Source organism: Solea senegalensis, linkage group LG5 (assembly GCF_019176455.1).
Source record: "Solea senegalensis isolate Sse05_10M linkage group LG5, IFAPA_SoseM_1, whole genome shotgun sequence".
Taxonomy (NCBI): Eukaryota; Metazoa; Chordata; class Actinopteri; order Pleuronectiformes; family Soleidae; genus Solea; species Solea senegalensis.
This window is the reverse complement of record NC_058025.1, coordinates 17,257,811-17,538,622: the sequence shown is the minus strand read 5'-3', so window position 1 is coordinate 17,538,622 and position 280,812 is coordinate 17,257,811. Positions and strand designations below refer to the sequence as shown.

Sequence of the window (280,812 nt, the reverse complement as noted above, 5' to 3'; positions counted from 1 at the left end):
AGCATTTCACAGTGCTGCATAGTCCAATGAGAATAGATTATCATGCAGCACATGTCCTGATCAGGGACATGTTCTCACTTGAACGCAATACATTATTTGGTAATCTATAGGTCCAGTCTGCATGGAAATCAAGTTTTGTCGTCCACACCTTTTTCTTTTTTTTAATTCTTTCTTGACGTAAAATGATTTCTCACATGTCTGTAGGCAGCATTTGTTGGTCTGTTTATTGTGTCTTTGTTAATGAGAAATGATTTGTGTCATATGAGGTGGTTACGCGAGAGACAGCGACTGTGATTCTCTTTCGACTCCACTCTCCACTCAGGAAACAACAGGCTGCAGTGGCTGCTGCTCTGCTCGTGGAAAAAAGACAATGGTTATAGTGGTAATGTCATTTATTTCTACGTATAAGTTGATGTTGATGTTGATTTTATTTGTTTTTCCTTAACATCTGAAGAGAGGGGTTCAAATTTGACTACGATTTGAGAGACGGACCGAACTACTTTTAAATGATGCCAGTATTCTCTCACTTCAGTTTCAGATGCCCCATTCGCCTTGGATTCTGCCAACCTTGCAGAATGGAAGAAACTGCCACTATAGGCTTGGTTTTGGTTTGATGAAATACAATAAACCCGTAGGCAACGGCCAGGAGGAAAAAGAACAGTTTACTCAGTTTTCAATTAAAAATAAATTCAGAATCTTGTATGTCAGCTAAATACTGCACCAAATGATTTGCAGTTCTCAAATAAATTAAATGAATCAGAGCGTAAAAGAAACAAATCTATGTCCAAAGCTTGCACAAATACAGTTTTCTATAGATTGTGTTTGGTTTTATTTAGAGCTTTACTGCATGGTGTCACACTGTATGCTACATTAGTAAATGTAAAACAAAATACTCGCCACCCGCGGGCTTCTAGTTTTCACCGAAATGCAGGTCTTTTCCCTTGCAGTCATATCAGTTTGAAAACTACATTCGATCATAATTCTCAGTTTACTCTGCAGAGCAAGAGCCGGTTAGCATAACTGTTAGCGAAGATGGCAGACACCGTGTTTACATTCTGGGAATGAAGTCTTGTCCCCCTATGGGTGAGTCTAAAAAGTGAGGAACTGGCATTTGAGTCACGCATCATTTGACTCAGCGTAGGGCAAAATTGCAAAGAGAAAAATTGTTTTTTTTTTACAACTCAGTGGAAAACTGAGGGAGGGAAGCACAATTTTTACAAAAAAATACTCCAGCTATTCTAGCAATACAAAGTCACATGCAAATCGGTGTAGTATTCCTTTAAGGTCAGCTTCCAGTTGCTCCTGTTCCGACTGATCATTGTGTTTGTGTGCTCCTGTGTTGCCTGATTATTGTTAGTGAAGACTGGTCTTATGTAACTATGCAAAGACTAACAAAGACTTTCCTCATCTAAGAGTGGATGAATGATCAGAGTAGTGGTTTCAACACCAGAAACCTTTTTTAGCAAATGTTTGAGTGCAAACCAGGGGCAAAGCTGCATCCTCATCATGGCAGCTGCTTCGATGAGGGAATTGCTTATGGAAAAAAATCACTTTCAGAGTGTTTTCCTTCTCTTTGGCAAAGAAATAAAAGTGCATAAAGTAAATGTGAGAAACAGTGGCTCTATTAAAGCTGCAGGCATCGTGTACAGCTGCGATCCTCTCAACCATGCTCTTGTTTGTTGACAGTAATTATACCATTAATCACTTTTAATCTTAGTGTCACATTAATGTTTGGTCTAAACGCTCCTTGGACTTTGTTTATTTTCTCCTCAAAGAAATGTAAATTTGTGTTTATTTGTTTTTCAGGTTAACAGAAATATAGTGTTAAAATGTCAAATCGTCTCACGTACTTACATCTCTGTACTTTCAAGTCAAAGACGTTTCGTGTGGTCAGGTCTTGCTTTCACACTCCCATTCTATAGTGTGTACATTCATCAAGAGGCTCTGACCCATTCAGCTTCATTCTGGACAGGATTAACTAAAAAAGAATAGAAATCCACCCCTGGAGACGCTTTGGTTACATCTGAAGTACCTCATCACACCCAGTATCTCATCTCATTGCCTCTCTTGTGCTGAACAATAGCCTTGTATAATCTGGGGACATAATGTTCTCTCTCAAGTTTAGTGAGAAACCTACTGTTGCTTTCTAGCATCCCTTCTTGAAAGTGTTCTTTCAACTTGTGTTTCTTCTTCGGCACTATTACCTTTAAAAATGAATGGGTGCAGCCCAGTGATTCACATAAGACGTGACAGATAAGCCACCATAGGAGGAAATATCCAAATGGCACAGCGACATTCTCAATTTATGATTTTTTTTTCCTTTTTTATTTCGGTAATACCTTGAAATGGAGAGTGCTCACCAGACCTGCCAAGATGCCTGGACGTGTTCCCATCCTCTTAGTTCCAGGTAGTTATATATTTAACCATTACCCTCACAAACTGTTGTGGTTCGGATTAAATTAATGTTGATGACAAGTACATGTCATGAGTATAGATTTAAGTTATGTCAGTCAAAGGACACATAATACAAACATGTTTTTCTTCAAGGAATGTAAAACAAATGTTCACATTTTTTCTTTTTTTTTTAATCTCAACAATTTGCTTAAAAGTCCACACTAATATACTGAAGCATATACTATAAATTGAGATTATGATTCCCGTGATATACCGTGTTCCTTTTGTTCCACAGACGTCCGTTGTTGTCCACGGATCATTTCTCTTATGGAGACCAGTTCCTTCCTCGTGCTGAACATGGAATGTACAGTTGTATTTTGACTCCCACACATACTCCTGCTGCTGTAAATACTCACTGGCCTACAGAGGAAGTGCTGCCAGATCACACCAGAAAGACACACTTTTTTCTTCCTCCAAATGAGAGAATAGAATAATCAGTTTAAATAATTCATACATATCCATAACATTCCTAGAGATCAAAACATAATACAAAAATAAGCAGAAAGAAAAAAAGAATTTGTTGAAAGATGTTATACTGATTGATTCACAATGTAAAAAAAGAAAGATTGAAACTTTAAAGGTAAAGGAAGCTGCTTGTGGGCCTTGAGCAGCAGGCTGAATCTCTACACTGGCCAAGCTGCAACACAGTATCCTGTCATTCTTCATTCACAGACATTTTATTTATTTTTGAAGCATTTGCAAAGGAGCGTTGCAAAGAAAACCTGCAGTCTGTAGCATGCACAGTTCCATTCTCCTAGCCGAGCCAATTAGACGAGCCTTGACTCTGCCTGCTCTGCAGCTTTTCCTCAGAATGCATGTTTCATTTGATTAGTGCAAATAAACAATTCAAAACCCGAGGGAGCAACAGACAGGGATAATTGTTGGATTATGTGATTTAATTGGATTTGTTTATAATAATGATTATAGCATTTGGCCCATGCAGACAATGTTTAATTTCATTTGGCCAGGTCTCCAGATACACTCCTCTGGGACTGCTTCATTTCCTTAAATATGACAGTACCAGTTTTGTTTTTTTGTTTTTTTTAAAAAGCAAATTCTAAAAATATATGATAATAATGCAAAATGACACTTTCCTCATTTTTTTAGGACTAAAAATTTAAATTTAAGATGAAGACATCAATAAATCATAGCTCAGTGGTGAAAATGTACTTGGGTGATTTAGTCTCTTAACAACAATATTCAAAGCAATTTAAAAAAATATATAAAACAGCTGAAGCTTCCATCATTGGCCCACCTCTACCACCCATTGTGCTATATCTCCATAAGCAGCAACTGCAAGATAATATTCCCAAGAATACAGTGAGCAGCAGTTGTGCAGGCTCACAGGAGGTGTCAAGCTGTAAGCCTACCGTTAAGTCCTCTGGGATGATGTTCAATCTTTCTTACTCATTTCCCCTGACAGAATAGGACCTGGCATCTACAATGAAAGGGCAATATCCTAGTTGATGGGAACACATGTATGACTGTTATGTGATGCCATTGCTATGACCCAACTCTTTCACCACTCAAACGATGCCTTTTAGGGACACAGAATACATATTGCCCAATTACTGACTCTAAATGATACTGAGCCATGAAATTCAAATCTCATTCATAAGCTTCTTATATTGTATCCACTTTTACAGCCAGCGTGATCTGCAGGAAATGTGACATTAAACTGGCAGGCAGAGATATTGAGACTCAGATTGAAATTGGTGGTTGGATATTTTCAATTTGGGTCTGATTACCTGGGTGAAAGGAATGGCAGGGTGAGGCTCATCTTCTCGTGGTTTAAATGGCCACTCACCATGCAGTGCAGATGAATATTTTATCAGCAGCACCAATATTAAATCTGCAGTGCTTGATGACACAGGAGAACTTGCTGCCTTTAGAGCAAAGCACATATACTGAGATACCATGTCTATGTAGAACTGTATATTATTTTATGATCATGTGAGAAGGTTTTGAGTAGAGTAAAGTGCATGTGTCCTATATTTGCTTTTTTTTCTCCACAAAAAAAAAAAACATTAAAGCAAACTGCAGACTTTGCAAACTTAAAAAAAAATATTTGTTCCTTTGAATTGATCTATTTACTATTTTAATCAAATAACTTTATCAGCAATCCTTTCTATGCAAATATTGACAATAATGTTTTGTTTTTGTATGCTTTCCTTTGCCATCATCCATCTTTCTTATCTTTGGGGAGTCACAAAGGACTAAAGATAACCCCCAGCTGACTGACAGTGGGCAAGTATGGGCAGGTTACACCATACAAATCCATCTTGCCTGTCAAACCAATTGTCTTCAATGAATTAAAAGGAGAAACACTTAAGGCAAAGTGTCTTTGCTATTTCCTCACTGTCATTTCACAATCCAGCAACAACATTATGTGTCATAAATTGCAAATTCATTGGCACAATGCAGTAGAAGAAAATTGTCAAATCCAAAATCTGATGTCAGGTTGTATGTGCCTAGAGTACATAGTAAGGTTTCTTCTGCAGAGAAAACATTCTCTATATAATTGTATAGAGATAGACTGGATGCATATAAATGCATTTCTATACCATATATTACTTATATTATACTGTAGTTTAGTGTATTATTTAGTCTGTGAGATTCCCAGAGGATGAGAGCGCCAATATTAACTGGAATTTAATTTGCAGGTGCTCCACTGTGTTTGCAGAATTGGAGGCTGCTGAGCTTCTGCGAATTCCTCATAGGTGCATATTAGAAATTGTTCTCAGTGTGATTACTGAATGACTGAGCCGTCTCTAAGCTTACACACAGTTTCGGGAGAACAGGGTGTAGAATGATGGCAGGCTTTTGAAATTAGCCTAATAACTTTAAAGCCCCATGTTAATGCCCTCAAACCATCTCATGCATATTCTTAATGGTCTGCTTAGTATTTTCTACATGTGCTGTTAACAGCTTGAATTCAATTAAAACAGGAATTCATGGATCTGGGTCTGGGCCCTGACTGTGACGTGAATGAGGAACATGATAAATTGTAATCTGGCAAGACATTGTGAAGGAAATGAATAGCACTGAAATGAAAATGGTGAGAAAGCACATGTCCATAGGTCATTTCAGCTTGATGATGATCAAATGTCTAGAGACCACAGTGAGTGGTGTGTTAGTTTGAATGGCAGTACGAAAGGTAGAGGTAAGGGCAGAAAAAAGCTGCACCCGGTGCTACACAGGTTGCCGAGCTGCTCCTTCAGGCTGGTGGAGAAAAGAAATGCAACACTAACCGATGAAAAAAATGAAAAATTGGTGGCTTTGGTGTCACGGAAATGTTAGTATTTACAGTGGTTTAAAAAAGATGTAAACAGCAAAGAACTATAAATGAGAATAAATACTGTCCTCATTTCTGGACCGCACTATGATCAATGTGTTCTTCCTTCATTGTGTCTTTCTTTCTTGCAGAGGTAATGGCAGGAAACGGCATCACTCATCAATTTTGTGTATGATTGCCTGTTACATACAGGAGGTGTTAAGTAAGTCCTCCTATTGTCTGTTATTCAATTTAGAATATTACTGATTTGAACATTTTTGTCTCACAATGCAGATAATTAACCTATGCTAGTGTTTGTTTGTTTTTTTAAATATGGTAAAATTGTGTTTTCTGTTTGTGATCCTCTCATGAGATTAATACCACTTCCTCCATCTTTGCAGCTCTTATATGGTCTCATATCCAACCTACCACTTTATCCTCCACATGAGAGATGCAGGGGGGCGAAAGACAGATCACCAGTCCATGACAGAGCCACATATGGAGATATCCACTCTCACACTCACACCTACGGTCAGTTTACAGTGTCTGATTTACCTAATCCCCATATTGCATGTTTTTGGACTGTGGGAGGTAACCAGAAAAAACATTTCACATATGTGGAGAGCATGCAAACTCCATGTAGAACGACCCTTGTTGCCAAGCAGGTCACAAACCCGGGTCTTCTTGCTGTAAAGACAAGAGTACTAAACATTAAAGATCCTATGAAGCCCTAAAAGTCCATAACAATCAGTTTAGCCACTGCTGAGAGTGCAGGGTTTGATTGTTTTCCTGAGCTCTACGAAGTTGAACGGCATTTCCGTTGACTAGTTACGTCACTGGTGAATTTCACCTCAACAGCAGCGCCTCCTAGTCCGGGCACATCCGGTGACGTACTTTCAACCGTAGAAGAAGAAGAACTACTCTCATTGTAGCTGCTGAGCTCCGTGTAAACGATATGCTCAGCAGCTACAACAAGAGCAGTTCTTCTTCTTCTACGGTTGAAAGTAGCAATATAAAGCAGGACACAGCACCATACTTCACCTAAAGGAAGGAGCAGTGCCAACAATACGTATGTCTTTGTGTGCTTGTTTTGTCGTTTAGCATTAGTGATAGCCAGCTACAGGCTAAGCTACACGCTACGCTTGTGTTTCATTTGCATGTGTGTTGTTGTGTAACCACAACATTATCCAAGCTACAGGCGTCCTGCAGCAGTCTCTCACTTGTCACAGTGTCTTCTGACTCTGGGTCAGACTCCGGATCAAACACGTAAGGCATTACGGCATTACTCAATGTTTTGATAATTGCTTGCGATGCATCCGCCTTACCAGAGGGGGAGCTGCGGGTCTGAGAGCTGACGTGCCAATTACGTCACTTCCAGGTAACTGGCCGATCACAAGACAGTCTGTGTTCTGTGGGTGTGGTTTTGGTCTGAAACGGCGCGGCTGACGAGAGCGTCAGTGATGAGACATTTACATCGGCTCGTTTGTAGCGACTAGGACTTTTTTTTTTTTACCATAAAAACAACTTCATGTTTGTAAGTACACCTCCATATCTCACATATAAGTGAGATAGGACCATGCTATGGCCGCTTTAAACCAACCGTGTGGCCTGCTCTCATGCCCTTTGTCTTAAAAGACAACTTTAAAGCTGGGGTCTGTGTTTTTTTAATCATCTTCTTAGTTGAAATCTTCTTTCCCAAAATAAACACCACCAATTATTTCATTTGGGCTGCATCCTGAATGGCTGACACATCAGTTTTTTTTCAATGACTGCCACACCTACCTTGTGTTCTAGAAGCACATCAACAGAGGCTTCTAGACCGTAGAGGTCTCAGCTGAGACGATAGTCAGCGAGTGAGTGACGGAAAACAAAACAGAGGAAATTCACAGTTTGTATCGGAGCCTGAATCAGAATCACAATTAGATTCAGAATACTTCATTAATCGCAGGTATATTGTATTGATATGTATTGATTACATTTTGTCAAAGTGAAACCTGTCACTGCTAGCTTGTCCACACTCACAAAAATGAACGCTATAGCAGTTATTTCATTTTGGTTACCAGTCTTTCCTCACCCCAGGCATTCAGCAACTGATAAAAAGTATTTTCCAATTTCTTTTCCCTCTGGGAATGACAAGACTGCTACTCATTGTGGCAACATTTGCAAACCTGTGAAGCATATCGAGTTGGAAAAATAGTGAGTGATCCATTCTCTTATAGCACCATTCTGAGAATCGGTTGTGAAGAAAATAAAAAAGTGCCAAAATCATTCTCCTTCCAAATAGAAAAAAAAGAAGATTTCAATGAGGAGGGACTGAAAATAAATTAATTAGTGATTGAAGAGAATAGCGTATTGAGCGTATTCAAGCGTTTTTTGGTGCTTTGACAAATTGGTATATTCGAGCCAAGAGTGGTTTGTGGCTGATAAAGCTAAAGGATGAAGAACGATGGATCAGATGAGGCTGTAAAGACTTGGTGGAGGGTGCACATGGCAGACAAATGAGAGAAAGCATAAAAAAAGGCAGTGACGGGATGATTGGCTAACAAGTTTGGTGTGATGCAGTGCTAAAGAGGCAGATGAGCCCAGCATACAACCTCTGAAAGCAAGGAGTGACAGAGCACACACTTGAGAGGAGATGAAAGCCGGAATTATGAGAATTAAGTTTACTATAATTGAAACAGAGTAGTCTTCCTGACTGAACTTACAAATGTATGCTGTAGAGCTTCATTTATGCTTGTTATGCTTCAGAGCGCCTTGTACAGAATGCTATACAACAACCATATCTCTTTCTTCTCAGCAAGTCCCTTTTAAATTCTGGTATGCAGAAGTGAGATATTTGACACTTACGTCAATGTGCAAAATGCTTTGTTGTTTTTATGTCTGTCAAAATCTGTGATCGTTGGCATTAGGTGCAGAATGATGTGACTTAGCGGTAATCTCATTGACTTAACTCTTTCTTCGATGTATTAGCGAGCATATATGAGTTTACCTCATTTATGACATGACACAATGCCTGCAAGCATGTCTTGAATAAACCTGGCATAATAAACCAAAGTAGATACATGTTGACATGAAATAGTAGGAATAGCAGACAAACAAAGGTGAACATGAAATAAGGTTCCACCACAGTTTTAATAGAGTTATGGCTTGATTTTATTCAAATGTATTCTTCAAAACTGCACACATGTGTAAAGTTATTGAGAAATAATTATACTGTCTGATCATTATAGCGTTGCTAAAACAACAAATCTAATGAATATTTTATTTTTATTTTTAATCATGCTTCAGATGATGTCCCAATTTTTACTTACTTTTAATAATTGCATCTGCTATATACTGTAGAAATATCGATTTTGATAAGAGTTGTTGCAAATAAGGAAATATAAGAGATGATTTTGTTGGCATGTGATAGACGGGGCTCAAAACACTGCTAAGCCAAAGGGCATCTCAAATTGGAATGAAACAATCCATGGATTCAGCGAAGCTTGGCTGTATGGATTTCAATCTGAAATGTCAGAATGTCAATTAATGCCATGAAACTGATCCCTGAGCTTTTCACATAGGGTCAACTCAAGTGCTGTGATTGAGGGATTTGACAAATCGACAATTATTCACTGACACGGGATGTGGTTGGTTTGAATTTATTCATGTGAAATACCGTCCACAGACATAGAAGACCATGAGGTGGAGTGACTGAACAGATATCACATGGTCAATAAACATTTTTGCAAGATCCAAAGACAAGTATCAAAGTACAGTTCAATGTAAATATAACATTCAATAGACTATCAACAAGTTCATACTTTTTTTTCTTCTTCTTCATCTGTAAAAAGAAAATAAATATCAGTTTGTAAATTTTGCTCTGGTGATAAATAATAAATCTATGATCCAGAGAAAGAATAAGGCAACAAATTAAATTATTAATATTCTGTTATCAATGAAAATGTCCCCCTCACTAATGTTATAATAGAAAACGAATGAGACGACCTCACAATCTATTCCATCGCATTCTTGTCACAAAAATAGATACATCTATGGTAAAGTAATTCTTTATCTCTAAATGGATGAAACAATCATGGCGGTGAGTTATTGTTGTGCACTGAAAAACATCTTAAAGTGCAAAATGGAAACAAATGTATGATTTAATAATTTGGCTTTTTCTCTCTTTTTTCCCTCAGTGTTTTCCTCACAGATTTGACACTTCTGACAAATTGCCCTGGTGCATCAGATAATCATTATCCTGTCTGGCACTGGGCGATAGGGCAATGTAATTCTGTTCCTCTGTAACATTCTGGCTTGGAGATCCAAGTTTGGGCAGCTGCCAATACTGATCCTAAAGGGGGATATTTATAAGATATTAATTATTTAGCTCTCTGTATGAACTGTCTTGGTTCGAGGGCATTTTTTGAAGGGCTTTGTTCTTTCTTTTAACTTTCCAAACACATGGCTGCACTGTCAAAAATTCTAATTTTTTCCACCCAGTAGTCACATTTCCAAGTGAATCATTATGCATGGAACTTTACTGATCCGAGTGTTTATGTCAGACTTTGTACATACTCTCAAAACTATAAATAGTTATGACCAGTGTTGTAGTCAAGTTAATAAAAGTCAGCACTGAGTCTCAAGCCGACAATATTTGAGTCCCCGATGTAGAGTTGGGTTTCAAGATGGATTCCAGTGCTCCAGTTGGAGCTGAAATACAAATTAAAAAGTGTCCACATCAAAAACAAATTGAGTTTTATGTAGAATTTGTGTATGCAAATTAGATGATTCGGGGCGTCTATTTAGGCTACCAACACTTTGGCGCTGTGAACATGTGCCCACATTTCCACGCTCACTGGTTCACATACTGTAGGAGCATAATAATTAATGTTAACTTTGCATCAACAGTATATCATTATTATATTGCAGTGCTACAGCAGCATTATTACAATAATTCAATTTTGTAATACATTTCTGCATTTGTAATACAATTCAATACCAAAGCAACAAAAAAGGCAGTCAAAATTTGAGTCCAAATGCAAGTGTACACTACGTGACTGACCAGTATGTCTTGCGTGTCACGTCACAAAAATGCAACGTCACAAAAACATACACAGAAGGTGACAGTGTTAGATTACTGTTTCGTTCTCCTCCCTTTCCCTGATGAATCGGTATTGTGTAGTCCTGCTCAAGTTTTAGCTGCCGTCCCTCTCATTGCGGTCTCTCATTGGCAGGGGTGGGTGGAGTTGTTGCACAATGGTCAAGTTTCCAGCACACTGGAAGTGAGACTAGGTCTGTGTGGCGCGCTGAGTCTCGACATTTCCTGTCTCTAAATACTTTACACTGCCAATTGGGAAGGTTGGCCACAAATGTCAAAATTTGCTAACAGCAACATCATTAGGTGGAAAAATGCGCAGCGTGACCTACACTTGTGTCCAAGCTGAGTCAGATCCTGAAAATTAGAACTCAGTTCTCATTCAAGTACAAGTCCTGGACCCTATCACGGGTTATTACTGAGCTTTGCTCTTGTTTTGTGGTCCAGTTGCATTGTCACAGATGTATCTCAAAGCTTTGGTTGAAGTTGGTTTATATGCACAAAACACACAAAACCAGATGCAAGCACAACGATCCAAACTATACAAATTAATGAGGTGCAAAACACATATTAATGTTTTATTGCAACGGTTTACACGATTTGGCCCCTTGTGTGACTCTAATGAGACAGGCACCTTCTGACACTCCACTTATGTCTGATCCTTTTTTCACAGGAGAGGAGACGTGCTCCCTGTTGGAACATCAGAACCGGTGTCTCTGCTGTATTGCCAAAACCCTAATTTGAAAAGTGCAATAGAAACATTTCTGACCTCAACATCCATTGGGTTTTCTGTTGTTGAAGAATCATGTCAATTCATTGTGATATATCTATTTTACACACAGTTATTGTTCTACAGCAACTACTTAAGACAAACAAAAAAAAAAACAACACACACACACACTCCTGCACATTTATATAGCCAGTACCAGCTAGATCTGTTTTGATGCATATTCTCTTAATGGTTGAGTGACACATCTTGAAGTCATTGGTTGCAGTAAGAGAGGCTCATCAGGTGCCCTCGTGAGACAAAAGGTCTGTAGTTCAGCAATCCCAAAATCCAAAATTATTTTTATGAGCATGTGCTAAAGCAGCCCTTCTTTTTCATGCAGTCGTATTCTTTACTGTTTTGTTTTGTTTTTGCTGCTGATAACCCTGCACCACAAACGATTGCTCACAGTTGTCATGAAGTAACTGAAATCAGCTCTGTTACACATTAATAATGGTAACTAACATTGATAAGAATTTTTTTACAAATGTGTCAAGACAACTGTTTAAATCCATGCACTTCATGCATAGATGATGGTAATCGTCTGAGGCCTGCAAAGGCTTAGTGTGGACACAGAGGAGATTCCAGCCAGTTACCTGTCCATTCACACTGGCTTCACCCCTGCACCATAGCTACTGCTCAGACCCAAGCCCTGTCAATGACATTATCCACACAAGTACATGCAACTCCCTGCAAATCCAAGCTATTGTTGTTTCCCACTGGTTTTTCGAACAATGTTGCACCACATGTAAGATTCTGCACAAAGCTGTACACTCCACACCTCTTTCTCCAGTGTCCCTACAATATGTAACAAGGTTTCTTTCTACTCATTTATAATAAACCACATGGTACACTGACAAATATACAACTGGACAGTCACTACACTTCTCTCTATAGCTGCCACCATAGTGAATGCAACACTGTTCAAATGCACGTAGCTAATGAATAGGAAATGTTTTATTATGAAGAGTGATATGTATAGTCAGCTGTTCATACACGCTGTTGTCTCTTTGTGTGAGGTCCCGTTCTCCTTGTTGTTCTTCAAGCTGTTAAAATGTCTCTGTCACATGTCGCATCCTTGGTGACCTCAGTTTCATGCAGTCATATGTTTAACAGCTGTATGATTGTCTGTAGTATTTCTTGTTTGTTTTCTTTGTTGTTGTTGTTTTTTTTGTTTGTTTTTTGTTTTCTTTTACACAGTCATGTTTCTGTAAAGGAGCCTTACGCTACTGGTGAAGGCTGAACATGCAGCAGCTTCTATTTCATGCCGCTTCGCAGCACTTGATTGGCTGCAATGAGCATGACGCTGATAATGAAAGCGATGGCAAAGGCGCATATCAGGCTCTTGCGCACGCATGTTTGCTTGACTTGCTGCGTCGGGCTGGAACCTGGGAAGGAAATGTGAGAAGAAAAGAGAAAAAGAAAATATATATATGAAGGTCTATTGAATCAGGTGTTATTTGGTGATTAAACAACATCTGATAGTAATGTCCAAAGGAAAGAGCGCATCACAGAACCTTACAGTTCAGAACACAGCCAATAAATTGTGTTTTCACACCTGTATGCTGCATAACCACATCTAGATTAAAATGCTGATTGGACTCTTGGAGCAACAAATTGAGTAGTACCTGACTGGTATATTAAACAATGCACGTTCAAGAAAAGCAGAAGAAACAAGGCATTTAATGTAACTTTCTTATTCTCTGTTCAGCCTTTTTTCTGCACAAATGATTCATTCTCTGCTGATGATACTTATAGGTTTGTGGGGGGAATTGGAGGTAGTCCCTGATGACTTTGGGTGAGAGGCAGGGTAAAGCATGTACAGGGCATCACAGGCCCAAAAGGCAAACAACTATTCACACTCACAATCACACTTGTGGGCAGTTAATTCTCGAATATATTCTACAAGTCTCCAATTAACCTGCATCTCTTTGGACTGTGGGAGGAAGCCGTAGTAGCAAGAGAAAACCCACGCAGAAAATAAGAGAACGTGGAACTTCACACAGAAAGGAAAAGGGATTTAAACCTGGAACCATCTTGTTAGAGATAAGTTCGACCAACTGCATTGCCATGTGGCCTGATTTCAAAATGCTTATAATTTGCTGTTGTCTGTGTCTTGCCAACAATAAAAAAAAAAGTTAAGGATGGAATTGTTGGATGGGCTTGTAACGGCTACAACAGTCATTGAATCTACACATGATAAAATGACCACTAAAAGCCACATAAGAAGCAAAGTATTGTTAAGTGAAACTGTCAGTAAATTAACCATTAATGGAAAATTCCATTTTTGTTTTTTAATGAAGAGGTATTTTTAACTTTGCCACCGTGTGAAAAACTTTCCCTCAACGTGCCTTTGCTTCTGCTTCAGTTGGATTTTCTGCATTTCCGACAAGGACTTTCAAATGAGCCCCAGAGAATGGGGTTCTCCATGCAGAGTCTGTGTGGGTGGATGGAGCTTTAGCAATAGCGTAGTCATTTCTATTGGTGAGGAGGAAGCAATGGGGTGGATGGCAATGCCGTGGTTTTGCTGTGCACGGTTGCCCAAATTACTAAACACATCATGTCATACACTGCGGATGGCTGCTTGTAGTGCATTATGATCTATTTTGGCTGGTGATGGGAGTAACTGGCATCTCTGTCTATAACTGATTGCTAAATTTGGTTATGGAAATGATAGTGAGGAATTTTTGAGGGTGAGATCTGTAATGTGGTATCTGAAAAAAAAAAACCTGCATAATCACTACTACATTGTCAATTGGGTGACCCCTTGGTAAACTGATGTGGGAATAATACACAACTCCTTATATGGACATCCTGGGGGTGGTGTCACAGGTCACAAATTGAGGCTTTATGAAATGCTTTTCTTTCCGTCTTTTTATGTGTTGTTGAGTCAAAGTTATGATTAATTTGATATAAAATGTTAAGACTGTTTTTCTTTTATTTTTGTTCATAAAAATGAGGCAAGCCAACTATAAACTGTGGCGTATTTCAAAATTCCCAAAATTAAATCCGATTTTCACATTTTGTACTTTTTAAACTCTGTACTTTTTGCTCAAAATATATTTTTTTTTTATCAGATTGTCCAGGTCGTGCTGAACAAACGGATATAACACACTCTATATTGCACATTCTTATAGCCTCTGTATATACTCTACGTTTAAAAAAAGCAACCTAAATGCTCTGTGATTCCTGAGGTGATTATGACAGAGGTACGGCAGCATTAGTTGCAGTTTAATAAGCAATAAAGGTAATATTATGTTATAATTAAGATGATAATATGTTCAATGTTCAATGGAAGGGGGTCCTGAGATTCTGGCCCCATTATGTATGAGTTCAGGGGATGGAAACAGTTTTTGACAATACATTTACACTGCTATAAATGTAATGTTTGATCACACATAGTCGCTCATAACAGATGCTGTGCTCGAATATTACAGCCATTTCACCCATATCATCAATAAGACAGCACATATTTATGACTTTCTTAACTTTTGGAAACCCACCTCCTATGATTTAATATGAAAGCAAATGAAATTTAAAAATGCTGCTTGAAGAGAAATAACATTTAGAAAATGTTATAGCAGTCATTAAAATGTGTGAAATTCAACACTCCACATGAGAAAAAACATGGTGAATGTATTTAAAAAGGAAGAAAATGAAGTGTATATAGATATTTCTTACTGTCTATATCCACCTGGCAGTCCTCTGGATTCTCTATGTGGTTCTCCTCGGTCATAATGATGTTCTCGATGTCTTTCATGGAAAGGTGATCGCAAAAAGTGTCATATAGAAGCCTCTTCAGTTCCTCTACCGTCAGCTTCTGCATGTCACACTGGAGATATACACACACGCACATACATGTAATTGAGCACAGGCTGGTGGACACACATGCAAACACACACACACACACAGAGGCATTTACACACATGTATTGAGGTGAGGGAACCATAAATAAAGGTGTATGGAAAAAGACATTACACAATTTCCCCAGCTGTATTCCCAAATGGAAAATATGTGGTTCATATGCTGGACAAGAAGTGACCAAAATATATAAATGTAAAAAATACATAATATAATAACATATATTATATAATAACATAAAGAAATTATGTTATTATATAAAGTGTGGCTGCTGTCGGTGTCAGTATGGTAATTATAATTACAAATATATTGTGAGTAGAATTATAGTGGTGTAGTTGGCCCATTGAGCTCATTTTGAATCCCTATTCTGTGGATACTGGACTGTTGGTTTAATCTATAGTGAAGTTACCTGTTTATTTTGCATGAAAAATCATATTCTGCAAAGTAACTGTGAGATAAGTTATGATTCACAAATTGCAAATCAACATATATTGTAAAAAGGAACCTTTTTATGTAAAAATAAATATAATATATATATAATAAAATAAATGTCTATTTATGGTGATGGGAGTAACTGGCATCACCATAGTCTTGGTTTTTGATCAAAACCAAGATCAAAACCTATACAAGCAGAATTCCGAAGTGTATCTATTAGTCTTTTTCAGCTCAGCCTGAGCTGCAGTTAATCTGCAGGACTCTCAGTCAGCAGCACATTACTGATACTACTATCCTGTTATATAATGTTATGTGAAGCTATGCAGCATTTTCAACAATCCCCCAGGTTTCTCGACTCTCCCAGCAGGTGGCTTTGGCTGTCATTCTTTTTCCGCGCACCGATTGCACTACAAATTCCCATAAATCCTTTCTGTTTTGCACCCAGGTTTGGAGCTTCGCTCTGTGATAGCCGCTCCAGTGGCGTTATCACAACAACCAACGCGGCTTTGACATGAGCCTCCTTCCTATTAAATACCATCCCATTATCAAAGTGAGTGGTTGATTTATCTAGCAAGGTGTTGGTAAACAAATTTGTTGAGGTTTTACGTTTATAGTGCCACACACACAAAGACTCAAGATGGAGACATTTCCTGTGAATCTAAACCTCTGAAGTGGAAAAGTCTGAATGTTTCTGCACTGGGACTCTGTTGGCTTGTCTCCTCTCTAATTGGGAGTAAATGAGTGACTGAATAACAAGTACCTTCCAAAAGACAGAGTCAAAGTCGGTGCCATTGAACTTGTCTGGCAACCCAGCTGCTGTCAGCTTCGGGCCCAGAAGAGTGACAAACTCCTCAAAGTCCACCTGGCCATCGCCTGCAGAAAAGAAGGATATCTGGTGTTGTTTTTTTATTGTTTTTTCTTTACCTATCACTGCAGTCCAGTGTTGTTGGCAAATGAGGAGCAAAGCCCATAAAATCAAAGCTCACCATCCATGTCCAGTCTCTGGATGATGACTTCCAGCTCCACCTCGTTTGGCATATAGCCGAGGGAGCGCATGGCCATTCCCAGCTCCTGCTTCGAGATGAATCCGTTCCCATCGCGGTCAAACACTTTGAAGGCCTCTCGGATTTCTGCAGAAAAGACACACACACACACACACACACACACAACCACACAACCACACAAGTTTAGTCTTACAGCAGAGCAGAATATGAAAGTGGGAAAAGGTCCAGGCACTGAAGACACATTTGTTATGCCGCATCAATGCTTGAGTCATAGTCATATGTGGGTTGGGAGCTTAGGATAATAAATCCCACCAGCAAAATGGTGAAAAAATAGCCAAAATAAATAAATAAAAAGAGCTGAAATCAGGAGAAATGTAATTGATTTAAAGGCCAGTACATGCTGACCACTTTTTGTATTTTCCAATTTTTAATGGGGACAAATAAAACCTATGAATTTGCTCATCCGAAGAGCAACATTTGGTTTGGTTTCCCTACTGGACAACATAATTATAAAAATCCAAGCCTTCAATTTCAACTGTATTCCCAGTAAATGGGAATAACCTTATCTGGTTATTATTATTAACTGTAACTGAGACACATTAGTTCTGTGCTTTGCTTAGAGGTAGTTTACACAAATAATAATGATCATGTTAATGATTATGTGTTTTGTATGTCAGCCATTTTCTGTAAGGGAATCTACAGCTGTCAGACAAATTCTGAGAGAAAATTCAAATTTCATGGCGATGAATCAAACCTATGAAGACTTTTTCAACTGACTGCCAACATCTGAAGAGCTTTAATGCTAAAACAGCCCAGTGAGAAATACGTTCTGGCTACGTATGACGCTGAGAACGTGTAGAATTCTGCTGTTTTCCCTCAGCGTCATCAGCCCAGCATTTCCTGAACAGAATACACAGACAGCAGAGAAAACTCAACCCCTTTTCTTAAGAGGTATCAAAGTAAATGCGATTAAATAGGTTCATTTAATCTGAAAGCTTAGATTTCCACATCATAAAACATCTGGAATGACGTAATACACTTGTAGACGGTAAAGAATGTTAATTATTTAGTAAATCAAAGGGACGCAGATGTTTGATGAACACCAGGACTTGTTAGTGTGCGCTCTTTCTTAGTTTGATGTATCAGGCAGGTGGATAAGGTTTGCTGTAAATCTGTATGTGTGTGTGTGTGTGTGTGTTGTACGTTCGTTAGTAGGATTATGTGAAAACCCCTCACTGATTTTCTTGAAACTTTGATGGAGGGTGCCGTATGGTTCACGTAGGAAGAAAGCATGGGCAGGGGCAGATCTGAGTAAGACGGTGGATGAAGGATTTACTTTTTTACTTTCTTTGGCATTGCTAGAGTAGGGGGTTTTCATGAATGTCTCAGGTAACTGTGCAGAAATGATGCACAGTGTTAATCTATGCAGAACTGAATAATGTTCCAGAATGAAGGTGTTGACAGAGGTATGTGGATTTACAAAGAATTTGTATTTCACATCGCAATCTAATAATTAAACTGCATTTTGTTTTATGAGGATTTTCTTTTCTTTTCTTTTTATTTTCTCTTAAACGAAAATTGGGAAATGGCAGTTATGATAACTGCATGTGAACTATGTCACTGTTGCCCCCTAACTCTGGAACGCACTCCCACCGGACCTTAGGAACTTGGACTCTCTCACACTCTTCAAATCAAGACTAAAAACTCACCTATTCCGAACTGCCTACCCCACTTAACTATCTACATTGTCTTATCTGTTTCTTATTTCTTTTTTAGTGTTTTTATTTATTTATGTATTGTACGGTGTCCTCGAGTGCCCAGAGAGGCGCCTCCAAATAAATGTATTATTAATACGTCATAAACAAAATGTATTGTGTGGGAAAATTCTTCAAGAATTAAAACTAGAAAAACAGGAATTCAAACGTTCTACTTTTTTGGGGAACATAGTTTTAATGAGACAGGGTTGAATTAGAGCTGATCTGGTCCCTGATGGTCAAGGTGATGGTGATATGAAAGATGCTTCAAGGTGTTTACATATTTGTTATTTAATGTATTCATTATGGTCGATAAATCATGTCTGTTAAGCGCAGCAACTTCATTTATTATAAGTGTACGCTGATGAGCGTTGAAGATGCTGCCATTCTTCACTTTTCAACTGTGACAGTCCCTCTGCAGTCGTCGTTCAACGATTCTCAACTCTGCAAGATGACTGTTCACAATCTGCCTCTACTCTCGCCACACTGGCTTCATAATTTAAAAATGAAAAAGTGGAGACACTTCATCGGAGCAGCAGAAAGACAACAATAACAAAAACAACAAGTCGATATAAAGAGCAATCATCCCCAAACAACAATAAAACTGTTAAAAGTGCAAAAGATGCCTCACACTGACCCAGAGCCTCAAGTTAAGGATAATGCAGATGTAAAGTTTCATAAAATAACATGTAATATTTGTAATGTCTTTATCTGAAATAAAAGGTTTGCAGGAAGAAATTGTAAATGAAAAGAATATACATTAGCAATTATATAACATTATAAATGAAAAAAAAATGTAAAAGGTCTTGAATGAAAAACGAATACTGAGTTTTTAGTGAAACATTAAAACGAAGCGTAAACACTGTTGCTACAAAATGTATACTTTATGTCTGATGATATTGCTAATGTTAACATGTTTAAATAATAATAATGATGTTTAATCGAGTATAAGATATATATAAAATGAAATAGCTATATAAATTATTGGTGCAGGGAGAAGGGGCGGGTCCTGATAAGTTTTGACTTCTTCCTACTCTCCTTTGAACATGTATAATTTAGATTAATGATTTAATTAATCTAATCTAACAATTGTTTTGTCATTTATATTTTATGTGCCTGTTCCATGTTCAAAATAAAATAAATCATCGTCATACATTTCTTTGCCTTCTTTGTTTACAGTCAATTAGCCGCTGTCGCGTGATCAAAGTGAAATTCTAAAAAAACATTCTCTCACAAATGTGAATTACTGTTCTGACGATTTACAGCGACAACTGGCCAAGCCTCAAGCCAAAATGCACGGTGTGACAATTTGTGACAAAAATGTTTTTGCGGGTAAACAAAAATTTAATTGATGACAGAAAACAGTTTCCGTGTCATTGTGTGTATATAACGTCCCCAGCAAGGCTTTAGAAAATGGCTGTAATCAAGCAAACGTCCACAGAACAGAAAATGTGCCATGGGAACAAGAGAACTTGGCAGTTTTAAAGTGCATTACATCTGGGCATGCAATTTATAAAACCATGACATGCTCAGCAGCTACTTTTCACAACGTTTCCCCTCTGCAAAATGTTTTGCAGGAGGTAAATTCTGAATCACAGAGAGGCGCGAGCCTTTTTTTCCTGCAGTGATCTTTGATTTCATTGTTTATAGAATAACAACACCTCAGTATCCACCTGAGGTCTCCGCTCCCTCTGTTTACTTTAGAAAGAGGGGGCTTCCCAGCAGACACTTGAACCTGTTGCAAACACAAACACTTAAAAACAGGGTGCCGAAACACTCCTCTATGGGCTTTATTTGTTGATCAAAGGTCAACATCGACGAAAACATCCCAAACATTTGAAACAGTAAAAGCTGGCACTATGGAGTGACTTTATACTTATAGCACCTGCCTTTGCAGCAAGAAGACACAGGGTCGCGACCCGGTGTGAAAATGGGGAGAGGTGCTGCTAAAATAGACTCTTTTGTCGTTGTGTTTGTTTTGGTATTTTTGTTTTATATAATAACATGTCTGCGACCCTCATGTGGAGGATAAAGTGGTAGAAAATGTTTTCACTGTTGACTTAAAGCAAGAAGGTTCGGTTTGTGTGGAGTTTGCATGTTCTGCCTGTGTGTGGACTCTCTCTAGGTCCTCTGGCTTCCTTCCACAGTCAGAAAACAAGCAGAGGTTAACTGGACACTCGAGATTGAGCGTGAGAAAGAATGGTTGTTGTCTCGACCTGTCCAGGGTGTATCCCCGCCTTTTGCCCTATGATGTCAGCTGAGATTGACACACATCCCCCATAATGCTCATGTGGAGGATAAAGCAGTAGACGATGGATGGATGGACTTTATACTATACATTTTTGTATCCAGAAATAAAAAAAATATATAATTTCTGGCTGACCGTGTGATAATCAAATGTAAAAGCCGGGATCTAAACATAAATGTTATCAAACAAAAGATGCTGACTAATGTTTTTTTTTCCACATAAACTCTCAATGGGATATCACTTTTTCTTAATTATCCACAGGAGAAGCAACAACGCTCCATGTGCCCAAAATGCTTTAGATTCACACTTCACCCCTGTAGTCACTTGTAAAAGATTTATTTTAAGCGAGCAGGAAAGATTTCTCTTCCTTCCTGCAAATTAGTGCGCTGCCAAAGTATAAATAAAAACATACAAAAATAAATAAACAAATCCTCCTAATAGATAACTGGTAAAATGTCACCTCAGTCATATAGCCTTGCAATTCAATTGAAAGGTCTGGGTCTATTGTAAACAAATATACAGTATATTGTTTTAAAAATATAAATATTGTTTGTATTTGAGCACATTCTGCAAATGTTGGACCCTGTATATGAATATATTGGATAAATGTGGTTGTTAACTGATGAGATCGTTTGAAAACTATAAACCCGCTATAGTAACTCTCCATTTACTCACAGCTCCTGGGTCACGATACACAACTTCCCATGTTGCAATTACAAGTTAACAAGTTTAACTTGAACGCAGCAAAACACAGTGAGTTACAAACCCATGCGTCATTAAAAACAATATCATGCTGCAAATAAGTCGTTTTTTTTTGTTGTTTTTCTCTTTTTCTGTGTGGTGCATAGAATGAGAGGAAGCAATGAAACAATCACGAATTCCCAACGTCCATGGTGACATTATCAATTTGGTAGTTTTGTTTGAGCCACGCTTCAAACTAGGGGAATGAACAGAAGAAAATAAAACAAAGAAACATTTCAGAGGCTCAAACCAAAGCTCATTGATTAAAGATTTAAATTAAAGTTGATTATATCAAAATATTTGTTGAAAAGATGACAATTCTCAAAGGTAATTGTTCGTACATTAGTTACTTGGTTCCTTGTTTATATTGATTTTTTTTTCTTTTTTGAAAAGTAGAAAAAAAGATTTAACCAGATTTTTGCCAAAAAGGGCAAGATTCTGGTGATTCTGAGGTAAAGGGTCTGAACCTGGACTCAACTCTTCTTGGTGACTTGGACTCAAGACACTTTCAACAACAACTATGTCATTAAACGATGTGTTAAGACAAAATGGACTTTACTTGTCCTAGCCCAGCCATATACGCGTCCTCTCAACACAGCTCTTTTAGATGCCAAGTTATAAGCTCCACAGTTGAATCACACTGCTGTCGCTGAACGTGGATATTGTTCGACAAGAGATATACAAATATGCAGACATGTAAATTGTCATTTCCTCATTATAAGAGAAAATGTCCTTTTTTCCCCTCAAAACGTATACTTGCTGTTGCATACTAGTTACATATAAATGTGATTTCTGGGAGATCAAGTTGTTTTTATGTTTGTTTATGTTTTTATGCTTTTTAAGTGTTGGAAGTGGCTTTTTTATTTTTGCATATATTGCTTCTGTCTTCTTTAAAGCCAACCTAACATGACTGGTGCTGGTGTTGCATCTTCCACTCAGGGAGGTGTGGATATTTTTGTCGAAAGGATGTGGTGTTTGCTTTGAAGTTAGAGAGGTACTTGCTGGCCTTCAAAGATGCAAAGCTATGCGGTCCCACGTGGCGTGGTCTGACAGAAGATGAAAAGCCCAAGTTAAGATTGTGAGCCACGAGAGACAAACATCTGAAGCCGCACTCCCACAAGAGAAAGGTGCGGTGCACTCTCGTTGCGTTACTCTCCTCCATACATTGCTGTGTATGAATGAAGTGCAGTGGATCATTGCCGCAGCATAGAGATGCCGGCAGAACTGTGTGCACAAGACAAACGCAGGATTCTCTTGCAAGTGGGACTCATTTGTGTAGGCAAATAGAGAACAAATACGCTCAGAACATGACATTCACTTTGTCTCTACTGTTGTTCTCTCGAGAAGATAAAGCCGGGTTCATCTTGGGTTTCACACATCAGAAAAAAATCAATCTAATAAAGGACAGATTACATGGAAGAGATTTTCGATGCATGCAAAAAAGCTACGTTTTACACCTATTTTAATTCAGCATCAGTAAAAGTGCCTAATGCCTTCTGTGGTGTCTTCCGAGTGGTTTTCCAGGCAGAGATCGTCCTTGCCTCAGTGAGACTTGCATCTGCTCGACACTGCTTTGGATCCATAATTGCAGCACACCCACTCTTTATGTAAGACCTTATGAGTGTGAGGAACAACAAAGCTTTGCTGTGTACATGTGTGTGAACAGTGGGACTATTTTTAAACACCCCTAGGAACCTTAATCCATCTTTAACTGGAGATGGGCCAGCCTGGGAAACCAAGACGATTTGAATATTACCATAACTGGATTCTAACAAGGCTCGAGAGTATTAAAAGAGAATATATGGCACTGTCTTAGTCATCTGTGTCTCAAGGAAAAATCTAATTTCTGGGTTAGGACAGAAACGTCTCCTTGGATTCTGAAATTTAAAACACTTTAAGACCACAAGGAGGAACTGAAAGAGAGAAATAAACATTGGAGAAGTTGTGGTGCTTTTTACCACAAAACAAACACTCCCTTAACCAGCTCCGTCACTCCCACTTGATCCTGATTGATTGGAGTCAGCGATTCTCTGATTCTCTTTCACTTGTTCCTTTCCAGCAGGAAAGGGGAATTATTGATCCGTCTCAATATTTTACCATAGCTACAAGTTTTCATCATCACAGTCAATGCCAAGCTGAGCTGGATCCAATATCCACAAAACCCATGAGAAGCACCTCAAACAAAGGTCAGATGAATATGATGAGAAGCCTCTTCTTTGCAATGCAGCTTACCCAAGACTGTGACATCAGCTAGGTATGTACTCACTTATGGATGCCATTTTTATACGACTGGATTTTGTTATTGCCTATTTTCAACTTAGTAGTGTTCATCAAACGTTAGAAATATTACCTGTGCGAAAAAGCACTTCACCCTCCAGAACTCATTTCAGTTCATTTCACAGGTAATAAAGTCTGCTACATCCACTCCTTCACAGCAATCGATCAAAATGGAAATAAATGACTTAACTTCATCCTACCTGACAGCCATAATCACAGCACTTCATGATATCGCCGGCTAATCTGTGCCACATGCGTTCCAACAGAACCCAATTTGGCAAAGTAGGACGTCACAGCAGATTAAAGCGACTGATGAAGGCTTTGTGTCAGACGTTCAGAAAATTGGTCTCTATGATGTTAATGTGTCAGGACAATGACAACATTTTAGATTACTGTGTCTTGGCATGCACCTATATATATTTTGTATTTTGTAGCCTACAGCCATGAGTTCCCAGTTAGATTAGCACAATGAGATGATACACAGAAATAACTAATTAGCCCAGTTTATAACTTGAATACCTCATTAAACAAACAAGACATAATGTATGTCAATAGCGCTTGCAGGTGTAGTTAGAAAGAACTAAATTATCTGTTAGCTATTATCTATAGTCTTGGTGCTAAGGCAGGGTAACCGTATTCTTGGAATCCATTGGCTATAGTGTCCGTTTACAAATTTACCTGTAGGGCCAATAACCAATATTTTGGGGAAAGAGAAGCAGTCAATGATCAGCTGCATAAACCTTTCTGCTGTCCAGTGACTGTTTCAGACGGAGTCTGTGCTCCAGAGACGTCAGACACAACAATCAAGCCGAACTGTGCCGAATGTAGATGTAGATTAGATAAAAAGATTTAACAATCCTAAAAACACTTCATCTCCAAAAATGACCACGCAAATGTCTAAAATCTCAATATTTCACAGAGGAGTCAGGTGTCTGGCATCACAAATCTTGCCGCTGTGTCAGACGGAGTCTGTGTTCCGGTCATGGAGGAAGTACTGAACAAATATTCTTAATTACCTGATTCTAGTGATTTGATTCAGTTACACTGAAAACTGCTTTACAAGTCACTCGCGTGTGTGTGTGTCACGTGTTAATCCAAGTCACCATAGTTTCACGCAGCTGTGCTGTGATGACTCGACCCACGTTGAATAAGTACAGTAACTTTTTTTGTAGTGGAGATGCAACCCAAACTGTGCCGCGCCGAGGCCATTGTGTTCCAAATGTTCCAAAATATAACAATCCAGCAGATGGCAGCACACTTGGACCAACGTACTGTATAAGTAATTGAGGGAAGATAAAAAGACAACAATGGGTGACTGGTTACAAAACAGAAAAGTGGTAGATTATAAAAACCATAAACCACAGTTGAATGTACACAGAAAAATCATTAAAAAAAAGAGTAAAAATATGAAGATACGTCCTAAAATGTAGGTCCCCATTAAAACCTGTGTGTTCAATAGCCCTCAGTTGTGTTTAGCTGTCCCCTGTTTGTATACATATATAATCACAAAGGCCTGTAGTGGGGATGGCTTGTGTAGCTGAAGAAAATGTCACAGAATAATGAACATTTGATGTGTGGCTCCGCAAATACATGACCATACCACTGCAGTAAAGGCATTTTAATGGTTTAAAAGACAATACCTTGGAGTTTTTCCTTTAACATGGTTATAACATTCCCATCCAAAGAGCACCTCTTATTGACTTAATGTGAGTCCAAGAATGGCTCCAACAAAGACTTTTCAATCAATACACAAACTGAAAACACAAAATGTCAAAAGAAAAACCTTTCAGAAGCAGCTTAACTGGACTGATACAACCTGTGGCTCGGCAGCTGTTGTGCTGGGTCACTTCACTCTCTCTCGTCTCTGCTTCACATCTTTATCACCACCGATGTCAAGTAGAGCTTTTTTCATATGCTGCTCATCTCATCCAGGCAGGTAATGCAACACAGAGGGCCATTCTAAAATCCATTTCTGCCTGCGTGTGCCCGTCTTCCTGGCAGATTGTGCAAGGTGACTCTCCTTCATTTATGTGAATGGTCGGCGCACAACGTGGGATTTATTTTTCTTGACCTTATTATATTTAGTGGGATTTCAAAATATAAGACCACTTTCCCAATAAGAACACATGCAAGCAGGATCCGTTCAAAAGGTTTCCTCAGTACCAAACATCTCAAGAACCAGGTCCCAAAATGAATGGAATTGCTTGTCTTGTTTCTTTCTTTCTTTTCTTTCATTTTTACCACATGTGCACTTACCCACTACACTCACTTTACGTCATGGGATTGGATGTTTTTTTTGGTGCCTGCAAACGTTTGAAATATGTTCAAGATGAATCCAGTAAAGTGCCCCGTATTTTATTTCAATGACATTGTGAGGGAAAAATGTTCCAAAAATTCCTAGTACACAAGTTGAGACATCTTTGCTGACATTGAATAAAATGACTTTACTAAGTGAAGTAAGTCTTACAGAGTTTTTAATGTGTCTGCTACAAAAGTGTTGAGCCCTCTGTCTGTATTCCTTGTATTCTCACACGTGACTTAACCATTTGAACACCAAGCATATTGTGTTCAGCAATTCCCGTCGTGACTATACGAGAGCACCATTATTTCTAAATAATGTGTCGCAGGCTTTATAGGCACTTAACGTTGGAATAATTTAGCAATTACAGCAGTCAATGCTGTTGATGCTGCATGTCTTTCTTCTTTGTTCGTCATTAACAAAGGATGTCTTGAGTAAATGTTTGCCACAGTGTCAAAACAATCAGAAAGGAAGAAAGTGGCAAACCACTTGAAGCCAGACTGAGCTTCTCTCTTCATTCGTGTTACAATATTGTTGGTGAGATAATTATTTATTTATTATCTCTTCTTCTTTGCTTCTGGTAAAAGACAGGAGGGCTTTCTTCCATGCAAGGGAAAGCAAATCGTTTGTTTAGGGGGATTCAATTTGAATGAGTTTTTTTTTTTTTTTCCCTACAGGGAAACAATAATTGAACTCATTCCCTGAGAGAAAGCCTCGCTTAAAGCAGTCAATAGCTGAAGCCAGCAAAAGCGACGAAAAGGTGTTTGGTTTTGGTAAACACATCTGAGCTATTCACACATGTCATACTTCAGAAAATGAGCCAGCACATCCACTGCCATCATGAGTGGTCATTTTGTTATGTGTTGTCCAAATCATCCTTTCAGCAGCATAAGTTTTATAATGGTCTCAGCTGACCCCCTTGGAAGTGCACCCCCACAACACCCACGGATTCTGCACCAGCGATACATTGTGAGTATAGTTTCCGTCTTGCCGAGCAGATGCTGATGTCTTTAAATATCTTCATTTGTATTCGTGTAAGTATTTCCAAAGGAATGGAAGTCAACCCTCCGCCTCGGGGCAAAGACATGAGTCAATGTTTTCTGCTGCAGCTACAGTAGGAGTCGAGCAGCAACATCAAGATCCCCTCACAGGCATTTTATGCCATTAGGAACACGGGGATGTCAATGATTTTTTATGAGAAGCTGTCAGTCAAAGCATTTGCAGAGTCCCAAAACTGCCACAGGAAACACTAACATATGGTAAAACAGTGGTCCCAGTTGCATGTCAATGAAACGCAACAACAAAATTATGTAGTGTTGTAAAGTGCATACTTAGCCTATGTCTGAAGGAGACACCAACAGTTATAACACGACTAAATAGAGCATACATCCCATTTTCTCAGTCCAAAAACATGCAATATGGGCTTAGGTAAATTATAAAATTATAAACTGACCATGCAGGTGGGATTGTGAGAGTGGGTGGTTGTATATTTGTCCCTGTGATGGACTGGCTAAACTGTCCAGGGTGTACCCCGCCTGTCGCCCTACGTCAGCTGAGATTGGCACCCACCGTGACCCTCATGTGGAGGATAAAGCGGTAGAAGACGGATGAATGGATGGATTACAGGTATATTTTAGTGGAGGTGCAGATCACTGAGTGTAATCACCCAAATAATTGGACAATATAAAATATTAACCAGGATCAGCAAAAAGAACTCATTCCCAGAACTTTTTTTTTTAGGATTTATCGTCTGGTGACTACAAATGAACGTGATGGAAATCCATGTACTGGTTATTGATAATTTCCAGTCTGGATCCTATTTGATCACCAGTGGTGACAGCACTGCTGAAAGAGCTCAGTCGGTGTTTGATCTTGAGACAAGGAAATCCGCACTCAGTCTCCCACAAGTGTGAACAAATGAAGAGGGGGCTTTATAGACTGCATTGATTTTGATCACTGCAGCCAGTGACTCTGTGAGTTTCTAATGCTCCTTGGAAGATTCTGTCCATGCTGCGGTGCCCGTGACAGATTTGACTCCGCATTCACTTTCATGTTTCTTTGGTATGGACGTGAAGGCCTTATCTGCATCACTGTCAAATAAACTGGAAACCAGAGTGAGGGGTAGAATGTGTCGTTAATCGTATTTATGGATCTGTACACACTGACAATTCAACCAGTGAAAAATGTGATTTTCTGTCCAAATTTTCCTCTTTCAAATATGTCCATCAATTCAAACAGTCTGTCTTTTCCTTTTTGTGTTGCATTTGGAGATTGACGTTTGCAAGCAAATAAAATGACTGAGGCTATAATTTGTGTTGTTACTTTGCAGCATATGAGTTGAGGGGCAATACATGTTTGAGCTCCATATTTCTGGCTTCTGCGGCTTTTCAAACTAATTGCATTGTTATAATGTTTCTGTTTTTATGTATAAAACTCAGCTATTAGAACAACAGCTGAATTGTTCCATTTTCTTAGCAGTGTGCTCATGTATGTTAAATGAATTCATTAGATTTTATTATTGGATATTCACAAATTCATTAGTTTGAGGGCCTTAGGGTTTTGGGGTGTACACCTCTCTTCTGTAAGCAACGACATTGTATAAATAATAATTCTTGGACTAAATGACTTCCTAACAACAACCTTTTCCACATGTATTTTCACAAGAAAAAATGAATGAAGGTGTGTAACATTTTGTCATTTCATTTGTTTCTAATTCACTTACATTAGTACATTAAACATACAGTGCTCTGCAGAAGTCGTTGGCCACTATTATTATTATTATTTGTTGTTTTGGCTATGATATAAAGACCATAAAGTATAATTATTTCTCAACCACTGCATTGGAATACATCCAGAAAATACAGGAAACATGTATGCAGTTTTCAAATAAATATTTCGGGAACAAAAAGCACTTGAACAAGAGCACAACCTTTGCTCACTCAAACCAGGAACCCAATTAACGTTATTGATAAGAAAAAGGTCTTTTACATCAGGTTTATTCAAGTAATGCCTGAGCGTCATATACACCTGCTGTATGACTTCAACTCACTGACAACTTGCTCATATATGTATAAGATCAACTTTCAGTCACATCATTCCAATCGAAATGCCAATGATCACAGGATATGACAGACATAAAAACGACAAAGCTGGTGGCGGCGCCCTAAGACCTTTGCACAGAACTGTAAGAAGAAAGTGAAAGATACTTAAAGGAAGCCAGGATGGAGCTTTAGTGCAAAACTGAATTAACTGCTCTTGTTGGAAAATGCAGTTACTCTGCCCTTTTCCCCTCTTTCGCTTGTGCCTACAGAAAACTTCTGACGTCGGTTTACACGAGCCTCACTCTGGGATCTGTTAGTGCTGTTAAAGCTCTGCCCTGGGACTATTTTGAAGCTGCCTCCAACAGGGCTGTTGTTGGGCTGTGTGGAAGTCGGCTACCCACTTAATTTTACCAACAGTAATTTTGTCACGCTGTGCATTAGTGCATGCTTGCCTGTGTCTGTATTTTCTGTAGGCTGCAAGGGCTTATTTCCTTGTGAAGACATTTTTGGCTGGTTCTCACAACGTTTTTGGTGCTTTTGAGGGTTAAGACTTGGTTTTAGATTGGATTAGATTAGATTCAACTTTATTGTCATTGCACATGTCACAAGTACGGGCAACAAAATACAGTTAGGGTCCAACCAGAAGTGCTTTAAGCAGTAATAAAATAGCATATGTTACAATATATACAGGGTGGTATATTAAAATAAAATAAAAATGACTATTGTTAAGGACATTTACAGGCTATGAACAGGCTATAACTATAAGACTCTAATACAGTTGAAAGGTTATACAGTATGTACACGTGTGCATTGTGACTATAATGATGTACAGTGGATTATACAGCATATACAGAGAATGTACGGTGCAATGATAGTGCAGAGGTTAGGGTTAGAATTAGGTTTAGGTTGGGGGTAGTTTTAAGGGTAGGGTTTGACATTTAGTTGTGATGGTTAAAGTGGAACTTTGCAAGTCTGGTCACTTTTTCAACTTTTTCTCTACGGGGCTCCCCCTACAGTTTCTGAGTTCATATTTTTACGACACCACCGTAAACATCCATCCATCCATCCATCCATGGTCTACTGCTTTATCCTCACTTTTGCAAAAAAATCCCCACTGACGCTCCCCATTCATTTGTCCTCCTGGCCATGTGCATTCATTGTCGTTCTTTTGCATGTTCAAAAACAGCCGGACCAATGTTAACACAGGTGTGGTCCCTTGCATGGTCTCTGCCATGATGAAGGACTAAGATAACACTATCGCTGCCTTGATCTTACAGCTGGTACCTCGCTAGAGGATGTGTGTGTGGTGCCCTGAAGTAATTTGTGTTTCTTGCGAGACACAAGACTTCACAAGACCTCCTAACTCTGAGGAATCCGGGCATCTTGCTGATCTTGCAAGGCTAGTTTTTCCCTAACAGATAGTAGAGGGAGTGGAGAGAGAAGGTTTGCTTTAGGGTTAGGTTTGACCAGGGGCTTTTTTAGGGTGCTGCTGCTTCCTTCCGTAGTCCAAAAACATGCAGATTGGGGATATAGTCAATAGGATTTTCTAAATTAATGGTTAATTTAGGGTATCCAATATAGGTGTGAGTGTGAGAGTCATGGTTCATCTGAATAAGATGGCCCTGCAGGGACTGGCGGAGGTACAAAATGGGTAAGGGGCTTGGGAACACGTGATGTCTACCACATGCAGAATGCAGCACAAGAATGTGCATGAGTGTGTGTTTTAGAGGTGAGGAGGTATAAACTATATTGAGCTCCTCTCTCTTGTGTAGGAGGGGAAATGGAAAAATATGGAGTCCAATTCAATTTATGCTCTGCTCACATGATTGTACATTAAGGTACTTGCTACCAACCCCCACCAACTACTATGGACACACACACACACACACACACACACACACACACACAGGATTATCAAGCACAAGAAAAATAGGGTTTTCTTCCGATTAAACCATTGACAGCCTCTTCGTCCTCAAAGTGTGCCGCCATTTGGTCCATTCTCTCGGTGGTACAAGCCAAGAACTGAAAATCACATCCATGGCCAAAGCGTGCCAAAGGGCCAGGCCTTTTGTCCTTATACGTATGCTCTTCCACACACACCTTGACTAATGTGCAATTTCAATTTGTGACAAAGCCCTGTCTCCTTGACGGCAGAGCTGATGCATGAGACACTCCACACTTCCAGCCAGTTCTCATATGTCTCCCAAGAGATGATGACGAGACTAAGAGACTGTCGATCGAGCAGCGAGCCGCTGATGAAACACCACACAGCTGTCTGACAGCTGACTGACAGGTCCTAACATAATTAATTACATATTATAATTGAGAGCCTGTCGACTTCTTTAGTATCTGGCACATTAACAACATTACGTTTTTTGTGTGTGTGTTTTATTTAAAAAAAACTGGCTTTACTACTACTTTAAAAACAGTGACACTCTTTTTGTTTCATGATTTTCATGGTATTTCTCTCATTTACTTACACATTAATTAAGCTGAACCAGAAGGCATTACTACTAAATGATATGTTACCCACAGACAAAGAAGAGTATAGTAGCGGTGTTCATTATGTTTGGGTTAATTAGATGTCAGAGAGGTCTGATAAGCATTACTTTAGAGTTATGAAACCACAACAACAAATGCTATCAGATTTAGCTTGGACTTCAGATGATAGGGCTGTGTGAAAGGTGCCGTCAGTATCAAGTTACTAATTCAAAGAGAAATCCTATAGAAATACAGTTCCGTGTAAAAAACTGAAGCAGAATATTAAAGAAAAGGGGATTCTAATCAAATCGATGAAATAATAGTTCTTTGTAAATTTCCAAATCACTTTGCTTTACAGGCCATACATGATACAGCGGCCTCTGTCCTTCAAGCCTTGGTTTTAATAATTCACCCTTAAAACAAGGTAAAAGTAGTGGAAACCTCAGTAAAAGGAGGAATCTGAACGGAAACACATTCATTAAATGTTTTATGTAGATGTATAATAATGTATAATATATATTATATAATAACAAATTCAGCTGCTCATATAAATAACTGACAGAATATTGCCTCTTATATATCTCAGTAACATTTAACACTCTACTCTATCGCATTCATGTTATTCCTTTTTTGTGATATGTGGCAGGAAAAGGCTTTGAATCTTCGGTGTACTTTTTGGTGTCAACATCAGCAACATCAAACATCTGACATCCTTTTCACGGGATCACCATTGCTCACGGTAGCTGACAAAGGCTCTTCCACTGTTGTTAACTTACTGTGCTCCTCTATCATCTCAGCAAAGCTACCTATTTCCTTTCCAGTGAGACTGTCATTATAAGTTAAGCACTAAAGCTCATATGTGACATGACTGCAGCAACAGAGCACAACTTGTTTTGAGTAATTAAACTCAAAGTGAAATGTTGTCTTTTTATTGCACCCAAAGCTTCTAAATTTCAAGTGGGAGGCTGGAAATGAAACAGAGATGACTTTGTCTCAACAACAGAACGCTTCCTCTTCAATGAGTGATGTATTAGTCACATGTCTTTAATTTTCTCTATGTGCTAAAAATTATTTTGAGTGCAAAAAAAAAAAAAATATCTTGAAATGATTTTCTGGAAACGAAACAAAGGAGCTGATGCAATGCTATAGTCATAGATATGGCGTCATAGACAGATCACTTTTGGTGCTGATATGTTGACACATCCCTTTTATCACAGGCAGGAGAGACATACAAGTATAAAGTGCATAGGGATAATTGACACCCATGTGGCATTCACTGTATTCCAGTGCTATGATTTCATTTTTTTTGGAGGTAAAACCAATTCATTATCTTTCTGCTTCATTTTTAACAGTGTGCAAAACTTCAGGTTCAATTAGCAATTCATTTCTGCTCTCTCCCTGGAATATTCTGCACCAGCACCCACTGACAGACACCTCACAAGACTCAGCTTGTCTGAAACTCACACACATACATGTCAGTCAGACCCTAATCAGAATTATAACACTTTTAAAGACACCTGGTGTGCAGTGAACACTGCAAATCTGACTCTGAAGCAAAAACATAATCAAAAAGGAGAGCAAAGGAGAAGAGTGAGAGAGATTTAAAAAAAAAAAAATCCTTCAGTAGAGACATGTCAGCTATGTTACAACATCACTGCAGCTAAAAAGCAGTGCTCAAGCTTTGGGAGTCGTGCAATGCCCAAATGACCTTTGCATGGTAATATACAGATGTCGCAGGTTCACATCACTGAGAGCTCCAGGCAGCAATATACTCTCAGAATATATGGGGGAAAATTGCTCAGAATAGTTCATCATGTGTCTGCATGCTTGCTGGAGAGTGTTACTTTACAGTATGTGTTGCAGAGAAGACTCAGTGTGTATGAACCGTGATTATTTGCAAATGATTTGCTTAATCAAGAGGAGAGTTACCAGAAAATATGTTTTTTATGTCTTCTGCCTCCCATCAGAACCAGCTTATCTATGAAACAAGCAACATCACTTCATTTTCGTTTTGACCAAACACCCTCTGACCTAAGAGCGCATGTGACCCGTATTATTCCTCCACAACCCAGTTCAAATATTAAGACCAGGCGAGGAAATGTGGAAAAAAACAACATATTTAAACAACCTGTTTAAAACTGAAAATCAACTACTTTAAAATCTCTCCTCGCGGACTGAACCGTCAGATCTATAAGCGCTGTCCAAGGTGCTGACCGCGCGCCTGTTTGAATGCGCTCCACCGCATAGAGCGGACCACAGATCACACACAGTGGCCCCAACTCCCGCCACTCGAAGAGACTCGAAGAGCCGCACAGGTGAACACACGAACAGGTGCCATCTCACCTTCAACTTCGTCCTCAGGCAGGTTGACCGGTGCGCTGTACAGGATGTCAGGGATGGTGCAGATCCCCCGGTACATCAACGTGGAGGTGACTGGATGCATCGGCATGACTGCGACCTTTGGCTGTCACCTGCGCCCTCGACATACAGAAATGTCTATGGAGATGACCACAACTTCCGCCCACGGTCACCGAGGGAACGGAGAAGCAAGTGAGTGGATGGGAAGAGGGCTGTAGTGGCAAACGGTGGATTCCGCAGCGTGTCCGTCTCAATCTCGCTTTTGGTCAATTAATGGAGCGCAGGGACGAGTAGGCGGTCTCACCTCATTGCATTTTTGTTATTTGCTTGCAAGAACTAAAACACACAAAGTCACGAGAGAGAGAGAGAGAGAGGGGAGAGAGAGAGAGACCACTCCAGAGCGAGATAATGCGCACACATGTAATTCACTATTAATCAAGACGAGCTCCACATCTGTGGCAAAGCGAATGAGCGCTGGTGTCTGTACTGTAACCTGGTTAAACAAACAAAATTAAAAGTAGGTTACGAGTCCACTCACAGTTTGTATTTTTAGTTCCAGGGTTTTGTCTCCTACGAGTAAATTCGTGCATCCACTTGTTGGATACCTGCGCTCACTTGACCCTCTCAGTCCTCACGATCCAGACCGCTTCTTGTAATCCACAGAAATGAAACCTTTAAAAATGATATTTATAAAAAATAAAAAAATCCAAATGCGCCCTTCACAGGTGACAGGTCTGCGCGTGTTCGGACCCTCACAGACGACGGTGATCGCGCGGGAACGAGAGGCGCATTGCGATCCAATTGTTCCATGTGGAGGAGAAGAGAAGTGTCATTTGTGAGCGGAGCCTCTCTGCGTGCATCACATAGTCAGACTCTTCTCTTTCTCTCCCTCACTGACTCGCGCATACGAACAATATGTCTGGATGTAGACCGTCATCCTCCCTCCCTCCGTGTCTGTTTATTTATTATTCTCACCCTGAGCATTCCAAGTGTGATTGATGACCATGTATATGGTATCTGAATGGTTGATTTCCTCTTTCCGTGCAGAAGCTATAAGAAAAATGATTGCCCTTTGTCTAAATTATGATCTATAAGGATGGTGCCGAGACACTTACAACCCTAAAGCATTAGAGAGTTTGCTATAGCAGAAAAGAAAATGCATCTGCTGCTGATTTAGTGGTTCGCCAGTAAAGATGAAATATTTCACATATTGGGAAAGAGACGACTGTTAAAAACAGAGTAAAACAAGTCTCGGCAGCTTTCTGTCTCGTCATTTCCAGTTGTAGATTTAGCTGCAGTGTCTGCACATTTCCTTTGACACTGTCATGCATTTCAGTTGACATGGAATGGAATGCACTATAAATAAAGAGGGCAATCAACAGCCATCGGTCTTGTTGATGACAATTTAATCTCTCATGTACAATTTTCCTGAAATGCATCACTTTGACAATGTGAAGTGGGGTCGAAGTGTGGCAGCTTCAGTGATGATAGTCGAAGTGGGCATGTAAAGTGCTATACTGCTCCAGGGCCGACGTGAGGGAAACCTTCGGGGTTACTCCTTTTTCTCTAATACATTTTCAAGTAAAACTCAGAGAACCACATGCTGCTTGAGTGGCTGTGGCATTTATTGAGCACTTTTAACAGCTTACAACAGCCTGGAACATCACACACGCTGCACTGCTGTTACTACCAGTCTCCGTCTCTTCAGTCACTATATTTTTTACACTCTCTACACATTGTGCAGACAGTTTACTTTGCCTGGAACAGGGTGCAACAGCAACACTGCACTAGTACAGGGATCTGCAACCTCTAGAATCAGAATAGCCCTTTTTGACCCCTCTCCACCCAAATAGAATTCATCTGGAGCTGCAAAACCATATAGGTATTCATCCCAACAAGATATAAACACATTCATGTACCCTCTCTGCACGTCATGTAGTTTCTACACTATACAGTTATGATTAACTTTAGAACATGAGGCAATTGTGTTATATACACCCCAGATGCTTTCTCCTTTTTTCAGTGTATTTTGCCCTTAAAATGAAGACAACATCATGTATTATGTTGGATATATAGATAACAAAGTTTTTTTTAGAATTTTAGACATATTTGAAAAGAAAACTGCTGTTAATGCCAAAAATAAACAGGACTACGAATGTGTACTTCCTTCATGTACACAATCGCTTTCCATTTTTCAAACACAAGTTTGTCAGGTTTGGGGAGGTTATCAATATCGCATTCGACGTAGACGCATACTTTTAGTAGCCCAGATATTAAAACACTCCCATTTCTCGCCTTAATTCTCTAAATAAGAGGTATCCACTTTTAAAGAAAATAAAAAATAATATTTCAAAAGCTTCAGGGAGCCACTGCAGAGAGGGACTGCCTAGTAAAATGAGAGTGTAAACAGGTTAGAGCAGGGGTGTCAAACAAACGGCCCAGGGGCCAGAACCGGCCTACCAGAGGGTCCAATCCGGCCCACAGGATGAATTTGTTAAAATTTCACACTACAATTACAATCTAAACGTAATGTCAAATGCAATCATTTTCACTTCCTGATACCTGTGACTAAATGTTTGTGCCTTTATAGATCCAGTGTGATGTGTAAATAGTAAATTTAGGCATGATATTGAAATTGCACTTATATTTCTCAAGAAATGTCATGTTTTGTAAAAATTAAGTTCTTGTTGGTCATAGGTTATTATGCTATTGTTTGACTGGTCCGGCCCACTTGAGATCAAATTGTGCTGTATGTGGCCCCTGAACAAAAATGAGTTTGACACCCGTGGGTTAGAGTACGACTTCAAGCACAACGAAGCACCCACGAAAAGTAATAATAATAATAATAATAATAATAAAAAAAAACTTTCATCAAACCGGGGCTTCCAGCAGTTTGACAGAATAAAGGGCCTGTCACATGCAAGACCTAAAAACATGAACAACACAAGGACAAAGCGAGCGGTGCTCACAGAGGCTGAAAATCACCATCAACAAAAGTTATGCACTGTAGCCTTTAAAATGAAGTGAGTACAGGACGCACGGCTGAGACATCAAGGGCCGAGAAAACAAGTGGATTCAAGAGGAATCGTGTGCAGGACATATATCATATCTATGAACCCACTTCTAGAAATGCAGCCGAGGAGTCTATGAAAAATGTTTGAGCGGAAAAAAACATATACTGGGTCCACAAATATAGGTTGGTGCGTTGTTTACTTATACCATAGTTAATTAATAACAATGTTTTTATGTATATATATATATATACATATAAATATAAGCCATTTAAGAAAACATTTAACGTCTCAAGTTTCCTTCCCTTGCTCACTCAGTTGCAAAATTCACTGAGTCCACATTTAATGTGCTGGCTGGCATTTTCCAGCGCTCAACAGACCAAATCTCCAGTCAGCAGTCCCCGGCAATCACTGCCTAGACACAAAAGGGCACCACAAACTTTGTGTTCTTGGGTAACCTGTGGCACCTTTTAATTCTGCAGCAACAGCCAACCCGAAAGCCCTCTCAACAGGAGGAAATGTGAAGGTCGGAACACTTTGTGAATCGAATGGACCCAGTGTGCAGCACGGGGCCCTTTTGTCACTCAAAATGTTAAATGATTGTATCCTGCTAAGGTGGATCTGAGGCCTCTCAGGCTCTTGTTATACACCTGCGGTGTAGGTGAGAGCTGGGAATAGAATGTCTACGAATCAAAATGTGTGAACTCATATTTTGGAATCAAAATCATATTTTATTTTCCCACAGACGTGCATGGCTGTGCACTTTTGGGTCTGAGGATGATGATAATCTCTTGGTCATGAATGTGAAGTTGAGGTATGTGGAGCTCTTGGTTAGAGTTAGAGGGGAAAAAAGAAATATGACACGTACCAAAATGTCCCATTCAAATTATACATACATTTTGATTCTGTTCAAAATGTCCAAATGATGCAAAAGTAAAATTTTCCATTGTTTGCAGGAAAGTGTCATGGCGACTTTTTCCCTCGGAGACCAGGCTGAATCCCGCCACCTCTAACTCATTTGATGGGTCATTAAATGCTGCAGATACCTATATATCATCATTTATAGGTAGTAATAGAGTGTTATTTGAAGTAGTAATGATGCCAGTGGGAGACTGCATAAAAAACAACACACAAATTAAAGTTTTGCTTTAATAAAAAAAAAAACTGTTCAGGAGAATACTAAGTACGAGCCATATGTTTGAATTGTGTATTCAGTAGTCAAATGTTTCCCTCATTAAGACCAAGATTTGCCTAATTTGCCATGTATGCAGCAGTATGGCAGAAGGATTCTGCCGCCTTCTCCTCATAAGCTCCTCTTCCCAGGAAGGAGAGTTGTGACTGCGAGCCAAAAGGTTATTATGTGTTCGAGAGCTTTCAGTCTCTGAATAATCACCAAAACAGTACGTCTTATTGATGACTGCAGAATTAAATATGATAATCATTATGTAAATAAGGACAAGGATGTCGCAGATGAAGACGACCAGTTGTGTGGCTTGCGAGTATGATTTCATTTTTACTGTCTTACTGATTTCACGTTCGAGATTTTGCTTGTTTGGTCGTGGGCGACTGAGGCCCAGTTCTTCAGTTCCAGCTTTAACAAAACAAAAACAATAGTGTAACTGAATAATGTTGGGAAAGCAAATAAGCAGTCATTTGGAGTTGTGTGTCCAGCAGTCTTTTCACTTGACAGGAATAATATGGTCTGATTCTGGTCTATGGTCTTATAAAGCTTATAAAAGCTACACAAATTGCATACATTCAAACAAATGTTGTGTGTCTGTTCATTGCAACAGCGCTTTGTCTCTTGATGAGGCTTTAAAAACTGCAAAGTGCAGAGAAAAGCCCAAGTACAACGCCTTGCCAAATTTGGAACATTAAAGGGAAATTAAGTGAGCGGCTGCAAATTCATGTCAGACTGAGAGGAAGTTATTATTTCTTAGAGTTGCTGGTGATATTTCAAAATGAATAGCAGCATCAAGCAAGCATGACGCTATAGTCTATATGATGAGGGCTCACTGTAATGGTGCCCCTGTGGTCAGATCTCTGTGCTCTCTGCCTCTGTGGAACAAATATCCCTTTTCAATCCTGACTTCAGCCTCGGCAATTGGCCAGCACAGTGAAAAAAGTATTGGAGTGAATAATGGCTCACACTGCGAGCCCATTGAGCTGCTCCAGGATTATGAGCACGGGCCCAGAGAGAGTCAGAGACTGAGAGGGCTGCTTGGAGGGAGAATAAAACAAAGACAGATGTGGTCATTTCACAACATAAGAGACATATGGCTTCTAAGCTCTCTGCATTACAACAAGTTAATGTGGTGAGATGATGCATTTACAAAACTGCACAACACGAAGGACGTTTGGGAAGTCAGAAATCCTAACAAAAAGACATTACTGATGGCTCTACCTGGGATCACTCCATCATCGTCTTTTTGTATCGTTGTACATAAGATTCTTTTGTTGTGAAAACTGGCCATCGTCCCTCTTTTCACATGGCAGGCCTGGTGCTGCCATTCTTAAAACTTTCTGACAGTGAGAATAGTTCCAGTCTATGAGGGAATTATGGATGTGACAGCCGGTGCCAGCTGTGCTGAATCTGCCTCTGAATGAGGCTGCAGGATCAACATAAGCTGCACTGCAGCCTCAAACATGAATTCCCTCAGTGTATTGGCTTGTGTTTATCTCCACAGTACCCGATACTCTTCTCTTTCCTTCCTCCTTTCCTTGCTGGGCAGCCCCCAAGCCCGACCCCATCAGTGGTTTTAGAAAGGATCTCAGTGCCTGTTTCAAGTATCGCTTTGCTATTTAGGGATCATCCGCTGGGAAGAGGTGTGGGAAGAGAAGAGATTGGATTTGGAAGCACAAAAAAACACTCATTATTTGCAAGAAACAAAACAGCAACCCCTGGTGGCAAACAGATGTAGGCAGTTTCCTCTCTGTAGTACCAATTCTTTTTTTTTGTATTCTTCACAAAATAAATAAATAATGCCCGCCTTTGCAGGAGTTTAGACTTTGAGGGTTTTTGAGGTTCTGTTGTGAAGGAGAAAAATATAGAAACTATGCAGTCATGTGCATCTAAAAATGGATGTCAGCTACTATGTCTTCATTTTTATGTCTGGTCTGGTATACAGCCTCACTGGAACCACATATCTGTACTTCTCACACTGTTATTATTATTATTTCATTAATTAGTGTGACTGTTCAGCTAATCTCACATTCATGAGCCCCTCAACTCAACCCCCAAAAATCTCAAAACGGTCTAAATTTTTTGCTGGAAGAGAAGATGAGGATGATTGGAGGAGATGTAATCGTGTTGTAAAGCTCACATACCCCAACCATAATTTTGCCCTTTATTTCTGAAATAACATTATGACATTGCAACAACACAACAACGCATTGCAAGTGATGTGTGACTTGTTTTTTGTATTGATTTTGTATGTAATTCGATGTGAATCGCATTCAGTGTGAACACTCAGTAAGTCACTGTGTGCGGTGGAAATGGGGATTTCGACTGCACTTTCCCTGTTATTTCTGTTATAGCTCTCGTCTCTGCTTTATTGGTGCCTCTCTGGTTTGGTGTGAAGACTCTGCAAGAGCATGAGCAGGCTGCTCGCACAAAGGCAGGTTGAGTTTCCTAAAATAACCAACACAGCCTCATAACCATTTTGTTCTCTCTATAACTTAACAGAAATATACTCAGAGATTTGCATGGGGGATTATAAGGCGATTTGAATTTCATATGCTTTCCATATGAGGCACTAATAAGAACACAATCATGCAAGTGTCACCAAATTTCAGTATATGAAAGCATGTTTCTCAGCATTATTGTCTGAATTATCTTTATGCAATATAATAACAATAATACTCTTTAGAAACCTTTCATACCAGAAAAGGAGCTAGTTGAAGGCTAGAGTAAAACTATAAGTTTTAAGTCTTCTATCTAGTGTAATTTCTAGTGAGCTTGCTTCCCTAATATCGAAGGGTAGTGTGTTCCAAAGTTTAGGGGCGTTGTGAGGAACCTCCAATAAACCAGCAGCGGATGATCGCAGTGTTCTTTGTGGTACATAACTAACAAAGGAGTTGGCATTGGAGCTAAAAGTCAACTCTAAATCTTACAGGGAGCCAGTGCAGGCCAATTAAGAATGGACTAATATGCTCTCTCTTCCCGGTTCTGGTTAATAAACGAGCAGCAGAGTTTTGGATGAGTCTGTCAGTGGTTTTCTTTGGGAGACCAGTAAAACCAGATACCATTACAATAGTCAAAGTCTTTTTGATTTATAAATGGTCATACTTAAGCAATATTTCTAAGTTCGAAGACCGATGTCTTTGTCATCTTATTAATATGGTAATGGGAACTAAGATCTGGATCCAATACAATACCGAGACTTGTAACCTCAGATTTAATCCTGGGAGCTAATTTCCCCGAGTCAGTGGACAGCGTCTCAATTTTTGTTTTAGGGCCACTGAACAAGGACTTCTGTTTTGTCTTTGTTAAGCTTTAAGAAGTTCACTGCCATGTAGGTAGTGATGGAATTTATTGCTGCAGCATCATTTGGTTCAGCAGAAATGTACAGTTGTGTGTTGTCTACATAACTATGGAAACATACAGTACAATCTGAGTATATCACCAAGTGGCAGCATGTATAGTACACAAATACTTTAGTTTGTGAAATGTTTTGCTAGTGAACATCATCTAGTTTTGCAGAATCACTCAGTTTTTTTACTTTCTGGCAAGATAGCAGCAGTCATGGTTGTAGAGAGTGATTTAGTCATCCAAGACTGCATGAGTCACTCAGGCCTCTACTAAACCAGCAGCTCCATGATGATGGGCAAAGCAGGGATTTCCCCGGCCATTTCATGAAACGTAATGTTCCATTAAGAGTGCAGCAGTCAGGTTTTAAATGATTTGAATGCCCATTAGAAACTCACAGAATCACAGGGCCGAGGCCACTCCTGGTGCAATGATATTGAGCATTGACACAAGAGACATCATTCTCTGACAGGCTGTTGTACATCTTCTACCCTAGAGCCTTGTCATGTCATTTTGACCATGTTAGTAGCAAAATAAAACTCTGACAATCGCTCACAAGAGAAAAACCTCTGGTAGACTTCTTTGCCTTAAGCCCCTAGTCTGAGGGTTATCTGATGAGCACCAGCACACTGCCTGATTTCCCTCCAGAATATTAATGCCATCTCCAGAACATCAAAGTTGTGAAAACTGGGATACGAAAGCTGTGTCAGGTTTACCTCCTGAGTGAGCTGCCAAGTGTTTACACACCTTCTCTACAGGAACTGTTTTGATGCATCAAAAAATGCCTGAGTCTGTTTTCCCTCTTGTGACCCAGAAATGAAAGAAGGCAGTTAAAAGAGAAATCACAAAGGGAATTAAGCTTTTTGAGAAAAAGTTAACAACTCCAAGTTAAGTCAGAGAGAGGTGAACTGTGACACTGGTGAAACTGTTCTTTATTGCCCGTTTTTGCATCACTGAGAGGAGAATATATGAAAATATGTGCATTTCCTAAAGGGGTGGTTGTAGCATATTAAATATATGCTTGCTTGCAGGTCTGCATCATTTTAAACACAAATATTTGAGGCAAACTGTAAAGATGAATTATTATTACTGTTCCATGCAGACTTCTCAAAAAACTTTGCATTATTTCCTAAAATCCTTTGGGACATATCCTAGACCTACATTTTATATTCCTTCAAACTTTCCAAAAGTGTTGCAAGTATCAGTCAACGACTGAATCAGCTCTTCAAGCCTTTCCTCCAAATGGAAATGGGGCAAAGAAGGCAAACATTTCCCTAGTTAAAATCAATTATTTACAGTCATCTCCAGGGATGTTCAGACTCTGGCAGTTTCCTAAGATGATTCAGAGTGTGTGTTTCTGTGTGAACGGCATGTGTGTGTGTTTGTGTGGAAGCTGAACCCTGAAGTATAATGTGAGCAATGTTGAGGCTGAAGAGAGTATCTGGGCAAACCCTCCATGACTGTGCCCTGCTGAGAAATGGGTCTCCCAGAAAAGATTAGTTTCTGTCTCACTGGAGTCTCACTGCTGAGAAGTTGTGAATGTTTCATAAAGAAAAGACTTGCACAGTGTGTTTGGTCACTGAAAGTGGCAAGTGCATGCCTGTGTGTATATATATTTATATATATTTATACTTCATTCATTTATTTATTCATTCATTCATCTTCTACCGCTTTATCCTCCACATGAGGGTCACAGGGGGGCACTAGTCCAAATATCCTAAGCAGAAGGTTATGGCCACAGGCAGTTCCCCAATGTATTGGAGCTTTATAGGTGATGCAAGGTTAGAATAATCAACAAAAACAGCATTTAACTGCATCGGCTGTCAGCAACAAGTCGACAACATAATAGCAGAAACACCCCTGCTCCTCAGTATTTGTAGGCTTATAATGCAAAGTGACTTAAAAGAATAGCACTGGAGTGGACTGAACAAGCTGTGCATGGAGCAAACCATGAAAAGATCATTTAGACAGAGCAGATCATCATAGATAAACAATAACATACTACAACAACAACAACACTAATAATACAATTTCACAAAGAAACTTAAGACTATAAAGAACTATCAAGAATCTGAGGCACATGTATTTTATATATCATGGTCTGCCATTGTTAGGTAGTATTTCAATCAGCATTTTCCTCTGCTTCACTCTCACTGTGAGTCCCATTGATGTGTTTGTTTACTGTGTAAGCCTGATGTTGATCATAGCAGTCAATGAGGTCTGACAGTCACACACGTTCACTTGTATTTGCTGGCTACACAGCTACACTCCACTCCACGGCGCTGGGCTTCCTCCTGAATACCAAGTGAGCAATGCTCTGGCTTCAGCGTCCGGTGACAGTAACATTACAAAATTGCTTTGTGACCACGGAAGATTTCTGAAGAAAAGTGGCAACACCATGCATGAAATGTAAGTATTATTATGTGTATGAATTTACATTGTACATGTAGCTCTTATAAATGTAAATGTTGAAAAAGGAAAAATGGGAAAATATTCCTCTTGATGGTCTAATGCAGGGGTGTCAAACATACGGCCCGGGGGCCAGAGCCGGCCCACCAGAGGGTCCAATCGGCCCACAGGATGAATTTGTTAAAATTTCACACTAATCTAAACGTAATGTCAAATGCTCCAGATACCCGTAACTAAATGTTTGTGCCTTTATAGATCCAGTGTGCTGTGTAAATAGTAAATTTAGGCATGATATTGTTGAAACTGCACTTATATTTCTCAAGAAAGTTCATGTTTTGTAAAATTATCCAAAAAAACAAACAAAGGGGTTCTTGTTGTTCATAGGTTATTATGCTATTATTTTACTATTTTTACTGGTCCGGCCCCCTTGAGATCAAATTGTGCTGTATGTGGCCCCTGAACAAAAATGAGTTTAACACCCCTGGTCTAGTGTATCTAAAATTGCTGCTAGGCATACGTGATCCTGCATAGACTATGTGTAAGAAAGACTTAATCAATTGTTCTGTAAAATAAAGTCAATACACAAGTGCCACACATCTGTATTTCCTTGGATGGTCATGGGAGAAAATCCATGAGTTGCAAAAACAGATCTGTTTGAGAAAATGGTCTCAAAATCTCTCGTGTTATATTTTTTAATAATATCAGTCAGCATTTTCTAACATCTCTACCGATTGATTCAGGTCTTCTTTATTACACCATAATGTAGATGTAGTAAATTACAATTACATTTAGAGTAAAATAGAGGATAAAGCAGTGTATGCCTCAGGGCATAGCTGTGGTGTGATTGTCACCTCACTTCTTAGCTTAGCTTCTTAGCTTCTTCTTTCTCACCCATATACGGTCTGTTCTGGAGGTATTTGTGACATTGTACCTGACAACACACTAAGAATGAAGTTGTTGTTTTTTTGTTTTTTTTCAGGGGGGGGGTGTTTGTCATGTTTCCATTTCCTTAACTATCAGATGGCAAGAATGTTTGTGTTTTACACCTATCACATTGCAGTCTTTTCATTTATTGAGGCCTTGGAAGGTCATGAGGGCCTGGACCCTATCCCAGCTGACAAATGGCAAAAGGCAGAGTTACACCCTGGACAGGGCGTACTTTTGGACTGTGGGAGGAACCCGGAGTACATTGAGAGAACCCCATCACACACAGGGAGAACATGCAAACTCCACACAAATAGACCCTCGGTCGAACCAAGATCCCAACCATAGACCTTCTCGCTGTGCTGACCGTAATGCAAAATGTGAGGCTCCAAAACAGCAGATTAAAAACCAGTAGGTGACATAATTTACACCCATATGTGAATTAGAAACACACTGTATTTGATGTATTGTACAAGTATAATTTAATTTCATTAGCTTTGTTGATTCAAATTGATGATGACTGACGGGTACAAAGGTAAAATCACTATACACTTGGTTGTGTCTCAGCCTGTCAGATGTGCAGTCAGACAAAAACAGCCAGTGCCAATCTACTTTTTTCCAGCACCCATGCAGGACACACGAATGGTTCCCATGTGGAGAGATGCTAGCAGGAGTGACTGATGGATGGGTGGGATACTAATCACTCCTGCTCACCTTTGTGGGAGCCCTTTAGATGCCCCATCTGCAGACACTGCTGTTGATGGATGGACTTCTAACAAAGCACTGGAGCCAGTCAATGGGCTCTGACTATCAATCTGTATCCCTGTTATTCCCTCCACCCCAAACTTTTCATCACAACAACCCTATTTCTTCCATCTAACAGCCCACGGTCAATACTACCCCCTTGTGAAAGACTCAATTTCCCCGTGACACAGTGTGTTCACAGCCAAGAACTGCCACAGATGGACATTATTTCCTCTTCCAGAGCTTGCAGTCCACTCAATATGTGCTCAGTAGTAACATGTTGTATGTAACATATTGGACATTACGAAAAAGCTCTGCAGACATCATTGTTGCATCAATTATTAATATCACTGTCACAGCTTGTTAAGATAAAATAGCTTGATTTCTGTTTTGTTAATCTGTTAAAATGATGTAGGAATATGGACAAAACGGACATCAGAAAGTCAGAAATGAAGAAACTCCTCGTAAATTGATGCAAGAAATGTGCACAGTGCAAGAATCAGAAGATGTTACCATGTAAATAATACAAATACATTTCTCAAGAGAAACATATGAAGGGTTAAAAAAGGTAACCTTCAAACTGAAGAAGTTGACGACAAAAGAAAGACTTTTTGCATTTTTATGATGGTAGGGATTGCATGATTTTAACTTTGTTTTGAGTTGACAGTAATGAGATCAAAGTCAAGTCGATGAAACCACAGGAAGATTTGGTAAACCTGAATCCACCGTAATGCTGACACGCTGACAACAGACAGCTCATGCATCGTCCAAGTGAAGAAAACAGTGAAAACTACAACAGGTTGCCACGATGTGTGCAACAAAACCTTTCTCTTGTCCGTTTGCAATAGAATATTTTATGTTTTCATATTTTTACTCCACATCGGTCTCAGTCTGTACAGCACAGCCTTTCCATCATTATCAGTGCTTAAAAAGGTATAAGCCACAATACACCTGAGTGTGTTGTTCGAGCCTTGTAATGGACAAAGGGCCCTCATTAACACAGAACCTTATCTGGTGCAACTCCACCATTGCAGCTTGAGCCAGAGAGATAACAGAGCAGGAACAGTTCCAGAATGAGGAAGGTCAATAAAATACAAAATTCAAACTGGAGATCAGAAGGCAAGTCTACCACTGAGAAAGATGATTATTTTTGGAGACCACACATTTAATCTGCAGATTAAATTATTATTACTTTTAGGGACTGCCAGATTTATCAGCAAAGTCTGATATTGAAGGGTGGGGCTAGGAGGGGTATAAGAAGCCAACTGGCCATTAGGTTGGTGGGGGAAGAGATGGTGTTAGCTTATTGAGAGGTTATATACAGCGTTATGTTGAATTTGTTTTTTTTTTTGCCTGTATGGGACCTTGGCTTTTTCTTCCGTTGCATGTTTGGTTAATAAAACCACAGCGTGAACTTCTTTAACTAACTCCAGTGCTGCCAGCCGCACTCTAAGAAAGAAAAAAAACCTAATTTATAGGGTGCCAGATACTGAAATTATTATTCTAACAGTTTAATAGAATAAAGGCTCAGGTATACTTCACAACATGGACCCTACTACAGGACCCTGACACACGAGTATACCAGGGTCTGAAGAAGCTCTAAATCCATTATTTTTGTGGGAGAAGGTAGTATTTGAGGTAATGTCATAAAGAACAAGTCAGATGTAATGCAATGACATGCAAGAGTGACATGTTCTTGCAAATGCATTCAGACTAACACAGTATCTCTCTCTCCCCACTGGTGCGGCTACAATAACACAGCTTTGATTGTGACCAGTGAACCAAATACATTACTCGGTCCGCATACCAATTCGAAGTGCTGGCATGAATGAGGAACATATAAAGAATCATACATCACCACCATGTATGCATTCCCACATGTGATTTATTATTTACATGACTGACAGCACTGACTTAAGGTTTCAGTCAAACCTTTTATGGCAAAAGGGGAAAGTTGTAAGGCGATCCCTCAGTGTGCTGTCTTCTGCCGCTGCCTGGTTGTGTAATGCTGTCAAATGGGAGACAGTCTGTCACAGGCTAATTTATTTCTGCCTGTCGGGGAATATCAAACCTTGTGCATTGCTGGTGGGTGAGGAGGCTTCATTTCATCCCCACAGCACAATCTGAAACGGGCTACCATTTCCATCCCTGAGTTGAGATTAGGGATTCTGTTGCCTGGGGAATCAGGTAACTGATAAACTTGAATATTTAAGACAGGCAACTCCGAAGTTCTGCATGCAGCTTTGTATATGCATTCCTATTAAAGAAGGGGTTTGCCTACACCTAATATACTTTGGCTATCAGGCCCCTTAGACACAGGTCCAACTCCAATTTGTGATAAGGGATTAGATTTATGTTTTCAAGAAGCCCAAATTAAACTAGGGCTGCAAGCACCACTGAAAGATTCCACTCTCCCAATGCATGTGAGAGGCCACAAATTATTTGTTATGTCAGTATAGCAAATGTTGATCACACCCGGAAAGCTTCAAGTAAAGTAGCAATGTTTGTTACTGAAAGTATTTTAAAAAATAACATTCAAGGTGAGGGTGACATCTGTCTCCATTAAACTTTTTTCTTCCATGCCTGCAGCGACCTTTTAGTAATACGCAGACAGACAGACAGACAGATATTTGCTTATTTTGCTATTTGTTTGTCATTTGCTACCTTTTCTTGCAGTGATAATTTGCATACAGATGAAAGGAAGGTGAGGAATGAAGCCTGCTGTGTGGCTAGTGGGAACACGCAATGTGAAAATGTGTTTTTAACTGTAATTTCTGCAGAACTCATTGGAGTGCACCAAAACTCGGTCCGATCACAATTCCGCTGGTCCTCATGGTGAGTTTGTGTGCATGTCAAATGTGCAAAAAAGAAAAATCTCAGCGAATACAATACAATAGTAAAACCTTTATTTTTAGGTGAGCATTTAAATGTATCAATATGTGTGTGTGTGTGCTTCTACACTTGTCTGTCTTTTTGTAGGTGTTAATATGAGCGTTTGATTTTATCTGATTTGATTGTTTATTGGATTGAACTGTTTTCCCCTTTGTTTTGATTTATGCATTGTTTTATATCTGAACTAATAATGTTATTTTTGTTTTTGATCTGCCTTGGTGCTGCTCTGTCTTAATAGTTACTGTCGCTGATGTGTTCCATTTGTATTGCCCTGTGAAGCATATTGTAAGATTTGTTTTGAAACGTGCTCTGAAGATTTATTATTGCATGGAGTATCTGTGGTGAATGTCTTTCATAAAATAAAATGAGTTACAGGGGTTCTAATCTAAGAACTGACTGTGGATTTGGAAGTCATTTAAAAACTGTAAACTTCCAGAGGTTCCAAGAGGTTGATACTATGCAAGACGTTGCTGGAAGAGGCATGAGCAAGAAGTCCGACACAAGAATCAAAGCGAACAATGCCGAACTGTAGATCAGTATAAAAAGACTTTAAAATCCTGAAAATGTGGATTAATCTCCAAAAATCTCAAGAGAAAAAAAAAAGAAGTCCCGGCAGTTTCATGCAGCCGTGCTGTTGTGACTCCGCCCACATTAAGGAGGCTCCTGTCCTGTGGAACCAGCTCTCAGTGTCAGTTCAGGAGGCGTACACTCTCTCTGTATAAAGCCTTCCTTTTTGATAAAGTGTATAGCTTAGGTAGTTACGCTGCTGTAGGCCGAGACTGCTGATGAAACTGGTGCAGTCACACTCACTCTCTGACATGAAGGGTATGAATATGACTTTATGACATGTCATTAACCTTGTTCTTTATTTCCCTAGTTTGTGTCTTTCCTTGCTGTCCTCTCTCTAGCATTGTCATCATTAATATGCTTTATTACAATTGGTGTCAGTATAATTTATTTTTCTCAACAATCTATGCTACTTCTTGTATAGATTTAGCCCATTTCTGTCACATACCTACTGATATTTCATCAATTTCCCATCCAAACACTGCCAAAGTTGGTACTGCACACACTGGTGTCCTTAGTAAGTCACTTTTTAAGTTTGAAAAAATTATGAAAATAATGACAAAGACTGACATCAGACTTCTCGCCAAAAAGTAGTTTCACCCATGTTACATGTTCAGTAATCCTGAATGATCTTAGAGAAATTAAAGTGGCTCTCAAACCATGTTTATCTTGGTCTTATCTTATCCTTGTGTATAATTATCCAAACATTTTCCAAGATTTTTGCTGCTATAATTGGGGTAACTTTTTTACCTCAAAGTAAAATCACTGATTTACTTGTTTTTTTTCAAACAACATCAAACAAAACTGAAAAAAAAAAAAAACAGTTTGGATAAGAGTCTTTGATTTGAGGTGCTGCACTTAAATGAAGTTGCTATTAGTGTATCATGCAAATGGGGATTTGTTAGTGGTTCTTGTTTTGACGATGTTGTGCAGACGCAGCAGTGGTAAAGCGCTGGTAAAAACACAGGTACTTTTCCTCAGAGTTGGCGTTGTGTTGCATCATTACACACATCGCTACACAAAACTGGGTGAACACGATTCTCTTCACAGAATAATGTTTGTGCAGAATATTTTTTTCTACAAAAGAGCCATCCCAGCAGTGTTAACATAATGGCAAGTTTAAGCAAATAGTTGTCTGATATTAGCTTTGAATTTCTGGCTGGGAAATTCACATTGGACCAAAGCAATGTTTACCAAGGCTCTTCATATTGCTACACTGGAAGTCTGTTCTCCATCCAACAAGTCACTCGACAGCTACGGTTATCGAAAGACAAACTGAGGCAGCCATGCCTAAGTGATCTTGATGGATTTTTGGATTCGGCCTACAGTCGATTTTTCAGTTCCGGCATTAGAGTCCACATGAGGCAGTGCTGTCAATCACAGCCTAAGACAAGGCTGTTGCTCAGTTTGGTGCTGCATAATCAATGTAACATCACTGACTGCTATCATGAGGTAAATGAAGCCTTTGTGCGAGAGAAAATCTCTGTGATATCTGTTTGTTCTTCTGCTCACTCTGGGAATACAGAAAAGTTAGAGAATGAGCCAGTTTTGGAGATGTTGGCAAATGTTATTCTAATGGGAGAAGAGCGGGAAACAGACAAGCAGACAACGCCATGATATACCCAGCACAGCATTAGGCTTTCCAGCAAACCATTAACTACATTAACAGTTTTAATTCTAAATATTCTGACAAATTCTTTCCTTTGTACCACATCAGCATTTTTAAAATGGACTTGGCCACTCATCAACAAAATGGCACCTTCTACATTCGACTGAGACATAGCAGCCTCATGTTTATTCTATTGCATTGGTTTGACATGTCATGAATCAACTACTATTTCTTGACAAGTAAATCTCATTATATATAGATTTGCCTCTGCATGTGTGTGTGCGTCTGTGTGCACGTGTGTGTTTAGTGATGTTTTGGGGACTTGGTGATTAGACCTGGATAAATGTAAGTCATGGTGTGGGTGCGTGTGCATGTGTGTGTGTCAGTCTGGCAGGTTCAGGAGTAATGAGAAAGTGAGAGGAGGAGAAAGCTACTTTCCGCCAGATCAACATCTCAGTAGCCCCGGTGAACCACATCATGGCCATATAATGCCCAGGTGTGTGACAGTGGACACACATGCGGTTGCTGGTGGTTGTGTGTGCGCACAGATGTCCAGCTCCTGTTTGTGCTGATATACACCTCAGTTAAAACCGAGGGAGGAGTGCTGATGTCAGAGCAGACACCCTCACCCTCTGCAGAAGATGCAATGCAGTGTTTTGTGTGTTAATGACCTCAGGTTTTCATTCTCATCTGACTGTCACTGTTGTCAGGAGTTAGCGCAGTTCCTGGTTATATCCCCAGTTCTTTCAAACATCAGTGGCTTTAAGCTTCTTGCTCTATCATAAGTGTATGAACAACAAGTGATTATGATCGAGACGAGGATTTATTATATAAAATGTGCATACAATTAAGTTGTGGTTTAATTTGGCTTTAGCACTCTGGGGGCAATAAGGGGGCAGCTTTTTGTAAACGCAATCCATCCATCCATCTTCTAGACCTCTACCGCTTTTAATCTTGGAAAATAATCTCAGAAAATATTCAAATAGTCTGCATGTATTACGTGTATACTGTAGGTATGGAAACAAATATGTTTTGAGAATTATGAATTATGTTTTGCTTAATTTTATTTTTATTTTATTGCTTTTGCCACCTTTTTCCACTATTTTGTTTCCTGTAATCCCAATGTGTGCTGGTACCCATAACTGTGAGCACCATCATCTAAATTCTGTATAGTGTTTGTTGTCTTTCTATGATGAGGTCTTGCCTGCTTCCAGAACGACTGAGCTTAGCTTGTGAGTGATGACTGGCAAAGACGAGTGATGAGCTGGAGTATATATGGAGGGCTGATTGCAGGAGATGAGGAGCGGCTGTGGTTTAGGTGCGTAGTGTTGGCTTGATGAGGAGGTGTGTCTTGGCAGGTAGAGTGGGGTGGAGTCAGGTGAGTGGAATGAACTGTGACAATATCAACATTATCAACAAAGCTTCACAATCAGAAATAAATACAATAAAATAAATGTCACCAAATTTGTCAACTAAAACATTGCACAGTGCATGGCTGTGCTTTGTGCAGCCAATCAGAGTCACTATTCACAGTTAATTAATTTGATTGCATCTACAGCAATTCTGCTTCCAAATTTTTGAACAACCCTTATTTGAGAGAAGACACAGAGAAATGCATTCCCACAGAAGCACCTCAAAAATAACAATACTGAGCCAAAAAGTTCTACAGAGGCAATTGTATTCTTTTGTGATCGTTTTCAATTCAGTGCAGGCTGTGCACTGGGGTATTAACTCATCAAAACGGTGAGGTGGTATGAAAGCTAAAACACCAGTCATGGAAAATGCGCGACTCGCTTTTTCACATATTGCTGCTGCAAACACTTTGAGAGGAAAAATAATTAGAGGGAGGAAAGCATAAGCAATATATGACTGATTTGTTTTTGTTCATAAGGATTTATCATTATTAATTATAATACTGTGATATTTGTTTTGTCCCAGCACCCATCACATGCCTTTTATCATTCATTCATTTTCTACCTCATTTAATTGTATTATCTTATCCTTCACATGAGGGTCGCAGGGTGCTGGAGCTGGGCTGAACAAAAAGTGGGGTACACCCGGAGAGGGCGCCGACGAAAAAACCATTAACTCTCCCATTCACACCTACAGTCAAATTAGAGTCCAATTAATCTAATCTGCATGGTTTTGGACTGTGGGAGGAAAGTGGAGAACCCGCAGAGACGTATACCCACATACACATGGCAAACTGTACACAGAAAAGCCATTGGATGAACTGAGATCCGACCCGGTGACCTTCTGCAATACTAGCCACTTCACCACCATGTGGTCAAGCATTGTGTCATACGAAACAAAAATATCATACGTAATGAAAAAGCTCAAACCATCTCAGTCTTAAACAATATTAATGCTCCACATCAATCCACTGTTTGATGACAAAATGTCCCCCACAGACTAAAAAAGTTATTGTTAATTGCCATAGACAATATATTATTACTAAATTACATAAATATTGCAAACAATAAATCAAAGGGGCGGAAGTCCAAATTTCAAATACCTATGAGACCAGGAGTAAAATATTGTTTATCAGTAATATGCAAATGTCTTTGGCCACCATTAGATTTGTTGTTTCAGCAATGCTATGATGACCATACAGTAGCATTATTTATCAATCACTCTATTGAAATGAATCCAGACACCACAACAAATATATAAATAAACAAATAAGCAAGATGACACAGTGCTTCTGAAAGTGTCCCAGAGGATGTGGCTGCTTTGTTACATTAACTGCACTTGGAACAAAAGAAAACTTGTATCTATTGTACTTTGCTCTCGGTAGCCTGTACCTCCAACCTGAGGATGGTCATTGCTGGTGAAAATCGACCTTGTCTTTCTCACTAATTGTCTGTTCCAAATTTCTGAAATCGATGGCATCTTTATTTCAATTATCTTGCTGGCTGTATGAATAATAGGACAGACTGTTTTGTATTGAGAGGGTATCATACCAAGAGATAGAGGAGAAGGTTAAAATAGACTCAATGAATTACCTGTAAAATAAAACCTTCCATGTTTTGTGATCCTGGCTTCTCTTATGACTTTTGACTCCCACACAATAATATGAAATATATATTTTTAAGACGTAAGTGCTGACACACCAACTCCTCTGGCTCACAAGTTTTCTCATTCAGTCAAATCTTATTTTGTTTTTTGTTTTTTTGCTAATTTACAAAAGGAAAAAAATGAAAATGTCACTGAAAATGACAAAGGATTCAGACCCTTCACAGTGAATACAGCCTCCAGTCTTAAGTTAAAGCTCATGCAACAGATTTAGTACAGCACGATTTGACATGTTGGTGAATTTGGTTTCCACTGACGGGAGAATTATACAGTTTATCAGTTAAGATTCCAGCTGAAATAATGCTTGTTGGTATGTTGTTACAGTATGTAGTCATTTATGGCTGCAACTATTAATCGTTTATCAATTACTAAATTAATCACCAACTAGTTTGATAATCAATGAATTGGTTTTGAGTGTTTTTTGTTTGTTTTTTTAATAATTAAAACAATTAGATTTCTCACTTCTTAAATGGGTATATTTTGCGGTATCTTTGCTCCATATAATGAAGAAATCATTTAGTTAGTGACGATTGTGTTAGTGAAATTTGTTGCAATCATCATATTTTGTGACATTTTCTGGACCAAACAACGTATCAATTATTGTAGAAATTAATCAACACAAAATAATCATGAAAATAATCGTTACTTGCAGCCCTCTACTCACTATTTATGTATACAAAGCTAACTGCACTATTTTCTCTTTGTAGATACATCTATGGGTGTGCTGGGACACATTGTCAGTAATGTTTCCTGAGTTCCTCAGGACTCACATCAGACGCCCTCCCTCAGGCGACCCAGTCGGAGTTGATAAGGCCCCGACTTGTGTCCCAGTGATGTTGTCCCACTTCTCAGACTTTTTGATCCAAATCCTCAAAGCTCTTTCTGCAGCTACTGTGTTGGATTGGATGTCTCTGTACTGCATGTCATACACAGGGAGCGGACAGCAAAGCCTCTGCACCCTGCACCCCACCTCGATGGGTTCACAGCGAGCTCTCCAGCCCCTCCTCTGACACTCCTCGATGAGCTCCGAGTACTTGAGCCACTTGCGCTCATTGCCCTCTTCCATGTGGTCCTCCCAACCGCCGACTGTCAGTTTCAGTAAGAGGACCTGCATGGAAGACACGAGGAGGTTGGTGTTATGAATCTAGGATCTAGGAACTTGAGCTGCCAATCAACCCAGAGTTTGCAGTCTTGTGTTGATGATGGTTCTCCTCTCTGTAGCTCCTTTTGTTGCAGAGTAAAGGTGTGTGTCTTAACTCTGTCGTATAGCATAAAACTGGTCATTGGAGACATTAAGGCCCTGGTAAATTTCCACACACAGCACGTGCAAATCGCATGATGCAAGTTGCGTCATCAACATACAGGCAGCCCAGATTCTGGAACCACGTGCAAAGAGCTGGTGCATGTGAACAGCACATGCTGGAACAGAAGTTCTTCCCCACTGGTAGGTAGAGTATTAAGCCCTGTTTAACAAGCAGAAAAAACATTTCAACAACAGTCCTCCACCTGGCGATCCTCGAACCGACTGATACCCCGACTTCCCCTTGCCCGACAGGCCTTTCAGCTGTGAGCCGCTCGAACCAGACATGTCCAAGGGAGCTGTAGTTCTCTTCTTCTTTGGTAGGAATGCATCCTATTCATCATATTCCGTGCGTCCAGACTTGTACCACCAATACCACCAATACCTCCAATGGTGGTACAAGTCCTGAAAGATAGTTTACTCTGTCTACTCGCTACTTGTTGTTTTGCCTTTACTGTCCTGTGTCCAGCGCTTTCTCCCATGTGCATGCTGCCATTGACACTTATCCTCGCTGCCGTTTGGAACTGATCGCCGCCTCCACTACTGGCACCTCAACTTCTTCCCTCACGCTTGTTAACCCGTTTTTAATTAACAGTTAAAGACTGCCACGTCTCGCCTGCCTGCTCTTGGGTCCTTAACTGGTTTGTAACATTTCAAATGCAAAGACAACAATGAAACAGTAAACCAAACACAAATACGCATTGACTGTCGACAGCAAATCATACTTATTTCCCATCAGCATCTGCAATGATCTTAACAGAGAAGACACCTGCACCAGCTGGGATTAACATGTGTTTGTGTCTGAGAGAATATATGTCCCAACTATACCACCCTTCAGCTCCTGAAAATACTGGAAAGCAATGATTTGACTGGAGCTGAATCTGTGATTGTGGATTCTAACAATTCCCGTCCTAACTCACTCACAAAGCCGAACACACTTTGTGAATTGCTGCGTTTGTGAACAACTTAGAGTGGGATACATTTTTGCCGTGCTGATCCCAGACCAGACATACTAGACAGTCTATAATATATAGGTAAAAGAATAATGACTCATAAAATGTCTATCATCAAATGACCCCGTACGCATAGATTTTGTGGAATGCAGTGTCTGCCTCATCTGTTTCAGGGTATTTCCTTTCTTTGACTAACTGTACGTGTGTGTGTGCGTGTGTATGTGTGTCCTTTATGTCTGGGGATTTGAATGGAAAATCCTCGTATCTGACAGTGGAGTCCATTAAGATTCTGCACAACATGCCGGTCGAGTTCTCACTCGAGGTGGAGGGGGTATTCTCTCGCTTTAATCGCTCTCTCTCTCTCTCTCTCGCTCTCCCTCTCTGTCGCACCTTGCTGACAAACACCCCATGCTCACACATATACATATGCAACCGCACACACATACACACAAATCATCCTCACCCAAAGGCATACCTCACTACACCACTGCCTTCGCTCTCTCTGTCTCACACACACACTCCCTCACACTCGCTCTGTCTCTCTCACACTCTCTCACACTCTCTCTGCAACACACTCTTTTGTAGACTGTCAGTCGAGCTGCAGTCCCACTGCAGCACTGTCCACTTGGTGTATTATTAAAAAGGAGAGCTGGTGTGACTACACAGAAAATAAAGAATAGAACTGGTTAAACTAATGCAACATGCAATGGATGGGAATATAAGGAATGTGTCTCTTTGTCCTATTCTGTTTCATATCCAGCAGCAGAAGTTTTCTGGACCACAAACAGCATTTTTCATACACCTGGCAAAGAAGGATAGGTAGTACATAATGTATTTTATGATATCTTCATGGCAAACTGGAGAGGCAAGTACCACTGGGAAAAAAAGTACATGTACATGTAAACGTACTATAGTTCCACTACAGACAGGAGAGGGTGGGATGTATGGCTTCCATTTTGCTTCCTAGCTTTTGACTTTTTTTGTCTTACCAGAAGGGTATCTGGACAAGTAGACATAAACACATCAACTTACCAACAATAGACATGCATTAATTTCTTCCGTTTATAGATTACTGTAATTTACTCCTCTCTGCCTATTTCAACGTAACATTCAAAGCTAGAATAAATACAAAAGACCACAGCCAGACTCATCTCCCAGTCCGACACGAGGGACCATATTACACCCATTTTAAAAACCACTTCACTAGCTCTCAGTCCATTTTAAAATACAATTAAATGATTAAATGATTACTTTAAGGCTTAGGGGAGTAGCTCCAGATAATATAGCTGCCTTCTGCATGGCAAACTGAGATCCAATGATGACCGAACCTTTTCAGTTTTGAACTAAATTGCTTTTTTAGCTGTGCTTTTGTATTGATTGTATTGATTATTTCCTTATGTTGTTCATTGTTTAGTCCTTTATCCTCCTCCTGTCTTTTATGTTTTAGTTACTTGTTTTTCAGAAGTGCTATATAAATAAATGTATTATTATTAGGACTTGTATCTATGTTGGGTAATTTGTGCTGACCACAGAAGAGGTCAGGGCACAGAGTGAATAAATGAAGTCTGCTCGGGAGAATCAATATGTAAATACTGTACATGCCCACTTGTAATAGTTTCAGGAAATAAAATTCCCACCAAAGCTGCATGAATATTACTTTTTCCAACATGTACTGTATGACCTGACCAACATACTAATAGCATAACCCCTCATTTATGTTTCAATTGTATTATTATTATTATATTTGCAGAAAAGTGCATTTACTATCAAGTTAAACTAGTTTACAAGACAAAAAAATGATCACAAAGATCATTAAATACAGAGGAAACCACAAGACGTTAAGCAGGAAAAGAGAAGACCAGCACTGTGTGGAGATGAAGTTTACACACAGTTAACTCATACAACTGGTACAAGTATCTATAGAGATTTACAGTCGACACAGTCTCCGTGATGGGAAATAAAATCCAGATGAGTCCCTTTTATTGATACATAGTACACACTGTACTTAACTATAACAGGATCATAAAGCACAGAATCTACAGCGAAGAATCCAACAGAATGGGGAAGGTGCACAGAATGGTAATGGTCAGGTGACTGTGGATTGTGGAAATTGAGCAGAAACAATGATACTGGCTTGGTGGAATGCCTGCCAGCCAGAACCGTGTATGTACAATCCACTAAAATGCAGAAGGGTCTGTTAGTCTGAAAAAGCAAATTGCAGCTCATTGGCTTGCCCTGACACAGGTGTGAAAGCATCATCGTTCAGTCCAAACTGTTGGTCAGGTTTATCGTTATAGGGAATACCATCTGTTTTCTTCCAATAACTGTATTTATTGATTGTTAACAAGTGTTTCTACCTTTCAAGTAGGTTAAATTACTTAAACTGTGCATGAGTGTAAGGTTTTATAGTTATTTTGATCAATGAGTAATCATTTATGTGGGCTTCTGTCGGGTCAAAGGGAGGCATGTATCTTTATTACGCCATGACTACCTATCATTCATGAAGAATGAAATACTCCCACTGCAGGTGAATCGTATTCAAAAATAGCTCCTTAATTTAGCACTCGATGTTAGTCACACGCTCTTTATCACACTGTAACATACTCATGATGAATGGATTTAGAATTTCATAGGAAATCACTGAAACAACTTTTAAATTGATTTACTGATATCTAATTCTGTTCCCAAAGGACACTCTAAATTGCCCGTTGGTGTGAGTGTGAGAGTGAATGGTTGTGTGTTGGCCCTGTGATGGACTGGCGATGTCCAGGCTGCCCCCCGTCTTTCACCCTGTGTCAGCTGGGATTAGTATCAGAACCTCCGCAACCCTCATGTGGAGGATAAAGGAGTAGACGATGGATAAATGGGATGGATGGATGTTTCTAAAGGCAATTAAAAAATCCAAAATAATGAATTGTCATGTCAATCAGTTTCTGCTTTTTTCCCACTACGTCAAATGAAAATGTGTTTTGCGGGTTGCGATGGAAAAAGCTTCAGCTCTGTTGTAACATGCATGAAGTATGAAGACTTTCATTACAAGAAAATTCAAGATCAGAGGATATTAACAGCACCTCATCCTTGTCAGGGGTATTTTTCCTTTGATATGCATTTTTTTTTTCCATCCCCTTGTTGCATCAGCTTTCATTAAGGGAAATATTTATGTCATTAAACATGCAGTGAGAACACAGCAGCGTGCCCGTAATTGCCATAGTGAGTAATCCTGAGGCTCATTTTGTCATTCTGTGCTGAGTCACAGGGGTTTAATGTCAGGTGATTTCCTCAAGGATATAAATGAGGTCCAATAGAGTAATTTGGATAAATAAACAACGAGCAATTCAGGAGGTGTCATAGTCACGTTATTTTTGAAAAGAGTAACTAAAAAAAATGTTCTTCCACAATAAACCACATCAGTGAGATGTTTTTCACTGACAAACAGGATTCATATTTGGCCGAGTTCTTGAATACTTGTTGTGGTCAATGGACCAATGTAATGAATGGTTTGATTTTATGTTGTTTTGACAGAAGGAGCAAGAGTGTGCGCAACAAAAACAAACAAATGCAGTTATTGTGTACTCTAGCGTTTTAGATTCAGACCACCATCCTTCCAAAACAACATTTTAAAAAGTGCAATTACATACATTGGGCACATAAATGAATGATGTATTACATCTTCAGATCAGATACTTTGGACACCACCTGCCCACTAGTCCCACCATTACAACACCCATCACCATGTGAGCTGAATGAAGCTTCAAGTTTTGAGTTCGGCCAGGACCAAACTCTGTTTTCATGAAAACTAAAGAGACCATATTTGGAAACTGGGGAACGAGCAAATGGATCTTGCTAAGAGTGCAAGGACAGCTCAAACTGTATTGAAAACAACCTTAAAGGATTTATTGAGACCATAAAATCATCCAAAAAAGGTTTACTGGTGTTATAAATCAAGTCAGAAGTACGGTAATTTCATTCACACATTAACCAGTAAAGTCACATCATTTGCTCATTCAAACATCATCTCACAGCAGCCAGGTAAAAAAAATATTTGATCAGGAGTTATTAATATTTGCATATTAGTGATGGGTAAAATGATGAAGTGCATTTCTAAAGTTACAGCATTATTACCAATGTTTGACGACACCTTGGTTAAAAGTTTATCTAATAGCATCAATGGTGGGCATACAAAATAAGCAAGAAGTTATTGCACATCATAATGTGTTTCAGCAACTGAGTAAGATATTTCCCTCTGGTAAACGCAATGCAGTGCTTCAGCACAACTCCCCACCATGTGATCCATGTGGCACTGGTGCAGTGTAATCAGGATCTAAAGCTTTTCAATAACTATCCTTTCAAGGACGCCCATTACATGCTGGGTGACCTTCAACATAAAATCAATTAGGCATACAATTAATCACGTTCGTTGGGACCGCCGAGAACAAATGACAAATGGTGATACAGGAGCGAGGCCATTGCCAGACGGCAGCAGATGTGGATCGCTCTAATCGGACACATACATCAGCATGAAAAACAAGAATGAGCTCCCCTGCACTCATCCTGCCTCCTGTCAGCACTCAATGAAAAGTCAGGACGTTGTGAGGCCACATCTGTCTCACTGCTATCCACAGTTAATCGTCCTCAAAGAAGATCATTATGCTTTCTGCACACACAAGTGCAGGTGCAAAAAGCAGTTTCTGGTGTTCTTTCAGGCTGCACCTTCTTTATGAAAGGCTTTGACAAAAACCAATCACATTATGAGAAAGACTATTCCAACAGATGTTTGCAGAAACACTTGTTGAGCGGGGATTAAATTATTTTGCCAATTTAAATAATATCTCATATTTGCAATGTTGCTACAGTCTAATTGACAATTTGAACTACCCACATTGTCCAAACAAGTTTTGGAAATCAGCGAAACAATTTTCCACATGCAGCCAAATATTGTCAGTCCTGAATTTAATATGCCAAAGAAATGTCGTATTAAAGATATGAAAAGCATTTTTTTTTATTAAGGATGATATTCTGCATTTCACAGGCAAATTCCTTAAATTGGTGATAATATTGCTTGGCAGAGAAAGTAAAAAGTATCATTATTTTGATAACATTTTACATAAATACAAAAAGTAGCTTGCCTAAAGTCTACTCAGAGTCAAAGTAACTTAGTTACTTGGGGTTCTTTCTTGTGTTGTGCAAGACGAACAAGGGGACATAGATCTCACATTAATTGTTTTTAATTAAAGGCAAACCTTTATAAATTAAAGTGCTGACAAAATAAAATATGTAAACACATAATGTATCACTCAAAATGGGTCGACAGTCACTGATGCTTTAACTTTCAGGGACCTTAATTAATGCCAATTCACCTGTCCTCATCATTCACCTGTCCTCATCATTCACACGTCATCAAGTTTCCGGTGTGTTGAAACAAGTAACAAGTAAATGGAATTCATTACTTTCCACTTCTGTTGCTTGGAATGCATGAAATAGACACAAACACATCTCTATTCTCACTTGATTTCATTTGTGTGTCTATATATAGCACATTCACTGAGACAGTGTTTGTTTTGAAAGTGCAGAAGGTCATGGAAGGACACATTGAGCCTGGAGTCTTCTCTGCAGAAAAAAAAGTCTTTGAAGTGCAAGATCTCTGTGAGCATGAGGCGGCACATTCAGCTGAAGCTGCAGAGGGAGACGCGCTGAGAAGAAGTTATGTAAATCTCCCAGATGGTATCATGACTGCATTTGATCAATGGCAGTGAGGGAAGATTCGCGAAACAATGTGATGGGGGGGTAAATCACCAGAGGACTCTTCATCATCACAGTGACACTGAGATGTTATATATCCATCCCTCCATCCATTTTCTACTGTTTTAAGCCAGAGAACCCAGAGAAAACGGGTTGCCTTTGCAAAATTCTGTATTATGACTGTGTAACTGAATTTCAGTGTGGAATCTGTGAACACAAAGTGTAAGATTCAGGGAGTTTCTTCAGGCATCTTAACACTTGGTTCCTTCATTTTAGGGTGTGTTTACCAGGTTTATGAGAAGAGTCAATCTGAACACCCCCCCGGTCCCTATTTACACCATCATAAGCTGCATATTTCCAAAAGGTCAGAGTTCACAAATTGTGATGTTTTCAAAAATTGTGGAGCCCACAAAAGGTTATTTTTTCAGTGGAGGGCAAGTTGATGAATGTCTAATCTTATTTTTTTCACTTTCATTTTGTCCTGGGTAATGTTTTTAGAAGACATACTGTGCAAAGTGAGTTTAGAACTATCTGAGGACAGATAAGAGGAGAACAAGGAGGCTGTGATGTTCTCATGACTTTACCACTTGAACTGCAAGCATGCTGTGTTCAAACCTTCACATGATGTAACCACAACATCACACTTCCATGCTCATGCGTTCATGTACCCACAAGCAGTGGCGACAGGTGGTTACAACATTAATATAGCACAATATTTCTATACTGTATGCCAAAACTGTACAGCCTATATTACAAAAAAGTAACAACTCTAGTCCAAGTCCAAGCCTTAGTCATCATTGCAATTTGAAATTAGAACCCAAACCTCACTTAGGTTGGAGATCTGGTCTCGACAAACATCGGTACATACAAAAGTCAACAGAGGAACTAAAATAAAATAAATATATTGTGTTGGTCACTCAACAGCAAAAGCTGCATTGCAGGAACATTTCACATTCTCATTCATTTCACTCTATTTTTCCACTACTTCTGATGGTAATGGAAACAGACAGGAGAGCCAATTGTAGACGATCCCGGCGAAAATTACCCCTGCACAGCACGATGTGATTCAGTTTCCAAAGCGACCAGGTCTGGTTACTGATAGCCCACATAACAAACTGTTCACTGCAATTAAATCAATCATGTGTTTTGTTTTGTTTTGGGTTTTTTTAAGTGAGCTAATACTGTTTCATTTTGGCAGGACCACACAAGCCCGAGGTATGTAAAAGGAAATTTCATCCAATCCGATTGCAAGTGCTGTAAAAAATAATAATAACTGGCAACTGTGGCAAACAGTAAGCATGGCCGCAAGAGGTAATTTCCACAAGACAACATCTGTAATGGGTATTAATGATGCACGTATTGCAACAACAACTGCATGAAATGGGCCCTTTGAATGTAATTTGTAATGCACTAGTGGTTGCAGTCATTTTACTTCTCTTTTTTCAAGTGGACTGACCAACATTACCTTCTATAGATACTTATTTATGGTGTTACGTACCAGTTTTTCCTCCTGTGCTTACACCTAAATCACTCCTAAATCCATTCAGCTGAGCCTATAAAGGGTGGAGACACAGCAGGTGGCCTCTTCACTTTTGGAAGATGCTCCATTTAATTATACCGGTCCTTTGTTGGTAATAAAAGACAGTTGTTCCTCCTTCCCCCTTTGACCTTGACAAATACAGGTGTTGCAACCCTATTTCTCTAGACTTAAACCCGGTTGTAACAATAGACAAAACTGTCACATTTTGTGTGCATTAGAATGTACAAAATGTGTACAAATGTGGCCCCGGTGGACCAAAGGTGCTGCGGCAGTGGCACTGGTGCAAGATCCACACTGAAGCAAGAAAAAAGAACCAATTAGAGTTTACTTTCAAATGTAACTAACAATTATTTGCCGAGCAGACAAAATGTGCAGGTTTAACACTGTGGCGATGATGACAGCTGGGGGATCAAAAAAAAGTATTTCCGATTCTGATTTACGCAGCTCGTAGTCGGTGGTGATCAAACACAGGTGTGCGTAATCAGATAGTGCCATGCTGCTCCTGCTCCTGCAGACACAGAGGGAGAGAGGGAAAACAAGGATCGGAATAATGGACAAAGACAGTTTTTTTAGAGTTTAAAATCTTGTAGCTACATCCACCCAGCAGCATGTTAGGTGTCATCATCTGCAGATGTTTTCCTGTCAATCTATATCTTGCATGCTCATGCACTAATACAAAAGTACAGCACATTGTTTACTTTTTTTTTTCACGAAAGTTCGGTGCTTTCTTTCTTCTAGTAATGAGCCATGTGTTTACAATTAGTGATGCTGTGCTGCTCTTCCCCAAACCTCCACCACTTCATTTTGTGTACACTTTTGGGTTGTATACTTTTAATGTGTGTTTTTACTGGTTTCTAGAGGATCACATTAATTTTTAAGTAGCATAAAAAACAGTGTCAGCATCATTTGCAATATGGCACAACACAACCTTTAAAGCTATACAGGAAGAACACACACATCAAACTATAACAGATATTCATCCATACATGAATAATCTATACTCAGCTGACAATGTGCCCAATTACAATAATTACAGCAGCTATTATTATTCCCAATAAATCCTTCCATATATGTAAATCCTTCCATTACATATATGTAATGGAAGGATTTATTGGGAATAACAAAGGTGCTGTTTCAGGTCTGAATAAGATGTTGATTCACTCAACACTCTCACTAAGTCTCAGTCCCATTGGGAGTGAGAATTACGGGTTTCACTCACCTCCACATAGTGGGAAAGACTCTGGAAGGATTATGCAGTATTTTCCAAGTCAGTCAGAAGCACAGTTATGCAGTTGAAAATCCTTCACAGGGCTTATATCATTCCCCAAGAATAAAAAGAAAAAAAAATGATTAAGAACATGATTCATATGCTATAAGGCACTGCGCCGCAGTCAATTCCTTTTGGACCGAGGTGTTTCATTGGATTTCAGGATTAATGTATATTAATCTGTCTCTGTGTCCTGTGCCCAGCTTGTTAGGGGAGAGGGCTGCACAGCTGAGGTCAGAGAATTACACTGGAGGATTCATAAAAGGCGAAAAGTTTCTCAGTGGTTTCTCATGGTGTTTTCATTTGCTTTGACTTTCGTTAAAGTTTGGTAAAAAGTATGACCTCGCAATCAAGACTGTGACTTTTTTGAAAGTATTTAACTATCACTGATGTACATTGTTTGGGCAGTTGGTCTTGGGAGTCTGTGGGAGAATAAATACGGTACAGATTGGTTTTAGCTGCTTTTTAAAAAACAGTGCACAGATTCCAAATACCTCAGGCTTATCAGGAGCTATTCCAAATCCCAGGGTCTCATGATTGGAAAGCCTTGGCTCATGGGGCGAGGTTGCAGAAAGTCCACGATATACTGTGGAGCCTGTCTGTGCTGAGCTCTGTAAGTGGGCAGCAGAACAGTTTTTGCGAACCCAATTCAAAACAGTGTTGAGTGTGGTTCCCAAAGTTTCCAAAATATGTTCAATACGCTTTGTTCAAGTATAACTCTGCTGGCAACCCCGGTGTGGAAGTGGTATGAGATGCATTACTGGGTCACGTGGGTGGAGCAACAGACCAACACACTGAATCAAAACAGTTTGCAGGCCACAGAAACATTTAAATGGTGAAAATACTAACTGCAAAATTGGTATTAGTGAAAGTAGTTCCCACTGCTATCATTTTTCATGCTCAGCCAAAGGTTTTGTGAAGATAAGAGTCTAAAATGGTTGAGAAATGCCTGGGGTTGGGGATTAAGCAGGAATATGTTAGTTATCCTGACTAAACTTAGCCTGGAGTTTGTTGCACAAAAGCAAGGGCACATAAGTAAACGTGGCGATTTATTCTGTGTAACAAGGATTTGTTAATCCTGCTGCACAATCCGTTGTCAGCTGTCACTCTGATCTTTTACAGTTATTCATGATCTTCTGGATGTATTTTACCTCCATTTTATTTATTAAATGTTACAGTGATTACATGTTATTTTAACTCTGATAGTCATGAATACTCTTATGTAGATTTCATGAAGACTGTATTGTCAGTGGTTTGGTCTTTTCTTTATGTATTATTAGAAACAGCTGAGGTTGCAAAAGTGGTTTCAATCAAGTCAGTGATTAACAGACGATACCCATCCATGTCATCTATGTTTCTGTCACAGTGGTGTTCCTGTTTAAGTGATGAAGCTCTGGTACTTTCTGATGGGAGAGAGTGGTGCAGGACAGCTCCGACCCCTGACGCGTCCAGCATGACATGTATTGATTATACGGTGATGGTATCCAAAATTCGGCATTACACAGCACAGAGCCGTGAACTCAACAACAACTTGCCAGTAACTGTATGCAGAGTACCCAGCCTTCTGGCCCTAAGCTGCTCTAGCACAAAAATGCCGTTCTATGACAATATTAATCACCTTCCCTTTTCACATGTTTCACAAAACATGTTCTATTACAGTTGCGTTACGGGTTTCCTTGTGTGATTGGTCACTGGACTGCACACAGATCCACATCAAATGTCCCTAAGGGGGACATGAAAGACTTTGTTTTTTCATCAGACTGAGAGGTAACTCTTTAAATTGCAAATATGATGATTTCCATCGAGCAGTGGGACATGGGGAGCTCATTTGCAAAAACTAAAAAGAAAAACAAAGAATACATTTTATTTTTAGGACCTGAGTTTAAAGTTTGAAAACGGTTATTTTGCTCAAATGAACTCTATTTATACTGTGCTACTTATCCACCAGGACTTGTTTTATTAAAAGCAACTGTATCTACATTATAAGCTATTGCTCGCTTGGTGACGCACGTCTTCTCCATTTCTGCATCATTCAAAAAGCCGTGAATGTGCACTTACCAGACAGTTTTTTCAGTTACACCTGGCTTGACTAAGCTGTGCCTTGTCAGCCTGGTTTGATGTGAACAAAGCCAGGATGAACTTAGTTGCAAAGGCAAGGCCCACATTCTCAGATCTCATGGATTTCTTAAGATCACGTTCATGCAACAGGCCCCCGGAGACTTTGTACATTCAATGTTTTCATACATGCTGTTAATTTAAAAAAAAAAAAAAAGAAGAAAAAAAAGAATAGGAGTTGAAAGCTTCCTGCCAGACACCTCTTTGCCCTCGGGAATGTGTGTGTGTGTGTGTGTGTGTGTTGACTCGTGGTGACGAAGGTCTCCGTCGGGTTTGCTAGACACTCACACGCCGAGAAGTAAACAGAACCCTGGAGATTTGCCCATGGCAGTAAATACAAGGGTAGACTTGTGTACACCTGCTACCATGTTCAGCGACCGTGAAATTGAAGAGAATCGAGGTGACTCTGGGTACCATTATGTATCAGTTTTCATATTTGCTTTCGGCATGTGCATTTGCAGTCTTGCAAAAGTGAACAAGTTCCCCTTGACAACGTGTTGGCTACATGTAGTGTGCAATTACCTACACAAAGTGCCCAATTTTTAACAGGTAAGATGGTAAGAAAGTGCCATTGTGATAATTAGTGATAAGGCTCAGACATGGTTGTTGACAGATACAAATTAATGGACTTGCGTCAACAGGTGCTGAAGCATCTGGCTTTCACAACTGATTTGCTGGCCTCTACATACTCATGCATGTCAACACACATCTGAAGACTCCTCTACCTTTTGCACTCACAGCCACTCAGGACCATGGACGACAGCCATAAAACTCAGCAGCAGGTGTCAAAGTGCAATTCCCCTTCTAACTGCTACCACCGCTCTTTCTTAAGGCTACAATGAGATGAATCTGTCTTTTGAAACCAATATCTGGTACTGTGATGTTACCTCTTCTTCTGACCTTTTATCGTAAACATGATTTTAGTACATGTCAGGTCAGAGATGTCTGGCTGTCTAAAATAGAACTGGGTATCTTTCTTTCTTTCCTTCTTTAAGCCCCATTCTGGTCAGCAGATTCAAAAAAAAATAGAAAATTAGGCCTCACTGAGACATGAAAATTCAGTCCATCTTCAATTTCATGCTCCATTTTGCATTTCAAATATCGGGAGCTCATCCAATTTCTTTGGAGTTTTATGTCTATCCAATATTAATAGCCAGAGGACCCCAGTATAAATGAACAACCTCCTCATTAATAAAATAATGGTGCAGCTCAAACACTGAGCTGAAATCACACTCTATTTCAGTCCATGAAAGAATGTAAATATAAGCCATAGGGTTAATGATTTTGAAAACATATAATTTTCTTGATTTCACTCCTATCCCTATAATTAACATTCACCATTATCGCACACTTGGGCTTTGTGCCATTTTCCAGGGTCCTGCACTGTTTTGGCCATGTCTGTAATAACTGTATCCACCAACTTCAGGCAATAAAAATATACATGAAGAAACATCAATTGACCATGCACTAATCCAGTCTTCCCTGGTGACTAAAGCTTTAGGAGGGTGTAACATTCACTTTACTGTTTGCTTGACCTTAGTATAACCATTTATACTTTTGTGCTTGCCTGCAGAATTTCTTGCAAGGACAGTGTCTCTGTCTGTTGTTTCCTTCTTTCAAGGATAAACAATTATTCTCACAATACTATAAAGGCTTTGTTTTCCTCCTATAGGCTTATGCTATACATTCCAACATTGTGTGACTGTTTGTCCTTCCTATTTAACACTCTTAACTCGCTTTTAAAGCCCTGTGACTCCTCCTCTACTGTGCCCTCACCGTCATTTTGTGAAAAACTTCTTAATCTTTTAACGACAAGATTTCTGCCAAACTCTTTCTGTCAACCTCCCCTTCTCCGTCTCTCTCAGACGCTGCTACTTCTCTAATATTCACTGCAGCTTTATGAGGAATATGATCAGGTGTTTCTTTCCTTCCTAACCAAAAAAGTTAAACACTTGCAACCCTCTCCCTGCTCCCAGTATCCCACCCCGTTTCCTGAAGGATTTGTTGGATGCAACCGGGCCTTGCATTGTTGACTTGATACATTTTTCTTTGGTGTCCAGCTGTGTTCCAGCTGCCTTCAACCATGCTGTAGTTCAGCCTCTCATCAAGAAAAAATATCTTGACCCATCATTGTTATTCAACTTTGTCTCACTTTGAGTTGCACAGCCCTCAATTGGTTCAGGTCATCTAGGTCAATATTCTGTTTCACCTCTTACCTGTGGGTGCCTCAGGGTTCTATCCTGGGTCTTATACTTTTTTCTTTGTACCTACTTGGTGTCTAAATTCAAAATACAAACATTTCCTTCCATCTTTTTGCAGATAATTTAGAGATACTGTATATCTTCCATTACTGTTTCCACTGGAACATCTCTGAGAGTTCAACTTCTTTACCCTTAACAAAAAGAAAACAAGCAACAAACAAAGAAAACTTTATCTGGACAACGTGACCTCTATCATAGTCATCACAGTGCCATCGACCGGTGAAGAGTTCATTTCAGTGTATGTTTTTCCTCCCAAAACCTCAACACAGCAGAACGAGTGAGGGAAGACTAGTTATTAACAATGAGTGAAACAGCAGGTTTGCTTAATCTAATGAAACTAATCCTAACCTTTTGCTCCCTCAGAGCACAGATTTGACTAATTGTTGGCTAACTGGTGCATTCTTCAAGTTTACTAACTGAGTGAAATAACATGGAAGTATTGCAGTGTCTTCAAAATTGAAGGGCACACTGAACCTGCATGGCTACCACAGCATCCTGCAGCATCATGCCATCCCATCCGGTTTGCGTTTAGTTGGACCATCATTTATTTTTCAACAGGACAATGACCCCAAACACACCCCCAGGCTGTGTAAGGGCTATTTGACCAAGAAGGAGAGTGATGGAGTGCTGCACCAGATGATCTGGTCTCCACGGTCACATGACCTAAACCCAATTGAGACGGTTTGGGATGAGATGGACTGCAGAGTGAAGGCAAAAGGGCAAGTTCTCAGCGTCTCTGGGAACTCCTTCAAGACTGTTGGAAAACCATTTCAGGTGACTACCTCATGAAGTTCATCGAAAGAATGCCAAGAGTGTGCAAAGCTGTAATCAAAGCAAAGGGCGGCTATTTTGAAGAATCTAAAATATAAAACATGTTTTGAGTTATTTCACACTTTCTTGTTTACTACATAATCCCATATGTGTTCATTTATAGTTTGGGTGCCTTCAGTGAGAATCTACACTATAATGTAAATAGTCATGAAAATAAAGAAAAACCATTAAATGAGAAGGTGCGTCCAAACTTTTCGATAGTAGTGTATGAGTGAATAGCCATTAGGAAGTTAAGCCTGATGTGTCCAGCGTGTACCCCATGTATTGCCCCTATGTCAGCTGAGATTGGCACAGCACCCTTGTGACCCTCATGTGGAGGATAAAGCGGTAGAAGATGGATGGCTGGAACCAGCCTCCAATTCCTACTCAGCATTTAAACTCTAGTCTCATCATTACACTACAGTTACCTTACGTCTTTTGTGTCTTAACACTGCCCATGATCACCTGATTGCCTGCTCACCCACTCCTTGATCCCCTCAATACAAACACTCTAGTCTATTCCCTATGCCCCCCTTTGTCACATGGTTTCTAGTTCTACTAACTCTGTTTTTGTCAGTTGTTGATAAACATTTCATACACACTCAGTTGTAAATAGATAGATTTTTGTTAATAAAAAGTTCCATATTGCTATTCTGTGTTTGCAATATTGAGTCAATCCACTTTTTGAATTTTTACACTACCGTAGTTTGTTGTTACAAATAAAATAGGATGCTCATACAACATTCACTTGTAGTGTTGAAGCCAGTTTCACTATGGCTATGGAAGCTCTCTCTTGTCCGCTGTTAAGTTTGGGGAAGTTTATAACTTTGTGCTGCGGTCATTTAATATTAATGTTGCTGGAAGTAGCTTAAGGTCTGTAGAGGAAAAAATATCCCCATGACTTCAATATTGATGATTATCAACTAGTTCAAAAAGTAATGTCTACTAGCCTTTAGTGTGTATTTAAAAAGTACACTTTATTTGTTGTGTTTTCAGCCAGAAATTAAATTAAATTTAATTATTTGTAAAAATTGTACCTTATTGCAACCCGCATATTACAACTTACAGCAAACGTAACTTAACTTAACAAAGGTAAATGTAAATCAGAGGAGCTTGGGATGGCAAACTGTCAATAATAAAAACAAGACACCCAAGGACACAATGAATAGGTATACAAATATTAAGTAAGGGAAAAAATAATAATTAAGACATAAACCATAGTTAGTAAACAGGCAAAAAAAAACAGTAGAAACACTAAACACAATTGGGCTTATAAGTATGGTGGTGTGTTAAAAGTGGTCATATATATGTTCTTTTATTGTGATTTAAAAGCTTAATGGGAGGGCCAATAATGCAGAGCCTGGAGGGGGCGGGCATGGGAGGAGCGAGATGGGTGGAGATGAGGTGTGGAAGAGCCAGATTGTGGAGAGATTTGAATTAAACGAGGAGGAGAACTTTGAATTGAATAGTTGAATATGTTGAAGGGTAGGGGTTACGTGCATGGTTGTGTTTGTGGGAGAGAAGTCTTGCAGCTGAATTTTCGAACATATTGAAGCCTTTTTAAGTTCTGTGAGTATATGTATCAAGGAGGAGGGAATAGACCAGGTGGGACGCAATGAAAACATGTATTAACGGAATGAAGAGACAAGGGTGGTGGAAGAATGGTGTTTTGGTAATGTATTTGACATGGGTGTTGTAACTGAGTGTCCAGGATGATGCCAAGATTCCTTAGTACAGAGGATTTTATGAGGGACGAGGGATGGAGAGATTTAAGTGAGAGATTTTGCAGAAGGTGGCAGGGGAGCCAGTGATAATAGATGTGTCCTGATTGAGTTTGAGGAAATTAACTTTGGGGACCTACAGTTACACAATGTACTGTAGGTTTTCTACCACAGGACAACTATAAATGTAGTCCCAGTAACAACATATCAGTAACAATAACAACAACAATAAACCAGTCCTTTCTAGATATGGTTTTATATAGCGACTACACAGACTGAATAATAAGGCATCCTTTGTCCTGTGTCAGTGGTGGCAGCAAGAGACATCTATGCAAATCAACTACATCTGCAAGATGCAAGAAGATGACAAGCTAGAAAATGTTACACTCCCCAAATGCCAAAAATGGGTCACCTAACCACAACTGATAACAAGAAAGTGGGGTGATGTGATTCATGCCAGGAGACAAAGAGGGAAATATAAGGCAGAAAATATGGGGCACACTGCCGAGCTAAGAAATAATAACGAATCTAATTATAATGCTCTCGAGACAGATTTACAATGCTTCACAATATGTCGTCTAAACTTGTATGTTTGTTGTAGCTAAGTCAATCCATTCACTTATCTCTTTTTAATGAGTAGATCTTAGGCAGGAGAAAAAATAATTCATGACGAAGAGCTGAAATATGTTGTTTTACTGTCTGACCAAAAATAGGAATTTTAGGCAGAGGTGTTTCCAGACATGACAGTGTTTTGAGTGCTGTTTCTTAAGCAGAGAAAGAGGGCAGTGAGAGAACAGAGGCCTGTGTATGACAGAAGTGTGTGTGTGTATGAATCCCTCGCACTCAACCATGGATACTGAGATGTCTGCCACCAAGATGTTCGAGTGACAGCAGCCTGGAGAGAAAGAGAGCCCACATGAATGAACAATGCATCTGACATCACTGCACAGAAAGGCAGCCTTCTGTCTGCCCAGATCTCTGCCTGTTACACAACATTATGTCACATCCAATTTCCCTGAGTACAAATAAACCAAAGCTGACACACTTGGATTCAGTGACACTTTCGTGTCGTGGTTATAGCTTTGATTTTTATGCAGGGATGACACTCAATATCACATTGTAAGGCTGGTGATAAGTCAACCAATGTACGGTTAATCAATGTAAACTTATAACAAGCCGCAAAAGACAGGAGAGTCATGTGATGCAGGGTTGAATACTCGACCACTTTCACATTTCCTGAAGAAAAAAAGTTTGCGTGACAATTCCTTGCACTCTGATGATTTCAATTCAGTCCAAACGACTTTATTAGTCCCATTGGGGGCAACTAAACACAAAGATAACAAATACAACCAGGCAAAAGCCGTGTAAAATAAAAACCATACTGGTTTAAAAGCATCGACAATAAAGTTTTACTGAATTATTAACACATTCTGGTGAATCAAAGTGTGCAGGGGTGAAACAAATATTGATACATCACCCTCACTCATTAAATATAATAAGGGTAGTTTTGATTTTAAAATATGACACTAACATTGCAGCCAATTTAATTCAACTAACTCGTGGTAGTGCTTTTCACAGGACTGAGGATAACGTGAACAGACTGTAACTGGCAGAAGAAGAAGCTCACAGAGGGGAAAACGCAGCAATGAAAATAATTATCCTCCAAATCCAGCACATTGTGTATTCTTCAGTTGGTTATTTATTGTAATTCATCATTATATGAGTGTATTGGAATGTATTCATTATTGCATTATTGCTTTTATGATTTCACTTGGACCTTGTGTCACAAATCAAATGTATTTATTCCCATCTCTACTCTTCAGGCTATTGCTCACATGTAGTCTCTTCATTTACAATGTAATTGTCCTAAGACTGTCATTGGATGAAAGGACAAAGACAGACAAAGTGCTGTTATGACAAGCACAGTCTTGTCTCAAGAGATTTAATCAATATAGCCACAGCAAGTGGAGAGGGGAGGTGTTCCACCGTCATACCAAAGACCATGATGTTGCTGCTGCTGCTCTAATGTAGGAATCATAAATGGGGCAACTAATCACCAAACCTCTACTGGGCTGCTGCTTCACCAGCTCCTCAATGTTCAGGGACTCAGTGGCTCTTTTGTTTTAAACTCCAGATATTCACATGATGTTCAGTTTGCCAGAAAATCAATGGCTCACGTGAAGGCCTAGAAACCTGAGCCTAGTGCTTCTAAATCAACGTGGATTCTTCTTAGATATTATTTGCAAGACGTTTTTTTACCCTCGGCTATTTTTGAGTATTTGTGTTTAAAATCAATCTGACAGGCCCAAATAAGCCACCAATGGGCCAGCAGTCAGGTCATGAGTGGAGGATCACGCCCTCGGTTGAAGAGATTAGAGCAGAGACGATGTAAAGAGAAGCTAATTTGGAAATAACAGGGGAGGAAATGCAAGGTAAAGGTGCATTGAGCAGCTCCTCGGGGTATGTGCATGCATATGAGCTTTCCGCAACTGAGGAGAAAGTTTCAAGGTTTAATTCAGGGTCTCAGCCGTAAATATTCACAAATAACCCATTAATAATTCACAGCTGACTGTTGCTCATGTCTTGTTGCATTTATAGTCCACACAATGGTAAACACACTTTTTGCTTCAGAGGAAGATGTGAGGGGAACCATTGACTCCCTCACAAACATTTACTCCCGAGGACAAAGGGGAGCAGTCGAAGAAGCGGATAATGGAAGGAATAAAAGATATGGACAAGCAAAGACAACAGTTGAGATTGCTGAAGATTGATTTACATCAGTAAATGTATCATACTGTAATTTATATCAAGCTGAGACAATTAAAAATAAGAGTTCATCGTTATGTGAAGTTCTTAAGAAGATGTATTCATAGCCCCTCATCAGGTTGTGCCAACACGTACCAAAAACAGGCAAACGGCCCTTCCTTTAGTCTAACAAGCTGTTATTTTGAAGAGGGATTTCTTTTTTTTTCGCCTAAATTACCAGACTCATTTACATCCTTGCTAACTGCAGGCAACATGATGAACCCAATCATGGCCATTTTCCACAGGTATTTCACTCAGAGAAATCTGCATCCTGGAATAAAACAAGATACTAATTTGGCCAGAAGGGCCGAGGAAGATTTAGTGATTCTCTGTGCGTGCGTTTGTGTGTCAGTAAATGTGAGTCTGTCAAGAATGTAGGCGCATGAATTTAAGAGAAATGCATCATAATGCCAGCAACCTGATGCAGTCCAGCAAATCTTCCACCCCCCCATCCCCTGCCTAGAGTCTTACGGGACTGGAAAAAATGTAATCACAGGAAACATACACGCAAGGTGAGGTGACGCACCATCAAATAAAAAAACACCAAGAAGGGAAGCTGAAAGGAGCAATGTCAAGAGGATTCTTACTGAATATTTAGTAAATAAAATACATTCCCACAGGAGCAGGCACACTGATGCACCTCACCCCCACACATTGAGGAGAGTTGAGGGGGGATTTACCACTTTGATGACGTGTTGCATAATGAAAGAGTCAATGGAGCCTCCTGGCGGGACAAACTTGCAAGAGATGCAGATAAATGTGCTTATTACTCACAGATGAGCATCCTACAATGCACACATGTACATTTAGATGATGCTTTAATCTGCTATCTTTCTGTTACTAAGCCAAAACTCATAACCCCATGTTTCTGAGGCTCTATTGAGATGCTTGTGTTGGAAAAAAGATCTTAATACCGTGCACATCAATGTGCAACTACAGAATACGCCAATGAATGAACATTTAAAATGTCAGTACTTCCATTTAATAATACTATAATACTGCACCGATAGATAGATAGATAGATAGATAGATAGATAGATAGATAGATAGATAGATAGATAGATAGATAGATAGATAGATAGATAGATAGATAGATAGATAGATAGATAGATAGATAGATGCCTTTCTACCACTATTATTTGTTTGCCCTAGTTCAGCCCCTCCTGTGGAAAATATTGTCAAGAAGGAGGAGGTAGATAATGAACAGGAGAGGGCCAAGCACAGAACCTTGGGGTACACCAGAATAGAGGGGGGACGGTAGGCACGTTCACTTTAATAACTCAGACAAAAACAACTTACTTAGCTAACCTTAACACATGAAATGTACCTATAACGAACAACTACTGCTATCAACATCAGTTTTGTTTGTATTACACAGACAAATGATTAATTTGGAAAGAGGAGGAAGCCCATAGTGCAGGTTGAGTAGGGTTATATAGTCCAGGCCCCCATCACTTCAGCCACTCATGGTGGGCCAGTCTTCTTCAAATGAGCCACTCACAGTGGGCCACCTGGTTGCTGACAGTCACAAAGACACACCCACGGCACACAGACACACAGGAGAGATGGAGGAGAGCGCTGCAAATAATAATGCCAAACAAACCCAAAACACATGACCCAGGGTCATAGCACAACAAACAAATTCAAGCACAGGTGCAGTAATGTTGTTAAAACAATGGCTGCTGTATGCGTCATCAAGACAATTACTCACAATGACAACTGAATGACAAACTCCGATGTCATTGAAAAAAAATGGAGAGGTGAAATTGGAGTCTGTGATCATGCCACATGCTCCTCGCTCTTCATACTTCACATGCTGCAGTGATCTAACCCTGCTTGTGTGAGTCATCACTGATCCTACAAACTGCTGAAAGCCCTGACTGCATTTCTGCGAATCAAAAACCTTTCAGCGCTTGATGTGGTTTACAGCCAAAGGCATTGCTATATGAAGATCCCACTTTTCTTGCTCGGCTCACTGAATTTGCAGCCAAAACATGCTGCTACACTCTCACCATATGAATACCACCATATTCCAGGTTTTTCCTCTGGTGTGTCAATTATTAGGGAAATTGCTAAAAACACTCCCGTTATATGTTGTCCTGCAGCAGCCATTTTCTTCTTGCTCTTATTCTTTAGGCTTTATCTAGTTCCACATGATTTAACATAGAAACTTCATTCAAATACATTTGGAATAGTTCACAATTTCTGAATTTTTTTTTATAGGGAATTCTTTTTTCCTATAAAATGAAATAAAAATATCTTTACAAACACAAATTCCTCTGGCTAGTTTTGCATACTTCATTTAAGCTTCAAAATGTTCACAGAAAGTGGGACTTCCAGCTCTCAATTAACCCTTTAATGACCTTCACATATACAGATAGTTACAGTTAAAACTAATGGAATTTTCAGACTATTTCAGAATACACTGGTGTGTATTGCATGCAAGGTTGAGCGATAGAGAGGATGACAGTGGATAGGTTGCACAACTCTTCAACTTACTCTGCAGTTGACACATTTCATTCTTTATACATGATTTTCTACCTAAACATAGACAAATGTGTCCAGTTTCATACAGTGACCAAAACACAGTGCATTCACTCTCTGCGTGAACCATCCTGCTTCTCCACAGAGCACATAAACTGACGCTTGTCAGACATTTTGACTTTTCTCCCAGTTTCCTTCCACATGTCCAAAAACATGCAGATATTAATTGGACACTCTAAATTGGCCGTAGGTGTTACAGTGTGAGAGTGGTTGGTTGTTTGTCTCCATATGTTGGACCTGCAATGGACTGGCAACCTGTCCAGGGTGTACTCGGCCTTCTATTTGATATCTGTCTGTTACGACCTCGGCTCGTTAGGTAGGGGGAAGCAAAGTAAACAACCAGATGTAGAAAGGTAGTTCAAAAATTAAATATTATTTTAATAAGGGGGTGAATCTCTATTTTACCACAACAGCAAAAAAAACTCAAAAAAACTCAAAATAAAGGGGTACAGGAAACCAAACTAAAAATACAAAATAAAAAAGCAGTTAGCCACCGTGGACGAGTCCACTGGTTGCATGAAGAAATGAATTTGAATGTAAATCTATGGGGAAATGAAGCAACTTCTCACTTCACAACATCAGTAAACATTTTACAGAGGAGTTAATGATCTCAATCGCTAGTTTAAATTCTTCCTCAGTAGAACATGATGTCAGTTTTGTAAATTATGTTCCCATTTACAGTAAAAAAAAAAAATAATAAAAGCATGACACATGTGAGTGGACACTGGCGTGATTGACAGCTGGTATCATACAATTCGAACTGAAGCCTGTAAATATCCGTCATGGCATCAGTCAAATTGTGAAATTGCAGACTTCACAACAGTTTACATTGCAACAGAAGACTATGTCCATCTTTATATACAGTCTATAGTTATAAAGCTATGTTAACTACTCATGTAAGGGTCAGCTGATCCGTCTTTAATGGACAGAGGTGAATGTACGTTGTGTGGGTTGCGTCTACTTTGCACTATGACCACCTGTCTTTTTGTCAACCTCAGCTATTGTGTTGTGCTGTTTTGTTGTTTGCAATGTAATTCTTGTTTTCTATTGTTAATCTGTGCATTATTGCCCTTTGACCAAGCCAAATTTCTCCCAAGGGAGACTAATATAATTATCTTGACCTTGGTCAAAATAAATACCTGATAATGGTTTAGTGATGATCTCAGGAGGGCAGGACCAGTCAAATAACAGCATAATGGCTTATTAACAAAAAGCTCTCCAAATGTTTCCCTTTGTTTTACATTTAATATCTTTTTACAAAACAACCTGACATTTCTTGTTAAAAATACAATTTCATCAATATTAAGTTCACCATTCACAAAGGCACAAAACATTTAGCCACAGATATCTATAACTATAAAATATCATGGGGGCCAGATTGGACCCACTGGTGGGCCGGTTCTGGCCCGCTGGCCGTACCGTTGACACCCCTGGCTTAGTGGATCACCTACAAAAAACCAAACCAACATTGAGTGTTAATAAATCATGGGATGCCAGTGATCAGTTCCTGGTTTTGGAGTTGGATGTGTCGTATGTACATCAATCCTAACCGCAACTCCTCATATTTCCATTTTTTTAAGGCTGGTTTTGGCTCTTGACACAAAGACTGCACATCAAAGTGGAGTAACAGGGGATTCTTGACACTATCAGCACACCGTATCTTGAAGAGGTATTTCAATCCATGCAGGTGAGCTCAAAGATAAGGTTCAAACAAAGTATCTAAAGACATAGCAGGAGTGCCTCATCTTTGTAATCCACTATTTTGCAGGACAGCTGGAACAAGAGAGAGAGAGAGAGAGAAAGAGAGGGAACAGGGTTACACAAAGGGCAATTTATATGGAGCAAACTCCCTCAGGGAAAATGCATGACTGTCATGGAGGACATACATCAGCAAGAGGAAGTGGTAAGGTGGGAAAAGAGTCTTCCCTCAGTCAAAAAGAGTCAGTGAATACATTTTGAATGTGAAGTGAGAAAGAAAGTGGACTGAAGGGAGATAAGGAGGGATGGAGCACTCTGTGTTTGTCCAGAAAATCTGTCAAGATCACATCTGGAATTTTAATTGATTAGTACAAAGATAAGGAACACCTGATGTGCTGGAGTAATCTTCAGACAAATAATAGACTGAGAAGTCAAACAACAATGGACTCAAACAAAAGATTGATTTAACACATGAGCAGTGAATAAATTGTACAAATTGGTCATTTTGATGCACCTTTACTATTCACAGTAAGCGTGGTGCAGTTACACTGATAAAATGTGGGCACCAGGGAAGAAAGAGCACTCCTGTTTGTTTGTATAAGCAGCCCCTACTTTGCTTCATTTATCTTAATATTGTTCACGTTGTCAACACCTTCTTCAGCAAAGCATTTTAAAACTTTGTCCTTGCTCCACAAACATAAAAGCTGTAATATTGTCCAGTAATATTTTGGTTGCTCATGTTTGGTTTGAAAAATATTATTAATGTGCAAATAAATTAGGCAAAAAATAAAGTTTTGCACTTTACTCATAAAAGAGACCTATATTACATTGTTTATTTTTCCAAATATAAATAATGTAAAATTTGAAGTCTATTTAAAAGTGGATTATGGATTAAAGTGGATTCAATTTGTCAATTATCTAGAAGTGGAAATTGAGAACAAAATACAAATTCACTTGTTGTATGTGATGTGATGTGACCATATTGTTGCAGTGTGCTATGAAAGTATTTCTGTGTTGGCTTTTTTTTAAGGGCAGGTAGGGGTGGGAAGAGATTAGCACAGTGGGGTATATTTTATATAACAGTTGAAATAGAGATAAAAATATATAACACAGGAAATAGAGAGCTCCACCACACCTGGTGCAGATAAAACACACAATGGATGGTTCAAGGCTGTGGAGTTCACAATGTCATATGAAGTCAAATACAGATAAGCACGTGAAAGGAAATGCCCAGGTGAAGGGTGGAAATTATTCTGTTTACATCTAAGGCCAACCTACTGCCTTTTAAAGCTGTAATGTATAACTTGTAAACATAAACAAATGTATGTTACATTTAAACCACTCCTTAATTATTTCACACAACGCTAATCAGTTCCTCACAACTCTCTCTGTATTTATCGGTAAAGCAGTTGGATCTGGCGTCGCCCAGCATCATACCCACGCTGCACACATGAAGTGATTTGTTTTATGTCGAGAGAGAGAGAGGCAACCGCAATATTGCTCTAGTAAAGCAACTTTGCTACTAACAGGTTGGAAAATGACTGAAAACGCAGCGGTTTGATGGGATAAATGTTTCTTCATAGGCAATCACTGTTCTGCTCTTTGTGGCTGAAATTAGCATTAGCAGTGGCAAGAAAGAAGGCTGATAAATGAAGCCTGTTGTCTAATATATTATACATTATGTCTTCAAGTGCTCAGTTATATAAAAAGTAGAATACTACTAATTGTGGGTTTGAAGCAGCTTTCAGGCATTGCCTCAATGTAATTTAACCTGGCCTTGTTTGAAAATATGGTAGGCAATAATATTGCATAAAGTCATCTATCACATTATATAAATTGTAATATTATAATGTATAATGTTGGTGTACCGGTGTAAATGTAAAAAAGTTAATTTCCCCATTGCCATTTGATACTCCAACAGCAACAAATGAAGTTTTCAACTGCCTTAAGTCTGCTTTACATTTTAATTTTCAAGTGTTGCTCCAGTTAGTACACAGCACTTTGTATTTTTCTGAAATCCTTTATCTTCTGTGTTTACTTTGTACCGGAATTATTTGACACTTCAGGTTTGACCTTTCTGTAAGATACATGCTGGTAAGTACAGTGTGTAAGGTTTGGCGACATTTATTGTTGAAGTTGCGTGTTGGAGTTAAATATCCATCACCTCACTCTTCCAAGTTTTCCAAGTGGAGAATCAATGTAGTCTTCAGCACACATCAATACTCTGGTTACTGCCATAGAGGAGACCCAGCTCCTAAATATAAAAACCTCATTCTGGGATAATCAAAAACAACAATTTGTACAATCAAGTTCTAGGTTATAATAATTAATTTTCAATTTCTGCAAAAAAATATTTTTTACACATTAGACCTTTGAGTCATTTGGGTTCAAAGGATCCACTTCAATATGTGGCACAAAGTGATTCACAATATTTGAATTTATGCTCACCTTAGATAATGAAACAAGGGTCTTTTTCCTACCTATTATCTGTACCCTGTTCAATATTCAAGCCTTTGGCAGTTCCATCCCCACCCTGCAATAAACCAACAACCTTTTCCAGTCTGCTGCAAGATGAGTGTGTTTGCGTACAGGTGTGACGCCAACTGTGATCCCTTGAGAACAGGGTAAATGACAAAAGCTGCGACTCTTCCCATCTCAGCCCCTCTCCTCTGTTTCCAAGGACAGGGATGAGTGGGTGGCAGCGAAGAAAGGAACGTGTATCTGCCTGTTTGCCTGATGCCCCTGCAGACCTCCCACCCCCAGGGAGAGTTGGTTCCTGAAGACATACGTCTCTCTGTCACAACGTTGACAAGCCAAAGGTGGTCAATTTCCAGCTGAGCCAAGAGGTGACAGAGCTTTGGAGAAGCCCCCAATGACCTCAGTCCTAGAGCTGTCAGTCACTGGGACCTGGAGCCATTGTAGTGACAAGAATCAAAGGGTTAATGCAGTGATATGTGCAGAACCCCGCACGCTCAACCGTGAGCACACAAGCAGAAACACAAAGACCTTGTCGCTCAAACAAACAGCGCATGTGATCTGACACAAGACGGAGGGTGCTTACATAACACCCGATTCATTTCAAAGGTGTAATTGGATGTCTGTTTGGGTTGGGTGGAAAACGCTGTTGGCACAGGCAGTATCAAAGCTTACATTGGTTAAAATCTGCCAAAATAGATTTACTCCAATACACAAAAATATCAAACCTCATTTCGTCTTTTTTTTTATTATTTTACAAGCAAAGCACAAATATCAATATCACAACGTTAATCCAGAGATATATGTCCTATAAATTCACCACAGGTTTCATTTTAAATACTGCTTTCTATTTTTGTTCAATTCAGACAGGAAACATGTTCTTCACATTATAATTCCCAAAAAAGATATTTCTTTCAAAGGAAGAGTATAGCAATTCAATAAGACACTTGAAAGAGTGGTTGCTTTCAGAAAAAAATAGATGATAGGTGTGACATAAGCTCACATCATAAAAAAAAAATCATAAAAAAAATAAAATAAAAAAAATCACAGCTCCTTCATCCAATTTAGTTCCTAAGAGCAACGTGGTACAAAGGATCATCTCCTCACTATCAGGAGAGCACAGTGCACTAAGTCTCAAAGAACACATTCATCAACTGCTGTAAGCAGCCAGAGATATGTAACATAACCTCGTCATGTGTATAAGGTGTAAACATAAGTCCTTACGCCTCATTTAAAAGGCTTTATCTACACTTCACCAAATCCATCACAGCCCATCAACTCCCACGTTTAGCAATAAATGACTGCATTTCCTTTGGAACATTCACTTTTTCATTAATTCATGCCACTAAAAAGAAAAAAAAAGTATATATAGTATATATATGATATAAATTGGCACTTTTGAATAAAATGGAAATAACACGTCTAAAATATACAGATACTGCACACTGCTGAACTGGGTCAGAGTATCAGCCTAATGATCACACATTGTCTTGTTCAACTTTTAACTTTGAGCATTAAGTTTCTCTTCAAATTTCAAAACCATTGTGAACAGGCAAATGTAGGTCATCCCAGTAGGACATGATATGATAACGATCGTAAACTCCACCAATACCGTTTCATTAAGCCCACAGTGTAACAGGGGCCGTCCATATTCACTGCCTGTTCTTTCCCTTTTTTGCATGGTCAACCTTCATTGTGACACTAATAAAACCCAAGGGCAATTCACTTCAAAATGTTTAAGAGGAATGCTCTGCAGTTCACCCACTCGCTGTAAACACAGTTTTAAAGCAAAATCGGAGAATTATTACAACAGACTTTTAAAGGAACATTACATGTACAGTCTTTTTGTGTTTACACATGAAGCCCAAGGAGATTGCACAGATCAAGGTAGTGGTCATTTTTCCTCCATAGTGTTATTTTAATAGTGGTTTCCCAGAGGTGGGTTATAAGGCCTTGTAGTGCAGTTAGTCACTTACTCTGACCAGGAATGTAGACGTTGCTGTTGGCAGTTGTGTATCCCTGCCTTTAAAGGTAAGTAGTTTAAAGTTCCTCAAAGAAGGCAACTCTGGTCTTGGTGCTCTGCAGTGTTAGCTGTGGAGGAGATAACAACAGAGTTGATGAGTTTTTTTTGTTTTTTTTTTCCAAAATGCGTGGGAAACAAGAATATATGAATATGTACATGGTAATGGGGAAAGCACAAACAACATTTAAATCTCCTTTCTTCTCTATGCCGATGTGCAGTTTGAACTTAGCAGGTTGTCTTGACCATGTCTGCTGCAGTGTGATCGATATTTATGCTTCGTTTTTAATAGCTTTCTTGTCATGTGACCCACTGACCCATAACAAATGACACATTGTTTTATTACCCTTATCAAAAGTCAAAGTGACAATTAGGAGAAAATGAGTGGTGGGTCTTTAAATATGTTGCTGTGTTTATAGAAAAAACATAACCCCAAGGTTATTCTATTTGTAATAAATCTTTGATGGCATTTCAAGGCATGTGACACTGGTGATACACTGATCCAAATGTACATCAGCTGGAAGGAAAATGTACCTCATTCAAGGTTTCAAATTGCCCTGAGACACAAATAAATCTGGAGGATACTCAGACACCTCACTACTGCAGAGATAATCAGACAGACATAGAGTACAGGGCAGGCAGAGGATCAATATCAGTCAGAGGAAGTCAGTAAACTGTTTTTATCTCCGAGTTTGAATTAGCTGGTAACGGATTAATTTGGGACAGTGGCTGTGCTTTTACTCCATCAGCAAACCCAGCCCTTAGCTAATCTAATACAGCAGAGCAAACTTTTAATGTCCTCAACATCTATAGACTAGAGGGAATCAAAGTGGTCGCCAAAGTAAATATTATACCAGGGATGAAGGAGGACATTACGGAGATTCAGGTTATTTTTGGGAAACGTGTACATGGGGAGGGGGCTTAAGCAAATCCAAACAGAAAAATGTGTGGGACTGCACAGACTTGCAATGTAATATTTACCGATTGACTTCTATTATCCCTGATGCAACCTGAACAACACGGGCTAATGTGTGTCCAACTCTCTAGCTTTCTGTTCCACACTATCCATCACCCATCATTTTATATTCAATATCACAGGTATGACTATTTTAAAAAGAACAGTGAGCTATTTCCAGAAAAGAAATGTTTCTGACAGTGGACAGTTGATCTCCTTTGATTCCCCAAAAAAGTAGTTACTGCCCAGTGGTTATATACTGTACCTCCATTGCAGAAAAGGGCTGAACAATGAATCATTTTCAAATCTACATCACAGTTTGAAACAATGCTAATTAGCAAATTGCAAAGGCTGCAACTTACTTGTCCTAGTTTTGACTTCCTATGCTAATTTTAAAAAAGCAAAGCATACTTGCTGGAAGCCATTCATATCTCAAAGTTCTCATCTTTGCACCGTAGTTAAAACTGGAGTTTTGATAGCGTCACATGTGCTAATGCTCCATCGTCTTTAAAATCTATTACATTGTGAATCCTGAATGGATCAAAACTGTTGTATCTGACAAAAGAGTCATATTTACAAACACATTGTTAATATATCACCGTCATAAAAATATTAGGTCACTGTGGCCTTGAATGTTATAATAAGGATAGATACACATAAATACACTGAAAACATAATGCCTCACCAGCTCCAGAGATGACAATAAAAGGATGAGTGCTTCATGTGAAACTTAACTGTGTGGTTTTTTAACTCCAATGCAGTTGTGTTGTGATTCAGTTGTTGACAATGAACACTCCTGACAGGCCAAGTGCTAACAGAGCAGAACATGTGACCTGTTATAAGTGCAAAGGCACTGGGCCATGTTAAGGGGCTACTCATTAATCAACCAGAGGGTAGAGAGAGAATCTGGACAGAGGAAACTTCACTAGGTCCTCAAGCTTCTGGCTGAGAGATCTGTGCTTCATTACACATTCCCTCTGACCCTGTTCTCCCACTGTGTACCTCCCCAGCGTTGTTCCTCTGTGGGTGCCAGCAGTTCTTAGTACATCTCTGTAACTCAGCCTCCCTTAAAATCCTCATCCTTTGAATATTTTTTGGTCAACCCCTGCCTCTCTAGAAAACAAAAAAAGTCACACCTTTTTGGCACAGGAGACTTATTTTCCTCCCTACATAAAGTGTGTGCCCCCACACACACACCCTCTCACTAGAAGATGAATGTCATCTGCCTCTGGTTCAATTAAAACAACACTTTTTTACTTAGCCTGTTTTACCCCCTGTATGCCAGAAGTGCCCCCATCCTTCCAAAAGACTAATCACCGCACAAAAATCAATTAGTGCTCGTGCTACAAGCACATTTTACACTGTTGGAGAATAGTTTCTTTTGATGATTTTGCTGGAATTAGAGAAATACTGGTGTGGATAGATAAAAGAAAATGAGCCCAATCTGCCAGTTCATCAAAGGACAGTGGAAATAGAATCAGTAAACAATTTTCACTGCTTTTTATCAATCCATTATGGACTGTGCCTAAAGCTAAAGGGCTCTTTTTTGTGTAATTTCATATCATCACTACACAAGAATGCATGGAAAGAATGGAACATTCAGTGGTTACATGCCTCAGCTGACCGATGCACTATTTTTTCTGCACACGACACACAGAACATGGTTTGTGAGGCCGCTGCCACCTTTATCTTTGACCACTCAAACAGTAAATATGTGAGCGTGAGCAAACGTTTGTACCTAATTGGAAAGGATCATCTCAAGGCGTTCTTAAGATGATGTATCCTGAGGTCATAGTGACCTTGACCATAGGCCACCAAATTGTAATCCGGTCATCCTTGACTCCAAGTGAAGATTTGTACCAACATTTCCAGTGGGTGTTTCCCTTGCTGTGTTCTTGAAATATCACTGTCACAAGGCAAATTATCTGTGAAATGACAAAGACCTTGATCTGTCCATGTGAACTAAATTTGAAGAAATTCCTTTAAGGTGTTCTTTTGATATCATGTTCCTTTGAATGGCATGGATGCAAAACCCAAAAACGTAACGCCTTTGGGTTCTGGCTGTTGTCAGCTGCAGAGCCATACAAACAATCATTTTGCTCTCAGTAGCACTTCATGTTTTCTATTTTCTTAAGACTCTTAAGACTGAGCACTACCATAGAGCACTATCATGGATAATGAATTATTACCACCCCTTTCCCAAGTAGGCTCCATCTATGAAGAAATGAACGGCTGAAAAATGAACAATAGCAATAGTCCAAGTCCAACCTTGGACCAAGTCCACTTGGTCCAAGGTTGGACTTGGACTATTGCTATTGAGTGATGTGCCAAGAATCAATTCCCTCCCTTAAAATAATATGATAGCGAGACATGAGTGTTGTACATTGGATATTTAACTTAAATGTCCATTCACTGCTGTACTTAACCCGGATAACTACTCTATATTAGAGTGTAATTCCTTATCTAGTAACTTTTTATTTTTCTCACTATTGCACTGTATTGCTCTTTTTTAATCTTATTGTATTATATATTTTTTATTTCTTTTTTATTCTTATTCTTATTTTTTTTCTATTCACTTTGTTTTTTTCACAACTGAGCTGTGGTGAATGTGTGTTTCCCCCCTGGGGGAGGAATAAAGTCAATTCAATTCAATTCAATTCAATTCAATTCAATACATGACAGGCTATAAAATATATTTTGATTGACAGTAGACAGGACTTTATTAATCCCCTTAGGGAAATTATTCTCTGCATTTTCACCCATCCTAGAATTAGGAGCAGTGGGCTGCCACACTGAGTAGCGCCCGGGGAGCAATAGGGGTTGGGTACCTTGCTCAGGGGTACCCCAGCCCTTTCGACCTGGTGGTGACTGGAACTGGCAACCTTCTGGTCACAAGCCAAGTTCCCTCTCCACTTGGCCACAGGCTGCCCTGATAAAAAGTAACTTCTTCATTTAAACAAAACACATTAAGAATAAGCAGCAGTGGTTACCACTCCCACTTAATTTCACATAATATCAAAGACCATGGTCTCATTCACAAATGATGGACACATTATTCAACGCTATAATATAAGAATTACTAATAGTTTGGATTGATTTATTTTACTTTTTTTACTTTTATAAACTACAACTCAATTTTTCTCTCGATCTGCAAAATCAGTTTAGCTGCTTGGCAAGTTATTAGTTGGTAATATCGACTACCGCAGCAACCGTTGTGTTCTGTCAAATGCTAGGCTATTGTATCAATTTTCCAGTATCATTTTAAAGTGATAGTTCAGGTTTTGTGAACAGTGGTGGTATTAGGAATGTACTCACAGTCAGCATCTTACATACAGCTGACTAAGCTCTCTGCACAGACGACAGGCAGCTACAATCTCAGTAAAAACTTCAGCAGGAATATTAACATACATAAGAGTTGTTGATCCACAAAAGAAAATGCAGTTATCATAAAATGGATGTGTGTTTATGCATCTGCCATGCAAGCAGCAAAGCCGGTCGCTACCTTTTTAAAGTTGCTGTGCTTGCTGGTCCCCTGCTCTGTGTTGTGGTTGTGAATGATGTCCAGAGGAGTCTCTCTCTCCTTCAGCTTCAGACTTTCAATCTCTGTCTTCAGCTCATTCAGCTGCTCCTGCAAGTGCTTGCTCTTCTCCATGTACTCAACTCTAAACAGAGAAATTGCAGGTTGGGAGATGGTTCAGTAGATGTCTTTTGAGATGAATCACACTTTTTTTTACCTTCGGGGTTGTCACACCAGAGCAATGTTTTTTTTTACCAAATCTATTATCAATGCATACATTGAAAGTTGCTTTTTCCATACTGTAAACCTCAAGCTGGTTCTATAATGTATGTAAATCTGATAATGGCAAGAGGCACATAGTTTATAATAATTTGCACATTAGTTACAAACCGGTTGTGAAGACAGAAATCAATTTAAGGCATTTAATACAAGTTTAAGTGGTGAGTGATTAACAGTGGATAAGCTGGTAATTGGAAAGCAATCAGGCTTTCAAGTTTTGGGACCAGTTGATTCCCAACATAGGACCTGCAGTCTCTCTCCTCACTTGCTAACCCATTTACCTCATTAAAGGACACTGAACACCCAGGTAATTAATTCAACTCCAAAGTAAAGGGTCATGCTCATCTTTCTTTGCAGTTTCTTGTCTGCAATCACTGACACCATAAGTGAGATGAAATAAAATGCTTGAAAGCCGGCAGCAAGTCTTTCTTTAAGTAAAATGCTGTCCCCTACGTTGAGGGTAAATCAATAATCATGGCCTCTGATTATTAACAAGTATATCCCTATTGGAATAAGGCTACCATACATAACAGGAGAGTGCAAATGCAAACATATCAGCAAGGCACAGCCGGACACTCACTTCTCTTTTTCGATCTCCATGGAGAGGCGTTTCATATCAGTATCTTTAAAGTCAAAGCTGAGGTTCTCCCTGCTGAAGCTCAGGTCACGAGGCATGCAGTCAGGCGGGAGTCCAGGAGACTAGACAAGATGGCCAGAAAGATTAGAAGCAAGGATGAGATACAGACAAACTTTCAAAAATAGAGTGGAAAATGGGACTGAATGAAAAACTTAAAACTGGGTCTGAAAAAGGTTCTGAAACACCTAACCTCTGTCCCGATAGCCATCAATAAATAGATTTGTCATACAACAATCCACAGAGGCATAGATTTGTTCCATTCAGTTGCAATTGTAGCCTGCTACTGCTAGCTTTTATAGACTTACCGAGCCTAGCTTTAACATGAGGGAAAAAAAGGAAACTGGAGGAAAATATCTGACAAGTAAAAGACAGAAATTAATGTGAGGAAGATAAAGAGAGGGAATAACAGTGTACATATACAGTATACTGTATATAGGGGGAATGCAGAGTGTATGGGAGATACGTATACACCTCTGGGGCACAAAGTAGATATAACAGTTAAAAAACAGGAAGAGAATAAAGATGACCACTGTGATTTGTCACAGACCATGAGTTTATACTTATATGCTATCAGACACCTGCCCAATGTCTGATCACACGCCACCTGGATAAGACATATATTTATACACAATGTGCATCCAAGCTACACGGTGGGTACAGGCGACATAAACACGGTCTGGCAGAGCATGGAGTGCAATCACAGGCTGATGAGAATGTGAGTGGAGAATTTTGTGCGCATAAATGTGTTTGTGTAGTTTTCATTAAGAAGCTGATATGGGTAGTCTGGTTTCCCAGTGGCAATCTGTCTTTTGTACATATACCCTGCACCATGTATTTACATATAAGCTTTTCATTCATAAGCTTATAAGCGAGTAGTCCTCTATCTCAATATGCATCTGTGTGTGCATGCATGAGGGAGCAGATGAACATGTAGTGAGTGGGTTTTTAGCATGTTACAAGCTCTTGTGCAGGCAGCCTTATGTGCTGCCTGTTCTTATGCAAGTAGCTTCTGTTCACTGTGCGGCTACAGTTGCATGTGTGTGTGTGTTTTCATGTGCAAGTAAGTGCCATTAGCTGTCAAGATAAAACTGTCAAACTAGTACAGCCATGACATATTTTCATACAAACAGCAGCAATGCTCATTCTTCACTTTTTTTCCAGTGAAATACTACAGCATGTACAGTTCTTCCCTATGGGCACAGAATTCATGGACCACATGACATTGTATGAAAAAAAAGAGATCCACTACACAGCCAAAAGTACAAAATAACAATGAAAAACCACCGCACTCTGTTATGACTTTACTTTTATTTATTCATGAGTGAACAGTGAAGTAAACAACACGTTTGGCCCATGGCTTCCTTAGGTACGCTCAACTCAACTGGACAAGTGTTGACAGCTGAGCTAAATAACAGATCACATGACCAATCACAACATCAACATCATGTCAGGCACCAGCTTCCAGCCACAGTCCACAAACATGCAGAATGGGTACTAGGTTAATTGGACACTCACTCTTAAAATTTCCCATAGGTGTGAGTGTGAGAGGGAATGGCTATTTGTTTGCCCAGCAATGGACTGGCAACCTCTTCAGGGTGTACACTGCCTTTGCCTTATGTCAGCTGGGATTGGCTCCAGCTCCCCATGCGACCCTCAGGGACGTGGAGGATAAAGCGGTGTATGATGGATAATAACAACAATAATAATAATACTAATAGAAAAAGATGCCAGGAATGAAACAAGCATAAGTAATGTCAGTAATGTAAATGGGAGTTTGACTGTGTATCGCTGTGAATGTTAAAACTAAGATTTTAAAATAAATTACAATAATTGGGTGGCCAGTGTAAAGTGATAAAATTCTCATTTCTGACTTTGTCAGTCCACAGAAAAATGTGCTACTATCTATCTTACCTAATTTGAATGATTATAAAAGTCGCTAAGAGTTTATGTACTATATTATCATGCACTGAACTGCAATATCCTCTGCTCTGAGAAGCTGGGGGCTTGTCAGCTGGAGGACCCAAACACGCTCTCACACACATACTGGTCTACTCAGTTTAAAGTCCACGCAGAATTTTCTAACATACATACACATACACAGGGCTCTATCTTGTGCTCAGGGCAAAGCGGCACAAACTGCAGCACAAGTGTCGTTGCTAGTTTCCGTCACAGTACCTGTGGGTGTGTTGTGAATGAGGTGAAGTCAGGTGCAATGTAGGTGCATTGCTATCTTGAGGAAGCAGTAATCCACTGCACCATTTTGCAGTATTTTCATGTGTGTTTGAGCGGTGCGTTAGATGTGCCAGCATAGGCGAGTACACGATCCACATACACTTTGATTGTGTCACACATAGGGACACGCTGCCGCTCCTCCTCATCCTCCTCCTCCGCATTTTGATTGTCAATGCATGAGTAAACTGTTAAACTGCTGATTCAGCCACAGATAGAAATACAAACAAGCAAAGTGTCTCACACAGTAGTGCGGACATATTTCAAATGTAAAATAACAATTATTTGAATCTTCACATCATGTGAGACTGTGCGCTCCTGTGTCATCACCAATAACTTCTGATGCTTGTACTTAACTTCAAATGTGCCTTTGGTGCATTTCTTAAAAGTTCCTTTCAAGATTTCATTTTGCATTTATCCATCTCCTTAGCAGAGCATCATTCACCTCTCCAGTTTCTGCATTTGCCATTTACATAGCAATGTGTCAGGCACATGTGCACCTGGCTTTTAAAGGAAAAGTGAAACTCTGATTGACTTTCTTGATGTTACACCCAAAACACACCTACACATAATTCAGACATTAAACACAGCCATTTTGTGCCTTGTGCAGTGACTTTGCATGCTCTTTAGATTGTCTAAATAGGGACCATACTGTGTAAAAGAGGAGAACATTTGCATTTACTTTACAAGGACTTAAAAGAAACTACTTCAGTTTGTAAGCCACATTTTTATAAACTGATTTCCTGACACAGACTAAATCCTTGTATATGACCAATGTGTGTTCTTCTGTGTGTTTTAAATGTATGTGCCTCTTACCATATAGACAGCCTTGCTGGTGATCTCCAGCAGCTTGTGCTTTGCCCTGCGCTCCGCCTCCCTAGCTTCTTGCAGGTCCTGTTTCAGATGCTCAGCCTCCTTGGCCCTGAGGGACAAACAGACAAGACAGATGCAATCAATACTTTAATTCATCTCCCAGTCGCTCCAAGAATGATCTAGATCGAATTCAAAACTATCTTACATAATCGACCATGTTATTTCTGACTACATAATGCTACCATCGAGTCTGCACACTTTGTTTTAAGAATTGTAATATGGTGATAATTACACTTCTTTTGATTGTGTTCCTGAACACTCGGCAGTTTCTAGTTGATGTGGGGGCACTGTGTGCCTGGAGGGTTTGAGTGGACATAGTCATTTACATGTTGAGTGCCACAGGTTTAAATTTCACTGGTGCTGCAAAGTGCTCATCCTGAAATTGCATTTACCAGCAAGTGGATAATGGTGCCCATTTCATATGATTGCCTAATAAATTGCATAATAGGGGCAATGAAGTGATATTCTTAGTATCTGTGTATACTGTTATATTAATAAAATGACTTCAGTTCTTTACAGTGATCGCCACATATCAGCAGAAATGGTGATTGAGAATCAGTCACCAAGACATTATCCCCTTTTCCATGTGATCTTTAAAGAAATAATCAACTGTGTCTTTGATTTGACCTACTGCAGGAAGTGTAAAAAAAATAAAGCTTTTGTATGTGGATAAAGTTTTTGCCAGTAGTGGCAAAGTTAAATCTAATCCGTTAATCTGCAAGACCAGGGGCGTCATGTATAAAGGAGCGTACTCAATAAATTTGAAAAGTACGTACGCAAAGAAATCTCAGATTAATAAAACCGGGCATACACCGAGTCCTGCACACCTTTTCCTTATACATCCCATCAAACGTGAAACTGAGCGGAGGTGAATGAGTAACACACCACGCTCCTGTTACACTCACAAATGAATACACAAACGCCCTCTCTGTAGCCTTCTTCCTGAAGAACAATCGCAAATGCGGCAGCAAAGAAGGAGCAAAAGAAAAGAAAAAGAAGGAAAGTGTGTGATCAGTGCATCAATTTTTGATGTATAAATCTAAAAAAATATATTATTTTGGTTGTTTGTTTTTTTTGGAATTAGTGATAAACACGAAGGAATTGTCAGGGTCACAGCAGCTGCTCTCATATTAATATTGATGCTTGAAAAAACTGGCTGAGCATTGATAGTTGATCCTGTGCATGTTGTTTTTCTGATGTAACATGTATGTTTTTAGACATGACTTATCCATGTGAGCTGAATTTACAGATCATTTCAACAATCTATAAATTTGTCAGTGTCACACGTCATCATCCAGTTACACACACATTGCGCACCGAATAAGTAGACAGCACTCACTGAGTTACTCCATGTAATGATTCATTACTGCCACTGATTGTGTTGTGGAAGCTGGGGAGGAAGAAAGAGGGAGGAAGAAGATGCCAGTGTGCTGGTGTTTCAGGTTCATGTGCTGGAGTCTGCATCGCCTTTCTCTTCTGATGAAAGGCGCAGCGGTGGTGGAATAACTTTTTTGCAGTTATTTCATCATCATAAGGATTAAAATGGAATAAAGAAAATGTTCTAGTCAACGTTCAAGTCCAATGTGTTCACGTCAGCAGCTGTGAGTTTTTACATCGCTGTGTTACATAAAGAAAGGAAAATTAATTTCAGTCATTTGCTCAAAGTAAGACTTAAGAGTTCTCACGGCAGCTTGAAAGTTTGTGTTGCGAGCCGCAAAGTTCCACGCCTGGTTCATTTTCATACATGCCGTCTGTGTGTGAAAGCAAGCGTACGTCGTCTTTTTGTGTGTACGCACGGTTTATACATGAGGCCCCAGGTGATCATTTGTGCCACATTTTAAAGGATTCTCTAGATTCAGTTTTCAGATAACACATTCACAAGGGAAAACTGTGAGGTCAGAGTGACCTTGAACTTCTTTGACCCTTTACCATCAAAGTTGTCAGTTCATCCTCAAGTTCAAATGAGAGTTTGTGCCAAAGTCAGTTGTAGCACTGTGAAGCTTCACTGTGTCAAAAAAAAAAAAACAGTTTGACAGGGACTCCTACCATCTATTGGTACTAGTGCTTACAATTATCTAACATAAATTAACTTATGCGCCCAAGATATGGGGGGAAGGTGGCAGAACAAAAGGTATCTCCCTGCATCAGTAACTGCATGATTACCTGCTTAAACAAGTTAGAGGTTCTTATACTTTGATCAGTTTAAATGTAGCTGTGTTACATGTGTGACCAAAGCAAATCGACCGACCTCTGCACAGCTGAGCAAACTACTGTGTAGTTGCATGTTCATGCACCTTTAAAGGTAGAGTGTGTAAAATTTAGCAACATTACTGGTGAAGCTGCATGTTGAATTTCCCTTCCAAGTGTGTTGGAGAACCTATGTAGCCATCGATTAGCATCATAACTCAAAAGATGTTTAATTAGTCCATTGTGGGCTACTGTAAAAACACGTTGGTCCAAAATGACAACCTCCATAGAACTGACCCAGCCTCTGATATAAATATGAAAGGCTTATTCTGGGTTAATGAAAAACAACAACTCATAAAATTAGTTGACCATGCACTTATACAAAGTTAAGTATAATTATTTTACCTTCAATTTCTGCCAAATGAAAATTGTTTCACCAAGTTTACACACTGGACCTTTAAAATAAAACATTTCAGCAACCCCAAAAACATTGGGGAGGCTTGAAGTTGTTTAAAAACTATGTTTTGATGCACCAGTAAGGCATGATTTGGAGAGAAATAGCACATTGTGGCCAAACAGTTGATCTCCACTGCAGCATGCATTGCTGTTACTCTCCACAATCATTCACCCGGTCCTCCTCCACTCCACGGTGCCCACCTCCTATCTGACTCCTCTGCCATTTTGAGAGCCAGCATCTCTGCCTCTAGCATCTTCTGCTCCATGAGCCGCCGCTCCTCCTGACCCCTAATGGCGGTCACTTTAATGCGCTGCATCTCTGTCTCGGCCTCGGCAGCTTTCTGGGCCAGCAGCTTGGCCTCCTCCTCTGCGATCTGTGCCTTCTCAGCCAGCAGGTCTGCCGTCTGTTCTGAACGCAGCTGGAGAAGAGCAGATGGAGGGGAAGGGGAACAGTAAAAAAAAAAAGAAATGGAGCAAAGAAATAGAAAATAATTAGCAAGAATAAGAATGTACAAAAATATAGTAGGAACAAGGGGGATTGATAGAGGACAACAAGGCAGAAGTGGGAGGCATTTAAGGGAAATAATTAGCAAATTAAAATGGAGACCAATACAAAAGAATCCGACAAAATACTGAAGTGTATATGCAAAATACAGGCAGCAATATAATAGATATTGGTTTAGATAACTAATAAAGTCTCACCAGGGCATCATTGGCCATGTGAGCCTCATCCTGCAGCTGAATCAGCTGCCTCTGTAACTCATCCCTGGCTCTCTCTGCCTCCTCCCGCAGTTGCTTCTCCCTTTGCAGACGCTGCCGCTCCACCTGAACAACACAGACAGACGGCGTGTGGGCAAATATAAAGAGGATTTAATGAGAGACTAATTAGTGGCAATAAGGAAACTTTGCAGTACACTGAGATGGAAACGCCATTGTTCATGTTCAGCCACATCTCCTATTCTTTGTTCTATCCAATATCTGTACCTGTTTTCTGGCCCTCTCCTCTCTGGCCTGTGCCTTCATCTGCTGCACTTCAAGCGAGTCTATCCGCCGCCGACGCATAAACAGGTCATGGTTTCCTATACACAGCTGAAGGATCTGAAAAAAAGACGCATAAAACAAGAATTGGTGGTATTCATAACAATTACATTGTAATTCACCATCTAATTTCAGGCTTTTTCTTCACCTTAACGGTCAAAAACAAAGACAAGAATTATTGTTGTTTTTAGGAGAAGAAAACTATTTGATGAACCATCTAAAGTCAAAATAGCTTTTTTTTTAGCTCAGTGGAACTCACCAACTTGTTTACTCTCAGACGTGAAGAGTTGAACTTGAAAACATTGGTCTTTTTGTCTAGAGGTTTGATCGTGAACTGAATAAGGAGACAAAAAAGTTTTGGTCAAAGCAAAGAAGTAGAAAAAGACCATCATACACATTGCTATAGGAATAAATGTGGTGTTCTTGATCATAGTAATTCCATAACCTTGCAGCATAATGTAGATTCAATTACATGATAGTGAACTAGATTCATAAAATTCCATTTGTAAACTTGTAGAAATCTGACCTGTGATGGGAAATTATAGAAATGATGACCTATCACAGAGCAGAAAGACAGGGCAGGTCTACTAAGCAGCTGCACGTACATAACATCCCTTCAGTGGAAAGCTTGCTATTTTAGCAGTGGCAACTACTGCCTATGCTGCAAACTAACCGAAAAAAAGAGAGTCAATAGCGTTAAAGAGATGTAGATATGCAGACTAATACGGTAGGAGGCCCTCATGGCAGAGAGCCTAACATCCCAAAATGTTTTTTATCAAATGTCCTAATGATGAGGGTAGAGAAATAAACCCCACAAGCTTTAAGACTCATTACGTCACTATAGCATGTGCATGGTAAAGAATATTAAGATATAAATCTGATTGTCAAAGCAGAGAGCCTTAATAATTAAAATGTAGATTCAAGCAGATCTACAATCAGTTTACAACAGTCTCTTGCAATAAAAGCACCTCCTTATCGCTGTAGGAGATGTTGCGGATCTCGTTCCAGGGGAAGGAGCACTTGGGTGTCAGTCTATTGTCCTGCTCGTAGATGTGTAGACCCAGGGCATCCACGCCCAGGAGAAGATCAGTTCCTTTTTTGTTCTGGATCACATTTGCAAAAGGTGAAGTAAACAAAAGACAGTGAGCAGTCGTGAGGCCAACCTTCCAGTCAACATTTATTTGTTCCTGTATTTGACAGAAGTAGCACAGCAGTGACTCTGCTTGCCAAAACTATTTGTAAGAGCTGAGCTGAACAATGCCAGCCACCTGCAGCATGTCTATGCCTTGTTCACTTGAAAAATATCACTACATTGTTTTACTTCAGCTGAGGTTGACTTGGTGGTATTTTAAAATGTCTTGGCCTTTTAGAGAATGTCTTGATCAAGACTGTAGTCACCTTAAGTGAATTTCTGTTTGTAAAGAGTTATTGTGATATTTTTGCTACCTGGAAAACAAATCCAGTGTCCAACAGTAGGAGCCATAATTAAAAACAGACACATTTGTTCACAGCATGCTCAAAATTCAAAATCATTGAGGAATTAAAAATAGAAATCTCAGGCTGATAAAATGCAGCAAAACTCTTGATCCTCCATATTGGATTATTTTGTAAAGACACAGCAAAGTAGCAATAACTCACCCTGATTAAAAAGTAATTGACACCATACATGTCCAGGTCCTGAGCTATTTTTAAATACTCCATCTCAGCTTCATCCCTGGTTTGAACACAGAAAGAGATTGTGAGGGATCCAAGGGAATTGAGAAGAGAGAGGTGGAGGGAGGAAAGGATGAGAGACAAAGAGGTGCAGAGCAGAGGAGAGAACAAGAGAGAACAAACCACGCTTCCTCTGCTTCTGTGTGTAGCGTCTGTCATTTTGGGTGATCTATAAAAACTGTCGCAACGCTTTCAAGAGGGTGAAAACACAACCACAGTTCTGACAGAAAACATAACTATAATTCACAATAGGCTTTAGAAGTTACGCTTGATGGGGACAACTTATTCCCATGCCCCATGGCATTTCTTTTGACAAAAGTAATGCATAATCTTTTCTGCTTTCTCTCTGTCTCTTTGTATCTCTCTATTGCCAGGTATGCAGATTTGTTGAGATATTAGGGTCGACTCAGAAAAAAATAATCATGAGCATACTTTGATGGCTGAGGGAAAATTAGGGCATCCTGGTGCCAAAAGTGGCTGTTTGATACAGCTAATAGAAAAATTGAAGATTTAGGCTTCATCAAAGTTTTATCAGGCAAGAGAGCGTCACACTCAGTAAACATATCAACACATATCAACTGGGTTGGATATATTCTGATATTAGAGAGGTTCAGAAGAGACTTGAATGGTTACAATGCCATTCAGTAAAAAAACATGCAAACGCACATCAAATGTCTGTCGAAGAATTTCGATGTTGTGCTGATATCTGTATTTTAATCCATCAAATTTGAATCAAGTTCTACAATAAAATAAAGTGCGTTGGAGAACCTACAATAAAATGTTCGTTGAAAGCAACATTTATCTGTTTGACAAGTGCCATCTTGTTTTTTGAAACCACAACAGCCCATATTTGGATAAGAGAAAGGATATGAGGAAGAGGGGGTTGAGCTTACTGATTTACTTTTTTTTATATGAAAAGGTTTATGGATACTTTGTGATGTTGCGTTTATGGGCACATTTGTGCTTTGATTAAACATGCTCATACACTGAAAATTGTGTGTTAACCAGCTAACATGTCCTCATGAGCACTGAAGACAAATACGTGCAGAGGTCAATGGAATGAGATATTTTAGTCAAAACCAGAGCAATAAATCAATCCATAAACTGTCATTGATGTATAAAGAAAAGTATCTTAAGAAAAATGAAAAACTATAAATAGACAATATATTGTTTATATAAAAACAGGTGCTCGGGTAATTTCATGACACAATGGTGTCACCAGAAGGCCAGTCACTTCCCTCCTGTGGCTCCACTACAGTGCATTACTTACTAAACAATTAGAACTCTAAAGGTGTGAGGACCACCAGCCACATTGCCTCTGCTAGGGCTGAAAGACTTATTGATCTGCACCAGTGACTCAATTATTACTTTTCTCCCACTGCTGAGGCTTCTGGCCTTTCAAATTCAATTTCCTGCACAGAGCACGCCATCCACGGGAGTTTAAAGACACTCCACAATCCACATCCCTAACAATTACTCTACATCCATTTTTAACATGGTGTGGTATAATTCTGTAGCAAAGTGCAACATCTCCCAGTAAACATGGATGATGGATTTTTGGAAAACATTTCTTTTTTATTCAACTTCACACTCAAAACTAAAATTGTGCTAATGACTGTGTTAGTGGTATAATTCAGTGCAGCTCTCACCTTGTTCTACCCCTGTGCTCAGCATAGCATGCCGTGATCCTCTCCTCCCACATTTCTGCAGTCATTTGGTACAAGTTAATCACCTGTAATGGAGATAGACAGACATGAATATCCATGAATGCATGTGGAGGAATACAGTTCACTCGCCAGTGCCATGTCATAATGCAGATGTAGGCCTGGGTGGTTATAACAAAGATGTAAACACCATTGTTCATAGACGACAATAAGTAAACTCAGCTGTAACTCACCCTCTTTGGCAGCAATTCCTCCTCTGCCAGGAAGCCAGGTTTGTGAACACTAGGGTCATAGTCTCCGTACTGCAAAATGGAGCAAAGGTGCCAAAAGGATTAAAAATCACTCCAAAGTAATGGCCACAATCCACCTTTCCTGCAATAATGGTGCAGACCATGTTTCTCCTGGGAGACGTTCTCAAGATGCAAACTACAGCCCTGTTAAGAAAAGTGTCTGTCAGAGAATGAATGGTAGCTACTCTCTCATCAGGTCATTAATGTAGTGGACCAGTTGTTGGGAGACGGGATAAATGACTATTTGAAATATTTCAGAGAGAACTGAGACTGATCACTTATCATCATTGAACTGGGGTACTGGCATGTTTGAGGAGAGATATGAATGGATTAGGGCATGACTGAATGGTTGTGAATTTCCTCTGGGCTACTGGAAAGCTGGTGGAGGGATATGAATTATACATGTAGTTACAGTTGAGAAAGTGGGCTCTGACTGCTGATTTATGTAAGTAGGCTAACATGCACATCTACCTGTACCTGGGCACAGCTGCATGCTCAGTGTACATTTTTTGAAAGTAGTAATTCCTTTCCTTTCCACTGTGATTTGTTAAGTTATTAATCAGTTTAACTTTACTTGGTTTTATACATTTATGTATTTTTGTTCCATTTTCCATTATTCCACAACCTAGTAGTACTTGCAGTATCTGAGTACTGCGCTCAAAAAAGATAATTAAGCTTAAGAGAAGAGGGTAGTCAACCACACAGTTAGACCTTCAGGCATAAATGACCAGTGAGGGTGAAGAGTGTGGAGTTTTATATCACTGGTTGTTTTAAAATTAAATTGCCTTAAAATTGTTTCATTTAGATTTTTATTTCTGCTTTGAGCAATAGTGAATCAGTAATAGCAAACCTATATCATTTCATGCATAGCAGAAAACTCTGCACTGCATGCAATTGTGCTAATTATATATTATATAAATTATTTATGTGCTCAATTAAGTGGGTTTTTTTTATAGTTTATCTCTTTCTCTCCTGTGCTTCATAATGCTGCCCATCCAAATTATGAATGTGTTTTCATAAACAGTGAGGACTACTTCTTTGGGGAGCTCTGTTTCCTGGAAAAATGTGTTATGGAATATTTGTAGACTTTTACTGACAACCACTGAGACTGAACGACCCGTGACACTGAAAAACAACTGCTCAGTTAGTAATACCTGTCAGAATAAAGAGCTACTTGAAAACATATCTTAACAAAAGGTATTTAATTGACAGCAGCTTTAAGAGACCTGGATTTAATAAGCTCAACACAGAGACTAAAAGGCCCGGAACCAATGCAGTGGAGACACACATAATAGAGAAGCTGAGGGCCATTTAATTAGATTTTTTCAGTTTCCCATCCTCACAGCTCCTATTCCCTCATTTACTCTGTTTGTTTGCAAATGCAATATAATTGATCTTATATACACTGGAGTTATAACTCAGCTCACACACAGTCAGGATGGCATTTTGACAGGGACAGAACTCTCAGACGCTTTCTGATTAAACACCGTTCCTCCCATTCCCTCAAAAAAGCCCAAAGTTACAGCGAAAATCGATTCTCAAAGGACAGCCATGTGTCAATATTTTCACTTAACATTATCGCCAGCAGCCCAACAGTGACTGCAGCCTAATGGATATATTCTGTTCAATAAACCCCTTCTCTAAATCTAGGAAATGTGTTTTGCACACTCTTCGGGCACTCTTGAGGAAAAATCCATTTATAGCACAATAGTGAGAAATACAGGGTTCTCATATCTAACCATGAAATACACTCTATAACCAATGAAAGGTGATATTATTGCGAATCTTAAAATAGTGGAAATAGGACTTTTTCCTCAGTCGTCCTGTAACTTAGTGGCTGCCCTATTAAATTTTCAACACTTTCATTAAGGCACATGTCTTGTTGTTAAAGCATCCTTTTAAAGACAGGGACAAGTGTCATTAATGCCTGTTAAGTTTGTTATATCCCTCCACACTTGGTTGGACAAAGATCTCAATGTCGCTACTCAGGGACTACTCCCTACTGAGGGAGTTGACCACATTCCCTGTTCAATGACAATACCTAAGTAACTCCCACTACATTTTTCCACAACAGAATGGCTGTCTCTCCAAATTCCCTATCCACTATGCCTTCTTGTAGTCCTCTAACCACTCAGAATACAAAGCAGGAGGTCATGAAACACCTTTTCAGAGATACAGAGAATGAACTGTTGGCTTATTTACACATACAAATACCAACAAAACTTGACTATGGGTTAATTTATTTGTTTATTTATTTATTTATTTATTTAACAGACCAAATAACATATCTTTAAAATAATCAGATTAATCAATGATAAAAGGCTGATGCTGCATGATTAAGAATATATCATAATAAAGTGAATGAACATTGTTTGATGATAAGCGTCTGATGAAGTCTGATGGATCATAATACCCAACTAGGCAGGTACATTATAGTATGTAAATAAATTATTTTGTATGATTTAAATAACCTTCATACAAACATTATGACATACAGTACAGTTCATCTTTTACAAAGGGTAACATATAAAAGACATTATATTACATAACATACAGTAATTTTTTCATATTATAAAATGGTGCATGAAATGTATGTGTCCATTAAGAAACAATATAATATAATTCACATTAATTTATTTCATTATTATTTTTGTCATTGACTGTCACCTTGGAATAGCTTCTCATTCAGTACGTGCGTACACACACACACACACAAACAGGTTTGCATAGCTATTCTCCATAGGACACTGCACTGACTTCCATTCATTTGGACAGCTGAGATAAAGCCTTATCACTAACATTAACCATAACCAGTTAATGTTTAACTCAAACCTTAACCTAACCACAATTCAACTCTCAGGCTTAAACTTAATTAATTCCTGAGAAATGAGGTTCTGCCTTATAAGGAGAAGGTTTTGGTACCCATGAGGACTACTGGTCCTCACAAGGTCAGTGTTTATGCCAGAAAAGGTCCTCAAGAGGTCACAAATACAAGAACAGACATACACATCTAGTATCCCTTCTATTCAAACGCAGTCCATAACTCAAACAAGGTAATGGTGGCTTTTATAGCCGCTGTGAATTATGATATAATCTCTCTCGCTCTGACCGGATTACACACATGGATTCAGTGTGCTACTATCTATACTGAACACACGTAGCTATGAGTCACAGTGTAGGACATTAAAGTCTTTGGGAATATGCCTGTTTTCCCTCCATAATTCTATCTTCAGACTGGTATAATAATGATTAGAGATGAGCAAGAGTATTGAAGTAGATCCCACTGTGGGATACACTCTGCTTCACAGAATACACAGTAGTTCAGCATAATAGCAACTCATGATGAGAAGTGGAGAAAGGAAAAGTCTGCCAAAAATCTTTCTGCAGCTGCACTGCTAAACCAGTATCTGTCTCCCCTCTATAATGCCAATTCACTCACACTGGCTCGATAATCAAAGTGGACAATAAACTAAAACAGATTGTGGTGTGAAACTTTCATTAATTCATTAATTCATTAATTTATTCAGCTGTTAAAGAATCAAGAAGGCCAACAGCAAAGTGCATAAGTCTTAAGGTGATTTGCAGGTTTTTCTTGATCCACATAGTCTCCTTGATCTGAGACCTGCAAATTGGCATGGGAAAGGCAAGTCTCCGAGGGCTCTTGGATAAATCTTTAAGGTAGTGCTCCATTCTCACTAGACCCTGTCTGACTGTCAAAAAGCTGTACCTCACTCCCTGTATCTTTTTGCCTGGGGAAAGATGGGATCCTTCAACCAAAACGACCAAAACTGCAAGAGGTTTATTGAGGGTGGAGGGTTTTCCTGTGAAGTGATTTCCATACACTCCAGGTAACTTATACAGGTCATATGGTAAAAAATTAATTTTACAAAACAAACTAAACATTTCTTTTAGAAAACAGAGGTTTTGATTATCTACATATAGACATACAGATCGCATTCACAATAATTTACATTGTACATTACACACCCACAGATCTTTTTCATTGTGCTATGCATTCATCCAAGATCGTTCCGATAAGAACTTGGTTGTACCTCTGGGATGTCTTGAGTCCTCAGCTTTTATGTACTATTTAATTTCTGTATATTGATGTTCTCATAATAGTTTTCAAAATAACTTGTAATATTTATTATTGTATGTTGTGTAATTTAGTTGAATATACATGTATATCATTTTGCCTGTTTTAGACTCATTTCACAATAAATAAATGACGAAGATGCCAGTTTTTATGTATTTTTTCAGAACCAAGGACAGCACTTTATGTTGAGCAGAGGTGTGATGAGACTGGAACTTTTTTCAGGTTCATTCTCCACATAAAAGACTGCACAATAACCAAACTCCTTCACTTGGTCACTCACCACTTGCTACAAATATGAACGTAAAAAGCTACAAGCACAGAGGGAATCCTTCAGTAACTAGTGTCTTTTCTCAGGTTAAACAAACAACAGTGGTATTTGTTTTGCTTTTTAGAGCAGTGCATAAAAAAGACTACTTCCCAAGCACTCAAGCCAAAGGTTTGAACATTAAAACCATTTCATTAGAGGCTCTATAGCACCTCATAAAATACTGATGGAAATTTTACACATCAGTACCAAAAGTAGCCAATGATTGTGTGCTCTTTGGATGAATTCTTGATCAATTGTACCTTAATAATGTTTTCTGGGTAGAGATCAGATATATAAACGATAACAACAGCCATGCCTTGGGTGAAGAAGGTGTAGATATCTGTGAATCCATAAGTTTAGGTACATAAATGATGTGAAGATGTTTCCAGATGTGTCAAATACTGTCTCTGTCAGTTTGAATGGGTTTGATACCTCGCTTTAAAAAAGAAAAACTGCTGCACCTATTATTCCTCCCACAACATGCACAGGTTACCATACACTAAAGCCTCCTAACTGGGGCTGATTTCATTCTGTACCAAGTGTCTGTTACTGATTCTTGCGATTCCCTTTACCCTGGTGGTAACCTGATGTCTGTCATACATAGAGGTCTGTAAAGCCAGCAAAAACAGGCAACACTTTAAGAACTGCAAAATGAAGAGGATTTCCACAAATAAAGTAAAAAGCGTCTCAGAATTGGAATAGGTGTAGTGGATAGCTCTCTTGCCATTGCAGCAAGAAGACCTGGGTTTGTGACCTGTTCGGAACAAGGGCCTTTCTGCATGGAGTTTGTTCTACCTACGTGTGGAGGTTTTCTCCAGGTTCACTGGTTTCCTCCCACAGTCCAAAAACATGCAGATTTGGGGATTAGGCAAATTTGACACTCTAAATTGTTCATAGGTGTGAGTGTGATGGGTGTTTGTCTCTATGTGGCCCTGTGATGGAAAGCTGGGAGTAACACCCGTGACCCTGATGCAGAGCGGTAGAAGTTGGATGGATGGATGGATGGATGGATGGATGGCTTTAAAGACAGGCAGACATATCAGTGGATGGAAGGATGGATGGTGTTTGACGGCACTAACCTTGGCGTGGACAGCATAGGAGGCCAACAGCACAGATGCCTCTGGTGGACAGTGTATCTCCTCCTCCAGGATGTTCTTCTTCACCTGAGGAGTCACCAAATATATTCAGCTTTGGAAACTTAGTTCAATTCCTCTTTAACCTTTCTAACATAAAATCAATTCAGGAGTAATCATGCAGCTTAATTGTTAATTTGTGTATTTTTGAAAAAAATATTTTTGCTGTTAAATGTTGGAACAGCACTGAAGGCATTTCCGATCATGGCATTTAGAGACGATGTGGGGTTTTTTGTGCGTGTGACTTATTTGCACATTATTCATATATTTAAAATCTGTATTCAGATAATGAAACTTACAAGTCAGCAAAGAATTTTGATATTGCTATTTTATAGACCGAGGTTGAAGTTTCACTTCTGACAAGCAAACAACTAACCAATCAGAATGTGATGTAAAATACATTAACAAATATGCACAGCTGGATAAATGGGACATTCCTCATATTATCAAATTGATATTCTAAAGTCTGTCCTAAAGTGGTTACAATTTTATCTCCTGAACTAAGCCTCTCTTCTTCAGTGTTGGCTATAACAAGATGTGTGTTGTTTTTTTTTCAAATTTACAGAAAATGTTGTGATTTTTCACACTAGATGTGCATACAAATCAAAATGTACTTCAGACTTATTCACAGCTTCATGAAGTTTATTTCTGCTGCTATTGACATACAAAGACCTTGCACCTGGGTTTTTAGGAGGGAGACTTTTACTTACATTATGAGTCAGGACCTCTAATTGTCTTTAGTTTCGAGTTTAAAGCCTCTGTTACGGATTAATAGTTTGTCACTATGTTTTTATGGTGAATCTTTTAAGAACTCCCGTTCCCGGTGGAACAGCTATATGTATTGAACCTGAGACACACATTTTGTTGTTATATAAAACGTATGTGTGCATTATTTCCCTCAAGTTACCACAGCCTCCATCGTATTGATTTTAACAAAGAGAACTAAATTTCTCTTGAGATACAGGACTGTGTAAAAATTCAAAAAATAAATAAATAAAAATGTTGTGATATTTGGTATATGGATTGGAATAATGTGATTGAAAGATGATTTCATATTGCAACAAATGTTCAATCAATGCAATAGAAGCAGTTTTTGTTTCTTTTGTTTCCCATATTTTTGTTGACGTGTTCCACTAAAGTGAGGGAGAAATTAATATTCTGTATGTCATTACAGCATTGTTAATGCAATAATTAATGCTGTTGACAGGGAGAACTTTATTCCTTTACTTTTACTTCATTGAAGCGCTACACAATGAAACGTAGTTTTCAAGTTCAAATTTTCAGGGACAACACAGCAATGCTGCAAACTGCATAAATAAACTCCCAGCTACCACAGCTGCAGAACACTCATTCCTGCTCATTTTGTTGGGATCTGGAGGGAAGACAAACTCTGCCAAGTAAATATTGTAAGACTTAAGTATCATAGCCACATGGGGACCTATTAGACACTGAGCCAAGAACTATGTACTTCAGCCAACAGTATTTCATATGATCATTAAGCTGCTCCAACAATATCAGCTTGCAAGTCAGCAAAGCATAACACCATGACACCAATCTCCAAATGATAGTAAAAGGAAAGTGACACACATTTTTAGACTTTCTGTTACACCTCCAGGATAGCTGACACTGTGTTTTGAGAATTGTGTTGTGAATTTGTGCTGTTATTATGAATTTACTCCACTCAGTCGGCATGGCAAAAGCTAGGGTTGGTAACATACTTTTATAGAGTATAGGGGAAAAATTCTGTAATGGGTTTTCAGCATAAATCAAGTACTAGACTTTGATCAGAAATGCTCTCTTCATAATTAAATAATTTATTGCAATAACTGGAAGTTAATTTAGACTTGGTGCCACTGTTCAGATGCTCCCTGGATTGGCCAAACAGCATGCCAAGCCAAACTGGGAGGACAATGAAGGACTCCCCCCATAGAAGGGTGAGCCCAAGCAAAACGTTGAATAACATTTTTTTGAGCATGTCAGACTCTGATCTTGAAAGGTGGTGAGTAGTGTATTTGGCAACAAAGCTTTGCCAGGGCGAGTGGTGTGAGGCAGCATTGGTGTAGCAAGAAATGAGTGGGGATGGAGTGTTACATAAAGCAGCTATCTTGTCAGCTGATTAGCTTGTAGCTCACTATTGTATCTTTGACAACAACTGCCTACACTGTAAAGCAACCTAAAAAAGTGTCTAAAAGAGAGTTGGAAAATACACACAATTCAAGGTCTCTCCATATTCTACTGGTGAAGGAGCTCAGGACAGAGAGAGGCAATGCCATAACTGTTAACTGTCTACAATGTATATTCTACATTCTATTTTAACTAATTCTTATAGTCTAAGTGTTAATATCTTTTTATATTGTAATTTTCTTTTTTGGTAATGCATGTTTATTATTTATTATCTTTATCTTTACTGTCTTGCTGCTGTAACAATGTAAATTTCAATATCTTATCTTATCTTATCTAACATTACTATTTAACGACCCGGGGATGAGACTCAACCACTATTTTTTTTAACAATCCTGACTACTATAGAAAGAAATGATTCATGCTTTCATGTGTTACCTTAAATGTCATGAAATGACAGTAATAATATGATTTCTTATTATGGTTGGAAATCCACTTTAACAAGCTTGTTTTAGATTTGTGTGCTGCTTCTCGCCAGGTGTCTTTTCCTAAGCTCTGTCACCTGTCAAATTAATTAAATCCTAAACTTGCAGAACTACATATAGAGCACAAAGCTGGGTTGTAAGGCCATGCAATGGTTGGCACAGTGTGTGGAGTGTGTGGAGATTCTTGGGGCAAAGATGCTTCTGCTGTAGTAGTAGTAGTAGTAGTTGTTGTTATGTAGGCAATTTAATGCTTCAAACCTTATCATTTGCACAGGCAGTCACGCTGTCTGCTGGTGTTTTGAACTAACAAAGGTGGGGAGCCAGAGGTGACAGCCCTTAATCATGGCTCGTGTTGTTGCAAAGATTGCAAGCTAAGGTAATGTGAATGTGTCTGTTTGTGTAAAAGGTGCGGTGTGTGAGGTGCACATATGTGTGTGTTTATATTTGTGTGTTGATCTGTCCAGGTTGGTGATCATTTCTGATAAGCACTATTCCACCTATCATGCCCGTGACACTATCTGAATAGAGGTCTACCCCTGACATTATTGGAATTAATGAGAGCAAAGTTATTAGCAGACAGGCAATAAGAGACATTATGCAATTTGTATTCTTCTCCAGATGCAGCTGTGCCTCATTTGAACTGTTAAGTTATCTTTCAGTTGTAGCCTTTTCTTTTTAAGCATGGTTTCCCTCTGAAATAAATAAACTGCTTTGCCTAGCTCTAAAAAGACAAGTAACACAGATGGACTTTTTTAATAAGAGCCTCTATCCAAATGCAGAGATGCCCTGCTGACATAGCCACATAACTAAGCCAGCTCAACAGGCTGGACATGAATGGCATGTTATGGAAAAGGAGCATCCCATGGAGAATATGTCAATAGCAGGCCAATAACTAAGCCCTTAAAGCCTAACTTGTAATTGATAAATGCGACTGCCGGTAGTATTGGACTGTGAGAGCATAGTTAGAAATCTCATCTCTTGCGAGCAGAGTGGTGAAGCAGGCTCCATAAGAATTCCCCGGAGAGTATTAAGTAGTGAGAAAGGCAGTGGTACAATGTTGCACATTGATTCCACATGGCTGCACACAATCAAGACAGGGACAAAAAGTGAAAAATCGAAGTGTGGGGACACTTGAACCTGTGAGCCTTTTAATTATAACTAATCAGTGCAGAAAGAAGATAACCAAATGTTGCCCATGTTGCTAAGTTGATGGAAAGATATTGTCCACCATTGTTGGGTGGGAGAATGGCCTTGTCAAAGAGCTCCATCTGAATGGTGTGGGTTTGAGCTTCAACATATAAATAATACAAAATAATTGTCAAGCACCTATGCAGGAATATTTGTATTAAGAGATTTGATTGGTCAGTGCTAGGGCTGAACAATTAATCAACATGTTATCGAAATCTCAATATGACCCACTGAAGTTTCCAATTTGCACATTCTGGCTTTTGTTAAAGCCAAAATGTGTGTCAAAGTATTTTCAATGAATTATTGTCTTGACCCACCCATACACATCTTATTCCACAGACTGAAGGTAATATCTTTGTTTCTGCACAAATATCAAACAGAAATCATTTTAAATGTGTTTTTTGATTGAAAATGAGAATACTGACGTAAAAAGTACCCTTCCCTTAAGTGCTTGATAAGTGAATCAGATAGGAACACAAAAAGTATGTACTGTATGTCATGCCCTTAATTACCAATTGGTAATGTTTGGTTGCTAAAGTAAGCATGCTGCAGTGGTAAGACATATAAGGCCGGGTATCACAACTAATATCCCAATTTTGGTAATTAATATGGTTCAGCTTAATATGATAACAATTTGATTCAATTTCCAATTTGATTAAATCAATTCAGTTACAGCTGTTTTGTTTTCACAATTTTTAAACTTGAAATAACCAGACATTGGCTTTTTAGCTTTTAGCATTTATTAATCTCGCATTAATCTCGCCATCTCACAATTCTTGAATGGACACTGGATCTTTCAACTGAAAATATATTTCAATAAGAAAATAATTTTTAGATACAGCACTACCTAGATTTAAGTAAGAATGCAGGACAGGTCATTTTGCAAAGAGCCAGTGTTGTGTGGTGCCATTAAAGTACCCTTTCCATGTAAAGCTGAAGAGAGTCAATGACGCTTATTTTGCCACAATACCTGAAACACTACAGTCCATCTACTGTAGTAGAACACTGTAATAGATGTGAATTGCACAGTAATAACATAGCCTGAGTATATGATTAGAGGTTGTCTATTTCAGGTTTAAATATAACAAAAATCTAAATATGATCTGATATAAACAGATTAATATTATGAATAGTTACTTGTAAGAAGAAGAGATGCTGTGTGATATCTTGCACCAACTCTTCCTCAGCATTTTCGGGGTAAAACTTGGCCAGGAAGTGAAGGGTGATTGGCTCCTCCTTTGGCACCTCCTGATCTAGAACCTGCAACAATGAAGTGAATAAGCGTTTTTCTTCATGATGGCCGCTTTATCCAGTTTATATGAACAATGTTTACATATCTTGTGGATATCAACAAAATCCAGTGTGAAAGTAGAATCACTTACCTTCTTCTCCATCTTCAGCCAAGCAACAGTGTCCTTGATGTTGTACTGGAGACCAAAGAACCATGTCTCTCTTAGTCCCAGAGCTCGGCACACCATGTCAAAAAGGTCTTTTCCTTTCCACTTGACCTGAAACATATATAGCTTTTAACTCTGAACAATGTTGTCCAAAGAGAAAACAGATAATGTTGTAGGAATTGGCTACTAAAACAATTCCAATAAAAAACATGAAGAGCTGGAAGCCATAATTTGTAGCTTGAGAAACTTCAAGCTTGGTGTAAAAAAGGAACAGGAACATCAGCATCAGATCCATGGCAAAAGGCAATCAAAAAGACCCATGCAAGGCTGAATGGCCTATCCCTTTATAAATGCTATTTACAAAACCCAAATTAAATCCAATTATATCCCCAGTGTAGAAAATAGAAACATGTAACTAACATTTATGCTGCTCTTAGTAATTACCAACTGTAAACTTTGGTAGGGGTTCCTCCCTTTAAGTACAGAGATGGTATCTGGAAGTAATTTCAATGTCTTTCAGTGTTGGTGTATCACCAACCAAGTCATATACTTATTCAAAGACATTGTAGGAAGGCAAAAAAATATGCTGTGAGACACAATGTTGACAATGCAGGGTGATGCACACATTCAGCAAAGGCCTATACTGCACTGAATAATTTCCCGAATTCCATTGCTGCATAGGACAGAAATAATTTTAATATATGCAGGTGCTGCAGAGCAGATAAACCAAATGAATGTGTTCACAGCTTTTTGCTGCCATCTTGTGTTTAAAATTATCACAAAAGGAAGAATCTTTACTACTGTACTGGAGTGCTTTTTCATCTAAACATACAATCAGTCAGCCACACAGCAGCAACATATAGACATGGTTAAGATGAACTGCTTTAGTTCAAACTAAGGATCACAATGGGTAGAGTGATCTGTAAGTTACTGTGGCATGTTGGTACAGGACAAGCTTGTCTGAGTATTTCATAAAGTGTCATACATCTACTGGGATTTTCACGCATAGCCATTTCTATGGTTTACAGAAAAAATATCCAGTGAGCAGCAGTTCTAAAACGCCTTGTTGATGAACTGAGGTCAAAGGAGAATAGCCAGAATGGTTCAAGATGACAGAAAGGCAACAGTCACTCAAATAACCACTTGTTACAATCAAGGTATTTAAAAGACATGGAAACCATGAAGACCATACCAGTGGAACACCTGTCACTGTGTCCTAGTGAGTATAGCCTAAGTAGCATAAATGTGGACTTGTTATAATCTGTGGAGTTTTGTGATAAATTAAGCACAAATAATTCAAGAGTTGTATGACATATACACACCTCACAGCTGAACTCCAAGTCTGACTCCATCGTGCATATCCTGACGCTGAAGGTCCTGGATTGTTTTCTCAACAGTGAGTTAAATCCCATCTTTGCAGCGAAGGCACTCGCCATGACCAATGAATGGATTTTTATTTACTAATACAAAGTATTTCAATTTCTCTAATTTGACTACACTAATACTGTCTCACATATGCTGAACTATGTGGTAGAGAAATAAATAATTTTGGCAAAGATATCAGAAGATAAACGGAGCAGTACATGGGACTGACCAGGTTCTGATACATTTCCTCGTTCAGTTGTCGAAGATTATCAGAAAAAAATAGTTAACGTTGAACTACTTACTTTTACTGACATTTTATTATTTCCCGAACTTTACATACTTTACTAGAGTTTTACGTTACTTTACGCTAACTCCCGGAGAAAATATCAATATGAGCTACTATGAGTTACTTCAGCCTCGGTTTGTTGCTGGAGTTAAAGCTAGGTAAATAGAAATAAATAAGGCAACCAAATTACCTATCCAACATAAAGCATTGTCTTTCGCCGGAGTTAAACATATTAAATTGTGAATCCAACAGGTTGAAGCAAGTTGGCTACACTACGCAGGAAACAAAGCTTTAGCTAACTGCTCTGTTGCTAACCATTTGTTAGCTGTTTTGGCCATAAAGTTATGGTGCGTTCAAGTGCTGTACATACGTTTGTAATAACAATATAAGGAGACGGAGTACAAAAAGACATCAATCTGCAGTAAAATATGTACCAGTAGGCCTATATAATGCTAATAATTAAATTTGCAAATCAGATTTCGTTTGATGACATTTGTTGCCTTCATAACAAAGTTTTCCTCTACATGTCTCTCACTGAAAGGCTACACAAATTAAACAAACTATCAAATAACAAAGAGATCATTTGAGTGGCCTAAAAGAGGGAGATTATTGGCAGACCTGAGTTAATTAGTTGGTCATTTGGTCAATCACTTATTTGAGTGAGAAAATAGTCAGCAACTAGTCTGAAATATGTTAGTTTCTTTAATATATTGGGAAAATACAATGTATTGGGAAACCACATAACAAAAGGTGTTATGTGGAGTCTAAATGTTGAATAATTTGGTAATTAATGTAATTAATTAGTGAATCAATCTATCATATTCTTAACACATATTAAGTTTTCTGTTCTTTGGAAACTCTCTACCTGTGGATGTATTCTAAAGAAGACATAAAAAAATGAATAAAATAAAATGCCAGAATTCCTGAAGAGCCTGAATATAGCAAAGCTTCCGCTCTCCCTCTGGCCGATCAACCAATCACTCGCCGTTTCATCTCACATTCCCCGCCTTTAGCCCAGCCCCCTGCGCCATATGGGGGCGGGGTCTGAACAATGAGGTAATCCGAGTAAACAGTAAAAATGGCGACGTCTGTTGCCGGAGAGGGTCAACAATGTCTAAACGGGATTATTTGCGACCCTCAAACCAAAATATTGACCGACCTGCCAAGCGAGCTGCTCGAACATATACTGTGCTTCCCTGTTCTCCAACATATCGACATTTGTAACGTTTCCTCCTGCTGCAAGCGGCTACACGACGTCTGCCATGGAAGGGGAAAGGTCTGGGGACACCAGTACAAACTCAGGTATGATGTGTTTTGTGGCATATCCACCGAATCGTGGCTTTGACCGACCGTGTGTATGCATATTTTGTGTCATGCCTGGAGTCCAGCCATGGTCACAACAGTGACCAACACGAAATCGGTTCTAAATCGGTTTAGTTAGCTCACTGCAAACTGACAGGCAGCTATCAGTCGTTGACTTTGTGCTGATGCACCTAATTCACAGTGAAGCCCGGCTTATGGCAACTGCTCCTCTGCATACTGTTAAACTTTTAAATCTTAAAATCTTCGCAATTACTAGTTAAACTCTATTTTACCCAGAACAGCTAAAATTGCATGACCTTGAATGTTGCTGATAGCTTTGGATATGCAGACGATCACAACTCTTGCCAAAATCACAGTCTTCCTCTTACTCCGTCTTTTCTCCGCAGTACAAACCATAAACGTGTCGTTTACCTCCTGAATAAAGTGTTACTGAAACGCCATTTATACTCTTTCCATCAACAGATGGCCAAGACTGCAGAGGTTTTACCGTCAGAATGAGTGCTGTGACTGGCTCAAGGAATACAAAACACGCCATCGAGTTGGTATACAAATCAGAAGGATGGTGGAATCAATCTCAAAGAGATTCTTCACTGAAGTTGTAAGTCATTCCTCTTCTTATTATTAAAATGATCTAGATCTTAACGGAATTACAAAAAGGTTGTTATTATTAAATTATATAAAAAGGAGTTCCATATATATCCGATTGGGGTTATTTTTTGCATATCAGCTAAAGATGAGCAAACCTTTTATTGTGGTTGTAAACATCTTCATGAGCATAAAAAACTAGAAAAATATGTTTTAACAAACATTACATTACTTTTTGAAGAGAATTATGTTGTAGTAAGGGTGTAAATTGGGTTCCATGACGAGTCTGACAGTGACATTACAAACACCAATTAGGAGACAACTGTGAGATAATGTGAAAATGTCTCAATTAGCCTGACTAAAATAATTGCGATAATTGTAAAAATCTTCTTTACAGTGGCTCTAAAACACAGTGAAATCACTTTACCCCACAGTTTTTTTTTTTTTAAAGAAACAAATGCATCTTTGCATCATTAGTAGCATGCATATTTCTAATAAACATTTTTAAAGTGGGTAGGCTCCCCTTTTTAACATTAATTAATTAATGCGTTCATTGTCTACCAATTTATCCTCCACATGAGGTCATGGGGAGCTGGAGTCAATCCCAGCTGGCATAGGACGGGATACACCCTGGACAGGTTGCCAGTTTATCAACACACAAACACACAGTGATGAACCACCTTTCAGTCTCACATTCCCTCTTCTAGCACTTCACAATAAATCATTATGACTGTATGTTGGTGAGCTAGACTGCATTTTCAAGTCACTTAAGTGAAATATTAACAATTTCCCCTATTAAAGATTTTTCCAAGAATGGAAATTTATCATAATCAAGTTACTGTGAGTACTTTTTCTTGCAATGTGCAACAGCATTGTCTATAAAGCCATCCCTGAGGTTAAAATCACAAAATCTGTCACAGTACAAATTGTATCAATACAAATCAGGGGCCTGGAATCATAATTAAATTGTGTTATATCATATTATATTTACTCAGTCGCTATATCAGTCTAGACATGCTTGATGATTATTTATTTCATTGTCCAGCCCTATTATTATTATGTTTCCAATGCATAATTTAAATATAAAAAAAGACCCTGTTATATGTGAATGTGTGTGCATGTACACTAGGAACAGGAAATATGTGCATGCGTGTGTGTATTCTGTGCACCAAACTAACCCAGAGATCTGTAACTTAGCCTTGCGTTGGCCAGGTGCTCGGAGACAGCTTTGCAGAGATCGAGTCACTTGGGATGCCGGAGCACTTTTGTGAAGACGAGCTCCTCTTCATACTCAACACTGACAAGAGGTGACAGCAACATTTGCCACATGCTGCATTTTGCTGTTGGGAGTTGATCTCCGGTTAATCCTCCCTAAGACCTTTGTGATTGTGTAGACTGTTTGTGTTGTGCGCTCACTAACATGTCTCCACTGTTCTTCGTCCCATCATTAGGAAAAGCTTGACTTTGAAGTACTATGCAAAGAAAATCCTTTACTTTCTGAGGCAGCAGAACATCCTGAGGAGTCTGAAGATGTTCCTGGAACAGCCTGTGGAGCAGCAGTCTGCCCTAGAAGGTGTGGATTCATAGGCCTGAGTGGTCTGACAGTAAAGTGATAGCACTTTCAGATCAAGTACAGGTCTGAACACTCCCTAATTCCTTCTGAATGCAGATCCGAACACTCAAACCACAATTAGAGGTGCCCTGGGATGCATGCACGCACAATCTATTACACACCAATATTTCCTCAGGATGCATTAAAGACTGCCTCCTCAGCTTATGTCCCACTGCAGATTCGCAATTACCTTATTTCCTAACATTTTAAATCTTTTTTTATACTAGAGCTGCAGGAGTATGTCCTGTGTGTATACAGTATCGAGAAGGGACATTTTCACAGGAGACACATGCAATAATCAATTATTAACCAATTACTTAATTGATCATCATCTATTTTGAAAGTTGATTAATTGCTTTGAGTGTGGTTACTGCCAGATTGTTGTGGGGTCCTTTGCACCTCAGTGACAGTGCACTACTTTGTTGAAAAAACAAAACATTTGCGAACATGGTTATTTTGAGGTTTGAAAAACATATCGATAGACATTTTTTCACCATTTTCTGCAAAATATCCCATTTATCAATAATGAAACCTGTCATCAGTCGCAGCCCTTGCTGTCCTCCCTGATGGTATTTCTCAGGGAGGATATTCATACCAAGTCTGAACAGGACCATACACACATGATGACAACCAAATCCAACATGCTGTATGTTGTGTATGTTTCTGCTGCTTAGTATTCTTTTAATTTTGTTGTAAGTGTTAGACCTTGTCGTTTGATTTACAACGTTTTCCTCTGTGCTTTACGTAGCACTTTCCCTCTCTGTCTCGTCTGCCCTCCAGGTGCCGTACTCGTGGATCAGTATTGTAACCCACTGGCTGACATAACACTGGACAGCATATCAGCTCAGCTGGATGAGATCACAGAAAAAGTCAAGAAGATGCTGAGAATCAAGAATCCGTCTCACCCCACCTTGCGCAACGCTCAAGGTGGGCTCCTAAAAGTAGGAAAACTTGTAATGGAAAATTGTGTTTTTTTTTTCGGGAAGGGGACACAGTTGCTTTTTTCTTTCTTAAATGTAAACTTGTAGGCAATGTCAATATCACACATTGAAAGGTGGACAAAGTCTTTTTTACCAAATATTTTGTCAGGTAAATTTGAATTAACATTTTGATTTTTACAGTCAATGACGCCTGAGTTGATTATGACACATTTATTGCCAGCTTCAGTTGCATAAGCTCAATTTGGGCTTCTGGTTTGGGCCTTAAATGTTTGAGAACCACTGGGATAAGTGATTGTTATCCAGTGTCATGACTCCTAATAACTAACAGCAAAAACAGCATTTCACACACAGCCCCTGGCTCTATTAACAAAGAAAGGTGTTCATCCCAGACCACGAGTGGGAACAAGACGGACATCTCTGACAGGAAACAGAATTCCATGGGAACAGTCACAAACGGTGTAGCCGATAATATCTGCAAATCCTATTCGTGGGAGCAATTTTTAATTAAGACATGAAATATTTCAGATGAGATGGTGTAATCATTGTTCTGCCTTTAGCCGTTGAAAAAAGGGTAACGGCACATGCACGGATGTTGGGAGTGTAGCTTCCTAAGGAACACTGGAGGGAGGGGTGTACTTGTTTTGCTTTTGTGCCCCGCCTTTAAAGCCTGGACAGAAAAAATGGACAGTGAATGTGTTTCTGTTCACTTGCTCAGCTTCTACACTTACCTTTCAACAAATTTGTCATGAAGTTTAATTGTTCTGTGTGTGATGTTAGGTGACTGTTTTGTTATAGAAGACTTCGACCTCCAGAGGCAGGTGGTTTGTGCCATAAACTCTGTCTTATATGAGCAGCTTCAGTACAAAGGCAATGAGTTCGACTACTATAATCCCCTCAACTCTTACATCCATCAGGTATGGGGATGTGTATTTTCAGTCACAAGCTTTTTGAAATAATCATTTTTTAACAATTCCTTTTAATCTTAACTCTTCCTTTCACTTGGTTTTAAATGTAGGTGCTACTACGCCACACAGGCATTCCCATAAGCCTCTCTGTTCTCTACATGACACTGGCCCGGAAGCTGGGTGTTCAGCTGGAGCCTGTCAACTTTCCTAATCACTTCCTGCTACGTTGGTGCCAGAAACCAAGAGGGTACAGTTGAAACTCAATTAATGTAGCTTATTCCTTGTATTCTTATTCCTACATTACCAGAGTCTTGCTGTTCTTGATACATTGAAATGGATGTTTTTTGTTTAGTTTGTTTTGATTTTCTCGTTCCTTTGTGGCAGGCAGGAAAGAAATAAGTAAACTGTAGCGACTTCAAAAGAACAAAGGAGTCACCGAGAGACTGAGGTTGTCAGGCGCGCTGAATAAAAATAATTACTGAGACTTCAAAATAAGTTTAACCTTTCATTACCGGAAAAAAAGCGATCATGCATAAACTCATAATCAAAGAAGTAATTAAAGAAATAGCGGTCCCCCCCCCCGAAATGGTTCACTCTTGTTTTACTTGAATTGGAAAGAGCATGGATTAGCTGGAAGCATCAGTAATGGTACATTATTAAAAATAATTCTATTTTCTAAGACTGGTTATCTGCCTCAGAACTAGCAGCCAACCTTGATGACAGCTTTCATACATATTAGATAAATTGAACTTCTCTCACACAGGAGTGAGGACATCTATGACTTTGTCTACATTGACGCCTTTGGGAAAGGCAAGCAGTTGACGGCTAAGGAGTGCGAGTACCTCATTGGCCACCAGGTGACAGCAGATTACTACAGTGCCATCAGCACCACAGAGGTGCTCCTCAGGATGGTGGGAAACCTGCTCAACATTGGCAAGAGAGGGTAAGAGTTAGTGATCAACCAACTGTTGCCACCGAGGGGCAGATGCACTAAATGTTACTATCCAATTTAGATATTAGGCCGTCACTACATTCATTTAAAAACATGACATGGTATGTACAAAAACATACTGCATAAGTACATAGTGAAAACTGCAGACTGCCTCCCACAAGAGTGTGCATCTAATGTAAAATGTGTTTTGGATAGATGATTGAGGACTAATTTGTCTAGGACAGATATGCACAAGCATTTCTATGACGTATTTCTGCCGTGACTAACATGGAACAAATGATGCGTTTTCACCTACAACAACAACTGTTCCCTTGCATAATAGCATGTTATTTTAAAAAGTGCATCTCAGAGATAATCCCAAAACTATGTCTATGTAATATCTGTAGCCGCCAGCTACCAGTAACATCCTTTTTTCCCAGGGAAGGCAATGAGAAATCCTACCAACTGCTGAGAGACTCTCTGGACCTCTACCTCACCATCAACCCTGATAATGTGCAGTATCTGCTGCTGCAAGCTCGCCTGTACTTCCACCTGGGCATCTGGCCAGAAAAGGTAATAACACTTAACCCCCGCTTTTAAGAAGAAATGTGTTTTTTTGACAGTTACTGCGGCATTGATATTTAAATGTATTAAGCCAGCGCTCTGTTGCGTTCTGTCTATACATGTGAAATAGATATTCTGCTCTCGCAAAGTCACTTCAACACATGTCCTCCTCTCCCAGGTGCTTGATATCCTGCAGCACATCCAGGCATTAGATCCCTCCCAGCATGGAGCAGTGGGTTACCTGGTGCAGCACACGCTGGAGCACATCCAGCACAAGAAGCATCCACTGGCACCTGAAACGAAGAGTCGCAGCACTCCAGAACACCTGGAGGTTCAGTATTCGGTTGGCCTCATCATGAAACACAAGAGGTGGGTCACGTTAGGATGTGGAACAGTAGCACTCCTCCTCTCCGTGGTATACAAGCCATTCTAGCATAATCTGTTGTTCTCCACCACCTCCTCCAGGTCAGGCTATAACTGCGTGATTTACGGCTGGGATCCTAAATGCACCATGAGTCAGGAGTGGATCACCACCATGAGGGTCCACCAGCTGTCCAACGGGGCCAACCAGCCATTCTACAATGTCCTTGTACAGGATGGAACGTGCCGCTACGCTGCACAGGGTATGGATTTCCACCAGTGGGCTTTTGCCAAAATCCTTTTGGTTAATTGTTCTTTATATATGATCATTTGTTGTGTGCACTTAACCTTTTATGCTTCCACTCAGCAGATATTCTCATGTCAGCTATCAACTCCATGGTTTCCTCTCAAGTAATCTATGAAGCATCTCTCTATTTCTTGCCAAAATTGTATGAAATTATACATAAAATTGAATAGACTGACATGTCAACAGACGGCAGAATAAAAATAAAAGATAATAAAAGATGTTCTCATACAAGTGCTGTGCCAAATGAGTCACTGTAATATGTACTTGTCCACTGTTTAATATGGATTTTTGTAATGTATAATAATTAATTTTAAAAAGATATTATCTAGGTGACAGTATGAAAAGGTTTGTACCGTAACAGAGCCTAGAGAAGGAGCAGAAGTGTTGTTTCTTGTCCGATCAGTGGAATTGATGATAACGCCAAAAACAAATAGCCTTGTTTTAATAAGACTGATGGTCATTATTATAATAACATAGCTCACTGTGAATGAAGTAATACCTTTAATATTCACTTGTGATGTATACATATCCCCCACTTAAAACATCTCCCTTATAGGCTGACTCATTGTACAGTTTATTACCCTGTCAAATGTTCAATCTGCTGATTCTGCTGTTAGACTTTGATCTTTACAAATCTACAGAGGGATTCGTATTGATAATCCCTGCTGCTCTGTTTACCTTGCAGGAAATGTCAAATAATTGTATTGATTAGCTGAATATTTTAATGTCATTTTGATCAGGTTTTGTATAAGTAATGGTTTGTGTGAGGAAGAGGAATCAATTTATCTGCCGTGTCTGCTGCTGTGCGTCAGTATCTGCGGATGTACACGATGCTGAATTGTCTCCAGTGTTTGTCTGGGTTATGTCTATTAAAAAATGCGTCAATGTGAATAAGTAGTTAAATGAGACGCTTAAATTACCCTGAAACTATTATTGTCTATGACTGAAAGTAGTATTAAGGGATGTTTCATACATTTGTATGCTTTAATTTGTAACTATGAAGAATAACGACAAAAGTAACACAAACAAGAAGCAAAACTGCAAAAATTGGCTACATTTTTGTCCCATTATTTCACAATTAGGTCATTAAGTTGAGTGTATTTTTCTTCTTTGAGAATTTGGTTTATCTAAAGCTGTGTCCATGATCAGTAGCTCATTGCACATATCTATTCTTCAGAAAACCTGGAACCCCACTCAGCCCCTCTGGAGATCGGCCACCCGGAGGTGGGTCGCTACTTCTCTGAGTTCGCCGACACCCACTATGTTGCCAACGAGGAACTTCAGGCTCGATACCCAGAGGACACGAGGGAAACACTGGGCACGGTGCAGAAGCTCTATCATAGACTGACCACCTCTGGTGACCAAGATCAGACTCTGGCCTCAGACCAAAATACGCACCAAGCCATGACAATGTAGCAAAGCCGCTGAGACCAACATCACCCTGACCCGTACTGAGCAGTAACCGGTCATCCATTCTCAATTTACCATCCATTTAGTTGCTTCTTTATTGCAGATATTCACCGACAGGACATATTTATAACAAATAATTTAAAAAAAGAGAGAAACGGATGCTGTGGTGCTGCGACTCGGCGTCTCAACATCACGCGACGCCGATCGCATGACCATAATTCACAAATGGGATTTGAAATCACTGTCAGCTTCCGGTCTAAAAATATTTATTTCAACATCTGTAAAATATATAAAAAAAGCTCTGATTGCCAATGTTCTTGCTTTGATATGCATCCAATCAGCCCCAAGTGTGTGTTTGTTTTTGAAGACAAATCACAAACAATGACCGAGATGACGGTTAATGTTGGGGTCGAGCATTTCTTGCAACCCAATGACCTCATAATGTGTAAATCCAACCACAAAACAAAGGGTAACATGTCCTATGTGTATTCAGGATGAGTATCAAGGTGCTGTACATTTCCCTTTACCTAAAACCAAGGAATGCGCCTTTACCCAGAGTTCCCCAACCTCTCTCCACACCTTCCTGCACCCAGCACCAGTCACAGAATCCCACTGCATATAGTCTAAACCCTCTGGTTACAGTGCCACAAGAAACTTTGTAAATGTACCTTTTTCTTTTAAATCTTCATCTTTTAATCAAGATTGACTCACTAATGAAAGTTTAACTTTCACATTTTTAGAATACCTTCTTTTCTGTATATTAATACATATAGAGGTGCCATGGTCATGGATCATCAGTGTGTATGAAAGGACACAAGAAGAACCAATAACAAGGACCCTACTGACTTGAGAGAGTGTTTTGATGGACATGCCGAGAAATAAAGAATTACAACTTTTTTCTTGCTTCTCTCTGTTTCAGCATGGTTCTTTAAATTATTATAGTAAAGCAACAGGAAATCAGCAGGTTCCTGATTCACAGGATGTATGGATTTAGAGCAATAAGGATGCCAGATGTTTTTCCAAGATGCCGGCAGCAAACTACAGCAAATCTTAACAAAACCTTAACGATAATTCTGATAGATATTATGGCAGTGAATGTCCCTGTAATTTGGGGGCAGATTTAAACAAAAACAACAATTCAGTGCCAAGTTCACAGACAACCAGGTTCCCATTGTAAATATACCAGCTGTCAATCACACTGGTGTCTACTCATAGGTTTTGTGGTGTATTGTTGATTTTCCACTAAATTATGTGAAAAATAATTGACAAAGTCGACATCATGTGCCACTGAAGAAGACGCAAAATACTAAATGAGACCATTAACCCCTCAGTTATAAATCAAGTCAGAAGAATGCAATTTTTCTCATGCACAAAACAACTTTTTGCAACAACCAGGCTTCACAGTGTGTTATAATTTGGAGTCACATGTCTGAGCCTGATTACTTTGGTGGGTCATGGCTCTTAAAAGGTTGAGAACCACTGTCCTAGGGAATCAGGGGTAGAATGCTATCGCGTGGTTAATCAGATTTTCTTTTCTTTTTTTTATTAGCCATGTCCTTATTTGTTCGGCCTATAAGAATGCAAAATCCGTTGACCTTTACTCTGCACGCAGCACGCTTTCAACAGCAATAGCTAAATGGAAGGATTGGCTAATTGAGAACTGCTTTAAAAGACAGGGGATATTAGTTCAACATGAGTTGGACACTATATCATGTCATATATTATATAGGTCAATCTGCCCATCAGTTAGGCTTGAGTTTGCCATGTTTTGCCATTTGCCAATGTTTTGAAATGTAAAGTAGCACTAATTAAAAAAAAAAGTTATTTGCATAAGTGTCCACTTACATGTTGATGAGAAGAGGAGGAAAGAGTACTGAAATATTCTACTAGTAAGAGTACTACTATTTTTATTTATTTATTTTTTTTATGCAAAAAAGGGACAAGGGTCACACCTTTAGAAAACCTTTACAAATGAAAGTGCTGACAAAATAAAATATGTAAACACATAATCCCAATTCACCTGTCCTCATCGTTCACTGCCAAAGTTTACGGTGCGTAAAAGTAAAATTACAAAATGTAAAAATTAAGTGCACAAACAACCTACTCAATCACAGTAACGTGACTAATCGATTACTTTCCACCTCTGGGTAAGAGGACCTGAACAATAATATCCCTTTAAGGTACAATTATAACAGATGCAAATGTATTTCTGGTTTACCTATTCAAAATATTATCAAAAATTGCAGTAAAGCTAGTAGAAAACGACTTTTCTTGTAGGTATGGACAATGATTTAGGTGTCGTGTGTAGTAAGGCACGCCCCTTTTGATTCGCTGACAGTCGAGCAGCTCAGCAAAGTTGAGCCAGTGGCTCCAGGTCATGCGCCCTGACGCACCGCTGGTGGAGCAGCAACGATGGGAGCCTCGCAGACGCGCTCCGAGAGCGTGTACCAGGAGCTGATGGACAAAACTGGCTGTGAGTAGACGAAACACGCCGCAAACCTTATTCTCCTAGAACGTCCGTGGTCGCTGTGTGTGTGCGCGGCGCGGATTTGCGCGCTGTCATTCCGTTTCAAGGTGCGTCTTTATATGACAAATCTACGCTGCCAAGGAAATAAACACAACATACAAATGGAAACCCGATCATCGGACCAGTTTTATAGAGTTTAGTGTTGTTTTTTTTAGTGAGCAATCAACATATTAAACTTAAAATCAACCCGATGTGCTGAATAATTCTAGGTTTGTGTTGACTGTTTACAGGCAGGATTAAGAGTTTGTTGGACCACGTTTTATCCAGTGATCTGACTTCATGAATTCCAGATCGAGGATTTAAAAGTTTAATAAAACAAATATAAACCATTAATAAGCAAAAACACAAACTAGAAGTGTGTTGATGTTTTTTTTTTTAAAGGGGCAGGATTTTGTTGCGCATGCAGTGGCATGCAGAGAAGCTCATAGCAAAACAGAAAAAAGAAAAAAAGCCAAACTTTATCGACACTGTGTCGGTGAGACTTTGTACTTTTTATTGCCTTCATTTCCTTAAGGTGGGGCTTCTTTTCTTTTTATCTACAATAGTTTGTATGGACTGACAGGTACAAACTTGCTTGTTCTCTACTTGCAATTATTAAGCTGTAATTGTTGTTAGTTACATCTGTCGATGCATAATGTAATAATGGCACCGCCCACTGTAACCAACAAACTTGTTCCTGCAACCTGCAGCAGTGTGTGTGTGTCCTTCATCCAGCCACAGCTGTCTTAGCAGCTTATCGAGCAATACAAGAGGAAATACCAGACCTGTCTTGATATGGGATCAGGTCATTAGTACACAACAGTGAGTTAATGATTCAAGGAACCATTGGAAATGGTATTTAAATGGCAAAACTCATGCTGCACAGTGTGTTTGCTTTGCCATGAGACTGATAGTTGAGCTGCACCAAAACAGTCTGGGCCACTGGCTGCATGTCACTCCCTTTATTTAAACACTGATTATGTTCACATGCGTCAACAACAACCGGCTATTATTAACCTGATTCAGACCATAGTAATACCTACCTCATTATCCCAATAAGCCTATACTCAGGGTAAACAATTTAGTAGGGATGAGTCGATATGATACTCAGTCGGATATCGGACAAATAAGAATATAAGATCTGATACAATCCAAAGAAAATCCTATAATGTATCGCATGCTGCCATATGCACAGACTGTAAAAATGTAAATGAAAACCAACAACAACATTTTAGCTGAGTCATATTGGAGAAGAACGTTTGCTACACAGTTGGAGAATTTTAAATGACTGTATCACACCGATATCTGTATCAGTTACTTGGTATTGGAATCGGACACAAAAAAGTTACTTAGTACTTATATTAGTCCAATTTTAGTTGCATTATATATACATTTTATAATTAGAGATTATAATGCTGTACTCAAGTTTTCATAGCAGTTATGTGTGTCCTAATCCAACTATGGCATCAAGAATATGAAATGGAATATCATTGAAACTTCATAAAATGCATAACGTCTTATTCAGAATAAGGTGAATGGTTGGATTTTTGTTTCTCAGTTTAAACATGGCCAGCAGTATTCTGATTCATGTTACCATAGTCAGATTAAGATGTAGAGGTAAGGCTGCGCTCTGGAACATGTCAACAGGAACATAAATGCAATATTCTGTTCATGCAACTCATGTAAATATCATAACATGAGCCAGGTCAGTAATCAGATTACTGGGGTCCATGTAAACATTGTCACTATCTCATCTCGTTACTATATAGATTATTATTTAGTGCTGTTTAAAGTCATGTTATTATGGTCTACTTACATTCCTTTTGCCGGTGTGTTTTTTTAATTTTTTTTATTTTCAGTTTCATTGGAGCAGATCAAAAACCTGAAGAAACGATTCCTGCACTTGAGTGGAAATGAAGAGACAATAAGGTAAAATCGTCTCAGTGGGAACAATTTTTGCCTCAGCGGTGACACACGAAAACTGAAATACTACCCACATGGGGAGTTAAGTAGAGAGCTGAGGGTATCTCTGGTATCTGGCACAGTTACAAACACACATCATACACACTGTCACTGTCAACACGCTGGCAGTAAATCACCAGCCCCGTCCCTCTATAAGGAAGTTTACCATGGTCAGAGGTACTTCCTAAAAATAAAGTTCTGTATTATGTCAATGTGTAAAACAATATCTATATATATACATATATATATATATATATATATATATATATATATATATATATATATATATATATATATACATATATATACATACATATATATACATATATATACATACATATATATATACATATATATATACATATATATATATACATATATATATATACATATAGTATATATAGAGAGAGGGTAAACTGTACTGCAGTTTCTGTTTTATGATAATGGACTTTCTCTTGTCGCACTGCAGTAGAGAGAACTTGGACGCCATTCCGGCCCTTGCCAACAATCCCATCAGAAAGCAAATTATCGAGGCATTCTTCGACAAAAGGTGGGTGTAGTCAAATTTCACCATCTTATGTATATTCGTATGACATGTGCCATATTTTTTATTCGTCTTTTAAGTGCAAAGAAGTAATAGGGTGATGGGTATCGGATCATGAAAATGGCATGGTAACATTTAGTTTAATATGGTAGTAGTTTTATGGATTTGAATTGGGTTGCAGGATTCTTCAGTTTGGCAATGGCTGCAATAGAAACTGGGCTATTGCCTATTGCTTCACGTCTTTCGTGATAAGATAAAGACCTAAGGCATTTCTATCTCCTTCTGCTGGGTGTCATTCTGCAGTGAGTCACCTTCACAATAACAGAATGCAATTAGCATGAGTAAACGCAGGGTTTTTTCCAAACTCTTAAGTGTTTAATGCTTCATTTCTGTTCGCTTATAGTTGAAGGACAAGGTTGTCATGAAAACACAGGCGTCAGGGTGACTGATAATGCGGGTTTCATGCTTCATCCCAAAACAATTGTGGTGCAGTGTGGAAAAACAAATGATCTCATATTCCATAAATAGATAAAAAAAAAAAGAAACTTAATGGATTTATTGCAATGGAGAGTCAGTTGTTGACATTTTACCTCCAGCACTACCTCATGCTTTGGAAACCACAATTTGGACTTTTATAAAACAAAAGTGTTATGGGTATGTGATATTTGTTCAATGTACATGACACTTACCAAAAGAGGAAGTGTCAAAATGTCTTCTCTTCAAGATTTTTAATATATTTGCAAAATAAAAAACACCACATGCAGAATAACAGAGAATTAAGTTTTGGGGAATATGAATAAGTATGGGTCTTGTTTTAAAACTTAAAGTTCCTGTTCGTGTTTGTGTTCCTGTTGTTAGAGTGTGGTCAGTAACATTTTATCCAGTCAGGAGCAAACATCCATCCATCTTCTATTGCTATATCCTCCACATGAGGGTCATGGGAGGGTCATCTGACATAGGGCAAAGGTGAGGTACGCCCTGGACAGGTCGCCAGTCCATCACAGAGACAAACAACGATCCGCTCTCATACTCACAGTCAAAATAGCGTGTCCAATTTGCCTGATCCCCAAATTTGCATGTTTTTGGACTGTGGCAGGAAACTGAAGAACCCAGAGAAAACCCACACAGCCATGCACACACATGCAAACGTTCAAGCAAATATGAAGAAAAAAACCAGCCCGTCCAGTTATCTTGAGAACTTGCATTCTGAAAGTATTCATTTAAAAACAAACAAAACAATCTGCAATGGTTGACTTTTCACTTCTCTGTTCCCCAGAAACCAGCGTAGCAGTGAAGTGGGCCACCTCGAGGAGATTGGCTTTGAACAGTTCGTCATGGTCATGTCTCACTTCCGCCCTCCGGCTTTGAGGACGTCCGTGGAGGAGAGAGAAGTGATGAGAAAAGAAAAGCTCCAATGTAAGAGTCTTAACTATGTTCTAGTTATAGTATAGTTATAGTAACAAGAGCAGGTGACTGCTCTGTGTGTATACTCTGCAGCTGTGTCACAGTCAAGACACCACCCAATGAAACCCAGTTTGCCCCAGGGGATTAATGAAGGGTTTCATTACAGTCACTCCAACTAAGAATAGAAAAATAAGAGAAATTCACATAACTATATATAAAAAAAAGAGATGTATAAGAATTATATACAATAGAAATATTTCCATCTCTGTCACAGTAAATTAAGAAGAAACTGAACAATGTGCAGTGTGTAAACAGCTGGAACGCCGGTCTAAAACTTTTAATTACTGGACACCACAACACCAGATTCCTCCCTGCAACATCCACTGTCCCATTGTATTCACTGTGTTGGGACCCATATTCAGTCCCACATGTCTTTTGGACCCTCATTTTCATTTTGTTTCCTAGGAATAACAAGTGTCACTGTTCTGCACAAAACCCCAACGCACAATGTTTCACTCACTGAACCTGTCTGGCTTCATACAAAACATTTTTACCATTTTTTTCCCCCCCATTTTTGTAAACACATGAATACAGGTCTTTCTGCTCTCATAATTATACATTTCTCCATTTAGAATCTTAATAAAAAGAAAAAAGAAAAAAGCCGCATGCAGTGTTGAACTGGCTTACAACAGCCAATGCATTTGTCCCTTTTTTTTTGACAGAATTGAACGCATTTAGTCTGACTCTAACGTCTTTCAGTAGAATCAAATGGTGAATATTTATGAGAAGAGAGAAAAAAAAAAAATAAAGTGGGGAAGGAAGCAAGCCGGTATTTTCATTGCTGCGTCTCGTGACTACTCTCGTGTCTGCGATTTTCAAGATGTTTCATTGTCTTGTTGTGATTGTTAACATTCAGCGGTGGTGAGTTGGCCTGAAGACAGCCTGCTAAATTATTCTTATCGCCTCTTATCGCAGCGTCTTGACAAACATAAGCAGTCACAGCATTCGCTGGTCACACAGTGAGTCGATGATGGTCCCAAAAAAAAAAAATCAGACCAGACACTGACGTCCTTCTCCTTCCCTTTTTCTCTCTCTCTCAGTTCTGTTCAACATGCACGACACAGACAACGATGGCGTAATCACACTGGTGGAGTACAGGAAGGTAAGACAGCTGACCCGTGCTGCCCTCAGAGGTTTTACAGGTTACATTGCACAAGTTTGTAGTGAGCTTGACTGTTTGTAAAAGTATAACTATAACTACAGTATATACTTTGCGTGGGAGTGCACGTGTCACAGTGGCCCATGTATTTTATTTTTAAATAATTATTATCCTAATCAACAGGTGTGTAATGAAGCAAGAGGGTACACACAGACCTGTGACGAGGTGTAATAAGTGACAACAAGAGAAAAATATTTGTGTGGGTGCATCACAGAGGTGCGGTGTTCCTGCTGCTGCTGCTGTTGTTGTTGTTGTTGTTGTTGTTGTGGGCGTTCTTGTTATTCCAGATGACTACACTGAATGACTATCTAAATGTAGTTAGTGGTGTTGGTGGACTGGTGACGTGGTTGTGAAATGAAGAGGTGTTGAGCAGTTTGGTTTTGAAGTTCGCGCCGGTATATTTGCCTGTGCTACATTGTGTTTGTGTCTCGGCTATGAATGTTTACAAAAGAAATCACTAAGCAAGTATGTCACCTTTAAATGACTGGTTCGGAATTATTTCAAGAGTTGGGACTCTTTCATCCCCATTCTACGCCTCATATGTCTGTTCTTCATAAGATTACTAAGCGATGATAACAGTGACTTAAACCACCAAAGTGTAAATCAATCAAAATGACTTAAAAGACATTTGAGACCAAGAACCAACAAGTCAGTGAAGAAACCTTTCAAATGGGAAGAATTGTAAATGTTTGCTGTGTGTTTCAGTTCAGTGAGTCCAACATGAGACTAAATAAACATAGTCTAGGAGTTACTGGTCTCAAATGCTAGTTTAGTGTCTTCTTTAAAGATCTTGTAAAGCAAATTAAGCATTTCTTGTTTGTTATGTCGAAAATAGTGGATGTAAAAAACAAGAATTTTGGAGTTAAAACTGAAAATGGTGTCGATATAAAAACTTTCAGTGCCTTAACTGTGGTCTCTTGTTCACTCTTGAGTCTAATGGCCATTGAATCACCATGTTTGACTGCCCGTAATTACCATTACAGACATATGTGACGTCATTTGGACTAGTTGTAATTTCGTTGTGACCAATTGTGTCTGTGACGTCGTTCTTAGATTTCAGTAATTCAGGTTTTACTTGTCAGACAGAATTATAGAACACGTCCCATATGCGTTTTATTGCCTTGACTGCCTTTTTTAATTTCTGAGATTGCTTTGCAGCATAGGCAGTTGGTGCCAATGCTGGAAGAACGACCTTTCCGGTAAATGAGCGTGTATTTGCAGCTGCTAAACAGCCAATAGGAGCACCGTCTTTCTCTGAACGGCCACGTGATTGGTCGAAATCTCTAATCTTTGGCCAGATTTTCCCCAAGCTGAAAACAGAGCCAAGAGGTGCAAAAGTCCATAAATTAACATTTACATTATGCTACAAGGTTATTTGGGAATAAAAATATGTTGCCTACCCCAGCTCTAATGCAAACGATATGAGAAGTTTTCTATTTGAAAAAAATACTTAAATAAAGTACAACTTTTCTCAAAAATGCTGAAAAAGCAACCTGTCTATCTGGCTTCTGTCATCTTCTAATTGGCCTTAAATCACCAAAACCAGTAAAGTAACTACACCTGATGAGCATGTTGTTCAGCATCATAGTTCACTGAGGGTTCTATGTGAATAAGGCTTTTTTTTACTCTGTGAAGGCTCTAATGTGCCATTAAACTCCCGCCGGAGAGGATTGAAATTAATCTTTGTCATGTCATCTAAGGTCGTGGAGGAGCTTCTTTCAAAGAGTGGAGCCATCGGGCACGAAGCTGCAAGGGCAATAGCAGACGCCGCCATGTTGGAAGTGGCGAGCACAAATGTGCCAGACATGGTGAGGGAAATTAAAACTTAGTTTTTATATGTATATGTGTATGTATATATACATATACATATATATATACATATATATACACACATATATATACATATACATATATACACATATATGTGTGGATATATATATATAGATATATATATATATATATATATACATATATACACATATATATACATATATATATACACACATATATATAGATATATATATATGCATATAAATATATAATAAAGTTGTATTTTGTTAATTTGTCTCATTTCAGGCCCCAGATGATTTTTATGAAGGAATTACATTTGAGCATTTCGAACAGGTTTGCAGTTTTCTAACTCTTCACGTGATCAAACTGAATCGGAATATTTTGCACTTGCTACGAATGCTTCTCCCGTCTGTCTGCAGATTTTGAAGGGCCTTGAAATGGAGTCCAGGATGCACATTCGCTTTTTGGATGTAGATACCTCAACAATGCGCTGTGGGAAATCAACCTCCTGAAGGAGTTGCTCTTGTACATAATTGTCTATGCTCCTGCTGTTTTTAGCAGAACCTTAAATACAAATGAAGCCAAATACGTTTTGATATGCTTTTTAGTCGGTGAATCTTTTTATACCAGCAGTATAACAGAATTGTTAACGTTTGACAAGTTGGGAGTTTTTTGTAATTCCATTTTCAGAGTGTCACGTATTTCAAATACCTTCCTGTTTTCTTTTGTCATGCTCTTGTTAAGTTTCTCAGATGAGCTGATTTCTAAGGAACACATTACCTTGCTGTGGTATGTAAGCAACATGTCACTCATTCCCAGACTTCCTTCTGTAACTCCAGAATATTTGGAGGCTCATTTATTCCATTCCTGTAGCGTTACACTCTGTAACAGTACACTGATGTTGTACCATGAAGATCCTCTACCGTCTTTGTCCACTAACAAACGTTTTACCTAAGATGAATAATTTAAGTATGTGGACAAGCTTTCTTAACATAAGCTAATAAATAAATAACTTAAGATCTTATTGAGGTGTTTTGTTTTTTTAATGGATGTTGTACATCAGCATTGATTAAAATCCAGGAAACCAAACCTATAATATATAGATTTGGCGTCCTTATTTTTCCTTATTAAAAATCTAGTCTATAAATATTACATTCACCAAAAAATAAAAAATAAAGAAGATACAGCTTGGATAATTAATCAAATTTACCGGTGAGACTGTTCTCAGTGTGATGGATGAGAGCCGGGCAGCCTGTCGTACGGCACTGCCAGGCTAATGTTGTAGTTGTAGCCGTACGACTCGGCGAAGTCGGACCTGCAGATGGGCAGGACGTGATCCTGTGACAGCGCGTCCTCAGAGAAGTCGTAATGGCAGATGACTCCTCTGTGTCTGAACGATAAAAACATGAATGTCAGCAACAACATTAACAGTTTATTGCACTTTTTTTGGAAACCGTTGGACGTGAATGAGCGAGCGATGGATATAACAGATAACAGAATCATGATGTGACATGCCACAGAAAGCAGTGGAATTTCAACTGTTTTCGTGAATCAGTAAAATAAAACCTTATATTGTTACATTTAATAAAAAAAAATGATTTCAGGACAGATTTTATTACACAATTCACTAGATATGGCCAACCATAATGATAATATGATACAAGTTAGGCAATGATATATCCAGCTAAAGAATATGCAAAGTCCAAAAAAGTTTAGGGTGGGTTTTTAAAGCCTAATGCCTGGGCAGAGTTAGCCTCAGAGGGGTACTTCTCGTGCAGAAATACACTGTAAATGTTGTAAACACAACATTTAACGTTGTAAACACAAATGTTGTAAACACAACATTTACAGAGCAGTATTTCTACCGACGGAATAAACTAGAACATGCTGGGCCTGAAAGGGTTCTTTCTGTGATGTATTTAAGTAAAATACTATGTGCTGTCAACACGGGATGTTTTATTTTGAAAAGTATGTTTCATTTTCCTACTTCATCTCCCGTAATTCAAATGTTATGGGAGGTGTTTAGCCAGAGAGGCAGTGCATACGCACACTTTTAACACAAAATACATCATTCAAATACTTTTCACTAAACTACCAAGAGTTGGACCTGGATCACTGTATAACATTACTAGATAACCATAAAAAAGTGGTTTAGGGGTTTAGTTACTCTTTAAGTAATTGTTCTTGCTTTACTTTCAACTTTTTCTCCGATCAGTCATCTATTCATGACAGCCTCCTTCCTGTGATCACAGCCACCACAAGACGGCTGATTATTATTATTATTATTATTATTATTATAATAGGATACTAAAATATCGTAACATAACATACCATGCGTGAAACACAGAGGTGGTTTCAGACTCAACCCTACAGCACAGTACACTGACTACTTCTGCCTCACAGAGTTCCAGGTTAAAAAAAGAGAAAGAAAGAAGAGCGTGGGAGTGAGAGCAGTGACCTGCGGTGAGCGGTGAGGTCGTCATCTGTGATGCAGGCCCCCCGTGGTGCCTTATCATCCGGGATGTTGGCTGTTACCAGGGTGTTGTTGTTGAAGTGTACATGCCGAACAGGATGCCTGTAAGACAGACGACAACATCTTCAGCACCAGACGTACGACGTAAAGCACATTATTGCGTGTGATTTTTATTTATCGATGGAAATATGCGGCTAAGAGCCTTTTACTGCCCTGAATCTTGCTCAAAAACAGAGTCCAAACTTGCTCATTTGCACGATGTGAAAACATAAACTATTGATTTGAACTAACAAATGTCTGCAGTCTAAACCAAGACAGAAATATAAATTGTGGCTCCTATAGCAGGTCAGATTCTTTGCACAACTGGTTCTTGAAAACATTATAAAAAGTAAGCTTTTTCTTTGGTGGAGTCTGAGTGTATTTGTCTTTTTTTTTTTTGTTGTTGCCTCATTGGATTTATACTGACACTACTAAAGTGATTTTCATTAAATTTTATGGAGTGGTGGGGCAATGAACTAAGGAGGAACTCATTACATTTTGGAGCAGATCCTACTAAAGGGAGGGTTGCTTTTTTTCTTTTATGTGCTGGTAGTGACGGAGAGATTTCTATGCAAAAAAATTCATCTTTCAAATTTTTATTATAATTATGAGGTTGAATCAATAAACAGTTTCCAAAATGTGTGCACTGTGTAAGCTGCAGTTCTTAATACACCAAAGAAACCTGTGCCATCTGTTTTACCACTTTAATGACCATGAAATCAACCTGAATCCTATTTAATTCTGGCGATAATTTGTGAATTTTTTTTATTATTTTTTATTTAAAGTTGAATGTGTTTGGATAAACACCCAAATGAACTCTGACCTGAAAGGGAAACAGCACAGTTACTAAACCAGATCTGGCCTCTATTGAAAACAGCAAACATGCAGATACTTATTTATTTATTTATTTCTTTTTTCTGTCTCACCTGTTGTGCATCTCCCACAGCTTAGTGCCCATCCTCAACTCCCACACACACACCAATCCTTCGCCTCCGCCACTCACGATCTTCCAGTCGTCCACCTGCACCGACGTCACGCCCAGGTGGTGAGCGTACAGAGACGCCACAGAGGAGCCGGTTCGAAGGTCAAACACTCTCACCCTGCGTCACAGCACACAACGACATATGATTCCATTCATTCACATTGATTCTCTAACTTCTTTACGGTTCTGAACAGAGTGTTTATGCGACACAAACATGTGTTTCAAATGAGCACGAGAGATGAATAATAGAGTACAATAGCAACAGTGATTTCCAGTGTTATTCTGCGTTTTGCTTCCTGCTGACAAGAGGCGGAGATCTCATACCAAGACGGCACCAGAGAGAGTCCAGTTTATCAAAGAGTGCATTCATTTACAGACAAAAGCACATTATTCTGCGTTGGAGGAGCAGCAAGAGAACTGAGGGGTGAAAGACCACAGATAAATAAAGGCTGAAGCAGATGCGTCACAGAAGACTTTCTGCCTAATGTTATTTGGCCAGATTTTCTATCAAAGAAAGGCAACATTTTGTGGCACATGAGCTTAAAATAAAGACAACAAACCAAGACAGAAACAAGAAACTACAAAGCATGGAGATGGTGTGACATAGGGTTCATTTTGAAGAGAAAAAATGTAGTTGGTGTTAAATATCAATATGAGTAAAAAAAAAAAGAATAATGTATAAAAACATTTTTTTAGGTATAATAAATGCTGCAATGACAACATGGTAAGATAAATACAATCTCCTGTAAAGTCTGTTGATACAGTAGGAAGATAAAATCTCAAGAAAACAATAAAATATATTGAAAATGTTGTATAGATTTTTGAACGTAAAACAAACTATATAATCAATGTGACACTATAAATAATATTTTCTCTTTAAATAACTAAAATAATTGATGATCTCAATTATTTTTACCTATGACATCACCCGACATTTAATGGATTATAATATATAATGATTGATTTGCTAATTACATATTTTTGCATCAATGCAATTCTGTTTCCTTTTGACAGCTTTCGTTCTTTAATCCTTTAAGTAAAGCACTTCATAAACGCCGCTTTGAGATAAATACTTTATGTGCTCACTGTGATTACTTTGGTCCTTTCAATAAGTAAGTCACTAGTAATTGTGTATTTATTATGTAAAAAAGCAGGATTTCTGCTTGCTGGGTCTCAGGGTTTCATGAGCAACAAAAGCCCAGGGGAGCTTCAGCTCCATCTGTTGTCACTGTGGCTTCATTGCAGCTGAAAGCATCCAGGACACGACTGTATCCAGCCTCAACCGTCCTCCAAGACTTCATTAACATAATCCAATTCACTGTGGGACCCAGATTTCATTTCCGCCTCCAGATTTATTTTTTTGAAGAATCTGAGTTAAATGGCTAAATAGGCACCGCGGACTGGTTGTCTCCAGTTAGTTTTGTCGGCTTAGTGGCATTACGTGATGGAAGCACACGTTTCAACAATAAGAGCTGAACGTTACGGGGGCCGACCGCAGGGAACCATAAATCTGAAGCTGGAGGCGGCAGTGAGATTTCAGTGGACAGAGTCCACTTCATTAGTCAGGAAGAGCAGAGCATTGTCTAATAAGAGAGGAGCGGAAGAGGCTCAAACTAAATGAGAAGTCTAATGTAAAACCTGGGTTTAGGTAAATTCACATGCTCCGCTTTGATATTCCAAATGAATTGATATTTTCAACATTATAACACAATTTGAAGATTACAAATAAGACGCCAGCCGTTCCAGGTTTAACGATGTGCAATAAATAAACCACATAAAAGGGCTGTTTCATTCCCATTTTTTACCCCACAAGTTTTCTATCATATTAAGGTCCGGGGATAAGGCTGGTCACTCCATAACTTTCATTTTGTTGGTCTGGAAGCAAGATGTTGCTCACTTGCTGGTGTGTTTGGGGTCGTTGTCTTGTTGAAACACCATTTCAAGGTTCAGCATAATGCAACATGACCTCTTGTCAAGTATTTTGATGTAGGCAAACTGATCCATGATCCCTGGTATGCGATAAATACTACTATACTATTTATCGCACCTTTATCGACCTTAATCCGATAGAAAACTTGTGGGGTGACTTCAAAAATGCTGTTTCTGAGGCAAAACCAAGAAATGCAGAGGAATTGTGGAATGTCGTCAATCAACCTGTTCACAGGTGCAAGAAGTTGGTCGACGCCATGCGACACAGATGTGAAGCAGTTCCCAGAAACAGAAGTTATACAACTAAATATTAGTTAAGGGATTCACAGGAATGCTAAATCCTAAAGTTTTTCAGTTTGTACAATAAATATTTCAGTTTGTAAAGAAAAATACATACACGACTATTGTTTTGAACAGCCAATTATTCATTTTTCTTAATTTTCTGTAAAGTAGTTAAAAAATATATACATTTTTCTTCATGTGTTGACTTAGAATATAATGTGCAGTGTTCCCAATGCGTCAAAATAAAAATGATTATTATAATTCTAAGTATTTTTTGCTTTATTCACGTTTTTAATTACACTATTACGCTATTATTTTGAACACAACTGTATCTCTGGAAATTAGAAAAAAAATGGGTGAAGTGGCCCTTTATAAACAGCCAAGGTTTTTCCTTCAGGAAAGTATTGGATCAATACTTTATTATTATTTATTTATTATTATTATTACATTATAAAGCTGAGTGGTAAATCATGAAGACAACATGAAGTTTTTAAATTTAAAAAAATAAAATAAAAATAAGCCTTTTATATGTACTTTAGGCCAATGCTGGTTTTGAAGCAGATATTTACTTCACAAATGAAAATCAACAACTTGGTGAAAAAGTGTTTACATCATTTCTGTTACCGTAAATGAAGGCCGCGTAGTTCCCTGACATGCTTGAGAAAGAGAGGCATGATTGGAGGAGTGCTCAATTTGTTACACTCTGCACTCCAGAAATTAAATGAACCTCATTATTACACACTGGACCTCTAAGTGAAGGAGTGGATCTTTCTGACAGTTGTATCATCTATCTGACTCTAAATGCGATCATGCTGTATTGAAGAAGACATGAAACTAGTTATTGAGACCATGAACTCCACATGAAAATGTTAACTGATGGTCACAAGTCAAGTGAGAAGTCACGTTTCAGGTACTTCTACAGTGGCTTCACTTTCTGGACCTGTGGTCACCCAGGTCCATGTACATTCTACAGTACTTATATCATAATAACTGCCTTATTACTATGGGTGTTACACTCATTAATGTCCCCCTCTTACTGCATCAGATGTTGCTCTTTACCATTAACACTGACCTGGCCTTTTTCCACACAGCCCTTGTCAAAACCCATTTGTTCCCAGGAGCACACAAAAAACTCATTTGGACAAAAAGAAGAAATACATTAGTATTTGGCCTCAAGCCACACTGTTAGAGGGCCAAGTTCGCTGACTGTCCCCTCAGTCCCCCTGCGTTCCATTTGTCCTCGACTGTGCACTGCATCAGGTGGGGCCAAAAAGGAAGAGCCAAGCTGGTGTGTGAATCTCTCTGAACACAACCGCACATCTCACAGAAAGAAAAGACCACAAATAAAGCACGAAGGAATTGGGCAAAGCACCCACCGATGCTTTGGCAAGAACTGAATACGTCATTCAAAAGCTGCTGCTGTTGAATTGTTTCTCAGAGAATGTAAAACATTTTCTTTTTGGCTTGATATTTTATCTTTGATGGAGCACTTTTTTTTGTCTTTGTACATTTACTTGGTGTCATAACTTGTACAAAGATGGGGGGGGGTAAACAGAAACTAAACAAAATGACGTGGTTCTTTCTTTTGCTTTAAGCCAACTACTTAACAGCCAGATGGATTGGTGCTGAATAGAAACAGCGGGGGCAGCTTCGGAGGAAGGCGTGCCAGGGATTCTTCTCCTGCCAGCTTGTGCACCACAGCACCCGCTAACAAGTGCAGAATAGATGAGAATGGCTCTTTTATGCGTCTTGTTCTCATCTGGAGAGCCAGGTCAGCGATGCAGCAAGTGTGTGCACACGCATTGATGCTTGTGTTGTCGCTGGATGAGATCAAGATGGCTCAGATTTTCTTCCTCTACAACACTCCAGGTAATGAAGGTGACCGTCTTTATTTGAGAACAACACACCTCACGTCTGAGTATGTCAATGCCTCCCTCTCTCTCTTCTCTTTCACTTGCCGCTTTTGAAACCTTTTGTTTTTCCAAGGCAACAGACAGGCTGAGAAGTGTGAATAATGCACCGGAGCCTTTACTTTTCACACATTTTCTAAACACCTGTTTTTCACTGAAAGTCGCCTCCGCTTTCCAACATCTTTCATCAGGTGCTACTACGAGGAAAAAAAAGTAAACAGCTCTCCACACAATTTGTTTTGGCCCAGTTTCAGCCAGTTTTGGATGTTTTTGGGGCATTGTGGTGAAGCAGTGATCAGCACTGGTTCCTATAAGAAGTTTTTTGGTTGGACTCCCCTCGCTACCCTCATGTGGGTTGCAAGGGGTACTGTGCCAATCTCAGCTGACATCGGGGGATAGGCGGGATACACACTGGACAGATCATAACAGAACAAACAACCATCCACTCTCACACTCATGGTCAATTTAGAGCGTCCGATTGATCTAATCCAGTCCAAAAATATGCAGAGGTTAATTAAGATGCTCTGAATTGCCCGTGGGTGTAAATGTGAGAGTGAATGGTTGTTCGTATCTGCATGTTGGCCCTGAGATGGACGGTGACCTGTCCACTGTGTACGCCACCTTTCATCCTGTCTATGGAGAATAAAGTGTTAGACAATGGCTGAAAAGATTCAAAATTGAGTGAGTGTGAGTGTGAGAGGTTGTTTGACAGTGACAGTCTGGTGACCTGTCCAGGCTGGACCCTACCTCTCACATCAAGTGACAGTGAAGGAAACACAGAGAAGAGAAAGAGAGAGAAAATTGGAATGACAGGCAATAAATAATGACTCTGATCAGAAGTCAAACATCTGACCCACTGCTCAATCAGTCTGTGTGTGTTCTCCATGTGTGTCCTGTACCTCCTGTCCTTGTTTCCACATACAAGCAGGTGTGGAGGGCTGTCCCTCAGGTTGATGCAGGTGAAATCTCCCGGTGAGCTGCCGAGGCATGCCACAGGTTTTCTTGTCTCTAAGCTGTAGACATGGATCTGAAGAAAAGCAAGAATCCACACAAAGATCAGTCTTCCAACTAAACACAGTGCATAACACCGGTTAAAGCTTTAGAGCATGATCAAAAATTGAACCACAATCACCTTAACCATGCAGCAAAACCAACATAGTGCTTTAGAGGTCAGACAGCGATCTTGACGAACCACATTACCACATTGATTCAGCACAATCACATATTCTATTGAATACTAGACAGTAGATTAATGGCTCCGACCCCAAATATTAATAAATAATATGAACGACTTCTCTGTTTACTGAGAATGTGGACAATTACAATGTTATAAACAAATAGGACAATATGTCACTGTTTATCTGACCTAAAATAACTCTTACATTAAAGCTGAGGTAGGCAGTGCAATTGTAGGATTTGGTGTTACATGTCAGTAATTCCAACTTTTGACCATCATGTAATGAAAGTGATCTGAGGGAGAACTGTACCTCTTCACCACATTTAGGTTCCGCTTCCTCCTATTGGCTGTTCTACTTGGCAGCCGCGGCATATATGCATCCCTTTTGTGAAAAGCTTGCTATAGTGGCACAGATCGCCTCAGATCAACATGTTGTGTATGAAACACGTGTCTGCACTCAATCCCAAAACATGAGTACTGAATGACCTGGAGGTTAAACTTATCAGTTATCTAGCGATCTTGCCTACTACAACTCTAACCTCACTCACTCATTCATCTTCTTCCGCTTTATCCTCCACATGAGGGTCGTGGGAGGGGCACTGTGCCTACCTCAGCTGACATAGGGTGAAAGGTGAGGTACACCCTGGACAGGTTGCCAGTCCATCACAGAGACAAACAACCACCCACTCCCACACCTATGGTCAATGTAGAGCAGGGGCGTCAAACTTAGGGCCCGTGGACCAGAACCGGCCCACCAGAGGGTCCAATCCAGCCCATGGGGTGAATTTGTGAAAATGTCAATATAATAAAATATTATATTTTTCAGTTCCAGATACCTGTTACGACATGTTTTGTGCCTTTATAGATCCACTGTGATCTGTAAGCTAAGTTATAATGCACACATGTAAATGATGATGATAATATTTTTGAAATTGCAAGTATTTGCAAGAATGATTTTATATTTTATTGTTGGTATGTGTGAACTGCTGTATTTCCTGTCTGCACAATAATTTTACCCTTGGGTACCAATAAAGAAACCTTGAACCTTGAAGTATTTTTCTCAAGGAATTTCACGTTGTTCATAATATGTTTTGTAAAAAAAACATACTTCATTAAATTCAAATTCAAATTCAAATTCAAATTCAGAGTTCTTGATTGTAGGTTATTTTGCTGTTATTTTACAGATCTGGGCCATATGAGATCAAATTGCACTGTATGTGGCCCCTGAACTAAAATTAGTTTGACACCCTTGATTTAGAGTGTCCAATTGCCTAATCCCCAAATCTGCAAGTCTTTGGGCTGTGGGAGAAAACCCACGCACACACGGGGAGAACATGCAAACTCAATGCAGAAAGACCCTTGTTCCGACTGGGTTGCGAACCTGGGTCTTTTTGCAAAGGCAAGAGTGCTAACCACTACACCAACCGTGTGACCCCATCATTTAACTTTGTTCAGTTCACACTTTTCTTAGTCCTTAATTTAAAAAAAAATTAATTACAGCTTCTTAATCAAGCCAAAGTGTCACAAATGCTGTATCACATTCAGCAGATGTAACCAACTGTAGCAGCACTGTAGAATAAATCAAACAAATGGACAATCTGGTCCGTAGCCAACGCACTTAAACCTTACATTTGAGGTTCCCCCCTGAGCACGATTCACATATCCTACCTACTAATTCTCCATAACCTGCACAAAATGGCACGACACGCCGAGACAGAAGGGCAACACTGGGTGTAAGACAATAATATTGCACGGATAAATCAGATACTGCAGTGACGCAGTGCCAGTTAATTAAAAGCACTTAAGCTTATAAGCCTGGTGAGGGAGGGCAGATCAACATAAAGACAAACTTCAGCGACAGTCATGCACATTGCCGCTGGCGGCTCGATGACTGCAGTTAACTTTCTTCATGCAAGTTGAAATGATGTCATCTGGCGCTCGCCTAATTGGTCAATTAACGGCTGGTATTTTCTCATCCAAAACGAGACGGAACAAACCAAATGGCCCCGCCAAGCAAAATTTGTTTTTTTTAATAATTAAATGCATAAAGAAATTAGACTGAGGGAGAGAGCAAGAGCGATTCTGAGAGACAGCCACGAAGATAAACACATTTGAAGTAAAAGGATGAGGCATGATGTAAGTCTTGAAAAGGTGCCAACAGTTTTTATGTGTCCCTCATTTTGGCCAAGCTGAGCTTTATTTGTGTAGCACCCTGGGGCAAAGCCCAAATCTCACCAGACTTTGAAATGACAGCTTGATAGGATTTGGACACAGGAAGAGAGGTGGATGGGCAGAGACAGAGGGGGGGAGGAGTAGGAGGACGGAGGACGGAGGGGTGTCCAGAAACGAGGTTTGGTCTGCTGTTGTCGATAAATTATTGCAGGGAGACATTTTTTATTAAATATCAACCCAATAAAGTGAATCAATGTCAGTGAGGGAAATGACAGATCTGCTTTGTGATAACATTGAGGGCTGTTTAGAGTTTTGACGACGAATAACCATTAGCATGACGATAGAGGAGTTGTTAGGTTAATGCACTTGCTGGAGGCTCGTGAAGCTTGCAGACAAAGGAAACTGTAATGGTGGCTTGCACTGGGATGTTAATGTAATTACCGTCTTTGCTTTTTAAAGACAAAGCCTTTGGCAATTACTGCAGCACTTAAAAGGAAACCTTTTATGTGGCCGTTGTCTGGATTGTTGAAAACATTTGGCAAAAGTGCAAATTTCAACCTTTATTGTTTAATATTTATGGCCATGGAGAGAGAAGTGTCGCCTTGCTTTAACTACAACCACAGACTTTGCCAATTAAGGGTCGAGCAGGCTACACTCTGAAAACATGAAATCAATACACCGCACCCCATTTTGTCAGCCCTTATCTTTAAGCTCCATCCTCAACGAACTGGAAGTCATTGTCTGTAACTAGAAATCTTTGCAGCACTTTCCATTTTTCCGTGGCTCGCTCCCACTATCTTCTGGCTATCCTCTCTGCTTCTGTGGTGTCCACCTCTCTGGCTTGTTGTGCAGCTTAATCATGCACTGCAAGAGCACGGACAGGGTGCTCACAGAGAGACAGGTCGGTGACCAACAGACAGGTGCGCCAGCACACTCATTCCAGCAAAAGCTGCTGTACTGTTGGCTCTCAGTGGCCGCACACCCACATCTAAACAAATATGGATTTCAGACCAACATTTGGTTCAGAAACCATGTGGGTAAACAGAGATTAGAATAGTGGACCAGATACAGAGTAACGGCAGGTTTGTGGCTTCATGTCATTCGGTATTTCCAGCTCATTTCACAAGACTGAGCTCAGTCCCAAACAGTTATCGGAATCAGAAGTTATTCATGCATTTGTGCAGATTCTTCTTCATTTTCAGAGAGAATATTCTCACACCTGTAATTCCACAGCTCATTTGGGTTGAGGTTTGTGGGTAAATTATAAATTATCCTCCAAAAAAAAGAGTGTATCAACATTTTAGAACAATTGCACATCTTTAAATGTACAGCATGTAGGCTGCTGTGTTAGTGTAAGGTTTTTTTGTTTGTTTGTTTGTTTTAATATCAATATCAGCATCAACTGCTAACACTTAATAAGGACTCATAAGGATTATTGTACTCACACTCCAATCTGTGTTAAGCCATTAGCCGACTCCGAGTCCTGATCCTAATCTGTGACAGTAGTTGCAGTCATACTTTTAGTAACAGTATGTCACATAAATGCATATGTAAGACATTAAATCATTCATTAAGACTTTAATCCAATCATCCAGCCCTGTGTGGGCTATACATCCACCACCGTGCATGGACAGTCTGACAGATGCCAGTTTGTGTTTGTGTCGAGCGCCCAGCCTCGAGCTGGGTGAATGCCTGGGTACCTCCCAGTCCACTGGCAAAAGGAAGGCGAGTAGTAATGAGGATCTGGAGACTGGCTTCAAACACACACACACACATACACACACACTATGATGACAGCTACAAGACAAAGCCACAAGCTGTGATAATGCTGGCCAGGGTATGAAGCAACATTCCTACTTTAAACTGTGTGATTTTGAAACAAAACTGCGGCAAAGTCAGTGAGAATCACGTGACAATGTGGTTGGGTTCATCTCATTCAAAATGCTGGAGATTATTATCACTCCTCTGTGAGGGAAGGAGGCGTGAAATGACTTCCTTGGATGTCACCTCCATGCATTTTGACAGATTTTAATGAAGCATATGTTTTCTTACTAAAGGCCACATTAAAAAAATGTCTGGCATCACCAACCGCTGCAGCTGTTCATTCCCTGTTTTTGTTGCACTTCAACGCGTGTAAAGCGTGACAGACAGGCTAATTAAATTTGTAAAATATTTTAATTAGCATGAGAGGCTTTCTGATCAAAAGTTGATGTGCTTTATATGAGAGATTGGGCTTATGTCACCATGGAAACAAGAACGTTTCAAAAGCGTGCTCACGAAACTTGATTTGTACACTTGAAAAAGACAGGCAACTCTATGTGCTTCACTCAACCGCATTGAAACAATATTTATAAGCAACATGAGATTAAATCAAAAAGTTTTAAGATAAACTTAAGTGAGTTTTATATCTAAATGAATACAAATATGCATAAATCCAATATATGAAGTCAAATAAAACAACTCTGTTATTATTATTATGAGTCTTCTCACTGTGTACCAGCAGTTTTGCTTGATAAGTGCAGGCCACTTCATCTTTCATTGCTACTCTTGCCTTCGTCCACTATGTGGTGCTTTGACTCTGCTAATGTTTATGTGAGCTGTGCTGCAGTAGTGATGTCAGTGTAGCAGCTTTGGCAATGACCTGTAACTCACAAACAAAGACAGCCGCTCACGCGAACAGACGAGTGCTTTGTGGCTGCTGCTGCTGCAGAGCCGGTCGAACACATGAGCAAACGCAGTGGTTGTCTGGGGCCTCAGACGGGGGGCTTCATATACTTGATATTTATGTTTTTTTCTTGTCATATTTCTTGAGTATGTAGCGCTGATAAATAAATACTTAATTTATATTAATATGTTTTTGTTTTATTAATAGATTCATTATTTTGCATCATAAATACGCTTATATCGTGAACTATTTATTCTTCCATATCAAAACAAACACTTTTATTTGAGAAATGTCATCATAATTTTTTTTATTCTGATATTTATTCTTTTTCTCAAAAAGTTGGACATTTTCCCACATGACCAGCCCCCTACTGACCAAACTAGACACTCCCAGATCCCCCAGGTCATGGTTACAGTCTAAGGAAAATAATTATTAGATTTCTAATAAGTCGGACAAAGGTTTTTTGTTTTTTTTCAGCACAAATTCCCTTTTGGGCCCCACAGAGGCGCAGGATGGCTATCACCACCTGTCCAGTCTTAACAGCCTCTAGCATGGACACTGCTATAGTTTGAAGCAACTTATTCCAGCATCTATTAACATACACAAGAAAGACATTATCATGACAAGGATATTGACAGCTACATATTTGCCTCCTGATCCCCAAAGAATAGTTGGTCTCATGGCTCTATGTGCTCTCAAAGCAAAGACTTAAGAGTTAATTAGGTGCACAGGTCCGTAGAAACACAATATTATTAGAAACAAACAGATGTAGCTCAGGGATCAAGGCTTTATTAAAGGACACTTTAGGCTGTAGTAATTAGGATCGGGGCCCGAGGTGAGCTCGTTGCTGTTTAAGCTGACTTTTCTACTATGAACAAATCCCCTGCAGGTATATCACATTATTTTCTATCGGGAACACAAGGGGTCTAAGGGGACACAGAATAATGCCCCGAGACACAGTTAACACGAAATGAAGAACAATCCTTGTTTGCGGTGCATCAAAGATTCACATCAGTTTAAAGAGTGGTTTAGTTTAGCTGCGAAGACACCTTGATACAGTTCTGTTAATTCCAGTAGCATTTAAACAGCAGGTTTTTTAGTTTATACAATACTTTGTGCTGGCGATGTGTGCCGTTCTTTTAGGGCAGTTAACATGTATATGATGTGTTATTGTTCATTTGACTTTTCAACTATTTTGCGAAAAGCCAAATTTGCACTTTTGTGGACTATAGAGACTTTTATTGTTTTTATTAAGATATTGTATGCTAAACAAAACAGTGCACCAACATTTCACAGAAACTACAGATACAGTGAACCTACCTTGTTTCCTCCGTCGTGCATTGCCCAGCCTGCACTCTTTACCCCAAGAGCAACGTGCGAGTTGGAAGAATCCAGACAAGTAACAGGATGGCCGTAGACAGAGTGCAGCAGCCCTGGTTCATCTTCTCGCGGGTCCAGCAGGTGCACGGCGTCTCCTGCTGCCACAGCCACCAGCGGGCACTGTCCCCTACCTGGCACCAACACCAGGCTCTCTACCTGTCGCACAGACAGAATAGACTTGACAGTTCACTTCAAACTGCAGTAATATTAACAGCCCTCTCAACAATTAAATGAAATGTCATTACTTGATCCATGTGCTGGAGAATACCTCGTATGGATTGAACTAATTTAACTTCCAGTTGCTCATAATTCAAATATTTGCTCATTTGCTACATGACCTCCACAAATCCAAACATGACATCTTAAATTTCAAATGTGTCAACATCAGTGCAAAACACATGAATATTTAAGAAAAAAATAATGTACTTTACATCCAACTATAGCAGAAAACACTCATCCTTGAGACCAATGACTCTTCCGACCTTCTGCTACATACACGATTTACAATAACGAACGAACTCTGAATCAAATCATCGTTATCATCCACACCGTCCGTATGGACAACTTCATACACATTCGTCTGGCCGACTCACAGTCTTGGGTAGCTGAGCCTGGCAAAGTGTCCTCCAGTAGCCACGATCATCGGCACAGTCGAGGCGAATGTCAGGCCCAGAGGCAGCACACAGCACGGGACTGTCGGGGCTCAGGGCAAAGGCCTGGATCCTTCCTGGTATCTGGTAGTGGTGGATGGGCTCCCCACCTGTCTCTGTGCTCCACAGGTCCACACAGCCTGCATCAAGACGCACAGTGAAATACAGTCTAAGCGCATGCACATCAAAGGCAATATTGACAATTATTTCCACAATATGTATTAAATCAGATTATTATTGAAATGAAATGACCATTTATTTGTTATTCATGCCCTGCTCGACCCACTGTTTTGATAGTCAGCGATTGTATTTAGTTTGTATAGATCTAACGTCCAAGAAGATATGATACGATAAACGATATTAGCCACTACATAACGACACAGACCATCATCATAAGCTGCAGCAGCCACTGTGCTGTTGACTTGGACGTGACAAGCATGTGGTCTGGGGTCCATGTTTGCTGATAGGCCGTTGGGCTTTAGGTACGAGGCTTTTGCGTCCCAGTGCAGTGTATCCCACAGCCTCACATCACCAGAGGTGTACCTAAGAGACAAAAAATAAACATTACCAAACAAACATATCTTTAGGTTCCTACACAAATCTCTAATGAGTATTACAGAACTTTCCACTGCAGACAGATGACGTCACTCTTTCACCAATGAATCATTTCCTTTCTCGCACCATCGTCCTTTGCCCACTCTGACTTCTTGTCATTTTCTATTCTAACATGTTTGTTACACTATGTGTGGAGGATGACAAAACATAGCTGCTAATTTAACCCCACACCATTGAACCGCAGTGATCACAAGCTAGCAGATTTACAATAATATAGAGCAGAAAGGGAATGACCTAACAATGTTAGATTTAGTTTTATAAATCAATTTTGAATCTCACACAATGATGGGAGTGTTTCTCAAACTTATTTAAATGTCAGTTAATTGTCAAAACATTTTTTATTTTGTTCCAATGTGAGTTTTTGGTGCAAAACAAGACATTTTAGGTCCCTCATCATGGGTTTAGAAAACGGAAATGTGTTATTTTTTTCTGACATTTTAGAAACAAAACAAATCATCATTGAATGGAGAAACCAAAATCTGATTTGGCTGATGGATCTGGCCTCTGACTTTTCTTGCCTTCAATTTAACACTGTGACATTAAACAAGCCCTTTCAGCACCTGAAGGAAAACCAAAAAAACGTCTGCAGGGTCAACGTAAACAGTTAACTTGCTGTGCTATTGATCCATTGACCATAAAATGCAGAATGCAGCGACTTTTTTTGATCCAGACTGTGACATTTTGCTGTTCTTGAACACTTCATCCAGTGTTAGTGATGAAAACTGTGCCCACACAGAACAACAAAGTTAACCTGTGGCCCTCCATGGGCTTTTGCTCCATCGTGTTCTGTTTCTCCTTCTCTGATTTGTTCTTAACTGGAGTCAATGAGTTCTCACAGTGGGAGACGACAAACTGCCAGCGTTGCCACCTCCACAGATACCATCATGTCTGAGCAAGTATCCGCCTCACAGCCTGAGTGTTTGACACACTGACAGAGTGTGTGACAGAGCGTGTGCACCCGTGTGTGTGTGTGCAGTTGGCGTTGTAGGGTTTGGCAGGAAGTTAACAATAGGAGAACACACTTTCATCTAATTAGTGCATGACCTCAATGCCAATAATCAACAGGGTGATGATGAAAACTTTAATGTGCAGGAAACTTTGTGCACAGATTACCTTAAACTTCACGCATAACTTGTCATCAAGGGTCAACTACAAATGTCTTCTGTTTGAGCCTTGATGATTAAGACAACATTAATTATTGTCTAGTTAAAGCTAGGGTCTGGAAGTATGAGAAAGCTTGCAATATAGCAGGCTACACTTTGACAACATGCATCCAATAAATCGCACACTAAATGGCACATTGTGAAGACAGGGTGCTGGGCTTTTTACAAATAAAAAAGTACTTGGACTGATTTAGGAAATGTAGAAAAAGTGTGTATTGCTGTGTTCACAAACTGTTTTGGAACTGCATGTCCTACAGCTGCTAACTCGAAAAGATACAGATAATCTCCAGTGAGACAGAGCAGAGGACTGATGGGAATCTAATCACATCACTCCGTGGAGATGCTACACATCTCCATGTGGGCAGTCAACAAGGCTCTTGTGGGTCCACACAATCTATCATTGTGTCTGCCCGGCTCCTTCAGTCGCACATTTAGTTTGAAGAAACAGCTGTTTGAATGCTTTTCCAAATATTTATAATAAAAAATAAACATTTTTGCAAACTTAATCTTTGTATTGTGCAAGGAAAGATTGCAATTAAGGGGGGTGGGTGTTATTTTCTTTTCACTTTTCCTTTAATAATATGGGTTTTTCAAAAATCAGCATGAAAAGAAAATGTGTCATATGCGTACAACTGGTGCAGAATATGATAATGGCTGTGATTTTGCGGTGTGGTTGTTGTCTGTTATGTTCATCAGAAACACATGTTTTTGTGCTGGCACAACATGTAAAAAAAGAAAAGTGTGCACTTTGATCATCGGTCAGTATTAAACTGTATCACTGAGAAGACATTTAAGGTTGATATAGCTAGATTTTTCAACATACAACCATAAGAGAAAAAGACAGAAAAACATGGCGGATGAATTAAGAATAACCTGGGTCCTTGTAACTCACCCAGCCAAGACAAAGTGGTCAAAAGAGCTGACATCACACAGCACCTTCCCCAGCTCGTACTGCAGCTGGCTGATGGATCCAACACGATTCTAGACAAAGAATGTTACTTAGCATTAAGATAATATTAATGTCATGAGCAGTAAATGTTTTGTCTCTTGCCTGCAAAAGAGGTTGATTTACAAAAATCTCACTTCTACCAAATGAAAACCACCTTGCCTATTACAAAAAAAAACATTTGAAATGATGTTTATTGTGTTGCGAATTGTGTGCTTTAATATTACCACACAAACATATGGACAGGAATTACTGTGGGTCATAAAGTGACTGATTCAGTGGAGCAGAAAACCTGTTGCCCACCTTCCAGTTGGACCGCACAGTTTTGGCTGAGTTCCTGCAATCTCGCAGCGTGCTCTTCCAGCAGGGGGAGTCGGACACACTGGCATCCTGGAGATAACCCTCCCTTGAGCAAATCTTGAACCACAGAACACAATCTTCTGCTAGGACTCTCCATGCTCTGCTCACCTGGGAAGACATCGGGCAGTGTAACCGTGGATTGAGTCAGCATACATTACATGCTCGCATCACTTAATTTGTTTGTGCTTAATAAGCCCGGCCAGCAGCCAAACGGACTGTGCACAGCATGCTGTGGAACTGCCACACATAATGTAATTTACCAATCTATACTGAATTACGTCACATGAAGTATTTAAACTGCCCTGAGCAATGCTGCATGTATGGGACAGTGCAAGATTAATGGATATTTACTGTGAAGAGCTCAGTCTGCTCAATTTTACTTATGATAAAAAAAATGTGCTGCTTTTTGTTGTTTTATTTCTAATAATACATGTAAAAAACAAAACAAAACAAAAAATACATGGTCATTTTCTCATAATCATAACTACAAAAAAGGCAGACCTAAATTTGACCAATTATTTTAAAATGTGACTTGTTCTAATCAGATTTCTAGAAATTATTTTTTGTTTTGTCCACAGGGAGGTTTCATGTATTTGATGCTAGTTGTTAGATTGTGTTTGTTTATACTACATTTAAGTTTTTTAATGTAGAAAGTCTTTTTTTGAGTACTCCTGTAGAATACTTGCTTTGTTTGTATTCAATTTGATTCATTTACTTTTATCCCAAGCCTGTTTTAGCCTTATTTTCTTGTTCCTATATTTTTTACGCACAAAAACACCAAAGCAAATTCCTTTCATTTAAAATATACTTGACAAAAAACCAGATAGTGTGTAGTTAGTCTGTCTGTCTGTCTGTCTGCTTGTCAGCCAATTATTCAAAAATGAAGTTCCAAATTCTAAACGTATATATTTAAGAGATTGATGAACAGGTACAATTTGGTGCAGATGCAGATAATGATCTGTGTCTTTTGGTAATGACAGTGATTTGCACTTTTAGAGCACTTTAACTGTCATTATCCCTGAGATTTATTTTGACACTTCATTGGGCTCAAGTATGTCTGCAGATTGATATGGTCCAAGCCTTTTATCTGAATATCATTACAAAATAATCTAACTACATAGCTGTTCATTCAGTGTGAAGCTCACTCTTTTGTCTGCTACTCCTTCATTATCTTCTTGAGAATAGTTATATCACAGCAGCTCACCTGTGCACATCGGCCCAGCTCAGTGCAGTCCAGATACTGGAAAATCTTTAAGGCTAACTCGTACGGTAGCTCGATATCAAAGAAAGGAATGTCGTTGACTTCATTCTGCAGAGGAAAGGAATGCAAAAAAATTAATACAGCGTGACCATAATGTTTTAATGTTGTAGCTGATCACTGTAAACCTCATGTGGCCATTTTATTTTCGGTCCAAACTATTTTTGTTTTTGTGGCAAAGTACATGGTTCATAGTATGATGCTGCAATGCCTCATTTTTTAATGAAGTAATTACACAGACTGGTCATTTTTGTCCTTTTTGAAGGCTCACATTTGTGCTATTTTAAGGAGGACCTATTCATTTTGGCCCAGCATTTTAATTATTAGCAGGGGCAGCTAAATGTAGCAATTACCTTTATTAAGAAATTCTATTGTACACGTTACTTACCACTGCCCCGTACAAAAATATGAAAGGGAAATTATCGATACTATAGAATCCTAATAAACGAACCAAAATAATTCAGAGCTGCAATATAAACTGAATTGAAACCCAAATATCATGAAATATCATGTTTTTTCTTTGAATACACATCATGTTATATGAACTGGATTTTTGACTGACCTGAGATTTTTTATTTCTACTTAAATACACTGACCAGCCATAACATTAAAACCGATTCTGGTGAACCATTATTATTTCATCATCATGACAACCATCATCATACCAGATCCTGAATGAGCTGATCCACCAGCTCTTCTTCTTTCTTGACCTTTCCCTGAGGCTGCTGTTGTAAGGAGGCGTAGCACACATTGGTCCTGGAGTGATACTGTCTCTTCCTTTTTGTTCTCTCCTCCTGAATCCTGTCCAACAAAGGACTGGTCCTCCCGTCCAGCAAACTGCGGGCAATGGACACATACTCAGGCTGATCCTGTGACTCTGCCGCAGCTTCTCCTTCTCCTCTGCCACCGACGCTCCCCCCTTCCTCCTCATTGCAGCCGCTCTCTTCTGGAACCGAAGGACTGCCGGTATTGTTGAGATCATTAAAATCTTCAAAATACCTATTTTTCAAGTCTTTCTTGTCACACTGACCAGAGGTATCCCCAGAGGTTGCAGCAACAAGTCGTTGCTCCCCCTTACTCGTTAACTCTTGTTTCCAACTCTCCCTGAACGCAGCAAGTTCGTCCCCGGCCATAATTATCAACCATCGTTCATGAAATAAAACTTAACATTAGAAAATAGTGCCTGTAAATCGCAATTCAAATAAAGTCACAAAACATAAACCGACGCCATGTTCGCAAAAAAACGTGTCCGTCTTTGTAAACAGTCCGAAGAGGGACAGTGCGCCGCGTGACCTCAGTTCCGCTACTTTTTTATTCCGCAGTATTATTATAGGCTGCGGGACATGCTGACAGTATATCTTGCCACAGCTGGTGATTACTACGAATATAAATGCAAATGTGTAATATTTCATGCAACGGGGTGGTTACATTGACGGACAAAGACAAAAGACAATGTCCCAGCTCGACAAATAACAAAGGACTGCTCAGATCAAACCAGACAGGAGAGGTAGCCACTCTCTTTGGGGAAAGGATGATGTAAACCCCACGTCACGTGACACTGTAATGAATAATACAGCAGGGAGAGGTAGAGAAAAAAGGAGAGAAGGGGGGGGCACAAACACACTTAATGGTAGCTGGAATAGAAGAAAGGAGGGTCATATCGCCTTTATAAAACACTTATAGAGAGGAGACTGGTTGTTCTGCCGGAGAGGATGTGCTGGCTGCCCATAGACCAGCCTTTGCTAGTGCCCGGAGACTCCACCGGCATCGGCCGCAGACCCTCGCCGTGCTCGCTGGCGCAGCTGCTCGCGTCGCGGCTGCGGAGGATTGGGGACCAGCTGGAGAGGAGCTGGGCGGCGGGGGACGCCGACGGCAGCTGCTGCAGCTGCGGGGACAGATGCACGACGGCGGGGGTGGAGGTGGAGGTGGTAGCCGGGCCGCGCGGACACTTGAGGGGCTTTCTGTTCACCGTTATACGCTTCACCGTGCGCGTGCTGTTCGTCGCAGGGCAACACCTGTAGGGCGCGAGGCGGCGACACCAGCAACAGGTGCGTTAATAGTGTCACATCACGTCACCTGAAACTGAGACATGTTAAGTAGCAGAAGAGTCCACAAAAATATAAACCCAACAACTATTTCAACGACTTCTAGTCGGCGAAAAATTGTTTAATAGATTTTAAATGCCTGTTAATGAACTCAGTTGCTTTTTTTGTAATTTATGTTTTGTTTATTTTATTATGTGGCGCGAAAGTCAATTTCCACATTGTTGACAATACTAGTTAACTTATCCCAACCTAGACATACATACATCTTTTTTAATTTCACATATATCCAACCAGCAGGCCAACCACTATCCACAAAAAGTCCTTTAAAATGATGTGATTGATATAAATTTTGATTACAGACAAGGAATTAAAAGTGAGTTGTATTGTTAATGAACATAATCTAACATGCACATTAAATTGAATGCATGTTCCATGATCAAAGGTATTTGCTATGTCAAGGAACTACACACATTAAGGCCTAGACCTGAAGAATAGTGAATGTTTTCATTTTCCAATTCAAATCAATGCTTGTAAAGCTCATGTTGTTATCCCTGACCAGATTTCTGTTGAGTTGATGTTGTGTGTTTAGATCATGTTTACAGATGCTTTGTAACACTGAAGTCCATGTATTGTGTATTATATAGATGGTGCCTTTGGGACCATACAGGACGAATGGGCTCATATCATTTGCACTAAAAGCAAGAGGATGCTGGAGAGTCGGAGGAATGCGGTCGAGGAAAAGTTGCCGTGCATCGGAGGAGGAAGCAGGGTGTAGTGTGTGTTGCAGCGTTGAAACTGTGCTTCTGACAGAACTCCATGTGTCATGAAGACTTTCCTCAGGCCCAGTGCGGATGATGCACTGGGGGTTTGATAATGAGCTGACACGCAGCTCCCATGTGCCCAGTGCTGCAGCCAGTCAGTCAGTGTGTATGTCCCTACCCCTGCGTGACTCTCCAATTCTGTCATCCTGGTTACAAAACAGTGATGTAATCTTCCCCTGGTACAGTGAAGGGAAAAGCTTACTAATGTGACTGCTGTGAATGTTCACCTCCCACAATGACATGGGAGCTAAATACTGATCAGACCTTCATGTTGTATCCAAACTGAGTGCAGTAATCGTAAAAAATACACAGAAACAGACCTGTTTTAAGCTTCACCATCTTTACATAAGCTATACTGTAAGTGTAATTGTAAATAATGAGAGGATGAATGTTTTTTTTTAAAAACATATATATATATAGATGTTTTCTACAGTGTCTAGATGATGTTTACACTCTTCTTTAGCGTTATCTGTTGGGGGCAGTGTTAAATGGCTTTTTTAAAATCATAAACATAATACAGGACCTGTGCATTGAATGCTCTGCTGTTAAAGCTGTCTGTGATTCCTGGAAGTAAGCTTTCTTATAGAATATGTAATGTGATCACTTTTACTGAAACTGTCTTTTATAAAGTGTGTGCTATTTATACTTCCTACATATTTCTTAAGAATTTTTAAATTAATAAAAATGTTTCTGAAATAAATCCTCTGCTTGTGTTATTGCAATTAGACAAGATGTACCATTGATACATTGAGTGAATTTGCTTTAATTCAAAACGTCTTCACAATATAATAATACAACAGTATTAATATTCATAGAGAATAACAACGAAATGGGATTTGCAAACAATCCAAGATCAGATCAGATCAGGCAAATGTGTGCATTGTTCTGTTTATAGTTTAAATAATTAAAAATCACACACCAACTATGCACTCAATACTCAATATCCAAACAAAAGAAAATGTTATGCTTTAACCAACAAGCACACAACAAATCCATGATCTACTTTTGAATAAATATGAAGCTTTAAACTAAAATGAGATAAAAAGCAGCAACACAGACACTATATACAGTGCACACTAAATAAAGAGCACCTACACCTGTGTGACAACTATTTACATTACAACATTAAATCAAAGGAACATTCTGTTATCATGTGCTAATGTGAAATACATGTCAACATGTACACAAAAAAGGAATATGCCCATTAAAGTACGACAACAGCATTTATGATTTATATTTTTGCTGGTGGCCTCGACCAGAAGCTTTATGCTATTTCTGTTCAGATGTGATTTTTAAACATGTTCTGTTATTAGTCGCAGGTGTTTCTGCAATGATCTTGAGTTAAATATTTACCTCACTCAGCACAGTCGCATGTTAGTGCATGCATATCTTGTGTTGCCATCGCTTAATATATCTGAAAGTGAGCCGACGTGGTGCCGTCCTTCCAGCATCGCAGGGTCTCAACGACTGTAGAGCGACACAGCGGACACGTTCTCTCCCGGTCGAACCACAAGCACAAGCACTCCTCGCAGAACACGTGCTGCACAGGAAAAAAACAACAACAACGTAGCACTACAAAACCTCTAAATGACTCTTATTCTTCAAACTCGATTGTTTTTGTAGCCTTGAGTGTTATTCACAGATTATTAGTGACAGTTACATATCCACTTTATGGGAGTGATTCTTTTGTCTTGTAAGAACTGCTCAGAAGCTGATACTGACCTTAGGGCTCACCTAATTCAATCTGTTTATGTGTAAGCTATGTTTGCCACTTTACCTTGCTGTTACACAGTCTTTTTCAACAGGAAAGTAAAGTCTGTGTCTACAAGTCTTTGTATAACATGTATTCCCCTGCACCAGAGTACATTGACAAAACAGTTATTTATTTATTTTATTCCAAACAGGAGTTGTTGGTCTGCTCCTTTCCTCCATCATCAAATTCAGTTGTGTTATTCTATGACTTGAAGCTCTTGTTTGGTTTTACAAACCCTGTGTGTGGATACTGAAGTTTTCATCAACTCCTCACCTTGTTTCAGTGACACTGAAAGTAATTCAGAGTGTGTCAGTGCACTGCTAAAGTATAGGTACACCCAGCATCACTGATGATGAGTGTGGTTAGAGGTCCAACAAAGTCAAAAGAGTAAAAAAACTACTTTTTGACATTATTTCTTCTCAGAGTTACATTTGTTATTTCTAACCCATAACCTTCCTGGGAAGAGTTCACTTACTCCTTACCTGACAGAGAAGAGCAACGGGATCTCTGAAATCAGTCTGACAAATAGCACAGATGTCACCTGCGTCGCCGCACTGTTGACTGCTGGCCCTCACTCCGTAGCTCTGGGAGAGAGAAGAGAAAGCAAGTTTTGAGTTTTCTCAGTGTGAAAAATGCAAACTCTGCACATCTGTGTGTATTTACTTATAATGTGGAAAAAGTCTAGCACCCAACCTGGGACCTGCAAAGCACAGAAAAGGCCTTGCAAATGGCTGACACGCGTCCACAGATGTCGAAGGACTGCAAAACAACAATGACAAAGCACAATTTTCTTAAGAATTGAACTTTCGATAAGCCTTCCTGTTTTACAACACGGCAACAGTGAATCAACCGCACTGATTCACATTATACATGTCAATGTACTCACTATACTCACTAGTATAATGTTGGCAAACACCTCATCACACACAGGAAGCTATCCACCCCGTTCAGCTGAATCACTGGACTACAGTTGTCCTCAAGAGTCAAATTGAGTGCAGTTCCACTTAGTTTCGCAAGCAATACTGGAACTGATTCTGCACTTCAGCTGTTTTCTTTATGTCAATTAGTCACTGACTTTGTTGTGACCCGACTGTGATTTCCCAGTGTACTTTGAGCGTCACCTTCCACGCTTTTGGCTCATTTCACCATTTTACTTGTGCCATTAACTGACTGTTATGACACCTGATCACCTGCTGTGTTTGCAATCCAGGCCCAAACTTATTTTCTTCAATCCAGGATAAGAAATAACAGTGTTGTCCCACTCAAACATTCCAAAAATAATTTTGGAAGACTAGAAACTAAATTATGGTATGGCAATCACTAGCAATTGAATATGCAACCTCTTCAAAGTTTAATGTAATATAAAGTTCTTAACACAAATACATTATTAATGTCTTTTTGCCATGTTTCGCATGTAGGCATTACACCAGGTATAAGCAACAGTAACAGAAATCTCCTCTGGAAAAGATTGTTTTGCTGCCACGGAGTGATTACCTTGCAGAGGCTGTAGATGATGATGAGTGTAGCCCCTAGGAAGTAACTGTTTGAGGGGTCTTCTCCCATGATGTACTTGTACCACAGCTGGATGGGCACCAGGGCCCTAAACAGCTGGCTCAGATCCTCAATCAGCAGGTAGAATTTACCCTGCACAAAGTTAGAAATTGAGCCTCTTTAGATGCTTTATAATCAAACTTTGAGTCCATATGCAGATGGCAGTTCTGTGAATGTGTCCACATATTTTCCTATTGACAATGACACCATTTTTGGAAAAGGATCAAAACAAAACGGAGGCACTTATATTCGGTTTCAATGAAAATAAACAAAATAAAGACAATATGTGCTCTTTTTTCCTTGATGTACACACTAACTGTCCAAAAAGCAAAAGAAAAAAAGGCTGAACAGCTTCGGGGTACTCTTCTATCTAGTCAAGAGCAGTGCAGTATTAAAAGCTTAAAACAGCATGCCTCCAGCCCAAACATGGCTGCCATCCAGAGCTCCACAGTTTCACAGCAGTGCAGGCAATTTCCCCATTCTGCTCGGGAAACTGGCAGCAGCTCTTTCCACCTGCTACCCTGTATCCACATTAAACCCAGCCCTGCAGGGGCTCACTTGCTGCCTATAACAGACCCTCCCCTCCCATCCATAATCACAGACAAGAAATGAACTTGTGTCTATGTCCCACACTGCCACAAAGTGTGCTAAGTGATTTGGGATGGTTAAAAACAGAGGTGACCAAAACGAAGGCAAACTTGATTCCCTGTCGGCCTCGTAGCATCCCAGCTTGGATAATGACTTCCCGGATGGTAGCTGACAAAGATTGATGACTGTGGGTAAAGAGCCACGAGCAGCCAGGTTGGTAAGCGATGGAAGACCTCTGCTCGTGGCTAATTCATCTCCCTTATTGTCCCCACAGCCTTGTATCCCACAGTGCCCATCATGCCCACGCACAAACTGTCAAATCTAAAGCTTGGACACAAGCCAAGGAGTTTGACTAAGCTTCACTGCAGGCGATGTTTGAGTACTTTCCTACTTATTTGACTTCATTACTTCGTCTAAATACTTTATCTATTCCACCACTGTACACTCAAACACATGCAGTAGTATCACAACCTTTGCATTTGCATCTGTATAATTATTATTTACTTTGGGGTTGGTTGGGGGATAGAACTGCATTTAACATCCTTGGCTATGTTGTCCCTTTGTGTCACTAATGAAACATTTACCATTTCAGTTGGTTTCTTTATCTGTTTGGCAATGGTGAACACATTTCTTCTTCTATTGTTTCCAAAGCCCAAGTTTAAAGTATGTACTTTAGGGCTGAAACGGCAACAGTTACAAGTGAAGAGAATTTTTGAAAGTGTGTGGCATGAAAACAACAGCCGAAAACCAGTGAATATCCAATATATCATAATGTAATCTTAGACTCTTAATGTTTCAAATACACAATATAATAAATATATTGAGGGAAAAAACATCAAATCATGTAACATTTAACCGAGCAGAGCCAGAGATCGAACCCCCAACTTTCTGGGTGAAAGATGACCCACTCTAGCTCTGTCACAGAATAATATGTTTTCCTTTTTGAGGCAAACATGACAGACAGTCATCCATGCATTCATGATCATATGAACATAAGCACTTGAATAGCCAACAAAACTCAGCATGCATTTACCGTGGTATCACCACACCTCCAACTAGAAATTGGTGCGCAACAGAAATGTCCTAAACAACCCAAATTCAAATTCAACGTTTACGTATTAAGACCCCAAATACTGTGATTTGAAGCATGGAGTGGCTTCTTCGTGATTTCAACTTGCACATTCTGCAAAAAACGATTTTTAAATAGATTTTTCTTTGTTTACCCGACTTGTGCTGGGCTGACCGTTTTCTGGTGGCTAGTCACATATGATCTAAGCTGACACTGAACGAGAGGAAAGTTAGACCTAGAACAGGTTACCAGCCTATCACAGTAGCCAGCAATTTATACAGTCTCTAATTAACCTACCCCAACCTGCATGTCTTTGGACTGTAGGCGGAAGCCAGAGTATTCAGGTAAAACCCACTTAAATACAGAGAGAACATGTAAACTCGAAACAGAAAAGAACTGTGAATTAAACAAAAACCAGTGCGAACCATCACACCACGTTGCCTCTCCTCATCAGACATAATGACCAAAAAATCCAATGGAATTCAAGAGGAACAAACTGACGGGAATACTGACAGACTTAGTGGAAATTCAACAGTGACTAGTCTTACACACTTTGGAATCGCATAATATGTTATGATTAAAACACATGCAGAAAATAAAGCCACTAGTCTGTATGCATGTGTATGTGTTTGTGCCGATTCAGGCTGAAAGCAGGATCATTAGTGAGAACGACATGTTTATATAAGATTGACTGGGACATCAGATCATTTAAAAAAGACTGCAACTGTCAAGATTAATGAACTCCTAGAGTACAGTGATGATAAAATCTGGAATTCCCTTAAATCTACTCTACGATGAATGTTATTAAATCATCCATGTGTCTACATTCTATTCTACAGTATATCTCCGTGTGTGTACGTGTGCATGCATGTGTGTGTGGAGGCTACAGGTAATGGTCCCGCTCCAGGGAGGGATGACCTCACCGCTGCAAACCCCTCGAGGTTCAATGAGCTCAGTTGCTGGCTGCCGCGATTCTGATAGGCCTGTCTGTTTATCAGTGGAAAATGTAATCCTAATAGTTTGCAAGCCTTCTGCTCCATTCGGCCAACACACCAACACTAACCACAAATATCAGCTGCACCTATACAGAAATCTAAGTCTATCTCTGTGTGTGTGTTTCCAGACATATTCTGTTGCCTCAGGTCAGCACACAGACACTCACATGCACAGGCTCACCTAAGGAATACCATGTATAACCTTATGAATAGAAAACAGTTTCACACTGTGACCCTTAAGCACTTTCTTCACTCGGCACAGTATTTCATCACAACCAAGCAAATTACTTTTTTTTTTTTTTTTGCATTATGAAGAAAGTTTCACATCTTTGACAGTGAACTTGCTGTGACATCATCCATCAACGACCACCCTGCCTCAAGAAGAAACATATTAATGATAGTTCATCGAAACATTTACGTGGTGCTCTGAATTTTCACTTCATTATTGTTTTTTCATTCGTGCTTTTGTATTTTGATCATGAAATGTAATGTTGATTTGTTAATACTTTAAATATTCACTACTTAAATTTTTTAAATCAAAATGTATTTATTAAATTGTGAAAGAATGGCGAACTGTCCAAGATGAACCCTACCTCTTGTCCAATGTATTCAGTATATATTTAACCAATAGTTAATATTGTACAATGCATGGTTTTTATGTCTCATAAAAGGATCACTCTAGTTACAGTGCTTAACAAATTTATGAGCCCACCTGTCATAAAAACAATAAAACATTAACATTCCAGAAATCTTTCAAAAAATGTTATTGTAATTTATTTGGCAAATAAACAGAATTCACCTTGTTATCCTTCAAATTTGAAACAGATGTTAATTTAGGACAGCAGTGGCATTGGGTGGTATAATAAATTTGTAAGAACTGTTTGCATTTTCATGAACCTAAATTTCTTTTTCTGTATTATTTTCCTTTGAAGGAAAATATAATTTTGACTCATATCTAGTCATACAGTCATATGTCCGTGATTGGCCAATATCAGCCATTAAACTGCTGATTCACAGCTATTTAAAAATGAGAGAAGCAGCAAAGCCTCACATAAGAATAGAACCAGCTCTAACTGCAGGCATTTATGCAGGATGAGCAACTGTATTATTGCTCCTGTATGGTAAAGTTAATCATAATAATAGTAATAATAGTTACTACAAAATATACTGAAGGCAGCAATGTGTGATGAAAAAAAGAAAAACAACAACACAAATAATGAAAACCAATCACAACGTTCAAAGAGATGCATGTTGATTTCTTACCCTGGATTTGAAGGCCAGGAGAATCTTGGGTAAAAAGAGGACAAAGCACTTCAGGCCGATGGTCACATACTTAAGGACAAAGTCAGTGATGCCCACTGCCCAAATCAGATCAAAGAAGTCAAAACTGTTGAGGTTGGGTTTGGCGAATATGAGGCTAGAAAAAAATGAAAATAAAACCAGTCACAGGGAAGTGTGGTGTTCTCATTAGAGTTGGTAGAATGATAACATATGCAAAGCAGATGTTGAACATAATGTAAGGAACCGTGGAGACAAAAAATAAACATAAAATACTCACAGGACAAGAACAGGAACACCCTAAAAATGAAAAGACAAAATAAAATAAAACATCGTGCTTAACAGAAAATGAATGGAAAAACCAAAATGTATAAATCAAATTTGAAAAAAAAAAAAGATGGCACATAAAGATATGATAAATGTTCCTATATATATATATATACATATATATGTATATGTATATATGTATATATATATATATATATACATATATACATACATATATACACATACATATGTATATGTGTATACATATATAGTAGTATGTGTATAGTATACTTTAGTATAGTGCTTATACATGTAAATAAATCCTTGTATTTGTGATTGTACTTTACCTGTTTTGCAGCTCCTCATGACTGAATGTGTAGAAGATGTAAACAATATTTCCTGAGAGGAACATTAAGATCCAAAGTGCTACAAATATGGAACGCTCCTCCTAATTAAACAAAAGAGATAATACATTTCTTTATATCGAAAATTGCAATTCAATGCCTTCAAGACAGACTTCCAGTGTCTTCCATGTGAAAAGCTATATGAAATGTATTGTTTTGTTCAGGTTTTTCATATTAATAACTTGTAACTGTAATGTTTGATTGTAGAATTCATATTTTGTGATTTCTCCTTTCTATACAATTAAAATATCGTATTAAATAAAAAAAAAGCACTAGTATCAGCACTAGTTCAAGCTAATATTGCAGAACATCAGATGCTGTTTCTGTCTTTAAAAGCCTGTATCAGTTCAGCTGGAAATATAGTGCAGTGTTTTTCACCCTTAATGACACTTGGTGCCTCAGTGTAGAATTTGCGTAGGCGAATGTGCTCGCCATCCCCACGCAGACAGCAATACCTGGAAAAGAGAGAAAGAACATCATTACTAAATCAAACATTAGGCTGCTACTGATATTATGTTGTAAGTATTGTATTGTTAGAAACACTACTGCTGAACTCCACACACTGGTTTACCTAGCTTATGCTGGAAGCAGACTTTGGCCAGCAGAATCAGGATGAAGGGAAAACCCCTCTGCAGCCAGGTAACGACTGCCTTCAGCTCAGACAGGGCCGGTGCCGGAGTGGATGGGTCTTCCTGGCCCTCCTCTCTGGAGCTGTGCCTCTCTGAGCCAGCTGCCGTGGTGGCCTGCTGAAGCAGAGAGGATGTCCTGTGCTGCAGCGGCTGGTGGAAGTGGTGGTGGTGATGATGGTGGTGGTGCTGCGGCGGTCGAGGGAGGAAAGGTCCAACCTCCGAGCGGTGTGGGCCCCCTTCTTCTCTGGAAGATGCTGTCATTTGGATAAAAACTTCAGGGGGAGATCCCAGGACTAAGCCAGCTGCCTGGAACTGGGCAGAAGAGACAGAGCCTGAGGGGACACCCACAAGGCCAGAGAAGATTTGCTGGGGTGAGGCGGTAGAGTCAGATTTCAGGCAGTCAAAGACACCACCCTCATCAAGGCTGCTCTCTGATCCCAGAGTTTGGCTTCGGCTCCTGAATTTTACAAAAAACGCGAGAAAAATCATTAGTTTGGAAGATGCATTTACCTCTCTGGGATGCACTGTATGAACTTCACTTTCCAGTGTATTTTTGTACATCTTCAAACTATTTGTATGGGATGTTATGTCCCCACTGTCAAGAACATTTGTATTTAATGTTTAAGAAAAATACTCCCATGGCAGTCTCTGAATGTGAATATAGGAAGAATGTGAATTTCTGGATATACAGTATTTGGCTACGTGGTGACTTAAGTAAATACACATAGTAGGAGAGTTCTTGTGTCCACCTTTCAGAGGGCATGCCATCCGTGTTGCTGCTATGTCTCCTCTGCATGGCACACTGCTCATCACAACATGGTCCAACCCTGGAAAACACAAAGCAGCATCACCACCAGCTCATTCACCTGTGGGTGCACATGCATGTATATATGTTAGTCTGTGTGCGTGTTTACGCATTATGTTTTTGTAACCTCTTGAGGACCGAGTGTAAACAGTGACCTCACCAGGGCCGCTAATCTTAATAGGGACCAAAACATGGCCCTAAAGAGGCAGAACCTCATTTCTGAGGATTAGGGGTGGCATGCTATTTGTGGTTAGCTTAATTTCAGGGTTAGGCGTGGACTGGAGTGACAACACCTTATTTCGTCCGAAACTACTTGAATGGAAGTCAAGACAGTCTTAGCAAGGATAGCTGCGCAAATACAAGTGGGTGTGTGTTCAATTATTGAGACGTTAAGCTAGATAACAACATACTAATTATTTACCTGAATCGGTTCGGTGAAGTGCTTCCAAGGTTTTGTCATAGTTGGAGTAAGAAAGGATGCTGTCGCTTTGGAGGATGCTATTCTGGGTGTACAGCGCCGATACACTTCCTGTATGACGTCACCGAAAGCTCTGTCAACCAATCAGCGTCAAGCTCTTCGCCGACCCTCATCCGCAGTGTTTTGTTGATGGTGGATGTCAGATAGCGCTGGACAAACATCTCAGTCGCTGCTTGTTGGCACAACTGTGGATTCATTTTGCCTCAAAAAACGAAGCGTAACGAACTACACTGCCATAACATTATCTCGTTTTTTTGGTCATCCACCGTGTTTACCTTGTTAAAGACTGAAAGCTAATGCTAGCTAGTGAAAGCTAGCGCACCAACAAAGCAGGCGTTTGTGATGTTAGCTTCGATCTACATAATACGTATTGTCACATCTATCCGAAATAGCTGGCTAACCTAGGCTAGAATAGCGACTTTCACTTAGTTTTTTTTCCTGTATTTGTAAGTCATCGTAACGTTTACCTGACATAAAACGTTACCTGGGCATTTGATATTCATTCGGCGAATTTTGATGACTTGGACTGTCACTGTCACCTCCGGCATCGCCACCAAAAAGCCATGCTATGATGGTACTTCGGCGGTTATTGAGAAAGCGCTGGGTGCTTGGAGTAGTCTTCGGGCTGTCTCTCATCTACTTTCTCACCAGCACACTCAAACAGGTACAGAAACTCCCACTACATCCTCTGCTACAGTCCTTCATTTTTGGCATGTGTATTCTGAGATATCTATCAATTTGATCAATTCTCCTTTGACATCACCAAGGCTTCTTCACCTAGAAAGCTGGCACTCACTGGATATTTTCTCTTTTTTGGACCATTATGCCGGAGATGGTTGTGCAGGAAAATACTCAAACCAGCACATCTGTCACCAACAAACATGCTATGTTTAAGCTCACTTAAAAAAAAATGTAATCGGCTACTTAGATATTTCAGTCAAGGAGCAGTTGAACAGGTGTACCTAAAAAGTGGCTGGTGGGTGCATTTTGCAGTACCGTGCAAGTAATCGTTTCTTTTAATCAGTTTTCATTAAGTATATACAAAATCAAAAGAAGCAGAGTTATGTGAGTATGGGAGTTCACTTCAATTGATTACATAGTTATACTGGTTACGTAGTTTTAAAAAAGTTTTAAATAATACACACACAACAGAAACAGAACCAATACAAATGTTTTAAGTGACAGCAGAAATACACCAAAATTAAACAGAACAAATAATTTAAGACATAATTAAATCCAAAAATGGAAACTAAACTGCTGTTGACCCCTCCCAGTGCTGAAATCAAAACATTGTAGGCCATGTTGAACCCCCCTGGGCTAACTGCTAAAGTAACTACTGAAAGACAACGTTTTGGATTGATATCAAAATATTTAATCGCTAACGTTACCTTATAAAGTCTAAGTTTCCCCTTTGTGACAACTGACCTTGAGTTAACTGGCTTGCCTATAATTGTTAAATTGTTAAGTAACGCTCTGTGCATATAGTGCATTATCAGATGTCTGACCACATCCTGTTGTTGGTCTTTGATGATGTGACATGACCTCTGGTTTGAATTTTGCAGGAGGAAAGGACCATGCGGGACCGCACACTTTTAGAGGTTAGAGACTCAGATCATCGCATCCCCTGGAAAGTTCGTTTCAACCTGGGCAACAGCAGTCGACAGATTACTCAGTGCAGAAACTCCATCCAGGGCAAGACACTGATCACAGATGAACTTGGTGAGTGCTCAGCAGCATGCTGTGATGATAACGCAACAGTTCTGTGAGACTGTTAAGTTGCCTTTAATCAGCTTATCATTGTACTTATCAGTGTTAATGTTTTGCAGGCTATGTCTGCGAAAGGAAAGATTTGCTGGTTAACAGCTGCTGTAACGTCAACGCTCCCAGCTCGAGACAGTACATTTGTAAAAGCTGCCTGGCCAATGGCTGCTGCAGCATCTACGAGTATTGCGTGTCTTGCTGCCTCCAACCTGATAAGGTATCTGATTTGTCTCAGTGAGGGCGTTCAGGGTTTTGGGTTAATACTGCAATCAGAAAAGATAAGCTGTCACCACAGTGTATCTCCACACTCAAGAATCCAGATACTATTAGGACACTGAATCTTGATACTTCAAGTCAGTACATAGAAGTGACGGCAATAGCAAGACTCACATTTGTGTGCCCTTGTGTTTCCTTTTCTTCAGCAACCTCTCCTCGAGCACTTCCTTAACCGTGCTGCGGAAGGATTCCAGAATCTCTTCACTGCTGTGGAGGATCATTTTGAGCTGTGCCTGGCCAAGTGTAGAACGTCATCACAAGTATGTTATGTCACATTGAATTATTGTGTCAGACCAGCTGTCTTAACTCCCTAAAAAGGTATAAACAGTCATGCAGAATGACTCTACAAAATAACCACCCCATTATTTTTGAAATGGAGCATGAATAGTGAAAATGTTATCCCACGTTCCACATATCTGTTTATAATGAAAGAGTAATACTGTGCTCCATTAAACAACATATACCAGCTTCTGTTTCCTCCCAAATCACTAAACCCTACTACTTTACTTTCTTCAGTGCACATGTTCAAACTCAAACTAAGGTTCAGCTCCACCCTCTGTACCTTCGTTATTGTTAGTTTTTTTTTTTTATACAACCCTAAGTTAAATAAGAAGGAAAAGAACAAGCAAAACAAAGAGAAATACACTAATATGCCAAATACACTATTGAAACTATGGCACAGCCATTAACAACCACAATAACCTCACACATCACCAGAAAGCTACTTGCATTATTGGTTGTATTATCTTTTTGCATTGTTTCTGAAGTTGATTGGATCTTTTTTTCCTGGTTTGGCTTTCAAAAAAATCAACTGCCAATGAATATCCACATGCACATTTTACATGTTTGTCATTGAAAGAAAATACTCATAATGTTTTTGTTTTTTCCTCTTTCATACAGAGTGTTCAACATGAGAACACATATCGGAACCCTCAAGCAAAGTACTGCTATGGAGAGAGTCCTCCAGAGCTACTTCCTGTCTGAGCATCCTCAGACAGGAAGTATGAGGATGCACAGGAAAAGCAGTAGGACACTAACATTTCCTGGCTGGACAGAAAATCTGTCCACCTTAAGGGTGCTTGGAGCCGAGACTCTACAAGTGAACTGCTGATTTGGACAGTTTTACATAACAGTGGCAAAGAAAAGAAGATATCGTAGAACAACTTGGGACAAAAAAAACATGGACAAATATCATATGTGATTTGATTATTTACACTTCATAAGTGCATATTACGTGTCATACATTCATCCGTGATGATCATCAGGTCTACGTCGTAGGCAGCTCATCCATCAGGTTTCACCTCTCACTAAAATAGGCATCATTATAAAAGGAAAGAATAGCTGTTCAGTTTGTTTTTTTGGTCAGTGAATACTTCAAACAGCAAAGAATGTGTCAGTACTCTGTGTATAGTGCATGCATATGAAACAATTATTTAATAAAAGTAACTGTGAAACAAAATCGGTTTCAGTCATTGTTTTCATTACTGGTGATATTCATAATATCTTTGATTCTGCACAGGTTTAAACATTCATTATAATGTTGGTAATAGTAGAAAAAAGGAAAAAAGAAAAAAAGCTTGTATATATATAAACCTCTAATAATTCATACAGTGCAACAAAACAGTGGAACTTGAAATAGGATATTAATTGATCATTTCATTTGAGGAGGACGGGGTCCACATTAATCTCTGTTACAGTGCTGTTGCTCTGATGAGACGGTGACAAAGTTATCTGCCACGCTGTGCTCAGTCCATCTGTCCTCGTATTTTGCTGCTGGACACACTGATTGGAGTCCAGACTGGAGGCTCTCTGAAGGTGATTCTTATCATCTTGTTTCTCTACCTCAGGCAGTGGAGCTCGCTCACAGGGGATACGATGGCCAGAGCAAAACAATTAATCATTGTGAAGGCTGAGAAAACAAACCGTCGTAATTAGAAAAGCTATACGAGCCCCTTCTCATTTGGCAACATGATTAATTACCGTCACATGGGGATCGTGTCGATTGTTGCAATATATCAAGTTTAAATGAGCGAAGTTGAGGTCCAGTACACCTTCTTTGTAATTTGGGAAATAAGAATATTAACTTCCTTGTCAAAAATGTGATTATAGAAGTTATGCCTCTTTTGTGTCTGCAAAAATGTTAAAAGAAATATGAGTTTACACTTATCAGCAACAAGGTTTAGTTTCCATACTGGAAATAAAGAAATGCCAACGCGAACATGAATGTGGAAAATGTGGCCCTAACCCTCTTCCATATAAATCAAACAACAGTAGCTAGTAAAGGGGATTTTATAAGCAACATTAAAGGAACACTGAGCAACTTTTTTCACCTTAAGTCTTTAATTTGTTCCTGAAACCATTCATTTGTTGAAATTGTCTCCATGTAAAAGATAAAAAAAATAAGCCCTGGCAATACGGGGATAAACATGACAAATCATTTCATTTGGACCTTGTAGAATGATTGGCTGAAAAGCCTGCAAGCTGTAGTCACTGACTGTGTCTGTGCTCCAGTCATGGGGGAAGTACTGAACCTGTTTGGTGAACTGGAAGGAACTCAGAGTTACACAATTATTATCTCTCAGAATGTAATCAATGTCCTAGTTGGGTGTGAACAGGCTGTATTCTTGACAAATAAAATAAAATAAAAAAAAAAAACATGTCAAGGGGAAGAAAAGCTGCAGGTCTGCGTCTCAAACTGAGGAACTTTAAACAAGATGTTCACACTTTTTCACATATTTCTGAAGCAATACATCATTCAATTTCCATTTTAGGTTATTTTTAACTGTAACCTTCAAAATATAAGCACTTAAGCGATGCTCCAGCCAATTCATGTAGCCCTTGGATGTCTTCAACAAAGTGTGGCTCCACTGCTTCCTCTCAAACACATACGTGGGTATTTTGGGCGGCAGCGGCTTCGAGGAGCAGTCGCCTCCGAGCATGTGCTTCACACACTTATTGAGCATGTGGATGTAGACGATGGTGTCCTGGAGTGTCTTCAAAAGTGAATCATCCGTGGGGTTCAGGTTGCTCCACTGGTCTTCCAGGACTTCCTTCAGGCCTTGTTCCATGAAGAGGAGGCTGCACTGGACATTTGAAGGGAGGAGAGGAGTGTCGTGATCGACCTGTAGTTCAGGAAAGCCTGGGAGCCACTTGCCAAGGTGCTTACCATTGGCTTCATCCTGGGAGAGAAGACTGACAGTGAGTTTTAAGTTTACTTTCGCATGATCTCAAAATACGTCGCCATACGGACACAAAGCAAAGCAAAATGCTGGCGTATCAGTCAGTGTTCCAATGTCACCAAGACAAGATCTAATGATTTACACTTGGCATATTCAGACAGCACCATGTCCAAAAAAGACTCATCCAACATACTGACGTGTTAGTGAAGTTACATGTCCGCTTTGGACAACCGGTGGATAAGTGGAAAGGGAACTTTGAGGGTCGTTCAGTGGCTGCTCCTATAATTCCAGGAAGGTTTCCAGTAGATGATGGATAGATTTTTAGATAATAGATTTTTGTTAATATGTTTACTGAAGTCCTAAAAATCAACAATAACACATAGAAATAAAAGAAAAAGAAATACAGATAATTATATAAATAACATAATAGGAAATTACATTTACAATATGCTACTTTATACTGTATTTGGAAATATAATTAACTTCATGTCGTTTTAACACTGAAACAAGCCCTTTTGCAAAATGCATGTACATTTTACAACTATTATTTCTTGGCTTTTTTTAAAACAGACGTTTAATATTATCAACGCTTTCGATCACTTTAGATTTAAACGTCCCTTCTGCACAGTGACCAAGAAACAGCTTTGAAACACAGCGCTCTCTTTTCTCACACTAACCATGGATGAGCTGTGCACTGCAGACACACTACCAGACATACACACAGTAGCCACACAACACGTTGTGTTACTCACAAACATTTCCAGGCTTTCTTCAAGTTGACCTTTGATGAGGATCGTCAGCTGTCTCAGCTGGCAAGATAAACCAGCTGCAAGTGTTTTCTGTGTTTTCGGCACATGATTCTGTGCGTCCAAGCTTTGCAACAGAACCGCCATCCAAACACAAACCACTTTCAGAGAACCTGCAAGTTGCAAATGTGAGAACACATCAAATAAATTGAAAAATTTCATGCATTATTGTTTTTTTTTTGTATACAATTGCATGGTATACTGCACCTGCTCCGTTATTCATTCTGACTCAGAATTTCTGCAGTAATGTAATCTCAGTAATATTTATGCAACTCTCAAATAGGGCGGATGAAGACACTGAAGAGCAACTTCCCTTTACTGCTAAAATTCAAAGAAAAACGTACATCAGTAAACCAATCTACCACAAGGACGTAACTGAGGGGAGGAAATGCTGATTTGTGTTCCATACAACTGACTTTGAGATAAAACCTGATGTTTTTGCACGTAAACGTTTCTTTTATGCAGTTGATTGCTTTTATTAACATATATTTTATCATCAAAATATTTCACCATGTCATTTTCACATGATAATTTCAGGTCAAACACTAATTACGCTGACAAAAAAAACCCTACCAATTTGAGATCACATGTGTAGCTGAAAGTTTAAGTTTCTTTTAAGTTTTTTTTTAAGTTTTTCAGCTACAGTTTTGATGGATACTACCATTGTTTTTTCTCATTGTTTTTCTTAAACATTTACATTGTAACAAATATTTATCATTTTCTTACTTTGTAATTCATACAAACGTAAAATAATGCACTGAACGAAAAGCCGAATAATCAGATATGGAGACTGTGCAAAAGATGGATTTAATAACAAATAAATACAATGTGCAAAGTACTCTTTCCTACTGAGGGACCATTTTTACGTTTTACATTTTACAGCAGTAATCAGCTGATGATGCAAACCTGTTTTCACTGAGCAGACAAACTACAGTCACAGGCAGATAAAAAAAAAAGAAAAAAAGAATTACAGCTTTCATTTAAATAAATAAATACTCCATAAATAAATACGACAGATACAACATATTACAGCTGATATAAATATATGAATTCAAGGACTGTGTTTACACAGACAGCATTATTCTGACCAGATTATGGCAATAGTCTAAAAACACCTTTTTCTGAATCGACTCATATACTCAGATTTAGCCGTGCAGCAATCAGATTTTAGCCACATTATGTAGACACGCATATGTCCTGATCAGATTACAATGTCCTTTTGGAATGTTCACAGCTGTGGATGGACCGTAGACCTGAGTCATTATCATCCGACTGTGTTCTTTCACATTACTACAATATTGCATTTGTCACTCACATTAAAACATAACCGCAATTATGTCTTATTCAGAATATGTTTGATTGCTGGTGTCCATGGTAACACAGTAAACGATGTGCTGCAGGGCAACATTCATACAGCTCAGTATAACTCATGTGCTAAGAATCCTTGCATCCTGTTGGTCACACAAGTTCTTTGCCTCCTCAAGTACCTGCCACACTTGTTTATGCCAGTCCCTCAGTGTGACTATGACACTCAGTCCATATTCCTTTTTAGCGTAACTATGGTCATGGTGGAGTTGCAGTGTGCCTGGTGTTGGTGGTAAAGGGATTTCTGGGCAAACGCTCCCGAGAATGATTTGTATTTTCGCTAAATGCATTGAGAGCCTTTCCTTGACGATGAACAAGCGCATGGAAAGAGACTCTGAGTTTCCAGTAATCTCCTTGTGATATTCATTCACTTTTGCAATGTGCAAATTAAAAAGCAGATTCTTGACGTAGACGTCCTGCAGCTTCTCAGAAATTGTCACGCCGACAATTCTGTAATCAAGAATTTCATCGGTAACATAATCAGGCCTGAATCCATGGACACTTATCTGTAAAGAGAGAAAAAAATAGGTCTAATATGATTTAATGTTATTGTACAGATATTATTGCAAAACACATATTTTGCAATATACATATATATTGTATATCAGGTGACACTTACATATTCATCCAGCAGCTCATTTGTCTCCTCTCCCAGGAGTGCTGCAAGAGACTTGGCATTGTCTATATCTCTGCAGCTGGTGTGCACTGGAGCAGAAAAGACGGGCCTCCACTGGAAGTCCAGGATCATGAGGACGAGTACTGAGACATCAAATTGCAACTCAGATTAAAAGGTGGAAAAAAATTCATAACCTCTTCTTCGACAGATTTCTTTTTAAAGATGGCGACTTTGAGCAACATATCCCTTAACTTTTAGATAAACAATTAAAAAAAAAAAAAAATGAAAAAGAAAATATAACTTGTAGAACTCAAAACATATTCAGGAAACAATAATTCATTGATTATTCTGAGTAAAAACAGAAATATTCATAGAGACTATTTCAATCAACGAGGATTAGCCTCCTAGACAATGTCAATTAAAAAAAGCCTGAAACACCTTAACATTAAACATCAAATAACAACATGATTAAGGTGTTTTAAATGTATTATTTAGAATAATAAGGTTATTTACCACAGTGCTTCAGAGGTCCATTGAGTGTATATCCCATAGTGACGGGAGACAACGAGTTCCTTAACAAACCAGATAAATAAACAAGGTGCAACTTTTATAAACACTGGCCTATGTCTATATATAATGCGCAGTCATCAACACCCACGCATTGACACACACACACACACACACAAAGTTACATTATTTCCACCCCCAGCATCACTCATTTTATGACAGTGATCTACTTCCAACCTCAGAGGTGTGACTGAAACACCTCATGTTCCATTCAGATACCATAAATACGCCACATAAGGCTCACAACTGTTCAAAAATAAAACCAAATTACAACATAAAATCAACACATTTAGCAATCACCGTTCCACTGAGTCACCTTGTCTACACATAATACTTCAAATATCCAATCCATTAATGAGAGAACTTCCGGGTTAAATTTAAAGCTTTCAAAAGGACTCATCTCCTATATTCATAGGAACAACATCCTCAGTTCAGACTCAATCTCTGGCCTGTGTCTGCATCTTCTATGTTCCCTATAGCTAACATTTTAGAAGTCCGGGTCTCCGGCTTCCTCCCACGGTCCAAAATCCTGGCAAACTGGACACTCTAAATTGACTGTAGGTGTGAGAGTGAATGGTTGTTTGGCTCCATGTGGCCCTGTGATGGACTGGTGACCTGGCCAGGGTGTACCCCGCCTTTCGCCCTATGTCAGCGGGGTAGAAGATGAATGGATGATTCATTTTCTGTTGCTCACTATTACACGTCCTGCCATGTCCCTGCTTGTATGCCTTGAGAAATAAAAAGGCCAATAATTCAACACCTATACTTTCAATATTCTTTATTGAACGAAGCAGCGCAAAAAAAAATGTTTACAGAATACTTTTTTTTTTTACTTCAAAGTGTACAAAATGTAATTGTACCAAAGAAAACATCTAAGTAACTAAAATTGACTGTGCAAATAACAAAGAACATAAGACATGTCATTGACCTTGCTTAATGCTTAAGAAATGACCTCTTAAAAAAAAAACCCACAAAAAAATACTGACCTGTTTGATTCGCTTTGTAGTAGTTTTAATATTTTAGAACTAGCTGCACAATCTTCACAAACCTCCGTGAGTGAGAAATAAGAAGGATCACTTTTGACTTGCATGATTTAAGATAACACACAATCACCAGGCATCTGAATCCTGCTTGCTTCATCCGGCCTTTGATTTACAAGAAACCAAAAAAGAAAATCTGTTATGAACATCACTGGAAGACTAATTTGTTGACAGCAATGGTGAAATGTATGCGAGTCTATCATTTTGTTAATACCAAAATTCAACCTCCGATCCAATCAGTTCTGCTATTAGATGGAAAATTAGTCTGTTATATATATATATATAAGTTCATAAACCTGACTTTGTGCTTGTGAGTTTGAACGTGCAAGTGCGTGTCTGTGGATTGTGATGCTCATGTGTGAGCTTGTCAGCCTCCTGCCTTTGAATGGTTAGACAGAAGGCCCCACAGACGAAGTTCTTCTGGTGTTTGTAGGTTCAAAGAGGTTAATACTGCTGGTGAAGCAGTGCTATAGCCTAGGCACAGAGTTAGCCCTCCCGTCCTGCTGGTCTGCCACCCCGTTTCCAGCGGAACTGGAGTGGGACAGGGTGGAAATCAGGTGGTGGCTGGTTCTTTCCTTTGATGCTGCAGCATGTCGGTCACACTCACTATATCCTCCTCGGGGACCTAGCGCAAGAAAAGTCAAAGCAGTATTAGTTTTGTTCTTTTTTTAAATGCAACAGCAGTTGTTTTGTGTCTCATCACCGTTCCACATTTTATAAATGTTTGATCAATGGGGGGGAGAAGAGGAACGAAATGAACGACAATCTGCAGTGGAGCTGTGGGATCAGTGGCACAGCAAGAATGTTGTGAACCAGGAGTTGCTGAAATCTGAACATGTAGGAGGAAATAATGACGAAAATATGTGGATAATAATAATAATAATAATAATAACAACAACAGGAACACAATAGTTAGAAATGCTGTTGCCCAACACATAGTAATGACACAGGTTGCTGGGGAGTAAATTTAGAATGAAGCAGCAGGAGCCACTGCTAGTGTGTGAGCAATGCATTTCCATTGTACGGTTAATTGAGTCATTGTTTTTCTGTGAAACCTGTGTCCTGAAATAACAGAATGAAAGCAGCACTTATAGGGGCTCAATATCAATGTGTTTCATATGTTTTTTTTCATATGTATTCAGTTTTTTTTGGAAAAGGTGTTGAAAGATCACATTTCAAAGACCAAAAATAACACAACACAATTGAACGTACTGATAAAGGCAGACGCCAGCGATGTGGTAACTTTGTGTTCCGTGGCTCCCATGTTTATTAGTTTGAAAATGAAATGCACTTGCATCAGGACTTTCCCTCGAATTTTGTCGAAGATTAAACTGAGCCACACACACTGCCGTCCCATCACCCCATACACACGAAGCGTCATTCTGTTCTGTGACAGGAAATGTCCTCAGCTACTTCTGTTACAGAGATGACACGAAGGACATTTCATAATGTCCTCCTTTCGCGCCACAAACTCTTTTGCCGTGCTGATGTCACGCAATCCCATCACACAACAGCTGAAATCAAAACGGGCAGGAAGCCACGCTGTTCAAATCTGTAGACAGGTATACCAGGCAATTATGTCAGGCAACTCGTTTCTATGCCAGCTCAGTTGAATTCATTAAAAGTGAAGATGGAGGATGTATGCTGTGCTTGACAACAGTTGGGGGAGCATGTTACATGACCACCAACGATCCAGAGACACTAGCTTTAAAATCTTGTTTATTTTTCATTGTGACTTCTCTGGAGTTTGCATGTTCTCCCTGTGTGTGTGTGGGTTTTCTCCGGTTTCCTCCCACAGTCCAAAAAAAGCAGATTTGAGGATCATGCAAACTGGACACTCTAAATTGACCATAGGAGGAAGTGGTTAGTAAGTTAGTGAGTGAGTGAGTAAATGGACTTTTCCATTATCAGACAAGTCAGTGGTTAACAACAGTCCCACTCAGGTTCACAGTAATAATAGATATTGACGTAGCACTGGAGAAGTGAGTGTAATGACTTTCTACACATTAGACATACTGTGGTTGGGTCAGGCTCAATGACACATAGTGGAATAGAGCAAACAGCAGGAGGCTGAGAACACTTGACTGCATGTGGAACACCCAAAAATTCAAACGACCTTTGTCTTTGTCTTTTGTTTATTCGCGTAAAAATAGTTTTCTCCTCTCCTTATTTTACAATCCAACAATTTTTTTTTCATCCCTGTGTGTGAAATCTCTAAAGACAAGACGTGTTCTAGTGAAATCTTTAGTTACCCTTCATTGACAGTAGCTGGTAAAACTGTCAAACAATCTCCAGACAAAAGACAATGAATGACAGCGCAAGAGAGAGCTGAGAATATGGTGTTATCATATTCCTAAAGTAGTGTATTCGCCGTCTTTTTTCACTCTGTGTGGCATTTTCAAAAAACACCGTTTCAGGTCCCCTATAACGCAGTCTCCGTGACGGCCCCTTAACCCCAAGTTGCTCCTGGTGGCCGTGCTGGCAGTGTGTGTTGAATGTGTGAGTGAATGGCACAACTAATGTAAAGCTGCTTTGAGAGGTCATCAAGGCTAGGAAAGTGCGATGCAAGTACATATCTTTAAAAAAAACATGCTGTAATTCATTGAGAACGCATATAAAATTCACCTTTTTAAACCTCATCAGTGGTAGATCCCACTGTCTCTCCAGAGTCCAAACATAAAACTAAAGACTCCTCCCACTCTGGTCAACTAAAACCCACACCTCCATACAGGTACAGTTTCCTCCCCGGTGTCATACACTACACTCGCATGAAGATGTTGCCTTCAGTGTCCATCATGGCCAACTATGGAGCAAAAAACATGGACGGCACATTTTGTCCGAGAGCTCCGTTTAAGCCACGTGGTGTTTGGGGTAAATGCACTTTGTGAGCAAAGTTCAGCAGCGTTTGACGCTGTGAATGAGAAGCATTTCAGTAGACGCCTCCAACATGTACTATCAAGTCCACCCTTACGTGTTAAATATTTACTCATCTATTTAGTTATTTGTATCTTATTTCAATAGTAGCAACTGCCTCGATAGGTTCTCATGTTGTCTATGATTGGTTTATATGATATTGTTTTGTTTGATAACATGTTACCCTTAATTATACCATTGTTTTCTTTACAATTGGCTTCACAGCAAGAAATTTGCCGGTTCAATTCTTGATGAGGTCAGACTTTTTTTACAAATGTCTGCAATCTCAGCAAAATGGTTAGTCTGTTTGAATCCCAGTTGGACTTCCTTTCTATGTGGATATGGCATGTTGTGTGCATGAGGGTTTTCCTCTGCTTATCCATCGTCCGTCCAAAGACTGAGGTTAGATAGACAAGAGACTCTAAAACTAAATATGAACGGCTGTTTGCCTCCTTATGATGGCCCTGTAATAGACTGACTCTAGCCCAATATCAGTAGGACTTGTTCAATGGTCTATAGCTAGAATGTAGTTATTGTATTACTCACAGCTTAATTTATAATTGATTGCATAATAATAATTATAAAAAAATGCAACCCCCCCAAAAAAAATAAACATCCGACTGATTTAAGAGGAAAATGTCTGATTCATTCAGAGACAAGTTATGACTCAGATACAATGTTCTTTTTAAATGTAACAGAAAATAGAAAACAACCCACCCAAATCAACATAGCACGTTGATGAATGATAAAACAATACAAGACAATGTGATAACACTGTTAAAAAAAAAAAAAAAAATTTGGTTAATACTTTTGCAACATTGCATATCTGCATTACAAGGTTTTTAAAAACACTTTCTTTATTGGATTGTTTTTTTTTTAAAACTCAGTATACCATCATCTCACATTCCTGCATAAACGTCAGAGGAATTTTTTTATGGTGATATAATGTCTGGTCTTTATCTGTGCTCATCTCCCACAGTAGGAAACAGAGCCCAACCTTAGGTCTTAAAATACCTGAGCTAAGTGTAATGGCATTTTTGAGACATTCACGTATTAAGTTTGAAGTTTTGACCTAAAACCCCTCTGTGGCTTCAATAATGACATGACGTTGTGGAAGACTTACCAGAGCATGGTCGAAGCTGAAGGTGCTTATGTAATAAGCAGAAATGTCACCGTCAGCGAGGGGCTGCGATATCTGGGCAACTATACCGCATTCATCTACAAAATATCAAGAAATTATTATTCACTGAGATTATTCACAGTTAACACTGAGAAATCAGGCCACATGATAACAACAATCGCCTGCTAAACAGCATGTGTATGGGAATTAATAGTATACTGTAAAAGGTTGCATCAACAGAACTAGAACTACCCAATCCCTTATATTAAGATAAAATGAAATTGTGAATTATTAATTTCAAAATAAATAATAAATGTATTAATGTACAAATATTGATCACTGTGATTCTAACTTACTCTGTGCCATTATTTTCTCAAGTAAGTGATTCATGTTAAATAATTAAAGGTAAAAACAAACTAAAAAACAGAACGATTAATCAAAAAATTGTCAACATTGGTGGCGATTGATTAGGTAGTACAGATTAATACATTTTTTGTTAAGCCCTTTTTTTTCCCTTTAAGGTTTGCTACGTCTGCCTCCATCTTGTCCTATCCCGTGTCCTCTTCTGTTATACCAACTGTATCACAACATCCACAAACCTTCTCTGTGGTCTTCCTCTTCTCTTAAAACTGTCTTGTAGGCCTTCCCTTTCACTTTTGCTGCTATCCTTCTGTCACACATCACCCCTGACACTCGTCTCCTCCCACTCCACCCTGCCTGCACCCTCTTCTTCACTTCTCTTGCACTGTCCATTGCTTTGTATGGTTGACCCCAGGTATTTAAACTCATCCACTTTCACTAAGTTAGTTACGATAATGGAGACAATCAGTTACAATCCTCTAAAGGCACTGAGAGACCATGAAGTGCACTGACATGCTCTTTAGTGAACGTAGAGTAGAGAACTTAACAGGTGTTAAGGAATTTGAAGAAAAGCGGCCTTACCAAAGCCTAGCGGTTGTCCCCCAATACGAACCATCCTCCAAAGTTCCCCAGAGGAGCTGGTGAAGAGGAGGTCAGCGGGAAACCTAGAGCAAAAAGACCAATTTCAACAAAGCAACACAGTACACACAACATGCACATGCTGTTTTATAAAGCTGCACTGTGGCCAAATGGCCAGTGAAAGCAGGCAGTTAAGTGTCATGAGGCACTGGTTTGAAAACAGTTGTCGACCAACATCAGGAGTGAGGTTGAGCTGCATCTGACAAGAGGCACAAACTACTACTTTAATGAAAGGGTAGCACAAATGAAGACTCCTCACTGTCTCTGAGCCTCCGTGTCCATCACCAGTGAGATGTAGCCATCAATGAGGGAGAAGGAGAAGAACTTAATACAATCCATATCCTGGCTCGGAGATGACGGTGTGTCCTCCTTGGGACTGTGGTGGAGGAGGAAGCACATTCAGCAGGCCATTCATTTATAACAGACTCAAGCCATCCACATTACAATCATACAATACAGTTGTTTACATTATATAGATAGCATAGACAGAGGAAAATACAAGAATATACAGTGCTTCCCTGGTATCTATATATACTGTATATATTTATTATTAAAATCCCCAAACTGTATCATGATGCTTTTACAGCATTTTCGATTACATAATGAATATACATTGTATATCATAATCCGTATGTGTTATGGATAAGAAGATTCATATGCATGAATGTCATTTGATGGTGTGGATAACGTTTAGTTTTTCTTTTTTGTCTGCTCTAAAATATGTCCAATAAAAATATTACATTTCATAAGTCAATGTATTATAATCAGTAAAACGTTTTATTACATAAATATCACAGGGATATGTATATATTGCCTGGATAATGTGGTTTATATCTCCTAAAACATGTTCAAAGTGATGTGAAAATATCTGCCATCATTAATCTGTAACATCAAACGAGTGAGGCCAAGTCTACTTTGCATCTTTTGCTGCCACCTTGGGTTCAACACAGGTACTACAGGCTTATTTATTACCTGCTGGAATAGAAGAGCACGTCAATGAGTGTGGTGGCGATGGACGGCAGCGTGTCCGGGTCCAGGGACATGACACAGAACTGGTTCTGGGGGATTAGCACCGGGTGAACTGTAGGCTGAATGGCTGCAAAAACAAAGACATTACTGGTCGAACAGAAGTAGCAGAGGTAGTTAGTATTAAGGTACATAGGCCTTAAAACTGCATTTTTCAGAATAAAGTTACTGATTCACAAGAGGAACTTTAGTCCAGCTGCAGAGCCTCATATTCACTGACAAATTCTCATTTTTTTGTATAACATGTATGTACTGTATACTACTGGTTCCCAAACTAGGGTTGTGACCTGCTGGGAAGAGTCTCGTGATGATTACATACATCAATTACATATAAAAATATTAATTGTATAATGATTTATATCCTTTAAGATCATGGGGGTCCTGCATCTCTGGTATTTTGAGTGTCAGGAGCTGAAAACTATAGTAAATTCAGCTGTGTGCTATCATATGAAAGTGGATTTACACCAAAACACAAAGTTGTGTTGCATTTGTTGCTTAAGTTGCTTCCAAGCCAACAAAACTGGCTAGATTTAGAAATGGCTTATAAATCAAAAACAACGCTATGTCATCAAATACAGAAAACACAGATAAAATGCCACCAAAAAGAAAAAGCTATACTGCAGAATTTAAACTCTTCATGACGTATTTTTTGACAGATGCGACTAATACTCTGGTGCGACATACAGTCTGGAAAATACGGCAGTTTCCACACAGTTTCAATCTACTCCTTCAGTCCTGGAACAGAGATTGCGAGCCACAACTTCTCTTCCAACATTGGTGGCCGACCTCATAAATGCTCTACAGAATGAATGGGCACAAATTCCCATATAAACACTCCATAATCTTGAGAAACGTCTTCCAAGAAGTGTGGAAGCTGTTCTGTGTAATGAGCAGGAGTCCGGATATTTTTGTCCATATCGTGTATGTTTTTCTTATAACACTGTGTGTGTGCATGTGTACAGCATGTACTGTAACACACTGATGAAAACTTCCTGTAGATAATGTGGCGAGATAGTGTATTTCAAAGAGTCCAGCCCTGTTGGCATTGTTTCATTCTAAAATAACATATAGTGTGATGTTGGTTGAAGGCAAACATGGCTTTGTTCAGCACCACAGGAGACCATGAACAGGTTCCAACAGGACATACGCTATTTCATTTGTCTTGTTGCTACAATATGTTACACACAGTTGCTTGTATGCCTTGTAAGTCCTTCATCTGAAAACAAGCTCCGTCAAGCAATACTATCAGACCTGACTGAGGGACCGTTTCTAGCCATCTTGCTTAACCAGTGTTATGTTGCTGTTGCCTCTTTCTGTCTTGACATACAAAACAAATCACTTCCTTTGTGCAGTGCAGGAATGTCGTGGGGAACACAAGATCTAAACACAGCTATACTGAGAAACACAGAGCAACTAGATTCACGTGAACTCGTCTGACAATGTTTGAATGTAACAGACTTTTGTATAGATTTAAACGTTTTTAATTACATTAATACATTACATTAGAAACAAGTGTAATTAAAAATGTTTTATTCTCTTTTCAGTGAGTGGATTAGATTTTGGAGCAGGCTCCAGTTTTGTTTATGTTGAAGATGCACATCCATCCATCTCATACCGCTTTATCCTGCACATGAGGGTCACGGGGGGAACTGTGCCAATTTCAGCTGACATAGGGCGATAAGCGGGGTCCACCCTGGACAGTTTGCCAGTCCATTGCAGGGCCACATGGACACAAACAACCATTCACTCTCACACTATGGTCAATTTAGAGTTTCCAATTTATCCAATCTTCATATTGCATGTTTTTGGACTGTGGGAGGAAGACAGAAACCTACACACACACACAAACTCTATGAGAACGTGCAACCTCCATGCAGAAAGGCCCTTGTTCCGACCGGGTCGCGAACCCAGGTCTTCTTGCTGCAAAGGCACCAACACGTTTTAGCAGAAAAGAGGAAGTGTCATTGATAACACTAACAATGTCTCTGGTAATGTTATGGTCGTCAGGACACTGTGGCAGTGAAACAGCATGGAGCCTGAAACTGGGGAAGGTAAATAGAACTCAGCATTCATTCATTTCATTATTTGCGCCTGTGTTTTTGTGACCTGTCAAACTGCCTGTCGTGACTTACTAGGATCTAATGCAATGTACTAACAAATGCAGGGAAGGTAGGAGGGATCCTCCTCCTATGATTTGCGATATCAGGAAGTGTAATTTTTACATATTTATTCTCGTTTTCATTTGAAAAAACATTTTAAATGATACTGTATGATATCTTCAGTCTGTAAAATAAGATGTGTATAGGTCAAGACAATAATTAATGTACAAGGACATTTTGTCACACATTTGTTTCAGCTATACACTGGTTGTAATGTTTACACGTGTACAATAACTCTCAGTCTTTCCTCTAATGACACGATACAGAACTGTTTCCACCTCTTGGGACATACTGTATGCAATTTGACATGCAAATGGTCTGCTTGCCCCATTAGCCCTTTCTCACTGTTCCTGAGGGGCTTTTCATCCAGATCATTATTGAACAATGCGGGCTTGAAATAACCCTGCAAGGCACGAAACTGTGCCAAGGAGGAAAATAATAACCATGTGGAGAACTACTGTTCTTAGTAGCCTGGACTGAACTGCAATGGTCCTTTTGAAATTGACTCATTGTTCATGTCCTAAGCTTGATGAGGTGAATGAAAGAATCCTGCTGCTTATTTTACAGTTAGTTTAGTGTTTGATGGGTTTTAATCCAGCGTGGATTTGGCGAGAACTTAAATTAATGAGGCAACTTGGCGCTTTAATGGAATTAATTTGTTCGTGCAGTGGATGTAGAATTGGATTTTGATGTGAAGACACTATTACTGTTAAATGCAATGCTACCTCATGATCAAATTAGAATCACAAAAGTTTACTTATTATTCCCACATTTGTCAGTTCCAGTTTACAAAAATTACTGTCACCATTTCTTGAATATGATTCCAACATCTAAAACTGATATTAGTATTATACACTGAGCGCTTTAATAATACACAAATGCAAATATTTGAGCCTTTAGGGGGGTTCTTACTTGACATACTCCTATGATTAAACCTGTATTCAGAGGACTTCCTCTGTGATGAGTAACCCTATTCCCACTTTGCTCAAACAACCTGAGGGTGGCGCTAAAGCATCTTCACTTATAGTACACCGAGTCCTACCTTCTTTGCCGTTCTTCTGGAGAGAGCTGGAAACATCCTGGCAGTGCACAGGCACAGACTCTCCTCCTGACTCCTTGTAGATGTTGAACTCCTCCTCCAGAGTGCTGACGACGATAGACAGGTCTTTCTCTCTCACCTACATGCATTAACATCAACAGGAAGATGTTTTAGAGTCAAAATCTGCCACACCAGGTTCGTACACGTCAATGCAGCCTCACATTAAAGCTGGGGTAGGCAACATCTTTTGTGGTTATTGATTAGCAACTCCTCTACATTCTGTTTTTGTCTTGATTTAGGAGACTCTAACCAGTCAGAGGGCAGTTTGGAGAGACAGGATGCTCCTATTTCTTGTTCAACAAGGCAATCAGAGATGGCAGACTTCACCCCATTCATGCAACAAGCCTCTGTCGGCCTCTGTTGGTCATATTGGCAAGAGCAAGTGCAGAAACACAGACAGACACACACACACAGAGGCACAAAAAAACATACTTCACTCTCACTCCGTGGGGTGAAGTAACAAAAAGCAGCTGTACATAGAGAACGTGCGACTTTGGTGGAAAGGTCAGCAGTGGCATCACCTGCTGAATTTAAAAGTCCAACGTGTAAGAACGGGTGACATCTAGTGGTAAAACTGCAGATTGTAACAAACACAGGACTCCTCTGCTCAGATTTTCCAAAGCACAGCAGGGAACTATGGTGGCCTTCACAGCACAAAACATGCACACACTGATTTGTTGGACTGCTGTAGAAACATGAAGGAGCAAAATGGTGGCCTAAAGTAGATATAAAAGGCTTATTCTAAGGCTACAAAAAACAATTATACTTATACTACACACTAATACAAACATACTTATGGGTGGTATACTCAATGTCCAAAAATAAACCCTTCTAAATGTCACAAACTGGACCTTCATTAAAAGTAAAAAGAGACTTTAAGAGAATCAGTAGGATACTACAAAGAGAAACTTGGATATGAGACTCAGCAATCAACTATTTCTCTTAGTGATCTTGCCTACTGCAGCTGAAAGGGAAAACTTGAGCTCCACCAGCATGTTGTCCATTAACATCCCTGCTGACACAAATGTCTGTTTTTGCCAAATGAACACTTTCACGTGTAACACATCAACCAACATTTTTAGTGACTTCAGCTCAGTTGGGGATTATTTTGTTAACTACAAAACTAGCAGGTGGACAAAATGCCGAGGGGCTCAGTAGGTAAAAGGCTTCTTTGCAAGATGAGTGTTTTTTTTTATACATTTACAGAGTTCAAGTAAATGTCACTGAATGTCACTTAAATGTGCAACGGCAAAGATGTCATCAGTCAAAAAAACAGGACTCACCAGGATAAAGTCGGTCTGATATGTGGAGAGCATGAAGACCGAGACGTGCTGCTGGGCCAGAGGAGCTATGACCGACTTGGCAATCTTGGTCACACCAACGGCCTGTGAGCTGCTGGAGGCGTTACCGTTGGAGACGACATTGAGTGGCAGCCAGATGGAGCCTTCAACCTGGAGGTGCTCGGAGGACTGAAGCTCTGAGTGGGAATGGATTTGTGCAAATGTTATGTAAATGTTAAATAAAAAAGTCAATAAATAAATTAATGAATAAAATAATAATTTGCAGAAGTGCTAGTCTAAAAAAAACAGCATTTTTATTATGCTTAACATGTGTATTATAAACTAGGAGGTATGGTGTTTTAAATATAAGGACATTTAACTGGAACATGGAATGGAAATTCGGGATCCAGCTTTTATGGAGCGTGAATTGTTCACAAAGTTTAAAACACTATGCCTTTCTGTCTCTTCATATCTCCCTGCCCGCATATTTGTACACTACTGAAACACTACTTAAAAACAATAGTGAAAACTGCCAGACTAATACAAAAAAACATATTCTCATGGAGGAATATCTCATTCTCCAGGTGCAAAACTGACAATTAAGTTCTATTAACAAAAACAACCAGAGCTAACATTTCAGTATTCTCTACTTTAAAATGAACAGCCCAAAAAAACAGTGATGCGGGCAACATGTATTTAATAAAAGGTGTCGGTGTTTCCGGTTGTTTTCTGCTCAGTATAATGATCACACTTCCTCTCTCCCTTATCTCCTGTGTCTTCCTTTACCACTGAGACCTAAAACGACTCCACTATTTAAACCATCTGGTGACAGAATATGAGTAACAACTTAGCTCCTCAGACCTACAGTACACCAGATGTTTGTGTGGTTAATACCAAATCATTAATGTGCTCAGTTGAGTGGCTTTTAAGCAGGTAATGAAAAAAGAGTTGAAACGCTGGTTATCCCTCAGATGTGGCTGGGAAACAGGGGTCGATAAATGAAGTTTAACAAAATGGAAGGAGAATAGGAATTTGCAACCTTTAGTATTCCCTCTCCCCCCAAATAAAAATAATGTACACATTACTTAATTTATGTGTCGGGAATGTCTTCCCATATTTCAAACACAAGTATTTTTAATATCACATTTGACATGGACATTGGATGTGACGCACACAACACCTATGGTCAATTTAGAGTGTCCAATTTGCCTAATTCCCATGTTTTTGGACTGTGGGAGGAATCTGAGGAAGCCGGAGAAATCCCACAGGGAGAACATGCAGGTTCCAGTACCATCCAGCTAAAACGCATCACTGATTGATGCCTATTTCCTGCAGTAAATACTCTATTCTCCATTTCTTTACTCCCCTTCAATGGGCCACTGTTTTGGTTGGCGTAATTTGTCACAGATGGCCCCTCGTGGCTTTGCTACACCAGCTTTCACATCCTAAAATAGGTGCTTGGCTACAAGGGGAGTGAAGAGGACAAAGAGAGAAACAGAAACGGAGCCTTTATATAATATATATAAATATATGCCTTTAACAACTACATCATGAGAGCATGGGATAAAAACATACACAAAGAAAGCTACAGTATATTGAGTGCAGACAGATGGAGAGGGTGCATTCTAGAGGCAAAACAAGAAATTCTTACTAATGGATCTATTATCTTTTTGACTTAGACACAGGCCAAATGACCAAAGTGATGTCTAAAAATAGAGCCAAATGTATATTGTTCTAATTGGCTGACTGGCATTTATTTGCCAGATTTTACTTGAAAGAAAAGAGTGCAGAAAAACACTGAATCTTGCAATTGATTGTAGTTCAATATGTTTGGTATTAATTGTGTCTTCTGTTTTTTTTCTTTGTTTTTATAATTTACAGGTTCTACTAGGAGTGTCTCCTCCAACAACTGCTACACATTTAAAACATGGTCAGAACTCTGTTGTTTTACCACTCCATTGTTACTTCCTTCCTTCCCTTCCACCCCTCATGTGGCAGGATGGTTGTTGACAATCATAAAATGTAAGTGAAGGAAAAAAAAAAAAGCTGTACAAGGGAAAAAAACAAGTCTTGTGAGCTCGTGCAGAGGCTTTTTTTCCCACGTTTTCATGAATACAGTATTTAAATTTGCTTCATGTCCAACTCAAGGTAAGAATTATTTTCAGTGGTGAGAAACTGCACAACTGGATTCACTATTGTTACAGCTGCACTGATGAAACTGATGAAATGTGTTTGTTTTTATTTGTTCCTATTTTTTCATGTGAAAAATAAGCATAAATTAAAATATTTTTTGCAATGTAAGCGTCTTCATAAACATTATAAACTCCTGAAAAATATAAAAGTTAGAAACAGAGAAACAAATAGCCAAAGCATTTTTATCCAAACATTTTTGCTACCCAATGCTATACTGCACATGTGTCAAACTGGTATGTATATTTAAGCTGTTTTAATCACAATTATCCTTGTCATTATTTGCTAAATTTTCAATTTAATTCTCCGTTTTTGTGCATCATAAATATGTTTTCATTGTGAATCATTTTATAGCAAAACAAGCACTTTTACTTTGCAATTCTGTCTAATATCATAATGAATATCTGGCTATAAATAGTTGTTTTTTCCACCTTTTTTCCTCTATGTCGGCCCCCGCTTGACCAGACTAGATGCTCATTGGCCCCCAGGTCATTTGAGTTTGACACCCCTGCTATACTGCATAGATTAGTATTGCATTCAGTGTACAATGTGGGTCCAAAGAAGTCCCCGCAACCAGGGTGTTTTACCTTTGAATCCCTCCTCATCAAGGACTACTGTGTAGTTCTCTGGCGTCTCTGTCAGGCTGAAAAACTTGCATCTGAAACAGGAGAGGAGAGGGAGCACAGATGGAGAGAGGTGTTCAATGGCAGACAACAAAAGAAGGGACAGGTCTTCACCATAAATAGTTACTATTTATTCAAAATGTGCACAGGATTCAGGCTTCGCTGTCACTCAGTTAGCAAAAAGCTCAAGCTTAGTGGTAGGTGAACATCACAGTTTTTGTCAAAGGACAAACCACATATACTGTATCTGTAGGTATGATAACATGCAAGTTTCTATGTAGCTGTCTGATCATCATCAATTTAGCAATCGGTTAATAATGGATTCATTTTTGGTACTGCAGTACCAGGAGAAAACCCACACATGCCTCCAGAACAACAATTAGCCAGCATTATGTTGACATTAAGCCGGCAACAAAGCTCCTATTGGACGATACCAGCTGTCAGTCGCACTGGCGTCCACCAACATGTAAGGTACTCTTTCCTTCAAAGTGGAACATCATTTAGAAAAATGACATCATGTGCAAAGCCCAAACTAGCGGCTGAGACCATAAACTCCTCGTGAAAATGAGTGAGTGCACACATCAACCAAAGCACCAGTGAAGTTAGCAGAAGATTAAGTAGTCAAACTGCATGGTAGCAAATGTGATGTGAGATAAAGTGGCCTCTGAGCTGACCTTTTGCCAGGCCTTAGAGCCACAACTTGGACAGAGGAAAGCTACAACTACAGCGATAATGCTACTGCCTGTGGGTCTGCTTTATAAATACATAGTATAACAGCATGGAAGGAGAAGAACAAAACTTTGAATGTGACAAACTCCTCTGGGTGTAAAACACAATGACTGGTGGAAAGCAAACAAACAACATAAACTGACTAACCGCAAATGTTATTAGACTCAGCCAATATACACATTTTGAATAAGAAAAGTGTTTCTCTTATAATGATTGACCAACAGTTTATTCATTCAACAATCGGTTAACTAAATGTGCAACAATTTGCAACCTTACTGTTTGTGCAAAAACCACTTAAAATTGCTCTACAAAATAAAAAAACCTTTGATTACAATTTACTTTCTCCAACGGGTTTGTTGTGTTCTCATCAGGCTTGGTGCCAAATGCATTTGCTTTCAGTGGGTGTTGCTTGGTCAGGCTACAGTGTTCTGTTTCTTTGAATGTTGCCTTTGTGAAATGTTGAAAAAGAGCAGCAGGGGAGAGGAAGAAGTAAAAAAAAAAGATGATGGGCCCATGAGGTTCAGTTAAGGTGGAGGAATAGACTGGGCAGTGAAATGTTGTTGGATTACATGACTCTTTGAAGCCAATATATTTGGAATATTCTGAATGAAATGAGAGAAATTATTCTTGTTCCACACTCAAAAGGACGGAATATCTCTTTGTAGACAGAGATGACTGATCCTCATGCGACTCAATCAAGTTTTTTATCCATATCTTTTGTCTTTCATGTGCAGTTTAAAGCTAAATAAACTAATTTTTGTATGTCATTAAAATTTTAAATAGAAAAATTACACCATCTACACTTGCTATTCCATTTATCAATATTATGAGGTTTTAAAAAAATGACTTTATTTATTATTTACTTTATTTATGGCACAGGAGAATCTGAATCCAAAGAAACAAAGAGATATCTTTACCTATACCTGATATCTATTGCGTCACTCAACAGAGACCAATAATAAACTTGAAACTGCTACAAACACTAATGACTCTTTAAAGTTACACCAAATATCATCATCTTCTTCTGCTAATCCAGGTCCAACAGTCTCAGAAGAGAGCCTGCTTGCCCAGGGGTCTCCTCCCAGATGGACACATCTGAAACACCTCCCCAGGGAGAACCATAGCTGAGAACCATGGCTATGGACTAAAGGCCCCGGAACAGCACGCGCAGACCCGACGCACACCGTGTGCATGACACAAATTGCGTCATCAAAGCACATACGCAGTATTAAGCCCCGCTCACCAAGCAGAAAAAAACATTTTGGCAACAGAAGTAGTCGCCAAGGATAGTCATCCGAGCCTCGACTTGGTGACCTTTGAACCAGCAGACACCCCGACTCCCCTGCTCGACGGGCCTTTCCATTGTGAGCCGCTCGAACAAGCATCGTTCTCTCTCCTTTGGCTTCCTTTTAACTTGTACCGCCACCCGATGGTGAAGTGAGATACTACAGGACTCTGATGCAAGAGTATACCAGGGTCCGCGATATGCTACAAACCACCCCAGTGGAGGTCACTGTTCCATGATTCCAGCAAGACCATGTCATCTGCAAAATGCACTTCAAATGAAACCACCCATCTTCATAATGGGAATTCCAGTTCCACAGAGACTAACAGACCATAACTATAATTTAAAACCAAAAGCTAAAATATTTTTAAACTGATCCATAAGATCCAATCAGACACACAGACAATTAATGTTGTGTATCATTTGTTATTTTTGAATGTTGTTATATTTCATCAGATGGGAGTAAAAAAAAAAAATGGCTGCACATATTTGCCCCAAGAAATCGGCATCATCTACACTAGGCACTGGCTGTGCTCATTTCAAAAGACTGGCATTGGCCATAGAAAAAACAATATTGGTTGGCCCCATGGCTCAAACCAACTGAAAGGAAGCACTGAGCTACAAGTAATATTTTAATGGATGATCTCTCCATGTTTCCTCTGAATTCTTAAAGAGGAACTGCTGCATATTCCTGTTTTTGTAAAATGCCTCACTGGAGAATGAGCTACACCATCCTATTTGTCTGCTTATCAGTCCGCTGAGGTTATTACAGTAGAGGCCTGAGTTAGACTGCTAAACACACGACTCAGCAAAAACTAATCCCTGCCATGAGATGAGACAATTACATCACAGAGCGAGACAGAGAGACAAAAAGAGAGATACTAATTTCACACTGTAATACCAATGTCCAGTGTGCTGGCAAGCACACTTGGTCCATTGTGTTAAAATACCACCCCCTCCTCCCCGAATATTTCATGTTCACCCTTCCTAGCTCGGTAGTGTCGCAAGTATCCCAAAAGTGGAAATGTGGAGCTTTAGGCCATGGTGTGTTTTAGAGGACAGTTCTACAAGGAGCTTCATTTGTACCCCTTTTTAAATTGTGAATAAACCAGATTTAACCACTTTTATCAGTGAAGCCAGTTTCAAATTAGCACGTTTTCCTTTATCTCAGATGATAAACTGTAATAATTTTATGACATTTATTCTATATGTTCTTACATACAGCTCCTTTAAGTGGTCATGTGCTGTCAAGCAACAGGGAAATCCAACTGTGAGTTGAAGGATTATTAGAAAGTTATTTAGCATAATATTGCTTCTTCATTGTTATATACTTTATTACCTGTTATATTACTTAATCAAAGAGGTTATCTATCGTCCCATCATGCCACAGATACAAATTGCCAGCCTGCAAAACCAAGTGATACAAGGATAGCTTTGTTTCTGCAGCCATCAGTGTGATCAACAAAACCCAGCATTTGTCCATCTGAAACTATTTTGATCTTGCTTTCATAAGTGTGGTATGTGTGTGCGGAGGAAGCTAACTCACTTCATTGTTAACCAAATCTACCTTTGTGTATAAATTAAGTTATCTTGACCTTGAATTATGGCTGCATTTGTCCATCTGTCTGTGAGCATAACATAAAAAAAAATTAAAATGAAGGATGAATATTGATGAAATTGTCAGGGATATTATGGCATTATCCCAAGGAAGAAATGCAGATATGGATTCAGGATTTTTATTTTTTTAAGTTGAACTTGCTAGACAGAGAACTGCTTACTGTTAAAACAAAAATAATATACATCTATTTACCGTAAAAAAAAGTGTTTCTACAAAAAAGATCAGTATTACATGGAACCAAAATTTCAACAAGTTCAAATTAAGTTTAATATATTTTTTTAGACCTTTTTGAAATCCTAATGGATGAACTTTAAAACCAATGTCATACTAAAAGACCTCACAGTACCAAAATCACTAAATCATGTTTGCAGGAGAAAGTACGTATCCTCAATCTTATAACAGCCAAGCCAAGTGTAATGCAATAGATTCGGAATGGCGGAACAGGCGGTTTGTGCATTACAATCAGTGCATTCTGTCCTATCAGTTCAACCCACTGGCTTCTTATGAAATCCAAACCAGGGTACAACTTGATATCTGTTGTTGCAGAAATGCAATGTTAGATTTCTTCTGTCAGAGGTTAGACAAAATAGTCTTGTTTTCACATTATAATAGAAAAAAACAGAGCAGTGGAGGACAAAGGGAAACATCGTATTCAGGGGTCAGGTTAGACTTGATATGTACAAGATATTGTTGTATTAAATAATTTGATTGTGCAGTTGGTTAATTTTAGACTGTGGGAAAATGCAGACGCATGAACTCAACGATTAACTGTGTAGCCGAGATGTTTGTACAGCACTCTCACAGTGGCACGTAGTCTACATGTGACAAATGGGTGTTGTACTGAGCACAAGAAACAAGCTCCCTTCTATTGAAGCATGAAAGAACATAAGGAGGAGTATGAAAACAACCAAAGACGAGATGAGGAAGCAACAGGTAGCCAGGGAGCGGCTGAGTGGGGAAGTGGGGGACTTTGATCCAACTGAACAAAATGATGGGTGGTGGTGGTGAGGGAGTGATGGCTGTCTGTGGTGTTTGCAACTGATGCTCCAGCTGAGAAAATATGATAAGAGATTCTGAAGTGTGTAATAAAGACAGCAATCTCAGCTCCATCGTCACAGGCTGACTGAGCCGTGTGTAACCTTCACATCTTCCTCCAAACCCGATGATTACATTTTCATGGGTTATACTTTTTTTTAGAACAATGAGGAAGGTTTTTTCTTGTTATCAGAGGCTGGGAGAGAGATGGGGAGGAGGGGCAGCTTAGTGTATCAGATGAGACCGGCCTCAAACTTGACAGGTCCCTGAAGCAAACAAGTGGAAAACTGGGTTTCTGGCTCAGCTGAGGCATTGTTTCAACTCAAGCTCGTGTTATTGAGCCACTGCTGGTAAGAAGAAAGGAGGACTGTGCATCCACTATACAGCTGAACTGATTCATTCTGCTGATTCTCTGTTTTAATTATTACAGTGCCTATAAAGTCAACAAACTGCTTTCAATTCCCTGATCCACAGCCTTTATTTGCCCTTTGTGGAAGGATTCATTCACATCTTTTACAATGCTGATGCCTCAGTGTAAAACAGCTCTTTCCTACTGCCTACCCCACTACAAAAAAAACCCTCATAATATCACGTATGATCTAAATTTATTAGCACATGTTTGAGTTTTCTCTAGAGAGAACACACAGTTCATCCAAGCGCCTTTCGGTGCAGAGTTTGTGAATGTGAGAGTGAATGGTTGTCCGTCTGCGTGTGGGCCCTGTGATGGACTGGTAAACTGTCCTGAATGTATCCTGTCTTTTGCCCTGTGTCAGCTGGGATTGGCTCCAGTGACCCACAGTCTATCTCAGGGCCGACATACAGACAGATAGACCATTCACTTTCACACATACGGACTATTTAGAGTGTCCGATTAACCTCTGAATGTTTTTGGACTGCGGGAGGAAACCGGAGAACCCTGGAGTAATCCCACACTCACATGGTGAGAACATGCAAACTTCACAGAGAAAGGCCCTCAGCCAGACCAGGTCGCAATCCCAGGTCTTCTTGCTATAAGGCAACAGTGCTAATGAGTTCAATATTTCTTCCCCATTACGGCCGGAATTATAGACTTATAGACATTAGACTGACAGCGATACTAGTAGGTTGTGATATGGAAAAATTGTCAAGTCATCTCTACTTTTCTCTTCAACAGAGCAGCTCATAGTAGAAACACTGGGCCTCATCAAATACAGTTTCTTATTTCTAATATGTCTTCAACAAAGCCCTGCCTGCCAGAGCAGAAAACCTTCTTAAAACTCTGCTCACGGCTGTTTTCAAAAACAGTTTGGGAGGAAAGTAGTTCCCTAATGAATGGCAGGGGCCAGCGAGAGGGAGATGGCAAAAGAAAATCAGGCTTGTTTTTGAACTTATTCTTCTCCAGCACCAGTCCACTGTCGCATCACCCTCATACATTCTTGCTTCAGAAAAAAGAACAGGAAAAACGAGACAAAGCCCCACACACCGTAGTGATGACATACTGTACCTTTGAAGCATACGCAACAACAAAACAGACAAGCCTGCTGATTTAAGGAAGCACGTATGCTACTGCTTCACTCTGTGGCTCGCCCACTTATTTAAAGACTTTAAGAGCAAGTTCAAGCAGAGCAATGCCTTTGAAACACCTGGCAGCAATTATCATTAATTGTCATCATCATTTAAAATTTTTTTTTCATTTAGCTTTGTATTACTAAAAGGGGTAGTATTTTTTGAAAAATTGTGCTTCCCAACCTCAGTTTCCCCTGATATCTTCGTTACGTGCTCACCAGTGACAACATTTTTACAAAAATACAACTTCTATTCTAGGTGCAGAAATACAGCAAAAACAGAGAAGGAGACACTGAGCATGCACTCAAAGCATCCACACAAAAAAAAAAAATTCAAATGAGCATACATTACAATGTATAAAATCACATAGGCAGAGACGGAACAAACCAAGGCAGGAAGATTACGTAAAGAAAACAAAAATCATCATAAACCGGACCAAACAGTCTCAAACACAAGAAGAGAAAGACGACAACAACAAAGAGAGCAACAATGAATTCAAAGGTGGTGGGACTATGATATCATCATTTTCCCAGTGGTGTATTTGTTGTATACACTACCCTCTGACCTGTTTTCCAAAAATGTCGCCGTTTCCCATTTCAGTGCTCCCAAAACACTACCAAATGATGATTTTTAAAACAATAGTATGAAAAAGACACTGCCAAGTAAACAGTAATCGAATAAGGCTATGCTCAAAATAGTAGTAATCTGATTGGCATAATATTATCTTAGTCTCCTTACGTTGTATCTGTCTAAATCAGATTGTATCCTACTGGTGTATTCACAACATTTCATGTAATGTAGACAAGTGCTGAAGTACAGAAGACAGTAAATTCCATTAGCAACCAATGCAAAACATCATAATTTCACTGTTTTTGTCAGAATAAGGTCAATCGCCAGATTATTGCTGTCCATCTAAACATAGTTACTGCAATGTAAACAGCATTTTCTAATAACATTAGCATGAATGAAAAAAACAAAAATAATATTCAAAATCACCAATATCAAGACAGACTCTACTCGGATACGAGTCACATTTTGCAGCCGGGTACGGTATGTTTTAATCAGATTATAACGTCCTGTTGCTGTTTTCACAGCAATGGACATAATGTAGACGTGTCATTATCAGACTCTGCCCTCATAACATTTCATCAGGAACGTGAAGTTCTGTGAGATCATAATGGGAATAATGACGTACTTAGAATGTCAAAATCTGATTATTTAGTTTCCATGTAAACATAGCCACCCCGAGATATTTAAGCATGAACAAATTTGATTTCTTTGTCATATGTTTTTTCCAGGATCATGAGCCCGTTCTGGCAGGCATGGGTTAATCCTGTTTACCATAAGCACATCCTTGAGGACTGCAAAATTCCCCCCCAACATTTGCTCACACCTCCTTTGTGACTCTGACATGACAGAGGTAGCTGCGGCTGCACCACAGCAGCCTGCCCTGCTTATATCATGGAAGACAGATGTTAAACTCACCTCCTAACCACGCACATGTGGAGCAGCCAGAGAAGTAAACAATTACACAACAAAGGCAGAATATCCAGGGATTAAGTGAAAACTGGTACTAATGACTGCATGAGATCCAAACAACTTGCAAATTGTCAAGTCTGTGCTGCAGAAACAAAACCCCACCAAAATACAGGAGAGGAACATTGCTTTGCTTTTTGATCAGTGCATGCACTTTAAAGTTTAATGAAAAAAAATATATACAATCATATCTCCACTGTAAGATCAACTTATTCCCAATGGGATTGGGGCAATTTATAATTTTATTGCAAATAACTGTGAAAAGCAGTGAATTTCCTTTAACAGGATAATTGTGATCCCAATGATATTTCTTGTGAACTGAAAAATGTTCAGCTTGCTAGCACACAGACCTAGTGATTTATTTTACAGTTCCTCAAGGGGGAGTCTGCATCTTTCCAATTATTCCAGCTTATGACCAATACTTATCTTTTTTAAAGTGATGGTGCAGATTTTTTTAAGTGTGGTTTTCATGACACATTATAAACATTGACTTTCCATGAGCCACCAAACTCCATGGAGAAAAATCATTAGTCACAGGAGCTGCTGGACTACTGCTGCCCCAGTTTGAAAAGTTTATGTCACTTCGGCAAATCCGAACAAAGGATTTTAACAAGGCAGCAGTGGATAAACAACTCCTGTCAGGCGTGATGTAAAATCGCTGATTTTCTTTATGGACTTTTGAGCAGGAGGAGAGCGGTTTACAATCCTCAGTCTGCAGACAGAGAAGGCTGGTGAGAAAAAGTGGCAAACATTTTTTTTAAATATTGTAGACCTATTAAGTGATAGTCCTTTTAAAACCTGTTTCTCCTTCCGTCCCTGCTGGCAGCCATGTTATTAGTGAAAGTGAGTGTCTTCAAAGGAATTATAACCCACTCAAAGGCATGCTCAGTGAAATCGGTGTGAATTATTAGGGATGAACCAATGTAGTTCACAGTATCAGTATCAACCCGTAGATGGCCAAAAATGCTAGAGCAATATGAGCAAAACAAAAAAAAGGGAAATCTGATATGATCTGTAATCCTAAATGTGTTGTAAAAAAAACCCCAAAGAGAGATGTCCGCCATCACTGTACCGTTAGGTGACCAGGCCGCAAATGTCTAATGTGCAGTTGGATCATCATAGTTTTGAAATGGCTATAGTCTCATGAACAGTGACCTTGTTTCAAAGACCGACGACCTAAGTGACTGATTTTGATATTCAAGATTGTGATATTGGTATCAAAAAACAAACAATGATACTAAACCTCCCCTATCAATAAGACCACACTTCATAAAAAAAAAAAAAATGCACATTGCATATTCTATAATGTAAGGTAAAGTATAATCACTGTATTTATATAGTTTTGAGGAGATATTTACATACATTGCAAGTAGCTAATGAATTGCAATTGTTATGGTGAGGAAAAATAGTGCTAAAGGAGTTGCATATTGTCTCATTCCTAATCGCAGGTTATGACACTGTGGGTGATTAACATTAATACAAACTACTGTCACAACAAAAAAGTTGCATACATTGCGTTACAGTGTGCTATTGGCGGAGGCAGAGCAGAGCATGTACGGGCAAACAGCCCACTGACGATGAATGAGAGCTTCAGGTTAACTCAAATATCCGTACTGGATTACCAAAATGATCCACACCGAAAACACACACACACACACACACACACATTGAAACTCAAACTCTTCTTACCGTGTCCGGTTCCGGAGGAATATGAGCTTGATGAGCGGATGTGTAAAATGCACAAGCCCGCTCTTGGATATGCTGGTGACCCGGAGCCTGTGGTCCAATATGTGCAAGTCCATGTTGTCGGTGGCGAGCGGTGCAGCGTCTCCTGTGTGTGTGTGTTTGTGTGAGAGAGTGAATGAGCATGCAGCGGAGAAAACGGCCTCTTAGCTGACTTGTATCATGAAGGTGTTAGAGGTGAGTCCGGGCGAAAAACATCACCAACTGCTGTGAATCAGCGCGTCCCGTTTTAATTGCCTCACAAGACGAAAAACACCCGAAACAACCCGAGTACAGCCTCGGCTAACTCCTACTGTATATTCAAATTAAAGGACAGACCCAGTTACGACACGCCCCCTTTTCTTAAAGCTACAGGGTTTTTATGTGTCCACTTCCTGGGTTTCAAAATAAATTCGTTTTATTATTTTTCTTTCTTTATTTATTTTTGCACATTCAGGCTAGAGTGCATATTTGTTTGTCAATGTTATTAGTCTGCCTTTGTTCGGCTTTTAAGAAACAGAAAAATCTAATATTATGTGTATGCTTGTCATATTTGTATGCACACTTCATATGAAACAGGCTCTGTCAAGCGACACTATCAGACCTGGATCGGGGGAGTGTTTGTGAGTATACAGCAGCAACACAGGGGCAAGAAGCATTAATCCCATTAAACTGCTGAACGACTGGGTCTTATTGAGCAGTAGAATTAACTACAGAAACTTTTCTGTGGGTTTCTTTGTGTTTTCAGTCATATTTCCAACCTGTGTGCAGTCGTCTGTGGGCTTAATCAGCATTGTGTGAAGTCATTTGACAATGGTTTAAATGTAATACACATTGTTTAAATTTAAAAGTTTTGCACTAAGATGGCAGCCAGGAAAAAGCAAGGACCATGCTTACAGTACATACATAAGGCTTATTCTAAGGCTATGAAAACAAATTGTGCTTTCAAAGTTTTTTTTAGTGCTGATGTCAATGTTGATTGAAGTGATACATTGGTTCAAAAAGATGGTCCACTGTATTTCAACCTTGGTTAAGAGAGGTCAGACAGACAATTTGGAAGAGCCAATCTCAGTCCAATCCACTGTAAAGCCACAAAGAATATCAGAAAACTTGTTTTAATTATTAAAAAAAACACTCCAAAATAGTTGTAGTAGTTGACAATTAATTTAGTAATTGAACAATCATTGCAGCACTATATGTCACTATCATGTGTAGCACTTATAAACCTTTTACCCAGCAAAACTGTCAGCTTACTTCAAGTATTTCAGATAATTTGCATGACTTCAACTCCTAAGACCAAATTTTCTATTCCAAACAATACACATGAAACACATTCCTATGAAATGATCAACTTTTATTTTTAAAAGCATGATCATTTCAGTCCAGAGAGGAAATGTGCTCTTTAAGGCGCTTTACTCATCCCAATGTAAAATTTCTTCAGCACAATGGTCAGATGCTTCATTGATTGAGGTATATTAAAGTGTGATTCACAGTCATAGTGGTGAATCTCAGTGTGATTTCATTCAACGTGATTCCCATCACTGATAGTAAAAAAAAAAAAAAGCAGACCTGATAGGCCTGAGGAGATTCCTTCATGCTGAAAAAAACGTGGTCTATGACCATTGTTCATGATAAACAACAAAAAGCAGCATCTCGCTCTACATAATCATAATGTAGATTATTACACAATATGGAATTTTGTACTTCTAAACTGGAAATGGAAATGAAAAAAAATATGCACCAGTGCTGTGGAGAATCAGAACATACTACATACTTGGCAGTAACAGAGATCATCCAGCAGATAATATTGGATCACTATGACCAAGCTTTATCCCATTTTGCTCTGGCAGTAGATTGACAAGTTCTGGTCATTCACATTTCCTTATTGCAATGGTGAACCTTTGGTGGGGATCATTAGTCTAGACTCCATGTTCCTGATCAGAGGCACTGAGGATGGAGACAAAGAGAAACCAGTTAGACTTATAATCACTGACATAATTAACATTTCCATTAAAAATCAAGCTCTGAAAGTGAAGCAGTGCCCGGGTAAGAACATTTATTACATTAATGAAATAGCAATAAATGACTGAGGTATCCATTTATATCATGTTTATTGTTTTTGTGAAGCATATCATGGTAATCATTATAGTACAGAACAACCACTATCAAAAATATGGCACTATTGATAATGCAAAGCCTGCAAGACAATGAAGTAGTTAATTAGTGAAAAAAAACACCATAGATAAATTGGACTGTAGTATCACTATGTTTACTTGTCCATGCTGTGAGCTCTTTTCCAAATAATGTGCACCAACCTGCACTCTCATGTGTTTCTTAAACAAATGTCAAAACCTTGGCATTTATGCATTATTTTCACTCATCTTCTACCATTTTATCCTTCACATGAGGGTCGTGGCAATCCCAGCTGACACAGGGTGAAAGGCACGTTGTCCAACACAAGGCCACATAAGTACAACCATTCACTCTCACACTCACAACTACAGTCAGTGTAGAGTGTCCAATTTGCCTAATCCCCAAATCTGCAAATTTTTGGACTGTGGGGAAAAACCCGGGAGGACCAACACACACGGGAGAACATTCAAATTCGTTACTGAAAGGTTCTGAAAGGAAATGTGAAACTAAAGCTTTTTACATTAACATTTGAGCAGTAGAAATATCCAACCACCAAATATTTTGGAAGATCTGCTGTCTTAACTTCTAACAATAACCCAACCTCAATGGCAGCAGAAACGTTACAAATACACAGTAGTAGTACATCATTTATTAACACAAAAAAATACTGCACAGACAGTGGTGGTATATTTTAACTTGGAGGTATTAATATGGACATCATTCCTACCTGTGTAATAAACACTTGAATCCCATCCCTCCTTTAACCAAGCAGAGTTTCTTGTCTCCTCCCTGGACTGGAGGCTTTCATAAGCTGTGAAAAAAAAAATTGCCAAACTACAACAGAGTACAATGCCTTACATATGTATAAATGTGTCTCAGTCTCTTTTACACACTGTGCATCACAATGAATGCACTAACTAATCTGATAACTTTGATTATTCTCCGCAAGTAGAGTCAAATAAGCTGTATTTCTAACCCTTTTTCGTCAGCCATAGGGTTAGGTCACACTATGCAACTTTTGTAACATTAAAATAACAGCTTTAAAATAAGTGTGTGATGGGGTATTGTAATATGGAGAATGGGGCCTCTTCCTTCCCAGTTTGCCACTAAAACTCCTTCCTTCCACTCTGCAAGTTTGCTGAACAGGTGAATACATTAAGAAAAGTGTGCCAGATATCTCCAACTGCCAGACCCAGTTGAAACATTTGGTCTGTATATGTTAAAACAATAACAAACACCAATACATGTGATAAATAAATGATTTCAATCCTAATTTCACAAGTGAGGCTTATGCATATGCATAAACATATTGTTTTGCATGGGGGCATATTTAAAAGCAGTAAAACCAGTCATTCTGCCACTCCTGTTACATATTATTTTCCCATTCTTCAATTGTAGGCAGGTCAAATACCTTGTGATATACTCCATATAATAAAAAAAACAGTTGTATTGTTCTAAAGCAGTCATTTCCAGAGACTAGGCCGGGATCCAGAGTATTTTTTTCAAGCCCTTTACCTAAGATTTTTATTTGCAGTACATTTTTGAGCCACATGAGAGCGCTACTTCCCCCTCCCCACTACAGTCATAGTTTTGGTCATAACATTACATGATTCTGCACCCACACGCTTGGCTTTTTTTTTAAAGGGCCCAGCACAAAAACACAAAGGCCCACTTAAAACAGACTGCAGCTAAAGTTAGCCAAACAACTGCTTGTGATGCAACATACTAATAAGGGCAAATCAAAAACAGAACGAGAACTCTTTAGATGCAAATCTGGTGTTGTTATTCTACTCTGGCTTACTGGTCTATGTCTCTAAATAATGGTGTCTTGTAAGCCTCTTTGGGTTGGGCATAACTTTTATGTGTGGCCCATTCATAAAACTTAAAATCAAGCAGGCCTATCTAAATTCACATTAGCAAGTACATTTAAATGTACATTGCCTGTGTAAACAACTAGATATCCTGTTAAAATTACCAAAATGTATGTATTGTATGTTTAACGTATCTGTGTATGTTTTCAATAATACATGTATTAAATATACAAACATATTATATATCTCCTAGTAATTACCTCCTTAAACTGGAGCATTACAATGTCCTAATTGACCTTTTAGAACAGTGTTTACCACTTTTTTTGTTGGGTAACACTGTTCTAAAGGGTCAATTAGGACCTTAGAACAATATGGACAGTATATGCACTTATAAACTCACCCCACAAGTGATGAACGACATACAGGTCACCAATCTGTGAGAAGAACCCGCCCACTGCCTCGTTGTTCTCCTGTCTGTACTTGATTGCCCTCGCCCTGTGGCAAAAATATTACATCCAGGGGTATAATACTTAGTGATTACATAGAAAAAAATATGCAAAATGAAATATGAAAAACAATGGTATACGGTAGGTAAGGTACATCATATTTATTTGATGTTTTATATTAAACTTATTAAGGCTTACCAGTGGTTTCCCCATTCAATCATGGTTCCTGGCTGAAACAGACAGCAAGGGGCAAAATATTAACATGTTTTTACTGGAATGTGAAAAAAGTGTGGAGAACACACACTCAAGTGCTATGATACGATCCAACGTAAACCAGTCGACCCAGTACAACAGCAAAACAGAGCAGGTCGTCTTATGTCCCGCGAGAGCCCACATTCAAAACTGGAGCACAAAGATTTTTTATCATGTTTGAACCCATTCTTCTATTTCTGAAGAGCTAATAATGGGATGTAGATTAATGAGTACGTATAAGAAACACAGACAGCCTTGGAAGGACAAAACAGTCAAATGATTTAATATATTAATACCACACATTAGCTCACCTAATAGACATTGAAATGCAGTGCAAAGTCTTGAAAATAATGCAGTGAAAACACATCCTGTCAGAAGCTGATCTAAGAGCTGATATAAAAGCAGTCACTTCATTCACATCATTAGCTAACAATATACATAAACAGGCTGTTACGTAATGAAAAAAAAGTATGTTGTTGTTGTTCAATCAAACAATTTAATGACCATATAGTATTATCATTTCTCTATCACTTTATTAGAATACATCCAGAAAATGTGGGAAACATGTATGCAGTTTTAAAATATTTTTTTCACAGGGCAATAAAAAACAGCTTTATAGGTCAAAGTGTATATTTAGTGTGACCTACCCTTACACTTAAACAATAGCATGACTTTCTTGAATCTGGAGTGGAACCCTAAATGATGTTAAACCTGTTTGTCCCACTATTTCATGTTCAAACACATCTGCTCTGAAAAAAAGGTCTATTGGACCAGGTGTATTTATCAGATACATATGATGTATGAGTTGACAGCTTGCAAATATAAGACCAACTTTCAGTCACATCATTCTAAACCAAATGATTAAATTAAGTCCTCAATAGCTACATTGTAAAGGCTGGGAATAGAATAACTCCACAGAGAAGAAGTTCACATATGGACTCATTTTTAAATAAATACATGTAAGTCTTACATAAATATATTTAAGAATATATGAATACCTTGAGGTAATACGTGCGCATTTCATAGATGTTTGGTCCTTGCCTGGGCAGAGGTTCATTCCAAAAACTGAACTCCAGGAGAAGCTGGTTTCTTCTGGAAATCAACATTTTTGCTCTCTCTTTCCGAAACTCTAAATATTCCTGTCGAGGAACAAACAAACATGATTTTAATTGGGGGACAAACAAGTTATGTCATGCAGTGCCCTCTCCTAAAACTCAAATTTGTGAAGGTTGCATTTAAAACATTAGCCTCTTGAGTCAATTCCCCCATTTTGAGAAAAAGAGTTTGCAACAAACCTTGTTATTGTTCAACTTCTTCAGGCATTCAGTCAAGGCTGGGTACCCGCCTATGTATCTCCATAAATGCACTGCAGAAAAAGGACAGCAGGTGTCACTGCAGCACTGTGTCTGCACTTATACCACCCACACACCCTCATCATCACTTTTTACTGTCACTGACAGAACTTCAGTGTATATAATACAGAGTAAACTTTCATAAGCAGCAGGAGAGATGCTGGTGGTGAGTCATCTCATAGTGCCTGAGTGTCTACGTACATCAATCTGTGATGCTCTGTCAAACAATTTACTTGTAGATTGCGGCCACTTGAGGTTAAGTATTCAGGAGGTCTTGACAGTGATACATGGAGAGCACATATGACAACCTGGTACAGTGATGAATTAAATGAATACATTTTGTGTTCACTGTTCTACTGCAGCATACCAGCTTGATCCTGTTCTCCGTACCAGGTATTCCAGCTCCCAACCACCTCACACGGGTAGTCCTTGTCCTGATGGAGCCTCGTTTGCACCTCTGCCCTATAGCCAGCATCACACAAACACATATAAGTGGACACAATAATGACATTCACCAAGATGGCCAACTAGAAGCCATCTTACACATGATATTATTCCTGTTTTCTTAATGTTTTGCCAAATTAATCTTGTGATTCAGCCAGCAAGAATCTCATTATGATGTAATTATGATTGTTAATGGGGGAAACCCCACACTTTGCCAGACCTTGACTCAAAAACATAGAACCTTATACATTTTGGAATATGGTATGTATAAAATGCCCTGCCTACCATGCTCAGGTCTAGCAGGAGGAAGGAGGCTGAGGTCTAAATGAGTGTCAAAGCTTCTACCCAGGATAAAACAACAAACATCCAAGAATACACCAGGAAGATGACCCCCTGTGATGACCTGCTAAGTGAATGCCTCAGGTATCTGAATCTCAGCAGACAGGAAGAGCCAGAGAGGCAAACAACGAACGACAAAACCCTACAAATTGACGAAGTGAAAACGAAAGCCCAATCACAGTAAAAATGTGGAGACTCATTTCTCTCCCAACTTCCAAGAAACCACCAGCAACACATTAAACAAATCATTTTAAACATTAATTAAAAACAAGCACAAAATGTCTGCTGGTAGTCTGGCTGTGAGTGGTTTAAGGAAAATCCACACCAGCTGCGATGATTAGGCCTCTTATACTGGCTCCCGGGGATCCACCAAGACTCTCACATGCAAGGCAGTCAATCAAGCTTGCACACCTGCAACCCCATCACACACTCAGATGCAGACACATACACACAGTGAAAAGGAAGGCATGAACCTGGAGTTATGAGGCTTAAGAGGGCTGGATAATACCAGAGTGGCAAGAGATCAGGAGGAACAGCATCTAAGATCTCTGTCCAGAAGAGCATAGTCCGAGGAACAACTGAGATCCTGCGCAGAACCCTCAGGCGCCAAGGCCTCTGGTAGCTGGCATATTACATAATTATATCTTCCTGATGTTTCATCCTGGATAGTGGCTTTTACACTCATTGATGGCTTCACCAGAGCGAACATCTTTTGTGGTGTGTCATTAGAGTCATTATCAGATCTTCCAGATACAAATCAACATGAATCCGAAAATGTAAGAGCTACTTGAGAACTTAATTTTGTGGCATCTGCAGCTAGCATTGGCACGGGCACCAGTATTTCGGCTCCTGCCAATGAGCTGCCACCGATATTTCGGTAAACCACTAGTGAGCTGCCAAGGCAACTACTGGTATTTTGGCACCTGCCAGTGAGCTGCCATAGCAACTGCCGCTGTTTTACCCATATTAGTGCTATGTCCTTTTAATTTCCACTTCTTCCTCAGACCCTGATTAGCGCAACACTGGCGGGCCACAACCTGCTGCACCATCAACAGGTAGGCTAGCTGCAGAATGACAGGGTGTGAGAGGCTTGCACTGACTGACTTTTTATATGCCATGGCTTTTATGGCTTGATGACAATGATAATGATTGTTATGCATGGCATGTGAAATTTCAATTGTATTCATTACAGTGTCAATAAAGACTATCTATCTGTGTAGCTGTAATGAAGAGTCACCTATTCACAGTTGTGAATTTACAGCAGATAAGCTAAAATGAATTGGTTACATCAGTGCCTGCAGCTACTCTCCAATTGCATGCAGAAGTTAAATATAGCCTATTATTGCCAAAAGGTTTCCTTGTGACAGGATTTCATTGGCATTTCCTCAGGACTCTTGCTTCAACAGTATTCAAGAAAAAGGGATGTGATTGAATGACCAAAAATACGCAGTTAAATTAATTGGTTAAGTTTTTAGCAGCAGTATCAATCTCCATGCACATGGCACCACAGCCTACTTGACCTGCAGAGACACCTTGTGGTGGAAGCTGTACAACAAACGGCCACATTCACAAACATAACAACTTCAACATTAATACTAACTTGTGACCCCTGAATGTGAGGATTTTTTATATGCATTGCACAAAAGTAAAGGAACCACCCCCAGAGTGGAGTCTCACTTAAACCATACAAAACAGGAACTAGTAATGGACATTTAGACTTTCACATGAAATATACTGCACAGTTAACAGTGGTAGCCTCCTTAATAGGCTTGGTAAATCTCATGTTAGGGACTTGTTGATAATATTCTAGCATTACTTGTCATTTACAATTAAGATAAACCAATTTATATAATGGCCCTCAATGGAACCCACTGTTCAATCACATAACCATAGTTTCTTTTTGTAATGGCATTTGTATTTGTACCACTTAACTTGTTAATGATTCACTGTCGATTATAAGCAAGTTTGAATTATTAATTGGAACATACTATGACGTTGTTTTCTCTAGCAACCATGGTGTTAAATTTGAAATGCCTGTAATTTCCACTGACAAAGATTAGAGGGCTTTCATATTACATAGAGACAAACAAACATTCACTGTCACCCTCACACACCCCCACTGGCTATTTGACCAAAACGGAGAGTGAGTGAAGTGCTGTGTCCACAATCAACTGACCCAAACTCAACTGTAACGGTTTGGATTAAGCTGGACAGCAAAGCGAAGGCAAAACAGCCAATAAGTGCTCAGCACCTGTGGGAACTACTTCAAGACTGTTGGAAAATCATTCCAGGGGATTACCTCCTAAAGCGAAATGAGAGAATGCGCAAAAGCTGTCATCAAAGTATAAAAATATAAAACACATTCTGGTTTGTTTAACACATATGTGGGCTTTCATAGTTTTCATAGTCTTCACAAATAATATAAAATGACCACCAAATGAGAGAGTGCGTCCAAATTTTTGACCAGTACTGTGTGGTGTTGCCCTCTGTTGCTGCAGGAAACAACAGCGCCCTCTGCAGGCAAAAGTCATCACTACAACTGTTCAATTCATACTAACCCATGACCAGAGTTCTGACTGTACAGTCCCATCCACCAAACTGAAACACAGCTAAAAAAGCATTTATTACTCAGTACCCTATCTGTAACAAATTATGTTTACATGTCCTGCTCAGCATTACTTTTGAACCTGCTGTGCTTGAGTATCATGGAGTTAAAACACCAATCACAGTGTTCCCTCCTGCTCAACAAAGCTGCATAACGCAAGAACAAGTAATTGTGTTGCAGAACAATAATGAAATAGATACCATTCTCCCTATTGCAAGTCAGTGCAACATCAAATTTATCTTCAAAAAAATAAAAAATTGCATAGTGTTGCGTTAAAAGCAGTGAAGATACTCACTCCAGACTGTTGTAGGCTTCCAGGCACTCTGGTTTGACATTGTGAACTACAAAAGAAAGAGAGTCAGACTTATCAGAAATGGAAAATACAAGAAACAATCAAATCCTTCAACAAGGTAATTTCACACTTGAATTCAGCAAAGTCTAAAAAAAAAAAAAGATTTCAATACATTATGGTGTTCAAATTGAAATCCCTGCATAGTGTGATGTACGCCACAAGGAAGATCAAAGCTCAGAGAGAATGATAAATCTCTCCACATGAGATGGATACAGTTATCAGTCACCACAGACTTCGGTTACAGACTTGACACATGAAACAAGCATAGTATATGTTGTGGCTGCCTGTAAGAGATTCATGTATAACAAGCTGAAGATGTTACTGTTTTGCTTGCTTAGGTCAAATAGGTCAGTCTCAATTCAATTCATGTCATTTATTTCTATGCTTTCTGCGGGGAGAAATGACTGATAGATTGTTGAGATTTCATTACAAAATGATGCAAGTGCATCAAGTCACTTTGGGGCGACCTCATCTTCTAAAAGAAAATAAAGCCTCCCTTGTATGCAAGTAAAAGGTCTTGTGCCTACATTGAATTTTATACAGGTTGCTGGTCTCCTTCTTTGACAGCAGGTTGGAGTGGGCATCTTTCCTGGCATCGACGTTGTGCACAAATAAGGAACGGAACCAGCTTTTGTCGCTGCTCTCTGAAAACCTCCTACACAAAACAACATGAAAGAAAAGTTCATAAAGGCTCAAAGCTACGACACAGAACACAGAAGTTGTCAACAGGGGGACAAAAAAAAAGTGCAAAACTTAAAAAGGAGCATGAAGATGTGCATGGCGTGTCGGCTACAAGACAGTCATGCTAATATGCTTTGATATTTTAAAAACATGCATACGGTATGACTGAGTGGGCAGAATGCTGTAGCTTGTGTCTTTGGCATAAAACTACTTTCACCCACTCCAGAGAATACAAGTGTAATATCATCCACTTTGTGAAATACTGTAACAATCCACGAGGCTGCTTTCACAAAATACGCATGACTGACTTTTTCTAAAAGTTAAAAAAAACAAAAAAAAACAAAGAAAAACTGTGTTATGTTGGACTTAGTGGAGCTCTTCCAAGCACAGCAATGTGAAGACTACAAAAGTGGTATTATAGCAAAAATGCTCCATTCTGAGCTCTGATATGCTGATTTATGGCTTAAAAGTCACACTAACATGCAACAAATATCATGGCAATTTAGATTTACAGTAGTAATTATGCATTGTTTAACTTTTTAAGAGGGGGTTAAACACTGTCCTTTGCAAGATAATTCATCTGGCACATTTCTATACAGCAAAGCAATTCAAAGTGCTTACAAAAAATACAAAAAGGCTCCACTGATTTAAAGTAAAAGTGGGTATTTAGTAAGGATTGAAAAAAAAAAGTTAAATGGAGAAATTGGAATCAATTAGAAAATCAGCAATAAAGATTACAGTGTTAAAAATAGTATGCGACTTAACAAATGGCCGTGGCAGCTGCTCCACTGCATGCTTACACAGAATATGTCCGCTGTTATGCAGCGATAAACAGAGCTCACAGACTCAGCTGGACATCAAATACAAGGACATTTTATCGACTTATTACTTAGACGTCAACATTGACCCAAATTTAAGTGTTGCACAAACAATAGCCCAAGGAGAGCAGTTGGTATAAATTTGCTTACGGATTAGGGGGGCAAACAGGTCTTGTACGTCACATTTTATTTACTCTTACATATGACTTTCAAGGTCTGTTAATCTACAAACGCTTTCTCAACCTTTAGTTTTCATTTTGAGATTTGCAAACTTTCAAGGTCAGTGGGATGTATATTTCAATAATCTCACGGGCCAACAGCTTTAATCAGGAACTATAATTAGATATGAAATTCCCAGGGCACCCTTAGGAAAAAAGACAACAACCCTGCGATGTTGTATAGTGTTAAAAACATCTTGTTGCATGTTAGGGAGGCTCAGATTGTCACAGAACAAAGTTCAGACAGAGGAGCTGTAAATGATTAATGGTGGCTTTGAAAAATGCCTTGTAAAAGTACAACACAATGTAACACAGATACATCTATCAGATTAAAATCAGTAATCTGACAGGATTAGGAGGAGCATCTTGGTGATGTAAGTAACTTGCATTCAATGCGTTGATGACTTTCTATCCCAGAAAAGGGGGTACATTTATTGTCATTTGCAGAGATTAAATTAGATAAATACCAAATACCAAATCTGTCTTGCATTTTCAGAGGTGTAATCTACACACATCAGAGATAATATCCACATACAGATCAAATCAGATGAGACAGTTTTGTTCTTGAAAGCGAAACACAAAATGGATTTTTCATCCCAAAGTTTGTTTGACAAAGTTCACTTTTTTTGTATACCTGTTTAATAAATGTGATATAGATTTTAAAATACAAAATGTATTATTGCACTGCAGTGCAGACACAGTGCATATTGGAGAGACATACCATGTTTATATGAGTTAAGCGATAGTGTGTATGATTTATTGTCAATCCACTGTTCTATGCATCCTGTCAGCCACTCAAAATGGTATCTTCCATAGACAAAGCTATATTGGCCAGGCCTAAAATACATAGTAACATGTGACACTGACTGAATCCTAAAACATTAGGATTATTTGAGCCAGGCTTCAACCTCATTTTTGATCTAAAATAGCTGTCTACGCAGCTGGAGATACTAGTGATCTCTATGTGCAGTCATCATTGAGAATACAAATACATTATATATATATAAAATTAACTACACCATGATACAGCCTACTGCAATTAACGTCACTTAACACCTCAGTGGTGTCCTGTAGATTATACTACACCATTCAGTTGTGAAAAAAAAGAAAGATATTTTTAATTAAGTACTGGGAATATTTATTATAAATAGATGTCAATACTTGATTCACTATAATACAGTTTAGTGGAACCAGACTCTCACTGACTCAACTGTGAGTCATCCTGTGATTTGTTTTTGAACATTGTTTTGCTTTTTAAATTAATATAATTGATTCCTGGGAATTTCTATAAGTCATAAATGTCAAAACATTCACTATAATACAGAGTAGTGGCACGAGACTCTATTTACACTTCATTGTGTTCCTGTACTACACCATCCAGTTTTCAAAAAAGGCGCCTTTACATTATTTCTGTGAATACTTATTAAAAGAGTTCCTTGTTTATGCTTATATAGTTGGAAAGTAGATTGATTGATTAACAGGCGTTTTTAAATGAAGAAATTGTTTATAGGAAAAAAGTACCACATGCACTATTCAAGTTGCCAAAAAGTACTTTGTGGCTCAGGGGTTAATTTTGCTTTATTGAGTTAAGTATAGCCCACTCAGCCCCACAGATACAGGTATTTAAACAGGTAAAACGGGCTGACAGGTGTCCGTAAACTCACACATATAACTCCGGCTAAACTCACCTGCTCGCCCGGTGCACATTCACTGAAAATCGGAGCATCGTCTTACGTCCTTTAAACCACACACAGGGAGCCGCCGCCATGTCTCATAGTCGAGTAGAAAACGTCTTCTGACACGTAAACAATCCAGAAGGGTTAATGTTTACCCCACTGCTGTCTGTCACTGATCAAATTAAACCCATCAGCACCGTTTCAAAACACACACGTGACCGAGTGACGCAGCACGCAGTGATCGAAACGCACGATCGATCGATCAGACCCGAGTAGTTGAGCGTGAAAGACAAGATGACAACGTAAACTTTACTTCTGAAACTTTATGTCGAAAGTACTACGTGTACAATCATTGCATCATTATTTTTATCACTTTTTATTTATGCGGTATGTGGTTTATGCATAATATCTTAGATACTATTTGTATTATCAGACGAAGAAACATATATTTAAACAATTTAAAAAATATAAATTGTATATATGTAAATATATATACATATATAGTGTATAGAGCTAAAATGAAAGTTCACATACTAAACTTTAAATCAAATCAAATCTAAACTACTAATTTTTTGAGTTGCTCTAATACTTTTCGACTATTATAGGTACTTCAGTATTTGTTTGTTTTGACATATTTTCACTTTAACCAACATCATATAAATGTTACAGGGCAAAAACATTATATATCATTTCTATTGAGCCATATAGTTTTTGCAGAATATAACATTTCAAGTCGCACGACACATAAAATAACAATGCAACAAACAAAAGCATTGTTCATAAATAGGTCTGAAGTGTTGTTATCAGATATTTTTGGTGTTTTATTATGATTATTCTTAATGTTATTATTATTATTATTGTTATTATTATTATATGAAATGTTATGGCGTATACAGGAGGCATACATCACCAAATGACTGCTCTGTTTTGTCTTGTTTGGCCTCTTATCTAACCGTGTCTCTCACAGCTGGTTTCTCTATCAGACTCGTCATGCGGTACTTAAATCCTTTTTGTTCAACCCACTTTCAGTTCTTTTCATACACAATGTGGTGCTCTCTGATCCTCTCTATCATTCTACCCACTGACATTATATAACATCACATCAGATCATACCTAAAAAGAATCAGACTCAATACCTGTATTGTACACCCGTGTTCAATGACTTCGGCAACACCACATTTCAAACGCTGAAGTGACACAAAAGCTGTGAATGTAACGTTCCTTTTTTATAAAATAAACAAACTCCCCTTGAAATAACCTTATTTCCATTTGATTGGATATTTTACAACTTTAATTTATGCCTGATACTTTTTATTAATTTATGCTGTTGTGGGCCTTTTTTTTTCTTTTATAAATGACAGCTTTTTGGAAAAAAAAACAAAATACAAAAGAACATCCTCCCAGCGATCCATGCCTCTGATTTGCGTGTTGATAAAAAAAATAAATAATCCACCGGTCTTTGACAAGACTCCTTCCATCATTTATATCATAAAAGTGCAGCAATTACAGTAACACTTCTCAAGCATTTGCTTTTGTGAATGTGCCAATTCTGCTCCCATGATTTATTGTAAGCGCCGGGGATATTTCTTTAGCTGTTGCATACAAGTCTTGAAAATCCTGGTTCACTGCGATGCCCTAGAACAAGTTACACACAGAGAGACCCAAGTGATTAGGTTGTTTTTCTGCTGCATGTGAAGAAATGAACATTCATAAAGATGAAATGAGGAAACGTCTGACTCACAGTAAAGTCTAATGTTTCCATGGCGGAATCTGGGTTATCCCGTATAGACTTGAGGATACCATAGCATCCAGCAGGCTGGATGGGGTTCCTGCCCATCTGGCCAGATGTAAACATAACATAAAAAAAAAATAAAATAATATACATATATATACATATATATATATATATATATATACATATATTAACATTTCAACAGAGGTGTATTTATAGTAGTGCAGTAATAAAGTATTTTACTAAAAATAATTCCTCTTGGTGTAGCCATATTCTATTCTATTGTATTCTATTCTATGCTAAAAAACTTAATCAAAATTCTGTTTCTCTGTGAGGTTGGATTGTTTGTTATTGAATAAATTTCCAGCTAACAAAAATACATTCATAATGTGAATTAGGAATTATGTGTAGTTATCCAAAAGCTAGATAAAAAACAACGTCAATGACATCAGGTTTAGCTTAACTCAACATAAAGATGGGAAACATCCTATGTGCTGTCAGTAGTGTTTTGATATTTTGAGTCTTTTGTGCAATTAAACATCCGAACACCATTTTAATTCAAATGCTAAGACTGTAACTTAGTTTTGTGTCTTCTGCTTCGGTTACTTTCTGTTTTTCCCGTCTGTTCGGATGAGCTCGGGTGTCGACATTTAAACAAAGCACAGTGATCCATTTATTTATCCCATTTTATCCACAGATGCATCTCCCTGTGCTTCGGAAGCTAGAACCAATCTCTTTTCAACAGCTTACGTTCAGCGATTTGATTGTCTTGTTTACTTTGAGGCCCACGGCGAGGCGGATGGCTCCTTCAGGGGGTATTCTGTTGTTACTGTGGCGACAACAAAGGCAAGAAAACAAAAGATTTGATAAAAAAGTGAGCAGGACGGAGAGGGAATGTGAAGTTTTCTTTTTTAATGGAATTGTTCATCCGTGTGTAAAATTTGTAAAGCAAACTTTATTGTCTTCAAGAGGGAATCAAATGACTTCATCTTTGTGGCCAAAGGTTAAGATTTTCCTGACCTCAACAGAGGATATATGGTTTTAGTTTTGTCTCTTACCAAACAAGGTAAACTATGTCATTTGCACTAATTTAGGATGTAAGACAGAATTCTCTTAAGTGAAGTTGCAGCCGCTGGTCTCTTTTTACTGGCAGCTAATCTGATTATCAGTTACCAAGATTGGAAAAAAGGACACATACCTCAAATTTAACTCCTCCAAAATGTCATTCTCTTTCAGAGCTTGCCCTAAAGCAATGGCTCCCTCTGTCCCGAAGCCATTAAAAGACAGATCCACTTTTTTGAGGGAAATGTTCCCCTGAAAAAAACAATCAAAAAAACAAAAAGAAAAGAGAAGTGCATGGGTTTGGGTATGACCATTGCAAAATGCAGTAAACATTTGAGCAAGTTCCCTAATGAGATTAACTGAAGACCAAAAGCACACCTTGATTTAAAGTGAGTGAGTAGTATAAATCTTGAATTTATGAGCCTTCAGGACTTGAATCAATGAAATTGTCAGAGCAGGTGAGTGATTAGAGTTGCTCAAACCATCTCGGTCATCAAGATATGGAAAAGGGAAAAAAGGAATTACTGCCTTTCTTGCGGCGAGACGTTCGATGAACACAAGACTAGCAGGTTTTTTTTGCAATCACATTATGACATGCATATGGGATCTTTTACAGAATAAGATATTATACTTGGATTATGGACACTACTGGAGTTTTAACACTTAAATGTTTAGCTGTCCAAATAAATCCATATCATATGAGGAATGTGTCAACATTTGTTATTGAATATTGAATGCTGAGAAGCTCAAAATCAAATCTTTCAATGATGTACCCATAGATCCACCTCCAATCTTGCATGCATTCAAAAACTAATATAGTGTTCAAACACTGATTTCATGGTGCATTACCCCAAGACCATTGGCCAACATTACAGCTCCTCTCCCTCGAAGGCAGTTCCAGGCCAGACTTAGTGATTTCAACCCTGTGTTCTCTGACAGAGAGTTGCCGAGGATTGCCCCTTAAGATTTAGGAAAAAAAAACCAAGACATCTTACATATTTATAAAAAAAAAAGATTTCAAATAGATATCAAATTGAATAAATATCAATCCCACCAATGCCAACTGATGTTCCCCCTTTGAAAACCATTCATCAAATCTACAGTAGGTTCCAATGAAATTGTGTGATAGTGTGTTTCCTGGAATAAAAGCACCGGTGAGTGAGGACTGTAGAGGCAGTGATTGCAAAGAGAAAGATTCCCATCATCACCTCTCTCACTTCATTATAAAGAATAAAGATACACACTCTCAGTGGTTAGTAATCACAGGAAAAGACTCTCATACTGTGCTTGGCTGAAGAAGCAGTTACACCAAACGTTCCAGTGTGTCCGTGGCATACATTTTCCCAAGGTCTAACGATGTGTATATGGAAGGTTGCGCTCAAAACACATGAGGATGTACTTTGATATTTCCGCAGGCGACGGAACAGAACTGAACGTGTGCTGATGAATCAGAAGGCTAGCATATGGCAATTAGATGTGGTGACGTCCACCTCCTCGCAGACAGATTTATTTTCAGCTATACCTACATTAAATGCTGAGTGCATTCTGGTCCGTCATTCTTTTAGAAGGTGCCTGTCACAAAAGCTCATCCACATGATAATTAAAAGCATTTTTAATGAGGGCGGAATGCTCTTGACCTTTGAATGCCACAATCTGCTGCCGTCTGTTGTCCTACGCCTGCTTAGAGATAATGGCTGCGCAATTATGGCAAAGTATTACTGCTTTTAGGGGAACATCTCCCCAATAAACGTTGTAATCGCCGATACCGGTAATAATATAAATAGTCGAAATATAAAATGAAACTAACCGGTGTGAAGGGATTTCCATATTCTGTAATATTTAATCATCATTTAATAAGATAGATGCGATAGAGGATTTGTATTCGCTCACCTAGTTGTACATTATATTAAGCATACAGTTTTGCTTATAAATATTAATGTTAGTGATATAAGGCTGAATTATATTATACTTTATCTTATGTTTATATCAAATTTATGAATAAAATCGAAGTGAAAAAAAATATTTGAGTTTAATGGAAAGGACATTCCGATGTTTTAGAAGTACTGTTTATGTCAATGTATTTATTCCTCAATGTAAATTACATTGAAATGGTTTTAACAGCTCACTTGCTGCACTTTAATGGTGATTTTTGTTTTTGCTCATTTATTATTGGATGACCTATGTCTGGTCTCTTAAAGCGAAATGTGGTAAATGGTCGGTATTATATGGCGCTTTTGTAGCCTTGGCGACCACTCAAAGCTGCTTTACACTACAATGTTTGCCTAGTCACCTACAGCGCATCTACTGTATGTGCAGCTTTTTCTATCACACATCTTTCAAACCCATGCACACGCTGCCGGCACAGCCGTCAGGAGCAACATGGGGTTAAGTGTCTTGCCCAAGGACACATCGGCGTGTAGACTACCAGAGCTAGGAATCAAACTCACAACCTTTGAGTTGAAAGACAGTTCGCCTCTACTGCTGAGCTCCCATCAGTGGTAATATAGTAAAAAAATAGGGAGTTATTTTTAATGCATGATATCAATAGTACAACACCATTACAAATCTGACAAAAGTTGGACCCCTGACACTTTTGCGTTGACCTGAAATGCAGACTGTGAGTCAGAACTTATTATAACATACAAGAGTAATGCAAATCCCTGCAGCCAAGTTTCACAATGTTGTGCGAAACCTGAAAATAGAACTGTAGATGTTGTTCAAACAGCTTCTTAATCCCTTTGGTTTTGGAGTAAGCTGTTCAACAATCACATCCTGATGTAACGTTTGAATGTCCACAAGCTTGGTTCTGCTCTTCAAATCAAAAACACTGAATGCATCCTGTTTAAAGAAGCTAGGACCAATTTGCACCTCATTACTCACATTGTGTGTATTGCCCTGTGTAACTAATTGAAGTTACACACAGTGGTGATGTAATCTTTCTTTACCCTGAAATTCACTTATCGGGTGCTGCTTATGGAAAATAAGCTAAAATAATAATCTAAATTGCAATTCTTTGAACTCAACACGAATGGGACCTGTGAAGCTGAAAAATATGACCATGTAAAAACGTATGGCGGTGCTATACCTGCCCGTTCTCCCAGAGCATTGTGGCTGATGTCGAGGTGCTGCAGCTTGGCGTTAGCGATGAGAGCTGGGCCCAGGTGTTCGGCTGACTGCTCTGTGAAAAGGTTTCCTGACAGATTAAGGCTCACCAGGGTGCTGTTCTCCTTCAACATACCAGCTATGGCTCTGGCCCCGTAATCCCCAAGATTGTTGTTGGATAGGTCAACCTCTGGGATTGACAGAACAAATATGCAGGTTACGGGTCAAAGACAATTTCATGGACATCATGCTGTATTAAGCACCTGAAATGAATGCTTGAGACCATAAACTCATCTTGACTGATAGTTATGAGTCAAGTTGATTTGGTTTTTGTTCGTGTTTTTGTTTCGCTTGGTTTTTCCTACTACTGTTCCTTGTATAGCGACCTTAGGTTTTGTGAAAGACACAATAGACATTTATAGAAGAATATAAGTTGTTATTATTATTATTACTATTATTAAGTGAGAAGTCAGGTGATTTTCTCATACAAACCTTTTATCAGCTAGTAAATTCACACCCTTCAAAAAGATTTCTTTCAAGCACTCTCACATTCGGCTTTACTTTCCAGACCCAAAGACTATTCAGAAATTATTAATATACAGTATATACAAGAAACATCCAATTCCATTTGTGTTACTTAAAGTTAAGTCTCAAACTTTTTTGACATCATTTTCATCCATTAGCTCCACATTTTGAGGAAATGCCGTCGGGGAGGGAACATGGACAACATTGTTTTGAAGATAAAGTACTTCAAAAGAAATGTGTTTCACAATTTAATGGAAAACCTTTATAATTTTTATATCATACCTACCGTTCAAAGCTAAGCTGACAGCTTGGCTGTTTCAGTCATCCCATGACTTTGGTTGAGACTGAAATAGCTCAAATACACTACTGTATATTGGATGTATTACCATGAAAAACTTGATGATTCCTACTGATTGCTCACCCTCTAATTCAATGCCTCCAGCAGACTGATATTTTTGACTTTCACTGATATAATTTGTGGCTACAAGGCAGTGGTGATGGTGGTTAACAGCAAAAAAAAAAAAATCCTATGTGTGCGTGGGTTCTCTTCTGGTATCCCGTCTTCCTCTCATAGTCCAATGACATGCAGATTGGGGCTATAATTTGAGACTCTAAATTGACAGTAAGTGTAAAATGTGAATTTTCTGCCTCTGCGTGTGATAAGGCGGTCAACCTGCAGGTTGTAAGAGTTGCTCTTGGAAACAATTGAAGTAGACTGATCATTTATGATTCTAATTCAAATTTTGGTGAATTTTCCTATAGCACTAAAACGAGGGGAATGTTGAGTGAAATGTTGATATAAGGACACATGTGGACACACATGTATTCATCTCTGCCGAACCACAGAGGACAATCTCCATGAATCTGCTTATAAATTCTCCAAATGCACATGTAACTGTATAAAAAAAAAAAAGGAGCTCTCAATGTTAAATCAATTGCTGTGGTATGTAATTGAGGAGAGGGGGTCTTACAAGTGGGCGTGCAGGTGGCACTTTTGTCGAAACAAGACATCTTACATATAATAAAAAAAAAGAAATAGATATCAAATTGAATAAATATCAATCACACCAATGCCAACTGATGTTCCCCCTTTGAAAACCATTCATCAAATCTACAGTAGATTCCAACGAAATTGTGTGATAGTGTGTTTCCTGGAATAAAAGCACACGTAACTGCCAACTAGAAAAGAAAGACGCGACACAATACAGGGAGAAGGAAAAGAGAATGTATGCGTGCATGGGTGCCCAGTAAAACCACCTGTAATGTAACAATTTTCTTTTAACATCTCAGCTATAGCAGCTCCGCCCATTCCTTCCATCCAATTATCTCGCAGGTTCAGGCTCTGTATTGAAGTGTTGGTTACCAGGGGAACCGCCAGTGCTTTGGTGCCCTGCAAACACACAAGCAACCTGCTGTCAACGTGAAATTCTTCAGTTTCCCCAGCAGTGTACTTCCATTTCTGCATCACGTTTAAAAGAGGCATTGTGTTGTATATGCAGAGAAAAGAGATAGAGAGAGAGAAAGCGAAAGAGAGAGAATATAAATACAGCATGAGACAACAAATGAAGCAGTAGTGAGTGTGCGGAGGCGTGGGTCAAAATTGAAGCTCGCTGAACACAGAAATTATAATATCCAGAATGGCTAATGAGAACGTTAAGTGGATCAACCTTTATGTTAACTTAAGTGTTTAAAAAAAAAAAGCAGGTAAAAACCTGATCCGGTGATAACATGTTCAAATGCATGCCCTGTATCCTTTGGTAAGACCTAAGAGTCCAAGACGTGAAATAACTATAATTTTGCAGGTGCACAAGTTACATGTGATTTACAAGTGAAAATCCAATTCAATCTATCGAAATGACATTATTTTGTCAGTAATTGTGGGAGAAGGCTTGTTAAGACCTGTCACAGCTTTAACGTACAGCAACATTGAGCTCTGGTAGCCAGAAAAATAGTCAACCTGTGTTGGTGGCAGAGATGTACAGAGCAATTTTTCATCAATTGAAATTGAAAAATGAGAAGTGTTTAAAATTACAATATTTATTATGTTTTCTAAGGCAACACAATAAAATCAATGTTGTATTTGGGTTATAAGAGATAAATCGTGTTGTCATTTATAATCTAAAACCCACATCGTGCGCTCATTTTGGGGGTGAAGTATTCTACTTGAACGTGCTGGTGAGAGCTATGTAACAGGATGTACCAACACAATATTATATGTTAAGTGTACAACAAAGATATGTACATGCATAAATCTATTTCCTACGGACAGGCCGAAAACCCCTCGAAGCAGCACTTGAAGCATAGAGGCCCACTCTTTTCTTCATGTGCTCAGTGCTGTCCCCTGGAGGAGAACGTGACTTTGAATTAATGAGATAATGAGAGTTCGATTAGAACGTGTTTGCAGAGGTGACGCTTTTCTGATGAGGGCAAGATGAAGCTTTCTCACATGACACATTATGTAAGCAATGTATAAAAACATAATGGCTTAGGACAGGGAATAAACCTTTTTTAAACCTATTAACAATTTATTTTTCTAATCCTGTTGAGAAACTGGAAACTAGAATTGGAATCCATTTCTGATTTCTTTTTGGCAACTTGTGGGAAGGTGAAATAAAAGTCCATAAACTCCTCAGAAAGGTGTTCACTGATGCCAGTGTTGTAACATAACTTCACTTATCTGTACTTTACTTTCTTATTTATATTTCTAGCAACTTTTACCTTTATTCCACTACATGTCCTCTAACTATCTTTGTTACTCGTTACTACCAAATAAAATCAGAGGAAGAAGAGTTGGTAATGTATTTATATATAGAGATATTATAGCTGCTTTACACTATAGTTCTGCCATTCACCCATCTTTCATACCCATTCACACAAGTGTCTTGCTCAAGGACACATTATAGACTATCAGAGCCAGAAATTGAACCCACAACCTTCCAGTTGAAAGACTTTTTTGAATACTTTTACTTCTAAAACTTAAGCACATTTTATATCAGAAAAATATTTTTGAGTATAGTACAATTATAAAAAGTGACTTCAACTTCTATCAAAGTCCTTCTCTGGTAAGATTCTTGTTCTTTTACTCTTTTGTCCCTTGAAGGTACTTCATACAAGACTGATTGATGCTATTATATCAAGTGGGGAGTAGACGAGGAAAATAACCCTAAACCGCCTGAGGAGAACACAAGCATTGGCTTCACTTTCCAGAACCGCACACTAACCTCATTTTTTATACAAGATTTTCACTCCTTTCCAGTCATTTTTATGCACATCTCTAACTTATGACTGAAGTACCTGAGGCCCAAGTCCACGATGCGTCATGGTCAGCTCACTGTCTTTCATGTGTCGCATGAAGTAAGAAGCAGGTACCACATGTAACATTTCACACACCGCCGTGTAAGACGCGAGCCCCGTGGGGTCGAATGCCTCCTCCTCACCTGCAACATAAATGAAGACAGTGCAGCTGTAGAGTCTGACTGAACTGTTCGCCATCAATATCTTTTTGAAAAAGAAGAGATGTGAGACGTCTGCTGTGTGAGATATTGAAAACTCCCTTGAGGCTGATATCACCCTGACAGAAGTTCCTATTCAGATGGTTTCACCACTATGAAAAAGAAGCCTGACACCAAGAGTGAGTGGTAATCATTTATATGCAGAATAGGAGTTTCTGGTTTTTTTTTTGTAAAGCAAACAAAGTAGATTAAAGATTATCAGACGGGACTTTGCCTCATCTTTTCACCTTTAAAGGTAATGACTACAAAAATCTACTTTTTTGATCTGGGTATAAAGAAATGCATGATTTTTTTGCTTTGCATTTTAAATGAGGGGATATCACACCTGTTTCTAATACAACCATTAAACCACCAAATTTATCTCATTTTCTCTATCATAAAACCAACTTATTTTTTACCTCCAAGCTCCAAATCTGTGTCGTAGTCTTCATCAGAGATCGCATGCTCTACTTCTCCAGGCTCCACCTCTCCATTCTGTTTCCCCTCCTCACCATCCTCTTCACCCTCTATTTCACCTCTGTCTGAAACATTCCCATCAAGACTCGAGGGCTGGTCTTGTAGCCCACGCGTTTTGACCTCTGTCCGGCTCCCTCTTTGCTGGATGGATGAGGAAAGTAAGCTGAGTCAAAAGCTGCGTGCTGCTGCCACAGCCTGAGTGAAGCGATTTGATGGATTTGATGGATTTGCATGATCTGCCAGGATAGAACTGATGCCCACTCTTTGAATGACTTAACTCTGTAACTTTCTTCACATCTCTCTTTAACTTTCTGAAACAGAAACTGTGTTTTTCTCTAAGTCAGGCGAGCTCAAACATTTTGAAAATAACAGGACCAGAGACTTATTGAACATGTCATAATGTTTCTGCATTGCTGTAAAATGACCTGCTGCAACTGATCCTGTCAGCTGGTAACATTTTACATCACAGTACAGTAACAATACCATCATTTTTTTATGATGCAATTTGTAGCCTGGTAAAATAGTTTGTTAAAAAGGAGACAATATTACATTAATTACATAATATTTCCTAAGTAATATCCAGGTTTTACGCTTGGCAATGAGAATTAGTAAAGGCCGTTTCCGTATTATTAAGATGAAATTCATCATCACTCATATCCCATACAACTTGGATACAATGGTTTTACCATGATATTGCTTGCCTTTCATTTACTGTTACTGTTGTGTAATGTAAAATTTTAACTGTCAATCAATCTGCTGTTAACTTTTGGAGAAAGAAAATCAATAGGCATGAATGAATGAATGAATAAAAACAGTAGATGTAAAAATACATTAGATACAAAGGGCAGCAGTGATTTGTTGCTTGCCAAATAGTGAGCCCACATACATCGGTACTATAAAGCCTGAGATCTCTTTGATTACTCAGCGTAACAATAACTTCTCTGGGGATTTCTCAACATTTAAAGCCTTTTTTTTTGTTGCCATTTCATAACTCATTAGATTAATGTAGTGTTGCAGTAGCAGTAACAATATTTTGCCAAAGTGTTAGATCATATCAGTATATTTTGCTTCTGAATAGTGCTGTATCCTCGCTTCACCTGCTTTTCCTAGACATTCACACTTCCCTTGTTCAAGAGTTTGGCTGGTTGGTCGGTGCGTCCTACCTCCCCCAGCTGCAGCTTCTCACTTTCTGTTTCTGCGTCATCATCTTCCAGCACAGAAGGCATCAGCATCTCCTCTGCCAACTTCTTCCCATAAACCATGACTTTGAGTCAGATTAATGGTGAACACCAATGTAAAGATAATAAAATGCAAATTCGGCTGCATTTACATATACATGACATTTCTCATCTACAACAAACCTGCTGGTAAAACATTTATGCTGCGAGTGAAATCACTGACTGCACTGTATTTGACCGAGACAATGTGTCCATGCAACCTATCTTGCTCAGTATAGGAGGGTCAAACTCATTTTGTTCATCAGACAGGCCACTGCTGCCGCGCCCGCCACCAATCAGAATCTCCATGTGAAGTTTGAGTGGCTTGTTTTGTTGACAGGTTGCTATGGCACTGAAAGGAATTTCAGCAAGCTCCAAGTGCCAACTCGCTGAGCCATGACAACCAGAAGGACAAGAAGAGGAGAGGAAGCATGTGACCTGTTTACTGCAAAAGCACTTTATTTACAATAAATCTGACCTTCAAACTAAAACGCTCCAGTGTAGGGACACACTTCTCCAGCCTGCCTTATTCCACTTAAACAAGACACACAAACCAAGCGACTGTGTTGACATATTCTGTAAATGTTTCTTTTTATTTGTGAGTAAATGCAAAGTCCTTGCAGATGACGCATTAAAATGGAATATCCTTATTTAAATACACAACAAAGGTCATTATAGCAGAGGCTGTTTGGATCAGAGTTGGTCATAGCAGCAATATGCAAACACAGAAAAAGAAACTCCCTCCAAAAAGTTTTTCTTTTTTTTTTCTTTTTTTAAGCATCCAAAGCCTCCTGTGGAACGGGTCTCACAATACAGTCTCACTGACTGACACAGTGCTGGTAAATAGACAGAGCTTCTCTTTTTCTTTTTCTTTTTTTTTAGGACAGAGATCACCATGCATTTATTTAATGCTGCTGTTTTATCCCCATACCTAAAAGATATGCGAGACACCTTATAGAATAGGCTTTTTTGTTCTTTTTTTCAGGATTTTAAAGCAGAATCATAGTGCTCATTTACATAATCAAAATACATTCTTAAAAAAGATCAAAGTGTTACTCTTTATATGCTATGCTTTGTCTTTGAATATATATATAATATGTATATTTATGTATAGAAGCGATGATCTTGTATCAACTGTTTTACACCACAGAGATTTTCTCATTCCAATTAAACAAAGTCTGTTTAAAGAAATGATACAGAGGAGACATTCATCCCGAACAAACGGCACAAGGGGACAATGGGAATTGTCCGTTCATTCGGAGGAAAACAAACAAACAAACAAACAAAAAAGCTAACATATTCTTTGCAGCCGTGAGGGACAACTGGACCTCGCACTGAAATCTTTAGTGTCACAATGACAGCTATCTTTACAGTGAATTAGAGACCAGGTTATCAACAAGACTGTGAAAAGGAGGAAAAACCTGCAGGATGTGGCTGCAGCACAAATGTATTGAAATTACAACCCTGACAAACTGGAAAGCAGCAAGTGACCACAGCTGCAGCACCGCTGCCTCTCCGCTTTGGATAAGATAAATCTTCCCTGGAATTTATAATAGTATACTGAGCTGCTGAGATCAAAACAAAAAGCCAGTTTCCTGATACCTAAATACCATCTGTAAGATCAGGATCGTGTGAATTGGGGAGCACCAAATTTGATTTAAAATCTCACCACTTTGACGAGGTAATGTAGAAATGTGCATGTTTACACCCACTTATATAGAGAAGCACGCACTTATGACACACACACGCGCACGCACGCATTCACTCACACAAGCTGATGCTACCAAGCAGGTGTCAGGTCACAGTGAAAGAGTGGCATTAGACAAAAGAGAGAGAGAGAGAGAGAATAGTGTATGTAGGCAGAAGCTGAGAGTTAATGTAAGGCAAGAGGCATCGGAGTCGTGATGCTGAAAAAAATAAAATAAAATTAAAGGTCAACAGGTGATTGCTGTGCAAATTTGACAGCTGCCAGATATGATGTGGGGTAGCACAGTGTGCTCAACCAAATATGTTTCGCTTCCCTTAACAACGACGGTTCTGTCGCAGACAGGCTTTTTAAAGGGTTGAGTTTAACATCTTATGGAGGAAAAACATCTCTCTTAGTGAGAGTGCAGTGGTCGATACCACTACCATGCTTTTGTGGGGTAAACACAACACTCCAGGCTCAGATGATTGAAGACTGGACGCCGAGCAGCTGAAGGTAACAACACTTTCTTACCAGCATACCCTTCTGCATTTCATATTTTAAATTTCAAATTGCATTCTGCGTGTACAAAGACTGACATCATCAGATTTTTTAGGAGGGGGGGGGTTAATACCGCTGCTTCCAACCAGGAACAAGCCACACAGTTAACCGACTATAAAATGTATGGAACTTTGGTTTGTGTACAACGTTTGGTGTGAGCGCCTGCTAACTGAATACTGGCTGTAACAATCATATTCCCTGTGGTTTTCGATAGTCTCATCGACTGCACAGCCAGAACGAGATGAAGAAGACTTTTCAAAGCGTCATTATAGTATATGTCATGATCTTTCATAATTGGATACAACCTGAAAGCCGTCAAATAAAATGTCCTCTTTAGCGTGCGCCCTCCTCCACATGTGATGATGTGATGTTATGAGAGGATGGACAGGCCAGAGCGCTAACACAAAGGCTGACCAATCAGACACTGTAAATGAAGACTGGGGAAATGGCAGCTCCTCATTAGAATAACTCCAACCCTCTTGTTCACCCCCTGGTGGCTGGCAGTAGAATACGTCTTAAAGTCTTTCACACTTCAGAAGGTTTAAACATCGAGCTAATCATGACTGACACGACTAATTTGCAGTAAGTCAGGTGGTACCTCAATGTCGCAGCTGTACTCCATGATTCATCACCAGCACAGGATATCATTATCAGCACTCGTATTCAGAATAATTTGGTTTAATTTTTGTACAGTGGAGGTGGAAATGCATCGTCCATCCTTAAAAACTACCTGCTGTCAAGAGCTGGATCATATGTTTGTCACATAAGTCAGGGTGACCAGTGAATCCATGAATGGCTGTACATCTTTCACATTTCAAACCTTTTCTGAATCTACAGCCTTTGATATAAAAAAAGAGGACAAAAAAACACAATTGACCAGCCCTGATTCTGAGTCAACTTAAGTCATAAATCAGACACTTTCAAACAGATTCCCTTGCAAATATAAAACCCCAAAAAATGAAACAAAAGAAAACAAACAAACATCCTTTTTTTTTTTTACTGTAACAATAATACAGAGTATATTATATTCATTGAGTATATTCTTTCCTTGGTCATGCATCCACAATGAGGCAGGTCATCACAACAGGTTTACACATAATAAATTATAATTTATCAATTGTATAATTTTTGGAAGTATCATCAACAAGCAAAACAGATTCTCAGACAACAGAACATTTCCAACTTGCTACAGACAAAATTGCAAGTCCAACAGAAACATTAAAGTGGTTTATAAAAAATGAAGGAAGGAAGGAAGAAAGAAAGGAAGAAAGAAAAACATTTTTACAGTAAAAAAATTGGCACAGTATTCTCTAAACCAGTGCTGCTGAATCCTCCAGACTGGTTGTTCTCAGAGAGCCCCCATTCATCAACTTACATGCAGAAAACCCTGAGAAATAAAAGACAGAAGGAGACAGAGGGAGGGATAGACAGACAGACAGACAGAGCATAGAGCACAGAGACATAGAAATAGAGCGGTTACAGTCATTACTCATCCAGCAAGCACGGGCTTTGATGGCCAAATGTGAAATTCAAGTGACAATCCACACAGGAACCATCGTCTGTGAGGCATTATGTTGGTACTTAATGAGCCATAGTGGCTATGTAGGGCCCTTGTTTTGCTCTCGTGGCAAGGGTATATGGAGTGTTTAATCTTAAATATGCACAAATAACGACGGAAACAAAACAAAAACAGAAATGGAGCAGAGCCACTCGCTTTCACTCTAATCCTGTTAGTTTAAAGGCCATTCTCCATGAGTTTCTATGGTTACCCGTTCTGTTTTCATCTCAAACTAGGGGTGATAACTCACTTGCATCGCCAACAACTACAGGTTGCAGATTGGATTGGGACCAGCGCTCCATAAATACAAGCCCTGTGCCAATTTTTATTTTCAGATTTTCTTTTTTTAATCCGAGTGGCAAATTAGCACCACAGGTGAAAAGCTGAATGGTGATGAACACGGACGAATTGTGTGCAGTTTAGAGGCGTTTTGTGTAGACAACAGATATCACTATGCTTCCTAAAATTCACTGAAGGACAGACACATTGACAACCAGAGAAATGACTCAGAGAGAGCAAACTTCTGTCAAGGTCGCAGAGTTTCACATGGTGTGGACACACTCCCCTATCGTTTAAGGATAACAAAACATCTGAGCCAGAAGGAGGGAAATACGTATGAATGAAAAAAAAAAGAGGAATGAATGAATGAATGTGAGGTCTTGTATGGCTTACTAGGTGCACAAGATGATTAGATTTGAAAAAAAATGACACATTAGCAATGGCTCATATAAAGACTTGCATAAAGCGACAAATAGACAATGAGGCCCAAAAAAAGAAATGATGGTGTAACAAATGAGCCAGAGAATAAGGCAGTATAATGCGGTATCATTACATAGAGCTTAACTAAATGTGAGGCACACCTCTGTCTACACAGAGTGGCAGGGAGGCCGATGTTCACCGTGTGAGAGAGAAAAACCTCAAACTGCAATTTCATGCACGTTTTGGAAATATCAATGCTGCTCAATTACTGTTAAATGAAGGGAGGTCATCGGTTCCTGAATTGCAATGCGGTTCCTTTGATTAATTTTCATCTGCTGGACGTTAATATTAGCTCAGGTATCGGCCAATCATATCGTTCTCCACTGCTGCTGCAAGCAAATCAAAGCAATTGTTTATCGTTAATGCAAATATGGGTCCTGTCGGACATCACGCGTTAAATAGAGAGGATTTTTGGACCCGACTGGAGAAACTGTTGCGTGTTCATTTGACTGAGTGAGTATTTCCTGAATACTTTACTTTGCATCGCAGGGGTCATCATCGCCTCTGCAAATAATGAAAAAAAAAACAGCAACACTAGATTCGAAGCTAGTCATGACAGACACTAATGCTCCGTCCCCAGTGGAAAACCATGAGTCATTGTTGTCATTACGACATTCGTCAAGCAATGAAGCGACACATAGATGTGAGTGTTTGGTTTCCCAGACAAAAAAAGTTTGCATGGAGGAAAATTATCGGTTAAACAGACGGAGTGAGCCGATATGGAAACAGATAAAGGACCGATACTTGATGCAAACACAACACAGCCATTACAGCAATATGCTAATTGGTGTTTCGTGACCCCACACTTTCTGTTAGTATGGACTGGACTTTTAGTTGTGGTGTGGATCATTTTCTCTCCAGTGTGATTGTTGTTATTTGTACAGGAACGTCTATGAAAAGGAGGTTTTGGACTTTGTGTTCCTGATCTGCCGTTAGGAAAACACTAGTGATAGCAGCCACCACGGAAAATGCTGGAAATTAAAGATTAAAGAACCACTTACTCATCCGAATCCTTTTTGTTCTCCTCGATGTAGGCGATGGACTCTGAGCGCAGTCGGTTTGTGACCTCATAAGTGCGCAGGGTGACACCAAAGATGTCCTCATGGTAGCGATTCTCATCCTGGAAACAGATGTTGTTATTTTTCTTTGTAAGTGACTAAGAAAAATAATAAAATTGCAATGATAATAATTTTTCACAGAAGAGCTTACACAGTAGGAAACGACGTGTGAGTACCAGAGAATAACAGAAAATGCAACCAGTAATCCGGATGGAAGAAAATATGATGCTATCAAGCACTAAACCATAACACACACACATTAAATCAGAATTAATGAACGTTTTGCTTATTAAATATAAATTCAAAGTTAATATCATTGTGTTTGTACCACTATCAAGACTATGAACGTTTCAGTCTGTGGGGTAGATTTGTGGATCGACTTAGGTGAGGAGTTAAAGCAAAGCACTACTATACAGCACTTTAAAATAATGTTCATTATTTAAGCAATGCCATAATGACCATACAGTATAATTACTTCTCAATCACGTCATTGTTACACATCCAGAAAGTACGGGAAACATGTATGGAGCTTTAAAATAACAATTATTTCAGGAAATATTCTATAGATCTGTCCGACTATTTCATGTGGACAAATATCCTATTATTTATATTCATACTGTTAATAATTTTGAGATGGGGAGACTTGAACAGGGGGTAGGAATTAATAATTAGTAAAAAAGTATACACTTCTTCCTGCTCCTTTTCCAACATTTTTCTCCGTTTGTTCATTTTTTTTTTAATTTTTCAAAATAAATTCATTCCTTCATTTGGTTATACACAATGCGTAGAATGTGAATGCTAATCTTCCTCATGCAGTGTTACTCTAAGGCGAGATATTTTTAATTTATGGACAGATGTTGTCTTCTATGTCAATAGTCACTCATCATTTTTATACGACGTGTACAGTTGTTAACGAGCTTGGTCTTTATCTCTTTAGCCTCTTCCTCCTTGAATTTAGAGATGACAAGAAGACATTGAGCGAAGTTTTTTAACCTCAGGAAAGAGCGACTCAACATGTTTTCAGCATACAAGTGAAGAAGCCGCATTGTGTCGACTCATTTCAGCCGGAGTTGACTGCAGTGCTCAGTGGCACCTTTGGAAACGTTTTCATTAACTTTTTTCACAACTCATCCAGGATGAGAGCAAGCACGCTGTCCTGTCACTCCTTTTTAGTGGATCAGTGATAAATGTTTTACCCGAAGCTTGCTGATGAAGAAGCCAGCGTCCTCCAGGCTCATGTTGCCCTGCTGCTTGACGATTTGCTGCACAGTCTTGAGAACATCTCCAGCCATCGTTACATCCCCGCACACGTAGATGTGTCCTCCCTCCTCCCGCAGGCACTGGTACACCATCTCCGACAGCTGCTCACGCAGTATATCCTGTACATATTTCTGACAGGGAGAAGAGGAGGAATGATGGAGTGTTCATTAAAAAAGTCGGAGGAAAAGTAGAGACAGAAACAACGTGTAAAAGTGATCGGAGATTATATGCACATCACCCATTTCTTGATGGTGCATTGTCAGCAGAAAACTAACGCTACTCTACTATTATATCCCGGTGTTTTAAAGTCACTTCTTGAACATATCTGCTTAAAAGGGCATAGCAAATGTAATCATTATTCTAAAGAGCAAAAAGCGGCAGACAAGGAACACAAGATGAAAACCTGAGCAACTACCGAAACCCTTCAAATGGACAAACTGTACATGATGTGAAATGCAATGACTGTACTCCAGCTGTTTTTATTCAACCCTTTCTCTACTGTGATTTCATTTCAAACCCACACAACAGTTCAAATAGAGCCGTGACAAGCTGACTCATCACACTAATGGATGGTTCACTGCTTGTACCTTTGGTTTGCCAGGCTCTCTAGAATATGCCGTGTAGAGCTCCTTGAACACCCCTTTGTTCTTGGCCTGGATTGTCTCCTCCTTGTAGATGTGGTCCATCTCAGACTGCCGACAACCAAACACCAGGACCATGGGACACGATTCAATCCCTTTAAGATGACACGTAGGGTTAAATTGCTGCTGTTGAGTATTAAATGAAACTAGCTTGAAATTCACTTAATCAGACACGTGCTTGACGAGTCAGTGAAGATTCTCTGTGACAGGTTCTTGTGAAGCAGTGGAATAATTCAACTGCAAATGCTCTCGATGACACAATAATGGAGAGTAATGAAGCCGAAACCAACCTTTGTGTTCAAGGTCATAGAGTCTTTTTTGCCAGAAGCTTCTGAATGGGGCGATACCGGTCCCTGGACCCACCAAGATACAAGGTGCCTGGTTGTCTTTGGGAAGCTGGAACGATGGTGCACTGAAACAACAATAAAAAATAATAGACAACAAAAGAGAGAAAATGGTAAAAATAACCAGGGCCAAAATGCTTGAGGGCAATTCACTTAAATTAACTTGGAATGTAAAATTTAAGGAGCACGCTCGATTAGTAATCTTGCAAAGAATTAGGCAATTGACCACTTTCATGTCTGTACGCTTATCATAAACCTGCTATCTGCAGTCAGCTTATCATAAACAGTGAAAAAGGGGATAAAACAGGTAGTTTGGCTGAGCACAAATGTAAATTATCTGACAATCATCACCTCTATAGCGCTTTGATTGACATGCATCTTCTTTCTTTAGTGTAAAAGAATAAATCAGACTATTTCATGGTAGGGACCAGTTGCTTAGCAACCTGTAATAGCCAGACTACAACACGAGAATTTGTGAGCTTCATCGAGGTGCCAGTACAGTAGTCTGGACCTGTACAGAGCATACTACTTCTCCAAGTCTCATCTTGATGGTGAACTAGGTTAGCCAGCTAGTGGTGGTAAATCATTCTATATGTACCTGTGTCCATGTTCTCATGTAACTCTCAGCAAGATGTGAATTTGGTTATTTTCATCTGAGAAACTCATGAAATTCCTCGGGCAAAACAAAACAAAACAAAACAAACAGAACACTGTGATGCATACCTTCGGACAAAACATGGCACCATGTCCCCCTTCTCTATCCTGTTGAGCCATGATGAGCACACTCCATGGTGAATGGGTCCTTCTCCATCTGAATGGGACAATTAAAAAACAAACACTTCACCTCTTTCTCCCCCTTCTGCCTTCCCGCTCTCTTGAACATGCATGTGTGTGACCGAACCTGTTTTACAAGAGTAGAGCTGTTTCTCATTCCTAAGCTCTAAATGGGAAATTACAGTAATTGAGCTGCTCCTTTTACAATACTCATAACATGTCTTTTACAAGTATGCATTACTCGCCTCAGAGGAAAATAACAGTGAGCAGCAACAGTCTGCTAGCTGAGAGAGAGTGGATGTTGTCACCTATTGACTTTTGAGCACTTGTAAAAGTACATTGAATAGGTAATACATTTATATACTGTCATACAGCCCGGTACAGCTGCACTGTTTGGTCCCATTCCATGCACATGTCCACATCTTTGAAATAATACTGAATCCTCCAAATCTACAAACCCTGTAATTACACAGGTGGTCTGGTTGCTCTATGTCAACATATTGGCCTTCCAAGATATCCATCTACTGCTTTATCCTCCACAGGAGGGTCGCAGGGGTGCTGTGCCAATCTCAGCGGACATAGGGCGATCGGCGGGGTACACTCGGGACAGTTCACCAGTCCATTGCAAACAACCAGTCACTCTCACATTCACACCTACGGTCAATAGAGTGACCAATTTACTTATTCCCCATATTGCATGTTTTTGGACTGTGGGAGGAAGCCGGAGAACCCAGGGGGAAAACCCACACATACACGGAGAGAACAAATTGGGTCAAGGCAAGCGTGCTAACCACTACCCTTCCAAGATATCTTCCAGTTTATTGAGTCATTGTCACAACCTTGAAAGATCTTTCACAAACTTTGTATATATGTGCACTGTTTTTGAGTTGCTGAACATTGTTTAGTAGGAACCACAGGATTTAACTTAAGATTTTAACTTAAACTGCCCGGAATAAAGAAACAACGTTCAAAAGACCCAGAGGGACAGGTTCATCATACCAGTCAACAGCAACACATAATAAGCTCCTGGTCTCCCATTTCCTGTAGATAATATTATTACCTACAGCTAAACCTAGACAGTTTTAAAACACCATGGCACCAGGTCCTTACTTTTAGCCCGGTAAGAGACCACAGCAACTGTGAGATGGATCTCCTCTTGGTGCAGATCAGGAGAAGAGCTGATCGAGTAATAGCGAGGTTGCAGCAGGGGCAGCTGGGTGAGCAGCAGAGTGGAGGGCATCTGAATAGAGGGGAACTCCTCTAGCACCTCCACCAGTGTCGGATTGTTGTACCACTTCCACTCCTCGTACTCCTGCAAGCCCTGGAGTGACAAGGAAAAAAAGAAAAGTGCATGTGGGTGTTTATTGGACAAAAACTTCAATTTTTGAATGTCCTTCAATGTGGTGTTGCAAAAGGCTTGTTCAGTGACAGTTATTGCAATACAGAGCTATTTAACACTTGTGACAAACGTGTTCCACTGGCAGCATTTTAATAAGGAAGTGCCTCAACAACAGGAAAGTAATGGAGGAGGGCTTCTCCTTTTAGATCTGTAAACATTTCTGACTCAAGAGCAGAAGGCAACCACAGGCAGAGCCGTTTACCATTCAATGTCCAACTGTTCTTGTTTTTCATCAATGACATTTAGATAGGATGAATTTAGAGATCAGGCTTGAAAAAACTTCAATACTTTCCCACTTTTTGCTTCATTCTTCGGCTGATAATTAGCAGTGGAGTGCAAATCGGGGAGCCTGGCGTGTGCAGCACCGTTTGAAGCACCTTACAATTAGAACGAGTTTAGGAGCAGAAGTCATTTGACCTTGATAAACAAACGGGGTTGTGCCAAAGTTCTAGACTTCAGAGAATGGCATAATAAGTTTTTTCTTTAAACAGTACAACATGAAAGCAGACTCGACAGCTGACCGCTTGTTGATGCTCACTGTGCTTATGAATCTGCTCACATAAGAAGAGGATTAGAAAAGTCAGAGGGCTTTAGTCCGGAAAGAAGCTCAAGGTTTAGCACATACAAAAATAATACTCAACTGCAGTGCTGTTTCTTAGGTACTGCTTCTTTTTCTGAGAAGTCAGTCTTTCATTATTTGCCTACTGCTGCTACTGCCTACATAATTGCCAGCTACCTCCTACTGTATGTATTTCCATTGATGCAAGATACACCATATTCACTCAAAGACACAGGAAACATTCTCCCATATTTTGATAGCAAACATGATGCATATGCTAGTAACTCTTGTGCCTTAAACACATGGTAATTCCTTTTTAAGAACCGTGCATCATAATAAGGAGTGAAAACATTATCTGCATGCATTTAGCTGTCAACTGGCAAGAGGAGAGTGTATGTTTGAATGTAGCCTACGCACAGATACTGTAAATCGCCAGTGTTTGATAAGTCTATATCTGTTCACAAACCAAGCTGTAGTGAGCCATTTGCGATTTACCAAAGGCGACAACAGATGCTGTTCGGTTTTATTCTGACCTGTGTAAAAATGATTACCCAATATTTGCAAATAAAGATGATTTATTCTCTTGCATAACCCAAATCTTCACTGCATGGTCAAATCCTGTCTGCCTCACTCCTCATTCAGCATCAACAAAATCAAAATTCATCAACACCTGAGCTACTGTATATCACATGCACAACGTGAGAGTGTGTCCTCCCTCTTGAAATGGTGGGAGGTTCCCAACAGCAAAATAACAACAAAATGATTCTTACAAAAGCTATGATGCTTACTGCAGCTGCAGCAGCAGCTCAGTCATCCTAAAAATCAGTGTTTACAATATTACCAAAGATTGTAAGTGAATTTACCTTACTGAGGAGCTCTAGTTTCTTTTTCTCTTTGTCACTGGTTGCAAGAGCAGCAAACTGCTGCAGCAGCACAGGGGTCGGTGGGGTGGTGATGTCCAGGAAATACTGGAAGGCGTGATAGATGGTGCATGGAGGGATACGAGTCTCATTTGTCCAATTACTGATTACCCCTGGAGAAAATGGTGAAAGACGCATTGACTGATATTTTCACACAAATTCTTTTTGAATATATTATGACGGCTACACTCGCCAGACCCAGTGATTATGTCCATATTTGTATTCAATATTTGTTTATGAGCAAAAATAAATAAAAACTGCATTCTCCACCCCAATGTTGTAACATTATAGTGGCAATATATTAGTGAAGCGGACACAATATGACTGCTGATAATAACACTAAACTGCCATATTAGCAGTTTTTTAGTAATTTGTATGAAACACTGACACACTTTCACAAATTGAATCACAAAGATGGGTGTTCAGAGCCCGAAACACACACACTTCAGTGTCACCACAACTGTTTGACAATATGCAGCTTCACTGAAATATTTTTGAGCTTGATCATGCTAAGGTGTGACTTCATGGTGTCTGCTGAGGCAAGAGAGGCAGTTTATTTCTCTTGCTTTTAAAGTGCTGACCTCCCAACTGCTACGGCTATTATATTTGTAAAGTGGTGTGATGTTGGTAATAGCATCGCTTACCAAGGGCAGTGTTTCGCTCGTCCAGGAACTCCACTTTAATAATTTGATTGACAGGTGGAGCATCTTCCAATTTATCGATGAGCGCTGTAACCAGGTCCTCGTGGTTGCCAGGGAAGATGCCCAGATGGTCGCCGGGCTTGTAGCGCAGGCTGTCGTGGTTGTTTGTGTGGAGCCGCACAAATATGGTGGAGCGACTGCAAAAGAGATCAGAGACATAGGGAACAATGTTGCACCATTTTCAGTCTGTTCCGTTTAGTGCACACACTGCATCTAACAGAATAATTATAAAAATATGTGGCTGGATACTTACTTGGATTTGTGACATTGTAGGTTTTGTGATTCCAACATCTTTGCTCCATAAACCCTCTTCTTGTGAATACTGTATAATGCTATTGATGAGCAGAAACAAAGTAAATATACATTCATGACATTGTGTAAGATTTATGATGCATAGTTTCTCTTTAAAATAGCAGAAAACAAACAATATGTGGCTTGTGTGTTTGTGAGGAGTGATTGTGTAGATGATGATCGACAAACCAAATTGTTTGTTACACCACAAAATTGCAAACATAATCTTACATTTTACACTGTGTAAGATGCACTCAAATTTCTACTATGGAAGAACAACTGGTCTGCAATACAACTTTATTAATGTTCATTTTTTTTACATTAAAAATTTATAGATTTAACTATGTGTTCTGTGACATATATATATGTATATATATATATATATGGTTAGTCAATCATTTCCCACATAATTATAATTCACCTTCAGTGAGCACTGGGGCTTCGGCTGTGTACGTCAAGCGGAACTTGCTTTTCTTCCAGCTACGGTCATTACTGATCAAGGAGTCATTGGCCTTCTCGATGTTTACATCATCGCCGACACAGAACACATCACAAGCAGCCTTGACATTTTACAACAAAACCACAGGAAGGAAGAGGACCATTACTCAAAGCATCAGTTCACAGGCAAAGCAGTATCATTAATCCAGACAGAAAGTGAGGACACTTCAAGATCAAGTTTAATGAAAAAAAAAAAAAAAAAAAAAAAATTTTTTAAAATACAAATATTGTTCTCTGATTTCCATGATGTTGTTATGCTTACAAGGAAAGCAAACAGAAAATGTCAAAATGCCAAACTACAGCATTATCAGCCAATCTGTGACACTGTAGTGGTGTCTGCAGTGTTATATGCCATGGTCTGCTTGGGGAGTGGGTGCAATGACAGGAAAAGAATGAACAAGTTGGTTAGGAGAGCTTGCTCCTGGACTGCCCTCCCTGGATTTCACAAAGGAAGTGGGTGAGAGAAGGATTTTGGCAAACCTGAGATTCATGTGCAACACCTCTCACAACACAGTGGGAGCTTTAATAGCCCCTTCAGCATTAGGCTCTTTCTACACCCACAGTGTCGAAAGAGTGTTTCCACAGGCTCTTTTTCCTCACTCCCATCAGACTTCGTAACACCAGCTCAGTGTAGAACAGTGTAGAACTCTAACTCATTGTAATACTGTAACATTGTCAAACCACTAAACCACGCACCTGTATTGTTTTGCATTGTTTTTCAAAAATACCACTCTTTTTATGGCTTATTCCATTCCTGTGGTGTGTGGGAACTAATGTAATGTAATGTAATAAATGTAATCTAATCTAATCTGAACAAAATTGACCAAACCAAGCCCAAAGGGTCTTAGACCAAGAAACCAACCTTAAAAACCTTCTTGGCCCAGGTTCTGAAAGACTCCTCCTGACCGCACAGCTCATCTCCTTCTCCCATGCGTAGGATGCGTTCTCCCCCCAGCTCCTCAAACAGCGTGTCCACAGCGTGGGCAAAGGCGCAGAAGTGTGGGTAGGCCCTGGAGCCAAGGCCAAATACTGAGAACCTAAACAGAGACACGCACGAAGAAATAGAGAGTCAGACAGAGAGTTGGTGTTTAAAAGGAAAAACACACATTTGCAAACTGTCACCACAGAGCCTGTGTTAGAAACTTGCCTTTTCTTCTTTCTACCTTCTCGAAAAGGTCCAAACTCTTGGAAACTGCTGACGGTTAATGAATTATGTTCCTGTCTAGTTTTATTTATACAAATATGACATAAAACACATCTTACTGCTACTTTGCCGTGAAGCAGTCGGCCCAAATCAGACTCAAGTCTGGAGTCTTCTCTGATTTAACAGCAAATGTCCAGTGCAATTACGCATCACAGCACAAATCCACTCAGAGTTTATATAATAAGTGAGAAATACAGAGAATAAAATTCTGTAGTTCAGCCTGATGTCAGCATCTTACAAAAAATAGAAAGGAGACTCCGTGTATCGTGTACTCATCAGTAATTGTACTAAACTTAAAATTTGATACTGAGCACAGAAAAATGTAATTGAAGTGCAGAAAGAGGGTAAATATACTCTAAATATGTTCTGTTAATGTGTATTCTTTGTGATCGGTACCATAAGTTTTGGTTAGGCTACACATTTTGGTGTTAGAAGAATCATTTTTTGTTAGGCCACACATTTTGGTGTTAGAAGACTCAAGTTTTTTGTTAGGCCACATATTTTGGTGTTAGTATAAGTAAGATTTCTAGTATAATTTTTGAGGTCAGAGTCTGTTAGGGGAAGTTAGTCGAGAGTTGATTAGCCAGACAACAATAGTGGCAATGAGTGGTCTAGTCTTGGTACCGCAGCGGACGTCGGCAGTTGGCTTGATTTCCAGAGACGTTTGGAGGTGTCTGCATCTTTGCTGTGAATACCTGGTCACTTCTCTTTTTGGGACTGTGGAACAGAGAAATACTGCAGGTTTTGGTGACTGTGTTATTTGGCTACTATAATAGCTGATATATACACTTCAAGAGACACCTGAAGATATTGTTAGAGGAGGAGAGGGAACTTTCTCCCCGGGGCAGGAACCAGCCATGATGAAAATAAACCAGATGTTCCTTTGCCCTAATCTGAATCTCCCATTCCATCATATCCCAAAGGTGCTCTATTGGATTGAAATCTGGTGGGTTTGGTGAGCTCATTGTCATATTCAAGAAACCAGTTTGAGATTATTTTAACTTGTGTTGTCCTGCAGGAGGTAGCCATCAGAGGATGGCTACACTGTGGTTATAGAGGGATGGACATGGTCAGCAACATTACTCAAATCCCAGTTCATCGGTAGCTTCTGAAAAACCCAGACCAGCCCATCTGGCACCAACAACATGGAGTCACTTAAATCACTTTCCTTCCCCTATTGTTGTGCTTGATTTGAACTTGACTACATGACTAGATGCACTGAGTTGCTGTGTGATGTGATGACCTCTGACGGCCATACCTTCTGTATGTACCTGTGGTTCCCTGACAATCAAAGCTACAACAACAAAGTATCTGATTCTGATCTGTGAACCACACCATTGAAATAAAAGTTGTGGAGGCAATTAGTGCTCTCAGAGTTCAACACAATATTAAAAGGATAATGGGATTGTCTCTGGAGTCAGACCTTCCAGTGAGTACAAGGGGTGGAGGTCATGGGAAAGTTTGCAGCAGTATTTGTATATGCATCACCAGTTGCCACAGTCTAGGCAAAGGGGCATATTAGGCAGGCTGACAGACACTCTAATATGCTGATTGAGCTTGGGAATACTCCATTTTCAGGTAGATTGATGGTTGTTCCCACTGTGATATATTCTGTTATGTATTCCACATCCAGGTGCTTAATCTAGCACAGAATGATTTCTTTTTGCCTCCAAAGACTCAGTTAAGTATTCTTAACCAGTGTGTTGAGGGTGACCCCATTGAATTGCTGTTCCAACATTTGTATGCAAACCATGAGGAAGTGACAGTTAACTGCAAAGAGGGTCAGGGATCTGACAGTGACAAACAGAGACTGATTACACCTGGGAGGTACACCAAAACAACAAGCAGAGCTCAGTGCACTTCTATAGAAGTATGTCAATGTGTGTGCAGTTTGCGCCAAAGACCTAGGATACACTGAGCAGGTGAAGCACAAAATCCCTGTGGTGGATGAACCTACCAGCACATACCATGAAATCAATACCAAGAGGCGAGACAGCATATACTGTATCTGAACTGCTGTAATATGGGATAGTTCAAACTGCATTGTGTCTCCAGTCTTTCTTGTGCACAAGTCAGATGGGGCGCTCAGGCTACGTGTAGAGTACAGAAGAGTTAAGACCAGGAATGATGCACTGCCCGCAATGAAAATCTGGATGCTTTAAGTGGAGCAGAGTTCTTTTCAACAAAAAAACCCATTAGCTGATAGTTTTAGATTGCAATCCATGAGAAGGACAGACACAAAATGGCATTCAGAGTTGAAGAACAGCAGAGTGGAAGAACTTTTCATGACTTCTTAAGTGCACTTCCCCTCATGTAACGGTTCAGTTTTGTACAGTACAGTACGCATTTCTTTGCATTTTCATTAGGAAAGGTACCAACATAACCAGCCCAAACATTCTATTCTTTGGCGCCCATCCTTTGGGCTACTAAAGTACAATGGTACGGTATGGTCAGGGTGGCGCTAGACTGCCTCCATGACGTCAGCTGACTGGAAGACATAAAAACATCACTCAATTGTTATATGTCCAATGGAAGTTGAGGCAAATGCCACAGGCTATTCCTATACAAAGGCTGATGTCTTGTGGAGACAAACAGCCACAGACCGAGCAAGAAAAGCTGTTGAGATGCTGCGTCATGTTTGATGTCGTCTTTTGTTGTCGTCGCACCCGTACGACGTCTCGCTACGTGGCCATTGGGCACTGTGCGCACCCCGTCTACCAAGTAAAGGTTGTGTTCTTAGTCAAAATGCAAACCTGAGCAAGTACTTTACCATTCCAAACTGTACTGTACTGCACCAAGCCAAACTGTACCATCATGGAAACACAGCATTAGAGGAAGCAGTGCTCGCCTGATCACTGTGACCATAGGGTCTTCCCCCGACTTCTTACTTTTTGTAATGAAACAACACCTGCCTGTTGACAGCAACAGAAGGGTGACTAGCCTGACTCCACGATGCACATGCAAGATCAGAAAGTGTGCTGAGCAGAAGGCTGTGGAGAAAGAGGCCCTCCAACAGGATAGGATACACTACTAAAATGAGGATGTTGGGCAGTTGGTGTATCTTTGCCAATGGCAACCAGGAAAGAGAAAGATACAAGATGCTTCAGTGTAGGGCCCATACTGAAGGCAGAGGCCGAGGCAGTACATCAGGCTGCTGAACCTTTTCTTTAGAGCAGGTGTTTCTTCCATGAAAAACATGAGCCACTGAATGCTATTCTCTTCAACATTTTGCATAAGAAATAAATGTTCCTTTGTGCAGTAAATCAATTTGTCATTTTTCTACATCCCCCAATACCAGTGGCAAAGTGTTATATATTGTGAAAGCATAGTAGGCCTGTAATGAATGTATCATGATAAATTTAAGCAAAACATGTTTTACATATTTTAGCAGTGAGACTGCAGTTTGAATTAGTTCCATTTTTGTTTACCTGACATTAGCTAGTGGTCCAGTGCTCTCAAAGTTTGTTCTGGCATCCGGTTCATCACTGGAGGACTTGCGAGTGTCAGAGTAGGAGGACACGCTATTGAAACGAATCTTGTAGCTCCTGGATGAAAGGCAAAAGGCGACAGATAATACAAGATAGTGGACAATGAGAAGACAGAGACAAATACAAACACAGACAAGCTGAACTTACTTTCTGTCTTCTGTGTTGGATGTTGGGTGTCGCATCTCCATTAAGGCGGCTCCAAATTTCTAAAACAATAAATGAACAAATGTGGAACCATCTATCCGTCTTGAATTTAATTTAGTAGATATATTAAAAGGACCAGTGTGTACAATTTTGGAGGGTTTAGTGGTTTGCAAAAGTGTATTAGCACTTTATAATAAACCTCTGTTTTCATAGCTTGAGAATAACTCTTTTATATGAACTTTAGGCAAGGGCCTTGCTTTAGAGAGGTTGCCATCTTGCTCTGACATGTTTCTACAGCAGCTTGGAGCAACAAACCAGCCAAAGTGTTTTGTTTTTTTAATATCCATTCTGGTTTGTGAAGGCCACCATTGTTCTCTGACAGGTATAGGGAAGGGGGGGTTGAGAGGAGTCCTTTGTGTGTTGCAATATGCAGGCTCACCATTAGATGTCACTAATTCAGACACACTGGACGTTTATATGCAACTTATAAATGTACATTCATTTACCTCTCCATTTTCAGGCGGATCTCCATTGCCAAAAGTGCTGGTCACTGCTAACACAAGTGTCTCATGCTCCAAGTCGACCACATCATACTCATCCATCGACATGACCTGCAGGAAAAAAAGAGCATCGTGCCGAGTGAATCTCAGGCTTCACTTACATGGTGTAATCTTTATCTCACTCATGTTACCAAGATTCACATTCCAAGCTACAGATGACATGAGCATGTAAATTAGAGCTGAACACACAGCCGCTGGCAGGAGGAGGAGGAGGTTGTAATGACCACTCTGTCCTCGCCTCTAACAAGATGATAATATGCTGCTGCCACACAGTGAGCATCTATGATGCATACCACTCAACAAGATGGTGTTTGTCTGCCACAGACCACACTTCCATTTCACACACACACACACACACACACACACACACAGGACTTCCATTGATTTCCAATTATTTGGACAGCGTGTTATCCCTAACCTTACCTTACTTAAGATTCTGCCTCATTAGGACCAGGTTTTGGTCTCCAAGAGGACTACTGGACGACAAGGCCAGTGTTTATTCCAGAAAAGGTCCTAAAGAGGTAACAGATGCCAGCAAACACACACACATGTGCGCGCAAATGCACTCACACACACATACACACACAGGAACACACAACCAAAGGCATGAAGAAAAAAACAGGCTTTAGCCCGACAACAACAAAGATTGGCCCCAGGCGATCCACACACCCACTCCTAGTGACACACATCCACACGCTTGCATGCATGAATCTCTTCTCTGAAGGGACAATAAGATATGACCTGGAGGAAAAGCATACAGCGAATGATCGAAAACAGCATGTTTTGTTTCTTTTTTTATAAACAGATTTGCACACCCAGTCGTGCTGCAGGATCTTGTCTTAAACTACTGCACAGCTCAGTGCTTCGGTGGCTAAGTCTTTCCTGTGAACCGCAGCGCTTCACTTCATGAGAGAAGAAGAAAATGTGACAAAAGACATACTTCTTCTTCTTCTACCCTCTCACTGCTTGTACTCAGCTGGTATCTGCTTGACTTTGTCAGAAGAGGAAGAAGGGGAGGTATAGGATGGATATATCATTGATTTCTTTGAATTCCTCCTTTTTTCCAATTGCATGCTCGCGCGGTGACACATCAACTGCTGGTAAACTTTTAGATTGGATGATGCAAGGCAGTTGCAAGTGTACCTTTGCGTCAAACGCGTGCTTGAAGATTTCACAGAGAGTTTTGGCATAATCTTGCGATTTGCCTGTCTCCGTGGCAAACAGTATGGTGGCTTTTACCCTCTTGGCCATTGCCTGACCCATAAGTTTGGCCGAAAACTTCACAGCCCTGTAGAGATGAAGAAACAAAGACAGGAAACAAGTTAACAAGTAAATGTGTCATTCAAGAACAAGGATTTTAAAAACACTGCAGTCTTTAATAATCGGCCAAGACCAGAGGAATAACTCATGCTGATCAACCCAAACAGTTGATGAGTGAACCACTGAAACCACCAATAGATGACAATGTGGTACACGCCAGCAGGCAGCTAATATTACAGTATGTCAAGGTAGCAGATGGGTGACAATTGTGATTACCTAGATTGTCAAATCCTTGAGGCAATTATATTAATAGCAGAATACACATGCACAAGTGCACACATACAGAGACAAAACACTGACAAAGCTCTGATTACTCCCCGAGGGGTTGATTGGATGAATTTGACTGCTGAGTATACCAGCTTCCTTTCCATGTCTCTAACTTTTGTCAGGGAAGTGATTACTTGTTTGGCCTTAAATTATCATCCACACATCCAGCAGTGTATTGTCACTGACATTTAGGACTGAAATGCATTCTTATTTCTATAAACAAAGTAGAAAATGTGAGTGCACACTCACTTGGCAAGTTTCTTAAATCCAATGGCTCTTTTCTTTGTGGGTGTCCCATTGACTCCCTTCCACACATGTGTATGCCATGGATCAGGCTGGAATAAAAATGGGGTTCATAGATTAGAATCAAGACATGTCAAGACACTGAGATGATTAGTAACATTGTGTGTTTCTTAGTATTTTCTTTTTTACACTGGAGCTTAAATTCACTATGTGCATTTCACACTTCCTGGCAGCAAAACTCTTCTTTCAGTCCAGGTAATGATCTCCAAAATGTGTTTCCCCTAATGACTTAATAAAACTTGGTAGCCAACCAATTTGTAAACATGAGTCTGTCTATAATTGTAATTATGCCCTCTGTCATAAACCCCCATAAACTGCATTATGGTCCACTGAAGCTAATTTCAGCACCGATAGAAGTATCTATATCTGTTTTATGGTGACTTTATCCTGTGGGAAAAGCTGACGCTATAAAATACTATACAGTCAGCACTTAGGATGTTTATTATATGGCCAATAGGTTGGTCCTTATTTTTTTAAGTACTATACACAGAAAAAAACTTCCTGTTTGACTGTTTGAAACCGTAAAAGAAGAAGAATCTTAAGCAAGTCCCGTTGCCTTCGTGTCACATGGGTGAGTGAAAATCTTAACAGACGTAATCGCATGAATACTTTTCTCACCTGGTACTCAAAGGAGGGGGTGAGCCGGTAGTTGAGCATTTCTTGGTGGAAAACAGGCGTGATACTTCCCGACATGGGCGGAACAATCCACACCCAATCTCCAGGACAGCCACCTCGCACCCGATACTCGTTCTCCATGTGCTTCATGAAAGATTCCGTAGCTGAGTGATGGTCAACTATGGTCACTTTGCATGACTAAATTAAAAAAAATAGTCAGATGAGAGAATCAAGTTTATTTTATAAACTGATTAATATTTATGAAAAGACATGATCCATATTCAACAATTCCATAATAATAAAATGTAATCGCAATCACATGTCCTTTCCAGACATCCACCACAAACCCACAAGCACACTTATGCACACACTGCGACGCCTAATACAGTTTGCAAGTGCATGTGCATCAACTTGTCAGTTCACTCAAGAGAAGAGACAAACATGATAAAATAGACCGTCTCCTCTAATGGCTTGACTTAAATCAATTTCACGGGCAGAAGGAATAAAACAGAGGTACCACAATTGTGTTAAACAACATTAACAATTATGAATGTCTTCAAGAGCCATGCTAAATGCTCAAGCTATAAGCTAAATGGGAATGATTAATCCCGTTAGACTAGGCATTAATACAGTTGCACGGCCTATTCCATGCACAGAACAACAGATAACTGTGATACACCTGACCTTATGTATTTTATTTGGCTATAATTTACCAACAATTCACAATACAACAATTTGGCATGGTACTTTAATACAAAATACTGCAGAAGGCATCTAGGTGTATTAATACAACTTCTGAATATCTAATATGATTTTGGCTACAGTGTACTAGTGGTTGATATTCATAACTTTTATTTTTCTTTGGTATTACTTTCAAACAGATCATTTAAACTCAGTGATGCACCTACCTGGAAGCTGTAGAGCACAGCAATGTTGATCTCCACCAGTGCCTGGTCTTTCCACAGAGAGGAAGTTTTCCTTGTGTCTAAGTTCATCTTGTCAGCAACCTCCTGTTGAGTATAGATGTGAAAATGAATGAATATGACAGCTCTGTGGACCACGCTGGCAGAGTAGTGGCTAGCACTGTTGCCTTGCAGCAAAAAGACCCGGGTTTACAAATGAGGGCCTTTCTGCATGGAGTCTGCATGTTTTGTCTGGGTTCTCCAGTTTCCTCCCACAGTCCAAATACATGCACATTTTTAATTGGACAATCTACATTGACTGTAGGTGTGAATGTGCGAGGGAGTGACTCCAGCAGCTCCGCAAACCTCATGTGGAGGATAACGTGGGAGACAATGAATGGATGACAGCTCTGATATGAAAGTGACTGTGCATAATTGTGGTGAGGATGTGCCACATGTAAACATTGAAATGATACCAGAGGAAAGAAGACAGACTCATTCATCTGTCAATAACTGTCACATCGTTTCATTATAGAAGTTTCTTTACTGGCTCAGAGCAGCACTTCTTTGTTGAAAGTAGAAGCACATTTAAAAACATCATATTTTTCAACATCTGTGATGACAATGGGCCGTCAAAGTGAAGATGCCTTCAATCTTATTTTAACATAAGTCAATGACTTATGTTACAGACTAGAACGCAAAGCATAAAGCTTGCATCACCACATGTAAGCACAGTTTCTACCTTTGTGATGGAGGACAAATTGACCGAAGTCTTTGTCTCTTTGTACTGAAGAGCTCTTCATAATCAAACCACTTTATCCTACAGTACATATTTTGGGATGGAAATCCTTCTCTACACTTGCAAAAAAATAACTAATTATCTGATCAATCTAATTGTTAAATTATAATCATAGACCGCAAAAGAATATGGACATTCGTCTTTCACGAGAACAGTACGCAAAATACACACAAGTTAATAAACGTTGTAATTACTGTCAAGAGATTCTGCAACAAAGCATGTTAAGGCTGTTATCAGCTTTGTGTGCACAGTAAGAAACAGAATGGTATCCTGATTAGGTCATTTGGTAACACAGCACATGCTCTGCTTTTGCACAAAGGCTCAATCTGTGCCTCATTTCTTTCCTTTCCCCTCTTTCCAGTGGAGCATGACTGTTTTTTGGCACAACACACTACCTCCAGAATGTTGTAGCGTGAACTGTCACAGAAATCCCTCACGCCAATCTCTGTGCCCATGTACCACCCACTGAAGGGGCAGCCAGTGAACTCCAAGCCGCCAATCTCCAGCAACATGCTGGAAACCGCTGGGAGCCCATACCACTTCAGGTTCAGGTCTTTGAACCAGTCGTACCTGAGAAGACAAAACAAAGAATTGCGGTTGAGTTCTTTCACATCAGGCATTCTTCCCCTGAGGTCTTCTAAATGTCCAACATTTGCCATTTGCATTAATATATCTAGCGATACAGAGACTTGAGGCCAAATCAAAAATACAAAAAATAAAGATTTTCAATTCTGGATGAGCAGGCAGGACCTCACTCTACCTCCCTCTCACCACTCACACCCTCTTGGGAAAGGTACGTCATTGCTTTTGGTGTGTTATTTGCAAAGCTGGATGTAATCTTGTGTAATAATGAGATGCTAGTAGTGATCACAGCCTGTGCCAAGCTGCTGCCAGAGCTTAGGGCCAGTTGATGCAGGATATGGTTGCAAGAGATGCCAATTTTGTGGGAGTCTGGTGGGGAGATCAGTGTGTAGAGGGATTCTGAAATGCTTTCTGTAGCATGTAGGCATGTAGTGAGTGCTCTGTGTGCGTCTGTGTCTGTTTGTGTGAAAACTAGTGTAGCTGTAATACCCAATTCTTTATTGTGATTATGGGTATTAGATACAGAGGCTTAATGCTTTAGATCTCAAGGGTATTATGGCTTTTATGCAAGTAATATTGGAGGAAAAGTTTCCTCAAACATAAACACACTAGAATAAATATGGAAGCTTGAAACCATGCTAACAAGTCCCATGGTTACAACAAAAGTGGCATAGCAACAGCTAAGGCATTGCTAGATGTCCTTTCTGATATTAATAAGCACAGAAGGAATGTGATGATAATCCAATAAGATGCCTGGCTTAAGTATCTCGTTGTTTCAGAAGTGTTGTGAGGAGGATTGCATTTCTTTGCCTTTCCTTTCTTAACCAATGACTATTCTCCCTATGTTCTTTTTTTTCTACAGCCTAAGACATCACTCACTTTGGGTGAGTGATCGGCACCTCCAGGATGAGGTCTTCGGGAATCTCAAACAACTCGGGGTCATTTCCATTGGCTTGCAGCAGGAGGGGCAGGACATCAAAACGACCCTTTGGAGCTTTCCATCCCAGCTGGATGCAGATCTATGGTCACCAAAAGCAACATCTGACCTTAGTGCACAAACAGTATCTCCTCCAAAAGGGACATTGTGCAGTGTTACCTCATTAACTTAAAAAGTACAAACCCCCCTTTGTTACCTCTGTAAATTCCACATTAGCCGGGTCTCCAAGGATCTTTCCATCAGGCTGTTTGTAGCCTGCATAACGAATCAGCTGAGTGTTCCACACTCGAAAGTCATGTTTGCCATCTGTCCTCTGAGGAAATATGGTGATGGCTGACCTGCAGAAAATTTTTTTTTTTAAAATTCAATGAAATCAATTAAATACATAAAAACGAGAATCTAATAAAGACACACAAGATTTACATTTTGAAAGTATTTTTATATCTTTTCAAATTCTGAAAAATATTTCATAGCACGTTCATCTCTGTACATCCTGTAGGAAACTGTGCAACAAAGCATGACAGTACATTGTCTATATGAAAGTGTGATAATCAACAAGACTGCAGACAGATGGTTGGCATTATGCACATAATCTGCCCAGTGGCATTTCAACCATATGTCAAACAATGCATAGAAGGCCCAGAGCCCAGATACCTTTGGCCAACTCCTTATTCCTGTGGTGTTTTAATGCCACAACTGGGTCAAAGTGTAAATGCTGTTAAGCTGATTGTGCATTACTACTGGGGGTTACTGGAGCTGGTCTGAATCTGGGCCAGTTGTGCTTATAGTCAACATCTGTAGGAATCTATCACAGCATGTCTTTGCAGAATGGTGTCGATAGTGACACCAGCTGCCATATCGTACATTCAGACTGTGAGATTACAACTTTCATTTAAATGTATTATTACTTGAAAATGTGTAATATTCACATTGGCAACATGCTTTGGGACCCCTTTCTAATATGGCACCATTTAATTTTATATATTGCTAATTAAATCCCTGTGATGGACCAGTGACCCGTCCAGGGTGTGCGCAGCAAATGTCAGCCGGGAGTGGCACCAGCGCACCCACACGACTCTCATGTGGAGGATAAAGTGGTAGAATCTGAGTGAGGAGATGACTTATCCCTTAGTGCTCACGCGGAACAGATCTGTGCCGCAGGTGCACCCATGGTAATTTTCCGTGGAAAAATACACAACTCCTTATATGGACATCCTGGGGGGATGTCCTTATAATCACATTTTTAGTAGTGATATAACATAGCAATAATTGTGCAGAAGTCACAAAATAGACTTTTCTTTTTGTTCATAAAATGAAAGAGATTTCATCCGATTGTCTATAGGTTGTGCTGGAAAAAAAATTGCTCTGTGTTCTAAGGGTTAATATATAACTGTCATAACTGAAAACATTTGTGGCCCCCAGTTTTCTTGCTTTATTTTATGAACAAAAAATGTTTATTGATGTGTATATGTTTATTTCTGTTGTGGTGAGACAGACTGAGAGCCTCAGCCAGGATGTTGTGCTGACTCTTAACAACATCTGTATATGAGCTGTCCTTCCGAAGGCCAACCCAAGTGTAGCAATTAGTGAGGAGCTATCCATCATTCAAGAAGTAAATATGAGATGTCACATGTGATTTGGACTTGGCAGAAAGTAAGGGAGAGCTGTGCAGGTCTGACAAATGACTTGCTTGTTAGCAAGGTCTGCCGCCACGCCAACAGGGCAATGATTGAAGCCGAGACACTGACAGATAGACAGGCAGCAGATAGTGTCAGATACAGTGTTAAGAGACAGAGTGCGTGCTGACAGATGGGACGGTGGGTCAAGTCAGGGTAGTCAGAGATGGAGAGGGCTGATGAGATAGATGAAGGAACAGATGGGAAGGGGACTGAGTGGAGTAGGAGGAGGAAGACAGGCAGAGTTGAACAAAAACATAGACAAGACAACAGAGGGGAAACAAGTGCTGTGGAGCTGAGAAGAGTGTTTTCATTTACCTCAGGTTGCCTTTGTTAGTGGCATACTTGATATGGTTGCAGATGTAGTTGTACATTCCATGAGCTGTTGTGCAGTCTCTAGCATCAAAGACCTAAGAAGTAAACGTGAAAACACACACTAAGTGTTTTCTTACAATATAAAATCCTTTAACTAGTGTGGAAAAAGTAGCAAGACTTGAGCTAAGTTTTAAGTAATACTGTACCTGTAGCTTGGACCACTGGATCCTCCCAACACATCGGGCAGCATTCCTCCAGGCATGTTTAGCTCCGTAAATGAGTTCAGTGTCCTTCAGCTGGTATGTCGCCGAAGCCTCGATGTCCTTGGTGACCTCCTCCAGCCTGTCCACATGAGCCTTAGAGCCATTCCTTTACACAGGACAGCAACATGTCTCTTCAATGGTTTTTTTTTGTTGTGGGAGAAAAGCATCACATTGACAAAGACCTATACAGCTGTTTATGGCTGAGTATAAAGAAAGAAGTCAACTAACTGTCTAGCCTGAGTCAGTATTATATTTAATTCTAATGACGTCTTTCCTTTTTTTTAAGTTGATCTTACTTAAGCAAATCTAAGAAATGGTTTCCTTGGAAAAAGCAAAGTTGTTGAAGCTGTTCCTTCATCGAAATGAACTTGTTCTTGAAACTGTAGATCAACATATGTGATATCTGCACAGAGAGAACTAACTTGCTAAGATAAAGTAACTGATAGACTTTTTACTTGAAATATATGGCAGTGTACACACAGCTTAATTATATCACAGCAATAACCTTCGCTCCATGTTCTTACTGGGTTTGATAATCCACGTTGTATTGTGGACTGAGCCTCATGTATGACCGACGGTACTTGCCTTTTGATGGAGGTGTAGTATTGATCTATGAAGTCTGTGGCCAGTGAAAGCAGCTCCTCTTTGGATCTGACTTCGTCTGGTTTGCGATAGTTCGGCGTCATCACGGAGCCCAAGCACACATTTTCTGAGCAGACTGGATTCTGAAAAAACAGTGAAAAACAGATGAGAGAGCGTCTTTTTTTTAATGGATTCTGTTTGTTAGTTTTTCTGCAGTACCAAGACATACATGCTAGCGGAGCCAGCTGATGTTGGCATACAGTACACTTCCGTGATAATATATCTGCAAACATTCAGACATTTTAAACATTAGTTATTGTAAAACGAGCCTGATTTTGATTGTGCATGTAACAAACATTGCCGACTGTTCTCAGCGACCTCTGGGATGTGTTTCATTCACTAGGGAGTTTATCCATGTCTGTGCTATGACTTAAAACAAACTGAGAAGGATGGCATCCTCTTAATTTACAAAAGGCAGCGCTATCACATGCTCTCTATTCATTTTAGATGAACTGGCTAGGTCTTGGTTCTGCTTTATATGGAGCAGACAGAAATGATTCAATTATACTTAATGGAAAATGAAAAAGAAACAAAAGCCAATTTGTACAACACACTTTTCTTCAATCTATTTGAGCTGTCATCAGAATAGCTCTTTACCCCAAAACAAACCAGAGCATGACACATGAGGTGAGCTTTTTAAAAAACAATGGATTCTAAAAAACACAAACACGGTAGTATCTAGGGCACAGGTTGCGTTTGAATAATAAAAGTGCAATCCCATTAATGCTTTAAACCCTAAGCGAACCGAAGGCATTCTAAAAACATCATACTTTGATGCCTCATTCCATTTAGATGGGCCAATTTAAAGGACTTGCACCCTGAAAAGTCTATATTTTAGTATTCAAGGTGCAAAGCCCATGGTGTATGACACATGATATATTTGTTTTTAAGTTACACACTCTGAATGCATACACAGGATCATAGTCATAGTCAGGATCATTTTTTCATTGTATCAATCACACATGGCTGGCACAAATATTAATGAATGACTAAGTCTGTGAGTCATGCATTGGTATCCTACAGGAAATGCAAAAAAAAAAAAGAGCAAGGAGAGAGACAGAACACAGGAAAATAGATAGATGCAAAGAGAAAATGTTTCATGGCTGAGAGGAACCTTGTGTGGTCATTCTTATATGATTAGAGTTGAAGTCAGCTGTCACTTTGGCTTGCTATAAATGCTTCACTCACTTAGATTGAATGAGTGAGCAAGAACAGATGACAAAAAACGATAGCGGAGGCATGTCGTCGGAGAGGAAATTTGACAGTGACCCCAGCACTGCTAAAATTGGCTTGTTACACTGAACCACCCACTTGTACCGTTTAATCACACTACATGAGTCGACACTCCATCCAAAATAAACTCCCCTCCATTTTATTTCCGACAAATCCGCCCAATGAAAACAGAAAACTGAGAAAAACAGCTGAGCAAGAATAGTAATAACACCACAGCCAGTCAAAACAAGTGACTGAGTGAGAAACTGAAAATTCACAAGGAGACGAATGTATAGTAATGACAATTCAAAGACGAAGACAAACAACGAGGGACAAGGAAAACAAGAAGAGTCAGGGGGCGACCGAGTAAAATGGGGGAAATGGTTGGGAAGAGCAGGGAGTGTTAAAAATAAAACAAAAGAATCACTCGTGCTCCAGCACATCCGCTCATCATACTGCTCTGGGCATTCATGCCATCCAGCTGTCCTTTTCGAAAGACAGATCATCCTCGGATATAGCAGCGTCTGTGATATATAATAAATCTGAAGATGCTATTACAGGCCATTCATTGGGATGCACACAACTGCCTGTCCGAGAAGTCACTGAAGTAATTAGGCTCCTGTTTGCGGTTACTGGCCTCTGTTTGGGGGTGAATGCATAAACAGTGGGGCTCACCTTCCTTGGTAGACTGGCTGACTAACTAGAGGAAGAAACTTTGGCGGCATAATAAGATAGGTAAGATAAGATTGATAAAGCACTTGATAGATTGAAATGTATAACACAAGTACTTTTTTTTCACACATTTACAATTATGGAAATAATCTTATCTTTTAGTAAGTGTAAGAAGGTCAACCACATTTTTAATACCTAAAAATATACATTTATCAGTTTCTAATATGTCAAAAGCCATTACAATTTAAACAACAATCAAATGTTTCTAACTGTCTTTCTATTGACTACACCCCCAAACTCCGCCTATGTACTGTATAGGATATAAATAATTCGGGGATGGATAGATGGATAGATAGATGGATAGATGGATAGATAGATAGATATATACTGCCACCTCTTCGTGCTTCCTGGCTAAACAGTAATAAACTGGATCCCTAACAGTTCAGGCAAGAGCACTCAAATGGATGAACAGAGCACAGAAAAGACATGCCATGTTGTCCTACTATTTTTCAATCTACTTGACTTGCAAATGATGTGTTGGTAAGTCTGGAGGCTAAGTAATTATTCAGTCAACTGTGTCTGTTGCTCATCGGTGCCTGTATGATAAGACGCTGTTAAAGCCATAGATATCTTGACACAAGTCTTGTAAGTACAGTATGGGACATCGTTTTGCCGTTGCACTACAGCTGCACGGGGTTCTTCGGTTTTTGCTGGTCACTTGGAGTCAAAACTTTTAACCTCTATCAACATATTAAAAGCTGGTTGGTATAAAAATAGGTTGTTGGGTTTCATCCGCAGGGTATTTCAATCCTCATGTTTGCGGAGGCCACTCTCTGGCCTGAGCTTCTCTAATCAGATGAGCATGGACAGATGCACGATATGCAATAGATGACCGGAGGCAACCTCTGAAACTCTCTGGCCATATTTATTTTCCGACTGACTTTAAGACTTTTTCATGATTCTTCGCAGGGGACTATGCATAGGAGATGTAGTGCATAAGTCAACAGGAGCCCTCCCTCTCTCTATCACTGAACATGACTGGTCAAAGTCATGTGCAACTCTCTGAACTGAAGCCTCTCTTGATTATATAGGTTTAGTTTAAAGGCTTTAGACAGAGCCCTCAAAGGGTGCAGAAGTGCCACTCTCTTTTCGTGCACTTAATTTACATTATGTTGAAAGGTTAATGTGGGATTCATTATCATTAATGCCATTAAACCCTGTTCACTATATCATTAATGGTGTTAAGGCATGAGAAGACAATAAACCCTAACTACCAGAACAGAAACACTGGATATTACAAAATCCTGTAAAGCAAATTCAGCATTTATTGTCTTCACACATTGTATATGTTAGAAAATAGTGGCTGAGAACAAATTACATGTGTGGAGTGAAGAACGCAGGAGCCACAGTTCCTGAAATTCCTAAAGAAGAGGAAATGAAGTGGAGAAGAAGAACAGAAAGAGGAGCAGACTCCTGCTGTGAGGCTGCAGGCGCTGCTGCTAAACTACCTCTGTTTATGAGCAATATGTTGTTTAAAAATGTCACTTCTCTACATGTTACCATGGTTATGTTAATATTCTGTACAAACACCGACGAGCCGCGTATGGTTCCCACTTGAGTTAGTAGACCAGCAGAGTAGTGTGTGTGTGTTTGCAACGGCTGCAGTGACCACGCCCCCACAGTCTCAGAGCAGAGAATGAAGCTGAATTTTGCATGATTTAAAACCAAATATCACTTTACAGGGACTTTAAATGATGACCAACCATCACATCAAAATCCCTCTCATTCTTGCCGATGCGATAAATGTGAATACCGCAGACGACGGACTGCTTTATGTGTGCTTGAATTTGACAAATTTCCTCATGACTTACTTTGCTGGAGCTGTAGTGGAGTGTATCATTGAAGATGACGCCATTCTCCCAGTTCTTGATCTTCATGAAGCGGGGACATTTGGAGGGACTGCCGTTCTGCTGTGTCTTAGTGGGAGAAGTCATGTCGCGCTCGAGGGGCTGGAAAGAGCACACAGACATTTAATGCATGAGATGTTTCTTCGTTCTATCATTCATTCATTCATTCATTCATTCATTATATCTGGCTATTCTGACCTCCAGTGCACCTTGGGTGCAATCTGGGTAGGTTAGGAAGGGATTAAGTGCAGGAGTATGTCATTGACTGGCAATTTTAACAGCAGCTGAAAACAGCACTCAGCACTGTTCGTTTTGCCATTGTGCATAAGTCCAATACACATTTTATTTTCTATTGCTCCACCATTTCGGTTTTATTTCTCTGTCCAGGATAGAAGGCAATCAGCATTTAACAGCAGGTTGGCTAACTTTGGCTCTCTGGGTATTCCAATAGTGTAGCTATTGACTGATGAATGCCTGCAATTTAACCCCAAAGTAAACTTCATGCGTTTGCACAGAATGACACCGTGTGATTGCCCAAGATCAAGAGAAATCAATCCAGCCCCTTGGAAGCCCTTTCATCATCCACACTGCATTGTTAGTTGTACAGTGAAGCAGCTTCTGAACAACATTGACACAATCAGCATGCTCGCCCGGTAGATGGGAACAAACAATTGAGTTGAGTTCCGTTGTCATTATGTGTCCTCTGCAACAGCAGAAAGAAATGAGGAGGTTTGAATTGAACTTGACTTTGCACACACTGAGAGCTCAGTTCCCGTGGGTTCATGCTCAAACAGCTGGAAAACCCACTGTGTTGCTCAGAAATCATACGTATCAGAAGACAGGAGATGACAGGGAATCATTGGACCGTAAAGTGACTTTCAGTCAAAGAGACAAAGAAAGCCAGATGCAAGGGATTATAGCCTGATGGCATTTTTTTAATATTAGGCTTGCTGTTCATTGTCTGGAAGCTACAGCTTTGACATTTACATTGAAGAAAGTTTTTTCCATAATTAATGCTAAATGGAGAGTTCACAGCAATTATTTTAATAAGACCAAACTGGTGTATGCAAATTTACCTCAAAACTGTGACCTTTGAACCATGGCCCTCTGACCCACTTCCTTTGATGGGGAAAATAAAAAAAGCAACCATCCTAGTGTACTGTGTGTGGGCTACTATCATTATATTGACAATACAACAGACAACAGTCATTATCAACCTTTGTATGACAGAGACCAAACAGCTCATATGTCCTGAAGTAAATGTTAAATGTGATGTCAGGATGGAAATAATCTTTTTGACCTGCAATGACACATGATAATAAAAATTGAATGATCATTATAAAACTGATTTTAGGTATAGATTACAGGCAAGAAAGTCATTGAAATAAAGGGCAGGAATTACAGGCCTACGTCCACAAATGGATCAATTGACCTTTACATGAATGTAATTTTGCCTTGTACTTTGGCAGTGGGACGCAATACTATAGCTATAACATGACTTAACCTTGAGCTTTAAGAAATACTGGGACCAGGATTAAATAAAAAAATATAACAAAGTAACTATTGACTATAGATAAGATGCCCCCCATATAACCTACAGCTGACAATGTAGCTATATAGTCTTCCAAAACACAATTTGTATTAAGCTTTGTCAAAGCAATTGATGGACAAATTTGACATTAACCTAACACTAAGGTAACAAGCGTACTACATGCAGTACTAAAAAGCCAGAACATTTCAAAGACAAACGTCCACAGTGAAAACTATTTATACAATTTATACATCAGGAAAATGTATTCTACAATTTTTAGCCTGCTTTTTCATCAAATGCAATGTACCTAAAGAGTACCATGGCTCTGCAGAAAAACCTGTTGGCTGTTGGCAACTGGACTTCAGTTAAGTTGAAAAACCTTCACTTTTTATCCAAGAGAATAATCTTCAGTTCTGACAGATTTGAAAACGACGGGTATTTAGTTTATTTTGATTAGTTAACCTGTCTAGAGAGTCTTTATGTTAAACAGTTATAGGTGATTCACCCCCAGACTCAGTTTCAGGTTGTTAGTTTCAGGTGAAACCTACATCACCTATCACCACATCAGTCTTTCTGGTAAAAGCAGTGATGCTGTCAATGATTCCAATTAATACACACATTCAAACTTGTCTAGGGAAATGGAGATGGACGGGTGTGTGCAGGACAAAGGGTCAAAATCAACTTTAAGTGGAATTTCACAGAACATTCTGCCACCTATCTTTTTACAATGGGCTTATTATATATTCTTTTTTGCAGGAGCAGAAGCTTGCAGGGACAAGGAAAGTCATTTGTGAGAAAAGTGAGAAAACCAATTTTGATGTGTCAAGTTAAATCCTTGTATTTGATGGCAAATGGATGAGGACAAAAATATCTGATTGAATTTTCTACAAGTATTTTATCCACGCTTTTTGATTTGGACTTAAGTCTGTTATGTTAACCACTTAAAACAATAAGCCATCAGCTTAATCAATGTCTCGCAAAATGTCTGCAGGGTATCTTCCTGCTGCATTAGTAAGTGCATATGAATATGCATATGCATACACTGATGGTTTTACTTCTCAGGCACACCCTCTAACACACATTCTCCAGGCTAAACACACACTACTAGGAAAGCCATATGGCTTCTTACCACATCATACAAGGGCTACGGTATATCCTCTTTTAACTGTCCGTGCGCCGTCTTTCCCAACACACTTCCACGCATACTCTCACGAGCAGGATCATTTCAAGAGGGACCACGTTTGAAGGCGAGAGCTAGATTAGCAGCCGCATGCATTCACTGGGCCTCCTGGGAATCATTTTGCCCTATCTGGTCCCATTGATGGGAACTAGGGCAACGTCACAAACGGGCATCATGTGGAGATTACAACACTATCCCTTTCACAAATACCCAGATCTGTGATCAGACCCTGCTGTATAGAAGCCAGAAGCCGGATTTAATTCTGCACCAGGTTGCCACCGGAAGGATCTAATGGCGAGGTAATGGGATCTTAAGCAAAGTCCGTATTACTATGCACAAAGATGCACCATGGATGTGTGTGCTTAGATTTTGAAACTATGGAGTGGGCCATTAGTGTGGATTAATGTACAAGGCAGACAGAGAAAAGCAGCCATGGATGCACATGCATTATACAGCTACACAAAGATTTACTTAGCACCCCTGCTCATGAACCCTTTCAAAAACCTGCATGCAGAAAAAAAGGGCAAATGATCTTCATGTTACTGATTAAGCATAAACAAGATAAACCTTAAAGTGTTTCTGGGGTTGAGTATTTGTTTCATTTTACCTTGTCAGTGTTCTTGCACACCAGTGGCATGTTTTCCAGCAGTCTTTCTTTATCTGACGCCAGCTGGAGAGACATGCCGTTTCCCACGCCAAGGTCCCTGGAAGTCAGAAATAGTTATCTGTCAAGTGTGTTCGCTCACACCTGGTGCAAAGCTCATCTTTCATTTCACGGACCCTAGCCATTAATCCATGCACCCACATGCAAACAGACAAAGACGGTAAACATCATGTCTTGGTCTTTTGCACATTAACAAAACTTGACTTGTTTGAAACTTGTGCCCACAAAGGTGACTTCTCTGATAAAGCTTGTTGACCATCAGGCTCTCCTGGATTAGGTTATCAGCATCTGCTTCGGTGCTACAGAGGGAAAACCTTCTCAAAATCATGGTTTTGCTTTAGCCACAGGTCTGCTACCACTTTTTGAAAAGAACGTTACATGTTACATGTTACAAGTTACATGAGCTTATACTGTATATTACAATTTCTTACATTGAGCTTATTGTTTGTTTTTCCTAATGTTATCATATTTTTTGTCAAACACCAAGCATTTGCAATTCCCTGAATCAAGCATACACAACTGTCAGACTGTAAGATTATTATTGGCCGATGTTTTGCCTTTGTCTAACAGCGGTGCGCTTCGGACATAACCCGCCTGAATGACCAAGAACGTGACTATATTGTAAACCCATCTTAGTTCCATCATAACTCACAAAAACTCCAATAAGAGAGAAAACCTTTTGTAACAATTGTAAAAGTGACATTGTGCGGCAACAGTGTATAGCACAACAGTGTGTGGCTCATCAAACACTACACCAATTTTCTTTGCCCAATGATATTAGATAGAAAGTCAAATAAAAGAGGCAAGTAGATGTAAAAGACATGTCAAGTGATGTGAGAAGATGCAAAATTCCCATCCTTTGTTTCACTTGTTCAAGATGAAATACTTAAACTCATCTGTGTGACGCAATGTTTCAAAAGACAATCAGTGCTGAGACTGGGACAGAAAAGGTGACAAGAAATAGCCTGTTTCCTTCCATGATTGGAAAACTCACGGGATGATAAACACAAATTGTCAAATCCACAAACTAGAGAAAGCACTCAGAGACCGCAGGCATTTGCCAAATCCATTTATTCTCCTTCTTCTTCTTCTATAGCCCCAGACAAATTAATTTAAATCTGTCATTTGCTTTTACATAACCTCCATGGGGAAAATATGTGATTTTATATAATTACATTTTTTCATACTATTTTTTTATTTTTTTATCCTTCATAGCTTAGAGTGTTCTTGCAGGTTTGTCTCTATATTCAGTCTGGTCAGAACATAAAGCCAAATAATGATTTACTAAGTAAATCATTATCATTATTAATAATGACTTATTAAAGTATTCATCATCATTAGCTCTTATTTTGTCTTTTAAACCGATATTTCACAATTTCTTTGAAATGTGGTGACCTTAAACCTCGTCTTCATCCTGTGAGACTGCAGCGAGGAGGGGAGGTCACTGCGCTGCCACTGAGGCAAACCTCACAAGACATGAATTAACTCATCAGTGTGTGATTTGAAGTTTCCTCAAATTGCGTACGTACGCCCACACACATATCTTCCACTGTCTTTCACACTACCCCCCCTTGCCCCACCCCCCAACACACAAACACATTCATTCATTATGTTAATTGTACAACCTTACATCCCTTCTTATTTTCACACTCCCCGTCACACTGAATCTCTTTATTGCCGCAATGTGCAAAAGCATTTTCATCCCCACAAATCAGAAGGGGAATTAAAACATGCAGAAACAGTGATGGACACTGCACGTCCGTTTTCTGTCACTTGTCTCTGTTTTGAAAACCTAAGCACTGTTATGTGCTTAATGTGTGTGCTAATGTGGGTTCAACTCTATTCCAGGTGATTATTCCCTTCATGATAACCTCCCACTGACTTCTGTTTTAGAACACACAAAGTCTTGCGCCAAACCTAGAACAGAAAATGAAGTGAAGTGACTGGTGCTGAAAACACTTCAGCATGTTTTTGAGATGATCTACAGGCTTAAAGCCCCCAAATCTAGGCATTAAGACTTGCTTTGAGTTTTGGTCTCTTGGAGAAACATATGTCCTTAGAAAGCGGTGAATCACTCGCAGTGTATTTATCAAGGAGGGGGAGGATGTGCTGGATTGGTCAAAAATGAAATATTGATTCAAAGAGACTCGAGCAGCAATTAGATTTCAAAGGGCCGTGGGAGTACAACAGCAGATAACTGAGATGTCAATATCAGTGTGCCGCTCGCTTAGACAGAGATGGAGACAGAATATTGGCTATGTACATAAAAATAAAGTAAAACGAGTCTTACCTATTGAAAATTAAGTTGTGTTAAATGATCTCTGTACCTTTGCTGCACTGATTTTCATAACCAAGACAAGCTCTTTGGAAGATGTTTTTCTCTCTTGCAGGCTCATAAAAATGTCTATTGACAGGTTTGGCATTGAAATATATTATTATTGGACCGTACAAATAAAGTAAAAGCAACCAGGGCTGCAGATTACATATAATCTGTATTTTCTTTCCTGTTTTGATTGCTTGGTCCATAAAATGCCAGAAAATGGGAAAAGGTGTTTATCAGTTTTTCTGAACTTCAAAATGACCAACATTCTCAAATGTCTGTGTCTAACCACAAAGCAACAATATTGAGTTTACAGACACAGAGGAGCAACGAAACCAGAGCATACTCATTTTTAAGGAGCAGAAATCAGAGTACTTGTTTCAGAACACTCAAATTAACAGACTGACTGGCACAAAATAAGGAATTAATGGTACAGCCCTTAATGCATGTGTCTGTCAGTACATATCTAGTAAATGTTTTTGTTAATTCACATTAATTTCTTTAAATACTGAAATCTGTGGTTTGAAATGTTTTAACTTAAACACAGGAGTTTACTTAATATATATATATATATTTTTTTTAACATACACTATTTGGGATCTAAAGGGCATTGTTCTGAGACCTAGTCTGCCACACATTTGGGTCTTGTGGGGACTACAAGAAGACTTTCTTTCAATCAGAGCAAATTGACACTTTTTTTGAAAAATCCTTGACTGACATTAAATCCTGATGTTATTCTGCCTGAGCTCAAGCGCGTTAGGAAACAAGCACAAAGACACTTTAGATAAGTGATCAATACGGTAGTATCACATCATAAATTACCAGGCCACTTGAATCTCGGCATCCCTTCTTCCTGCATTCCTCTGGCCTTCCCCATTGATCTCCTTTTTGGTGTTTTTGATGAGGCGCAGCACCGGTTCGATCTCCTTCAGCAGATCGTTGTTTTCCTCCAGACCATTACACAAAAGAGTTCCACGGCCTCCATCCTTCATCAGCAGGGGGTCCTGGGCCTGTATGCCCCCCCTCTGCAGGAGGGACTGGGTAATGGATGGAGAGGACAGGTTCTCTATGGCTCGAAGCTGAGGCTCCTTGTTGATCTGCTGCTGTTGCCCAGGGCTGAAAGGACTGAGCGGAGAGCAGTGCTCAAAGGACTTGGAGGGTGGGAAAGCAGGGCGTGTAACCCTCACTGTACGCTGGCGGCCATCTCCACAGAGGGTGGTCTCCAGATGGGTGGTGAAGCCCTCAGGTCCACGAAGTATGAGCACGGCATGGCTTTCAGGTGACACATTCTTCAGCGTCTCCAGGGCCCGTTCATAGGAAAGCTCCACCAGAGGCTTGTTGTTGACGGCCAGGACGATGTCGCCCACCTGCACCAGGCCACACTCTTCTGCGGCGCCACCACGGATGAGGTCTGACACGATGACAGGCGGCTTGGAAACCCTCTGCTTTACCAGAAAGCCCAGACCACCAACCTTCCTCTTGAACAGACGCACAGAGATGATGTTGGGCTGCAGCTGGCACACTGTAGGCTCGGACTCCTGCATGTTGACTGTATGTGGCTGTGTGTTTGTATGTGTGTGTGTGCTTTCTGGTAATTATATGTGTGTTCTCTGGGATTATTCTGAAAGGTAACAGACAGAGAAAGACACAAGGGGGGAGCAAAAGTTGTGTTAGTCAGTTAGTCAGATATAATATTAGTCAAAGAGGGGGGGATCAATGAAAACAGAGAGTTTAGACTAAGAGAAAAGCAGAGATAATTAGAATAACATCGCAAATAGGGGTTTAGGGTTTGTAAAAGTTTTTCACACTGAGCCACTGTGAGTTGGTTACTCTGAGAGTTAAATGTGCAGTGCAGAAAACAGTGCAGTGTTTTGTGGTGCTGGCTTATATATTGTGATGCATCTGTTTGACGAAATTGAAAGTTGAAAACAGTTTGCATATCAAAAGGTTGAACATAGCCCTGAGTAAATTAGGTGCAAATAAACAAAGAAGGTAACCTCGTAAGTAAAACAGGAAACAGACCCACCAAAGCCTAAGCTGTTCTGAATAATAATAGTAATAATAATAATTGTATATGTAGAAATTAATAGCGCTGGAGCAGTTTTGTCAACTATATTTATTGGCTTATTTGACATGACATGTTAACATTATACAGAATATACAAATTCAACACACATCACATATTCACAGACAAAGGACAATAACAGCAATTCCAAACAAAGTAAACAAATACACATACAAGTACAAACACAAATGGGAAATGATGAAAAGACACAAACAACTGGACAAAGTAATGAAATGTATAAAAGGAAGGAAAAGGGTGGTGGGGTTGGCAGCGCTTTGGGTCACTGCTCCTTATAATATTCCTAATCTATTTTTGTTAAATCTAAGAAGTCATCCCATCTTCACTGATGAGGTTTGGTTTTAGTAACGTAATCTGTAAACGGTTCCCAGATTTTGTCGAGTACATAACCTTTAACACAGTGAAGCCTTTTCTTCTAAAAGAAGAATTTTGGTTTCAACCAACCACTTCGAGTATCGAGAAACATCTGGAATCACAAACTTTTTAAATGTTTGCTAAAAAGACAGGAAGTTCTTTCCAACTGGGGCAATAATGGCCAATAATTCATTAATATATATTATATGATATGAATATCATTTCATTTACTATCAATAGAACAAAGTTTCTGTATTGCACAAATACTCCTTGAGATGGCTGGTGGATTTGGGGAAAAATATGTAATTGTGATTTTCCTGTCAGATATTGAGAATGCAATTTGAATTACAATAAAACTTTGAAGTCAAACATCAAAGTCACTTCCTTATCAGTTTAAAACGTGGTGGAGCATTACCACAAGAAATGCCATTACATTATTAACTCCATACTGCAACAATAAGAACTTAAAGATATAAATAGTTTCAAACACACTATGTATTCCATAAGAACATTTCAGGATATTTCATTGACAAACCCTGTCTCAGATGTACTAATATCCCAAATAGCAGACTGCGAGTCAAATAGAAATTTCCATTTGAAATCAATCAATTGATCAGCCCCAAATTTAACATAATATGAAATGTTTTACCTCTGTTTAACAAGTGTGTGTTGTTTTCTGCTCATTAAGTCATTTAAGCTCACAATGAACAGGTTTATTCAATTTTCCTTAAGGAGCAACACACAGTCATTAAATATTTATATTGACTTATTTGAAAAATTGATCATGTTTTTGTCTGTGTCTCTGAGCCCTGTACTTCCAGCTGACAAATTGATTAAAGATATGAGAAGTTTATCTCCTTCTTTCTCAATTTATTCATAAAAAAACTATATAGGCTTCATGTTTGCTCGCACTTTTGCATCACAACAACAAAACAGCAACGAAAGCCTTTTCCTTCCGCTGCTGGATCATCATGATTTTAACCATTCGCACTTAAAAATGGAACCAAAAGACAAACTGTTCCGTTTCTCAGACGCAGCACTTTCAGATCTTTTCAATGGAAGGCATCGACGCGCGTGTTAGTTGTTATTTGGAGCCGCAGCATCTGGTCGTGTGGGTGGCCTCGCCTGGATAAGTAACACTGCACACACTGAAGGAGCTCAGTGCGCGTGCTACGCAGTATGGAACGACAACGACACGCGCTCTGCAGACTAAAGATTTCAGCACCAAGGTCAGCGCATCCGCTCATACCAGCCTCTGTTTTTACACTTTGCAGCCATTGTTTTTAAAATGGTTTAGAAATCACGACAAGACGATATTAATTATACAAACTCCGCCGCTCAATAAGCGACACTGTGTCCAACAGTACAACAGAGAATTAACTGATATTTTGCAGGGAAAGCATCTTTTAATCGTAGTGATTACAAAAAAGCAGGTTTGGATCAGATGATACTGTATATTTTATTGTTATGTATTAATGTCATGCGTACACACACCACGCCATGTCTCACCTGCTTCAGATTCAGCATCTGGTCGTGTGGGTGGCCTCGCATTTCTAAATGAACGAATCCTTTGTGATGACATAATTACCTTTGGTCGAAATGACACCTTTAGTTTTCTACAGTTTAACCAACTTCGGTTTCCCTGTTTGTTCACATAACTAAGCACGATTGGTCAAAGTAATTAGGGAACTTACTTAAATGAGTTGTCTCAATTCTACTTGTGCACAATTGCATTTGGCTTGAGTGACACGTTCCAGTGGGTGTTCCGTTGTTATTGTTGAATTCTGATTAACATGACTGATAGATTTTTCCAGGGTTCAGTGAACACGTTGATGCCCGACAGTCAGTTCAGCAATGACAGTAAAGTTTGTACATTACATTTGTGCAATAAGGCAGCAAGTGTGGGGGTGACAATAGGGGACAAAAAAAAGCTTTTGTTTTGACTTATAACTGATATGATCATCACTTATCTTGAAAAAGTAATTGCCACATTTGGACTTCAGGTTGCCAACACCACCACATCGACAACAACAACAACACAAGGACAAAGCGCAGTCCATGCAAGTGATAACACATTAACACTAACTTCAGACTGCAAGGACGACATTCAACCAAGTTCAACCAAGGAACAAAATAGCTAATATATATATATATTATTATTTTTTTCCAGAAAACAAGATGAATGGGATGAACATTCACGACCTAAAACATATAGGGAAATTGAAATGTGTAGTTTGGTTCTATTTGTCAGTGTCTTGAATAAGCATCAATGCACACAGTGTTCCAATCATGGCTAAATTCAATGTGTATTTCTCAGAGCAACAAGTTCAGGAGACACTTTTCGTTGGTAAAAACCCCCCAACAACATTTACGTCTTTTAAAACCCTGTAATATCAGACCATTGGTTTTGTACACGTTACATCGTCTATTCTCACACTATGTTCTCCATCCTGATCGGAGGAATGCGCAGCATCATTTTCCAAAGCGACCAAAAAAAAAAAAAGGAGCAATAAAACGAATAACTACTCACCCCTGAGAACAAAGTCGCTTTCTCAGCGACCTGCTTTGGAGAACTTGGGGTAAAACTCCCGCGACTCTTCCTCAGCAGCAGCAGCTACACAGCTCTGTCAAAAAGAATCGTCTCTAGTGGCTGCGACGCGCTGTGCCCCTCTAGAGAAGAGGCATGCTTGTGCCTTTGCGCTCACCACGGCGCCTTATAAATACAGAGCAACGGGAAACACTGTGACGAGCTGAGGGAGAGCCGTGCGCGGGCATTTAAATGAACCGTAGGTGGGTTTAGTTATGTCGACTGGCGTCATCACTCAGCATGCAACACTCCCAACTCTCCTCACGTACACAATTCTCCGTCGCCTGGCCCCTCGGGTGAGGGAGGAGAGACAATAGTGTGTGTCGACCGCTACAGCGAACAAGCTTTTTTGACAGTGGTCTTTTAAAACTTGCGGCAAAATCGTATTAATCTTTGTGATTACGGTCAGAGCCATGGCCTGACACTGAAACTATAAATAAAAAAATATATATACTTTTTTAGTTACATTAGTTTTGCAGCTTTGTTTTTAAACCACCCTTAATGTTGTCATAAAAATAAGAATCAATATTTGTTCAAAATGAGCAACAACACGAGGGCAATCCAACTGGTTCTGCTATTTACTTTACCCTTAGAACATAGAGCATTTAGGTTGTTGTTATAATCTTTTTTTTTCAGCACAACCTAGGCAATCTGATGGAATCTTTTCATTTCATCTCATTTACACCGACTATATAAACACACCGGTGCAAAATATATTGAATTTATTTGATTTAGCTGATTGTCACATTAAAAAAAAAACAAAAACAGATCAAACAGTTTTCAAAGCTTGAAATTGTAGAAACATTCATTCTGACACTGTAAACTTGAAGGAATGTGTTTCTAAAAACCATAAAAAAACAAAAAAACATAAGCAATGTTTATGTCAAGGCATGCCATTCCGCAAAAGTCTTTCAAAAACTAGTTTCCGCATAGATAATAGATGTATATAGACAAAGGGGCAATTTACCAAGGGTTTGCTTGCGGCACTCCATCTAATTTAATAATTGCAGGATTAAAAACTCTACAAATACTAAACACACATACAAACTATAGTTTCAGGAAGTTATTGGTTGGTTTTGTTAAGGCAAGATGCATATCTGATTATGATCTGTATATTTGAAAACAGAGTATGTGCCACTGATCAAACAGGAACCACAGGTTACTGTGCAATTCAGGTTATTGCACATGCTACTCATTCTGATCTAATAGATACGATGACAACACACTTACATTTACATCTCGTCACATGTTTGAAAAGGAGTATGCAGAAGTGTCAACTTATATGTCTGTATATCTACCCCATTCCTATTACACACAACTCAATTTATAGACTATAAATTCATCACCAAATATTTACATATTACAGTATTTTATACAACGTTCTTAATGTTCTCAGTACAACACAAGAAAATGCCTGGCTTTGCATATTCTTTTAAACTGACGTTTTTGCTCAGCCTTCATTCATCTTTTAGACTGTTCCATAATTTAACCCCCGATATTGAAACACACATACTTTTTAAAGTTGTCCTGGCATTTTTAAATGAAGTTTCTCTCTTAAATTATATCCCTCATGTCTTTATTTTAGGGATTGTATTTTTAAGATGAATTCATTTGTGTGGTCTCTATATCCTGTGTTATTTATGACTCTGATTGCCCTTCTCTGCTTTATATACAGTATATTGATTAAATATTGCTTGAGTGGGTTTCCCCACACCAACAATATCATGTATATGGTGCTTTCTGATTGAGAATACTGATTGAAAATAACTGCACTTATAGACAAGTGAATATTTTGAGCGTATTGTAATTTTTGTACTTATTTTCCAACCAGCTTCCAGCTGTATCAACTTGAATGCAAAATGGATTGAAAGATTGTACTGAATTTATGTATTGAGGGACAAAATAGACCAAAAAAGAGATTTAACAGGCTCTGAAAAGTCCATCCATCCGGCCATCTTCTACCGCTTTATCCTCCACATGAGGGGGTTCTGTGCCAATCTCAGCTGACATCCTGGATGGTTCGTCAGTCCATCACAGGGCCACATAGAGACAAACAACCATTTAATCTCCCATTCGGTCAATTTAGAGTGTCCAGTTTAGCTAATCGCCATATTGCATGTTTTTGGACAGTGAGAGGTAACTGGAGAACCTGGAGAAAACCCACGCACACACAGGGAGAACATGCAAACTCCTTGCAGAAAAAAATCCTTGTTAAGAGCGGGTTGCAAACCCCTGGAAAGTCAAAAATTGTACAATGCTTTTCAGCAGGATGCAGCAATCATGAAGTAGCTATTGAGGTGTAATCACCACACAGTCAAATGTTTTGTGTCAAATAGTCAACAGGGTCACAAGAAACATAGAGAAAAAAGACACAAATTGCCTGCTAAAGACTTAACCCTCTCACACCTAAGCCTCAAAATGTCCAAAATGTCCTTGTGACTAACCAACTGTGCTTTTGATAATATCTGGCAGTTATTTACAATTTACTGCAAGTTAAAATAGTGTATTAACAATTTAAAATGAAGAAAAACAAAAAAGTTGTTTGGTAAAAAAAGCACTAGTTGTACATAAACAAAAAATTTGAACGGTATAAAATGTATTCAAAATAACATTTGGTTGAGTCTTTGTCTCAATGTCCAAAAACTATGTAGACGCGGTTTTCCAACTCTCTCCTCTCTGGTGACAAAGACGCTGATTTGCCGTCTTCTTGCAACAGCGCGAGTGAAATTAGTGTAATAACCACAAGTTGGCTTTGACGTGCAACTTCTCAGCGTTCAGGAACACACAGAGGTCCGATAGCAGCAAACGTGTCGACTGCGATACACTCTGTGTTTAATAAAGATAGTCCTTTATTAGTCCCACAGTGGGGACATTTACATAAAATGTCCCCACTGTGGGGGAACTTTGAGAATAATTAAACATGAAGCCAGGAAAACATTAACCTCCAGTGCCATTATACTGTATTTCAGCAATACAACCTACCCAAAGTGTACAGAAATACCAGGTACAGTGCTCGGAGACATGGCCAAGGTGAGGAAGACTGAAACAAGACCACCACTGAACAAGACTCATACGTTGAAACGTCAAGGCTGGGCCAAGAAATATCTGAAGACAGATTTTTCAAAGTATTTATGGACAGATTAAATGAAAGTCGGACCACATTGATGAGCCTGTGACTGGATTACAAATGGACAGAGAGCTCCACTTTGAGTCAGGTAGAGGTGGGGTACTGGTATGAGCTGCTATGATTGAGGATGAACTATAGTTGGACCTTTTCGGGTTGAAGAAGTACTTCAACCCGAAGTACTATACAATTACGTATGTATGTGTGAGGAAGGTACTGTTGATGTAATTATCATGTGATACAGGATAGTACCGAATTACGTAAACACATCGCAGAGAGGGGGGAAGCCTTCAAAGAAGCCTTCAAACTGTAACACTTCGAGCACTTCTTTGTAGCATACGGTGTTGCACTGTAACTGCTACATCTTACGAGATTAAACATTTGTCTTGACTTGAGATCCTGGGGACTTGAGACCTGGAAGCACCATTCGACTGAAAAAGCGTATTTTGGGTTTTGAGAGGCCAGATCCAGTAGGAGTCGGTGACAGTGACAGGGCCATGGACACAGGACTGGAGAAGGTTTTCATAATGAGACCATTCAGTGACTTGAGAAGAGGTCTGGGACCTTAAAACAGTCTTTGGAACAACTATAAATGAAATCCCTCAGCACTGAGATTACAAATAGTTAAGGGATGTCAGGGACATCAGAGGGAAAGGATTAAAAGAAATAAAAGTTGAATTAATTAACAAACAAAACAAAAAAAAAGAACAAACAAAACCATGGGACAAAATCATACCAAACCAGACACTAAATACCAAGGAGATGCAAAACCTTAGGAGCGGATTTTAAATGCGGAAAGAAGTTGAATGCAATAAGTTCTCTATGGGCTATGACAGAAAAACCAATAGTCAGCTTACTGGTAAACAGAGTTCGAACTAAATTCCTCTGTGACACTAGAGCATGTAAATTAGTGATCAGACAAGATGAAGGGTGAAGAGAAATTCCATTACAGGAAGGAGTGGGTTTAAGCCTTAGATCAGCTTCAGGCCATGTTGTCATCGAACCACTAACTAAACAAATCCTAGAAACCACTCGAGCTTCTTTTGCCATATCCTCATTTTGTTAGTAAATTTACTATGGAGAGATTTAAAAATATTATATATGAGCTAGGAATCGGTGTATTACCACATCTAGAGGCATGAGAGCATTCAGAATCTCAAAACTAAATGCACCAAAGAATAAATTAAGTTAAGTTTAAAGCTGTACTAGAAGGAGATGGTAAACACATTGTGATGTTTGTAGATGGTGTATGCAGGAAATGGCCAGATGGTACAATTGCTAGTGGGTATGATGTAGTTATCCTAGCAAAAGTTCTAAAAGCAGAAGCATTAGCGGGACATTTCTCTGCACAAGCAGCGGAATTGTCGCCCTAACAGAGGTGTGTAAAATAGTAAGAAACAAAGCAGTTACAACCTATACTGACAGCCAATATGCATTTTCAACATTACATATTTTTGCCCAACAATGGAAAAACAGGGAAATGGTCACTTCCACAGGAATACACACAAAGATTATATATCTTAAAGATATAACAACGATTTCTAAAGTCTATTACCATAGACTTTAGCTGTATGTAAATGCACAGCACACACTACAGGAAATGACCCAATTATGCAAGGAAACAGAAAAGCGGATGAAGCTGCAAAAATACCAAGACCACATGAGATAGATTTATAGAAAATAAACAAGAGTATAGTGACCATGACATTATGTACATGCAGAACAACACACCAGAGACTAAGAGGACCTTCTGGCAAAATAAAGACACTACGTGATGACAGAATTTGGAAGTATTGATAATAAATCAATATTTCCTAAATCCTTGTTTAAAAGTATTTACAACATACGGTTTCCAAAATGACTCAAACATATTTTGTGCTTCATGTACAGTGTATGTGAAATACAACAATCAAGGAAGAATAAGACCACAAAGAGGACAGTTTCATTTTCAAAGTCAACTTACATTTAAAAATTAACATTTAACATTAAATATGAGCATAAAATAGATCAAATGAAATGAAGCAAATACAATATAAACAAGACGTAGAGTAAAAAGTCTGTCTATCTACATTTATACACATTTTCCTGTGTAAGAGGGAGGGGAGCGAGGTGCCAATGATCCCACACCAGCTTCAGTTTCCATAATAGGTGGCTGCAACATTAAAAACAACCCGTGGTATCAAAGCAGTCCTGGAGGAAAAACTCACATAGGACGCACTTAACACGCGAAGCATCATAGTATCGGGATGGAGCGGGGACCGCTGCGTCTGCAACATCTTACACTTTCAGGTCATTTGTATGGATTTCATCTAACTAAACAAAGGCGAAGGAAAAATAGTTGGTAATTGTATATATATTCTATAAATGAATAGAAATTACGCCAACCTCCAGTAATGATGCAATTACAGTAGCCAAAATATTGGCATCAGTGATAGCACCCAGATATGGTATTGTGACAATGGACCACACTTTAGGAACCATGCAGGTGATAACCCATTTAACAACTGTGTTGGGTATACAAATAAAATACCACTGCAGTTACCACCCACAGTCAGCAGGGCTTGTAGAAAGAACAATCCAAATTAAGAAAAACAATGGCAGGAAAAGGAAAAACTTGGGTTCAATGTCTACCTGCAGTAACTTTGAATATACATATACGGTATTACCAAACTCAGCAGCCCTTTGAACCCTTTGAAATTCTCTATGGAAGAACGTTCAAAATACCACAAATTAGCTCTAGCATTAATTGATGAAGAAGACTATGTAGGTTTGTCAGACATGATTACGCAACCATGCAAGGGATTATGTGGCTGTGATTGATGAGTATGATGATGCCAGCAATCATGCTGTGCTGAGTCTTGCAGATGTTTTTTTGTTTTTTTTTACTGGATGATGACTATATAAATTGTCTGTTATCTTTGAAAATTATTTATGTGAGATTAAGTGAGATGGGAAGGTTTAAGTTTTTCATTTGGTTACATAATAATTCTGGTTTATTAACATTTTGGATTGACTGCGAGAACTGTATGTGATCAATAATAAAATGAATCCTCCGGAATACAACTTGCCTAATAACTGTGCATGCAGTGAACATAACATTTTAAATAAACTCACAATGTAAGTGAAAAACTAATTAGCCAAACCAATGTTCTAGTGTCTCCAGTTGAATTTCATTAAACTTTAAGATGACATATTGAAAAGAGAACTTTAAAAGATAAGTGGAAAACATTAGTCACCGCAGACATGATGGTTTGGAGTTTTTGTCTCCTCAGTGGAAATCTGTAATATTTATAATCATTAAAAGCAGGCCTGACTGACAAAATGCAACTATTTCCATTAACACTTTTGTTTAATAAATACAGTAAAAACATGTAGGAAAGTGGACTTGCTAAAATGTTTCTTCAAGACATTTCACTTCTTTACCAAGATGTTTCTTCACTTTGAGGAACTAGTGAGAGACTACCAGGTTAACCTGTCAAGAGAGTTGTTATGTAAACAGTGCAGATAAACCCCTATGCTGGAGTCAGTGTGTAAATGAGAGTAGAGACACAATCTGCTATTGTGTTATTGTTTGAGTTTAACTTGTGTTGAGTGCTAAGTGTCACATAGTTTCTTTCACTCCTCCTTCAAACATGAATGTTTAGGCCAGGGAGACCTTTGTTAATGAGATGTTTGGATAGCTGGGTTGTGGCCACAGGAGATGTCTTTTCTCCAGAGAACAGGTCAGGACATTCCTCTCTGCCTGGTTAACCAATTTGCTTTGTTTTGCATTTTTCTGCTTTTTTCTTTTGTCGATGGGTGTATTTCTCAAACAAAACAACTTGTGCATGTAATTAGGACTGTCCTGTAAGTCAAGCAAGTCCAGTTTCCCCATATCTACACTTCTGATGATATATTTACCAGGATGGCTGAGAACCTTCATTATTCTTCTCCTGAAACTATGGCCCTCTTTTCTCAAAACTCCACACATACAAACCAAGGCCTGTAATGATACACCCAAGCAGAGTTCACACCAGAAAATATTTTTGATGGCCCATGTGGCCGTTAATATTTAGAAATTCCATGCATATTTAATGCCGGACATTCCTAAATAGACACACATGAAACACGCACGCACACACACACAGACACACAATCTAAGATTGAACAAGGCCTGGAAATCAAATATTCCACAAACTGTAAACTGAGCAGGCAAAAATCAAACAATTATAAACTAAATGAGAAATAAACAATGAATACCCTACCAGAAATAAATTATGGCTAGTCCGACTCCTTTAAATTAAGACGACTTTACACACTTATCTCTTGCGTCAACTTTGGAAAAAAATGATGAAAATAAGAGAAATATGTGCAAACGTATGAAAATACACGGCTCGGTGCAAATGTCGCGACTCTCCGTTTATGTCAGTTTGCGTCCGCGGTTCATTGAAGACGACTTCTTTGGGCTGTTTTGTTTTGGTTTTGGAGCAAGAACCCACATTCTGCAAGCACGTCGGACACGGGAATTATGGTGGCGATCTTCCCCAGTTTCGCCCCAGTCAGGCTAGATTTCCACAAAATCCCTTATGATTGTATCACAATCAGTTTGGGAATTCAACCCTCCATACCCGCAGAGCTGTCACCAGTGACACTGCATCTCACTGCATGTCCGAACTACAACTTTGTCAGTCTACATCGGTCACATGATGACACGGAAACTCTCGCCGAGATAAAATAAAAAAATACATTTTAGAGTTAGGTTCGCTTGTTAACGTATCTCATAGGTATCTGAAGATTTAATATGTCATTGATTTATTTAGTTGGCATTTTTTCCACCGGATATTTTGGCCTTTGACGATTTTTTTTGCCGGCCAAATTCACGTCCAAAAGCCAGCATATACCTGCTAACGTTAACCCTGCACCAAAGTCATGATTTAGTTTGACCCACTGAGGATGCTCACAGGTAGATTATTTACTATGCAGAAGATGCAATCTGACAAAAATAGGAGACTGCAAGGTGGTGCCAGGGTAGAGTGTGACTAGGCAGCATCAGATGGGACTATAGGATGACTTTGGAAACCAAGAAGAGGAAGCAAGTGAAGGTGGTGATTAAGGACAGAGATAGAGTATGTTAAGAAGATGGAAAGAGCACTTGGAGGAGCTGATGAATGAGGAAAATGAGAGATAGAGGGGTGCCTTAGGAGGTGCAGAAGATTAGTAAGGAGGAAGTGAAGGCAGCTCTGAACAGGATGAAGAGTGAAAAGGCAGCAGGTCCAGATGGCATAACTGTGGAGGTCTGGAGATGTCTAGGAGAGAGAGCAGTGGATGTTTTGGAGAAATTTAGAGAAGGTCACGAGTCAAAAGTGTCTTTGTGGATCTAGAAGAAAGTTTATGATTGGGTACCAAGAGAGGAACTCAGGTATTGTATGAGGAATTTGGGAGTGGCAGAGAAATGTGTGAGGGTGGTGCAGGACATACTATATATACCTGGATGACTGTGAAACAGGTGCTACGGTGAAGATGCAAGGAGAAGAGGTAGTCAAAGTGGGGAAGTAGTCAAATACCTGGGGTCAACCTTTCAAACCAATGGACAGTGCGCAAGAAAGGTGAAGAAGAAAGTATAGGCAGGGTGGAGTGGGTGGAGACGAATGTCAGGGGTGATGTTTGACACAAGGATAGCAGCAAAAGTGAAAGAGAATTGCTAAAAGACGGTAGGTGGCAGAGCTGAAGATGCTGAGATTTTTTTGGGAGTGACCAGGATGGACAGGTGTAGAAATGGGAATATTCGAGGGACAGCTCAGATTGAGGGATACTGATCATTTTGGATATGATGTTGAAGATGGAGATGCCAGGCAGGAGGAACAGCGGAAGACCACAGAGAAGGTTGGATGTTGTAAAGAAGGATATGAGGACAGTTGGTGTAACAGAAGGGGACACAAGAGGCAGGTGACCCGCAGTGGCAACCCTGAAAAGGAGATGCCAAAAGAAGAAATGGTGCAAATAATTTTCCTCCGTGAATGTCAAGGTTAAAACTGTGCATCATTTCTAACTGTAGTGTGTAAGTAATCGTACAAAACACACAAAAAAACAAAAAACCATATCCACCTCAGACAGGCAGAGAAATTAGCTTCTGTAGTTTCCATGTTTCATGTATGAACGTCATTCCTCATACACCGTCATACACCGACATGACACATAATGCTGCTCATGCCCATCGTCCATTTCAGGACTCAAACGTGACCTATCGTTGCAAACCAAGTCTCCCTCTTGACACAATCGTGCACTGGAAAATTGTTTGAACTCTCCACCACTGAGTCGACCTCACTGAGGTACCTATGTATGCAATGAGAAATAACATCCATCCAGACATTACAGCCCAGCTACATGAGCAGCTCTTATGGTTTGCCTTAAAATAGAAGGAATTTCCTCCATTTATAATAACAGGCTAAGAGAGATGTTCTTGAAACTACCTCTGTTTATGTTCCCTGTTATTGTTTTGAAGAAACACATACCGTGCATTTAGGTAGATAGATATAGAGCCAGCCTCAAACAAAATTGAGTTGATATGTTCAAAGTGTTTACTTATATAGGGTGAGTATCTCTGAAAGAGTTCAAAGATAAGTAAGATGAGAGCGGCCTTTGCTATAGACCAGCTCTCTATTAGTCACTATGTCCACTTGCAGACATAACAGAGTACAATTCTTGGATATCATCCTCATGCACACAGAAATGTACCAGGGCTTATTGGAAAAAAAAACAACAACAAAAAACACTCTGAATCCATTTTAAAGTAGTATCTTTGTACATGCACACACTCATTCAGGACACACATACACCCACAATCCACATGTCATTATGTCAATCACTTCCTGCTTGAGTGGTACCATCTGCCCTCTCATAAAGCCACACACCATGTGGATCACTGTGCAAAGCCCCTGCTTAGCCCCGTTACGTTGCACATTGCTCAGAGTTAAGACGTGCAGTTAAAATTACATCACTTTCTTTTTATACATCTTCCCCCTTTTCCCTCATGTGTCCTCAGACCCTTACTTATTTTTGCATATTAGAGAAAAGAAACAGACTTGCATGCATGTGAATGGACATTTGTGTAGCTACAGGAAGTACATTTTGTTATGCCTGTATGAATACGACACATGTGCCAATGATTTGCTTGTCACATGTTATCCATGACTTACTGCTCTTACATTTCTACACAGTGTTTTTACTGGGATGGTCTCTGTCAGCCTCTTGAACCAACAACCACTCTTTTACCAAAATGTGCATCGACATATACAGGTTTGTCTTTTCTCATCTTGCTATACACTGCTTTCCCATCTTACCTTTTACTAACATTTCCAAGACATTTAGTTAGTGAATGTTTGCAACAAATGCTCTTTTGTTTCTATGGCAACCTTTAATTAAACATTCTGCTATTACATTCCGTGGGGATCCATTGTGGAGACTAAAAGCTTTATTTACATTTAATTTGCTATCAATCGGAAATAATTGTTTACAGCCAATATATACACAATTTGATTGTATGCAATAATTTCACAGTGTCACTTGTGAAATCAACTGAACAACGGATGGGTTGATGGAATGATTAAACATTGCACTCAACTAAAGTATTTGTGTGAAGTGATTCAGTGCAGGTCTGGGTGATTTGGTACTGATTACATATGTATTTGTGCACTTCAGTCAGTTTCACCGTTGTAAGAAAAGTAAATAAATGTTTTTATCGCATGCAAATCTGTTCTGCACGGCTACTGCAGTATAAATCCTTATACTGCACAAATATAGATTTACATATTGTATGGGTTTTACCTTTTGTCTTTACTTTATTTGTTCTGCTTCAAAAACACCAAATCAAATACCTTGAATGTTAATAACCTATAATAGAACTGATGCTCATTCAGGTGTACTTTATTTCTATAGTCCTTTACAACAACCCATAGTTGACCAAAGTGAAAGCATTACAGACACACACCATTTCAAAAGGTGTCCGTACCTTTCCACACTTCCTGTGAAGTACCACCGAAATATCTTGATTATTTCAAGGAAATGTCTGCTACTTCAGTTTTTACATCTGTTATTTTGTGATATGTGACTATTTCCCGGCTTGTAAATGCAATAGAAATCTTAAGTTTATTGAATTTTTTTGCAGACTTGCCAGGTTTATTGGTTAAGTCTAATGTACCTTACTGTCTCTGTACTTTAGTTTTATAGGTTTATGAGACATAAATTGTATTACAAACTGAAGAGACTGAAAGGGCAGATTGACTCTTTAATGTAGAGTACATCTGCAATCTAACCGGTTCCATGATATATCTTTTAAATGTTTAGTCCACAAAATAGGCTCCAGGATAGCCAAAGGACTTTGATGAATTTGATGAATGGACCGTTCCTGTTGTTGTGTATCAGTCTGGAAACTGAAACTCTTTTGTCTAATCTGGAATTTGGTTGATGAAATCATACAAGCCTTACTGTTTCCAGATGTAAAAAGTCTAACAATTAGCTGAAGCCGACATCACACACTATTCTTTTTTGTATGAAATGTTGGAGTTTTTTTAATGATTTCATTTTAACCCCACCTATATGTTCTATAGAGCAGATAAAACTGAATCATAAAGATCATAAATGCACTGCTACACAAAAAAGAAACATCATAGATCAAATCCAGGAGAATTTGTCCCCTTACATGAAACATCTCCCTCTCTGACGTGTTATTTATGGAGCACTTTTCATACACAGAAGCAGATTCAAGGTGATGAAAGGGAACATTCAAAAACAGCAAAATCTACAACTTGAAGTCATTTAATTCAGACCTCATTGACAGATCAACTAGTACAGCCTACCTGTTGGTCACTAACTGACTGCCCATGCTCTTGCAGTGCAAGGTCAAAAACCTTAGCAGCAAAGCAAAAATAACCAGAAACAAACAGGCGATTGTAAAATTGTAAAATTCACAGTTTCACTACAGAACACAGTAAGACCTGGGCTCATGAGACCACTAACGGGAGGCAGTGGGTTGTGTCCACTTAAAGCTATATTTACATTGAAATGTTTTGAAAATTCAAAACACATTTGTATCTGTGTTTTCATCCACTGCGTTAGTTCACCATGATAAGCGATAGTTGGCACAAAAGTCCATCTCACAATCGATAACAAGCTGCAACTGGATGATGTAAATAAAGGGGCAAGTAACTGTTGATATAAGGTGGTGATGTGTTGCTGCTAATATTATAATATTATTTATTTCATCGCTCGTTTCTGCCTTTTATCATTTTTTCTCAGTTAAAGTGTTAGTGGGAGTGTATTTCAGTCAATTCATTTTCTTAAAAGTCCTCTTATTCTCCAATATATGTGACATCTTAAAACATTTCTAATTTTTGTTGTGTTGTAAGTGTATTAACGAACAAGTTGAAAATGTGCATAGAAACAGGCTGATGGAATCCCATAAAAGCTGATACCTGTTGTTCTAACTGTTTTGTAAAACACATAGAACAAACCCTCCAGTGCGAGGAGAATATGTAAATGTGTCTGTACTTGCTGTTGCAAATTACAAAATACATGTGCATGTTTGAACCAAGATTTACTTCCCAAAAGACCTACATATCTTTTGAGCTGGAAAAAATTGGCAGTAGGAACGGAGGAGGAGGAGGAGAGATTCCAGAGGATCTGACATATAGTGTATTTTCCTCTCAGCATGAGTGTGAGGGGCTCAGATATGGCGAAGCTGTGCTGGAGAATTCAAAGCGAAGTGGGCAATGCAGGCAAAAATATGGTTAAAATGAAAAAGATTAAATACTGTATGTAAATGCACAGCTATACCAGCAGTTTCCCGTCAGCTTTGAAGTGGAGAGTGCATTGCTTTTGATGTGATCCAAAACAGAACATCAATGTTGCTGACTGTTACGCCCGGTCGAGGGGATGCCAGAGCGTAATATAAAAACACTGACTCCCCCTGTAGCTCTCGAGCGAGACTGAGAATCTGTAAAGATCAGTGGCCCAGCGAGGCAAGAACACAGCCAGGGCATTTCACACAAATTATCTCACTTGAAAAGAAAACACCCACTCTTTGTTGGCACTGAAAATGTCTTTTAACCATACTAAGCACAGCTAAAAAGGGTCAAAGCTACAGGACCGAAAAGAGCCAAGGGCAGCGCTGCACATGCCAATGTGCCGTTCGCACTCTGTCAAAGTCACAGGCGAAATAATTATCGAAATAGATGAGCTCCACTTTGTGACCGCATGTCAGCCTCACAACAGACATGATGATGATGATAACTGCAGCCTGGGTGGTGTCAGCCCTGAAATGCTTGTGGGTGGTTTCCAAGAGTTTGCAGTATGTAAGATGTAGGAAGTATTATATCCGAACCATATCATATTTCACATTAATATTACTGTCATCTTGTGGAGAAAATTAATTAATAATTAATGCAGATGTGAAGTATTTACAGCTTAAGCAAGGCAAAGCTTTATTTACATGTTACACAACAGTTAAATAGCCTCTCAGGCTCAGATCGAAGCATCTTTTATACGCCAACTAGCATGTGCATGCTCAGCATCACTCCATGCAAGTCTATTACACCACTTACATGTGTGCGCACGTGTGTGCACAAGTGTGTTTGTGTGTTATTGGGAACATGATCAGCTATCCAAATGTTTTCCCAACTATGGTGATAAACATCTAATGGCTTTTGTTGGGGTCATTCTGAAGTATGTATTTTGAAGTATGTTCAAATAACTTCGGGGAGATAACTTCTCCTAAACTACTGGGCAATAACATCATTTAACACTTAGAAAGTGTTTTCCTGCCTCCAGTCACACTGGTGTGGCTCCTTGTTTTGTGCACTGACCTTTGTCCTTTCATGAATAATTTTCCTACCACTGTCATTTCTGAATGTTTTGTTATATGCATGAAAAAGACTTAAAGTAACACAACCAGCTTTCTATTCTTTACTGCCATTTATCGAGATCCCACATGCCTTGCCCTCCAGAAATCGTCCGTTTTCTGACAAAGAACATAGTTCAGAGGCAGGTTCAATGATGATGATACTTGGCTGGAGGGCTGGAGAACAGGTACAGAACAGCATAGCTAAATTGGGGAATAGAGACTTTATGTCAACATGACTGCAGCCCTGCTTTCCACTAAGTACATATAGTTTATATGTAAAACTCTAAAGCCCTTCACTTCTCCTGGACCATAGGCCATTGACGATTGTCCTTCAGCAAGAAAGTCCCCATCCCAGTCCTGTAAGCTTGACGTCTGCGTCCAGGTCCCAGCACCAGTGTGTGGCCAAGGCAGACCCACTTTCTTCTCAGGATCTTTTGCTCCATGGGTTACTGATCTGTCTTCTGCCGCAAATTGAAAGGATCAGACACAGACACTGATCGATGAAGGTCTGGATTTTAATCATGGTTTTGTAGTCCTGTTTCTGCTCCGTACAACAGTACAGACATGCCGTTCGAGTTGAACAGACACGTGCGGGGGGCTGATCTGGATTCTGGACTTCCCGCTTGCACCTGTCCCTCCTTGCTTATCCATCACACTGTCGTGGTATGCAAAGGACTCCACCTCCTCTAGGGCTTCACCTGGCCTCTATGGATGTTTAGTCCCACCTGTGCTGAAACATTGAGCAGATGTGATGACTTGTCCTGCATCTACTGGTAGCTGTGTGACAGGGGCACATCAGCAAAATTGAGGTCATCCAGATGACTCCACAGTGTCCATTAGATCCCATTTTTCTTTCCGCTGGTTACATTCTTCAAAATCCAGTCAATGGACAGAACGGAGAGAGCAGGAAACCATGTCTCACTCCTGTCTTGACTTGGAAACTTCCCTTCAGCTGCCCATTGTGCACCATTCTGCATGACTGACTTTTGATTTATCCTATTATTGTAAAACATCCCCTTATCATGAATGTGTGCTGTGGATGTAAACCATTAATTGTTTGTTTGCTGTGACTGAGCCCAACAAACATGGCAGCGGTTGAGAATTTACCCGAACTGCAACTCAAATACCTGGCAACACCAAAGGTTTAACAAGAGAGATGGCAAACTTCATGAGTCACTTTAACTAACCTTATATTGTATTATTATTGTGGAATTAAAAAACAAGATGACAAAAATGAATGTATTTATTTATATAACCAGTTTTGATTATTTACTAAAGCCTTTGACTTCTTCCCTTGGTTTATACAGACGTTTACCATTTGTGATTTGTTGCCCAATTGAAAATATTACAAATGTACAGCAAGGTTCAGTAGTCTGGACTTGGGGGGCATTATTATAATGTTCTGTTGTGTTAGAACTCTGACTAAACACCAAGATAAACCTTAACCTCACCCAATGAAGACAGAGTTGAAGTAAGTTTGACCATTTACTTAATAGTTCTGTTCCTTCTTCCCAACATGCACCATACACATGGCGCGAGTTGCGTCATCAACACACAACATGCATGCGCAGCCTGAATTTCCAACTCCACCAGTAGATGTAGTATTAAGCCCCACACACCAAGCAGAAAAAAAAAACATTTCAACAAAAGAAGAAGTAGTCACCAAAGATAGTCATCCAAGCCTCGAACTGTTGACCCTCGAACCGGCTAACACCCCGACTCTTCTGCCCGACGGCCCATTTCCCGGCTGGAACCAGACGAGTCCGAGGGAGCTGTAGCATCGTTCCCTTCCACTTTGGTAGGAATGCGTCCTATCCCCTGCCTCCAGACTTGTACTGCCACCCTATGGTGAGGTGGGACACTACAGGACCCTGACCCACGAGTATACCTTGGAACGGGGACATGGGCCTTTAGACTTCATCATTTCGGTTCAAGCACGAGGTGAAAACTGAACAAGCAAATAAACAAATAAAACCATCGTCAGATTTCTTAATCACAATAATCTTAATCAATGTAAATTGCTTAAATTACCTCTTGGGATAACTGCTACCATTGCATTTAAACTAAATACACATTAAACATGAATTGTAGTCGAATTATTTTAAAATAACTTATTAACGATATTTCAAATAAAGAGTAATTAATATTTCACTTTTAACATAGCAAACATTGAAATCATCAACTTACGGCATTGCTTCTATGATGTTTTACCAGAACAAACATTTCTGGACAGCATGTCCCATGGCTGCTTTGTTTGCAGCCAAACAGGAAGAAACCAAACAGGAAGTGGCAGCACCATAACTAGGCTTTAACAGGAAGTGATGTCACAGTTCCAAACAGTAAAAATGCTTAGTTCATACAGATAACAATTAACCATTAACCATTTGGAAACATGAATTAATATAAACAAATTATTTTCCAAAAGAAAAGTACAGAAAGTGAAATAAATTCTTTAAGGGTAGAACTCCAGCACCAGCAACAACTTCTTACAAGAAACCTAAAAAAAATAAAACAATTCTAAAAGGGAGTCGGACAGTAAATGCAATAAGCAGTCTGACCGTGCTTGTCTGATGAGAGGAGCTGAGGACAGAAAGATGGTACCCCAAAATGTTTTAGCATTCTACCAGTGAACTATAGTTCTATAATTATCTGTCATCATCATGGGCGTTGCTTCAAGGACAAACACAACATTCAAAAATTAAGATTTCTGTACCTTCCATGTGTCACACAACAGACAGACTTATGGTAAAATCCACTTACTGTAAATACCTGTGCACCTAGCTCTGACAATATCATAATATCTTTTTGGCTTGCTTTGACAATGATTCCTCAGATCAATTAATTGACATTATGAATTCCTTAGTTTTAAAGCAGGCAATGTAATTCATTTATTCAAACTGAGCAAGTGTAATATTTGTCAATCCTCTAATCACAAAGGCCTCGGTGTAGCACTGAAACCCATCATTTGTCTACAGAATGTGCCACTTTATGTTTTCGTTGAGCTTAACCTAACTGGGACCTGAGGACTGATTACTCAACTATGCAATCCTCCCGAAGGTCAGCATTGCAAAACCTTTAAATACCATAACTCTGGGACTCATTAGACTGACTCCAGATTTCTGACTCGAGAAACTCCATCCTTGGTTGGCTCACTTGATAATCAAATATCCACAAGAGTTGGTAGTTGGTTACATTGTTTAAGAACAGCTGTGTTTCCTCCACATTGCCTCACCTGTGCTTTCTCTTCAAGTAAGAACAAATGAGCCTTGAGGCTTGTGTTATTTAATCCACATCATGGATGCTTCATGTATCGCGTGTCCCATCCATCGTGTGCACCCTTGGAAATAAAGGATTTGCACATATTAATCATGCCCATGTGGTGGAAAGTGGTGGCATGTAGTTTTGCTGTACTTACTTTACAGTACATACATACAAATATGCCAATTTCCATTTAAAATTTGAATTGTGAATCAATGCTATGTTATGCTGGAAAAGGTGAAGAAGCCTTTGTACCATGTCATGTGCTTCTCAAACCTTTTAAACATTTTATTTCCCCAACCATTCAGAAGCAATGGTCTGAGCACGGACTGTGAAATCATGTTGCATTTGAAATTGCTGGACATGACGAACATTTTTAGAGGGGAAACTATCTCTCACATTGGTTCTCTGATGACTGGTGGGATCAATGTGCTCACATGGTCTTAAACCTTATCATCCTCCAGAGGCTATGACCATGAACAACTGTATATAGTTCACACGGGGCTGCTTTTACCTATTAGAGATTTCAAACTTGACTGCATCAGGTGAAATTACCATACCTTGTTTGGGTGAAACACAAAAATGACTTCCATGGGAGTGGCAAACAATCTGAATTTCATGATCTATCAGTCAGAGGATGAGCCCACTGGTGCTACTGATCTCTGGAACTTAAATTAGTTTTGGTGAAACTTTAAGCAGTTTTGAATTCTGTTGGGATGTCTTCTTTAGAGTCAACAGGAGAGTACCCGAGAGAGAAGTGGACCTACTGCAAATACATGCTACACTTTCAGTGCCTTGAGAAGCAGAGGATATCATTTCCAAATAATGACCTGGCATACAGCCATAGTGCTGCTGCTAATCTGCCTTGCTTTACTCATGCTGTGTGCTTCCTCCATCTCATCTGCCCAGGCTCAGTTAAAAAAGGCATCACTCAGCATGGGAATGTCGCCACAGACACGGAAAAAAAACTGCCACACTGAGAAACACAGAAAGTCATGACTGTAACAGGCCTTTGTTTATATTTAAACATTTAAACGTTAAATTACAGTTTTAAGATAAGAAGCAATATCTTTTTTTGTGTTATTTTTCCTGATACCGTGAAATCTGTAATTCCACTGACAGTACAAAGAAAGATGATAAGACAAGAAGCATGCAGCTGATGGTTAGTGTCATTCCCCTAATTGTGAGGAGACGTTCTTCTTGAGTTACTCCAGTTTCTCACTGCCGTGACATCACACCATTCAAGCTGCGATTCAGCTGAAACCTGCAGTTTTTATTTGCACCAGAGCACTGGGGAAAGTTATTTTTATGTATTAATTTACTAAACCTACTGTATAAATCAGACCGTGGAATTAATAAAGACACAGATTATGACTAGAAGTTTTTATTGACTTTTTTTTTTCTCTTCTGGACAGCAGAACAAACCCAGATGTTGCACAAAAAAACACAAATTTTATTACAAGGCCTAAAAATTGTAATTCATGGACATTCGTTTAAACAGCAGAAACTAAATCCTTTCTGGACGGGTAAAAAAACTTTTTATAAACTTTTTTACTGTACAAAATATACAAATGAAGATCCCTTTCAAGCCTTAATGTTCTTTTGAGTAAGTCAATGGTCATAAAGGAGTTTTTTGTCATGACGATGTTGATGGTAAGGTTGATGCATGATTTGCTGGGAACAGGCATGGAGAGATTGGGCAGCAAAAAAGCGTTTTTAGGTACAAAATGTCAACAACAACAAATAAGGCAAACAATATGAAATGGTTTTCAGAGAGCGAGGCCCTGGACAATAACAGCCCTCGAATACAGCTCACAGTATCCACTCAAAGGATGACAGTAGAATCAAAAGCAGATGTCAGGAAATCAGAGCTTGGTTGGAGGCATCCATGATTCTGATTTTTGTTTTTGCTCATCTGCATCGGCAACATCTGCTCGTGGCGGAAGGCAGAGGCTGCTTGACATCATTCCGTACATTCTCAAGTTTTCACAAATATGATTAAAAGTGACGTAATTTCAAACCTCACGCAAACAAAAGTGTTGGACAGATAAATACAGTGCGAAGCCCTTTCACTGTGCTTCGTTGTACAACATGATTTCTCACAGACTCCCATGTTTCACGTTGTTATTAAAGAACACAGACCTGCACTCTGTCATCTTTGCTATCATCAGTGTTGGCAACAAACCACGCACAGTTCCATTCAAGTTGGAAAACAAAAAAAAACCTTTCTGGCTGCTCATCTGCAAGCACTCATTTGCATTTTTACCACGGATGAGAGTGCAACACCATAATTGCATCACCTGCAATTTTTTATTTTTTTTTTAAATTGGAGGAAATTAAGTGAACAAGGAAAATAGAGGGAGTTATTTGTAATAATAACAATAATTATTATTATTATTATTATTGATGTCCTGCCTCTGTGTTTGATCTCAACACTGATTACCAAGTGCAAGGAGG

General features: G+C 39.3%; 13 protein-coding genes and 1 long non-coding RNA gene across 19 annotated transcripts; 4 read left to right on the top strand and 10 right to left on the bottom strand.

Moving 5' to 3' along the window:
- Nucleotides 1–11,877: 11,877 nt before the first annotated feature.
- Nucleotides 11,878–34,429, bottom strand: LOC122769073 (calcium-binding protein 7). The gene is made up of 5 exons (XM_044025349.1): nucleotides 34,056–34,429; nucleotides 16,854–16,997; nucleotides 16,628–16,740; nucleotides 15,253–15,403; nucleotides 11,878–12,959 (listed from the first exon to the last, which is right to left on the bottom strand). The coding sequence occupies exons 1-5, from the start codon at nucleotides 34,159–34,161 to the stop codon at nucleotides 12,829–12,831; spliced, it is 645 nt and encodes a 214-aa protein (XP_043881284.1). The 5' UTR covers nucleotides 34,162–34,429; the 3' UTR covers nucleotides 11,878–12,828.
- Nucleotides 34,430–81,777: 47,348 nt separating this feature from the next.
- nf2a (neurofibromin 2a (merlin)) lies at nucleotides 81,778–111,654 on the bottom strand. The gene is made up of 16 exons (XM_044026712.1): nucleotides 110,965–111,654; nucleotides 109,628–109,753; nucleotides 109,383–109,505; nucleotides 104,398–104,481; nucleotides 98,859–98,927; nucleotides 98,611–98,693; nucleotides 96,887–96,962; nucleotides 96,217–96,351; nucleotides 95,508–95,582; nucleotides 95,195–95,308; nucleotides 94,913–95,035; nucleotides 94,412–94,629; nucleotides 91,511–91,616; nucleotides 88,409–88,527; nucleotides 87,535–87,694; nucleotides 81,778–83,148 (listed from the first exon to the last, which is right to left on the bottom strand). The coding sequence occupies exons 1-16, from the start codon at nucleotides 111,076–111,078 to the stop codon at nucleotides 83,098–83,100; spliced, it is 1,776 nt and encodes a 591-aa protein (XP_043882647.1). The 5' UTR covers nucleotides 111,079–111,654; the 3' UTR covers nucleotides 81,778–83,097.
- Nucleotides 111,655–112,330: 676 nt separating this feature from the next.
- fbxo21 (F-box protein 21) lies at nucleotides 112,331–121,127 on the top strand. 4 transcript variants are annotated; one of them, XM_044026763.1, is made up of 12 exons: nucleotides 112,331–112,595; nucleotides 113,079–113,214; nucleotides 114,414–114,508; nucleotides 114,653–114,774; nucleotides 115,594–115,740; nucleotides 116,532–116,668; nucleotides 116,770–116,906; nucleotides 117,423–117,602; nucleotides 118,031–118,163; nucleotides 118,333–118,523; nucleotides 118,620–118,777; nucleotides 119,999–121,127. In XM_044026763.1, exons 1-12 carry the CDS (start codon nucleotides 112,372–112,374, stop codon nucleotides 120,235–120,237), a joined length of 1,899 nt encoding a protein of 632 aa, XP_043882698.1. In that variant the 5' UTR covers nucleotides 112,331–112,371; the 3' UTR covers nucleotides 120,238–121,127. The 4 variants fall into 4 exon arrangements, with proteins under 4 accessions (XP_043882698.1, XP_043882700.1, XP_043882699.1 ...); XM_044026765.1 differs by having other exon boundaries at nucleotides 114,399–114,508; nucleotides 116,553–116,668; XM_044026764.1 differs by having other exon boundaries at nucleotides 114,399–114,508; nucleotides 116,550–116,668.
- Nucleotides 121,128–122,569: 1,442 nt separating this feature from the next.
- On the top strand, nucleotides 122,570–130,681 carry tesca (tescalcin a). The gene is made up of 8 exons (XM_044025796.1): nucleotides 122,570–122,704; nucleotides 124,597–124,666; nucleotides 125,169–125,249; nucleotides 126,520–126,659; nucleotides 127,748–127,809; nucleotides 129,567–129,674; nucleotides 129,943–129,990; nucleotides 130,077–130,681. The coding sequence occupies exons 1-8, from the start codon at nucleotides 122,644–122,646 to the stop codon at nucleotides 130,167–130,169; spliced, it is 663 nt and encodes a 220-aa protein (XP_043881731.1). The 5' UTR covers nucleotides 122,570–122,643; the 3' UTR covers nucleotides 130,170–130,681.
- fbxw8 (F-box and WD repeat domain containing 8) lies at nucleotides 130,682–151,183 on the bottom strand. The gene is made up of 11 exons (XM_044025795.1): nucleotides 150,324–151,183; nucleotides 149,605–149,709; nucleotides 148,344–148,508; nucleotides 147,987–148,075; nucleotides 145,702–145,859; nucleotides 145,260–145,456; nucleotides 144,607–144,822; nucleotides 138,172–138,299; nucleotides 133,096–133,269; nucleotides 132,116–132,232; nucleotides 130,682–131,047 (listed from the first exon to the last, which is right to left on the bottom strand). Exons 1-11 carry the CDS (start codon nucleotides 150,789–150,791, stop codon nucleotides 130,882–130,884), a joined length of 1,983 nt encoding a protein of 660 aa, XP_043881730.1. The 5' UTR covers nucleotides 150,792–151,183; the 3' UTR covers nucleotides 130,682–130,881.
- Nucleotides 151,184–151,292: 109 nt separating this feature from the next.
- On the top strand, nucleotides 151,293–153,224 carry LOC122769339. Its single transcript, XR_006360423.1, has 2 exons — nucleotides 151,293–151,706; nucleotides 152,348–153,224. It is a non-coding gene; the product is annotated as an uncharacterized LOC122769339 (long non-coding RNA).
- Nucleotides 153,225–153,267: 43 nt separating this feature from the next.
- Nucleotides 153,268–162,413, bottom strand: rnft2 (ring finger protein, transmembrane 2). Its single transcript, XM_044026403.1, has 10 exons — nucleotides 162,285–162,413; nucleotides 161,808–161,885; nucleotides 161,001–161,515; nucleotides 160,808–160,884; nucleotides 160,373–160,473; nucleotides 159,744–159,897; nucleotides 155,772–155,921; nucleotides 154,971–155,036; nucleotides 154,760–154,861; nucleotides 153,268–154,064 (listed from the first exon to the last, which is right to left on the bottom strand). Exons 2-10 carry the CDS (start codon nucleotides 161,852–161,854, stop codon nucleotides 153,930–153,932), a joined length of 1,347 nt encoding a protein of 448 aa, XP_043882338.1. The 5' UTR covers nucleotides 161,855–161,885; nucleotides 162,285–162,413; the 3' UTR covers nucleotides 153,268–153,929.
- Nucleotides 162,414–162,449: 36 nt separating this feature from the next.
- Nucleotides 162,450–165,837, top strand: spring1 (SREBF pathway regulator in golgi 1). The gene is made up of 5 exons (XM_044026406.1): nucleotides 162,450–163,005; nucleotides 163,904–164,060; nucleotides 164,168–164,319; nucleotides 164,525–164,638; nucleotides 165,279–165,837. Exons 1-5 carry the CDS (start codon nucleotides 162,910–162,912, stop codon nucleotides 165,360–165,362), a joined length of 603 nt encoding a protein of 200 aa, XP_043882341.1. The 5' UTR covers nucleotides 162,450–162,909; the 3' UTR covers nucleotides 165,363–165,837.
- Nucleotides 165,785–168,657, bottom strand: LOC122769678. The gene is made up of 3 exons (XM_044026405.1): nucleotides 168,571–168,657; nucleotides 168,310–168,476; nucleotides 165,785–167,557 (listed from the first exon to the last, which is right to left on the bottom strand). Exons 1-3 carry the CDS (start codon nucleotides 168,584–168,586, stop codon nucleotides 167,084–167,086), a joined length of 657 nt encoding a protein of 218 aa, XP_043882340.1. The 5' UTR covers nucleotides 168,587–168,657; the 3' UTR covers nucleotides 165,785–167,083.
- Nucleotides 168,658–169,151: 494 nt separating this feature from the next.
- LOC122769798 lies at nucleotides 169,152–171,460 on the bottom strand. Its single transcript, XM_044026634.1, has 3 exons — nucleotides 170,858–171,460; nucleotides 170,348–170,487; nucleotides 169,152–170,234 (listed from the first exon to the last, which is right to left on the bottom strand). The coding sequence occupies exons 1-3, from the start codon at nucleotides 170,892–170,894 to the stop codon at nucleotides 169,791–169,793; spliced, it is 621 nt and encodes a 206-aa protein (XP_043882569.1). The 5' UTR covers nucleotides 170,895–171,460; the 3' UTR covers nucleotides 169,152–169,790.
- Nucleotides 171,461–171,548: 88 nt separating this feature from the next.
- castor1 (cytosolic arginine sensor for mTORC1 subunit 1) lies at nucleotides 171,549–195,226 on the bottom strand. Its single transcript, XM_044026413.1, has 9 exons — nucleotides 194,798–195,226; nucleotides 185,325–185,395; nucleotides 182,551–182,744; nucleotides 181,211–181,346; nucleotides 177,956–178,079; nucleotides 177,243–177,359; nucleotides 176,927–177,009; nucleotides 175,988–176,082; nucleotides 171,549–172,576 (listed from the first exon to the last, which is right to left on the bottom strand). Exons 1-9 carry the CDS (start codon nucleotides 194,908–194,910, stop codon nucleotides 172,505–172,507), a joined length of 1,005 nt encoding a protein of 334 aa, XP_043882348.1. The 5' UTR covers nucleotides 194,911–195,226; the 3' UTR covers nucleotides 171,549–172,504.
- Nucleotides 195,227–195,981: 755 nt separating this feature from the next.
- Nucleotides 195,982–208,126, bottom strand: nipsnap1 (nipsnap homolog 1 (C. elegans)). Its single transcript, XM_044026414.1, has 10 exons — nucleotides 207,970–208,126; nucleotides 205,092–205,219; nucleotides 204,508–204,553; nucleotides 201,192–201,286; nucleotides 200,768–200,838; nucleotides 200,471–200,611; nucleotides 199,419–199,450; nucleotides 199,175–199,269; nucleotides 197,691–197,774; nucleotides 195,982–196,777 (listed from the first exon to the last, which is right to left on the bottom strand). The coding sequence occupies exons 1-10, from the start codon at nucleotides 208,047–208,049 to the stop codon at nucleotides 196,713–196,715; spliced, it is 837 nt and encodes a 278-aa protein (XP_043882349.1). The 5' UTR covers nucleotides 208,050–208,126; the 3' UTR covers nucleotides 195,982–196,712.
- A 243-nt stretch (nucleotides 208,127–208,369) lies between these two features.
- On the bottom strand, nucleotides 208,370–219,893 carry lrrc74b (leucine rich repeat containing 74B). The gene is made up of 10 exons (XM_044026412.1): nucleotides 219,510–219,893; nucleotides 218,289–218,487; nucleotides 217,673–217,815; nucleotides 215,636–215,768; nucleotides 213,837–214,043; nucleotides 211,601–211,710; nucleotides 210,888–211,003; nucleotides 210,440–210,518; nucleotides 209,699–209,794; nucleotides 208,370–209,592 (listed from the first exon to the last, which is right to left on the bottom strand). Exons 1-10 carry the CDS (start codon nucleotides 219,606–219,608, stop codon nucleotides 209,476–209,478), a joined length of 1,299 nt encoding a protein of 432 aa, XP_043882347.1. The 5' UTR covers nucleotides 219,609–219,893; the 3' UTR covers nucleotides 208,370–209,475.
- Nucleotides 219,894–220,135: 242 nt separating this feature from the next.
- nos1 (nitric oxide synthase 1 (neuronal)) lies at nucleotides 220,136–261,276 on the bottom strand. 3 transcript variants are annotated; one of them, XM_044026409.1, is made up of 30 exons: nucleotides 261,041–261,276; nucleotides 256,896–257,694; nucleotides 253,697–253,793; nucleotides 250,343–250,480; nucleotides 246,531–246,670; nucleotides 245,889–246,051; nucleotides 245,686–245,777; nucleotides 243,888–244,029; nucleotides 243,634–243,773; nucleotides 242,568–242,742; nucleotides 241,380–241,481; nucleotides 240,475–240,669; nucleotides 239,803–239,888; nucleotides 239,110–239,254; nucleotides 237,913–238,017; nucleotides 237,410–237,468; nucleotides 237,203–237,319; nucleotides 234,399–234,491; nucleotides 233,433–233,607; nucleotides 232,494–232,632; nucleotides 232,035–232,113; nucleotides 231,725–231,918; nucleotides 231,024–231,193; nucleotides 229,313–229,523; nucleotides 228,152–228,239; nucleotides 227,375–227,496; nucleotides 227,031–227,179; nucleotides 226,380–226,574; nucleotides 225,127–225,245; nucleotides 220,136–223,195 (listed from the first exon to the last, which is right to left on the bottom strand). In XM_044026409.1, exons 2-30 carry the CDS (start codon nucleotides 257,615–257,617, stop codon nucleotides 223,180–223,182), a joined length of 4,368 nt encoding a protein of 1,455 aa, XP_043882344.1. In that variant the 5' UTR covers nucleotides 257,618–257,694; nucleotides 261,041–261,276; the 3' UTR covers nucleotides 220,136–223,179. The 3 variants fall into 3 exon arrangements, with proteins under 3 accessions (XP_043882344.1, XP_043882345.1, XP_043882346.1); XM_044026410.1 differs by lacking the exon at nucleotides 234,399–234,491 and having other exon boundaries at nucleotides 261,041–261,274; XM_044026411.1 differs by lacking the exon at nucleotides 256,896–257,694 and having other exon boundaries at nucleotides 261,041–261,267.
- Between the last annotated feature and the right edge of the window lie 19,536 nt (nucleotides 261,277–280,812).

Coding starts and splice junctions, on each gene's coding strand:
- LOC122769678 (XM_044026405.1), bottom strand. Junction 167,558..168,309: donor AAGAAAGCCTGGAAATGTTT/GTGAGTAACACA, acceptor CTTCTCTCCCAG/GATGAAGCCAATGGTAAGCA.
- LOC122769798 (XM_044026634.1), bottom strand. CDS start 170,894: ATGGGATATACACTCAATGGACCTCTGAAGCACTGTG. Junction 170,488..170,857: donor TGGACCTCTGAAGCACTGTG/GTAAATAACCTT, acceptor TTGATGTCTCAG/TACTCGTCCTCATGATCCTG. Junction 170,235..170,347: donor ATGAGCTGCTGGATGAATAT/GTAAGTGTCACC, acceptor CTCTCTTTACAG/ATAAGTGTCCATGGATTCAG.
- castor1 (XM_044026413.1), bottom strand. CDS start 194,910: ATGGACTTGCACATATTGGACCACAGGCTCCGGGTCACCAGCATATCC. Junction 182,745..185,324: donor TGATGAGGAGGGATTCAAAG/GTAAAACACCCT, acceptor ATTCCCACTCAG/AGCTTCAGTCCTCCGAGCAC. Junction 177,010..177,242: donor GACACGGAGGCTCAGAGACA/GTGAGGAGTCTT, acceptor TTTTTGCTCTAG/GTTTCCCGCTGACCTCCTCT.
- spring1 (XM_044026406.1), top strand. CDS start 162,910: ATGATGGTACTTCGGCGGTTATTGAGAAAGCGCTGGGTGCTTGGAGTA. Junction 163,006..163,903: donor TCACCAGCACACTCAAACAG/GTACAGAAACTC, acceptor TGAATTTTGCAG/GAGGAAAGGACCATGCGGGA. Junction 164,061..164,167: donor ACTGATCACAGATGAACTTG/GTGAGTGCTCAG, acceptor AATGTTTTGCAG/GCTATGTCTGCGAAAGGAAA.
- lrrc74b (XM_044026412.1), bottom strand. CDS start 219,608: ATGGTTTATGGGAAGAAGTTGGCAGAGGAGATGCTGATGCCTTCTGTG. Junction 218,488..219,509: donor AGAAGCTGCAGCTGGGGGAG/GTAGGACGCACC, acceptor TCATCCATCCAG/CAAAGAGGGAGCCGGACAGA. Junction 215,769..217,672: donor ATCGTGGACTTGGGCCTCAG/GTACTTCAGTCA, acceptor GTGTGTTTGCAG/GGCACCAAAGCACTGGCGGT.
- fbxo21 (XM_044026762.1), top strand. CDS start 112,372: ATGGCGACGTCTGTTGCCGGAGAGGGTCAACAATGTCTAAACGGGATT. Junction 117,603..118,030: donor CTCAACATTGGCAAGAGAGG/GTAAGAGTTAGT, acceptor CTTTTTTCCCAG/GGAAGGCAATGAGAAATCCT. Junction 118,164..118,332: donor TGGGCATCTGGCCAGAAAAG/GTAATAACACTT, acceptor CTCCTCTCCCAG/GTGCTTGATATCCTGCAGCA.
- LOC122769073 (XM_044025349.1), bottom strand. CDS start 34,161: ATGCCGATGCATCCAGTCACCTCCACGTTGATGTACCGGGGGATCTGC. Junction 15,404..16,627: donor TTGACTCTGTCTTTTGGAAG/GTACTTGTTATT, acceptor GTATATCTCCAG/TGTGACATGCAGAAGCTGAC. Junction 12,960..15,252: donor CTGCCAGGTGGATATAGACA/GTAAGAAATATC, acceptor TTTCCTTCCCAG/GTTCCAGCCCGACGCAGCAA.
- nf2a (XM_044026712.1), bottom strand. CDS start 111,078: ATGGCGAGTGCCTTCGCTGCAAAGATGGGATTTAACTCACTGTTGAGA. Junction 98,928..104,397: donor CCTATGCTGTCCACGCCAAG/GTTAGTGCCGTC, acceptor TCCATTTTGCAG/TACGGAGACTATGACCCTAG. Junction 95,309..95,507: donor GTCTGAGAGTAAACAAGTTG/GTGAGTTCCACT, acceptor TCTTTTTTTCAG/ATCCTTCAGCTGTGTATAGG.
- nos1 (XM_044026409.1), bottom strand. CDS start 257,617: ATGCAGGAGTCCGAGCCTACAGTGTGCCAGCTGCAGCCCAACATCATC. Junction 227,497..228,151: donor GTGCCATGTTTTGTCCGAAG/GTATGCATCACA, acceptor TTGTTGTTTCAG/TGCACCATCGTTCCAGCTTC. Junction 225,246..226,379: donor TCTTCATCAGCAAGCTTCGG/GTAAAACATTTA, acceptor ATCTGTTTCCAG/GATGAGAATCGCTACCATGA.
- fbxw8 (XM_044025795.1), bottom strand. CDS start 150,791: ATGGCCGGGGACGAACTTGCTGCGTTCAGGGAGAGTTGGAAACAAGAG. Junction 149,710..150,323: donor ATCAGCTCATTCAGGATCTG/GTATGATGATGG, acceptor TTTCCTCTGCAG/AATGAAGTCAACGACATTCC. Junction 132,233..133,095: donor CTGTGGGAGATGCACAACAG/GTGAGACAGAAA, acceptor TCTGTCTTACAG/GCATCCTGTTCGGCATGTAC.
- tesca (XM_044025796.1), top strand. CDS start 122,644: ATGGGAGCCTCGCAGACGCGCTCCGAGAGCGTGTACCAGGAGCTGATG. Junction 122,705..124,596: donor GCTGATGGACAAAACTGGCT/GTGAGTAGACGA, acceptor TTTTATTTTCAG/TTTCATTGGAGCAGATCAAA. Junction 127,810..129,566: donor CACTGGTGGAGTACAGGAAG/GTAAGACAGCTG, acceptor ATGTCATCTAAG/GTCGTGGAGGAGCTTCTTTC.
- nipsnap1 (XM_044026414.1), bottom strand. CDS start 208,049: ATGGCGGCGGCTCCCTGTGTGTGGTTTAAAGGACGTAAGACGATGCTC. Junction 201,287..204,507: donor GAAGCCTACAACAGTCTGGA/GTGAGTATCTTC, acceptor TGCTGGCTATAG/GGCAGAGGTGCAAACGAGGC. Junction 197,775..199,174: donor TGTCGTTCATCACTTGTGGG/GTGAGTTTATAA, acceptor TTTTTTTCACAG/CTTATGAAAGCCTCCAGTCC.
- rnft2 (XM_044026403.1), bottom strand. CDS start 161,854: ATGCAGAGGAGACATAGCAGCAACACGGATGGCATGCCCTCTGAAAG. Junction 160,885..161,000: donor CTGCTTCCAGCATAAGCTAG/GTAAACCAGTGT, acceptor TCTCTTTTCCAG/GTATTGCTGTCTGCGTGGGG. Junction 155,037..155,771: donor TCATCTACAGCCTCTGCAAG/GTAATCACTCCG, acceptor GTTGTTTTGCAG/TCCTTCGACATCTGTGGACG.